This window comes from Streptopelia decaocto (assembly GCF_964273445.1).
Source record: "Streptopelia decaocto genome assembly, chromosome: 4".
NCBI lineage: Eukaryota > Metazoa > Chordata > Aves > Columbiformes > Columbidae > Streptopelia > Streptopelia decaocto.
Genome location: NC_138658.1, coordinates 36,554,972 through 36,801,836, shown reverse-complemented (window position 1 = coordinate 36,801,836; position 246,865 = coordinate 36,554,972). Strand labels below are relative to the sequence as shown.

Genomic DNA, 246,865 nt, shown 5'->3' with positions numbered 1-246,865 from the left:
TTTCTGTTTCACTTTAAAAGAAAACCCCGAGGCTAGCAATACTGCAGAACAATGCAAAGCCATGCTGGTTTGTAACAGAGGGCTGTGTTCAAGGATAGCTCTACTGTTGACCTCAAGTGCAAGACCACGTCCTTGCAAGAAAAAAGAAAAAACAAACAAACAAAGAAACAAAAAAAAAAACCACTAAGGAAGGAAGCATAGCACAGGAGCTTCCATCACATTAGAAGATTAGAAGGAAGAGGTGCAGTTTATCTAAATACATGACAGCAATTAGTCATTGAAAGGTAGTGTTAAACATTCCTATAGTTTTAATGTGCATGCTTACATTCAGGTACTCTGATAAATAATTATTTGATCTTATAATAGGGTAAAAGCTTGGGTATAAAGAAATATCAATACCAAACTAAGACATCACAGGAGAAAAATACTTCTGTTAATTCCCTGCAAGCCACTGTAGAAGCTCTTGTTCCCTGCGGTTATGTTCTATACAGAAGCAAGGCAGGAGGAAGGAAAAGGTCGCTAAAAAAAACACAGATGGGTGGCCAGGATGGAAATAATGGAGAGTGAATGTTCTAGTGGGGGAAATACTAGAAGAATTATTGGGGAGATAGAAAATGAAGACCTGAGAAACCAAGTTAAGCAGCTATATCGGATGTTGAAAGACATTGGACAGGGTAGATTCTTGAGGGACATGTGGGATTATTGGTTGTTGTCTTGGGTTGAAGTAGCTCTTCATACCTAGACACCAGAAATACTGGAGAACACCATCTGGAGTTTCCCACTAATCTTTCATTGACTAAAAACAAAAAGCAGAATTTCACTAAGGAGAATTTCATTTTCATTACTTAATAAAAAAGGCTGCAAAGAGTGTGAATTTAATCAAAACTTGGATTAAAAGTTCAACACAGTGTAATTGAAATATTAATTTTTTTGGCTTACAATTTGAAAGCTACAACACAGATATTTTCCTGTTTGATTCTTGATGACCGCGGCACTACAAAAGAATTAATTAGAACTCCTGCTATGAGGTCAGGACAGCAGATCTCCCTTAAACCTTATTTAAAGAGTGTGTGAAACAGATGAATAATAATGATAAAAAATTAAATAAATAAAAACACCAAAATGAAAACAACAAACAACACCACAAATACAGTAGAGGAAAAGCTTCTCAATATATTACACAACCTTAATGAACATTCAAATGTATTAAGCCTTCCTGTGCTGACATTCCTGTATTTGAATGAGGTAATCACCTAAATATACAAGTAAGTAAAGTTCAGTACAGTGTGTGTTAAATCAAATGCTATCATTATTATCACAGGCTTATCTATGCCTGGGCTAAATCCATAAAACCACAGCAAAGCCTGAGAAAAAGGTGGACCTGGAATACACATGCAACAGAGCTTCCTTCTGTCCCAGAGACATTACTGAGCTATTACATAGGTTTTTGCTCATCGGAAAAAGAGGAAATGAAAAGGGAACATCTGCAATGTCTAAAGTATTCTAAAGGGAATATACAGGAAGGATGTTCCAAAGCTATTTGAGCTAGTGTCAAACAGGGATAGAAGATGCAAAATCTAGAGAAGGACATTAAACCACATAATAATAGGGTTTACCTCATCAAGTAATTATTAAGCCATGTGAAAAATATATACATAGTCATGAAAATTATTAAACAACAGAGAACAGGCAAGAATTAAACTCAGTGGGCCTCTAGTGACCTAAACTGGTCCTGTGTTTTTCCCTTGTGTTAGAATATTTGCTCACAATAAAACAGTTAAACTAAAGCTATTACTTTGAAAGAGCTGTAGTACCTGCCTGAAAGCACTCGTTTAATTCAGTGGTAACCTCGTTCTGCAGGTGTTACATTGCCATCTAGTGTATGCAGTGTGTATTTTAAACCCAGGAAACACAGAAATACATCAGACAAAGCAGCTGAATTTTCTCCTTAGCTGTCTTTCCTCAATGCATTTTATCTTGCAGAATGACAGATTTCCTCCAGGCTACTCAATCCCAAGAAACATACAACTGGTCTTACAAGAAATTCAGCACCATACAGAAAGCACTACTCTAGAAGAAGCTGCTCTGCTGAATCCCAGCCTGTTGCATTTTGTAGGCACATCCACTGAAAGCTTCAGAATTTTCAACAGTTCTCATGCAGCAAAGGGTGCTCTGGATACAATGACCTTCCCCTGGAGGGGACGTGAGTCCTCAACCCTGACAGCATCACAGCCACCCTGCTCTGGAGTGACACTGGGTTGAGGATAGTGGAACGATCCCAGTGTTTCTCATACTGTTTTCTATAACTAATTAAACTGTTATCAAGAAAATGACAGCAGCTAAGCCACACTGATGAGTCCCTGGATGGCAAGAAGGCACAGTCTGTGTTGCGCTGGCAATAGACTGGTTGCTCCATGCTGGAGCCGCTATGAGTTCCCACTATGCTCCCCAAGCCCTGAGCCACTGTCCCAGTTGGCTGCATGGGAGTCTCCCATTCCTCCCCCAGGAGGAACTGGGCTTTCCCACAAGCACAGCACCCTGTGTGGATTGTTATCTGTTGCATATCCCACCCTGGAGTACTATCCTTCCCTGCATGTACTTGGTAAGAGTACCTGAATCCACCACTGTTAACACTGCTAGAGGCACAGCACACCCAGGTTAAGAACAGAAGACATCTGGGTGCTTGTAAGAGTGGTGCTTGGCCATTTTGAAGTCTTGGAACACCAAGTACTGAGCAATGCCCCACCATGCTTTTGAATGCACAGGTCTCACTCTAGTTAAAGAATTCAGGCTTTTAAACCAAGACCTCTGAAGCACGTTTCTCCAACCTTTATGATAAGATTTATCTTTTTTTGGAAGACTTATTTCAAAACACAAACAGGCCCAAATGCAGAACAAAAAGGTTAACTTAGAACATAGACAAGGCTACAAAGGAACAATTGAATGAACTGGCACTGTATTTGAGAGCCCCTGCCCACAGGTTCACACCACTCTGGCACTGAGTACGCCTACCTTCCTTGCAGCAAAAAAGAAAAAAAAGAAGGATACGTAGTGTGGCAGTTCACCTGAGGCAGAAAAAGGCTCCCCACTGGGAAGAAAGAATAGAAAAATAATTCTTACTGGGATCAAAAAGGGAATTGGTATCTCAAAAAAAACAAAACAAAAAAAGACTTTGCTTTCAAAATTAGGCTCCCCAGTTAAAGAACTGAAAAAGCTCCTTTAACCCGAACATCAGATACAAATATTATGTTTAATAAGAATCGGCTACAGCTGTTCTTTCCAGTGCCTCACCTTTTCAGCAACATATCAAGACCCTGTCGTTATGCATAACCAGTAGATTTTACCTTATTTTTGCTAGCTGTTGGGGCTTGAATCATTGGTTCTGCTTGTTAACACATTCACTTGTTTTGCTGGTTTTATCATACAAAATATTGCACAGGGTGTATTTAATAGTCTGTAGACTTTTGTTTAGCTACTAGATTACACACTTGTAGTTGTTATGCCTACAATTAATATTCAAAATACATCCTTTATCAAGTTCAGTCTTGGCTTTTTATTGACCCGCATATATTACTTACACAGTGCTTCAGGATGCTGACACATATCCAGCCCACAAACAGCTGCGCAAGGGGAGGAGGCTAGCTAGCACCCTAATTTATTTCAGTCTAAAAGAGCCAAGTTAGCAAAACCCAACTGTTTAGGCTAACCAATGTCATTTTAAATGAAACACTACACTGGCTCTGTCAGCAGATCAGAGAGGCCAGTCCCTACCAGCAGGGAGGAAGGTGAAGGACAATTAGGGCTGATAACTTCTCTTGTTAGTGCAGCTGTTGGGCATTATGCTGAGCAAAAAAAGGTAGCAAGTGTAGATAGAGTTTCAGAATTATTATAATTCATTTTTTTCTAAATATGTTGAACAGTAATTCAGCAAGATACTGATACCTCTACCTACCACCAATCATGTAAATATTCCCGTTCTCTTTAATAGAACACCAACTCAGTTACGAAAGTGAAGCAAGTACTTAAGTAACTCACTGAATTAAGTATTTAATGTGATAATCTACAGATACAGAAATAGTGAGACATTTTAGTACACCTCTTCCATCCTCTCCTGTGGAGTGTCTCCATCATTCTATCACTAGCCTTAAACTTCTCCCAGCACTACAATCACAATTTTTCATAGGCAGATGCAGCATAATCCAAGATAGGTCAGGCATATCTGTAGCTTTTTTGGATATAGTCAGAAAAAGCTGCTTTTGCTCTACCTACAGCTTGGTACTTTCCCCATTTACTAAAATAAAACAACTTACAAGTAATTAGCTGATCACTAGCTTACTACATGATTAAGTATTATATTTAAAATATGTTTTCCTCAAAAAAAACATATGAAAAGAAGGTAATTCTATCTATAACAAGTGGTAGTATCTTCCTTATTTTTGCTAAAACAAAACTGAATTTTTGTAACTAAAGAAAAAACTGTTCCAAACATAAGAGATATCTATAACTGAATCTTTTTCTGATGATTTTGAGTGTGTAGAAAGAACTTCTCTGGTTTGATGTCTAATAACACAGATATTTCAGCAGGATCCTATTAATAAGCTTCAATTTATTTCCTAGCTCTGGCAAGCCTATTCAGCATTTAAGTTAGCAGCCAGCCTTTCCTTTGAACTCTATTAGCATGGGAAAAATGTTATTCTAAGGAAGTAGCGGAGGATCAACAAACTTCTGAAGACACTGTCCTACTAATTCCTAAACTAGAGCACAAGAAGAAGCTTGTACCAAGACCAGTTCTGTGTACCAGTTTGATGTCAAGCATCTGTAGCTGGCTGAACTCAAACGAGAGGTTTCTCAAGTTGTTCAGAATACAGCTTTACAAGAAAGTGTTAGCTGATCTTGTGGCTTCACACAAGTTTTAACAGTAAAAGTATACAGAAAATTACAATTTCTAGCCATTCAGCTACAGAACTGTTTCCAAAGGCCATGCCAGTCGCTGAGCATTAACCACAACGGATGGCAAAAGTTGCCACTGAATTTAGCTGTGAAGGATGTACGTCCTCACCTGGAAGAAGAGGATTTTACCTCTTGACCTAAAAAATAACACCTTCCATTTAAGTTTCTGCAGTGTTTTGCATCATTGCTATAATATTTCTTTGTTAATAAAGGAAGAGTAGAACACTGGACGCAAAATTATAATTTAGAGAATAAAATCGTAGTCGCATTTCCTACAACAGTGTGAAGTTTTTATTCACAAAAGGGGCAGCCATCCCCAATCTAATAACCAGATGTGTCCAGAACTCACCGGTTCCAAATATTTCAGTTATGTGAAGTTTCAGAACATGACATGTTATGCCAAAAATGCACACAGGAGAGGAAACAGGTAATTGGGAGGGAAATGCGCAGTAGTAGCACATGCCAAACTGCTCTTGCCTGATGTGTGAAAGCTGGGAAAGAGATCTTTGTGGTAGAAAGAGAAGGGATACAAGGTCATTTTCTGGTCCCAAGGATGGCATTTGTAATCCAGAATAATTCCACTGAAGTCAATGGTTTTAAATATGGAGTGGAGAATAGACTCTAGCTGCTATCCCTTTTTAAACACAATGGGAGGTGGAGAGTCAGTTCAGCACACCTTTACTTTAGTCTCCTCTCTAGGGACACCTAGGATCAGGGGCAAACAGGTACCTAAACACATGGAATCGCTGGCTCACAAGAAGTGTTAGCTTATGGGGTGATACAGAAGTCACCTCATCAGACAAAAGTTATTCTGTCTCTCTAACAGAGGTTGATAACCAGCAGCTGGGGTGGGTGGCTCGAGTCACAATGCATTGCTCACTTCACAGAATTTCAAGGTGTAAACAGTTTGCATGGATGTCCAGATCTTGTTTTAAATTTTGGCCATCAGGTAACGATTAAAGGGTATCTAAGGCATTTACATAGTGCTTAATTTTAAACATAGATTTTCCACATCCTTAGAATCTAAGTTTTTTGTAGCTTTTTTTTTTAGCTTTTCAAAGTAAGTTTTCAAATACTAAAGACTTTTTTGGAAAAAAAAAAAAAAAAGCTGTAACAGAAAGCTGTAACAGGAAATGTTTGCACAACTTGATTTTTATCTTTTGGTTATTTTGATCCACAATGTTCTAATGGGAAAACTTACTCTGGAAAATTATGACATGGGAAATATTTTTTTTTTTCCCATTTTAGAATTGTGGGTGAATTTGAGATACACCAAAAAAATTAAAAAAAAAAATAAAAAAAATAAAAAAAGGTTTATCTTTAAGTAGCTATTGATTCCTCAGATAAACAACCATACTGTAGCTTTCCTGTGGTTTTATTGTCTGAGATTGCTGTTTTGTTCTTTTCCTATACAACAAAATCACAGAATCACAGAATCGACACTGGGTTGGAAAAGACCTTAGAGATCATCAAGTCCAACCCTTGGTCCAACTTCAGTCCATTTACTAGATCATGGCACTGAGTGCCATGTCCAATCTCAGTTTCAAAACCTCCAGGGACAGTGAGTCCACCACCTCCCTGGGCAGGCCATTCCAATGCCTGACCACTCTCTCTGTAAAGAATTTCTTTCTAATATCCAGCCTAAATTTCCCCTGGCAGAGTTTAAGCCCATGCCCCCTTGTCCTATTGCAACTGCCTGGGAGAAGAGATCAATCCCTTCCTTTCAGGTGGTTATAGAGAGTGATGAGGTCACCACTAAGCCTCCTGTTCTCCAGACTAAACAACCCCAGCTCCCTCAGCCTCTCCCCATAGGTCTTGTGTGCAAGTCCCTTCACCAGTCTTGTTGCTATTCTCTGGACCCACTCCAGCACTTCAATATCCTTCCCGAACTGGGGGGCCCAGAACTGAACACAATACTCCAGGTGTGGCCTCACCAATGCAGAGCACAGGGGAAGGATCACTTCCTTTGTTCTGCTGACCACGCTATTTTTGATACAGGACAGGATACCATTGGCCTTCTTGGCCACCTGGGTACCCTGTTGGCTCATGTTGAGCTTCCTGTCAATTAGTACCCCCAGGTCCCTTTCTGCCTGACTGCTCTCTAGCCACTCTGTGCCCAGCCTGTAGCGCTACAGGGAGTTGTTGTGGCCAAAGTGCAGGACCTGGCACTTGGCCTTGTTGAACTTCATCCCAGGTAGAACTTCATACCCTAGGTGGAAAGACAAAATACTTGAACAGCTAAAGAAAACTACAGATTTTACTCTACCTGGTCATAAGGAGTCCTCTGTGTTTATATCCTACTCTGATTCTGAAAGTGGGAAATAATTGAGATACATTCCTTGAACATACAACACAAATGAGAGTTGCAAGATTGTTTTGTGAAAGGCCTGTCACGTCCACACAGCTCTTTCCAATCATGTCTCTTCATGTCCTCTCTTCATAACCTCATTGTAAACAAATTGTTGTGGGTATATGCATTACAAAGAGGTAGAAAACATATTCTTGATAAAAATGAAATTTATGTGAGCTATTGTCTCAAAATATTCCAGCAAGTTACTGCTTGGCTGCCTGGCACAGAGCCACAGCTGTTATGCATTGACATGCCCCTGCTGGCTTCCCTGCAGCAATGCCAGTGACAGCTGCTGTGGACCTTCAGCCTAACCTCAGCATTCCAAGGTTTCAAGGCACAGTCAGGTGTCAAAGTTTCCAACATAATATCTAGAAGAAATATCTGGGAAACATCAAAGGATAATTACACACTGAAATTGACAGAATCTCAGTAACAGTAATTGTGAGAGGAACTATAGCTAAGGAATATTAGTTATTTAGCTGATGACATTTAATCTTCCCTTTCTAACCCAAACAATTCACTCAGGTGTGAAAATCCATCGTACAATTGTGTGATGCCCTGGGGAAGACATGGCTTAAAATTAAAAGTGTGGTGCAACTTTGTTATTTTCCTTCATTGTACATTGAGCATTTCCACAAACATGCAGCTTTCAAGTTCTCAGCTTCAGCTGAGAAAGGGTTTACTGGGTATGCTCCTGGATGATTGTGCTCTTAGCTGCTTGCCCCACAGCTAATGAAGCTTACCTTGATATTTCTTCTCATTACTAAGCATGGCTTCAATTTTAAGACTAAGACTATCCAGATTCTAATCCAAGACTATCAGACAACGAAGCAGCAGCTCAATTTCTTTGGATGAACAAGTTATTCAAGCATTAAAAATGATGTGGTAGTGATTACGGTAGGTCAAACAAAACCATTTCATGGGCCATCCTTTCTTGCAAGAAAAATATGCCTTGCAAGGCAAAGTGATAAATAGAATATTAATAAAACTGCAAAATCCCCAGTTCTGAAGTCTGAGCTATCTACAGCTGACTGTAATACTCTAAGTGCTGGGCTTTGCACCCCTCACTTGTTTAGTGAGAGAAAAAGCTGTTAATTTATTATTGCCAAACAAATACAAAGGTCTGACATAACTCCTGTTGCTGTTTCATAAAAAGACTATGTGAATAAAACACTTGAAAGTAAAGCATGGAAATTCAGAGAAGACTAAATATGTCTGTATATGTGTATAGACCTTTATATGTATGTATATAAATAAAACATTCACAACCTTAATCTTTGTTTCCTTTTTGTGAGTGCTTATTTATGGTTTGCACAACATTCACCTGAGTATCCATTTGTCTAAAATAAAGTCAACTTGTCATGAAGTAGTCTGCTCTAATATAAATTACTTAATGGTATGAAGAGCTGAGAGTAAAAGGAAGCAGAAAAGGAACTGAACTGCGGTTTATGATCACATCTTTCAAGCCCTATCTTCAAGGAGAAGAATTCCTGAATGAAGATCTGGCAGGACACGAAGTATCAAGACTACTCATCACCTTCAATAATTTCTGTTCAAAGGCTCAGGATAATAAAGTTGTTCATTAGAAATGAAAAAGCAGTGCATGTTCTTTGACTATGTGACCTGTTACCAGAAGCAACCTTTTAGATTATAAATTTAATCATATCACAATCTCTTCCACATTTACTTACCTGGAAACTAGAACCTTCTGCAGTGCACAGGCCATATCAGGATTTTAACATGCATCTCAGGGCCATTGGAATGGGAAAAAAAGTAGGTTGTGGAGAAAAAACAACTACCAGCTCCTAAAGAGGGGAACAAATAGTGCATGGCTTTGACATCCCATCCCTCCCCATGGAAACAGATGGATTTCAGAGGAATGAAGACTTGCAGTACAAATAAGTTTCTTGAATATTATGGGAGCAGAAGCTGCTCACATGAGAAATATCATGCAAGCAAGTCAGGTTTTAATTAGTAAATTTTGGGAATACTGTAATTCCAAGAAAAACAAGAACCTTCTAAGACTGAAGGAGGAGGGAAAGCCCTCTTAAGCATTTTGCTTGATCTCAAAATCAAACACATCACTACAGGAGATTATTTTATTTTTAAAAATTCAGTTCAGAGTCAAAGATAAAATCTCACTTGGCTTCATTCAGAGCACAGATAGCAAGGGAACCAACCCAGAAGCAAACATGGAAAATCAATACCTAGATATTTTTAATGGCATATATATACTGCCCATGGAATCCAAGCCTGAATTCTCAGAATCTTGTAATTAATGGATCCAAAAATGCTCTTAGATTGATGAAGCAGAAGCTCAAAGGGATGTGTGATTGTCTAAAGCCTTGGGAAACAATTAAACCAGATGGGACAATCAACTGAAAGGGCGTACCCATGAAGAATAAAGGATCGGTTCAGCCAAGGAACACAAACAGCATTTAAACAGCCTTTCATAAGGACAACAGTCTTATTTTTTAAAAAATCATGTGATGAAAAATCTGCTGTACAGCTACATGAACTATTGCAAAGGTGAATTAGCCTCACTAAGAAAATAATGAACATTAGTTCTGCCTCTGAATTTGCCTAGTTTCAGCTGCCAACCATTTGATTTTGTTTAGTCTTTCTTTGCTAGAATGTGGGTTCAATTATGTGGCTACTTTAATAAAAAGTATGAAGCAAGTAAAAATGCTTTTGAATATAAGTATTATACCACAAAATATCAAAAATCTGGATTGACCTTTTTACAAATGAAAGATCCAAGAGGAAGCTGAATAGTATGTTTTTCAAAATTTTACTGTTTACCTTTCAGTGACCCATTTTTTAAATTATTTTTTGACCTACAGTTTTCAAAGGCACCTAATGAAGTTTTCTCATAAGTGAATTGCTTCGGTACACAAATATTCACTTGTGATCTTTTCACAATCTTTTAAATTTGCATTTATTGTATTTTTATTTTTGGATTCATAGTGCTTTCTATTCTTATTTGGCTTCAGTTTTCTTAAATTTAAAATGAGGGTTTTGAGATCAATTAATTTTAAAACAGTCTGTGAACACATGTCCACGTTTAATTGCTTTGCTGAAGAAAAATTCCACTGGGTAAAAATTTCATTCTTCTGTGACACTTGTTCAAGTGTACTACATGTAATTTTTTGTTGTTGTTGCTTGGACTTTGTTTTCCACGTAACTATTTGTCTTAGAATTCTTAACATAATGTGCCAGCAACTTATGTAAACCCACAACCTATAGTACCGAATATTTTTCATGTTAATTTGAATTTATCTTGGCATGTTGTAATACCATTCAGTGCACTGGCAAACAAATATTAAATGACTTAACTTAGAATGCCCTCCAAATTTGGTTTCTTTTCAGTGGAAATCCCCTGCAAGCTATGTCTAACTTTTGAGACATTACAAAAATTATCAGAAGATTTTGCAGATGTTTAATATCTTGCACATTACCACATATCATAACAGGCATCTGATGCTGAGGCCTGTCAGATGTATGTGGAAATAGAGAGCTGAAGACAGAATCTGTATTTATTTGGAAAGGCACATGTCCTGGTATAACAAAGTTCAGAACCAGTTGCTTCTCATTTAGTCTTTCTGTTTCCTGAAGAAGGCACAAGAAAGCATTCCTTTCAGAAGCTTCTTTTGTAAAAACCCTACTAAACCAGGTAACAAATGGGAATTTTAGGTCAAAATGCAATAAAATATTCAGGTCTACAGGCTTTAGCATAGTGCATGAAGGGCATCTGGTGCATCAGACGTGATGCAGGACCACCTGCATGCTGAGCCAGCAGCCACTGCTGGCATTTTGACATAGACACTAGCTACATTAGAGCTGCATGTTAAATATTTTAAAATATTCCTGTAGGCAGTAACTGGACCCCAGGCTCACCTGGCCTCTGGCAAGGTGGCCTTGCCTGCCCCCCCTACTGAGGGGCACCTGCTTTGCCCTCTGGGGCACCCAGTCCTGTAACACAAGAGTCTGTCTGGGGTTCTCTTGTCTAACATAGGCATCTAATTTAGACACTGTTCATAAAACCAGGAGTTTGTGTTCCCTTAACAGCAAATAGAATAGGTGCCTTCAAGGATTTCTGGGCAATTAAATGCCTAAAATAGCCCATAGAAGATTACATACATTCTTGCCCTGCTCCTTCGCTCCCACACACGTTTATGTATGTATGCACACAGACAATTTATGTATGTATACACACAGTGAATCAAATATATAAACTTTGCTGCACCTAAATCTTTTCTTTGCAATAATATCTTTCCGGGCCCTGAATTTTATATGCTAAACATCTGCAAAAGCTGACTCCCAACAGTTTTTATTACATCTATTAAAACCTAGCAACAACGGGACTGGAGTGAATGCCCCTCATTTGCCACACAGTAATAACAAATGCTGCACAGCACATGCCCTTCAGTTGTGTGTCAGTGTGCTCCTGTTCCAAAGCTGTTTCTGTATTTTATCCAAAACTTCTTTAAACTAAAAAGCACTCCAAACCCCACAGGAAACTCAAAGTAGATATGCTGATACATGCATATACAGGGATATATTTATTACCATGATAAACTTTGAAATAAATTACCTGAATCTGAAGGGGAAAGAACACAGTATTAGGTTTACTGCTATTCCTTTTCAGAATGAGTTTCTAAGACCACACCTCAGAAAGCATGCCTTGGACCGTGTCTAACCTATGAGATCCAGGAGTACTTCCCAGCCTCCTAGTCTTAATATATGCCTGCCACAATGGGACATGGAGTCAGAGGCATAAAACAGGTCCTTCTTCCTGTACCACCAGGGAGGTGAAGAATCTGTCTTCTAAGCATGCAGGCCAAGAGCAGGCTACTGGTGAGGTCCCCATTCTGGACAACCAAAGATTCAGGATGCCAGGCCATGCCAGAGGACCTGCCTCACAGTACAAGTGCAAACTTAGGATCTTTAGACACAAGCAAGCGCTGTAATCAACTCCTGATGAATCTTGGCAACAGTCATCCTTGAGCTGCTCAGGCTGGGCTAGTTTTTGACACACCCAGAGAGAGAACTGGAAGCAGCCAAAGAAAGCCACATGAGCGGATATTTAGTGAGCTGAAGGAAGGGAAGTCAGACTGTAATTTTGTACTGCTCTTGGCAGCCAAATCCTCTCTTGAATCTTGTCCATAGTTTTTGAAATGTGTTTAATTTACCTTTTGTGTGAGAGGTGCTGGAATGTGGAGGAATGTTGGTTCTGCACCCTTGGACACCAGCACACACAGCAGGGCAGACTGCAGAAGAGATGCTCCTCTGGGCTGAGGAACCGAAATCTCACATTTCTGGATGGTATTGCAACACTGTGAACCCTTCCATCTCTGCTGTGCTGCAGTCAGGTGAGCAGTTCATCTAGCTCTGTATTTTGTCCATAAATTATGGCCCTGACTATATCCTCATTGGGTGAATGTAAAAAAAATAACACCCTGATTTACCTTTCTATCTTCCACTGAGCAGTGGTTCAGAGGCTTAGTGAGCTGTAGGTAGCCACTGGTCCAGCTAACCTCCATTATTTCTATTTTAGGTCTTATAATGGCTCTTAACAAGTTCCACAACCAATTCTGCACTTTGTGAAAGTGGACTTCATTTGTTGGTTATTATTTTGCATATTTCTCCTGGAAAAGATGAACAATTATTGCAAATGAAAAATGAGTACTGTTGGCACCAGACAGTCCTGACCACTCAGATTCCAGGTTTGAGGGTTTGATAAAAACTTCAGTGAAACTAATGGGAATCCTTCTAGAGTGGCTTTTCCTGAAGTTTAAAGGCACAGATATACTGATCTCCTAGAATCCCATGGGCATTTAACCCTATTGAGCCCTTTACTAATAAATGATTAGCAAAAAGGTCTACAAAATCTACTTATTTCACAATACTGAAGTGCTTCCAGTGCATTCCCAGATGCCAGATTCCCTCTATATTCCCAAAGCAGGAACCAAACTCTTCAGCTTCTCTCTTTGACAATTTCCTCTGTGTACAAAGGGACGCATGGTTACAAAAATCTGTGGTGTTTTAACTGAATATGGAAGTAGGATAAAGATAAAATAACATAAGTATTAATCATTAATTCAGGGAAAATATAGCACTGTGATAAATGATGCCTAATCATGGATATGTTTATGTCATTGCTGAAATATAATGCCTGGGGCATAGAGAGGCAAAATAGGAGGGCTGAAGAAAGATCAGAACTGCAAGGCCATTTAACTCAATTAATATACTTCCATTATCATGGCTGGTAAAAGTAAAGAGTAGTTGTTTCTAAATATCACATTTTTATTCTGCCTATTCCAATACTTGCTGTTCTACTCAAACCTTAGCCCCTGCAGGCATAGGATTACATCAACTTCTCAGTTGCAATTTTCTCCTCCCAAAAAGCAGGCTTTAAAAATGGAAACTTGAAGCAAGCTCACTCAAAACCCTCACAAGCCAGGTAACAAACAAACCCACTGGGGTTTTTTTATGCCATGAATTTCAGAAAAAACCTCATGAGTATTTTCATTTTCTGGGTTTAATTATAGAAGTCAGAAAAACTGGAACTGAGGGTGTGTCAATGACCAAAATTATGAGTCAAATTAGCAAGCAGTACATTATTCACAACAGATGTAGCTCTACATAAATAAAAATGTACAGGAGGAATAAAAGAAAATGCCTCCAAGGAGATGATCAGAATGAGCTCTTTGCAAGGTTCAGGAAGGCACAAAGCAAGTGCTGCAGTGATGTTTCTAGGTCCTACATTTCCAGTGCTAACTACAGGTAGGAAACAAGGCACTCCTCCAGTGGAGCACGTTTACTGGGAAGCTCTAGAAGGTTGATTTAACTTTTAGAGAGGCAGACATTAAACTGCTGCTATCCTACAACCTCTGCAGGAATGAGTCAAACTAAGTGCAGATATGGGAAAGAATCAGGCTTATGGGAAATATGCCTTTAAATTTAAACTCTAGCCTCTCTCAACCTACCTGTCAGCTTTCTCTGAATTCTCTTCCCTTTCATGGGCTAGTTATTAAGTGTTTCCTACACACCTGTTAGAGCTGTTAAAAAACCTCAGAGAAAGAAACTTGGTAGCAATTCTTTCTTACATACCATATCAGTTTTAATTTACACTTTAATGTATGTCATTATCAGCTCAGGAATATCCAGAACTATAAGTGAATTCACACCTATCAACTTGAATACCACAACATAGGAAAAGGGAAACATAGTTCACACATAGTGATTTTATTTGACTTCATTATTATAATCCTGACCACTGTAGTTACAAGGAATGCCTGGTACCACAGGTTTGGAAGTACACTGCACACTGTGCTTTCTAATCCTAAGGACTGTTATGAAAAAAGGATAAATTTTTACATATTGCGGAAAGACACGCAAAAGTATATGCCTTGTCCTCACTGACCCTGTATGGATGCAGAGCATCTCATTCTTATCCATGACATTACTTCAAAGTCTGCACAGGAAAAGTGTTCAGAAAAATGTATACTGCAAAAGAAGGATGTTCTGGCACAAAGTTAAGGGGCTATGGGTGGCTCTCAGTGGGATACTGGTGCTAATCCCAGTCTTGTTTCTCTGTTCAAACAGCAAAGGAATTGGCACACACACCTCACTGAGGATTTTTATGGCATACTTTGCAGACATGCATAGCCAAAGAGGTCACGTTTTAAACTGGAAATTACTCACACACTTTACATTTTAAATAAACCTGTAGATTTATTGTACAACAGTACAGCATGTGCCTTTTTAACCAAAAGCTCAGCATCACACAACATCTTAATCTTCCATTTAAACATACATAGTCCTACAACACAGTTCAGCTAAGAAAGCTACATAATGAATTAATTTATTGAGAGTCCTGGCTATGCTGTTGCTAAGGATGTTTACCTACAGCAAGAACAGTGGCAGTGGTTCTGGTGTGGTAACATTTAATCATTTTAACCTGTTCTCAGCACAGTAATAGCAAGCAGGCATCTAGAGAAAAATGAAGAGATTGTCTAAGGGACACCATATGTAATTGCAAATGCATGGAACAGTAGACCAAAGGATCTCACACCCATAATACAAGTCCAGATTCGAAATCTGTTATGAGATCACTTTGGTGTAATGTCTGCACTACCTATGCCACACAATCCACCACACAGACTGGACGTATGACAGGCATTGCGCCATGCAGTAATATCATTTGGATTGAAATTGTCAGGTTTGGAAGGGGCAGAGCAGGGTGTTCTATACAAATATACACTTGCCTTATTACATTAGTTTACAGGTCAGAAACACTCCTATAGCCATTTGCCCACCTGCCAGCAGTGTCTTGTTATAATTCATTTTTATACTGTTTGTTTCGATTTTACCTGGTTCCGTTGAAAACTGCATCATTACTTCCAGACCCAGAGCATGTTTTGTGTTATGTGTCTCAGCCTTTCAAACTGTCACAAACACCCGAGCTGGTGTAACTGGGCATCCTTTACTCATATTCTCATGCGCAGCTAGACACAAGTTGTTACTAAGTCATGTACAGATAAGATTCTTCTTTTCCACAGGGGTTCCTCATCACAACAGAGGCTTAAAGGTCATCACACAACTTACAGGAATTGAAGTTCCCCTCAAGCTTGGAATTAAATATCTCCTACCCAAATGAGACACAAGTTATATAGCAAACTCTTGATCAGAGAAAATTTATGCCTTTTATTGCTGTTCAATTTATCAATCTGTCTAAAACTATAAGACAATTAGTTTAAAGAATCAAGTGCTATCTTTATTGAAGAATTTCAGGTTCTCAAAAAAACAGTGTTTTCAACAGATTTTTAAATGCCCAAAGGAGGTAAATTTGGATCTTACTCCTGAACATGTGATTTTTCACTTATGGTAGGAACATGATAATGCATTGTTGGTTGGTTCTGAACAGTACTGAACTCCTACAGCATCAACTAGAATAGTATACTAATCCAGACACAGACAGTAGTACTAAAGAAACAGAGGAAGGAAATCTATATCGAACATCTGATCTTGAATTAAAATAGACCAGCAAAAGTATGCAAGCCTTCAAACAGATGAGATGCTTAGCTGCTATCAAGTAGCACGGGAGCAGTGGTTTCAGAAGAATTATACCAAATTTGCACCCACTACAGTTCATGTGTATTCTCTGACTCCACAAATTTCATTCATCTTAGGCAAAATACTCAAGCACACTAAAAGAAAAATGGGAAGAAGAAGGAGCTTTTGAAAATTAAGATTGCTTTTTTATCATCTTCAAGTATTTTTGGAAAATTTCACCACACTGAAAAAATTTTCACTATCTGTCTTGCTTCTAGTTTTAGATGACTAACTAGCAGAAGAAACAAAGTTGTTGACAAACCCATTCTTGGCTTGTGAGACTACATGAATGTCCTCAGTAGACTTCCAGTTCATTGTCTAAACTGTAATGTTTTGATAGCTTTCGCTGAACATATGAACTTTTAGGTGATTATCTAGACACCACTGACATGTAAAGACTGTTGAAAAGGTAGTGATCTAATTAAAACAGACATCACCTGAAATGATTTTTTTTTTCCTTGCTGTAAGTCAAACACTAACAGCATATTAACAAGATGCACAAGCTCTTCTTCACCCATTCAGAATTTTTGATTTGGTTAATATATAAGAAGAAATAATTAAAACCTGATCCTGAAATATCATTAATAGTTTAAGGAATAAAGCTCGGCTATTTCCTGAATTTATTCCATGACATATTTAGTAAAAGAGCTTATGCAGATTCCTTCTGCTTACTAGAATGAAGTCAGCTTATGTTTCCTACGTAGTTAAATAGCTCCAACACCAGAGACACACAAAATGTTATACTGAATTTTAAGCCTTGTAAAACATTATTACACCACCACACTGTAATTATAAATCTTTTCAATAGCATCCATTATAGAACTCAGTAAAGAGCACTGTCTACTACTATGCACTGTCAAATATTTCTGGCATTACTGGGAATTGACTACAGCATATTTCTTTTTTAAAATCAAGAGTTAACCTACATATTCTGAACTTGCAAATAATACGCGACAGATTGTACTCCCATATAGGCCTCAGAGACATTCACTCGTATTTTTTTCTGATTTGTATATCAGAGTAATTTTCTATAACAATATGAAAGAAGATCAATAACTTATTTATCTAGCTAGGAGGCTAGTAGTTATTTATGATCATATTAATCAAAAGATGACTGAAAAAATCGAAGTTAATTATTGTGAAGTGCACAAAATCTAGAATATAAGGACTTTCCACAGTACATTATGCTAAGTCAACATATAATAGATTAAAAGCTGTAAAGCCAAAATTTTCATTTAAAAATTTAGAGTTTCTGACATCATCTTCCACCATTCCATCAACTCTTCTTTCTCCTCTTCTTTTCTTTCAGACAACGACTCCAGTTCAAAATCAATCTAAAAGAAACAATCAAAAACATCAGTAAGATTTGTTGAGAGAAATGTTGGCTTTTACAAGTCACTTATTGAAAGAAATTGTTCAACATAGACATGGGGCTTACGGAGGTAGCTTCCATTTTAGGCTAGGTTTATTTCAGAGTCTCAAGGCTGATTTAAATATGCACAATACTGGCATATGAGTACAATAAACTTATCTAAAACATGCACATAGGTAAACAAAATTTCCAAAAGAAACCAGACATTTGCCTGGTCTTTGACTTGTCTAAACACTTAAAAAGATATAAGCCAATCAAATTAAAACTGAATAATAGCTAGCCGCATAAGTCTTCTAGCATATAATAAAAAGTATCGTCAGTGTATTGATGTCTAACACCTACTAATGCAGACCACCAGCATACCAAAACAATCAATTTTATGCCATCAAGAGGATACAGGGAGCTTTTCTGACAAATGGCTCACTAGTGTAGATATGATTTGCTAGTGCAGTGTATCCTAGCATATGATACACACTAGAGAAATAAGCATTTATTTTAATTGTTAAGAGTGGAATCCACAGCTGTACAGAGGATGAATTAAAAATGCTTCTGAACTCTTAGATGCAGCCTACGTCTTATTTGCTATATATGTTAGGTATCTACACAAAGCAGAGCTCCACCACTACCTTTCTGCACAGATCTGAACTCTGGTTTTAATCTTTGCAGGTAGACACTTGACAATTTAGACTAAAAATATTAAGTCTCAATGAAAACCTCAACACCTCTTACACGTTTTATGTCGCACTACTTAATGATATTTTGTAATCTTCTGATTAGCTATTCATATATTAACCAATTAAAAAAATGTAACAATCTCAATGTTACCTCTCTCTGTGTCTTCTCATTTTAAATAAGAGCAACAAGAGATTAAATGAGTTTACAATGAGATTACTCTCAGTGGCTTGTGCAGCAAGTACTAGAAGAGTAGCTTTCCTGTCTGTCTTCTAAATTAGCATATTCTGAAATATTCTGAAAAACCACCTCCTGCTTACATGCACACTATGGAGAAAAAAAAAAAAAAAAAAAAAAAGAGAGAGACTTTTTTATATATAATAGATGATAAACCAACATACACATGAGCACTTACCACCACCGCAGGGCTAAAGGGCACAGCCACTTTTTTAGTTATTGCTAGATAGCCTGGTGCTGAGGCTGTAAGTTTGTAATTTCCAGGCACAAGCAATCTCCAGTAATCACCATCCTTGGCTGTAGAGAATAATAAAAAAATAATTAAAAACAAAACAAAACAAAACAAAAAACGTGTAAAACTAATTATGCAGCTAAGGAAAAGGGACTGCATAACTTGTCAACATCTTTCATATTTGTATCAGCCTTTTCCTTCTGCCTATCTGAAAGGATTGTTCTTTAAGGGCTGTATAAATATATCATTACAGATTTTCTTCTTTTTAGATAACCAAAACACAAATTTAAACTGTGAAGTTTTGCTGTAGCCTCCATTAAATATTTTGCCTGCTGAGGTTGAAAGATCTCCAGCACAATGAAGAAAAGGACAATCTGGGACATTATGCTGTTTTAGAAGCATGCCCCGGCCAATGTGCAGCTCCTGTTAAGTGTCTGAGTTTCAGTTTGCAATGCCATGTGGATTTTTAATGTCCCTCTGCACACTGAAAATCCAAATTTAAAAAAATGTTATTCTCATTGATAAATAAGACTGCCATTCTCAATTTATCTTGCAGAAAAAGCTATAAAGGATCTTTTCCTGGAATATTCCACATCTGCCACCCCTGAAGCATCATGATCTACATGTATCAATATCCAGGCAACGTCTAGGGCATTTTTTCTTCCATTCAGGGGAAAAAAAAAAAAAATAAAAAAATAAAAAAGACATTCAATTTTGATTCACTCAGGTCAAATAAAGGCTCTTATTGTACTGAGTGTTACTGCAGACCATCTTTTTCACACACAGAATAAAAAGGCATCATTCTCTTACCTAAAAATGACCATCTCTTGTTTTCACAAAGAATCAGATTGCCCCTGTACCAACAGTAAGCAATCATCTAACTTGTCACAGGCTAATACTCTGAACTTCTCTATCTCCACGCAGAATTTCATAGAACATTGTAAGGCTACTCTGAAGGTCAGTTAGCAGTGCCATTTAAAGCACTTAGCCATGCTCTTACTGCCAGTTCCTTCAATGCTTTTTCAGCACATCTGCAACTACACAGCACACAGAAGGAACTATTACTGCAATTCACATGGTCAAAAAATGTCAGTAGTCTGTCCAGTTGTTCCCAGACTTTACTCTTCATAAAACAGAAAGGGAAAAAATACTGCTGCAGTGCTATGATAATGATCTATTCTAATGCCTGGCACTGGAACAAAGCTGAACTTCAACTCATGAACAAAGGAGCAGGGGAAAAAAAAGAAAAAAAAAAGCCAAAAAATGTTTATCCTTCTTTTCAAATGTGCTAGAATTCAACTACTTGTTTTCCTCACTGTTTTGACAATACATGACTTCCAGGCTTATACACACACAACTCTGTGAAAGGGTTCATGATTAGATGCTTTTTTGTACCATAGAAGCAAGAGCTGCAGTATCATATGCATCACTCCCTCATACCTCTAAGTATCTCTTTGCACAGCTTATCCCCTTCCTATTATTCCTGAAAATTGATTTCCAGCCTTTATATTTTTTTGGCTTCTGCAGTGAAAGAAGGTGGCTAGTGTTATCACAGACTGTTCTCCTGCTTGGCAGAAATGCTGCTCTCTTTGCAGGTGATGTGAGAAAAAAAAAACAAAAATCAAAGTCAACTGAAGAATCTACCATTCCTTTATCATAGTATTTTGCACCTCTAACAGGGTAGTGAGACATATCACTGAGAAAATGACCATAATGTTCCATCATACATAAAGCACTGGTATATTAGTATTGTTTTTCTAATCACTGTCTTCTACAAACAAACAAAAAAATGTCATTCAGAATAATTTTCTATAAACACCAGCATGATACTTTCCTCTTTTAGAACCACCCTTCTAAAATAAGAGTCACATAATTGTAAACAGTTGAGAGAATTTATTTTCGCAGGAGGAAGCTATATAAATTGAAAGTGTGTCAAGAATTTACATACCAAAAGGTATGATTGCATCGTAAGTAATGTAACAGGTCTGGGTGTCATTTTAGCCTTTAGATTCAAGACAGCACTGCTGACAGGACTTGCAATCTTGGCAGCATTGTGAAATACTACTTGCGCCACAAATCAAAATACAAACCAAACAAAAATAACCGAGAGCCACCAGAACCAATTCACGGCAGAGATCCATGGAGTCCCAACATCCAAGATCCAGCTACTTTGAGAGCAAAATACGAGAGAAAAATTCATTAAATCCTTCAGGCAACAAACTTCTTGAGGAACAACATGTTTTCCTGGCTTCAAAATTTTGCTTCCTTCAAGCTTCAGCTAATAAGATCTGAAATGGCTCCAGGTCACCAAGCAGAAGGTGTTAGGTTCCAGCACTTCTTGTTTTCTTGATGCGCAATGCTCACCTGATGTAATGTCATGGCTTATGCCCTCCACAGAAATTGTAGCATTTGCTATTGGATTGCCCTGAAGATCTTTAACAAACCCCTTCACTCCTCGATGAATCTAAAATAAATAAATAAAGTCAGCAACACACAAGAAATCACTGGAAAATTCTTAAGAAAATATGGCATTTTTGTCAGTGAAGTATCTATTGATATACATTATGGATCTCACAGTCTACAGGCTGACAACTATCAAGGATAGTTACTAAACACTATAATGGAAAAATAGTGAAGAGGAAAAATAATTCAGCTGGTAGTTATATTAATTTCTCTGCAATGCACGCATTTCTCAGAAATACGCAGCAAATCACAGCATATGTGCACGCTGACTTGAAAGTCTTTGTCACTGGTAATTAATGAATGTACTGAAAAGCTTTCAAAGAACTTAAAACAACCCACAACTTCTTTTTGTTTTAAGTTTCATCATCTGTAAGAATTTACGGCTGATAATGGACACAGCTGCTCAGAAGTGAACCATTACCAAGGTTAATTGTGGGTACTTGGACTTTGATGGGCAATCCCTGTCTGAGATGCTTGAGCTCTCTATTGTGCACCCAAAACATCTACATCTTTGAGCAATAGTCCCCTCATACCCTGTGAGAGAAATGGGATGGTGGATCACATCGTAGTTCCTTCTTGCCTCTTAGGCAACAGCACCCTCAATACTTGATCTGTCTGTTCCCAGTATAGATGAAGTTAAAGCACTGATCTGACCACGCCGAACAGTCCTGCTGGTATTTCTTAAGCATCGTCTGAAAGCAGACTGAGCTCTTCAGAGGCAAGAAACTGAGGATCAACTACTTTTTCCACAGCCTGAGATAGGAAGCTCTCAGTGCTGGGGAGAATGGGGCATTTTGAACCTGTGCAGAGATGCATTTCATGAGGAACCTGGAAATTGAACAGGGAAGTGCTGTGTAGTTCAGGCTTCTCTCTGATTCTGTGATATTTGAAAAGACTTGTGGATTACAAATTTTATTTTCTGATTTTCATCTTCCCTTTTAAGAACTTGTATGGTATATTCAGCTGCTATATGGTTCACCAGATTCTTCTAATTTCACTGTGGGAGAAGCCTAACACAAAACATCTTAGAAAAGCAGAAAGTACATATTTGTAGTGTCCTCAGCAATCACAGGGGAGCTGAAACATAGAGCTGGACCTCCCATCCTGTAAGAGGATAAAAACCAATGCCAGATAGACCATCTGAACTTCAAGGATAAAGGTAGCAGCTCTGCAGGAGCAAAGGAAGTTGGCAAAATAATCTCTCACACATTAGTAATTTTGAAAATGCAGTGACACCATGGTTTTTCATGAATCAGAGAAAATTAACCTACATGCAAAGGAGCTCAACAATTTGAGATGGATCCCATAATAAATGAGTAAAAATTTGCAGGGCAGGCACAGCTTTTTCCTCAGCCCACATACAACTTACTAACAGAATGGTACAACTAAAATATTTCAAATATGAAAATATTTCAGATTTCTAGCTAACTAAAGCATTTCTGCACAAACAAGCTCTTAAATAAATGAATCTATTAATTGACCAGCTTTGCTAACAAACTACATTTCTGATTTAGCATTTCCAGGTGTGCAGCCATTAATAATCTCAAATATATTTGTGATCCTTAACTAGAATATCCAGGTTTCAGAAATTCAGTAATCTCACACTGCTTGGAACCATCATTTCAGTGCAGCCTGTTTCATTTGCATTAAATGATTGGGGGCAGGGGGATGGAAGAGAAGCAGTACCTCACTCCAAATACACAAATACACTCATAGATCTATTTCAGGAATCTTAACATCTAACAACCTATTAGCACGAAATTATCTAAACCCATGACTAAACTTTACACTTCTAACCACATTTTGTGTACATTTTAATGGAATTATCACATGGACAGCTCCACATTGAGTATCAGCAGCCCATGCAATCAGAGAGCAGTGGAGTATCTACAAAACCAGGATTAAAGATGTCCACTGATGTGACACTGAGCTGCCAAGCAGATATAGCCTGTTCCAGCCATCTCGGCCCCTGTACATCCAGAGCGATACATCCCATGCCTATACACCCACTTCCATACCTGCAGAGGACAATTCATCTCTCTTCATACACACATCAGTGCTGGGGGAATGAGTTATACACTCTGGTGATGTGCATTTCTTTCCATTGATGAAGTCAACACAAATCATTTACATTAAAAGTCTGCAACAGCTTAAGTAAGGCAAGATGAATTCCATAGTATAATATCTTTCTTTTCCCCTCCTCTTTTACATACATAGAAAAAAAAATTACACAGGATTTACCACCTTAGAGACATATAAGAATTATGGAGTTGGATTTATATGAACTTCTGAATTAACATTCACACAGTACAAAGTTTATAAGCTTTATGTACAATTACTAGAGTTTTGCTATCCTCTTTTTTGTTACCTGCTCAATGTAGTTGATAAGAGAGTTCTTGTTGTCCTCCCAGTAGCCCTTCAGAGTTTCTTCAGGTGGGAATTTTTCACAGCTAAGCTCCACTGTGATTTCAAAGCAGTTGCTGCTGAGGTAATTGAAATCCTGCATTCCTGCAATGCCAGGAAAGAGAGTTAGTGATGCATTTTGCATTGTTCTGAAGTAAATAAAGGGGGACACATGAGATGCTGTGGCTATTAAGAAAAGAATAGCTATAAATACAGTTGATGCAGTTCCATGTACTCAGTTTAGCTTGGAATTCAGAAACTTTAAGTCAGAGAAACCAAAAAGACAATTAATTCCCAATAATACTTTATTTCCAGGCAAAGTTTGGAAAAGAATTGACACCTGGACTCTGTACTCTTACCTGACACATTTTTGGACAGTTGACATATAAATTACTTATTATCGCTTCAGGAATGGAAATTATTTCTGATTATGGATAAAATATTTCCATATCAAAGTAAAAGGTGATCACTTTGTAAGCCAGGAGGAATGACAATTAATTACAAAGCAAATGAAATATGATAAAGTGACTTTGAAAAAGAGGTTTATAAAGATAGGTCAAAAACATTTTGGGTTATTTTTTTTCTAAAAATATGGAGTTTCAAATTCGTAACATTTTACATGAAAAACATCTGTTTGCTAAGGAATATTCTTTATCAAGCTTTTCTACATAAATTCCAAATATTTTCCACAGGAAAAAAATACAAAACCAAACTTCCTATAAACTTTATTTACATGGAAATTTTTCCATGGATAGGGGTATTTCCCACCCCACTCAATACCTCTGCAAAATCAACACTGGATAGCCTTCTGTAGAGAAGAGAAAGATCATTTAGTCATAGGAATTTAAATAAATATATATCGTTGCATCATCACTAATAGTAAAAACTTGATGGGAAAGACACACTCTTTTACATTGCTAAGCCCCTCGTTTTACTACATGGAAATTATGACTTTTTTCTCAAATCAGTCAACCAATAACCAAACTAGTTTCCAGTTTTGTTACTTAATCAACCAGCTGTAGAGGGACTGTGGCTGTTCCCAGGAGGGTTATAAATATATTCTTTGGAGAAGCTAATGTGGAATTAGCTCTTGCCTTCCCAGTCTATCTGGGTGGCAGAGTCAATGGATTCTCAAACAGAGGACTGAAAAGAAAAAGGTTACCAAACAACGTGAGCATCCCCATGGAGGTCACTGAGGGATTTAAAAGTGCCTCAAACATAGCTAATTCATTCAGCCCTATGTTCCCCCATGTAAGCTACATATTAAATTTAATGCAGTCTCCTTACCAAAGCACCAGTGGTGTTCACCAGTTCAGAAATGTCCAGAGTGCTTATGTCATATCCAAAAGAGAACCCCAAGGGCAACAAACAGATTGAGTCAGGTGGGATTCTGCCAGCACATTGGGGTAAAGAGTCTATTTTCTGCCAACCAGGCAATGAGATTCCTAGTTACTGAAAGGAATAGGGACTTTTCACACTCCTAGAAGAAACTTTGTATTTCTAAACCTTTTTTAGGTGTCTGAAAAAATGAGGACATAGAAGGCAAAGGTGCTCCTGGGAGGCATGGCTCTGATGTCCTGCCAGGTAGAATGCAAGACAGTCCATTCAGCAGTAAACAGCAAAACAGCAAAACAGCAAAACAGCAAAAGAGCAGTGGAGTCATGAGTAAAATCCTGACAGTGGTGCTGACTGCTAGGCATCTGTTCCAGGTACTGGATACTGTTGTTTTTCTTGATTTTTGCCTTTCTTCTACAAGAAAGAAAGAATTAATAAGAGGAGAAGTGGGAGCCGGAAGACATGATGTAATTCTACTGTGGTGCCAACAACTCATGACCATTACTGCTCCAGTTCTCAGGAATTTTCTCCCTCCCCATCACCTCCCAAAGCAAGGTGATACTCAGGGATGCCCTAGTTTCTCAAGAATGGAATAAAGAAGCAATACATTTTCCTGTTTTGTGCACAATGTCCATATCCTACAGTTTGTTTGCCAGCTCCTGGGCTGGTCCACAGTTCATACTTGTTGCTCCTGCAAAAATTCAGCTTGCATCACTGAGATGCCAGTGATGACCTGGGTCTCTGGGACAGAGAATGGGGTGAAGATAGACTAGATCTAAACTGTGGCCTACAACATCTATAATCTGGAAGGCATCGGGCTGGCTACATACAATTTGCACTCTTTACCTGCCTGTTCAATATGGCAGTTAGATGCAATATCCAAGAAATCAATACTATCCAAAAGATGTATTCAACACTGCAAGAACTTTGCTGCCACTGGTCAAGCTCTCTAATTGTCCTATTCCTTCTTGTTATGCCCATGGCATACATCACATGGATGTACATCACCACACTCCCAAAGCCTCTCATTTTAACAAAGAATAGCACAAAACTAAGTTTCTTTAACAGGGACAACTCTCTGAAGACCAGAAAGGCTTAGCAGACCTCAGATATAACTGAGATTCAGCAATGAATGCCCTTCATTGCTGACAATGATTAGGACTTCTATTTGAAACTGAGAAACACAAGAACTCTTGTGTTGCACTGCTTCACTGTCCTGGAAGGACTACAGTGTCTTTATGTTAATACTTACACAGATAAGCTTAGAATATGGGACAAAATTAATTTATTCAGCTTTTAAAAAAGCAACTCCAATGAGCAGGGTGTGCTCCTGGCATCAGAATTACCTAAACACTAAGCTAGTTCAGCTTCTACACATATAAAGACAGTAATTTTAAGTAGGACAGGATGAACTTGAGCCTTGCATGTAATGCGGAGAACTCATGCCTCCTACATATATTGTATAAAGTACTAGAAAAATTTGCCTAATGTTGCTTCCAAAACTGGTAACATGAAAGATAATTCAAGTTAGGAATTGAGTGCAAAGAGTGATTTGAGAGTATCTGAAAATAAAAAGACACTTAAACAATAGACTAATAGTACAGCAATGTAAGCTGCTTTGAAATGCTATTTTTGTAATGACACAAATCTGATTAGACTCAGATGACTCTGCAGTGACAGAACAAGCAGAACATGCATGTGGCTAGCTAGCAATTCATTACTATATGTTCTTCTCATTTATATTTCCACACAAAAAGTACATTAAAGAACCATTACTGATGTTGAAAAGTTATGCACTCGACAGCTAAGGAAATACCAAAATTAAAGCTGTCTGTGCAAATTAAATTTTACTTTCTTGTGCATATGTGCAATCATTAATTACTTGCTGATAGGGACAAGACTAGTGTTAAAAGTATAAAAGATTTTATATACAGGCTTGTTTTTCCCCAGGGTTTGGTGGCTAAAAGGGCCTTTCCTGAACACTGAAGAATGACCCCTTTGCCTTTGTTTGCTGCTCTCTGAAAAACCTACAAGGATCAACTAATTACAGATGATAATGAATACAAAACAGTGTAATGAACATTATGGTCTGAGATTGAGCACAAATATGCTGTTGGGGCAGTTATCTTCTATTTGTTCCTGCTCCACAGAAGAAAGTAAATACCAAGCAGGTCATGGAGAGAAAAACCTCACAGCAAAGTGTATTAAGAGACAGAAGCAAATGTTAAATATTCCTGTACATCATCTGCGCTCTCCACCCCAAAACCTGCATGGAGAATTGCCACTCTGCCTGAGTGGCAATAAGGAAATCCTGAAGTTCTACAAGAGGGCAAGGACAGAACATGAATGCAATGGAGGGTTCATCCTTACTTCCAGCTTGAGACAACAGCTTCTACCAGACTTATCTGTCACCAGGTGTTCAGCCTTCCTATCAAAAGAACTTCGGTATTCAGAAAAACATATGTAAAGCAACCCATACTCACACGAGAGGGCCACCTATATGTTATCCAGCATACCAAGGAACTAATGAAAACTGCTGCTGGCCCACCATGCAGCATGATGTTTTACAAAAGGTAGAAGTTCCTGTAGGTAAATGATATGGGCAAGGGAATTGATGCAGCACAATCATAACGAGCTCTATAGGGCAACAGCAACTTCAGTAATTTATTAGAAAGAAGAAATCAGCCCTTCCTAGGTCAGAGCTCTTGGTCTGATGAGGTACTGTCAAAGGCAGCATCTAGGAGACCACAGCCTTACTTAGCTTGGATGTCCTCCACTCACTCCTTTTTCCTTCCCCCACCACTGGCTCTGCTAAACCCCTGCGCTACTTTCTACACCAAAACCAGCTCCACTACCCACTCTCACGTATTTTTCTACTTCCAGTCACATTGTTCAAGTTCTTCTCCTTCTCTATAAGCTTGTGGCAAGCCCTCTCTTATTATGCCGCCACTCAGCCCAGGGAGATCACCCTGCAGGCACCCACCCGACATGGAGCTACTCTCACATCCCCTCACAGGACCCAGAACAGCCCACAGCAACCCAAAGGTGCAAAGGCAGAGACTGGAGTGGATACCATGGAGACAAGGCCTTTGGAGAGTTTTTCTTGACAAATTCTGATCTCTGGTGAGGATATACAATGAAATACTTTTCCTAAAGTAATACACAGGGCTTTTCAATGGCTTATACCACGGCTAACTTTGAGTGCGTTTTCATAAGTATAGTGAAGGTTACGGAGACAACATATAACTTATGTGCCACATTTCAGTTTCAAGACAGAGCTTTTTGGACCAAAGCTTCCAAGAAAATTTTCACTTGAACTAAGTAACATTTAGTTCTTTTTCTTAGCACTAGGCATGGAAACAACAGATCTGTTTTCACTAAAATATTTTTGGGTTTGTTTTTGTTTGTTTGTTTTGTTTTAAAGTCAGCCTGTGGCAAATATTACCATGGAGGTTTCATTCAAAAGTCACAGCTTGCCAGCTGATTTCTACACTTGAAAAAAAACAAAAAAAAAAAAGCAAACAAAAACCAAACAAAAAAACAAAAAAACCCAAACAAACAACAGAGTCATGCTGTGTGGTCCAAAGTTTATTGCCATCTCTCTATTTTTTATGAGCTGCACCATATTAGGATCATAGACCCTGGTTAGAACTAGGACTTCTGTCTACTAACTTCTGTACAAATACATGAGAAAAAGAAAGGGCTCACTTGGGGAATTTGCAGTCTAACTTAAAATAGGATCCAAAAGGGTCAAATAATTCAAACTTTCCAACAAGTTTTTCCAATGGAAAAATGTGCTTTTGGCATGTGCACTTTAGTTAAAATCAAATAATTTCATCAAAACAATGGAAAGACTGTTTTTTATAGCATTTTCCTAAGGAAAAAGAAGCTGAAATTCAATACATCTAAGTTTTTATATTTAATCCTTAATATTTCATTAAGATAATTTTTGGACTGAGTTGAAACAAAATTCAACTATTAAACCTTTCAATACTTCGTTTATATTCATTTCTTTTTTTTCAAATTATGCAAACTCAGTTTTGTCTAGGGTGCTTTAATGGTTCCAATTTAAAGTCTGTGAAAAGCCTCACACAAAGGGAAATTTTTGGTTTTCAGTCATATTCAGAAATGTCAGCATTTTACATTACACCCAGTCCCTGCTACGTGTGGTACCACAGCAGAGGACACTTGCTGCCCCTGTGACGACTGGTGATAACAGCTCTAGGAATAAGCAAGTAGGTGATCGCTGGCTTTGTGAGCACTACCAGTCATTGTTCTGCTTCTAATTTCTTCTCATCAGCTTAATTATTTTTCTCTTCTAGTACCCCCTTTACTGTAACAGGAGCAGAGCTGCCACCTAAGCTGCCCCAATGTTTTGAGAGATTCCTACTAATTTCAAGTAAAAATCATTCAGAGACTGTAATTGAGTATTAAGAGGAAAACAAACAGTAAAACTGGTACATGTGTTCAAAGTTATCTGATCCAAATCAACAAAGCAAATGAACAGGCAAATCACACAAGCTGAGTTTCTAGCTCAGAAATCCCCAGCTCAGTTTTTCAAGTTTTGTCCAAGTTTAGCAGATACAGAAGATGTATCAAAGATCTAGACATGCCAGCATCTGCTTTGCCTCAACATACAAAGAAAATGACATATAAAAATTCTTGTCAAAAAGGAATTAAATGTCTCTTTTCAGGCTACTCTTCAAGACTTCTCCTGGAAAATTAGTGTTGAAGTGGCCATTGAAGCCCTGCTGTTCCTCTTAGCACAGAAGGTTCTACCAAAGTCTAGGGGAACACTACCTGGGCAGAAATCAGCCTCTATTAAAGCTAGGAAGTATGGAGACACAAGTATCTTCACAGCTGGATTTTTTCCCACAGAAATCAAAGGCCAAACTCCTAGTGGTGACAACATTGCAAAAATCAGGCCTTTCCACTTTTTTCAAGGTTGGATGCTTTCATTATTGAGGTTAAAATGACCAGTCAGTAGCCTGCTGCCTCTTATCAGGGCATGTTAAGAGAGTTTTTACTCTTTTCTTTCTTTTAAAAAAACAAATCAAAACAAAAGAAACAAAAAAACCCCTACACCTTAAGCTCGCCCACTGTAGGATTATTAAACTTGCAATGACCTGAGCCTGACTAAAGAAACACTCTAGAAAAATGAATAAAAGAGGAATGTTTTAACAAGGGTCACAATGAGCTTCAAGGGATTTTATAGATACACTGTGGTGAATCATCAGCCTTTGATTCAGCCTTAACCAGACTAAAAGCCATGGATAAACTGGTGGTATTCAGACTATAATTAAACTAGTGAAAAATGAAGCTTAAAATAAGCACCAGTGACACTTAATCCCCACACAGTGGGTCTCACCTCCTGGGACACTGTACCAGGCACCACCATTAGTTGTTCCATCCACAAAGCTGCTGTCATCATCATTTTTGCGACACGGTGGTCTGTTTGGATCAGACATAGCAGGATTAAAGGAAGAATAACTGCGAGCCAGGCTTTGAAAAATTGCATCATCAGGGCAGGAGCTGTATTCGTGAGTACTGCCTAGGGAGGAAAAAAAGTCCAGGAACAAGGATTATTAAAAGGGCAGTCATACTGACTGAGCTCACAGCCTAGATTACCAGCACTGCACAGCAGGACTGTGCATGGAAACTCTCTGTACACAGGTATGTGTCCTACAGCATCACAAACTAACGTAGCATTACCTTAACAACTAACGTTTCCCCAATACTTCATCAATTGCCTGTGTCAGGTTGCCCCGTTATTAAGGTGACTATTAATATCAGCCTTTAATATTTATCAATATATTAATTTCAAAGTGCACCACAAAGACTAAGGTATTCTAGGCTTTAGATATTTTCTTAGAAGAACACACAGTACACGGAAAAGGTCTCTCTCTAAAGGAGTTTACAGTCTGATATTAAAAGGATTTGCAATTAAACTGTGAGAAAGCAGTCACAAACAACATCACCTCATGATCATTTCAGTCATGTGCATATCCCCTAGCAGAAGAAAAAACAAATATTACTGTCTGCTAAATGATAACCTCTCTGCAACAATGTGATCCTTTTTATTTGGGACCAATACTGAGAAAGGGGGAAAAAATTATAGTTGTTTTTATTAGCACACTACTGCCTTCAGAAATTCATTTTTTAAAGGTTCAGGCAGAGAAAACTCAGATCTCACCGGCAGTGAAGGCACACCTCTTTTGCTTCAGTTAACAAAGTACAAACAGCCTCAGCTAATTTAAACGCTAAGTTGCCTCGATTAAAGTATCTGAGGGACCATGATTCTCTCAGGTATTACATCATTTATGTGATGAAGCTCTACTGAAACAAGCTATCTACATACACTCATACAGTGACTACTTTTAAATGTAACTAATATGCTAAAAAAGTCATTACAATGCAATGGCATGATGTTTGCAAGGTGGATCTTAGGTAGCAGAGAAATAAGTATAGAATGTGATTTATATCTCCTCTCATGTTAACTCATACTACATACCACTCCGAGTCTCATCATAAGGATAGTTTGCAACGAGGTCTCCTCCATGAAGGTTGGCAGAGAGCACAAAGGGAATATCCATTATCCAGTGAATGACACCTTTTGTTTCAGGAGCAAGCTACAACAGAACAGCAATACCAGCAGTTACCAACCAATAATCCAATGTAGAAACTTATTTCATTATACATATTTGGCTTAATTATTATCATTGTGCAAGCCAGTTAAATGAACAGCAATATTATTTTGGCTTCAGAGGGAACTGGATCAGTTCTTTATATCAGAATCCATCTGAGAAGATTCATAATGAGAATTCAGAATGAGACCACAGATAAAGTAATCTCAATATTTTACTTCTTTTCATTACTGCTAAAAAAAAAAAAAAAAAAAAAAAAAAAAAAAAAGCCTACCCAATAAAATAAATTAACTAAAAAAAATGGTATATTCTCTGCACAGAAAGTAAAATCACTTCATTTTAAAATATGAATTTGAAGACTGAATAGGATTATTAAGGCCACAACCCTAGGAGACCACAGTCACAACACTGTAATTTCTAAAACCTCATGAGGGGATAAACACAAGAAGACGAAAATCCCTTCAGATATACAGTTGTATATTTAAGGCTTAACTTTAACAAAAATATATATGTTATATGTGAGAATAGCTATCTAGCCAGCAATGTAATTAAGAACAATATACAAGGTAATTTCTAGCAATGGTAACAATACAGAATATCTGCAGGAATAGCTTCAAGCCAAGGGAGAAGGCTACGCAATCACTGGCCTTAAAAATAAAACATGCTTGGAATAAGAAATTATCTAAGGATTAAGCAATATGCATCAAAAGGGTTCACTACAGCAAGCCATTTTGAGAAAAACTTCAAGAAGTATCAGACAAACAAATTTAACAAAATGAACAAAATATTGAGAAGCAAGTGAATCATAAAGACCATACACACATCTCTTACAGGTTGCTACATGTCTGCTTGTGTAAAAGGGAAGAGATGAGCATGTAAGCGACCTGATATTCAGTCCCTACTTACCTTAGGATTCTGGTCCACAGCTTTTTTCATGTTTTTCAGCAGATGGTTGTTTGGGCCACCTTCTTTCTCATTAACATAGACTATTCTATCAAGATCAGGGAAATTTCGGTTTAGATCTATCCCTTGGGCATTACTTCGACCAACAAACCAGTCTTTAAGTTCACCAGGCTGAACAGGAAAGGGAACAGAGAAAGAAAGGGGAGATGAGCAGATTCAGAAGCTTACATATCAAGTTTTATAATTGTATATTTAGCCATGTAAATTCAAATCATGGGTTTACTCCTCATGTTCTCAAGGACAAGAAGGAATCACGTGGGAGTAAAAACCTGTGAAGCACCAAGGGGTGAGTCACCTCTATTTCTCCCTAGATATCTGCGGGAACAAAACAAACCTCTGCCTCACTGAGGGTCTCGGAGGAGAGGCTCATTCTCATAGCAGCAGATCTGGACTAAGGATGGGCAAACTTACCAGCAGCATCAGATTTTCCAGTGCCTGCTGAGCCATCCTCTGAGACCTGGCTTTTCCCTATTGCCTTATGCCCATGCTCATGAATTATAGACCTCATTTTAGCAAGCCTCAGAGCAGCTGAAGATTTATCAGTAAGCCACAAGGAGCATTTGCACTTGTTTCAGAGTTCCTCCAAAAGTCTTCAGGGTAAGGAAGGACCCTAATCTTTATTTACCTGAGATCTTTATTTTTATGCTGTCTGTCAGCTTTGTTCACTGAAATGGTAACACTAAATAAAGATGCAATGAGAATTTTTGCAAAATCTTTTCTTTAAACTGATTATCCAAAATAGGTTTTGGTTTGCATTAAGGAAATGCCTTCAGAGCACATAGTTTTCCCTAGCTTGCCTCTGTAAGCTTTCACTACTCTGTAAAGTAGGTTTAGCTTGATTACTGGAGTATATTGAATCTACTGTCACACACTGTGAATAAGATCAAAACACTTCTAAATTGAAATAACAGTGGAACTAAAGCAAAATAAATCATGTGTGATTTGTAATGCAACCATGTAAAAGCAAGTGTGCTTTAAGTAAGGAGCCAAAGTTCCAAATAATATTACAGAATCTCTAGAGAGAAATGTAAAAGTAGTGCAATACTGCACCAATTTGAGCGCAGCTTCTGCTTCATGGCCACTAGAGGGAGACATAGACCGAATATGGTTTAAGCGAGTTCTGTGGCTGTGAGGTTTTTTTAAAAGATTTCATGAGAATCAGTTTTTAAAATATCTTAATAAGGTTTGACTTATTTAATCATAAATAATAAACAATCACATTAAAATATTCGATATTTTCATATTAGTTAAAAAACACCACACTTTGCAAAACAAGAAAATTCTTATTTTTCTTTAGAACATAATATGCACCTGAAGCTGTATGCAGCAGGGTCTTATTTGGCCTCTATTTGCTAATTATGCGTCAACACATTACATGTTTCTTGACTGAGTTATCATCCTAAAATACATGCTGAATTTTCTTGACTAATAGCTTAATTAAAGTACTTCATGCCTGAGATTTAGAATCAGAATATAAGTTATTTGTATTAAAAATATGGCTCACAAAGTTTGGGGTTTTTTGGGGATCAAGCTCTGATAAATGTGAATAACTCACATAAGTGCATTTACATGAGAATATTCTTAAAGAAAACATCAACTTTCCCTTTTCTCATTTAGTTACTCATTTAGGAAGCAGTTCAGTTAGTGAACTTAGATTAAAGACTAATCATGAAACATAATCATCATTATATTTTAAAATACAGTAACCTCACAAAAGAGATGGCTCTTTGTTGAAAACCCAAGAGTAAAATCCTTTTTGTTAAACAGAACAAGCCACTGTACTATTAGGAAATACTTCAATTATGCTGTTTCATTCAACAATCACCACCAGGAGTTCATCTACCTGTAAAACTGCTAGTCCAAGTGTCATTATGATTCTAAGGTTGATTTAGACCTTGATAACTGTTCTATATGTGTAGCCTTACAAACCTGGGATGCTGCCTTCTCAAAGCCATCTGGGTTCAAAGATGGCATGATATGGATACGTGTGCTGTGGATCAAGTTGATAATAGTTTCATTTCCTTTCTGGTATTCATTACACAAGTACTGTGCCAAGAAGATGAGCAGCTCCCTTCCAACAGCTTCATTCCCATGCATATTGCCAACATATTTAAATTCTGGCTCTCCTGCAAAAACAAACAAACAAACAAACCAAAACAAAAACAAACAAACAAACAAAAAATAAAATTTAAAAAAATCATGTTTTAGAACACATAAAAATCATCCATGGACTGGACCACACAGTGCATCTGAGATGTGGGTATCACTATTATTGTAACTGGTCACAGTATGCCCAGGAAGTTAGAAGCCTCCTCAGAAAAGTGGATTTAAGTTTTTTTTCTGAACTCTAGCTAAACAAATAGTAATTTACAATCAGCGGTTTGTCAAAGGCAGAGAAAGAATAACAGAGGACAACAGAGCATGCCAACACAAATGCTATGCGCTGCTGTTAACATCACTATCATTGAGATCTAATGCAATCGATGCTTCAATTCTACAAAAGGATGTCTTGATTAGGTAGTTTTTAAATATATAAACTGACACTAATAGAGCTTCTTATCTTTAATATTCTCTCCAAGACTAGTTTAAGCTTCTTGCACTACACATGCATTAAACTGCAATTCTTTTACCAAAGCATTGCCAGTCAACAGCTGTTGATCCCAGTGATCTGGAAAACCTTATTCAGCAGTTGCTTTGGATATCCAGTTCAGCTTTTATAAGCAAGTGCAATAACCTAATTCATAAAACAAATCATTCCCATTTAACATTCCAATAAACAGTCCAGTATTAAATATGTGTAAGCATTCCATATATGTTAATAAATAAATGTAATGTTGATTTAATATATATTGTATATCCATATTATAATATTCAACATGTATTCAGTACATACTCTAGATATTTACCCATATATATGCTCAATATATAAATAAGCAGCCCAGTACTCCCAATTGCTCATTAGTCACATTCTCAAGAGCCTAGACATGAAAAACACATAAGACAGGTCTTATAGAGCTGTGAAGGATATAACTTTCAAACGATGACGTTTTGAGTCCTAATTCCAGAGAGGTTTTAGAATAATGTAGATACCTGAATGAGATTAGGAGGATTGTCCTATAACTAAATTGAAGAATATGCTGTTTTCTGGATTGGAGCCCTTTTGTCTTGTCCTTTTAAATGCAGTTATTCTGTTACAACAGCTTTAATCAAACCTTCTGCTGATTATATGCTCTGAATAGTCTTTGAGCACACTTTACAACAGCTTTTAGCCCTATCACAGGGGCAAATTCAAGCCAGGAAGAATGTTACACAAACAAGACCTAAATAATTGCTAATCAAGCGCAGAGCCATATCTACTTATGAGTCCTCAGCCTGTGCTTGTTAACCTTAATCCAGTGATAAGATGCTAGCAGAGAGAGGACTATTAATACTGTGACTTCTTGCCTTCCAGCTAAGATGATTTTGTCAGTATGGATTCTCCCCTGAATTTTTTTGTCAAGTTGGTTAAAAAGTTTTCTACTTTCAGTGAAATAGCTTCATTTTATCTGATACACACAGTGCCACTACTGTGACTAAAAACCTCTGTTTCCTCTTTTGGCATTGAGCTCCTGTTTACTGTTTTTTCTTATCTGTTGCAAGAGGTCTAATCATCAAGACTATGTAATCAACCCAATCCCACTTACACAGAAGGATACTATTTAATAAAATATGCAACACTGCACATCACATAGTCTCATAATTAGAATACTCAGGAATATGTATATTGGCATGTTACTCATAGGAAAAGTGCTTCACAAGACAGCAGGCAAATTTGTTACTGCAGTAAATATGAACACAGTTGCATTTTGCACTTGTGGTTTTCCCTAGGATGTCACTAATAAAGCCTGCATTTCTCCTGAATCTGAGCCCTATGCATTAATCACCTACCTTTCCCTAGCACTTTAATTTTACAGGTCTGGTTCAAATGAAGAAATAGAAACATATGTTTTCCATATATTAATGCTTGCTCTCTCCCTCAGAGCATAGTTAACAGTATTTAGAAGGATTCCTGAAAACAGGCACAGAGTCTACAGGGAATCAAGAGTACAGCCTCATCTACAGCTTATCTTCAGTGGTAATGACCCACTGCAAATAAGCACTAAAAGCTAAAAGGAATTCAGGAAGAGATAAAGGGAGTAATTGGAAACATGGAAAGTTTTTCCTGTGAGAATTGATTGAAGAGATCAGCCCTAGTTTCTCAGGAAGAATAATAAGGGACAGGCAAATATATCAACCATTGTGGCATGGAGGAATCGGTCTGGAAAGCAACACTTTCCTACACCACAAAACAGCAGGTGGTGATTTTAAGTGAAAAGAAACGATGACCATTTTCATAAAGAAAAATAACATTCTTATAACACTAAGTGTGGAAGCAGTGTTGAAAGAACTCTGTTGGCAGCAAGGTGTCAACAGAGCTCCAAGTTTTGCCAGCAAACCACGAGTTAAAAAAAAAAAAACAAACAAACAAACAAAAAAAACACAAACTAATGTAAAAGTGAATGCAAAAAAAAAAAAAAAAGTAAAGATAACAGACAGCTCAATAACAGCCCTGCTTAAAAACTTAGCTTTGTGTTCATATTTTAGCTCCCATGGGCATTTTCTTACACCTTTCTCCAAAGAGGAGGAATCCAACTCCTATCAAACCTCTGGCTGCAAAGAACAAGGCTGTGTGGTCCACACACATGGGAACTGTTCTCTGCCAGCTCCCCAGCACTGCCTGTTTTCTTACCTCCAGGCACAGCAACCAAAGAAATACTGGGTTTCTCCTCAAATACTAAAGATATTTCAGACTATATCTAACAATTTTAGGAAAATTTTTCATCATTTCAACAGTGTTATTTACAACTAAATATATGATGGAAAAAAAATAGGTCCTTCTATCTAAATTTTGCAGCTGCTTCTTGGGAAACAAACTCAATTTTTACTCTTTACTTCAGTGAAAGTACATTACATTAGCAGTTTGCTCATTAGTTGTCCATGCCCATCATGGGCAAAGTCAGAGATTCCAACCTGGAAAAAGGGGCAATGCTACTAAAGTCACTAGTCATCATCGGAGTGCCCAAAAAGCTGAGGGAGCTTCCACAGACTGACTTCTCAGTTAATGAAGCCCTTCATTTGCATTTGCATTTCACCATTTCATATTAGATTAAAAACTGCAACTCAGGATGTATCTTCTGGAAACCTTTTTTTTTGGTGAGTTGTTTTTACCTAAGCCCCTTCCTAATCCCCTTTCTCTCTAGGACGATGAAGGCCAGGCTGGAGAGCAGACAGCTAGCTGAGGCCATTGCTCTGTGGGTTGAGTTAAGCAGACCCAGCTGCCCAACTTTTAGTGAATGATTCTGCGATGCAGCCAGCACCCCAAGCCCACTATGCCTCCCAAAGAAACCAGTTCATTCTCCTCCACCCCACGGGCTAACACAGATCCCTCAAACACCAAGGATGCCATCTGTCCAGTCCTGAAGCCAGCACTCATCACTTTATGGGTTCCCTAGTCTATTAATTGAATACCTCCTGTCACACTATCTCTAAAAGCTTCAAGCTTCTCTGGAAAACAGTCCACCCCATGGGGAAAACAGCCTTCAGTCACCTGTTGCTAGTGTGCTACTCAGCTAGAGGAAGATCTGTTCTTCCCATTAATCCTTCATGAGCCATTTAATGCAGACCTTAATCACCCTTCATAGGATTCTGTAACTGTAATTGCCTCACAGAATTTTTTTTTTTTTTTAATGAAAAGGCTTGGTAAATCTCAGTTTGACTGTCAACTTTTAAACAGTTTCTCCAAACCAGCAGATACATTCCTGTTCCACAACAGATAAGTGGAGGTAGCTTTAAGGGAGAAGCGGCATTAAGAAATCTAACTGGTTTCTCTTGTCTATTTGACCCATACAAAAAAGTGGAATTATTTTAATAGATTCCCATGGTCCAAGGTGTGACAAAGACAAAGGAATTTTTCCATTGTTTGAATATTTTAAAGTCTTATTTAATTTTATTCATTTTCTGACAATATCTTTTCAAACTATAATCTCTCATTTTCAATAGCAAAAGTAAATGTCATGTCAAAAACATGAGCATAATGTTTATAAATGTGTAAACCTAACTTCGGCCCAGATATAGAGGTCTGTGATAACAAATGAATAAGTGGGTACTAACACCTTTTGGGGCAAGTTGTAAGAAATGAAATGCAGGAGTCAAGTTTATAAATATCTCAATATCTCTGGTTAAACCTAAGCCGTCACACCATTATGGACTTTAGAAGGCTTTTACAACCATCCTACATTGAGTGCATCGTACATTACAGCCTGATAAACGATTGAGGAGAAAGTATTTTAAAATGTCATGCCTTTCTGGTGCCTGACAAACATTGTGAAATGTCACCATTCACTTCTGCAGTAACTGTCAGCTCAGGTCTTTTGCAGTTTCCTAGGAACTGCATGTGTACCATTAATATTAGACAGGTTGCCCAATTAAAGATGAGTAACCACTGCCATTTTGAGGTCAGGCTGTACTTATACAGTAAAGACAGTAATTTCCTAAAGTGTAGGGACAAAAAGTTTAGCACCTACTAATTATCTATACTATGAGTCAAGGCAGTGTCACGCCACTAGTCATGGTCTAATGTGAAATGGTTAGTCTTAAAATGTAGAGTATTTCACTCATGAGAGTGCAAGCCATATGGAAAAAAAAAAAACAACAGCTAACTACTGGAAAGTTTAAATGCTTAATGAACTGTTTTGCAAATCAGCCTCAAAAGACCCTTAAAAACTAGAGTCCTTCTACTTTCCTGCATTTCTTATGGAAAAGCCAGCAACGATCCTGAAATAACAGGCTTAGTGTTTTTGATTACTTAGAGTTGCTTGTCATTTTTAATATGGCACCCAGTAAAATTTTATTCTAGATAAATGGCATGGAAAATCTCAGGACCTCTGCTGGCAAGAAATTCATTCATTAAATGTGATTGAAGACTTTCTTATGGTCCACATTTTTATTAGAAGTTTAAAACGAAAGAAATTTTCTGGAGATCAACTACCTGGAAAACCAAATATTATAAAACAAATTTCTCCTTTTAATATGAAAAAAGTAAGAGAGGGAAAGAAGAAAATTAATAAGGAGGTAAGACAGAAAAGTAAAATAATTAGAAAATTTAGATTTCTATCATCCTGTATACTAGATGTCTGCAACCTGCCTTAACAGCATTTCAATAGAAACATTGATCTCCATGACTTGTATGAAAATGGCATTGAAAAATAATAGAACTGCAATGCAGTGTTAGTTTCTGTATCATTGTACGGGCCTTATATAATTTGAGGGCGACATTTACTAAGATGAAGCATTAGCCTAACCTTGTTGCAACAGAAACTACTGGAAGATCCACAGGTGTCTTACACGAAAGAAGAAATGGGTCAACACTGAAGGCCTTTGAAAAATCTAATCTTTCACTTTCTTACCACTAACTGCTAGAAAATACACTGAGAAGAAAGCAAGAGGAAAATAAAATCAAGGATCTTTTGGCACTTTCCTGCTTTAAACAAATGCATGCATTTTTAACAGCTATGATTCAAGAGTGGTCTCAAGCTCTTTCTGGAAATTTTCATATTTATTTGAACACTATTAGATAAAATACAAGCTAACAACAAAGTCTGTAGAGCACATTAAAGCCAGAGCAAAAGCTCACCAAGAACAGTTATGTTTCTGCTGGCCTGCCACATACAAATTAAGATGTGATCTCTATACTACTCAGCATAAAGTCTGTCAGTTGGGCTGCAAAATAGGATCTTACATGTCTTTGTGCTGAAAATTAAATTCTCCAGACAGATTTCCTCACGCTCAAGACATTTATTTCCACCAAAAAGGTTCTGCATGACTCGATGCTTTCTCCAGGTTTCCAACAGCCCACTCTCACCCCTGCAGCTACAGGACTTGGCAGCGCAGAAACAGGCAAAGCATCTGCTCAGCTCCTACAGTTCCCACCTACAGCTCTTTGCTGGCACATCCTACTGCTGATCTCTCCACAGCACCCCAGGCTTGCACTGAAGCATTGCACAGTGTAGCACTGAGATCAGTGTTTTGGGTCAAGCCTATTTGCTTTACCAGAGAGCAGAACAGCTTTTGCCTACTAGATTTTTGTCAGTGCACATGAACATGTGGTGCTATCAAATAGAATTGATGATGATTCTTTAAATCATAAAAAATCATTTGTAAAGCAAAAAAGTATACTTATTTAATCAAAAACCTTAACTTAAAAAGAAACACTGAAATGTGATACACACAAAACTCTCATTTTGTCTAAATGTGTTTAAAAGCACTCTCTGAAGTTCAAAGGAGATTTCTAAAATCATCAGAATTTTAGAAGTAACAAATATCCATCTATATATACAACTGGATTAACCAAATTAGTATTGCATTGCATTTTTCATATTCTAGGAAAACCAAATAGGACTTTGCATTTACAGAATTCATTACAGCCTTACAGTTGCAGGTATTGTAAGTTCAGCACTGAAAGTGAGATTCCTCAGAAATCAAACATGAAACAAACTGTCCTGAACCCCCCCGCCCCGTGACACTATGGCAGAGTATGAGACGGGCACAGTTTTTCCACCTCCTAGTTTTTTTCTCTCGCTGCAAGAAAAATAAAAAATGAACCAAATCATACCCTGTGATTCTCTGTGAAGGGCACTGGCAGTATGGAGGTGACACAACTCTCTGTGTGTCCACGGCAATGTTAGGTGTAGTGTACAACTGATTCAATTCATCTTTTCCACTACACTCAGTAATAGGGGGACTTTTCCATTTATAATATGTGTGACCAAGTGAATTTTCATTTCAAAGACATTCACTGTGTCCCTCGAGTTTTTCTTGGCACATGGAGAGAAAATACTTTTTTAATCCATCATCAAAACAGAGTTTCTGATGAAGAGATAAGTTGATATGTAATTTAGACATGTATTTATGATGGGTCCTTATCAAGTTCACTTAACAAGCTTTCTCTCTTCAGCAAAGTCTAGAACTGTTTTTTTCACTTCAATTATGAAAGTACCCGTCAGCCATCAGAGTACTTCAATAGCACTGAGTTTGTCTATCTCATTCCTTTTGCATGCAACAAATATACGGGAAGTTTCAAAGCTAAACTAGTTCAAATGCCTCCTAACAGCAGGAGACACATTCGGGCTCTGCTTTTCCTCATCCTAATTTCACAAAGACAAGAAATAAAAGTTGGAAATAACTCATTCATTTCCAGATCCCAGACTCAAAAGTCAAACAGGTACACAGAAATGCTGGACAGAAAAAGGTGAAGAAACAAAGGTAGCTCTCCCTTTTTACCAGAAATAAACAAAAAGTCAATTTAAGAAGTGTCAATAATTCTTTTCCAGTAAGTCATACAGGCCAAATTCATCATTGCCATGAGGCTTCCCTGTGCCAAATGGGTGGCCAAAAGCATGGAAGTGCAGGCACAAGCTCAACCGGAGGCTGTTTCCAGGCTGGAAATGATGGGTGCTGCGATTTCCCCAGAGCAGAAAGCAAATCTAGAGAGGTGCTGAGAGAGTAAAGTCAGACCAGTGTTTCTCCCCTGTAGCCTCATGCTCCAGAACTCACAGCAAAGCTGTGGTTAAGGAGGAAAGCCAGCTAGGGCAGCTCTCAGGGCACCAGTGTGTCCAAGGGAAGAGCACTCACAGGGTTCATCTTCACCTAGCAAAACTCCTTGTGTTTCCTCTCAAGCGGAGAGTTATTTCTGACTGAAAAGGATTACAATTCCCATCAAGAGTATGACTTGGGTCCTTGGAAACATACTTTCTGTGCTTAAGCACCTAGGAACAACTAGTAGCAAGCCCCCAGACTTCTTCCCTTGATTTCCAGGAGACTTTCTGAGGGATCACAATGGCACATGTTATTCCACCAAGGCTACACATAGTGGATGCTCCTTCTTTACTGGTGACTGGAATGTTATTTTATTTCACTGCTATTCTGTCACAAACTGACACAATGTGAAAAAAACTGTGGGCTGCAGATCTGTGATTCAAACAGATGATGCTAAAGCGCATTGGTCATTCTTAACAGATGGAGAGGGATAAAACCTCCCCATAAATATACATCTGTAACAAGTCCCTCATATAGATTATACAACATGTTACAGAACAAGAGTGGCATTTGCACAGGCATATTTATTTAGCTTCCCTTGCTTTGATGAGCCTGAATATTTACCTATCTTAGCTTCTGTGGTTATGGCCATAGAGTTTACAGAAAGAGTTTAAAGTGCCCTTTTAAAATAAATTACAGAAATAACGACTTTGCAAACTGCTAAAGTTTATTACACTGTTACCTTGTTTCTTTTGTGGAAAAAAAAAAATATGAAAAATTGACTTGTGATGACTAAGAGAGGACACCATTTACATTAGAACATAAATGACCCAATTTATGTCAATATACTCAGAAACCAACAAATACCCAGGTAGCTTCTTTTAGTCCTGATACTCTTTTTGCACCATGCTTCTGATAAAAAGATTTTTTAAAAACATAACTCCATCATTTTGGGAGTTATGAGGCTTTTTCACCAGAAAAACTGCAACTGCAGTGTAGGCTTAAAAACTCTGTGAAACCTTGATTCAAAAGTGACTTATTTATATCTTTTTTTGTGTTGTACTTCACCTCCAGCCTGATTTTAGCAGATAATACTCTCTTAAGTTTCTGCATTTCAGGTATGAATTCTATGTGATAAGCAGCAGTAAATCTTGATTGTACTTGTTCTTGAGATAGTAACAGTTAAATCAGGTCAGTATGAAGCAGAAGGAAAAAAAAAGTTTAAATGGGAACAGAGTAATCAAGATTGGCAGTGCAACACTACATCTCCAAACATTGTAACACTGGGCTTCAGAATTTTTCAGTGGTATGTAAAATTTTATTTAAAATTGTTATTGCACACCTTGAGTATTTATTTATAGCCAGCTTAGGTAGAAATGCAGACCTGGATGCTTGGAGGGCATCTATCTCTTCATACTCACATACATTTGAAATATGAATACCCTTTAGAAAATGTCCCCTGTATAATTTTAAACACTAAAAAAACAAGACAGTACAAGGAGAAGCAGCTAAACTGGTGCAGAGGCTAATAAAATCAAGCTTGGTGCGTAAGAGGAAGGAGTGAATCATACAACAGCTTGTTGACTCACGAATAATGATGGAGGTGACGGAACCTGACAAATTGTTTGTCTTGATAGCAGATGGAAGTGGATTCAGAAGGCTTTCAAGAGATATTTTGTCTTTAGATGAAGGAGCTCCAGACAAAAAATCCCATATGGATACTGAGCCTGACACTGCAAGTCACAGCACAGCTGTATAGCTGCAAGACACAGAACAGTCTTCATAAGGTAGAAACAAATACTTCACAAAAAATCTGTAATGGTATTTGGGTCTGCTCAGGGACATGCATCCTAGTGTCCTAAAAAGAGATAGATTTTATCCTCATATAGGGAGCAAACATAAAAGCTTGGTATCTTCTCAGCTTTCCTCAGAGCTTCTATGGGTTTTCCCTCCAAAGAGCAATAAGACAGTTCTGCATTAAGAAAAAAGAGAGAGGGGCACCTGTTGTCCATATGGTCTACCGTCAGGAACAAGAGAAATAGCAACCCTGTCCTTGAACAGCACCTAGAAGTGCAGAAAGTGAACCGGCGGCTCATCAACTAGATATTTTATAATGAGCTCTACGTACAGCAACAGTGTTGTGCAATTTCATATAAAATGAACTTACCTTGTGGTTTTTCTCAGTGCAAACAGAAAGGTTAGGTCGAAGGTACAAGACATGTTCCTTACAATAAGAGTCATTTCCTACAGTTATACCCGCTACGGCTCCAACGTGCCAAGCACGTTAAAGTGCAATGACAAGCAGGATCAGAAACTGAGTAGCTCTTTCTAGCACTGGCTAATTATTTTCTCCTCTGAGCACTACAAAAAGCTACAGAAAATCCATCTTTTGTGGTCCCTTTCATCTCACTTGAAACTTTCTTTCTCTTTTATGTTACTAGCAGCACATCAGATAAAAGCTTTCTTGCCAACACAGGAGGAAACATAATGTCAGTGAAAATATACATGTTATCCAAGAACAAATTCCTTCACTAATAAGAGTCCAAAGGGCTTTTGTTACTGGTATCAGTGGTATTTGGCATCAGTTCGCGTGTATGCACTATGATTCCTGTGTAGTCATTTATATTTTTTAATAAATGTAATAAAACACTAGGAGCTGAAATATTTTCTCATACTTCTGTAATTCAGATGAATATTGAAGCAGTGAAAGTGAGAAGAAAACTGTGCCCTACCCTCCAGATTTATTGCATTTTATTTTAGTTTTATGCACATACAGAAGGCTGGAGAGGTATAACGAAAAAGTACAGTAAAGTCTGTAACTTTTTAAAAAAGCTGATTTCACACATTTTGTACCTTTATTTATTAACAAATATTCTGAGATTGTTGCAATTACTTTTTTCATACATACTGTCATTCTTCATGGCTAGAGACCCCATTAAGTAGCTAGCCCACAGAGGAGAGCATAATATAGCCAAAAGGCATCTCCTGAGAAGCCCTACAGCAATATTTTCACTTTGAAGTTTCAGGCATTTGGGGCTTTTTGAGAAGAAAAAAATCTCTAATGAAGAGAAAAGCAGGTCCAGGAAATACTGATTCCAATTAAATAAGAACAATATGTGATGTCTGATCCAATATTCATTTGATGATGATGATGGTGATGATGATTATGATGATGATAATAATAACAACAATAATAACAATAATAATAATAATAATAATAATAAAGCCAGAGGAACAGTACTGGAAAGTGTGGATGCAAAATCTTCTGACTCTGTATACAAGCACTTCTCTACTATGGTGTGTATATGAGGACATGTAGATCTTACAGACACACACCAGCGTCTGTCATTGAGAGACTCAGGCACCAAGGAGGTCATCGCCAGGCCAGGAAAATATTTTTCATGTTTCTGTTTCCTAACATCTTCTTAGATCTAAAGCACACTTCTAATTTTAACTAAAGAAATTGCATCTGCAGATATCCAAAATTATATGAAAAGACAGATTTGGCACAGTTCACAAACAAAATCAAAACCACATGACTCCAAGGGAGAAAGAAACTGAATCCTTTAGAAAGCAACCCAGTATTCCCTGTCTTTATTAACCCTCTTACACCTTATGATTCAGTAGTTCATCCTTATTTAATAAAAAAAATGTGAAGGAAAAGCCTATTTTTAAAGAAATAATTATATTTTTGCATTAAAGACAAACTTAAAGCTGCTTGGATTTTTCTATAAAGTATTAGCTATCCAGTCTTTGCCACACTTTCTGCTTCTTTTTTATATGTATTTTACTTAACTTTCTCTTTTACCCTGGATTTAACTTTTATGATCACAGTATGATGACTGCCAAAAAGCATGTTTCAGTATATTTTTTTCCAGCTGTCTGCTAAGCCATAAAGAAAAAAAAAAATAGTTACAAAATGTAAAACAATCTAAAAATTGTGTTCACTTTAGAGGAACATAGGAATATGAAGGCAAAGGGATTGAAGATTACCACATTGTTCAATAAAGACTGCACTTAACGAAAGGCAACAGATTTGGGAAAGATCAGCCAGCACATAAAACTCACATGCTACTAAGCCAGCAGGTAGGAGTGATACTTTTCTCCCCAAAACATCCAAGGGATATTTGACCTTGTATGTCTCTTCTTCTAACCATAAAGACTTCTATATTTATAAAACAAAGACATTTTCCCTTTTAACTTCACTAGTTGCAAAAACTACCACTGAAACTACATTGAGAGTTCAGGATTTGGACCAGTGAAGCACATTAAACATATACTTCAGCATATTAGCATCAGAGGGGTTAGTCTAGAACACAGAATCAAGCACATGCACAGAATTTTCCCAGAATAAGTCATTACAGTCTTATGCAAAAGCAACAACATTGAGAAGGGCTTTTCCACTGACTTCTGTAAATTCTGGATTAAGTCTTTATTTCTGAAAAAATTCTTTCTGGATGCAATTTTTCCCTATTTGGTTTCTGTTCACATTTAACTATTTTTTTTTAAGCAAAAGACTCTCACAGTATCACAGTATGTTTGGGATTGGAAGGGACCTCAAAAGATCATCTAGTCCAATCCCCCTGCTGGAGCAGGAACACCTAGGTGAGGTCGCACAGGAACATGTCCAGGCGGGTTTTGAATGTCTCCAGAGAAGGAGACTCCACAACCCCCCTGGGCAGCCTGTTCCAGTGCTCTGTCACCCTCACTGAGAAGAAGTTTTTTCTCAAATTTAAGTGGAACCTCTTGTGTTCCAGCTTGATCCCATTACCCCTTGTCCTATCATTGTTTGCCGAGAAGAGCCTGGCTCCATCCTCGTGGCACTCACCCTTTATATATTTATAAACATTAATAAGGTCACCCCTCAGTCTCCTCTTCTCCAAACTAAAGAGACCCAGCTCCCTCAGCCTTTCTTCATAAGGGAGATGCTCCACTCCCTTAATCATCTTTGTTGCCCGATGCTGGACCCTCTCCAGCAGTTCCCTGTCCTTCTTGAACTCAAGGGCCCAGAACTGGACACAATATTCCAGATGTGGTCTCACCAGGGCAGAGTAGAGGGGAGGGAGGACCTCTCTCGATCTACTAACCACCCCCCTTGTAATACACCCCAGGATACCATTGGCCTTCCTGGCCACAAGGCCACAGTGCTGGCTCATGGTCATCCTGTTGTCCACCAGGACCCCCAGGTCCCTTTCCCCTACACTGCTCTCTAATATGTAATTTCCCAACCTATACTGGAACCCTTGTTAAATTTCATTAGGTTATTCCCCGCCCAACTCTCCAGCTTGTCCAGGTCTCGCTGGATGGCAGCACAGCCTTCTGGCGTGTCAGCCACTCCTCCCAGCTTAGTGTCATCAGCAAACTTGCTGATAGTACACTCTATTCCCTCATCTAAATCGTTAATGAATATATTGAATAATACTGGCCCCAGTACTGACCCCTGAGGCACTCCACTAGATACTGGCCTCCAACTAGACTCCGCACCATTGACTACCACTCTCTGGCTTCTCTCCTTAAGCCAGTTTGCAAACCACCTCACTACTCTATTGTCTAGACCACACCTCCTCAACTTAGCTGTGAGGATGCATGGGTCCAGATGGGATGCATCCGTGGGTGCTGAGGGAGCTGGCTGAAGTCATTGCTGGACCGCTCTCCATCATCTTTGCCAAGTCTTGGGAAGCGGGAGAGGTGCCCGAGGATTGGAGGAAAGCAAATGTCACTCCAGTCTTCGAAAAGGGCAAGAAGGAGGACCCGGGTAATTATAGACCAGTCAGCCTCACCTCTGTCCCTGGGAAAGTAATGGAACAGCTTATCCTTGGTGCCATCTCAAGGCATATCAAGGATAAGAGGGTTATTAGGGGCAGTCAGCATGGCTTCACCAAGGGTAAGTCATGCTTGACCAACCTCATAGCCTTTTATGAGAATCTGAGGGCAAATCATACAGACCCTATTAAGACAATATTTTTTTTACAAATATATTTTCTTTGCACTTGTGTAACCCAGAAAACAAATTAATTTTTCATGTTAAAATTCTTGAGGCAGTCTGTTTTCTGAGGCTTTCTCTTAAAACCAGATATGAAACAACAGATTTATAAAAACTTGAAAAGTCCATCTTGCAGTAGGCAATATGAAACTTAGAATTATGACACCATTTGAAAAGCTACTAGAAAAGGTAAATATAAAGCACCAGGGCTAGGCTCACAGTTGTAGTGGGGTGTTGACGCTTAACTGTCTATTCTGCAGACTCATAGCTGGTAATCAACTGTAGAAAAGCACACTAAGGTTAGTACAACATTAAGCCTTTTTTCTCTTATTTTGCTTAGAAAGGGAGACCGAAAGTAAAACTATATCTATATTATACTATTGCTATGCTAAGATGTTAAAGAATAACCCTTTTTTTTTACAGAGGGAAAACAAACCAGTCCTTAGCAATAAGGCTATGCTGGGAACAAATGTGTGCTAGGCTCTCAGGATAATCTTTATTTCCCTCACTGGGCATGGTAATCTACTATTATAACCCCATGAAAGCAACAAACTCAAAACTGAGGTTTGCTCATAAAATATTTAATGTTGGGAACAATGCTGTTATCACGTTTCACACTATTCAGAAGGCCCCATTAGATCCAAATAATCAACTCAACATGTCAAAGAAAGCAGGATGTAAGGGCAAACATAAGTATTTTACAGCAAGGAAACAAACCAAACCAAACCAAAACAAACCCACCACCACCAAGAGATAATTTCAGGAACTATAAGAGTTTCCTGACTAGGAAAGGCTCACAGACTTCCACCAAGATGTTTTTCTGTCACAGCTGCATAACTTAGAAACTACCAAGCTAAAACACTGTGGAATATAGGAAACCAGAATTTATCAGGCTTTCCAAGCTATGTATTATACATGCCTGTGTCAAGCAGTTCATGCTTTGCTTTACAGCTCTTTCCAACCAGGCAAAAATAGTCTGCCCATGATGTTTCTTCCCAGAAAAAGAGAGGCTCCTATTTTAGATTGCTCATTAATGGTGAGTGGCTTGAATTGTGTATAGAAATACAAAAAAACCTGTATCATTTACTGCTTTGATCACTAATTAAGGGGCATTTTTAAAAAAAATCAACACATGGGTTGGAACCAATGACCCTCTTTTCCAGCATGTATGCAAGCACAATTACAAGGGATAGTCACAGCGCAGAAACCCACGCAGGGATCTTAACCCTGGGTATTCACAGCTGCCACTCCAGCAGCACAAGCCTTTCCATACAAGTATTAATACTATTACCATGAATCCTTAACTGTCTCCACAACAGGACAGACACCATTGTGCTCTCACTGAACAAAGATTATACCTGCTCCCAAACTATTTGCTATCTAAGCAAAATAATAAAACACAAGCATATGGCAGGCACAGAGTAGGCAATGATCCTACCATTAACCCTTTTTCCACCATTACTTTTAGGAACTGCTGTGATAAAAGCAAATATTATGGAGAGATCTGAAGAAAAGTATCAAATCATGCCATCTGACGCTGTTGTGGGGAAGTTGCTTGCTACCACAGATGTCACCACAGGAGCAAGTACAAAGAAGGTGTTTTGAAAATTTGCTCAGTGGATAACAGAAGTGATCATGAATGGCTCAGAAGAACAAATTAATATTTTAATATATACTGACATTTTGGCAGCTAATGTCTCAACAGCAACAAAATGATGCTGAAAGCCTTTGGACTCAAAGAAAACTCCAAAGTAGGCAGCTCAAATAGACAAATGAATACAAATACATTTTTTCTTAAGGAACAGTTAATTTTGTGATGTAATTAAAAGCAAACAAACAAACAAACAAACCAAAATAAAACAACCAACCAACCAAACACAACAGAGTGGTTTGTATAAGGAAAGCAAGATTGTCCAAAATGAATATCAGTTCATTGCACAATTACTATAAAAGCATATGACTTTCAGCAGATGAAGAAATTCACAGCACTCACTTCTCACTACATTGCAATTGTTCTTGTATCATTAATACACTTCCACTAAACAAAAATTTAGGGGTGTTATTATAACATTTTTTGAAGTATGGGCAGCTGTATTGCAGAGCTCTTTCTTCATGGGTTTTCACTACAGAAATACCCTAACAAATGTCATTTTGGTATCACATTGATACACATGACAGAAAGCAGGATGACGTGATGTTCAGCTGCTGCTTATCATTAGGCTTTATAGCTATATGTTTCTATTTAAAGAAAGGAAGGAAACGTGCTATCTTATGGCTTTATTTTAGGATTGCTGAGTTGTGATTACACCCACCCACACAAATCCACCTACAAAGGAAAATGCAAGCTTTGTGAAAAGCGATGTCACAACTAGTGAAAATAATTTCAGGTAAATCAGACAAAACTAGATAAGAGAATGTGTTTTCATTACGCCCTTTATGTGTGGTTTCCATTAAATCCCATGAAAAATCTCAACATACAAGAGTGAAAGACAACTATTTATTTTTTTTAAATCAGGTAAGTGAAGAAGCCAGAGAAACTAGCAAGGTCTCTCTATGTGGATATTGTATATTCTCCTTCTGCCAAAGTATTTTGCTCTAAGTGTCCTTCAAGGATCATCCATTTATTTTTTAATAATTAATTCCTGACACTCTTTGTAGGCTACTCCCTGGTCTGATGAACCTTCCAGGAAATTTTTCTTTATCACTTCATCCACTATAACAATTCATTGTACTGAGCTACTTGATACTTGTGCCAGTTTATGTAGGTTTCTCACTGCCATTTTCTTTCACTTCTCCTTTAATTTATAATCTGCAAAACTTCTTCCAGTTCTACACAAGCACCCTGTCTTGGAGAAAGCAAAGGGAACATGAAAGGATGAAGGTGATGTCTGCACTGTCTTTCACAGCTATGCTCCAGATCTTAACCAAGGTTTCAGGATGAGGCCATTTGAGCGCAGAGTGGCCACATTACTCTGAAGGGCACCACTCACGTGTGACACCACAGCCTGAATGAGCTGTCTGTCATGCCCCAGAGGAGTCTCAGAAAGGCAACAAACAGAAACAGGTGAAATTTTGCAGCTTGACAACTCAGCACCATCAGCAATAAAAAAAGCGGCCTTGCTGTTCACAGTTTCCCACTGTGGCTTATGTGGATGGAACCCCTCTTCCCATGCAGAGTTTTTAGCTCTTATGTAGCACAAATCCCAGCTACAGCTAAAGCAAGTCTCTTTGTCTATGAGTGAACAACTTAAGAGACTGCAAGCAACCTGGAGAGCCAGTATCCAAGCACCTGTCAAAGAAAAAGGTCCATGCTGCAAAAATTTTAAACTGAATATGCCTGTTAAATCCATCAGTAAGAGAGTAAATGTTGATGTTCAAATTTATTATGAGAGCTCAGAGTCACATCTTTCTTAATATGTAAATTAGAGAGTCTGTTACAGTTACTTTTTGAGTCTGCAAACTCAAAAAGCAGTTTTGGATTTATGGAAGGGCTGGAAACATTAATTCATGAGAAAAATAACATTCTACGGAAGTGTTTTAGCACATCTGAGATTTGACAAAAAAGTGTGAAACCAGTTACTTCAAATCCTGTGCCAAATTGTCTACAAATCAAAGAAGAATCATTGCCTGAAGTAATCAGACTCCAATACTGCACATAAACCTGTTTCTAACAGTAAGCAGAAAAGTAGCCTGAACTAAGTTTAGATAAGAGCTGGCATAGAAATCACCCTACTGGTTCACAATAGTGATTTATTTATTTGTTTCTTTATTTTAACTTCAGTACCCACTTTTTAATAAAAGGAAAAGGCCCAGCTATCTGAAAGTAGAAAACCTCCACTCTTCAGATCTATGTACATATGTAAGAAGTATGTGGTTAAGACCTCGATAAGTAACATTTCCAATTTTTTAAAGTTTTGGTGGTCGTGGTGGTTTTGGTTTGGTTTGTTTGTTTCCATCACATTTGGTGCTAGCTATATTATTTCATACAGAAAGAGGATTTTGCTCTTTGGAAGTCTGACATGCTGGATTTTCTGTAATGGTTTAGTTTGGTGTTTTTACTCTTTCAGTTTTGTGGTATGGGATTGTTCTATTACTCTGGGATCTGCCTGCAACTAGGTGTCTGCTATAAAGGAATAACAGACATAAAGATGATGGACATGGCTGAGCATGGGTGGCAGCAGACCACAGAAGTAGCACACTGCTGCTCCAGTGAGCACCCATGTAACACAGATGTTCTTTCCATAAATAATTCACTCTGAAGATCCACTGTTTTCAGTGACGTTGCACATTTCAGAGCACTAAAGAGGTAAGACAGATTTCCCTCAGAGCACATTTTCTATATTAGATTTATTTTTCTGTCAGATATAAGAAATTTAGATTTTACTTTGGCATCAGTATTCTATACCTGGGGATACTGGATAGTGAACCTGCCACATTTTGCTGGCACAAACTCCTAATGCTATTTTTTTCTTACACAAACCCTGATGTAGGTAATTTCACAGATTTAATCTGGAAGCAGAATACTTGGTAGCAGACCAAGCTAAACTCCACTTCTTAAGAGGGCCTCTTCAATGCAAGTTGCTACGCTGTCAATCTAGCAAGACATTGAAGGATCCTGACAACTTTGTCCCCCTGCTATGCAGGGAGGCTCAGTATAGGATTTGGGATCTATTCTGCTCTCCATTATATGGTGCACTTCAATTGTCTTCAAGAGGAATTGCAATATACCTTCACTTTTTAGAGTAATGAACATTGCCATACAGCAGAGACAAGACAGCATTTATTCATATATGGCCTACAGTATATATGGTTATCTACCAGGAAAGCAAAGATTTAGACATCAGGAAGAGAATCTATGACTTTTTATCACCACGTCTACTGTACTATGCCTAATATGCCCTCAAATCTCTCCGCTGAATCTATACATTCCAGAAACTATCCACAAAGCAATGAAGCAAGTATGGGACAGTTCAGCAAGCCAAAAGCATGCTATCAAGGTTTATACAGTAGCTATAAATCCTACTATACATTGCACTGCACACAATCTTAATTTCACATCATAATGGGCATGAAGAAAGCATAGAAAAAATACGTTTTTTCTCCTTTGAAAATTCTAAGGCTATGGTATGATAATTATTTTCATCAACCATTTCATATATTTATGGTGTTGCATTAAAACAAAATATGTTTCTTCCAAGAATTTCCAAGCACTCATCTTCCTTCAGAAACACTTGTGGATTTTTAATCTATCTTACCCTTTTACAGAATGTTAGAAATGGAAGAGAAATACAGGCATATTTAAACTAATAACTTAGAGAAGGAAAACGTACTTTTTAAAAATTCCTAAAATGAAGAAAATACTTAATAGATGCTAAGATTTTACTCTGGAAATCACCATGGAAATAAAAATGCTGCCGTACTCCCATAGCACTTACACGTCCTTCATTTTGGGGAACAGGAGGCCAGGATCTCCTGAGGTTAAAATACAATGCAGAAGATAATCACACTGGACTTTCTCCACCAAGTCAAAATATTTCAGAAGTTATTGCAGACTTCAGAGAGAGTTAAGCTAAGCTGCCGTAAGACGTCAATTAATAAAAGCAATTATGGAGAAGAATACAAGACCAGGTAAGCTACCCCAGGCAGACAATAAGATGAAATAAGAAATAACATACCATGTCAGGCTCTGAAAGGCCTGAGTTCAATTCTGCTGCAAGGCTTGTTGGCGAACAAAGGGAGTGAATGGTCCCACAGCATCGCAGCGGCTGGAAAATGCCACTTTGAAACTCAATCACTTACCCAGAAGGCTATTCTGTGATACAAACTGATGTTCTTGAGAACAGCAAATAAATACTTTGAAGAAATTGGAGTTCCTCTGAAGTAAAGGGTGAAGGAGGTTATAGCACATATGACCCAAAATCAGGGAGAACAACAGGCAGAAGGTGCAAACCCCACAGCCTGTGATCAAACAAGGCTCTCTCTCCTCTGGAGCCAGAGAAGTGGAGGTGCCAGGGACTGAGCAACTGGTGGCCCTCACCTCCAGTCCAAGTGTTGTGCTCATGCTCAGAGACAAGGCAGCATCAGGCCACAAAGTTAATGTTTGCATGACTTTGTTATAATCTAGTGAGAGCGGGACCATCTTTCCATCATTATTCACCCTGTGAGATCACAACATCCACAGCATCCTGCCATTTTCACATCATTTAAAATTGCAAAGAATTGTTATGCTGGTAATCAGAAGGAAAAAGAAAAAGGGCGGGGGGGGGTGGGGGTGGAGAGGTGGACAGGGCAGGGGAAAACATCTTCATTGGCTTTTCATGCCACAGATCTAACAAGACCAACAGGCACTGGATTATGAATAAATGGGCAGGGAACACTTCTGGGAATTTGCTCATGTTTGTTTTCATAATTTAATTTCCTAGCTTGAGTATTGTGAGATGTTTTTCCTGTCTTTTTTTGCATGACTATTTTCTTATTTCATGTTTTCACCTTTTTCTCATAAACTATCTCCTTATTACTAAGTTTACACAGTTTATTACTTTCTCTCTGACTCAGTATTCTATTCTGAAAAGTAGTTCCTATATGTGACCTCACCACTGCTTAATCCTAATCCTTACCCTTTGGTTTCTGTCCATCCACCCTGAAAAAAATTCCATTTGGCACAGTAATTAGCATCTAGACACTGGAGACCTGTTGGACACCCAAGACAGCAGCAGCTAAGCCTCCTAAATTACTGCCAAACTAATATATTTGCATTTATTCCGTTTACTGTCTTGGCAAGTGGTAAAGTAAAACTAGCACTTAGCCTCCCAGAGGACCATAATGTTGCATTTTCAAGTGCTAGGAACTGGTGGAACATCATATGCATTGGGACAATTATGGGATATACATTGTCCCAGTTTATGTGTCAAAAGGTGAAATTATTCTAGCTTCTACCTTCCACAGGTACCCAGGAGCAATGCATCTATATTTGTTATAAGGAGAATAAACTTGAATTAAGGAAAAAATACCCTTAATAGTGCCATTTTGGTCCACAATACAAACCAAAATTATGTTTCATTTACAGATCACTCTCAAAAGTCAAATTAATTTAAAAAATCTTACATATTGTGATTTCACTTTTACTGAAATTATGAAGAGTTTTGCCCAGATCTTTCAAAAAATGATAATGCTTAATAATTAACTAAAGACGGTTCTTAATTCATTGTTTGCATTCCACTTATCAGTGAAATGTAACTCCACAGAGTGTATCTATAAACACCGCTTACAATTTCTGGTTCCTGAGGAAATCCCAGAGGCACAGGTTTGAAACCACAGTCACAACATTATGACAGCTTTATCAGTTGACATGTCAAATGCAGTTCAGCACTTACATGGGAAAAATCAAAAGGTCAGGAATTTCCTTCCAGAGTTCTGATTAAAAAAATAACATAATAACAATGTAAAGAATGAAGAAACAGAGAAAAACCTTTAAAACTACAGTTACGTTTTATACATAAGTTTTATAAGTATTATACTTGAAGAAAGAAAATATGAACTAAATCATAATAAGTATAATTACATTCAATTTTACTACTTTAATTATATTTATCTTTATTATTAGGGAAATGTGAAAAAATCCATTTTAAGAAGTTTAATATTATAGTGGCATCAACAATACAATAAGAACATTCAATATCATGTTTGTGATATCAGCTAGGGACATTATTTCACACAAAAATATCAAGGAAATTCTAACATCAATAATGCCACCAGCATTGACAAAAGATGTTTCAAAGATTTCTTTCCTTGCCTATTTTCACAGAAGACTTGCCTATTACAATATCTCAAATCCCATTGGGAATGAATGCCTTATGTCGTTAAAGGTCATCTCTTTCTGGGGCTGTCAATCTCCAGATTATTAGGAAACATAATAAATTCATATCTGTCCTTGTTAAAAATTCTGTGACACTTCCTTAATGAATGGGTTGCTTATCCTGGTCCTCTCTCCAGATTTCCATTTCAACAACCATACTGCACAAGGAAATCTTGTCAATGGAGGTGTGACAGCAGCATGGACAAGTTTAACCTACCTAAGTGGGGAAAAACAGTGATGAAAATGCAGGTTTAGGCACAGGCTAGTGACAGGAAAGAGCACCCAAAAATCCCAGTCAGCTCAAAACACCCTCAGGAAAAGCTCCATTAACATATTTTCATCAACACCATAGGATTCGGGTACTTGATTTTAAAAAGTATAAGCATACTTTCTGGTACAACTGCACTTTTAGTTCTTTGGTAGACATCCTAATGAAAGAATGGGTTTATGGGTCTCTCTTCTGAATCAATTTGTCCTCCACAAATATATGTATTACCATATATCAATATTAAAAATAATGAAACTGTCCTTGAATTTCTCCTTAACTCTTCATCAGTTTTAGAGTCTGTCTGAGTCTTAGTAAATAGGCTTGCCATGATCCTTCAGAGTAAACATAACTGAACTAAGCTCACAACATGGACAGATCTTTTTAACCGGCATCAAAACACTTCTTTCTCTTTTGATATAGCCTACAGAAAATCCTTCCTAGAATAGTGGGCACTCAGTAAACATTTTCTGCTACTGCATTGTAATTGTTCACATAGCAACACACTAACACTCTTGGGAGAATTTTGTTTCTTTTCACCCTAAGAGCTTTCACAGACTTTAACATTAGGTAGATTCTTTTACTTCTTTTCTCTATTTGTAGAGAAATAAATGAAACAGTTATTCAAGATGCACCATATGCCTCTAACCTATCTGCTCTTACCCCTTCAATACATGAGAAAGTTTTAGAAAGTTACCTTTGATATTTTTGTTCCCATTTTCTAAGACCACTTCCTTTTTAAAGTTATTTATGTTTTCCCCCTTTGAAATTGCTGAATTGCAAATGAAGCAAGCTCTTGACTTGAGCACAGTTTAGGCTTAGTAGATCTTAAAGGCTTTTGAGCCCAAAGGGAACATTTGAAACTCTGTTTTCTGGGGGTATCTTTCATCATCCTCTGGTGAGACAGGATCACTGTGTCTGCAGTGTTACAGATACTGGCCTCACTCTTGCAAGGAGAGCAAGCAGACTGACCTGAGAAACCTCCCTCGAGCACACTGTAACTTTTACAGAGTTGCCAAGAAGTTCAAAATATCTTTCTCTGTAACATATAATAGTGCTTGAGGTTTTGAAGGATGGGTCAACATACGGCAGGAAATCACCCGCAAAAAGATTTAGTAAACAACTGAGAATGTCCATGCACCAAGAACAGCAAACTAAGACCTGAATTTCAACTATACTTTCATGCTGAAAAATCTGATTAGTAGTTGGGTGATTTTACGGGATTATTCATTCTTATTAAAAGTTATTTAACCAAATTATATTAGAAAAAAATATCTTTCCCCAAGATTAAACATTGCCACTAGAGAATTACGACCACTCCCAAAACAGTCTTGACATCAGGAAATGAAGGAATACAAATAAAAGAGACAAAACTTGTGACTTTTGACATTTGGAAGTCCAAGAAATACATTCTTCTTCTCTAAGGCTTTGAAAATAAAAAGTAGTTTTGGAAAGGCTTTCTATCTTGTTTGGTTTTGGTGTTGTGTTTTGGTTTGGTTTTTTTTTTGTTAATTCTTTCAAGAGCTTAGTAAGACAGACTGTTTTTTGAAGTAGTCTGAAATTATGGTTGCTACTAGGGATAGCCAAGGATACAGGAAAAAAAAATCAATCAGAAGTGGTTGAGTCACCATCCCTGGAAGTGTTTAAAAGATGTGTAGACATGGCACTTCGGGACATGGTTTAACGTAGTAAACTTGGCAGTGTTAGGTTACTGGCTGGACTTTTGATGATTCTAAAGCTCTTTTCCAACCTAAATGATTCTATGATTCAATTATAATAATTCAGAAGCCTCCATGAAACTTCACTGCTGTGGCTGATGAATGCCATCAGTGCTATTTTAAGAATGTTAAATTGAGTATTTACCAGGCTTCTTTTCACATTTAATGTCATTACGTTATGAAAAGGTAATTGCAGTGTGAATTTGAAGGGCTGGCAAGTTTACCAAGTATCTAGCTTTTAATGTGGAATCCTATGTAAGATAAGGACTAGTGTAAGATTTTCCAGTCTTTAAATTTACTTTCTCTTCTTCAGTATTCAGTGACCTTTAAAGACCAGCTCAGCAATTACCCCACTGATGGGTGCACATTCACTTCCACATTGATAAGCTTCTACTACAGCTCCCAAAAAAACAGATCCTCCACATTCAACGGCTGAGATATTTCGCATTTTCCTTTCTACAAGGATCTTTTCAAAGATTTTTTTAATATAAAATATACATGTACACATGAATATGCACGTGCGATCATGTATAATTTTAATCTTTTATAAGCTATTTCATATTTTAATAATGGCTTATGAAGGCACATATAGCCCACCCTCTCATCTCACTTCCATAGTACTTAACAGTATAAGAAATACGGTAAACTCTGGATCGCTTGGCTTCAATGGACTTCAGTGTGTGCAGAACTGAAACCCACTTAGATTTTCATGCTATTTAATTTTGACTGCTTTACTGGAAGATGCATTCATCACTGTAAACCAGTTAATGGGAAAGCTGGAAGAAATAACTCGTGACATACATTTCTTGAAATGCACTTAGTGCATTTCTGATAAACTGTTTCAAAAATTAAACATACTACCTAATTTGCCAAGTGTACACAAAGAGGAATTATGCTGCATTAATCTCAATGATTTTTTAAACAACAGAGTGTAAAAGAAGGGCAACGAAATAGAAAGTAACTGAAGAGGATGATAACTTCACTGAAATCTGCCTGGCCCTCACTGAAAGCAATCAGAGGGAAGAGTTTGACCACACTCCTGTTGAGGCTGCTTATGAAAATCTCAATAACCAAATCAACATTTTTCTGCAAAAATATTAATTGTGAAATTATCACAATATTTTATTAGCACACTTCCACTCCTTTACACTAGGTAAGACTCTCTGCACTTACTGCCTCTTGAACTCCCATGCTTTTATTCTCAGAGGTTTCTATTCAGACAATAACAGATCCCAGTTTATGACAGACTGCAGCAACCATCTCATCATCAGTTGAACCACTGGTGTTACTATTTGTCTATTCCTTGTATGTATCTAAATGTAAACATAACTGCTACCTCCGTTCAAAGCTCTGAAATGGACATTTAATGACAGGGCTATAAACAGCATAGGAGGATCCTTGCCTGTGGTTTCTCCCTGGCACTTTTAACGTCCATTTCCTTTTACAGCCACAGCTGCTTCAATTTTCCTGAGATTCTGCCGGAGATCCTCCTACAGAAAGGACAAGTTCTGCTCTAAACCACAATGCTAAAAGCAGATTGATGACTAATGTGCCATGTTCTTGTTGTAAACTACAGCTACAGCTTACTTCTGGATAGTATAACCTTGATACAAACTATAATGCAGCCTTAAGGCTGGAGAAAACTGAAAGTCTACAGAAAAAACACATTTTCTTTAGTATCTTACATCTCCTCTCTTTTATTTCACCTTTGCTCTATTTTGAGAGGCTGCTTTTAAAAGACAACTGCACTGATTAAAAACAAAACAAAAATAAAAAAACAACAGCAAAACAAACAAAACAACAACGACGGGGGGGGGGAACGGACATGAAAAGGGAGAAGGAAAAAAAAGGAAAGAGAAGAACTTTTTACATTAGTCCCTGTATCAAAAAAAAAAAAAAAAAAACAAAAACAACAAAAAAAACAAAAACAAAAAACACATACATGCTGTTCACAGTTTTCCAGGATGCACTGAGTTTAAATTAGAACTAGGAACTCGTAAAGGTTTCAACCTACATTTTTTATACTAGCAATAGGGTAATGTCTACCTAACTCAATGTCCATGCAATTAATTTTGATAGAAACATAGAAGTGCTCCCAGGTGACAGACATGACACCAGCAATAAGCAAATCCTAAATTGTTCAGCTCTGGATGCTCACCTGTCCTTTGCAAAATACAGTTCTCTTCCTAAATCAGGTTAGTAAAATGATGCTCAAGGTCCTGCCTCATACCAAGAAAAAAACATGAGATCTGTGATATATATTTAACTGAATTTAAAGTAAACATTGCTACAAAGCAAATAAGGAACTTGCAGAGACAACATGCTTTGTTGTAGCAGGTAGTTACAGAGCAGATGGATCAGAGCAGAAGAAAACACCACCAGCCATTAGAGAGGATGCTAAAGTGCCCTTAAGCAGGACCTGCAACAGGAGACTCCACCACCTCCAGCCATGTCAGATTCATATTTTTGGTTTAGATTATCCTAAACTTTTCAGTTCCCAGGAAGGAGAAAATGAAAAATGGATTGGATTGCACTAATATCTGCAGTTTCTGTGGTATTTGGGCAACAAAGGCACCAAAGGATGCCTGCAAGCTATGCAAGGACTATTGCTGCAGGATCCCAGAACAAACATCTTTCTCAAAGTTGCAGAGGAAGTCAGAGGTACAGTCAGGCACTAAATCTTTGTCAAGTCTTTGAGTAATACCTAAGGACACGAGTGGCCTTACATAGTGATTTCACTGGGATTAATGGAATAGCAATGGAATGCTATCCAAAGGGGTAATTTACCTGGGACAAAGCTTAGGAAGCATATATCTAATAGCAGCTCTGTTCATATTTAAGCAGAGCATTTCTGGAGCGTTTATTGATTCTTTGTACAGGAGACATTTCACCTTCTGATGAGTCAGCTGTTTCTAACTACAGGTTTCTGAAATTGCCCCCATAACAGGGAATTATATTAATTAAAGTAACCGACTGAATATAGAAAATGTATTGTTAAAATAGATCTATTAGATCTACAGACCTATTGTAATGGTACTGTGAGAAGAACTTGTCATTAGCCATTTATGGCTGGTTATTTTAAATGCACATTTCCATATCATTAGTTTTCAGGGCTACCAGTAAAATAGGTAACAAAATATATGATAAACTGATCTATGTTCATTCCACTTCACATTAACAATGAATTTTAAGAATTGGATTGGATGCTCCAGATGACAAAGCCTGGTTGCAACTATTTCAATTTCAGACAGTCCAAGTCATCAGACTTTGCAACTCAGTATAATGTTAAGTAGCTCAAACACCATTCCAGATGGTATTGTTTCTCAGTCTTTCCTAACACTGAAAGAACCTGGGCTCATTTAAGTGCTATGGAAATGCAGCAAGAATGGAAGAATCATTCCATCCTGGAAATTAATGGAATGAAGAAAAAAAAAAAAAAAGTTCATTCCCAGACTGTAAATATTGATACATCAAATTTCGGTATCTGGAGAACAGAAACAAACCAAACACTGTGAAAGCATGAAGCAGCATCTGGCCAAAATAGATGGCTTCAGAAATTAAGCTTTTAAGTATAAATATTTTCCAAGAAACTATAACTTCTGATTATAAAACTGGAAAGCAACAGTTAGAGCTATGCCTGCATTGCTAAGGGCACCCAGGAGACCTCTTGCGCCAAGTGGTGTTGGTGGCCTACACTCTCACTCCTCAGGGCTGGTCCCTTCTGACCACCCCCACAGTGGGACAAGGCTACGATGGGCCCTACCAGGTGTCTTTAAGAAGTAATTATTTGTGGGTTTATCTAGTTTGAAGTGCCTGCAATCACATGAGGGCTGTGCCACAGCCTCTCATGCTGATTTTAATAGCACAACACCGTGAAAGTGTGTGGCATACCCTGGGTGGGTTGCAAAAGTAGGTAGATGTACGTGATGCTCTGAAACATGACGAGGTAACACTGGAAGACTGCTCAGGGATCACAGCAGCAAGCAGTCCTGCAGCAGTCCTGTCCACATCACCATGAGGCAGGTCTTAGGGTGATCAGTCTCCAAAACTGCACCCAAGCTTTGTCTGAGAGGGAACTGGATGACAAGTTTCAAGAAAAAGCCAGGGAGCAAACCAACTTGCAAACAAGAAACCGGTGCTTGAGAATAGGCTGGGGAGGTAAGTTATTATATTTGGCTTTCTTCATGTGCCCTATATTCATTCTGACAGAATTAAAACAGAACTAAGCTGTAAAAACATTAAGCATCGAATATAATCATTCTAAAGCTATTTGAAAGAGCTAGAACACACACAGCTATGTATTTCTTGGGTCTTGCATTTGAAGTGAAATTATACAAAGAATTTACTTTGGCATCAAAGTCAGAGCTCCAGAATAAAAGCTTAAAACCTAAAGGTTTGTGAAATAGATCCCAAGTGCTCATTTCATTTTACTATTGTACTACACAGTACACTACTGATATCCATTGAATATCACATCAGTATCTGTGGACAAGTGTTACACAGCTGCAGAACACCATTGTGAATGCTTTTGATCAGTAACTTCAGAACATTGGTAACTTGAGAATGTAAAAATGTTTCCATCCCTATGCTTTCACAGTGTTTATTATCAAATAGTTTTAAGTCAGTCCAGGAGAACAAAGCCTCCAGATAGTTTTCCCTCCAGCCACTTTTCCTGTAACACTCCTACCACAGACAGACCTCTACACTGGAACTCATAATCTCAGACAGAAACATTTTCTGGCTATTATTTGGTCACACTTTAACCATCCATCTCTGTCGGCGGGAAAAACTCTTGAGAATTATTAAGTATCAAGATAATAATTATCAAAGAGAAAAATAGTGAAAATTTAGAAGCCTCTGAGGAATGTCAGCACTGTCACATAAGCTCCTTTAGAAGAGAACTCCCACTCCAGAGTGGTATTAAGAAAAGCAGATGAAGACTCACAGCCATAAATAGATCACAGATAAGGTTTATCTATCTTGGTCTTTACAAACTGCCTTTCCTATCAAATAATTTGCTACAAAATATTTTTCAATAGTATACAGTCAAACTAAAATAAAATATTTCTTCTTCAAAGCGTGGACTCCGAAGTAACCTAAAGAGGCTCTGTTTGGTTAGACCTTATTTTGTTTATTTAACACTATGACATACTTTTCCTTAATACACAATACAATGAAAAATATGATCCTGTGCTTGTTCTAGGTGGTGGAGCTCCCAGAAAGCTTCACAGTGTACAGTGAAAAGGTTTATTTTTTTGAAGAGAAACATGGCTGCCTCCACAAACACACCTGAAGAAATATGCAAAAGTGCATGTTTGTGCAGTGAATATTTTAAATGTGCACTGAATATAAAACAAGCTTCTGAAATTCCCCATGCTGCTTCCCAAAGCCCTGCTTCATCTCTGTACAGGCTGTGACTTTTCAGAATATTTTCAGTGCATGAGGCAGCTTTTTAAAGACCTCTTGACTCTTGTAACTCATCTTAGAAACATAAATCAAACCATGTTGGCCAACTCTTTCCCTAACAGAACTGTACCTTTAAATACCACTAATGCCAGATGGTCTCAGCATATAAAGCAGCATGAGACAACATATTAATGCTACTCAAACAAGCAACTTGTGCTTGCAGCAGACCAATGAAATCAGACTTGGGCTGCTAATCCTCTCTGTCTCCATGGCAACATCTATTTCAGTCAATTCTTCAGTTTTCAAGTCAGATGAGCATGTTGTCAGGTTCTTTTCACTTTGTATTGGCTACCGTTATAATACAGAATATATTTTTATCAGCCACTCCATGGAGTATCAAAGAACTCATGCTCCTCTGTTTCTATTTATTTACAGACTTTGCCACTCAAGATTTATGTTATAAGATTTCCACTGAAGATTTGTACTATTTATTTCCACTATGGATTTGTTCCCCTAACTGTAACACATGGAAACCTTACAAATATAGATGTCTCTGTTGCCACTCTTCCTACCAGCACTGGAAGAAAAGGGAGAATTAGTGCTTTCTTCACACTCCTCTGCTAACAAGGCAGACTTTTAAACATCATCAACAACAACAAAAATAAATTGTATATTTGCAGCAGGTAAACAGGGAGAGAAATTCTTGACTCCTCCTCACCTTATGTTCACTAGCATAGCTGAGTCAGCACAAATATTGGTGCTATTTGCTACTAGGAAAAATCTGTCAGGAAGCAGGTAGGAACTGCATCTTAAAGGTAGATCAAATGCTGAACCACATGTGATCTATCAAGTGCATATTTATATATTTCGTACATGGCATAGCCACCCACTAACCTGCGACATGGAAGATGAGGACCTAGGCACATAGTTGAGAACCTGAGGCGCAGGGAGAGGATGTTATTTTCCAGAAAGATAAGAAATATACAGTAGAGCCAGGAAAGAAGCCAGACATCCTTTATCACAAAACCACTTTTCCTCTCTGTGAAACAACTTCCTACAATGACAATGTATAAACTTGTGATAGCCCAGCTCCCAACCCCACAGCTTTTTCTTCTCTCCATCTCAGTATGTATTGATGTCACCAAAAAGAAAGAAGAAATTTCATCCAGAAAGGCACAAACTTTGATCACTCATTCCTTAACTGCAGGTTATTAGAGAACTGAAGTCACATTTAGCCCTCTTTTTTAAGGGCACACACACAAGTTGGCTTGAGCATCAGAATTTATAAGCCTTCTGCTTATAACCAAGATTCACATCTCCCAGTGATTTCAGTTTGATCTGTAGATGCTCAGCAGCTGGGCAGCAGGAGAAATGAAACCCGTCTAGTTTATATCTGTCGAAAATCTGACATGGGGAGTCAGTTTACCATAACACTCCCTTCGAAGTAATGATCTTGTACATGTGTAAAAAGTGTGTGTTTATATTGTAGACTCACCCCAGGTTTGCTTACAGTTCTAAAACTGTGCTCTTGTGCAGTAAGCCAAAATGCAGAGCCAGCCAAAACTATAAAACCTTCAGTTTAGCATAGGAAATAAGGCTAATTTTGAACAATTAATGTGCAAAGAGTACACTGTTCATAACAGTGAAGAACAGCAATATGTAACTGAAAGACAGTCACACTGTGGGCTCCTTTTTACTTTTGATGGACACAAAAGGACATTCAAACGACATGTTTCATAGCTAGAAAGCTCGCACTTTCTGAATACCAAAAAAACCTACTGGATCATTAGACTGATATAACAGCAAGGATGCCTTTGCCAAGAAAACAGCTCATTATACCTTGGCCAGTTGGATGTCCCACCTGATCAAGCAATTCTTTCCATTTGGCATTAAGGCAGACCCACACCTAAGGATAAGTATTCCCAGTGGCAGTATTCCCAGTCCCACTGCAGGCAGGCTCTGCAGAGAAAGCAGGATCTACCTGTCATTGTAAATCAGGCAACTCATGCTCCATGGTCATTAACAGCTCCATACAAAGAATGACTATCTCAGCTTGCTCCACAGGACTTATGAGTAAACAAGGATGTCAGGTTTTGCTCATAATTCAATATGAACAACTACCAGGAAGCAGCTACTAGCTTATACATTTGTAAATGTCTCACTTCAGAAAAAGAATTAATTAAAAACAAATGTTTACTGCCTTCGAACAAACTGCCAACCACAGGTTTATGATTCAAAGTTCTCTCTTACCTGGCCATTGTAGCTACACAGACATGTTTCTAACATAGTGAACCAAACCCCTCTAACAATCAACCCATTACTTACTGCTGTCATGGGAAGATGTGTCTGGTGCTGATTCAGCTAGGACAAAACGAGCACACTACAAGAAACCTCCACTCCAAAGGGCATTATGGACAAAGACTGCACTTGTAGCCTAGAGTCCTTATCCCCAAGAGTGCACCTGAAAGGACTAAGCAAGGTGACAACTTCAGTGACACAGGGCAGCTATCATGTCACAGTACATACCATCATTTCAAAGAATCACAGAATGGCTGGGGTTGGAAGGGACCTCTAGAGAACAAGTCATCTAGTTTCTTCATAATATGGCAGAACTCCAATTCCAAAATCCCAAATCCCAGCAAGTCAAGCAGCCTTCTCCAGCACTGTTGTTCTGTGGAGCCCCAACCCACTCTCTGTACAGCACCAGCTTTCATCCTTAAACCTGAGCTAACACACGCAGATCTGTGGCCACCAAAAGAGCTCAGATTCACATCACACTGCAAATCAAATCTCCCTACCCTGCTACCATTTTACTGATAAGGATTTTTATTTTTTCAGCCTTTTAACTGCAAAGACTCTTGGTGTCTTCATCTAGCCTCAGCATACAAGAAAGTAAGCTTCCAATATAACATTCTGTTCCCACTGAATTCACTGAACCCTGGCTTTTGATTTGAGACTTACTCCGAAATGCAGTAGATGAACTATACACCCTTTACTCCACTGCTCCTGATCCTACCTATCACCTTAATTAACTGACCCAGAAGCTTTGAAGTACACACTGCAGTTTTCACTTCTCCTTGATTCCACAACATTTCTAAAGAGAATTCAGCTACAAATCTTCTTTCCATTTTAATTGCCAAACCAATCAGAAAAAAAAAAAAAAAAAAAAAAAAAAAAGGCAAGAGTCTGTGGTAATACAGGATCAAGACTTTTGTTTAAAAATAAAACGTAGACTAAAAAAAGACGTGACATATGAATTAAATAGGTTTGAAGACTTAACAATGTAAATTAATCTGCTGAGATCAGATAGGGCTCATAAATAGTATGTTTCACAAAGCAAGCATATAAAGCACAACAAGGTACTTTACACGATGACACATGAAGGCTGGGATTCTTCAGGTCTTATCCATACGCTCTTGCACGTGTTCCTAAGTTAAAAGCCTGCCCAATGTCAGCTCCTCTATAGTCAGTAGAGAAAAGAGACATTTTCAGAGGACAGTGCAGCCCAATCGAGTGGTCTGCCTACTAATGAGCAAAGAGAAATTTTAGCATGTAGGCTTCTAAATCAAGTACCACATTTGGAGCCAAAAATTAGGTGGAATAAACACAGAATTAATTCTGACTTAGTTTTGATACTAAATTATTGGCTGAGCCTAGTAGCAAGTCCATTGTTACAACCAAAATTTTGTGTTTATTATGAAATAGGAAGATCTGTCTTGCAATTTTCACTCTCTATGTAATTTAAAGGCTTGAGATATTGATCACTAAATTATAGAAAAATAAACAGTTTCTTCTGAATGAAGTAAATTGAGAATTAATACAATAGCAAGGTCAATTTTTGATAAATCACATTATTACAATTTACTGCCTTAACAAATTGTCTCAGGAAATCTCAGGAAATCACTGTGCTTTATATACTTCTCATTAATTCTCTGGAGTTCTTGTTAATGTCACCATAATAAAATGTCCCTTTAATCCCAATCAACAGCAAAGCAGGCTCACCTCCTGTTTTCACTGGAAACTGTTAAGGCATTCTGCAGATGTGGGAGGTGATGACAACTCTTTTCTTCAAAGGAAATCAAAGTAATCAGCTCTTTCAAAAGGAGTGAGATTGTCAAAACCAGCCTGGATCGGATCAACAAACTCTGAATGCTCTACATACTCAGACTAATTGTAAGCCTGAAAAATAAAACAACTGCCTTCTGTAAAGCTGTGTTTATTCTTAACAATTATCACCCTTTTTACTATAACTTGGTTGTCCTTTCTGTTATTCCAGCAAATAAAAGAGAAACTTCTGAGATGCAGCAGCTGGGATCCATAGGGTTTTCAATAGGGTTTTCACAGGTAGCGCACAGCCTCTCAATGCTTTTGTAAGTGATCTTACAAAAAGAGATTTAAATACCTCAGCCGTTTAAACAATTTGGAGTAAGGCTGTTGTATCTCTAGGAAGCACTGCAGACACTGCCTAGCACAGCTGCCTAACAACACTTACTGTGAATTTCCATTGGCTTCAAGGGAAACGTGAATGGCATTAACAACTAACTGCAAATGTGATCTGTGAATGTACATACATCTCCTTGACTTTCATCAGTTTTGTGAGCACATTTTTGCCTTGGTATTCTACATCTCTGTTTTTAGCTGAATACTAAAACTGAAATAGGAAGTTAAGATGAATTCAGGTATATTATTTATTTAGGAAAGAAAGTATTAAGGAAGAAAAATCTATTTTAAAAAACCTGAGTGTTACCAAGTACATGATGAAAAGATATAAAGTTATCCAAGGCTCTTAAAAATAAAACAGATGTTTTTGAGAAACTCACTCAGCATGTACAGCCAGCCATCAGTCTTATTGCCAGCAAATCCTACAGCACTCTTGAGACCTGCACAACCTACAGAATCTGCGAAGGACATTGGACATCCCACTCTGAATTCAGGCAACATTAAAATTGTGCTGCCAGAGACTACTCCAGGCCAAATCCTAGCTGGGAGACTCCGGGGGACTACCCTAAGTGCACTACAGCCCATCAGGGATTTCACTGGAAAGTTAATTACAGTCTCTCTGTCTTCTGCAGAACGAGTAAGGTACAACCAGCCCCAGATTTACACTCCCGCAGGCAAGTCAGTAGCAGATCCCCTGTAGTGTTTGATGGGAAAGCCAGAACATCCTCACAAGCTCTGAAAGAAAAATCTGTTCCCTGACGCAAAGAAAAATCCAAATGCACAAAGCTACATGAATAACAGGCTCAACCACGTTTTATTCTGCATATTTATTTTATACGTCCCTGCAGAGACACCAGCAGCTGCCCTGCTCAGGCTCTCAGTTTGGCGCTGCCCAAAGAGCAGCTCACCTTTAAAGAGGATTGCAAACATAAGCTGTGAGAGAAGGAGAGAAGATAAACCACAGCTGACAGAAAAATGTGACAGCATATTGTGTTCAGCACAGCACCTCCTGTACTCCTGATACAAAGTGTTTTGCTTATATTCACTCATTTACAGCCCCCACCTTTATGCAATGTAGCTGAATGGACATGAACTCTGTGCTCTTGCATTTACCAGTAAGCAGTCTGTATCCTTCAGCACCTTCCTTCAGAAGGGGAACACTAAACAAGTGGTCATTGACAAAAAGTGATGTTTGCTTAAACCTAAAGCATACAAAGATTAGGCTTACTCTCTAATATCTAGATTTAATAATAAGCTCTTGCCATATACAATTTGTTGATGCTCTGCAAACTGGGAAACATTAACAGGACCCATCAAAGAGCTCACAAGATTTTTACTTGCAAATTCCAAGCATAAGGAAAAGAAGCTTTACAAAATCGAGTGAAATTAATTGTAAGTGATAAAATTAGAATGGTTGCATCTGATGACATCACTGTAACCAAGAGACAAGCCACATGCTTTCTTACATCACTGCTAGAGTGCCCTGCCACCCACCTGAGCACTGCATTCACCCATCAGGTCCATAAGTGGTGGAGACTGGTCACCCCCCTCCAGGACTACCATGCCAAGGGGTACAGCAGATTCCTGCCCACTCTGGGCTGAAATCACAGTAGCCTGCTATATGTTTGTTTCTTCTGTTTGCTGCTGTTTTGTTTTGTTTTTCCCCAAAGAGCAGCACTTGCTCACGGTTCTCTGGAAAGACTGCAGAATCATTTAAATTACAATAAGCTCATGGTTCTCTGGAAAGACGGCAGAGTCATCTAAATTACAATAATTTTTAAAATATTAAAAAATTGTTTTGTGCAAAAGTGAAATACAAACATTACAAGCAAAAATTTTTTTCCCTGAGAATTTGTTGGCTTTACTTATCACAGAAAGTATCAGCTCACGTGGTTGGTGCCCACAGCTGAATGAAGGAGTACTTCAATGAGAGAAAAAACCCTAGGTATGGTTTCCATATTAACAGCAGATCTTGGATTTCCCCATTCATTAATATACAGTAAAGGCACGATTTTCACTTCTCTTTTAGTCAGCCTTTAATTGTGTTTTCACAGGAGGAAATGGTTCCAGCACTGCAGGGCTGGAGTGGGAGACACTGAGAGCCTGAGGATGGGTGGCTTTTGTTGGAGCCAGTAGAAAAGCTGCAATTTGGGAAGTCAAGCAGCTTATTTAGGCTCAGTGCCAGCAATGACCCACCCAACCCACTTCCTCACCGTCTCAAGTGGGGTCTTTGATGAAGTGATGGGTCCAAGGCTTAATGTAGCTGAGTTGCACCTCATAAAACCAACTGAAGTCACACCCGCGGGGTCCTATAGATGCTCCGAGTCACAACTGTGCTGTTGGCCTCAGTCGCCATGTGCTCCTGCCTCACCCAAGACCTGCTTCCCTGGCTCACAGCGTTTCATTGTTGTTCAAAACTAGCAAGTCCAAAGCATGTGATTTTCTAGAAAATCGGATGTCTCAGTCAACTACAAATAAATGTTTTCCTTCTATTTGAAGTATTATAAAATATGCTTGTCATTAACATTGAAAACAACTTTGAAAAACTACAAAAAATTTTGATTCCAAAATTCCATTATTCTGATATATTCAGGATTTCTGTTTCCTTTCCTCTAGCATGAACAATTTGATGAAAACATCACAAATTTGCAGATCATTTTGTTGTCATAAAATCGGTATTTTCATCCATCCCCTCTCCCCTCCATTTGATGCAGAAGTAATTTTCAGAGTCTGCATCTGTAACACACATAACCAGTCAATCGATAAGCCTTAACTCGATGATTTCTTCACTAAACTAATCACTGAAAAATAACCACTATAAAAATCTTAGTATTTAAAAAAAAAAAAAGTAGTTGAGAGAAAATTTTATGTAAACAGAAAAATAATACCTAAGAGTCTTGAAAGTGTCAGAATGTTTAATTTTCACATTCAAATTGAAATGGTAATGGAGGGGACTGTTCTCACACCACCAAAATCAATGGTACAAATGAGTCAGAAGTGGCAGCACGCCTAAACAAGTGGTTGAACGTTAATGGCAGAGGAACTGCTTTTGGCATTAATCTATTCCAAACATATTTCATTGCTATTAAAGAATTCAAACTTATGCTCAAAATAATTTTAGTTATGGTAATAAAAAAACCTCAAGAGATCAGCATCCATTGGGTGTTTGTTCAAGAGAAAATCAGATATCCAAAGCAAGAGCTTATTTCCACCCTCAGGAGAGGAATTCAGGAGTCAGTATTCTCTTGCACCTGAATTAAGGCAAAAGATTGTTTAGCTTGTCCCAAAAATAAACTGTGCTTTACTAACAACTATCCTCTGTTTTCCCTTGGTGTACCATCAACTTCCCACAATCTCTTTCTCCTTGTTTATTACCTTGCTGCCCCCCATCTTCTGTCAACTTTGCTAATTTTTGGCAAGTACTGGAACAAAATTGTATTTTCTCATGTAATCAAAGCTACTCCAAAATGTTTTGATCACTTCCAGTCCAGGTTCACATAACACCTTCTACACGTAACTGCTGATAAGGTCTCATTCAAGTCTTCCTCTGCCTTAACTGCCTAGCACCCAACAACTCAAAGGGAAGGGAAGCACAGATAGTGTGGTGTTCAAGTCTGTGGAGAAGGCAACACATTCTCCAAACACTTAATGCAGGATCAGAAACTTTAGGCAGTCCCATGATTTTGGCATTTAGTACATCTCTGGGAAGAACTCAGCAAAGGCTGTGCTCATCTTCCAAGTGACTAATTCGGTTTCCAACATTTGCCAAGACCCTTTGCCTGCTTATACAAGAAAACAGACTGGCTCATATGCAGTCATGCTTGTTTCCAATTCAGGTCCTTAAGAAAAAGTCCTCATACTCCATATTTACCTCAGCAAAAGATGAGGCCTTAACAATTTGTTCCAGTTGCTTCATTCACTAAGTATTTGTTCCAGTTGCTTTGGAAGTCTAAAGCATGTTTCTAAAATTTTCCTATTTCTCTCATATGTTTTTTTCAAATATTGCATATACGTTACAAATTTATTTTCAAAAATCGTTGATATTCTAAAACAAAAGTTAATTTATGTGCTTGCATACAACCAAATGCATACACACAATGCTGCACAGCCATGCAATACACGTGATTGTGCAATGTATGCATGTATGTGCAGTAGTTGATTTATTCAGTACAAAGCCTCTTTATCCAGTACAAAGTGTCTTTATGGATGCTCTGCTGACACTTTCCTGATTTATTTTGTCATCAACTTGCTCACTAAGTGAACAGAAACATTTTTTTTGTTTTCACAGCAGCTCACTACATAATTCAGATACTGTCTCTGCATACTCACTAGGCTTCTAGAAGCGTGAGCTCTCTGCAGACCATAAACCTATTAGCCACAGCATATATTTTGTTTATACTTATTTATAATTTAAAATAAACCATGTGACACTCAATCTTGTAAGAGCATGTTATGTTCAGGAATAACAACTTCTTAGCCTGTTGTGAAAAAAAGAAAAAATAACTATGTGTATGTTTGTGTGTCTGTGAATCTCTCTGTCATTTTTTAACAATAGATAAATTGGGTCCTGATCCTGTAAGCTTTAATCACACAAAATATCCTTATTCCTGTCATTACCCTGGGAATCAAGTGTGGATGTTCAGAGTGAGCCAGGATCCTCCCTCAGGTAAGAGCTGCAGAATCAGCCTCATTTTTCCTGCCAAGGCTGGTACAAGGCTTCACTTCTTTTACTGCACAGCTTAAAAAAAAGCTCACATAGAAAACCAAACAGGGCTACCTTTTACTATGTAGCAGAAGAAAGAGCATGTTACTAAGAAGAAAATGCCTCTAATACAACCTTAGGTGCTTAGACTCTGGAACAAAGCAGCAGGGATGTTATCAGTGCCTTTGTAATTATTTCAAAGAGCACAACCATAACTAGGCATAGGGCCTTGATCATTGCCCTTCCTAAAAAGATCCTGAGTTTCTCTCATGTGCCACTGCAAATAGCAAAAGCTGCAGCAGTTCTCCACTTTTCAATAAATGCTCAGCACCTCACAGAATGAGACAGAGGATTTAAAGAAAACAATGAATTTGCTCTGGTTCAAACCCTGGTTAATCTTCTGCAAAAAACAGCATTTTCAGCATCCACCACTAGAGATTGCCAGGACTCATCACATTCCCTGACATGTGATTTGGACATTACAACATGTGGCATTTTCCTCTATAAGGCTCCCTTTGTGAGGGACCGAGCACATTCTAGGAAATGACTGACATTCACTGTAGTTTGTATGTGGATGCAATCCATAGGAAATTTTCTTTTCTGCTGTTTGTTATTGCTCATTGATATAAAGCTGGATTCCCTTTTGCTTGAGCAATGAAGTTTTCCAATGAGAAACTCTTTCTCACGCCCCTGACACCAAGAGGAGAAGGACTGTGTCTCTAGGAAGAGCTACAGCCCCATCTCAGATAGCACAGAGGGCTCTTATCCCTGTTTCAGCTGGCCTGACACAAGTGCCAACCAAATGAGCTATAGCGACTGTACCCTGACAGTAACGCAAAGTCACAATAGCAATTGTACGTCATTCTAGAATGTAAATTACATAGTGGCGGTATATAGTTAGCTTCAGGATCACCCTTCATATCAATATGGCACAAAACCATCAAGAAATTTTTCAAATTTCCTACATTTTCCATTTCAATGCAATGCTTTGCTACCCTACCTTCCTCTTCTGTGTTCCTTATGTCCAATATCGTATAACCTCTAGGTTTTATCAGTAGTCCTAATGCAGTCAGTAAAAATCTAAGTCTCTTGAGGATGCAAAGCAAGGTTATATTCAGGTCACATAGCATAACACTGAGCACTAATTTTATAGACCAAATCCCCACAGAAGCGATGTCTCCACCTAAAAATCATGGACTTCCAGACCTGTTCTATAACCTACCAAGGGAAATGTGAGGCTATGACCGCAGGTGGCTTATGGTTGGGCCTTAGGTACTGAGCGGCCATCAAGATTGAGCATTTTCGTGTATAGACGTAAGTGATACTATCAACTCTGAAATTGGAAACGATGAAAAATGCACACTCGTAGGTGTAAAAACAAATGCACAGCATCAATCACATCCTCTTTTATAAAAAATGTCTCAAACCCCAGGTGCACATAACCACATACCCTGAGACATCTGTGCAAACGCCTGTAGTGTGCCACGGTAACATGGTTTCCAGGCAGCCTGGCCGTGTTACAAACCTCACACAGGCACATTCAGATTCGATGTTTTTTTTCCCCGACAGTCTGGTTCGTGCCAGGGAACGGGGAGGCCAACGCCTTCCCTTTCAGCACATCTGCACCAGCTGCTTCCCTGCAGAGCTGATGGGAGCGTGTACATTCCCGATTGCTGCTGCATCTTCGGATGTTTCGTCGCGATTTTAGCACAGGGCGCTAAATCTAACGACAGCGAGATGAGGGACTCAGCTTTGCGCTGAGTGCAAGGCGATCACTAATAGCCGGTGCCTCTACCAGAGAGAATATTTTAGGGACCGCACCTCCTCAGTGCCGCCGGACCCCGGGCCCAAGGCAGCAGCCCCGCTCCGCCCCGCCGCTACCTGCCACCAGGTGCGGGCACGGCCGGGGGCCGCCCGCCGCTGCCGCCGCCCCCCTTACCGGGCTCATGCTCGCCGGGGCGGTCGGACACCTCGATGACTAGCAGCTCTCGGCCCTCGGCGCTGCGCCCCACCGTGTAGATCCTGCTGATGGCCGGGCACTGCAGCCAGACGGCCACCAGCGCCTCCCGCAGCTCGGCGTACCGGTGGTACTCGAAGGAGATGCCCTCCTCGGCGCTCAGCCGCCGCCGCCGGCTGGCCGCCCCCCCCAGCCCCGGCCCAGCCGCCGGCTCCGCCGCCTGGCAGGCAGCGAGCAGCCCGCAGAGCACCAGCAGCAGCCGCAGCGCCATCCCGCCCGCCTGCCCGCGGCCGCGCAGCTGCCGCCGGTCCCGGCGGGAGGGAGGGAGGGAGGGAGGGAGGGAGGATGGAGCGGGGGGCGGGCGGAGGGGAGGGACCGACCGCTCCGCCCGGCTCCGCGGGCCGCGGTGCGGGGAGAGAGAGCGCCCCGCGGAGGGCCCCGCGGTAGCGAAGGCACCAAAGCTGTTGTCATCAACCAGGTGCAGAAAAGCACGAGTCCGGGGTCAGGATCTCCACCATCGTTTATTTGTTTCTTTCTTTGTTTTTTTAATTTATTTTATTTGGTGAAACAGAATCATAGAATGTCTTCAGTTGGCAGGGGCGCACAAGGATCATGGAGTCCAGCTCCTCTCCCTGCACACGACAACCCCACAGTTCACACCATGTGTCTGAGGGCACTGTCCAGTCTCTTCTTGAACACTGTCAGGCTTGGAGTTGTGGCTGCCTCCCTGGGGAACCTGCTCTAGCAAAATACTTTTATCCCACATGGCAGCAGCATTCATGAAGAGTTAACCCACTGGCAAAAACCTAAATGGACCAGGCAGACGGGTCCACAGCACCTTCAAATAGTACTACTGCAGAAGAACACAAATGTATTTGATCGACCTCTCAAGTAAAATTGTAAACAAAATGACTCATTATCTTTAAGGTACCTGTGCTGCATTACAGAAGCAAAGGATAAAGGAAGACTTTCTGCGAATACTTACTTGGAGAGCAAATTCTGTTATGTTCAATTGGAATGCTTTTGTGAGGAACCATTTGCAATATGTTAATGAGTGTCTTCTAGACCACAGATACTACAGGACTTCTGAAGCCATCTGTTTTTTCAACCTGTTGTTATAGGGATTGATTGATGTTTAGACTACATCAAAGTAGTCTGTAAAGGACCACCGATAAATGCAAAAGGATAAATGCTAATGAACAACTTGCATATCAGTTTTATCACTATTTTTAAAGGACACAAAGCCTCACTGGAAAATTTTGAGGGGTTAAAAATTTCAAAATTTTTAAAATCACACATCCAATTCAGCCTTCTTAAAATAGAATCTTGCCCCCAATAATTTAATACATTTTACCCTGATCATCTAATCTAAAAGGCCTGTATAACATCCCTTTCTATCACCAATTTATACCGCATCAATTTTCAGGAAGATTTGTTAATAATCCTTTGTGATCCTATGGATATTTTCCTAAATTATGTGTTGTCTAGTTCCAACAAAGAAGATAATGAAAATAATGTCTTCTAGGAGAACCTCTTCATTAGTGCTTGGTGATTTACCAGCTCAGAAACATATCCGGCATCTGAAACTCAGACTTAAAAATGCAACTATTATATGTAAATACTTATATATCTATTTGTCTATTTCACCTATACTTGTTATCTTTCAGTGTCACAGATCACAGATTTCTATTCCTAACAGCATGGATTGTATTATGACTTCATACCATTTTAGAATTATATGTGCAACACTCTCAGAGCTCCAAAATGAACTACAAACAAAGGTAGCTGACCTAGCATTCATAAGACTCAGGTTCTTTATCAGTTTTGATGGCTACATTCATCACAGGCTAAATATTTGTTGTTTCCTTCGTCACTTTCTCTTGCGCCTTATACACAAAGTAAACAAACCTGCTGATGCTGTGATTTGAGACTTCTAGTATCATTTCCTGGGAGAACTTTCTGATCAGTCAAAAAAAACCTTTGTGAAGTGTAGCAACTCTTCTTGGCTTCCCTTCACAGTATCACACAGTATCACAGTATGTTTGGGATTGGAAGGGACCTCAGAAGATCATCTAGTCCAATCCCCCTGCTGGAGCAGGAATACCTAGGTGAGGTCACACAGGAACACGTCCAGGTGGGTTTTGAATGTCTCCAGAGAAGGAGACTCCACAACCCCCCTGGGCAGCCTGTTCCAGTGCTCTGTCACCCTCACTGAGAAGAAGTTTCTTCTCAAATTTAAGTGGAATCTCTTGTGTTCCAGCTTGATCCCATTACCCCTTGTCCTATCATTGTTTGCCACCGAGAAGAGCCTGGCTCCATCCTCATGGCACTCACCTTTTATATACTTATAGACATTAATAAGGTCCCCCCTCAGCCTCCTCTTCTCCAAACTAAAGAGACCCAGCTTCCTCAGCCTTTCTTCATATGGGAGATGCTCCACTCCCTTAATCATCTTTGTTGCCCTACACTGGACTCTCTCCAGCAGTTCCCTGTTTCTTCAATTTATTTGTCCAAAATAAAGTGTCTCTAAAAGATAAAAGTAGGCTAAGAAATCATCTGTTTCTTTTCATCTCTTCAAGGGGTGAATTATTATTCCACTACACAAAATGTCTCACAACTAGGTCTGAATGGATTTACATTAATTTCCATACTTATTAGCTCCCCCCCCAAAAAAAAAGAAAAATTAAGAGAATGAGTACTTACAAACACATGAACATGCACAACTTGTGTAAAACATCAATTTATATAGTCTCAAATATTTTGAGTCCACACATACTAATTTCTTTTTAATAAGGGATTAAGAAACAACAATTTGATTCTCAGAGAGTTTAGGAGCATTTGCAGAACTGAGCGGGAGAAATAAATGGATGACTTCCTTTCTATTCAACCCCTCCTCTTCTTTTCCATAGTTTGGAGAAAACAACTACTGTCACAGGCAAAGGCCAAATTTTCTTATAATTTGGAAAAAGGGTTTGCACTTGCCAGAGTTGCAGAGGAATACGCTAACCCCAAAGGCATTCTCAGGCTATACGCATAATCAGGCTCCTGGGTATGGCCTTTGTAAGCTAATAACACTAATTAAAGCAGGGAGGAGAGCTCAAGTGCTCCGTGTCCAGAAAATGTCCTGATCAGCACATTTCAAATCTGATTTACCTCTCTCTTCTGCCTGTATATTACCCTGAATAGTAGATTATATTTCACCAGACACAGCCTAAATAATTTGGTAATGGCAAAAGAAACTTCATTGACATTTACAAAAATACTTATTTACAGACAAATACATATAGAAACATACACATAATATTCATATATCTTTACATATCACTCCATTCTTTAGACTGAAGCAATTTGCTGAATGTGATTCCAATTTTCAAACACTTTTGACTTGCCTGAATCTGTCTTTTTCAGCAAGTAATGATTTACCAGCAAGTATCTAAATAAATCTTAAGAAAACCCAAACACAAAAAAAACTCACACTCACAGAGTTCTGCTTACAAGACTTGAGTAACTATGCAGTTCTTTAATTTGTGTGGCAAGACAAGCCAGCTGAGGCAGCCATTTTCTTTCATAACCCAAAAATGAGAACCCTAAAGCTATGACCATTGGAACAACAGAAGTCCATTAGGAGCAACAGAAACCCTAAAAACATTCTATGATAGAGATCAGATATTTACATTATTAATAAAAAAGTAACATTATGTTAATAAAAGTAACATAATGTTAATAATGACACCATAGAAATACTCAGTAAACTTCTCTGGTTTATATTTGGTAAGAAGTGAGAGGTTGCACTATCCTGCATGAGGAAGATGGTGTTTTCTAACCAAGTAGGATGCTGAACATGATGCATAAGGGAGAGGTGTCTTCAGATGAGCAAGATCAAATCACTAGTTGATCTTTAAGCCCCCCTTTCAGGAGTGCTATCTTTGACCTGCTAATATTCTGTTTTATCACATTTTCAAGCCTTTGAACAATTCTGAAAGCCTAATCAGGGTATTAATGCAGCACAAATATTCAGAAAAAAAAAAAAAAAGGTATAGACCATACGTATCCTAAAAGATGAGGTAAAAGCTGGTAAGGGTTTCAGTCAAAAAAAAAATAACGATAGGACTAGAATAGCTCCAATCAATTTTAAAAAGAGAAGAGTTGATATTGGTGTTAACAAATTATCAGTCAAGCAGGCAGAGATAACTTGTGAGATGTGAGCAGCTTTTACAAAACTTACCTGAATGCTGATTACATACACATACCTGGCAGATGTGGTCCCTTGAAGATTTATCTTCAAGACAGAAGCTTGTGTTAGGAACGTCCAAAATACCTTGCACAAGGTGGCTCTATTTCTTGGATGCTTGCAAAACAAGCTTGAGATATGGAAAGCTGCATCTTTTCCAGTACTTTGAGAACAGGCTTAACATAAAGTAGGTCAAAGAAAATATAAACAAATAATGATTTTTTTTTTTTAAAGAATCCAAATGCAGATGAGGCAGTTACACAGGAAGATACAGAAAGGGAAAAGAAAAAAAAACCCCACCTTCCAGTTACATATTGCAAGGGTCAATCTTTTATTGTCTCCACCTGTCAGATGCCTCACCCATGTTACTGAAACTCAGCCCCTAAGAGCTCCCTCTGCTCTTGTTGTGGTGATGAACATCCTATAGATGTAACAATTCTGTGTGGAGCCTCTTCATAGACTGCAGCTTAGATTTCATACAAAACATACCTGGCATTCGTACTTACACATTGCATAGCGACACAACAGGCAGTGGCTTATTTCCACCCCTTGTTACAAACCGCAGGAGCAATCACTGCTCCTGGAGCTATACGAGGTCCTGCATACTGAACTGCAAATTCTGCTTCTGAGAGCCAGTGAACACTCTCCTAGGGAAATGACCACGCAGGATCATTGTGCGAATGCACAAATCTGGCTTACAGGATTGCTTTTTTTAAAAAATGGCGAGTCATTCTCTAACAGGAGTGTTCTCATCTTCCACAGGGACTGATATTTGAAGTCCGGGGGCTAATTTATTCAGTGATGACATAAATGTGAATCAAAACTGATTACAATTTGCAGATGACTAAGAATGGTGAATAATAAGGATATAGCAGCTCTGGAATGTGATCTAGATTACTTGGTAAATCAAGCACATTCAAATATTTCAGAGCAGCAAATTATAAATTATACTTAAGAGCAAGAAATATAAAACAGTCTGCCAAACAGTATTGCTAGAAGCATCGAGAGAACACAATAGTTGGGTAACTTGACTATATTTTCCAGTGCAATGCTGCAGAACAGCTATTTTTATATTGGAATGTTTAGACAGAAGGACAATGGTGAAGAGGAAGGATGTGATTGTACTACCAAGGTGATATTAGAGAGAATTATCCGGACATGCACTTCTAACACCTACAGCTGAAACAAGACATGGAAAATCCAGAGACAAGACCCTGAAGTGATTAGAAAAATAAAGGAAACGCCTTCCTGCAGAGGACATGATATAATCCAGTTAGCTGGTGAAAAATACAATTGAAAAGCAATTTGACTGCAGTGTTCATTACCTTCACAAACAGAAAATTATAGCAAGAACCAATAGCAAAAAGCGGCCTCCTCCCTGGACCTGCCAGTTACACATTCCAATGGCTGAGATTTACCAAAGGCTGCAGCTGAGAGAGGCAGCAGTGATGGGATGGAGATTTGGAGGCAATGAACCAGACACTGTAGTTAGCAACAACTTATCTGTAGCCATAATGTAGGTTTCAATAATAAAATTTTTCAATAAAAATAAATGTGAAAAATCTAGAAACATAGCACACATTTCTTTAAAATGATCTTAAACCACTCAGTAGTCATTTACTATTAACTCAGTGAGGAAAATACATTAACAATCTACAAATATAGCATCAATCATTATTTTCTGGCAAGTTGTGCTGTAGTGCAATATAAACCTCCTCATTTAATATTTCATATTAGCAGCCAAAAGCAGTTGATTATTTTGCAATCCTAATTTCAACAATTTATTATAAATTTCAAGTTTTTACAGGTTTTTTTTGACACAAAACCCAAGAAACTAATTCATTGTTTTCACAGGACTTAATGATTTGTCTTCTCCAAAGGAACAGTACAAGCTGTTATTTCCCACAGATGAGCCCTACTTAAACTAAACTGGACTTTCAGGAAAAGATTCACTTGTGGAAGATGTTGCTCCCCCACTTATTCTCCTATCCTACCATTTTAAATTTTGTCACCTTGCTAAAGAGGATAAAGGACGACAGATGTGTAAGGTTGTGTTGTGCCTTGTGACGAGCCAAAAACTGTCACCCATATGTCATTCTTGTTTTTTCACATTGCACAAAACCCTTTTAGTTTTCAATACTATGCATATTCTATAGTCTCTCTTACTAAATATGTAAAATAAATAAATAAATAAAATCAAGGAAGTCTTATTTAATAAAGGCCTAAAACCTCAAAAATGTAATTGCCTAATATGATATGCACAAAAGACACATAGTACTGAGGTAGGGCACTTAGTAGACAGTATCATTTTCAGTAATAAATACAAGGTTCTGCATTTGAAAAGGTGGTGGGGTGTTGGTAAAATGCAGGTCTACTCAAGTCCTGCAACAAAACAAGCCTGTGGTTCCTATGTTGAGAGAGGTCCAGTGGGCACATTTTTCCAGAAAAACAAAATTTATAAAGCACAGCTTGCATAATTCTCTAGGGATTTGTTAAAGAAAGGATCAAAAGCAATGATGTGATCACATTGTACACTAAGTATATACATAAAATAACCCCAAAAACTGAAATAGCATCAGGCGTCAGAAAAGTACGGATTCAAGTCATGAAGAAAACAAACAAAAAACTAACAAACCATGACACAAACAACAACATGCATGCTACCTAAAAAGAGGGCGTAAGTAATGTGTTAAACGTACTTTCCTTATTTTCAAAACCTCTTGAAGAACGGAATATACATTGGAACTTCTAAAGTCACACTCACAAACCTGTAGTGTTCTGACTGAGCTCTCAAACAGCTGGAGACACCAACATTTTACAAGTGCCTTTACTGGCATATTTAAGCAAATGGCTCACAGTTGTACAGAATTTTGCAACGGTCCATGCCCAGGCACAAGCCAGCGGGCTGAGAACCAGTGAATGGAATCATATACACAGGGAAAATCCAAAGCACTGAAAGCTCCTTGTGTTTATAGGCCAGGGGTTCAGTAAAATAAAGCTAAGTATAGTTGCAGCTGGAGGAAGAGAGTGGGAGTCGACACTGCAAAGAGGATAATGGCCATCTTTGAAATCTGATTAAAGAGGTCACTCCACCATGGAGAGTTCAGGCTGGCAGTGCATATGAATTCAGGAAGTCTTGACACTAGTCCCTGATAAAAAATGAACAATATGGGGATTTCAGCTTCCATTCACCCATCACATCACAGTCAAATATTTTACTTACTTTTAGAGAGTAGGGGAGGAACACCAAATTTCAATGGGGATACAGATACAGAAGTAAAAGCTGCTACAAAACACGTGCAGAAGAGGCATCTGAACCACTCCCACATCTCAAATAATATTTGAATCACTCTGAATGTCATTAACGCCTTGGATTTTTGTTAGAGGCCTGATCTCATCTGCACTTTTTTAGGAGTACCTGTTGTAAGGATTACACCATGCAATGTTGAATATGAAGCAGCATGAAAATTTAGGTGGTCTTGAGTAAGGAAAACACTGTAAGCATCTCCAGAGGACCTACAGGGTTGTCCTGGTTTTGTTAAAAACAAGTTTCTCTTTCAGTGAATTTTGCCTGTCAGCTAAAGCCTTCATATTAACTGCATTTTCCTGGAGAACCAGACCCATGTTTTGGTAAACATAGCAATGGAATGCAAACTTATTGATAAGCATGGATGGACATCTCGCAAGAGGGGCGACGAGAAACAAGTGACTAAGAAACTGACCAACTGTGTATAACATTCCATTCACGTGAATACTTCATATAAAAGTGGGAGATCACGAGGATCTCGTCCCTTTTCCCTTTTTCCTTATGGCCGACCTTGGGAGAGGATCTTGCCAGTCGTCCCTGCGAACTGAGGCCTAGTGAGAGACTGAATCCAGCTCCGGTTGGCTGCAGAGTCTAATCCAGGACTTTCGGTGTCGGCTCTGCAGTTGCTGAGACTTTCAAGATTGGTTTTGTATATTTTGTATTATTTTCTCTATTCTTATTAGTAGCATTAGTAAAACATCTTTAATTTTTCCAACTCTCTTCTCTCTGTCCTTCTTTCCCTCCCAATCGCCTGTGCTGAGTGGAAGGGGGGAGAAGCAGGGGCAAAGAGGGGGAAGTGGGGGGAGAGGAGGTTAACAATACATCTGCCAGGGTTTTATTGTCACCCCGCAATCTTAACCCTCGACAAAGGTAGATGAAGTCTGAAGAGCAGCTGACATTAAAACACAAAGTGAAAGGTTTCATAAGGGTGTAAGCCCTTCTTAAATACTTCCACTGTTATTTCCTGTGCAACAGACAAATATTAGATTCAACAATATTAGACAACTGCTTCTATTACTAGTACAAATCAGGTTGTAGATTTTGAGATTCTAGTTTGTGAAAGCTGTAGTTTGAGAATGTACTCGGCCCAAAAGTTGCTGCTATACAATGTAGCTACGTATCCAAGTCCTTCAAAACACAAACCAGCAGAATTTACAAATGTTCTCCATTTCCATTTCTTACTGCTGTCTTTGTAAGTAGTTTAATAGATGAAACTGTTGGAGATCATACTGACAGAAATAACGCTTCTTCATTAAAGAGATGAACAGAGTAAGATGCTTTATCCTACATGTTTTTTATCACAGCCTTGTATTAAAAAAACATGAAAGGTATAATAGACACATCAAATCAAACCACATTTATTTCATCAGTCACAAGTGCAAATATAGCAACAAGTCAGTTCAGCAAATTACAACACACAGAGGAAAATGTAATGTAAATGCTAAGAACACTGACAGACCAACTTCAAAAGAGCAGCAAGTTTCTTCAAATAAAAATTTATGTTCTTTTTACCTGTAATCTAAAATAACATAATAAATCTAGATCAGGAATGTCTCTAACTCATGTTTAGCCAGATATTCTGTTATTAACAGTTTGCATTATCCAGTGTGCAAATGGCCTGTCCAAGCTTCCTATTAACACGTTTTGGTTTTAAGCAACTTTTATCCAATATTTAAATAAAACAGTGCTGATACCTCTTACCATGTTATTTCATATTACAAATTTAAGAATATATATTTTAAAAAAACTAAGTCCAGTTTCATTGTACGTATATAATTCTACCTGGATCTAAAGGGGGCAACATTAAAATTGCAATATTTTTTCTCAAAAAAAAAAATTGATAGACAGAACTCAGTCTCTGGTTTTTGCATCATCTTTGAATCTGTAGTTAAAATATATGCAGTACTTATGTATAAAATAGAAAGTATTCCCATTAGGAAGATACTGCAGTGTAATTAGCCATTTTTCCCTACCACTTAGTAGCCAAGGAACGAGATTTATGCTTAACATCCAATCACTATTTTGCTTTACAGAAAAGCAAAAATTGACTAACAGTATTAGCATCAGAGTTTTTACACTGGAAAATTAGTTAGCCTTCTTCTTTGTCATGAGTTTTTGCTTCTTCTCTTTTTCTTGATAGGCAATGAATTGAGAGTCTGTACCAAAGAGTCTGTCCCACCATGTGAAGGTTGAAGCATAATTACCAATAAAGTTCATGTGATGGAAATCATGAAAACGGGCTCCAGCATAAAAAGGCACCAAATGAAGTGGGTTCAGCGGAACATCATAACCACTACAGGGGAGGAGAAAAAAAGAAAAACAATTACAGTAAGGATTTTTCCCGGGTATAAACCACAACAAATAGACACTAACTTCTTGTTTTTATAAAATAAAAAGGGTTTTTTTTTGGTATTATAAGGCCCTGAGGTAATCACTGTAACACTGGCTTAATAGAAAAACAAGACACCTCCTCTCCTAGCCAAATGCTTCTGTAAACTGTCCCACAATGGCTTTGGCACTTGCTGACCTTCTCAGCTCAGTTTATTAGGCAACTCAAAAAAATTTAAGCAAGTGACCTAAAAAAAACAAACAACCACCAGCGCCCCCCAAAAATCCCAAACAAAACCACAAAACCAAAACAAACTAACAAAAACCCAACCAAACAACAACAAAAATACACACACAAAATAACCCACAACAACAACAAAAAACCCACAGTGGCCAACTTCCTGCTGGCTTAAGAGCTTTGACTGACTCAAGAGTGACTTTAGGAAGGAACAAGAAATAATGCTATCTTTTAGGGTCAAGCTATGAATGTCAGCTCAGCTTCTCAAATCAGCTACAACTGTAGTATTTCTACTGTTATTTCCAGCTTACTACAAGTTCTTCAAATGTTTCAAATCCAAAAGTTACAATTAAAGTAATATTAAAACCAGAACAATTTGCTTTAGACAGATTTGCTCAGTAGTAGTGGAAAGCATCTTACCACCACCTAGTGGTAAGAGTGAAAGGTAATTTGTTAAAAAGACTTTGTGTGGACAACAAACCAAAAGGATAATCAAAGAAGATTCGTATTTTGCATAATTTACTTTATGATATGTCACAATATACACTTGTCAGTCTACAACCAATATATAACTAAACCAGCAATGATGTGTATGATGACTTGGTTAGTAGCTCCTGTTCCACTAAAACACTTGACACTCAGCTTGCATTAATACACTACATGCTTCATAATATATTTACAGATACAAGGTCAAGTGTAATACTAGCATTTAAAAACGAACTCTGACTTTACCCTTCCACTTGAACACAGGAAAGAAAAGCTCATTCATGTGCAGCTTACTGGGATTTGCACTAGCATTTCAGAGCCAAATTTGAAAGAAGTCAGTTATAGTACAGAGAAAAGAAGTCTTGTCCTTTGTATAATATCTACCATAAATAAATAAAAATGATTTATTTATTTATTTAAAAGACAGTCAGTGGCTGCATAGCTTAAAGTTTCTCTTGTCCAGGAAAACTGGCTGACAAAGCATTAAACAAAAAGAACTCTTGGCTGGAATGTCATATTTTGTAATTGATTTGTGGTGTTCTAATATGCATAAGGTCACTTGTACACCACATATCAAGAACCAGACATCCTAATGAGGCACTCAGCTTCTGAAACCCTCCTTGAGATGCTCTAGCTATTGTCTACACTCTTTTAATCAGCAACATCTGCTAGTAACACTACCTCCAAACAGAAGACAACGTAACTGTTCAGACTGTGTCATTCTTTGTAAGATGCATAAAAGCATTTCAGTGCAAAATGAACAGTGCAACTCAGTGAAAACAGGTAAGTTTAAGACAGACTTAGGGAGAAGAGAAAATTATTAAAAAGCACTAAGGATTTCACCTGTGTACATCAATGGTTTCCATCAAGCGACCTATCACCCATACCCACAGAAGAATCACGTGGTTACAGAAAACAACAATTCCAATAAAAAAGCCAGCTCCAAGGATAAGCGTTTCCAGAGGATGTGCATATTCTGCTTGCATTCCGAATGGAGACTAGAAAAAGATAACAGGCAGGAAAACAGTCACCATTTTTTATTTTCTATATTCCCAAGGCAGAATCACCATTTTGTGGTTCTCCCCCTTTCCCACTACCCAGCAAGACTACAACAGGACAAACGGAAGGATGTTGTGGGTAAAGGAAATGGTCTGACTGAGCACAGGCCTTAACATGGGTGTTCAGCTTCTCATTGGGAAGACAGAAAACACTATTCCAGGGTCATAAGGATCATAATTCCATTAGTGATTCCAAACACTTCACTACTAATTATTATTATTATTCTATTATCACTTACAATAATAATCAAGTATCACACAACTGGATACACTACTTTCGGAGGCCTACATCCAAAGCTATAAACCTTCCTTGAATCATATATCCCGCACATATGATGCATACACCCAGGCTGTGCAGGAGCCTCCTGTCTGGATCGTGGTCTGCGACTGGTATGCTCTGGATAACACCCTACGTGGCAGACAACTCATGAACAATCAAAACCAGAAACCCACAATTTACGCCTCCTCTAGTAATCAAGCACGTAACACACTTTTAAAACCTTGCTTACACTTAGCTCAACAGATATGATCAACATTCAGAGTTGAGTGCCACCTTTCATTCCCATTAAACAAAATAAAATTACAGGTGTTTTCAGAAACAAAATGGATAACTGTTCTTGACAAAAAGCTCAAGAAAAGATATCTATTCCACTGTCAGAGGGATGTAAAATTCTTGAGTCTTTCAAATAAGACCTATAAATAAGTTGTATGAAACCACACCTACTAAAAACTACTAAAAAAAAAAAAAAGTCAAGGAATACATACAACAAACTCATGGTGAACCTTATGGATATACTTGTATATTCTCTTGTGATGCAGCAATCTATGTAGGAAATAGTGCCAGGCATCCTCAATCACTGCACATCCAAAGCACTGGGCAACCAGAACATACCTTTAAAAAGAAGAAGAGCTATTAGTTATAGAATATGTTAGCAGACACATAATCTTGAAAGATAAAATGGTTATACATTAGTATGGGTGGGAAATGTTTACATATATTATTGATTGAATAACCGTGTATTGACATGACCCTTTTAACATACTAAAAATATTAATTGCCAAGCACATTAGTCCTTGTACCTATCAGTTCATCTGTCAACATACTGAAGTGAATTAGCACACAGTATAACAAACAGTCATTTCAATATTACACTCTATAAAGAACATCTGTATACAGTACAAGATGTAGATATAAAAACATGGAAGCGCACCAGCTATCTAAACCAGATACAAAATAAATCTCTAAGAAACATGAACTGCTGTTGTAAAGAACAGCTACTGCAGAAGAAAAAACAAACAAACAAACAAACAAAAAACCCAAACAAAAAAAACCCCAACAACAACAACAAAACGAAAAAAAAAAAACCCCACAAGACAAAAAAGCATTTATAACTTATTCAGTTTTGTTTAAAATTCTATCAGTTCAGTGCAAAAAAGGTGAACGTGAAGCAGGTGGTACATTCTTTCCTTTGAGGAACACACTGTTGCTATGATATAAAACAAAATGGAGGAAAGAGACTTAGGACAAATCAAAAAATGTTAGATAAAAAACCTCCAGAAAGTCCAATATTTAACCCATGCTACCATGAATCTTGCTTCACTTACACGAACTCCCTCCTAATCCCCTCCTATTCCAAGTATCAAAACAATTTGGGCCAATTAAAAAAAAAAAAAAAAAAAGAAAGCTCTAACTCCAATAGCAGTTAAGTATCAACAGAAGCAAGATTAACACCATTTATATCACCTAAAATTATTGTGTATTAGAGATGATGACACTATTTGTAAAATATTCTACCACTGGCTATATATAACTCAGCATCAATATAAGAGAAAAATCTACCTACCATCTAGGCATCTCTTCCCACCCATATGGAATGTTAAAATACTCTGTGAAGTAATAGGTGCCACAAATCAGAGGAAGCTGAATAAAAAAGTGATTGAAGAGGAGTGTTTTGAAACACTTCCACTGTTTTTCCCAGGTTTCTGGTTTATCCTAAGAAGAAGCAAAAAGCATCAGTTGTGTTACAAACTTCAATTGCACATAAATGAAGTGCTGTAGAAATTACTTTGGAGGTAGTTTTATTTCCCTTTGGAAGACAGACAGCAGGCCCTCCTACCATAAAAACTAACTCAGACAATGGAAATTACATGGGATTGGATTCAGTTTCATCAAAACCTCTTGTTTTTCTAAGCTAACTTTCTGTAAAATTTAAAGGAAGTCTCTCTTAAAAGATGTTGTCTTTGCCAGTCACTCCAAACTATTCTTGTTATTTCAGTGTTTGCAATTAGCAGAAATATTTCCTATTCAGCAGTTTAAGACAAATCTAAGTTTGTATATCCACAGCTAAAACAACATAATGCATTTCCATAGCTAAAATAATACAAAGAGAAGCTGAAAATACAAGCTTGTGAAAAAATACTTGTCTTGAAAACGTCCAGTTTTTGCAGGGAGACATTTTACCATTGACTGTAATAATTTCAGAGGCTGGTATTACTGATTTTTAATTCATATTACAAGGAACTGGTGGAAAACAATAATCTTCAGATACTGGATGTGGCTTTGCTACCAATTAGGAGTGTGCAGTCCACACTAGGATTTCTCCATTATTAAAATACTTGAAAATCCCTTCAAGAGGGTGTGCATTTAGATAATTTGAGACACCTGCTATTAAATAAGCACACCATTTAATTCTTTCATAATACTAAGACACACCTCTACCACCAGATGATGTGATTCTACTATACCTTCCCCTGCTGACATATAAGCTTACATGGAGAAAAATTAACTTTGCTAACATAGTGACTGACACACCTTCTCTCTTTATACTACCATGGTTAAAAGGATACGCTCCCTCAGAAATACTTCACACTTTCAAAGACATATCAGAAAGTGCATAGTTCACAACTTCATCTTACCTGCTGAATTTTATACTTTTGCATGTATGGTATAAACTGAAAGACAAATCCAGGTACACAGAGCAAGAAGTATGAAAGTTCATGAACTATAAGTGATCCCCAAGTCGCAATCTGGAACTTTGTGTAGTTATCCAGCATGTAATTCCAGGCATTTTTAAATGGTTGTTGCAAGGGATTGTCAGGCAAAAAAGAGTCTATATATTCCACTGCCAGATAGGCAGAGTTCAAAATATTAACACTGTCGTTCGTTGCCATTGCTCAAACATAAAGCATCACAATCACAGTTCTTCTACAGTTGTCTATAAGTAACCTGAAAATTTTGAGAAAAACAAACCAAAACAGCGGTTAATCTTCAAACAAAAAACATTACTTTAAAACTAGGTAGCAACTAAGACAGGTAAAAACAGGGGAGGCAATGAGCTCTCAAGTTTTGAGATTAGTTTAAGGGAGCAGAAGGATAAAGAAATATTAATTATTACCCAACTATTATTTCAAATCTTTTGCAGGATAATTGTATTCTGTACTAAAAGAGTACAGAAGGGTTCAAACCAGATTTAGAAATTAAATTAACCGTGATCTCCCAGTTAACCAGCCTCATTCTTCTCATAGCCATGAGCCAGAATGCATGCAAATTACATCAACACAGCAGGCTGCCTTTAGACTGCAGCTGGCTTGAGGCAATCCACCTTTTCATAAGTAAGGGAGTTTTCATCATAGATCCCCAAAGCATACAGGCAGCATTCTTGAAGGTGCCCAGAACTTCTGCGATTTCCACAGAGTAGGCTCCTTGCTGGTTCGGGCCAGGACCTTTAAAGTTCATTTAGTCCACCCCCCTGCCCTGGTCACTAGACCACATTGCTCAATATCCAATCTGGCCTTGAACTCTTCCAGATGTGGGGTATCCACAGCTTCTCTGCGTAGCCTGTTCCAGTGTCTCACTGCCCCCATTGGAGAAAGTGTTGTCCTTATCTCTAATCTAAACCTACCCCTTTTCAGTTTAAAACCATCGCCCCTTGTCTTGTTGCTACAGGCCTTGGCAAAAAAAAAGCCTTTCTCTATCTTTCTTATAAGCCCCCTTTCATATACTGAAAGGCCGCAGTTAGGGGTCCACACCTTCTCCAGGCTAAACAACCCCAACTCTCACAGGCTCTCCCCATAGGCAATGTGCCCTCTGATCATTTTTGTGACCCTCCTCTGGACCCCCAACAGGTCCATCTTCCGCTCTAAAACATCTGCACAGTTCACAGTCCAGAAGATGTTAGTTAGTCCCTAGTCAATACACACAGACTAGGTCTAACATAAAGAACTATCTGAAAGGAGGTTGTAGCATGGAAGCTGTTGGTCTCTTCTCCCAAGTAGCAAGTGATAGGACAAGAGGAAATGGTCTCAAGTTGAGCCAGGAGAGGTTTAGATTGGAAAATAGGAAAAAATTCTTCAAATAAAGGGTTGTCAGGCACTGGAACAGGCTGCTCAGGGAAGTGGTGGAGTCACCATCCCTGGAGGTGTTTAAAAGGCTTTTAGATGAAGACCTTAGGGACATGGTTTAATGCTAGAATTAGGTTAGGCTATGGTTGGACTGGATGATCCTGAGGGTCTCTTCCAACTGAAACGATTCTATGATTCTATAAACAATGCATCAAGCTCAATATCCAACAACATTAACTACCATTTTTCTTTCTTAGCAATAGCATCAGGATGCTACTATTACTTATTACCAGCAAACAAACGATAAATACATCAGAGCAGATACCAAGGCAGCTTACAACCCGAGCTCCTGAACCGATGGCCACGCAAGGCTACTCACCCTTCCGGACAGGCAGCCGGCAAGCCACGGGGATCGGGCTCGTCCGTCCCGTCCGGACCCTGTGAGGAAGCAGAGACACCGTGGCACAGGCCGCCAGTGGGCAGACGCCACCAACGCAGCAGACGGTGACGAAAGGAATGCCCATCCCGGGGGAGCCGCCCGGCCGCGCACAGCCGGCCCTCGGCGCGGCGGGACGCGGTGTGGCGCAGGGCCGCGCTGCGCGGCGCGGGGGCGCCGCCGGAGGAGCCGCGCCGCCGGCCGGGCGCCCGCACGCCGGCGACGGCACCGGCACCCCCGCGTCAGGCCGCAACCGACCGACCCACCGCCCTCCCCCTGCCCGGTGGCCCCGAGCGCCCCATACCTAGATGACAGCGGCGGCCCCTCACGGAAACAGCACCAGCAGCACCCGCAGCAGCAGCGCCCGTCGCAGCAATAACAACTGCCGGGACCGCCGGCCCTTCAAGTGCGCCCTCCCATTGGCCGCGCAGCAACCCCCGGCGCGGCGCTCATTGGCTGGCGGCAGCGGCCGAGAGTCAGGAGTGCGGGGGGCAGGGACGGTGCTGCGGCTCCAGCGCACCGATTGGCTGAAGGGGTGGAGTGAGGATAGTGAGACCTCAGCGTGCGGCCAATGAAGCGGGAGGGAGGCCGGCTGACGTCAAAGTCGTGATGAAGAGACCGGGACCTCAGGTGGACAGAGGCGGGCGGGGTGAGGCGGCGGCGGGCGCGGCTCTTCGGCTGCGGCGTATGTGCGGAGCCGCTCCCCGGGGTCCCCGCCGCAGTACCTGCCGCCTGTCTCCACACGGCCGGACCCGGGCGTGAGCGGCTGCAGAAGCTGCCGAGAATCCAGTCTAGAGAGGAGCCCTCAGTGCCCGCTACCTCCAGCCGCGCCGCTCCCGACGCTTCGTTTACAGCGGCGGCTGCTCTTTCACCCTGAGCAGCGCGGCACGGCGGGGCAGCGCTCTGACTCACCATCCTCCCCTTTTCTTAGGGAGGAGCGGCCTGTGCCCGCATCCTCTCCCATGCAGCTCACACGGACTTCCTGCCTTAAATTAAAAAAAGAAAAAAAAAAAAAAAAGATTGACATACAAGGGAATATACATCGAAATACGATGGACCAGAACCCCATTCACTGAGTTTGGTATCACGCAGGTAAAATTCTACAAATGATACAAATGCACAATTAAAATAAAATGTTTCTAGTGAAACCCACTATTCCAAACACACAATGCATCATACAGTATCAACAGTAAAAGTACAATCATCCATTTAATTTCAGCACCTGGCAAAAAATCTTTGCTACTCTTAACCGTTATACTAATTCCACAGCTCAAATAGTTTCATTGGAACTTAAAAGTGGCCACTACTTAACTGAAAACTGAACCTTTCAGAAACAAACCTGGAGCAAACCAGTGATATTTACATGACCAGTTCCTAAACCTCAACAATTTTTTTCCATTTCCTTGCATTCAGATTTAGAGAACAGCAACCGCTGTCTCCTCCGGCCCCCCAGTTTTTAACAATTAAAAATAAAAATAATAAAAAACAAAACAAGCAAACAAAAAACCCACAAAACCAACTTCAACAATGTAAAGAAGATTATTTGGTTTGAGACTTGTATTGAGAAACACAAGTTTTAAGCGACTTGTTGCCATTAGGAAACAATATACAAACTTTTATTTGAAGAAAGTGTCTCAAATATGACAATAACTTTGGTAATGTTAAAAGGAGGCCATCCAAGAATGAATAAAAATGAGCTGCTTTGTAAGCATGGCCATGTACAGTATAGTCAGATGTTAGCTGATAGAAGCTAAGGTTACACGCATAAACAGGCCTTAGTACCATGCAAGTTCAACACAATTTTGTACATTCATTATAAATTTTCAGTTATTTTCATGCCAAATCACCTTTTGGATAAAAAGGTAAGAAAGCAGTAACATCTAAATGTGACCCAAATTTAACAGGAAAAAAAAAAAAACGTAAGTGCAGACAACATTTTTATTAAAAAGATCTTGAAATTACACCTGTTCAAGAATTGTTATACCATCTCTGATCTCCTTCAGTGGGAATTAGTAGTGTTAAGCATTATTACATATCAAAAAATACAACTCTGTTTTACAACATAGTACTGGCATATTCAAAGTACTGTGCCAAATTATAAATAGTAAAATCAGGTTTTGAAGAATTTCAATAGAAAGCAACTTATGCTCACACAAACATATGCACATATTATATTTATGTAACAAAAGTTTTATAAAAGGAAACAAATTTACCCCATGCCAGCTTGAATTACTGAGGTGGGATTCAATACCTACTATGAAGACTGACAGTTCATTTCTTTAAATATATTTATTAGTCTCTGGAAAAAATAAGACAAAAATTTACTTTCACCAGAATACACACCATTCTTCACTGACAATCCATTTCTCAGTCATGACTGACCTAAGTCGGTCCTTATGAAAGTGGCGCTTTTTTTTTTTTTAAGACTTTGCTATAAAAAAGAAATGGTCCACTAGACTTCAAAAATTCAATCAGCTTCTGCTCAACTGCAGGATAATCCTACACATTGCTTCTGCCTAGAGTAATCTTCATCATCTGTCATCTGTAATTGTAGACAGTCACATCTTCCACTGTGACTCAAGGTGCAGCTACAAGTAGAGAAGTGCTTAGAGACTCAGTCACTTCAAATACACTTGTTGAAGACTGCTTCTAGTGCATAATCAAGTTGAAAATCCCTTTATTGATCATAATGGTTTGTCAATAACTGTAACGCCTAGAGTGAGGAAAAAAAGGCATAAATCTTTAGGTAGTATTTCAAAGAAATTCAAGAATATTAAAATCAAGTATTATTATAATACCTTGCAACTAGCATAACATCAAAAAATTGTACCAACATCAGTGTCCATATTTTCCCTAACTTCTCTCTGAAAGTTGTCTGAGTCAGTGCAAAGTTCTGAAAGTTTCTGTGACTTGGAAAAATTTGCCATTACTGAAGTTTATTGTAAGTTAAGCACGTCCTTAACATTCACTTAATAACTCCTTTGAGAAACTCCAATTATTGAAGGAAAAGATACCTGAAACAGCTCTTGTTTTCTAAATATCAAGTCCCAAAGGAACTTGAGAAACGGATCTCCGTAGATTGAGACACAAATCCCTTGTTAAAAAAAAGGTCTGATCCTGCCAGAATCATCTTTCTGACTCACCACTTACATGTTAAATCCCTTTTCAGTACAGTTTAATACCATTTTTTTCCTTGTAGTGAATAATTGTTTTAAGCCATAATTCAAAACATGCCATCAGATTCTTCAGACCTGTTCCAGTATCTTAGGTTTTACCTTAGACAGGACTTTGTGTGGATGATTTGTCAAATTTTGTAGCTGTTGTACTGTAAAGACTGTTAAAAAATATCTATATACATTACCTGCATAGCTCCTTCCTGTACTCATACAAGATGACACAATGGTCCATTTATCAGTTGTTGGATTATAATATTCCACCGTTGATAAATTACAGGAACCATCATCTCCTCCAACGACATACAAGAGACCATTTACAGCACAAACGCCTAAAAAGAGATGGGAAACCAATATGAAGATTAGCAATTGGCTTTCTCACCCCATAAATCATGTTTTCTATTCTGTGACATCATGAAAGCAGCAGAAATGCAGGAGCATGCCATTTACACTAAACGATCTTACCACTATGTCAAAGTAATTGTAGTGTATACCTGCATTCCTTCTGCACATGTTCATGTCCGCAACCTGCTTCCACGTACTGGCCACAGGATCAAACACTTCAACACTTTTTCTTACCAAAGGACCATCGTGACCACCTACTGCATACAATAAATTGTTTAACACGCCAACACCTGCAAACATATGAAAATACCCAAAATTAACCAGAGAATGGTTTGACTGATAAAAAGGAGAAACAGTAAATATTATGTCCACTAACATAAATCCTTCATCCAGTCAGTGTTAAGAACTATTTCAGAAAACATTTGGGTCAGGATGCATTAAAGCAAAAAGACGGTAACTACAGCAAGGCACTGATAAAATATATTGTTTGCCCATCAACCATATTGCAGCACACAAAGAACAAAGCTGTTCTGCAACAGAAGATTTAGAAAATTTTGGACAAAAAATGATGTGCAGGAAAATGAAGATTGTTGAAATCTAGGACTAATTAGAAGTGACAGTAAATGAGACAGTGTGCTCAGCCAGCATAACAGAAATCTGACAAGATGATAAAGCGTAAGTGAATTCTTAGAAAGTAAAAACTGTGTGGTACAGAGGATAAAAGCTGAATGGATAGACATTATACAACAGGGATGTTTCCACTTAGGTGTTGGAATACCTGGTAAACATTTATGAAACAAAAGTAAACAGAGTGAGCACATTCCTCCTCCAAGATTTGGAGAACATCAAGCTTCCTTGAACCAAGCTTCAGTTACCAAAATATCCAAAAGGATATTGAAGGGTTTCCTTCACAACAAGATGTTATCAATCTGTAAGCTTGGGATGAAGGAAGAAATAAAGCTAGTCTGTATCTACTTGCTAATTGGATTGCACATATTACAAAGATGGTAATAGGGTAAGCAGGAAGGAAGGTCTGTTTATTTATTCCTCAACTTTATAAAGCACTATTAGAACTGAAACATAATAGATGTTCAGAAATGCAGGGGTGGTTTTTTGCATTAAAATTTGTGAGTGATGGACCATAAAGACAATCGAAAAAACACAACTATGGAAGTACATTGGGAAATCTAATATATGCCATATTTAAGATTATGAACCTCAAAGCTGAGATACAGATTTGCAACCATAGTTCTTAAAGGGTTCCATGGAAAGGGCAGAGCTTGAATGCAAAAGACTAGTTAAGTCCTTCAGAGAAAAAGAAATATTGGGTTAAATAAAAAAGAACTCCAAGACCTTAACAGCCAGCTGAAATATCTTTGAAAACATATCACTGATATTGTATGTAAGAGCCATTCCTATATGGGGAGAGAAATGACTCCTGCTGAAATAACTAAATTTTCTTTTTAAAAAGACATGTTTTAATAATTGAAGGAAAAAGGGGAAGAAACATGGAAGAGTTCATTGGTACTGCAAGACTGAAAAATAGCTTCTTAATAGGACACTGCTTTATAAATCATGCTATCTAATGCTTTATCGGTGATACTCACTACTAACATTTCCCCATATCCTTCCCAGTTAATTTAATTCCTTTTACTACTATTATTTCTAGCTATCATGTCACAGTATAGTGTGACAGATTTTCTTTCTCCCGCTCTGATCACATTATCAGACAGCATAATACAACATTCATCTTTTGTAGCATTAAACATCACAGAGCTAGAAGAAGAGCTAAGATTTTTAGTTCAAATATGTGCTGTGATATAAAGCCTCCCCACCCAGGCTTTCTGTATAGTTACCAACCTTTCTATTCAGTGTGTAGAGTTTTCTCTCTGCCACATCGCCATTTTTTCTTTGATAGCTCCTCATTTTTAATCATGTCCTCCATTCCTCTTTGGCGCTTCATTTTCCCTCAATCCCACACCCAGTTTCCATGTCCTACCTTATTTCTTGTTCCTTCCGTCTGTATCCTCTTGTTGTCGTCTTCTGAGTTCTCCTTTCTTTGTTAATTTTTCTTTCCTGCCCATTTTTCAGGACCCTGTCTTATATCTCTCATCCCTCCCAAATGGCCTCTATCTGGAACTGAAGTTCCTCATCCCAGTATGCTGCTGGAAACAGATCTGTCCCTGTATTGATCAACTGAGATTTGTACTAAAGAAGAATAACTGAAGGTTAACCTCTGAAGTTTTTCAATGAAGCTGAAGCAGTGGGAACAGAAGAGATGGGCTTATGTTCCTTACGATGACCAGAGATCAAAGGTTTAACACAGGAACAAAATTCTCTTTAGTTAGCACCCATAACACCACCAGGACTGACCACCAGTTGAAACAATTCTGGTGGTTTGGGATATTTGGCCACTACAGCCAAGCTCAATCAATAGTCAGGATTTTCACATTACCACCCATTCCTTCCCCATGCACAAATGTAATTTTCCATGTATTTAACAGAATGGCACAGAAGGATGTTGATTATTTAACTTAATTATATAAATCTGAAGTAACTGCCAATATTTACTTTTCCTCTCCTCTTTTTTTCATCAGAGGGCAAGGTAAAAGGCAGCAGAGTGGAGTAAACAAACACCGTCCTGAACTCTGGGACAAGGAGAGGGAGGAGAGGGGCAGAAAGATCCCAGTAGTTAGTGTATCTAAGGCACTAAATTTCAGAGTTGCAGAAGTAATTCAATATTTTTTAAAAAATCTGAAAATATATAGAGTTTAAACAGGCTACGAGCACAACGATAATTTGCAAAACCAGAATATTAAAAAAAAAAAAAGCTGAGGCAAAATGGCTGTGCAGGCAGATTGCAAAATGAAACTTTGTCACAACCAACACTTTTGTCCTTATAATGATACTTGTAATTGCCCATTTTATACAAAAGTTATCCTCAAAACTTGCTGATATTAGACCAGAGTAGGCAACTCTGGCCAGTTTTTAATCCAGAATTTACTTCCAAGATGCAAAGACTAACTAGAAGTTTCACAAGACAATGATGTTTTCTCAAGGTACAGAGTATAATGTTTCTTTATTACCATCACAGATTTAGTTTAGAAATACAATCAAAACACTGCATTTAGCAATGAGACATATCAACTTCTGATTTTGTGAGGTTATAATGGAAGTATCCCAAAATAAATATCTTACTTATAGTAATTATTTTAGTACTTTTATATATTTCTTTTGAAATAATTTGGACTTAATTTAAACATCATTACACAGATTAAAAACTGTTCAGAGTTAATAAAGAATAAGGGAAGGCAAGATGTAAAGTTGGGATAACTATTAATCATCTACTGAGCACACTAGAAGTCCATCCAGTTTTATTTGTAGCAACAACTCTTCCAATTATGAAGCACAGTAATGCAATCACCACTAGGTATTTGAAGTATGTTGCTAAAAAGCACCATTGACAAAAAAGTTACTTAAGCAACTAAAAAAATAAACGTAGAGATATAATATCATGTAATTTGACTTGGAAAAGTCCATGGGAACAGATCTAGAGAAATAAAACAACTTCTGCGAGTTGACAAAACCTGAAATACCAAAAGACAAATAGAGGACAGTGAACAGCAAATGAGATTTGAGTCCATAATATAAATAGATAATGAAAATGCTCAAGTCAATTTGGAGCTGTGGAAGCATCATTTCATTAAACAAAAGCAAATACCACAGGCACTTTTGATGTCTTTAAAGAGAAATATACATACTCAGAATCTCAAGAAGGAAAAAAAATTTAAAAAAAAAAAAGATATTTTTAATTTTATAAAGAAATAAATGGATATACCTTGGCTAAACAATAAGAAAGGATAACATGTAGTAGCCTATACATATCCAAAGGATGTAAACACCAGGTGATGAGAAGAATTACTGAAGATGAAACAAAGGGTACATAAGTGGAAGTAATAGGATGAAACCAGTAATACAAACTTAAGAATGAACAAGGACAAAACTTCCTGCAGTGAATCAGAATGCGGAACAAGTCCTCCAAAGAGGTGGAAATCTAGTCATAGTTCACACGTAAAGTCAACCTGAAAATGCCATCAGAAAAATCAGCCCTACACTGGCAAAAAGACATCTTTGAAGAAATGACATGTTTTCACCCTGGCCATCTAGATTTTGATACTTCAGTATTTAAATGATATTAAATTGTCACAATCCATGCATATTAGTCTGTATGTTAAAAACATAAACAGTTATGGGAAAAGGAGGAATATGAAAAGTATGAAAAAGCAAGGAAAGAGATTTACTATTAACAGACTGAATCTTACTATATTGGATAGTTTTGTATTTATAACCTGCATTTTATCAGCCATCTGAGACTAACAGATTCCATCAGACGCAGACTTCAGCTTACCTTTGATGTTTTTAGATACATTTTAAAACCACAAATTAACTTCAGTTTTACAAGGATAGTTGCTTCTTCACCACTCACCTGCTCCACTCCGTCTAGTGCTCATTTCTGCAACGTAGGTCCACTCATTTGTATTGGCGTCATAGCATTCTACCGAACTAAGGCACTGACGTGACGCCCCATCGTAGCCACCAACAGCATACAGTTTGCCTAGAAAGGGCAACCAACAGACACCTACCAATTTCTAATGCACATAGACTATCCTGGTACACAGGTTGAAGAGAAGTCATTCTCTGAAGGTACATTGTTCTCTCTCAGGTATTTACCAGTACCTGTTGTCAATCAGTTACTGAGTTTCTATTTTGTAATTAGTTTAACATAATACACTATAGTTCTTGTCAAGTTTAGGATGTAAAGGCAGACAGTGTCTAACAAGAACAACGTGAGTCAAAAGATTTTAAATTGCCTAGCTGAAATACAATGGTACTTTACCCTGGTTTTAATTAAAAACTGTTCAAAAGCAAGCTAAGTCAAGTCCAACATTGGGAGCTCAAAAATAGGCCTCTTAGAAAGTTCAGAGGAAAGCTACTTGTACAGTCTGCATTTTCAGAATAGAAATAGAAGTTAAAACACACACCTAAAACTGTTTCAAGGCCCACGAGCCAGCCCAGGTCCGCATTGTGCAAGCAACATCCAGGCTGTTCACCACCAAGCTGACTCACAAGTCAACACTTTTCCTGGCACTGTCCTTGAGATCATCCCCAGCGTGCAACCAGCACAGTCAGCCACAGATAACAGAGTTTACAACACTGCAGTGCTATAGCACTAAAAACCAATTCACAAGGTCATAGCTTCTCTAGCTTTGCTGGCATGGGTAACCTAGAGCATGCACGCTTAGCAAGCTTTTCCTCAGTTGGCCTCAGGCACAAGTGAAGCTCTGAAAAAAAATTAAAACAACTATACTAAAAGCTGGTCAAAACCAAGTAGAATTATTACCTATTGTTTGTACCATTTGAATTACAAGGTTGAGCAAAAATACAAATCTGAAGCACGTTTTCAAAAGCGAGAAAAAAAAAAAATTGCATTGCCTCCCCTATTCTTTTTAATATCATTTGTCAACTTACCTCCAACAACACCTACACCAACACTACTTCTTCTTGTGTTCATTGGAGCTACATGAAACCATTCATTAGTCTTCAAGTTGTAAACTTCGACTGATGATAAACCTATGAAGACAATATAACATTATTTTCTCTATAAATCTAGGTGCAACACACTGTCTACCTTCTGGAAAATTCTTCATATCTGAAAATTCAAATTATTTAATTTTAAGGACTGCTAATTACTGTGCAAAAGGCACAACTGATGTCCTTTAGGTAGCAAATTTCAGTCAACCCATTCTTGGTGTCTGAAAGTGGGCAAATTAATAAAAGCTTTCGTGCAACTCCGAAAAATTACTCCCTGGATTTTTTTCTTTCTTGTTAATTAAGTCACAATGTGCTCTCCTACATAAGCTTCAATAATCGTTATTAAGGAAGAGGATCTTCTCTGCTTAAATGGCTTGATGTATCTGTGAACAGAATGAATAGTGTATGTCCAAAGCCTTCCCACAAGTCAGAGAAAGCTGTTTGTAATCCTATTTACAGTACTACGTGAAAACACAGAGGGATATTTCATATGCAAACAGGATAAGAGGTAATTTTTCTGCTCACATCTCCCACAAGTTAAGGACTCTGACTACAAAAAGAATACTGAAAGGGAACTTGTCAAAGTTTCACTAGTCACTGAGCCTAAACTCTTTGACAGGAGTGAACAGTCCACTGTTCAGGTAGAAAGACATGACCACTAAAGCAGATTCCACACCAGGCTGCCCTCATGCTTGGTGCCATCACAGCTACCAGGAAAGAGATAATCAAATTTGATACGATTATGTCAAGATTAGTTGAAGCTAATCAGCAGTGTATAAAGGCAAAAATACCTGTACTCCCATCAAATCCTCCCACAGCATAAAGAAGGCCATTTAATACAGCTGCTCCCAGTGTGCTTCTCCTGTCTTGCATATTGGCAACGCTTGTCCACTGGTCCTTCACCGGATCATAGGAATCTACTGTGCGAACTCTCAAAGAACCATTGAAACCACCAACAGCATAAACCATGCCTCCCATGTACACCATTCCTAGAGCAGGGAAACAGGGAGGAAAGATGAGTGGTTTAGTCTCTTTGTCAATTAATTTTATCCCATTCTGTCCTAAGGATGCAGATACACAATTTACAGTACTATACTACCAGGCTTTTGACAGTATCCTAGAGCCATGCTTCATTCAGATTAAGCACTAGAAATTCTGACACTTTTTGTTACTAATAGCTCACACTTCTGAACATCGTGCTTGCTGAATTTCTTCTTGCTGAGGTATCTCGGTTGCTTTAAGATCACATTTTCACATTTTTGGTATTGATTTGTCACTTCTTCACATTTTTCATCCCATTTAATAATAATACGGTATTTTAATAGTAAAATTACTCATTGTTATAATGCAGTAATACTTAAATTTATTTATCCTCTGCATCTATGGGAGGTAATAAAGCAGTTTTTTCTAGAGATTACAAACTTAAGCACAACTTAAGATCAAGTTATCAAACTTGTATTGTTCCAGATCAGCAAGTAATTAGAATTTTAAGGATGATCACTGAAGTCAAGGCTTAGCACTTTCCAGATAAATATTTTAAGTACTGTTTGAAAGAACATACAATACTTTATACAGACGCCTAATTCTGAAGCATTACCAACCGCAACAAAAAATGAGGTATCATTTACCTGCTCTACATCTTCTGGAAGGCAATTCAGCCACCTGATGCCAGCGTTCTTCTTTAAAATCATAGCATTCAACACTGCGAATTGCCTTTGGTGCCTGTCCTCCAACTACCATCATCAACTAAAAGGGAGACAATCTTTTTAAAATTATTTGCATATATGAGAGAACCTGAGAGATCAAAAAAGTGTCAAAAAATAAAACAAGCTTCTGTACAAGAAATAATTAAAGGATGCTTCTCCTAAATAAGAAATTTGAATCTTGCAAACCAGGCAAAAATAATTTTTTTTTGAAAAACACATGCAATTTGTAATCATTGTGTCCAGAGGAAATATCTGAACTGGAAAACCAGGAAGCAATTAGAGTCCAGATAGAGCTTCCATGAATAGGGTGGATCCTGCTGATTCTTCACATCCTACTCTGACCTCAAGTATGAGAACTCAACATCTATGGTGTTCAATGGAACATTCCCTTTGAGAGAAATGTACTAAATCTGCTGAATGGAACCTCTTATTCCATTACTGCAGTTGCCATAATAGCACTATGAGGATAAACTTCTTTATTTCATAGGGAATAAGATAATAACAGATGTTCGTTCCATTTTCTTCTTCTAAAATGAACAAAAGACTACATTTACCTAAAAATGAATAAATGCCCCCACTCAGACGCATCAGTCTTTGTTAGGATTTTGTTGTTTCAAAGAAACAGGCTTACTTCCGCTGTAACACCAGGACTACAATTGTATATTTCTTATATTTCTCAAATGCTGAAGATGGGAGACTAAAACATCTATATCACAAGTAGTATGGAGTATAAAGCTAGTCACTTGTTACATTTTTGTAATAAACAATTTTACGGGAATACCCCAAGTGACAGTCATCTCCTCATGAAATCAGTTAAAATAGAGTTTGAAGAAATAAGTACATTGGAAAAATAACAGTCTTACTTTTGGAAGGCTAGCAGGTGTTCTCAGTTTCGTTCGAGTGCTTTTCATCAATGCTCGTTGCTCAGTTGGCAGCAAGTGATACTTCATCGCTTCAATGAGGTAATCTTTACAAGCACTGCTGTTCTTAACCAATATTTCTTCTTCAACTCTCTGTTTATTAATAGAAGTTTAACAAGGTCTGAGCATGTTAAGGAAGTGAAACACAAATAATCTGAAATGTAATAAAGTCTGTGTTATATCACACAAATGCAGATTACTCTGATTTTTTTAGATTGTAGTTTAACTAGTTAGACATGAATTTATGTGATGGCAATATGCAGTCACTGCAAAAAAAGTTTGTTCTCTTCATTAGTGAGTAGAAGAAAAAGTTAGGCAAGGCAAATTATTTCCTCACAATCAAGCACATTTATTGACTTTTCAAATACAGAGTACAGAACACACTAAGGTGTGAGTGGGGAAAATAATTTAACAAACTAGTAGACAACCTCACAACAATAAAAAAACCACAACAGCAAAAGAAAACACGAAAACCCACAAAAGCAAAAAAAAAAAAAAAACCACACCAAAAAAAACCCAAAACAACCCACATGAAGTGGAAGGAATTAACAGCACAAACCCAGAATTTCTAAAACAAACATCTACCAGACTGCTACTATACCTACTAACCCATGCTAATAGCGAACTGGTATTTTGATCTTAAATATTTGACCCGACACCTGAATATTCAAATGATCTTATAAAAGTTGAAAAAATGTATTATATCTGAACCAGCTAAGGAACTGTTTCCTTTATCAGCAAGTCCTAACTAACTTAGACAATAGATTCAATTCTGAAATTTAAAATTACAAAGTGTTGTATTAAATATCATCTTAAAAATGAAACCTAACCTGATCCCAGCTAATTAAATCATTCAAATTACTATTGTAGCATGACAAGTAGCCAGCCAAACAGATAAATGACTTATACAGGATATCTGCTATGTGGCAATCCTTCCTTTGACTCTGTGTGTGTGTGCGTGCATGTACATGTGTAATGGTGGCTGGCTGGTTATTTCTACTTTCAGTGACACACTACATTACACTGTTTAAATTTAGAATTATCCATCTGGCATTAAAAAAAGAAACTGGAATGTTCACATGCAGAAGAATTAGTATTCCTTTTTTGCTTACCTGAACTAAATATTCGCGGGAAAGCAAAGGCAGCCGAACATGCTCCATCAGGCGTGCCATTAGCTCCTGCCTGACATCTTTGTCATGGTTAACCCACGCTATCACTGCTTCAAATACCTTCCAGGAAACAAACAAATGCAAGTCCCTTTGACTTACAAATTCAGTAGTATGAAAATAGCAGTATGCCTCCAAAAAACAGTTTTTGCTTATACTAAAATTCCTAACGTGAAAAAAGACGACAGCAGTTACAGCTCCCATTAGTTCTATATTTACCCACTACAAAATTCTGAAGATGCAGTAGCCAGTCTCTTTTTACATCACCCCTCTACTGGCGTTTCAAGAATACCTGCACTACATCAACAAAATGCACACAATAATTTCATTGATGCTGAAAATCCAATAAAACTAGGTAAACAAACAACACAGCAGCAGGGATATTACAATCCTCATACTTTTCTTCCTTTCTTGGAAAATTGACCTGTCACATCATAATTCAAATGACTTGTCATCACTGAGTCTTATGGGAAGAGAACTCAAGCCTAGTTTCTCCTCTATTGCACAGCAGCTTGTCATGCACTAGAACATTAAAACCTTAATTATAATCCACAGAAGCAGCATCACATGTATCAAAATCAAAGTGATAAAACTGGACCTTCAGGGTATTTTGGGAACAGCAACATGACTTCGCTAATTGTGGTTTAAGCAGATAGTTCTTAGATTCAAAGTTTCAAAAGTTTTTAACACGAAACACTACCTAGCCATACAAATCAGTATTCAAACATGCTTTTGAATACAATTTAGCCTCTTTTGAACAGAGGTGTTAGTACAACTATATGCTCCTTGGAAAAAAGAAAACAAACATATTTTAAATTGATCACAACTGGATTAAAAAATGAATACTTCTACAACTTGTAAACCATCAGAGGTTCAAAGAGATGCACTGGGCTCAGTGAAGATCAGAGAGTTTCAAAAATGGCTTTAACAGAAGGAGATCTACCTAAAGGTGAACCAACACATATATTTAAAGTCAAGTGTGGTTACACCAAGCTACCCAGCCATCTCCTTTGCAACCCACATTTCTTCAGTCAGGGTAGACAGCCCACATACACATACAGAGCTTTAATACTTTTGTGAGACTGCTGATGTTTAAGTTAGTACCTGGCATACACTTCCTCTTCAAACTACTATTTTTGAGCTATTTATCCCTTGGTAAACCAAACTGCTGTGTATGTGACTCACAGCATGTGTCCTGTTTGTTCTGCTAAAACATAAGAAGCGTTTTCCATTTAATTTTGTTTCAATTTTTTCAAACAACAAATGGTTATGTGATTTAATAGTGTTTTAGGATTTTTAAGAGTTGAGAATAATTTTCAACATCAGACTGACAACACTTGGGAAAAATCGTCAACAGTTTTGGGAAAAATCCTTTAACCATGAGGACAATACATGCCTAACTTCACTGAGGAAACAACGCATCCAAACAAGTGCACAAGTGCAGTAAGAGCAATTCACTCTCTCACCCCAAAGAATAAAAAGAATACTGGGACACAGGTGGTCTTACCTTCTCTTCTGAGGCAATTGTGAGCTTGTCACTGGATATAAGACTGCACACCTGCTCGACACCAAGATTGAGGTATTCTTCACTAAGAACGACATCAGAAAAGTGCTGTTCTGTTTGGAGGAAAAGCAATACCCTAACTTACAGTGGCATCCCACAATAAGCATTGAAGCAGCAGAGGAAAAATTGAGAAAACAAGTCAATACGTCTGCTATTTTGTCATATATAGAAGCGATACCTTAACTTAAAATATCTTCTATAGGTTAAAGCCTGGTCTCACAAGCGGCTTTTGTATTTAAAGATTCTTAAAAATAATTGAAGTACTAAAACACATAATACTAAAAGTAGCGCAATCATAGAAATTTAACATTTTCAGCATTGGCTCATCTCAGCACTTGTCGTTGACAATTACTTAAATCTCATTTTGCTATCTTTGTACACACAAACACAGCAAAAAAGATCACAGAAAAAGTATATGCCCTCTGTGCTGTTGACAAACGTTTTAAATGTGCAGTTCAATATGAACAATGGCTGATGCATTAGAACTAACCAGAAGTTTGGCAGTCTAATATAGGTCAAATCAAACAACAGGTCTGGTTACTGTTGCATCTCTCAGAGCTTCTCCAAGGTCATAAAAATATTACATAGCACAATATCTACAACAAGTAAAAGATGTGTAGTTTTTCCTCAAGTGCTTTGTTTGTTTGTGGGGTCTTTGGTGGTTGGTTGGTTTTGGATTTGGGGTTTTTTTTTATGGTTGGTTGGTTGTGGGGTTTTTTTGGGGTTTTTTTTGTTTGCTTGTTTTTAAATGCCTCAAAGTAAACAAAACTGATAAAAATCAATGCTTTAGTTGTAGAATGAGACATTTTAACATAGAGCTTGTATCTTTATAATTTTGTCATTCAGTTATTCAGTTGTTCTCTCGCTTTCCTAAGATTGCTTTTTAAGCCATTCAGTTGCATAAAAAGCAGCTCCATCCACTTAAAGGTTATTCTCCCCCTCTTCAGTCATCCTTAACAGAAGTTAGAAGGAAGAACTGTTAATGGGAATTTAAGAATCCACTCAAAATTAGACCAAGTAAAGAAAGGTCATAAAGTATATTCAAACTAAAGAACTTTATAAAGCCTTCTCTAGTGCTACTATAGTTAAGAATCCATGCTTGACAAACTGCCTTAATATGTTTAAAAAAAAAAAAAAAAAAAAAAGTTAAAGAATGCTGAATCCTTAGAGATCAAATAGTCTTTAAATTTTTCAGGTCGACTTTGCAGGGTACAACAGCTTTTATTGCACTAAACTAAAGATTAGAGAGCATAAAAAGGTAAATCCAACACAGTATAATTCATGTCCTTTATCTAGTTCAGCATCTTGTTCCTTGAACCAGGCAGCACAAATTGCTTCAGACAAAAGTCCAGGGATATGTATGAAATGTATGATGATAAAAGCTCCTCCCATAAAGGTCTTACTATAACCATGGAAGATGAGAGAATGGTAGCCAGAAGGATGATATCTTACCATAACCACATTTTACTAAACAATAAGTTTAGTAAGATACAATCCAGTCCCCTTGAATCCTGGTAAATTCTTTAACACCTTACTGTAGTAATAATGCCACAGTCTCATTGAACAAAAAGGCCCACATCTAAATTTAACACCCAGTTTACCATTGAAAGGTTTTCATGGAATATCCTGAATACAATGATAGGGAAAGCTGAAACCTTTCTACTGAAAATCATTAATTATTCTATACTCCTTTTAGCCTTCATCTCTGTTTTAAGTAGACAGTCCTTGCCTTTTCAGTCCCTCATCCTACCAGCCTTTTGATTCATGCAATCATTACTACTTGTCCCTTCAATCCTGCAGCATTCTTGTATTATGGATGTGTAGTATTTTCTGCCATATTCCAGGCAATGGGAGAGAAAGGATGAGGAGAAATACTACTGATTTTTAAAACACCACCATTACTTTTCCACTCCTTACAAATTTTTGTCTGGTTGCTTTAAGACTACAAATACGCAGGGTCTTAAGCTGAAGTAGAATTTTCCAAGGTACAATTACTGAAATAAGTATCTGATTAATTTTACTATTTGCATATGGCAAATAGAAATTGGGAAATGTAATTTGCATGAATTAGTTTTATGATAAATTCCAAATTTCAAGTGACAGTGTCACAAAACAGCATGCCTGACTGTACTCAGAAGCTGAGTTAGGAAGAAGCATGATCCAGGTCTCAAACAAATCTGAAGTTCAGAAGACTTGTTCATTTTCCCCCAAGAAAGCTGATCCAATGGGATACACTTTGTAAACTAGAAATACCCACTTGATTTTACAGGCTTATATACAAAAGCCTTGCTTTTTAAAAGTTGATTTAGCTTTATGACATGCTCTAAATAGGAAAAGACCCAGCCTCTAAACCAGAAAAGTAGAAGCTGAGAATTTTCACAATGAACATGATGCTGTCTCCTGTTTTCATACTAGGAAGAGAACTGTAAAAGAAAATCTGGAAAAAAAAAACAGACAGTACTTCAACAAAAGCTAAGGCTATTTTACTGGATGTCAGACTCTGTGCTTAAAATATAAAACAAGGCACATGGCCAAGATAAGAAAGAAGAGTGAAAAAAGGACATATTAAAACAAACTTCTCATTCAGTAGCTACAGGCTCAGGTTCTCAAGCAATACCCAGAAATAAATCTTCAGCTGAATGAATTACAGGAAAATAAAAAAAAAGAGACAAATAGGAGAGTAGATTGCTATCTAAATTTTAGTCATCAAAAAAAGAGATGAGGTGAAATAACTTGTATCTTAAAAATCAGATCTCTTGTTGCCAAGGAGACCATCTTACACTGATTGATAGATAACCTTTTGGCAGAGGCCAATTGAAATTAGAGCTAAATGGATTATTCAAAACAATTAGAAACTGAAAAAGAACAAGGGAGTGCAAAAACACCAAATAAATCTGCCAACAGCAATTTATCTAAAGCTGGTCAAGTGCTGAAGACAGATGGCATTCTTTTATTATATATAAAAATAATGTTTATGAAATTCAAACTTTTTGCTTCCTTTTAACAAGAAGGACATCAACTTCTTTAAAATAATATTATTCAGTACTAAGACTTCCAAAAATCCCACTTAGATTCTCTTTTTCCAATAAATATGAGAGAAAAATAGTATTGGTGGTGCATGTATTTTTTTGCCTCCTGAGTTAGGATTTAAATTATCCAATATTATTGCTCACATCCTGAAAGCTTCAAGAATCTGGAGATATTAACATCAAATATCATGAAACTTATGACACGATTAAATATTTCATGCAACTGTCTCCTGCAAAATCTCAAATTAGCTTGGTTTGTCTCATTAGGTAATATACTTCTTTCTTCATTAACAGCTCCTAAATAAGCAAAAAGATAGAACTATATGGCTGGAAGTTTTCATAAGTAAACAAAATACCTTTTTTTCCCTCCCCCCCCAAGTCAGAATTTTCCACATAGTGTGAAACTTTGCCAAATTCATACTGGAATCCTGCACTGCTTGTTGCCACTTCACCCAGATACTGAAGCCAGCTGGCAGCCTGGAAACAAGCCGCAGAGCTGCAGAGACTTAGCTCCCCAAGTCCCGCTTCCTAAGCAAGTAGGATTCTACTTCTTTATTATCAAAACTAAAATCTGCCTTTAAAAAAAAATCCCTTCCATTTTAGGACATTTCTAAAATATCTGTTCCAATTGCATATGAAAAACAGATTTTCACGTTTTCACAACCAATAGAGACAGTTTCTATTTGAATAGCTGAAGATCTGTCCTTGTCTGCCCTGTACCAGTAGGATGGGACTTCAGGGACAAACTAAAAGGACAAAAGGAAGTTCTTAACAACACGAGAGGAGCTAGTAACAAAATGTTTTCATGTATAATAAATGATGCCAGCATGGAGAGCAAAGGAAGACAATAAGAGCTGTTAAAAGTACTGGTTTTTGGTATTTTGCATCATGAGTCTGGAGACGTGTTCGACATACACACAGCAGCAGTAAGTGCTTGACCTACCTCTTCTACCTGAAAGGCACAAGGTCTAGCTGGTCATAAAGATACTGTCACTAACTTTTTATTTTTCAGTTACATAGGAAGAAACACTACATCCGAAATCTGCACAGGACATTTTATGCTATAAGCAATTGTCATTAATTCAAACACTATTTCGTTTATTTATATATCTACAGTCAGAGCTTCTCTGGCTGAACTGCCTTTACTAAACGGAATAAACAAATACAGAAGCAAAGGTCTGTTGAAGTTCTGTGAGGTTTAAAACCTTTCAGAGAACCATGATGGCCAAAAATGAGAGACTGTAACCCCTCCTCTCTTTTATGTATTATGACTGTGGTTGTTGTCAGTGTTTGTGTATGACATTCAAGACTTCCTAAATTTCTGTTCCATCATTAACATGCCTCAGTCATTTTCTAAGATTTTTCTAAGGTGTTCTGGCAGCTGTTAATATCCATTTCCAGAAATCTTTTTAACATTTCCTGCACTTTCAGAAGTCTTCTTGCAAAGATTTCCCAAAGCCACATTATACGAAAAACATGACCAGAGCTTATCAGTGTCAGAGGTTGCAGCTGGAAAAAGGGTGAAATCCCCATATTCCCTAGATCTTTTTATAACAGTAATCCAATGTATACTAGTGTGTGAAACAAAATATCACAATGAAATATATCAAGTCTCCTAAGTGTCTTTTGTCTGGTTGAGGCCAAGTACTTCCATTACACAAACCAGATAATGATTACGTAGCTTCTTTCTGAACTGATAACCTCTTGTTTTAGAGCAATGCAGAGCATGGGAGCTTGGAGAGATCTAAGCCCTGTGTTCACTTAAAGGAACAATGAGAATTTCTCAAACAGATGAAACAAAAATATTTAGGAAGAATTAGATTTTTAAACTATTGCTTTAATTCACAATGTCATATTGTGGGTTTTTCTGGCTCGAGACAAAGGTCTCTGCTAATGGCCTAACATAAGTCACTGGTGAAGCAGAAACCACAGCCTTATCACAGAGGGACAGGTACAAGCTCTGCCAGTCAGAGAACCAGCAGAAGCTGAAGATTACAGAATCCTTTTTTTTAAACAAACAAAAAAAAAAAACGGATTTACTTGTCACTTTTATGCTTAAATAACTTCTTTTGAGAACACCATGAAATTCATAGCAGCCAGGGTAACAGAAGCATAGCAACAGACGTTGCTACTCAGAATAGAATCGTAAGAACGATTCTGCTAACTACATCCTTTCAATCTCATGCATACAAATGTACACGAGAATAGTCTACAGAAGACATACATGGTTCTGAGTCTAGTTAGTGCTCAAAGTTTTAAATTCAGAGCACCAAACCAAGAACGCTGCACCCCACAGTTAAGTACAACACCTCAATCCCTGCTTCACAGTACATGCTAAGGTTCCATAAAAAAAGTTTCTTCGGCATCTCATCAGTGCAATGCTAAAAGCCAAGAAGGTTTGCCATGTAAAGCTGGTCCTCAAAAGACACTTCTTCCACAAATTATCCAATGTTTCCAAAGGCTGCATTGGTCTATACGGTGAGTGGAAGTACATTATTATTCTTCTTCGGTTGCAATTAAGAAATATCAAGGCCTAAGCACTGAGCAAGTGCCTCTCTAGTCCAAGATGGCATACCCCTCTTCACCAAAAGGCTTTACCTATTTATCTTCACGTTGTACGTAACCTTGCTGTCATTGTCTATTACCAGAAGTATCTTCCTGCCTCTTTTTCCTAAATATAAAATAGCAAGCATAATAAAATAAAGACTAGAACTTAAACATCCAAAGGCTTTTGATTGTCTCTTGCAGGGAAATATTTTCACTGCTTTTTCAATCTAATAATCCTCTTCTGTACTCATTCTGGTTTCTGCAGCCTTAATCCCAAAATGTCAGCTCCTGGGAGACTGTCTCTCTGTGACACAAGGCCAAATTCTGAAATGGCAAAGCCACTCGTCTTTGGCTCAGAATTTTGAGACAATTTCAGTCATAAGAAAAAGCCTCGACAATGTACCAAGAGTTATTCAAGAAAAGAACAGGGGGGAAAAGAGGCTATGATGGCTGAGATACAGGCAGTAAGAAGCTTGAAAATTCAAGAGGAAAAACACTGACCTGGAAAGGTATATGATACTCTTTTGGATTGGATATTATATTACTCAAAGACAATAAGACTTAATTAAAACATTTTGCATAACAGTCCAAACACAGTTATCACAAAGTCATTCAGTCACATACATGCAAACTTCTCCGGTAACATATGCATTACAAAAGCTAGCACTTTCAAAACCAACCTGAATAGCTTTTGAATTTTTTTTTAATTGATATATAAATAGTTTGAATACAATTTCACTAGACTAAACTCTAAGTATGGCTGATTTGTAAACCTCAGTTTCATACTTAAGACAGTAACCAAGGATTCTACTGACAGACATCTAATCATATGAGTTTGCTGCGGTTTTGTTTTTTTCCTGAAGCATCCATTCTTGATAGAGATACTACAATCTCCTGGAAGTGGAAACAAAAGATCTGTACTAGAAAACACATTTTCTAGGAATTAAGGCAACCGAAAGCATTCATCAAAATCCTATTTAGACCTTGTAAAGGTCTAAAATTACTCAAGGCAATAAAAAGCTTATTATTTGGACCTACATATATGCATTGAAGCACTTAGTGCTCTATTTCAGGAAAATCTTCAGTTTCTAACTCTGTACTAATTCTTAATGATGCTAATTTGTCACTGTATATTTTAGAAAAGTTATGAAAAGCAGCACAATCCTATGGGGGTTTTTTTGTCTGCAGTCTTATCAGAGTATTTCATTTTTAATTCTCTTTTCTGTATTGCTCTTGTACTAAGCCTGACAGAGTGCTAGGGATTAAGGAAAGCAGCGCAGAGAGTGCAATATAATGAAATAGCTCACAGCCTGACTATGCACAGCATATTTATCTCAAGAGTAAGAACAGAGTGTGGGTTGCTTTAAAATTTGCCACACAGATACAGCAAAAACACAGTAAGAGTTGAGCTGGCAGCTCGTGGTATGGGCCAGCAGGACGCCAAGAATACAATGACAAAAATGGAAGCATAGACAAGGAAAGTGGTTTCTGGAGGAATTTGACAGAAATGGAAAGCAGTTTGATTTTGGAGGAGAGAGAAGGTTAGTTCAAAGCATGAAAGTAGTAGAGAGAGAGATGAAATAAAAATTCAAGTGAGGGCAATTCTGCTGATCTGGAAGTGCCAAGGATGAGAGGTTGGAATTTCATCCAGGAGGAAAAGGAATATTGCATGATCAGAAAAATTACCTTAGCAAACAGAGAGGAAGTCATGGCAAAGATAGATTTACATTGCAGCAAAAGGGAAACATGACATGAAGTAGATTTGGTAGGGAGAGAAGAAACAAAATAGAGGAACACGCAACTGAGCAGGTGAGAGAAAATAGCAGAGGAGAGTTGAAGTTGTGAAGTTTATGAACCTGAATGACTCGTAAAACGCTGAAGTCACCAGTGACAGAGGCAGACAAGGAGAAGGGAAAGAAGATTAGATGGAAAGCAATTCAGTTTTGCTGAACCTGAAGTAAAAGTGAAACATCCAAGAGACACTGAAGAGACAGTGACAGATCAGGGGTGGGGCAGACAGTGTAAGCTGCACACCTGGGAGTCACTCTCAGCCTCTGGCAACCCGCCACTTCTGAATTTCCAAACAAATTTGTCCTACTCGCTGAATATTCACTGCCAAAGCTCTAATCAAAATGTGCTACTTCTCTGGCTAGTAAGTTAAACCCTATAAAAGCAGTTAGTTGTTTTGGTTTTAGTTTTCACTACAAAAAAAGCAACCATTAAAAAGTAATTCCTCAGTGCAATGTCTTGGATCGACTCCAACACCAAGACCCTGAGGCGCTCTACATATAAAAGAACAGTGAGATCATTGCCACTCGAACAAATTGAAAGCTTTAGTTTTGGTCTCAGTGTTATGCTACAAACTTTAAAACTTACACAATGTTTTGTTTACTTTTTAGTAACCTACATTATGCAACCTGTCTTGGCATCAAGAGCAGTCAAACAAGATTTTAATCTCTTATGTTAAAAATTACCAATTTAGTAATACTTGATCTGAAAATACATTTATATCAGTTTCCAAGAGTAGAAAATGCATTTGGAATATAAAAGAAAATTTTTAAAAAAGGATTTCAGCCTTCACAGAATTATAGAAATGTAAGCTAGAAGGAACTTCAAATCATCTAGTTTTGCTCACGGGAGTGATTTAGATCAACCCAAATCAGAAGTTAGCCTAACCAGTTTATTTACAGCTGCCTAACAGTGGAGAGTCCATGACTTCCACAGACAGCTTGCCTGATCTGTGTTACTTTTACAGTTCAATTTTACCTTAATATATGAAATCACTTTAAAAATACCTCACGAATTAATCTTACTCATTCTCAGTCATTTTTACGCAGAGGAAGATTTGTATTCCTTCTCATCCTCCTAGTCTCCTAGTTTCTTGACTGAAAGGATGTTCTTCTCTCGTAGCCTTTGTCATAGGTCAGTCTGTTTTCTTAATACGTTAATGTTAAACACCCTTGGATTCACTTCAGCCTGTTTGCATCTGTCTTAAAGTTTTGTTCAGCATTTTTCCACCTGAGGCCTTACCAGCATCAAGAAAAAGAGAATAATTATTCTCCCTTGTCAACCACCTACAACACTAGTGTTACTTTACCACAGAGTTGCTTTTTCATTCACAACAGCAAGCAAAATGAGAACCTAATTTTCAAAAATGTCAAGCTTTGTCATGAGCCAGTCCTCTTACAGATATCAATGGCATAGTCTTAAAATTAAGTATTTCATGAACATTTTTTTCAGAAAAAAAAAAAATGAGAGATAATCCAATGGCAAGTGCTCCTTACAAGGAAAGTAGAATTTTGTTGGCTGAGCTATATGGCTAGTTACAAGATGCACCTCTATTCACTTTGTGTCAAGATAGAAGAATGAGACTATATCAGGGGTGTCAAACTCATTTTCACCAGGGGGCACATCAGCTTCACAATTGCCTTCAAAGGGCCAAATGTAATTTTAGGACCATATAAAAGTAGCTACTCCTAAAATTACTCCTAAAAATGCATTACAGTCCTAAAATTACATTCAGCCCTTTGAAGGCACCGTGAGGCTGACGTGGCCCCTGGTGAAAATGAGTTCAACACCTCTGGACTAAAGGTACCCTTTACAGTACGAAATGTCAACTCTTGGGCTAGATGAGTAGGATTTCCAAAAGACAAGTTGATAACACAATACTCATGGTGTGTTTAGTGCTTCTTAGCCAGTGCAGTACAGGGGCTACAGATAGCTCCACGCCCTCAGCCTGCATCTTTTTTGTTACACCATGTACTTCCTATAGACTTTGGCTTGTGGCAGAATTGCCAGAATTATAACTCTTCTCTCCTGATTTCCTCCTCTAAGTGATGGTGCAAAATTTTAAGTCAGCAAGTTAGGTTTTTTTTCTGGATTACAAATTGCCTGGACCCTGTATGGCACTGATAGGCCATGAAGATGCTGCGCCTTTTTTATTATTATAACTATGTTCCAGCCAGAATACTATTTCTCTTAAAGACATTCATATCAAATGCATTCTTTGTCAGAAGATACATGTCTGCAATATCCTGGATAAAATTCTGTTTTCCTTGGCGGGCATTGAGTGGGCATGGAACCCTGTGTGTGCCCACGCACACAGATCTCAAGCTATATGCTATAATAATGATAACTTGCCTGCATATGTGTTGGCCTTGTTCAAGAGATCTGTGCATGCATGCATGTCAGCAAAAGCACGAATTCCCAAGCAGTTAATCGGATGAAGCTGGGATTCCAAAAATTCACAGCAAGTCCTTTTCACATCCTGCAGTTGCAAGAGACCAGCTGCTGGTAGCAAGACCTGAAAGGAGCAACACGTAGTTAATACTCCAATTCGATTCTGAGCTTATACAAAAGTATTCTCAATATTAACAAAGAAAACAAAATAATCCATAAAAAAAAAAAATACTAAAAGAGAGACAAAAATTTCAGCACTATGCAACTAAAGAACTTAAACCCCAACATGATTTACCGCCCGGCAAATAGCATTTAAGATCTAAAATAACAAGCAACAATCTCTGTCACCGTGTTCACTGGGAAATCATTCCATAGATTAAATTCTTACACTTCATGTAAACTCTTCACAATATTCTTTCACAAGTTCACTTTTTACTGTTACCAACACTCCATAACTACATCTCACTTCCAAACCTTCAGCTTTAGATATTTCTTTAAATCAAAGTTTTCTAGACCATGATAGAATATGTAAATCTTGTTTGTATGCAAGCACTGCACATTGTACCATTTTTTAGCATCAATAATAAGCATCTTTATGTAACTGATTCCAGTAAGGATTCAATTCAATTTCCAAAGAAGTCTGTGACCTTCACTGAAGAATGACAATTCAGGAATTTAAAAATCTGAGCATATAATATATTCTATAACTCATTAAAAATCCATATCAATAACCAATTAGTGTAAATAAAGCAAGCAAAAAGTAAAGAAGAACTGAAAAAAAACTGTATGACACACATTTTGGTTGCTTAGTAAAACTTAAACATAAGATTTAGGTGAACTATAAATGTGCCTTTGAGCGAAATTCTATACTGCTATCTATAATTTCTTCTTCAAAATATTTTCATTTTCTGTGCCTTTGACAGTTATTTTAATGAGACTTCTATTATAGAACATTCAAGTGTGAAATCAATGTTAGCTTGCTTCTTCAGGGAATGACAACAGGCAATATTTTTACATGGAAGCCTTGCAACTAGTCGCTTACATCTAGAGAAAATATATACTATAGGGCTGCATCAATAAGCAAACAAAACAAATATCAAAGGTAACAACTGCACTACTCTTGTTAATGTTTGCTTTTCATTTGGGTAGAATTAAAGAGAACCAAACAAGAAGGAAACTGGAAAAAAAGAGCTGGTAGAGTAAAACAATTTAGAAACCTGTCTAACACTTACTACATGAAAGCTGTAGAATATACTTCTACTTTATTGCTCTATGGAAGAAATTTTAATCTTAGTAACTGTCTGTAGAATCAAGTATTTAGTATCATCTCTGTAAGCATCTATTTGCTTTATAAAAAGCTACTGTTATTGCTTACACTTCAGGCTTTTTTCTTGAAATAAAACTAACTGTTATGGCCCAAAATAAACCGAAAAGGACTTCAGGCAATACAACATTGTATAGCTGATGTCTGCTTTCAACTTCATTTTTTGGTCCTGCTTCTGCTATTTATGGCTGTTCCTCTCCCCCAGCCTGCCATATATGAAGCCGGCTTGAAAACCCTCTTTCTGTTCATCAAGATATTAATCTCTAATTTGAAGCAATAATCCACTATAGCCTCTGTTTTACACATTTGACTACCAATGTAGAGAGCAAAAAAGAAGGATCATATATTTAAAAGAGTTTGCTTTGAATATCAACTGTTAATTAAAGAGAAATAAAGGAAAAACACAAATTTGATTGCACTGAGATACAGAGTCTGCTGCTAAGCAAAATAACTAAAAAACTAGATTAAATGGAGAAGATCTGTATGTAATAGGCACAACCGTCAGATGAAGACACACAATTCAAAACAAATTTAGTAAGCTTAAAGGTTACAAGCGACAAGGTTAAAACAGTAAAGTGAACTCATTTTATTTTAGCATATGTTTATGAAAATGTGAAGGAAATATTAGTAACACAACTTCTATTACTAGAACTACAATATATTTAGTTACAACAGCGAGTAGACAAATCATTTGATAGTGAATTCTAGGATAAGATATGATCATGAAATTACATATCAAGAATCAGGGCTAGAAATCTAATAGAAGTATTTATGCACATAACTTGCCCCAATGAAGCAAAGACTTCACACCTGCTTACAAATTCAGGAATTAATTCAAATAAAGTTCTAGATAATTTTAGGCACGTTATCAGTATAGCTGAGCAAATAACTCTGCGAGCAATCCTTGACTGCTTGAAAGGATTCAGTAGAAAAATATGTAAAATCATCACCAAATCAGTAAAAGAAATGGAAAGGTGACATTTGAGAATGGTATGCAGAAAAGAATTGATGATTTGTATGCACAGTCACGCTGAGACTTGCTCACTGGTATGAATACCAAAACAATGTTACAAAATCACTCTTCATTATGGAAAATTTACATCAGTTCTTAAATCATTGTAATTGAGTTTGTAAAGTTACAGATTTCAATATGTTTTAGTTATTAGACACGAAGACATTTAAATCTATATTCATGTGCATTCTGCTACTATTATAAAAGGAAAAGAGAGGCAAAGTGCATCAAATTTATCCCAATGAAATTGTATCTTGGGCTTTGGTTACTAGGCAACAAGAACTGTGATAACATCTAGCTATTTCCATTTGTACCTATAGAACTGTTAGCCTGGAAGCTGTAACAACCTGCATTTAAAAATACAGTTTCATCGCAGACACATTTAGACTGCTCAACCGAGGGACAGAACTACATAGGAAAAAAACAACCAAACAAAAAAACCCCACCAACCACACCAAATGCAACCTCCTCTCAAATTCATAAAGAAAGACTACATTAAAACTGCAGTGCAGATTAAGTTTAACTGCTGCTGACTCTAAACTGGTAGGTTATAGCTCAGATTTATTTCCAAAAACAGCCAGCAGAGGGTATCCTAACTTTCCTTTAAAGAAATACTTTAATATGCAGACTGCTTCGTACTGCAAGAAATTCAGAAGGGGAGGGGGGAAATCATCTCCAGTTGCTTCTTCTATGAAAACGTATCCTCATCACAGTGGTTGTTGTTTTCATAATCAACAAAACTGAAGAGATTATTATTACAGATCGCAAGAAAGAAATTACGTATTCTCTTTTGATGTCAAAGTCATGGTGATGAATCTTGGAATGACTACTACATTTCCTAGAGCAGAGCATTTAACCCTTACAAGTCTTTGAAGACTATTTCCTAGTTATCTCCTCCTGGTTTTCCATTCTATAGTGACACTCCTATTCCCAAAGCTGTGTACACCCACCATGCAGAACACACCTTTCCAATCTCACTGAGACAAAGAGGAATGAGATCGGGTAAAAGTATTTTAAAATCCACCTACAGGATCACCTGCAGAGTCAGGAGGGATCCACTTAAGGCCCTGAACTTGGATCCCTGTTTTCACTGGGGTAGATTCAAGCCCTTCAAAATAACTCAGCTAAATTGTCAACACATAGTTGAGGCTGCTGCCCTCTCTGGTGGCCATTCAGATACATGCCAGGCGCCCAGTGACGACTGAGGGTTATGATGTTGCTTGCAGCTTTTCTCCCTTTTTTATTTTTTTGACCCCAGACAGCATCATGGCTCTGTTCACCCTAATGCAGCTGGACATATTTACCTCACACGACCAAAGTATATATGCATTCAGGTCTGCACCTCTCCAGTTACGTGTGAGCCATTAGCTCACAAGGAACATGTTCACAACATTCTCATGGAGATACAGTTTGCATGACTGACCCAAGCCCTACCACACAAGAAAGCTAAGAAGAGATGAGCAAGGGCAATGAATTCAGGGAAGAAATGTAAGGCACTAGCACCAAATAGTGTAGAGAAAGCAACAACACAAGGAGGACTGGAGGGGAACCTTTGTTTTAGACATATGGCTGTACCAGTGAGTCATCAGGTTGTGTAAACAGCCTTCCCTAGACAATTATTACAGTGCAATGTCTTCCCCAGGTAGCCAGACCAGTGGGGTGAGAGGTGCATTTGTGACTCAACCCAACATAAAGTATAAAAACTGAACAACCATCAGAAGGAGCTTGAGCTGGCTTTAGCCCACATTTCCCTTCCTGGTGAACTGAGGATGCCCAACATCCTGACAGAGACCAGTAATGTAAATCATGGTTGCATGATGATCCAAGTGTAAACTGCAACTGCAATATCGTATTTGTGTTGTGATTTCAGTATATTGCTGTATCATCTCTCTGGTAAATCAAAACATAGCACTATGTAACACCAGGTATCTTCAAATAAGTAAACTTTATATCAAACATTAAACTCTCTTCATGGACTATCTAGAAGAAGTGGGTCAGAGAAGCTGCCCTGGAGTGCCTCCACACGAGACAAGGAAGTCCATCCTACCCAAAGGGTGCTGGATGACCTAATGGGCATCCCTTTTTATACTATCATGGCACAAAGAAGGGAAGAATGAAATCAAAGGAATGGTCAAAGATCATCCAAATTATCCTATTTTTTTTATTCTCATCTAAACGCATCTGTGCTGTAATTAAAACTGTGGTTTCTAACTGAAATGTAGCCCATATTCCAGTGAAATCATTCAGCACTGCATTGAAATTACGCTATTTGGGAGTATGCATACAAAACCATTAAAATAGATACAAATATTTTAACACTTGCATCTGTAGGATAAAATAGAGAAGTTCCAGTTTTGGAAAATTGAACCCTTCTAGCATTTCTATATGGACAAGATGTGCAAGTGCACTTTTCCCATGTTTAAATACAGACAAATCAAATGCTTCACTGGATTTAGAGATGTGCATGACCTGCGAGTTTAGAACATAATGCCATGTATTTCATAAAGTGTACCTTTGGGGTATTTAACACCCATGGCTTTATATGCTAGTGTGAAAACTTGGATGTATCAACACATCTTTTAGTTTAATGAGCCACATTCAATTAAAAGCCAGGTGTAGGTGGCAGTTTTATAATATCAGAGGAAGGAATCAGCCTGCTAACCAAGATACAGTCCCATTCCTTCACATTCCCTTAGTACTAGCCACAAATTGGTAGAGCACTTTCAGGTGAAAACAAGAAAACAGTCATGATCATGTAATATTTTGAATGACTGACATGATCTACAAAATACTAAGCAGCATGACAGACTGAAGGGAAGTGTAAGGAAAAAGTAACTGTTCTACATACCTGGTTTTTAACCAGCATCATAATCTGTACTTAAGAGTCCATTTCAGTTACAGTGACATGCAATTTATAGGAAGCAACTGATTTGCCCAAAAATGGCTTTAGAAGACACATCACTTCAGAGGATTAATCTGAACAAACTAGTAATTGTTAGTTAAAATATTTGGGGTGGAGGTGGTTGCTTTGGTTTTTTCTCGGGTTTTTTGAAAGGGGTAGCTGTGGAAGTTTTTGATAGATGTGGGATGCAGTTAGGGGTTGCTGAAATGCATAAAAAGATTCATGAAACAAACAAAATTATAGAAGGATCACTTTAATCAAGTAATATGCTACAATTAATAGTGTCCATGCAGTCTTCTTTGGCCTGAAGCTTCTACTTGTATCTACTCTACCAGAACAGTGTCCTAACCACCATGTAACAGTGTCTTTTGGCTTAAGCCAAAGAAGAAAGACTGATATTCTACTCTGATGGTTATTTTTGTTAACTGTCATGATCTCAGACTTTCATAGCCTCTTCTTCTGTTAAAAGATCCTGGAAATAGAACTGAAACATTGTCTCACTTGGAGTGAAACATTCTTGAACCTAAAATAATTCTACTTAGAATTGAAGACTTTTTTTCAGTGAAAAAAATACGTAAACATTTTGATCTAATAGAAACAGGTTTCTATTTGAACTTGGGTCACTGAATTTAGAGTATATGTACAGTAAGTCATATAAAATGAAAGCTCAGAATCCTTCATCATACTGTAATTCAGTGCTTAAAAGATTATACAGCTGCATAAAAAATACCTTCATATTTTCTTAGGGACAGGATAATTTAAACAAGACTAACTAGAGTCTGAACAAAGCAACTTGCTGCTGGTACTTTGTCATTCAGAAAATGGACAATTTATTCTTTAATTAATTGGAGCTGAAGTGCTAGCCAGTCAAATAGCACACAAAGCTCCCCTACAGAAGGATTAAAATAAGCTGAAAAAATTAAGTAGGCAGGATAACAAACTCATACTGTGTTGTCTTCGATCTTTCTGTAAAGGCTGACCCACATAAAGAACCGCTGTATCAGCCAATGCTTTTAGCTTGTGTGCTTCAGTTACGGGATTTACCCATCACATCTCACATCTTCAGTACCAGACCAGCCTCAGACTGCACTGACAGATACACTGAGTTCAATTATACCAAAGATTACTATGATAGAAATATTTTTATAATATTCCCTAAAAATAAATACTTAAAAGGCTGACAAAGAATCAAAACATTCATGTGCTATGTTTCCTAAAGTATAAAAGACAGCTTTGGGGGGCTAAGAGGGAAGGCATTGTGGAAGGACTTTGTTGTGTTTTTGTTATTTTTGTTTGTTTTTCTACATTACAGACTGACTGGTAACAAAGAAGGCTTGGTGTCCTGATACAACTGCGTATTTGCTGGCAATCTTAAAGAGAGGGAATGAAACACAATTTGAAAAACCCTAAAGCCTGTGCTGAAAACAAACAGCAGCATAATTGGGATAGCAAATTGTGAACCTCTACTTTCTCCAGTATCCCACTCTCTGGTACAGAAGATGTATCCATACTACTGAGATTTATATTAATACAAAACAAAGAACTAAGGACAACAGAAATAGCATGAAATAGAAATGCTTTGTGTGCATGGTGCTTATCTTCAACACAAAATTGTGTCAAGATTAACATCTAATGTGCAATAAATGGCCCTTCAGTGGACTCAAAAGACATTTGAGTACTCTGAACTTTTAGCATTACAGTTATGGTTTTTTATATTTTATTGAGATAATGTTTTACTTGTCAGTTTCCTACAGCAGACCATATTTATATTCTCCTAGAAAAGTCACAGGGGAATTCTTCCTAGGAAAAACAAAACAAAATAAAACACATTAGGCTTAGTGACAATTTCATAATCACTTTAATCTAGATGTTTGGCTTATAAAATTCAGGTATGTAGGGACAGAATTCCCACAGCAAACAGCATCTAGCTTCCCATTTGAAAGTTTTTTCAGATAGAGGTTTAATGCATACGTATCATGATTTAAAGCATGACCAATATCCAGAAAAAAAATATTTTCAAGAAAACCTTTATTCGGCTTTCAGAAATTTCATCGTAGGTCTACCAACATAATGCTGAACCTCCTTGCAAGCAAGAGATGTCAAACATGCAATCTGTACTTTAAGTGGCTTAATTTACTCATAATAAGCACCTCGAATTTTACAGGGAAGTGGACAGGCACACATGCTTTCATTTGCATAGAATGCCTTAAAAACGAGCAAATGACCTATGCTCTTTCAGTTGGCAAGGGCTGTGTTTCAGGTTTTGCTACAGGTAGCTTTATGGTCATACACAGAAATAGATACGTGGATGCCTACGGTAAAGGTCATTGCTGCGAAGCTGCTACTTTATCTGACTTGAGAGAGAAGAGTCTCTAACACACCCTAGCAAGGCGATCATTCTAAAGATCACAGACTCAGAAAAGTTACAGAAGCTGTTCGGTCTGAGAAGGCAGTTTACATACAAAAGTTCTTATTCATTTATGTCTAGTTAAAGGGCAACCACACACTAGTGAGGCGGGATGAAGGCACCAGGCTTTTAAAATTAGGAAGCTTGTGATGTCAGTCCTGATTACTTCTGACCTACCTATGGGTCATCATTTCTCCGTTTTTTTTTTTGTTTTTTTTTTTTTTTTTTTTTTTTAAATAATCTACTCAAGTCTGTAAACTCTTTTGGGCTACAACATACTTATAGCTTGTCACTATAATACCTCTCACAACAGAATTGCAATCCTAGCTGGCCCATAAAACAAACAGCTAAAAATATTTTCCAGGCTAGGCTAGAACTTAAAATTTTTTTAGCTAAATTTATTTTCAAATAATGGGTAAAATCCCTGTCTCCTAAAAGAAAAAGCAATGCATTGCTCCTTAGGCAACTGCAAGAAAAAAAAAAAAATAATTTCCTTCTGCATGCTCTTCTATTTGCATGACCTTCCCACCCTGTTTTTAGAAGGCAAACACCCTTCTGGTGCTGAACACTTCTGCTCAGTTCTGAGACCAACCTTAAATCATGTTAATAATGAAAATACAGGGCTAACTATATATTAGATCAAAGCAATAGCCTGTTCATTCCAGGTAGTCTAGGAACACCCATCTTTATCCACAATAACAGAAAGTTGTATGAAATTGGCAGTGTCCAGTGCTTCATAGGTAAATAAATGTAAGGGTTGCAATGGGACAAGAGCCTGGTCTTACAGGTTTGAAAGGGCACAGTAGAAGATTGTGGTGGTAGATGCGGTTTTGGCTGGTGGGCCAGGGATGCAGGCTTCTTCTAAGAGTAGGAGAGAGGTAAAAGACAGAGAGGAAGAAATGGCAAAAATTTTGCCCTTCTTAGAACTGTTTTTATCTAGCTCTACTGCAACCAGCCAGGGATCTCCACACTCTCAGGCACACTGGAACCAAGCTTGGAGGCTGGCTCAAGACAGAATTTCTTATGTCCTCCTCCCTTCCCCAACATGTGGTTAAATCCAGTATTCACTGAAATGAAGCTTCACAGCACTGCTCTACTTCTACCAGCTCCATCCCTTCCTCTACCTTGCCCCCTTCCAGGGAAAAGGGGAAAAGGAAGGAGGAAAGTAGAAAAGGTAAACCCAACCGAAAACTGGACCTCAAATGCTTTCGCCTAATTAGGGAGGTAAACCTCACAGGGTGAAAATACCTGCTTTGGAACACAGTCTGTCTACTGGAAACCCAGGGTTCACAAGCAGTCATTTCCAAACCAGTCAGTGCAGCTATTATTATAGAAAAGGACACTGCTCAACTGCTGCATCTTCAGCAGCTGCTCCATGTGTTTTGCAGCAACATGCTCTATTCATTTGGTATCCACTCTAAGCATAACAACAACAATAATCTGTATGCACATGTATATTTTCATACACTCCTCTCTCTAGGTACCCTGAAGAAAAGCTTATTATCTTTCGGCACAAGTAAATAACTAACTCTTTTACCCCTAAAAGGGGTATGTGGAGTCTTTGAAAGAAACAGATATTGGAGGAAAAATAAAGTCCTTGTTTAGCCATCTCACAGTCAACCTAAAAGATGCCTGCCTTCACTCCTCTTAAATGATAGCTTTTCCACGACTTTAACAGCCCAAAGCCTTTCCCCAAAGGGTGCTATTCCTGTCATATTTCAGAACATCCAGCCGTGTTACAGGTGAGAATACAGATTTGTACAATGACATACAGATGCTGCTGTGCCATTTTTTACGCTCCTTCTTAAAGCCACTATTTCACAAGGAGCAGAAGTTTTTCTAAGGTGACTACAATATGTTATTCTATCCTAAGAAAAGCTGTTAATATAAAACATAGCAATACGTAGGAGTAATTCAAATTTTTCTTTCCATGCATTACTTTACACTTTCCAACATTAAATTTGGTCTGCAATCATGCTAGCCCGACATTTAGCTCAGCTAGAAAGCAATGAAATTTTCTATTTTTGTCTCGTCTTGAAAAAGAATCCTTTAACCAGTTCAGCATCTACACCTTTTGCTACCCACTTTTCAAAACTAAAGAAAATCCATCCTTTTTTGGAAGCTTATGACACATTATAACCATTTTGATACAGTGAAAACCAACTATTTATTCCTCTTTGATTCTGAGTTCCCTAGGGATTTTTGATGCATTTATTGCTCATCATGTGACAATTTAGGAGAGACAATAACTAACTTGGCTTTCAAAAGCCTTTGATATAGTTATTTCTGGACCACTCAAAGAATTAAAGAAGGTTTTTAGGAGCTATGCACAACTCAAAAGCAGAATTTAAAAACATCTGGAAAGTTTGCACTTTCCACATGTTACCTGACACTAACAACAAAAATACCCTTGATAGTCTCTTTAATGCTCAGGATCACTAGAGTCATTGTACTGATTTACTAAAATGTGAGCTGAAACTGGAAGAAATAGCCAGCAAGAGAATATAACATATTTATACAGCCTCAGCCACCTCATTTTAAAAGTTTCTTCTGCATCGGTAGGCAAGAATTATTTTTTACATACATTTCTATAAAATCTTGTTTGCCCTAGTTTTCTGATACTCATTTGCTTCAGTGCCTCATTTTTTGACCCTTTCTCTAATCCTGTCCTTGATCTGTAAGAGGATGCACCTTGCACAGTCCATTGGCATAACTGGGACTTTCTACCTTAATTAGTTTTTGGCACCTTGCTCATGCGTGGCTCTGGCAGCCTACATGCTCTCCTAAATCACTCATTAAAGAAACAACATGCAGAAAATGAACAGCTGTTATATTTAGAGCCGCAGTGCTGAGTAAAAGTGTTTTATTCTTTTTATCATTTAAATTAAACATGCCTGTTTAAATCCCTCAGTGACTTCCCATTCACCTCCCACAGCAATCGGCATCACATGCTTCTGAAGTGCTGAATTATAGATCAGTATCTCATTTATAATGGACTCCTACCTCAACCCCACTTCTGTCTCACCTCATCACCTCCTCCATGGGTTTCTGATTCATTCCTTGGCTCTTGCTTAGACCATGGTGACACAGCCAAGCTACAAGCCTCTTCACTGCCCTTGCCCAGAAGTCTCTCTTTCATATAAGCAGAAATAAGTGGGTTTTACTCCCCCTGCACCCCGCCCCCCCCGCCCCCCCAAACATCTTCTGAAGAAACAAAGATTTCGAAATAGGGAAAAATCTGTGATTCAGTCTGTCAGACCTCAGACTCTCTCCAGAAGAAGTTCAAGACTCTCTGCCTCCCACACACATTGGCATTTGATAATCCAAGACAGTCTTTTACAGCCTCAGGACAATTTTCATTCACTCTTTATACTTTTTGATCCACATTTTAGATTCAGCTTAATACCTTGTGCTCATTCTCAGTTCTATTTCTCCCTTAGGTATTTCTCCTTAGGAACTAAAAGCTGATGTACAACAGCTCAGATTTCCATTCAGGTATCTTATCATTCTTCAAAGGCTCATACCTTTCTGACTACCTAATTTTCTTTATGAACAAAGTTCTAGGATGTCGTTTCAGCAAGACCATAGCAAAAAAGAAAAAAAAAAAAAAAAAAAGATGTTATAACAAGATTCATTGGCTGAAAAATGCCAACAAAATGTGAATAAAGCATCACTTGGAGGACAGAGAGAAACAGCAACAAGGTATCTTCAGAAAATAAAATTTTTAAAAAGCAGAAACTGCAATTGCCTTCTCTACAAACTCCCTTTCCTACCGACCTCATGAAACTTCACTGTACCATCTATATCCAGGGGGAGAGAATAGTAAGGAATTGTATTCCTAAGTGAAGAAGCACAAATTATATTTATTCGGTTTGGCTTAAAACATAATTTGGGAAGGTCTGCTCTAGGTCTGACACCACAATGTAAAAGGAGGTGTTGAACAGACACGTCCAAGAGACTTTTTAGGAAGAGAGCCCAGCTCAAGACAGAGACGAGACAACAGCTGAGTGTTTCTGGCTGCACTGATCTGCGTGCCAGGCTGGATCTGTGTATGCTGTATACATGTGATTCTGTATGTACCTACTGGAAATACATGCTGAGCCTCACTACCAGCTGGAGCTTGGGGACATGGAGCTGCATCCGCCCTGCTGTTATCAGGCTACCAGATTCAACAATCTTTATCACTCTCCTCAAGTACACAGCGTGATTTCTTTCTGTCATGTGTCACAAAGTAAGCCAAATCAGAAAAGGAATTTTTCTAAGAGGGCATCAAATGTCTATGAGCCAGGTGTGAATGGAATAATACCTTCAACCAAACTAAAACCCCCAGTTTCTCAGTCTTAAGGAAAACAAACACTGAAAGGGTAGTAACAATACAGTAACCATATCAATTCTGAGGTGTACATAATAACATTGTGCCACAAAAATCAGGCAGTTTCCACTTTGCACACACGTAATAGCTAAAGTCACAAAATATACGCTATGGAAAAAAAGAATACGTAGAGAAAGATACATACTACTCAATATGCATTTTAAAACTGACAGAGAGCAAAACATAAAGTTTCCCCACAAAGTTGTTTGCTTAGTATTTTGGTCAGCAGCTCTTTTATACAAAGCTTAGCCATTTAAAGCAAAAATTAATGAAGCTTGTATTGGTAATAAAATATGCCTGTAGAAAGATCACATTCCTCTTTTCCCTTCCCTCCTACACTCACTCTGACAGGCAGGCACGTGTAAGCAAATGAAGAATGCATAGTAGGATTATTTCACTGGAAAAATTAGATCATTTACTGTTGCCTGACATGTCTTACAATGCATATATATTCAAGAAGTGCAACACTGTCTTTCCTCCAGCTAAGCCACATATTAGTTGTGTCCTCACATTATTAAAATCCTCAGAGCTGTTGTCACAGATTCAAAAAGAAATGGGTCAAAAGAGGTATCCAGATGGCCAAATGTATAAAATATGTACAACAGCAAAACACAGTGGTACTCCACTGGTACACTCTTTCAGCACACAATCAAACAGTATACTATAAGGCTGTTTAGTCCAACACTAAATTCTTGCCCAGTAAGACTTAAAAATGTTTCCATGAATAGGGTTTATAATGAAATTCATGCCAGCTTGGGTTTAAGTACTTCTCTGCAGTGTCAGCAAGCCCCTAATAATATTAGAACTATGCTGGCATAAAAGAATAAAAGGAAAAGTTTGGATTACCATATAAAGAGTGGTTTCAACACACATCAGGATTAACTGTGTTTTTTTAATTCAGTTTTAATCATGAAGTCATTAGGATGAGCCAGTTTTATAAAACATTTTAACTTGGATAACTCTGGATACAACTTTGGAATTTGCAAAAGCTTCCAGAATTTAGTAGCAATGCCCCTGCAGGCACGATGGAGATGAGCAGAAAGACCAAAAGCTTGTTTATTTTTACAGGTCTATAATATGATCCAATAAAGAACCCCCTCTCCTCCTAAACCTTTAATAATATCCATGTCAAGGAAATAAGATCACCAACTGCTGATAGCTTTTGACACTCAATAGCTCTATTGCACAAAACACTTTTTGTAAAGAAAAGTGTTATTAAGAATTAGTGCAACTGCCCAAAACCTATTAGCAAAGGAAAAAGTTAAGCTTATGGACAGAAGGTTCTAGGTCTCCATGAAGGCAGCATAAAAAGTGATGGTAAGCTGAAATCTGATGGTGGACAACATAAGAACAGCTTCATAGAATCATAGAATAGTTTGGGTTGGAAGGGACCTTCGAAGGTCATCTAGTCCAACCCCCCTGCAATGAGCAGGGACATCTGCAAGTAAATCAGGTTGCTCAGTGCCCTGTTCAGCCTGGCCTTGAGTGTTTCCAGGGATGGGACACCTACAAGAGCCAAGTCCAGCAAACACCTGCTGGTGGAGGATGTGGAAGGTGAGAGAGCCAAAAATCATGACAAATGTTTTAATTGCCTCAGAACCAAGCAGGATTACAACTTATCACCTCGGGGTTCAATAATTAGCACCTTACTCATCATATATTGAAGGGGGGGGAGGCTGTCCGCAAATATTTTATAAGAATTACTATGTAAAAGATTGTTAAAGGAACACAAAAGCTGTCACATCAATTAGAAGGTTGAAAGCACCACTTAAGATACCCTTTCTCCTTAAGACCTCTGCATATACCATTGTTTTCTAACCTTTCTCCTCCCTCTCTTTCCAAAATGTTCTCACAAGGGAATAATCTGTGAACCACAGTGAAAAGAATCGCCAGTAAAGCTGGGTGGCTCTGCATGCTGCAGCACACCACATAGTCTTCAAATGCCTCAGCACACTTAAGACAGAGGAGAAACATTTTGTATTGGCATTCTTGAATTTTAGCCCCAATTCTAAGTGTGTGGCTCAATACTTAAAGCAGTAGTTACAGACAACAGTGTCAATTACTCATTTTTGACAACAGTATTTCATCTGAAAATTAATGCAGCTGACAATTTAGTCTGTCCGTGCATAACCTACTTCTGCTTGATGAGAAATTATGTACCTGTATCCCATTTATAAAAGTCATATCTTGACAAATTACCTGCTACCTATGGAAACTCACAGGAGTACTAGAAGAGTCCAGGTACATAGTTTAACACTTGGCCCTTCAGCTGAAAGATGTTGAGACATGTACTGGCTGGAGGGGCAGGTATGACAAGCTGCTGTGGCATATAAAAGGATTATCAAGTCTTAGCAGGTCAAAACATCAAAGCAAGATTATATTTGTGCTGATTTGAGGCATCAGAAAACAGTGCAATGACCATTTCTTTTTTGAACGGTGCTGAAAAATTATGTAGTACGACAATTTAACATTTCATGATATTTAACCTTACATGGAGAGAAAATCCATTCTTGAGCAGTTCTATCAATGGTCAACAGTCAAATCTGTCCAAAATGTTAACCTTACAGGAGATTATTTGGGTATCAGAATTCAATATCAGGTCAGAAAAAATAAAGCTAGATGAACAGCTTGGAAGATAGCTTTACAGTTTTAATGAACATTTGGCCTAATAGTCTGTCTAAAAAACTATGTGCTGTCCCAGGATACTTTGCTAAGAGTTTCCGGCAAGTTACATTTAAGTCACAGGAAAGACAAATTTACAGATTTCAGCTCAGAAGATGCTGTCAATGATATTTATAAGCTTTAAGGTAAAGTCAGAACTATTCTCATTAAAAAAAAAAAATCTACTGCGGCTATTAACAGAAAAATCAGAGCAATATTGCTCCGCCTTTTAGGGACAGTAAGATAATCAACTTAGACTCACTCACTCAAAAAAACTGTACTCTAGAAGGAAGGAAAAAAAAAAGTATCACTGTTATATTCAATAGTGTTGTTATTATCTGACCTAACTTCATTCTTCTTTAGATGCAAGATACCAGCTCAGAAGGATACTCAGATGTCCCAAGATTCTGTCTTCAGCACCAAACATGCAAGCAGCCATTGAAAGACCTGGGAAGCTAAACCAAGATGAAAAAGTTGTGAAAAGGTTGTAAGAAGTGGCTGTCCAGGTATTGTGGAGATGCATGAGGACAGTTGTGCAAGGAACCGTGGAGGCAAAAAGCCCACTGGCTTAAAGCATACATCTAGGAATTCAAAACTTGTATTCAATTAATAAATAATATGGCAAAGATTTCAATGAGAAGTGCAAGCATTCTCTGAAAAAGTATTTTTAAATTATGTCACCAGGCAATTGTGGTAAGTAGAAGCAAATAAAAGTAAACAAAAGGCCTTTACCAACAACCAGCCTGCAAACTTAAGGCATACTGAATTTAACCTGTGGTACAGCAGTAATATTTCTATGAAGTTACCCCCATCTGCTAGAAGATTGTGACTGCTTCCAGCCTGCCATCAAACTGCACTGTCGAGTGTACAATAGTCTATTTGAAAACCATTCAGTGATTGATATTAATTCAGGATAAACTCTTCTTAAGGAGCCATGCATTTCGGTAGAGTGCACAACTGGGGAGGTACTGGACCTATATTAATTATCTGCTGATCTCTTGGTGACATGCAGTCATGACCAATAGGGCTGTAATTGCCTAGATCCGGCCTACCTAGCACTCTGTCTTTTCAAGCTATACTTTCATTTAAGCTCCTTCACTTTCCCTGATTATCAAAAAGCCCTTAAAGAAGAGGTGGTTAGAGAGGCACATCTGCAAACGCATAAAGACCAAACTTATTCCCTTCCTGTCATTTTTAGGTTCTTAAATCAAGTGTAGGACATTTTTCCAGGCATCTCTGAAGGAGAACAACCAAGTTCCTGTGGAAGCAATTTGAGTATTACTTTGTCTCAAAGCAGTTATACATATAAAATATATACATGTTATATTTAAAACAGAATCCACTGTATGATAATACTCAGCGGAAACTTCACAGCATTCAGTTCAGTTGAATAAATATGCCTTTTATCTCTCCCACCCACTTCTGCAGCAGTAGGGGTATTTACAGGACACAGAACGCACGTCTCTGTGCAAGTAATGAAATGAACTCCCTCCTCTTATGATGCCCAGTCACACATTTGTAAAGGACACTCAGCCTTCGGTTCTAAAACGGAAAAGTCTACCCCATTCAAACCAGAAAATTCCCTATGTTTATAAAGAAAACTGAATAAAGCCCTTTGAAAGGCTAGGGACATCCCTTGATCCAACAAAGGAAAAGAGATGCTCTTTAGTGTTCAAAGGTGTAATTTATTGGTAGGCTTTAGAAACTCTTGAAAAACACTCAAAGTCAGGTATCTAAAATGAAACTTGTTTCAAAAAACAAGCTTTATGCTCTTTACACATCATAGTGCTGCTAACTCATATGAAGACTGTTAGTCTAGTCATTAGTTCATATATACAAAGTATTTATTTTGAGGCTAAAGCTTGACAAGCATCAAAATATTCCTAGAAGTATTTTGACTCTCAGCGCAGATATAAGGACAGTATGGCTCTGAAGATTATTAGAATTTAAGCTACAGTAATTTGATCATGTATGTGCTCAAAGACTGTGGCACATACTAAGTAGCTTATGCAAAGTCATTTTATATTTTCTTCAAGCTAAAAGCACACGCAAACAGCTGCTGTTGTTCTAGCTGATATGCAGTAGTAAATTGTTAAACTGATAAATCCATCATGATCCTGAACCCTCTTTTTAATTAAATTCCTGTAAACTTGTGTACCTGTCCCTTAGTGGAAAGGGTACTGAAGGAGGAAATCTGAAATCATTATGAGACACGTGCATGATGAAAAAAACAACTTCACTACCAAATCTGATATTCTGGTAATACAAGTTTCAGAAGAAACTGGTAGCCCCTAAACAGCTCATTTCACATGTCCCACCCACACAGAACTCTGTGGTGTATCATAAGTAAACCACTTCTAAATATCATACAATTTATTCTGAATATTTTGATCTGAGCCTACTGTAGTGCTCATCAGAAAAAGAAACAAGGAATGTTACATGCTGCAAAGAAATTTAATTTTGCTTTTAAATTAGCATCCAGTAAAGATTAGGTATGGGAAACAGAGACCGTATGTTTACATGAACTTCGTATTACTGATGGCCCATATTTCTACTACATTTTATTGGAATTAATATCTACTCCTTGGTAAGTTTTTGGGTTTTTGTTTGGTTTGTTTTTTTTGTTTATTTTTGTCCTGCTCAACAGAAACAAGACTGGATTACTCATTCCTCTTCATTCTATACTGTGTAATGTCTCTTCAAAAGATATTCTACATAATTCTTTCAAACATTTTTTTTAAATTACCTGTACACTTTCTTCTCCTCCCCTGCTCTCCCACTTCCAAATCAGACATTAGTTTATGAGATTTTCAGTAGGCCATTATTTTCTGTTCTTGCTGGGTTTTATTTAATGGTCAATATATTTCAATATAATTTAACATTTCTCCAAAATGAAAGTGATTAGTTTCTTTACATTCATGATTGAAACCAGTTTTAACATGCGGCTGTACTCTGAAAACAGATTTGCAAATTGGCATCTCTTCATAACAGACAGTTCCCAGTGTGAAACTGATGTCTTGCCCACTAAACTTATTCAAAGACACTCTACTACTATAAACCAGATGATGTCTTCTGCTGGTTCTATTTTTGGGATTTGGGTTGTTTTTTTTTTTTTCAGAAGCATTACACTAATAAGCATAAACACTTACAACAACAAATCACTCAAACTGGCATTTACCAAAATTAAGATGATGTCCTTCTCCCACTGCATGACAACTACTTTCATGTTCTCATTCTCCCTCCCTCTCTTTATTGCCATAAAGAGAAAGTGACTACTGGAATCAATGTCGTTAGTGGATAAGAGATCTTATCCAATGACAAAGAAACAGGCTCTGTATTTTATCCACAGCATAATTTCATTCTAGTCTGCAGTAAAAAGGCCTCAATGGATTACTGGGTCAAACTGTGGCCGCTGCATGTTGCAAATGTACATACAGGTGAAACTGAAAAAAATCAAGAAGAATGGTAAGATTTAGAAAGCACTGCCTCCAAAGAAAAGTCTATGAGTCAGCTTAAACAAAAATAAAATAAATTACATGAATGGGAATAGTTCTCCAATGCATAACACTGTTAAGGGAAACTAGTAACAAGTCGCTCTACAACACAGCAGAAGTACCAGAATTTGGTCTAGTACAGACCAAGGAAGATTAAACTCAGATACTGTATTTTGAACTACAAAAGCTATTAAAGCAACTGGAACAAACTACATAAGGGTAGTTACAGAGTTTCCACTGTTAGATTAAATATGCTCTGCCAAGACTAGATACATTCAGTTGTTGTTTCACTTAACAGATTTCAATTTTTGAAGGTATTCCCTGTAACCTCCCATTCCTCCTTCCTCTCTGCTTCTTTGTTTAACAGACTCTCCATCCTGCCTGTCCAACAGTGTGTCAGGCCACAAACAAAATTCAGAAGCTGACCATCTTGATAAGCACACATCTGTTTTCATAAGCTGTGAGACTCCTCCAGGTTTTGGTGTGAAGTATCTGCTCATTTTCAAGCTAGAGGAATTTTCAGGATTCAACAACTCTGCCAAGTTGTTCAACTAACAGACCCTACAGGTGATGAGGTGCAGCACGAATCAGCAAAGCCCACGTTGCCAAATATTGTACTGCAAAATGACTGCCTTAGTGAAATTTTGGACAACGTGAGGATCTTCCTTTTGAGGATTTCTTAGGGAAATCAGCTGCTTATTCAGACCCTGTTTTGACAGCACCTCAAGTCAAGTGTGCTGCCAGCCCTTTTGCCCATGCCGCCATACAAACAGAAGCATGTCTGTTATACCTTAGACAGTAATTTGTGCATGAACAGTTAGAGTTAGAAAATAAAGATGCACACATACTATGTATTTGTGCCCATAACATGCCTATTACTATACAAACATTGTTCTTGAATAATTTCAAAAAATGATACATACTAAAAAGGATTTTGTTCAGGGCTTGTTTGGGCTTTGTGTTGGTTGTACCTTACAAAATTCTATCAAGGGAAAAATACACCAGGGCAGAGCTTTGTAAACATGCCATTATTTGTTATTTTCTCTTCTGCTACCTCCTGTGCACAATTCTTGTTCAAAGGCAAGACAGCATGTTTATCAGTAGGTCTTTCTCCCATGCAGCAGGGACATGTCCACTCCCAACACAGGTGTATGTTCTCACACTTCAATACACTAATCCAACGTATTGTGTGAACTCAACAGCCAGCAGGGCCACGTTATAAACCAGATCCATGAAGTGATCCAAGTTAAGAATAACTCACAAAAAAACAAAAGGCAGGGGGAGTGGAGTGGGAAGGAGTGTTGTGTTTTTGTTTTTTTTTCATATAAGTTCAGTGATCTGGTTTACTAAGTAGTCCAGCAAACAGTTGTATCAGCACAACTACAGGAACAGAGAACTGCAGCAGGGAATCAGAAAGGAACACAACCAGCTTTATCCCATGTTTACCCCAATCATATCCCACTCATCCTGTACCAGGCTGACCTCTAAAGCCCTTAACAAATCCACAGTCGGCAAACAACTGCAGGAATTTCTTCTCCAATATGTTTGGAGACCTCAGTAGAGGTCCGAGGTATACGGCTGACTAAATACATGCTGAAATACATACGCATAGTGTGGGAGAGTTACTCACGCATGAGCTTCTTATAGTAACTAACTCTCCCACATTGTGCACTGCGTGTAGTTTATACCTGTATGGAAACCAAAAAAAAAAAACAAACTGAAGTGCAAGAAAGTTGATTTGCCTCCTGAAAATATTAACTTTGATGTTCCCTTCTTAAAAGATGAAAAATGTGATATTGCATTAATTCTGACATTTAATTTCATTACTAAAAAAAAAAAAAAAAAAATAAGAAGAGAGAGTTAAGAATGCAGGAAGACGTGACATAATATGTAAATAGGACAGAAACATTGGTATGGCACTCACTTCACATAATACTATTAGAGATGAGCGATAAAGTAACTCATTCTAAATGAAGGACAAATGCTACAAGAAAACTAAGAATGTACACATTCATATACCAGCTGTCTTACTGTTGGGGGCTGGGTGGATTTACTGAACCATGAACTGAAGACAAGAAGTTCCTTTGTATTTAACTAATGCAGTGATAACAACCAGTGCTGAGGGCATCCCATGTTGATACGTTTATGCACTAAATCAATGTGTTTTTCTCCTCCATCATTGATTACACCTGACTTTTCTACAGCTCCCTCCCTCTCCTGCCCAAAAACGTACAAGGGAGAATGCAACAGTAAGGACCAGAAATGAATGGCTCTTACTCCTAAGTTGCAAAGGCACAGTAAGGAAGTAATCTCCTGTTCATGTTCAGATCAGGTAAGGTACTAATGAAAGAAGCTCATAGTTACCCGCCCCTTGAGAAAGACCAGTGAGCTTGGCTATACCACTAAGTACTGATTTATAATTAGTTTTCATACATATACAATGTAGTTATTTTAATACCAAAGAGTACTTAGCAATTCTGCATTATTTAAACATGAAGTGCTCACATCATTTTCAAACCAATATTTTATTATGTATTAGAAATTAATTTAATAGCAATTCTTACCTGTATAACCTGAAGAGACAGAATAATGCACATGAAATCCCATGAAAGGTATCAGAATAAGAATCATAACCAGCTACCTACAAGCTGAAGATCCAGTTTAGAACATTAGCCCTAATATCAAAAATTTATAGAGACAATATTACATGGCATCTTATGTATTCATGGTTCTGTATTCCTACAAGATAAATCCTTAACCATTACTGAAATTTCACAATACCTTCTAGCAATACTTACTCCTGTTATATAAACAAGAAGCTGAGAGCTAGAATTCATCTCAAGAGTATGCAACATGTCTATAGAGAGAATATAGTTTTAACTAAGCCTGACAGTCTGCACCAGGTTTCTAAGTTTCCAGAAATTCAGAGGAACCATTTTCCCACCTTGGCTTTCAAACTTAAGGAAAAGGGCCTGCATCAGTGTATTGGTTTTTATCCACAGTGCCTGGTTCTGCTGTAATGCAAATAAACAGTACATACCTAGTACTAACAATGCAAAAAGGATGAAAGTGACAAAGAACAGCTCTACATTCGTTACCAGTCATATTACAAGTGAATTCAGTATCAACATTAAAGTGCAACTATATTGCAATAAATCCAAATCCATTTAAAAGCTTGACTATCTCCTCAGTACTCAAGTAATCACAAACCTGTAATGTCACTTGCCAGGTGATATTATTTATATTACCATCCCCAACAACATCAACAGATAAACTGGAGCTGTGAAAATGAAAGCCCTATCAGACTCAGGAGCTTCAAACCTGGAGATTTCTGGCCTTTAATGATTTCTGTATGAGGAAGAAACGTAACACTGACATTTCACTCCCATGAACATAGAAGAGTCAGTATTGCCAGCGATGGGCTAAAATGCATCCTCCTAGGCAGCACCTACAGCCAAAACACAGTAGGCTGCCTGTTAAATCCAGTATGGTATTATGCATCAAAAGTAGAAGATTAATGTCATTAAGGTGTATCAGCAAGACAGAATATTCTGCTTCAAGGATGAAAAGCCAGCATGAGCAAGCAAGAAGAGGTCTATTAGGGAATCTCTGACGCCCCTGGATTTTGCCCAAGGTCTTTCACGGTGATAGAGATTTGCACAACCACCAGATTGCCAAGATACAACATCATTTCAGTTATTTTTTTCATTACATTACACCTATCATCAGATCAGAAGTAGACAATTCCTTAAGAAGTAGGTGACAATAAATTATTCTTGCAGAATAAAGATTTATGGTATTACCTAAGATATATAGGGCTTAGTAATAGGATATTTTGTTTCAAGTTAGTTATACTTTTCATTTCTAGGCATTCAAGCAAGCATAGTTAAAACTAGCAGTGACCTCACCAAATTCAACAGCCAATTAAAAACTATTACTTTCAGCCTAATGCCCAATAAAAGCAATTAATTTCAGAATACACAATTGCAACAGAAGTTTTCAATGCCAAATACAGTAACATATTTTTGATCCCTGTAAAAGCAGCAAAATAACTGCTGGTAATCTGGCACTGGGCAAGACCAGAAACAAGGGCAAAGAGCTAGCAGAAAAACAAGAGAATTAAATATGTCACCTGTCACGCAACTAGTTTTAAATTTACCAAATCTCAAAAGACAGTGGAACAAAAGTCTACCCTGTTCATCTTCAAGATTTGTGGCTAGAAAACATTCAGGGCAGGAAGCTATGTTTTCTAACTTGGTGTTCGTTTTATTCTAATTGAAATTTCAGCTTAAGCTACAGCTGATTAGAAAAACTGATTAGCTCTGTTTGTGTGAGATGGGTAAAGCCTTCATGCTAGATGTTAGTTGATTTAAAAAACACCAAACAAACAGTAGTACCTAAAACTTTCTGCACAACTGGCCACTGGCAAGGTGCAGAGACTGAGCAGGAGAAAATAATTTATTCTGCAGGCTAGTAGGAAAAAAAATATATTAAAACAAACAGAACAGCTTAATTGGAGATCGCGGTTTTACATTTAGAAGTAAATCGACTTTGTTTATGTAAATTGCACTAAAGTATCATAGAAAGGGTGGTACAGAGGTGGCCAACAGCATTAATTTTAGGCTCGATAGACCACCTATTTTACTGTATTTCACAAGGTTTGCTTGCAAAGCCCATTGAAGTGAACTGACCCTTCCTTTACTTCAATAGTCTTTGAATTTGACCTAGAATTAAAACAGCATGACTACTTGCTTTGAAAGCATGAGGTCTGAAAAAAATTCCAGTTTGCAGATGAGATTTCACATGTCGGAGTTGAACCACACTGACAAAATAAATTACTCTGCATATTACATCTCTTTTTTTGCAGAAAATATTCTCACTCTTACCTGCACATTTTCTTCTGTAACTTGAATTTCTGCTGTGTAAATATAATCAATAAGCATCCTCAAAGTCCAGCCATCAACTTCCTTTATTCGAACTCTCTTTGCTCGGCTTTCACTCATCTCACCTACAAATACAGTTTGTCAAATAAATTAGACAGAAATACAGCACATATGTAAAAGTTTAATAGTAATTGCTCCTGCCAGAAGCAGAACTTTTTGTGTATGATCAGTTGTGACAGTAAAACAACTTTCATATTATAATAATAATTCCATTTCTTTCCTTCATCCGTCCAAAGAGAAAGGTTTTGTTGTTACCATCACACAAATGCTACCTGGGTTAATACTTTACTGCAGGTGACCTATTTTCACCAGTGTACAGTATCAGGAAAATATTGTTATCAAGCCTAAATAAAACTCTTCAAATGCATACAAAAACATTTTTGCTGGCAAAGCAAGCTATTAAAATACTCTAGCTTTATTAACTTCTTAATCGAAGGAGCATACCAAATGCAGTCTGGAGTCACTTTACTTTAAAAAGAAAATGTATATCCCCACAGAAGAATTAGCATACATATTTCTTTGCTTGCCTACCTATTACTCTCTCAGCAATTTCACCTCTGTTACACATCTGTTATAGCAGTTAAAACTCAAGCTAAGATAAAATGGTAAGCAAGGGAAAACTTGTTGGATCCCATTTTGTGGGGGCTGACATATTGGCCATACGCCACAACCAATCTTCATAAGAAGGCCTGCAAAATAGCTTCCACCTTCTAAAATATGATGTTTCTCAAAATGCAACATTCTGCTTATATTTGAAATAATTGCCCGAAGACACATTTTGAAGTAATGATTATAACCTTATCCATGACTACCAACCACACACCTGGTCATCTCAGACCTTTACCCTTTTTTGCATCAACTTGCACTGAGAAGCAAAACATGAACTACACCAGTTATGTTGGTACACATATCAGCTTTGACTTTGGAAGAGTATATCCCAGTCTCTGGATACACACATTTCTTATTCTTCTATATTGGATGTATTCTTATTTCTTTCCCCTAGACATCTAGAGATAAGGGTATTGATGAGGCAACAAATTCAATGTATACAACAACAGAGCAGACAGGATGGGGAAGTGAATCAGAAGATGCTTATCATTGCTGATATTTCTTTATGAAATACATACCCTTTTTCATTGTTCATTATCCTGTGGTCTCCAGGATTAGTGACAAACAATGCATTTTACCCAGCGCATTTGTCAAAGGGATCATCACTGATAAATCTACTGTTATTCATGACTTTTTTCAGCTGAAGGGTAAGGAATGGCATTATCAATCAACCCTTTAAATGGCAGGGAGTGGAGAAGAAAATCTACAGCAACATACTACTACTTAATGGCAGCACAGGTTGCTAGCATTCTGGAAAACACTGATGAAGAACCACCTCAAAACCAGCAAAATCCAGCCCCCTAGAACTTTCTCTTTTCACCTGCTCTTCTGAATCATTTCCCGACACCACTGAAAGATGACTGCAGCGTGCTCTCTGCAGGGCCCTGTATTCCAAGTTTCTACATTGAGTTTGACACAGATTAAACCTATTGATCTTCAGAGCATGCATGCTGCAAGTTATTTATTATGCAAGCTGCTGTGGAGGTGGTCCTTTGGGAAAATCATGTGTGTGGGAGAGTTTGATATTCTGCAAGCACATTAGTTCTGTTTTCAGATTTTGTGTCAAGGCTTCTAGAGCAATGGATAGGCATTCTCTCTGTTTAACAACAGAGCCCAGAATCTAATAAATAAATAAATAAAATAAAAATTTTAAAAAGGACATGCAGTCTTACAACAATTCTAGATTGGAACACTCTTGTGTTCCAGACTTGTTTGACAGATCATATGCAGGAAATCATAGGTTCACTCACCAGGCAGTCTCAGTCTAGAATTCAACCTGCTGAACCACTCCATTCATGACTGGAGGCAGCACCACCACATCTCCACAGAGTTGTTAGTGACAGGAAAGCATATTGCGAGTAGAAGGGAAAGCATATTGGGAACAGAAAGCGTATCACGAACGGACCAGCTCAGTGCTTTGCTTTGTAACCTCCCAAGCAGGAGCAGCAGAGCACTAGCGGAGCTGAAGTTACTAAAATGCTACCTAAAAAGCTTATATGTTCCCTCACGAAGTACTGTAAGGAAGGCTTTTCTTTTTTTAATCTAAACAGAATTTTACAAATGGAGAATGGAAGCAAAGACAGCAGGTAATTTCCTGAGGACAACTGCCATCACAGAAAAGACAAAGTCAGGTCACACTTGTCCCAAGCCAGGCCCTATGGCCACTAAAATGTCCCTTTACTGATGTTTTATAATACTTTCCTCTAAACATTTAAGTGTATTTAATTCTGATCGCAATACATATTTCTAAAGAATTCCACTGTCTACAGAAGGAAGAATTATTCCTAACAACAGTCTCAGATGCTTAATCTCCCCCCCTTCCTCCCCCATAGGATAATTTTTACTAACTTACCAGATTTTGTTACTTTAAAAGGCAGTAACTTTTTCTTTCTGGATTTAATGGGGCTACTTCTACCATTACAAGTGCAAACAGGAAAAAATCCTGAGGCAGAAGGTTTGATCTCAGTTAATGCTATATCCTGGCCTGCACAGCAGTCAGTACCTAACGACTCAGAGAAAGATGGAAGTAACCTGCAAACGTGTCTAAATATGAGCTTTCAATTTCTAGTCAAGAACTAACCCTGAAGGACTAAAGTGCAATTTCTTTTACTGTCTTTTGAGTTACTGTTTTATTCTGGATGGAGGAAGATACTTTTCCATTTGGTTGTAGCTGGTGAAGGGATGAAACTTGCTTGTTTGAACTTGCAGATTACTGGATGAGAATACAAATCCAGAGAAGTGTGAATTGCAGGGTTCATGGAGATAAAAATTATGACGAACTTAGGATATTTTCAGTGGGGAGTGGCTGAACTACATCAACACCACAGCTGGGCCTTGCTGAAAGCAGCCTATGAGAGGAGTATGAAAATCCGTCGATAAATCTTGAAGCCACAGTTGAATTATATTTAAACTCCCACCAATTTAGTTCACCAACCACACTAACCTTGCCACAGATGTACAGGTTAAACTCTTCCCACTTCCTGCACCACTGGGTGTCAAAGGAGATGAATATTTAAAAACATAAAACAAGCTAAAATTTTTTAAAGGGACTGAAGCAAGAGAAGAAGCAAGATTTCAGCGATTCCCTTTGGAGAGTGGCCACAGACACTTAGAGCACTGGCAGCCCTCACGGGTAATAAACTCTTTCACGGAAAGGGCAGTCGGGGCAAGCAGAAATGTCTTAATCACAGAAAGCGTAATATAAAACTACACTCCATGAAAAGAGTATTTTCAATGTGACAGTCAACAACAGGTAATCTTTAATACAGAACTAATGTAAGAAGCTTGTGTTTCTGTTACTAAGGTGATGGAAGGGAACTGTAGAAGCAGCTGCTTTCCTTCTAACTTGAAGGACAGCAGGAAAAATTAAGAAAGAATCTATCAGTCACCTGCAATGCTTGTTTCAAATGCAAAAGCAAACTTGACAAACTACCAGAGGAAGAGATACATAATTTTACACACAACTTTAAAGCATTGTTGCTGCTAGTAGTGACTCCACTTGTAGCTTTGGTTGTGTCAAATATTTGCACATAAAATCAAGAATAATCAGCTGCTTCCCCAGGACACAACAGTATTTCATATTTCAACCTTCCAGTTGCACACAATTTAAGTTATTAAAACTCCATTTTGCTTGCATAGCGATAGCCCAAGAGTCACATTTCTGCCTCCGCCTGAGCTGGTATTTAGAAGTAACATGCTGCAGAGAATGTTTTTCATTTCAGGCAGTCAACATTAGCTACTAAACTGGCATGAGATGTGAGAAGGAACAGGCAAGACTTCAAAAATTAATTTTAACATGCATTTAGTAGCATTATCACTTTTACACCAAATTCCACATGATTTCAATGTGTGTATAACCATTATGAAATTAAATCCACAGCACAGGAATTCAGCCAGAGGCTCCTATGTATCTGAACCCATCTCAGCCTCACAAGCCTTCAGCGTTCCTGTTGTAGTAGCAAAGCAACAACTTGGCCAGCGTGGAGCGGGCAGAGGCAGAATAAAGCCTGCACAGAAAATTTGTGGCAACGATGCAGAGTACATCTGTCACAAAGAATTACCCTAAAAATACTGAAACATGCACTCCAGCCATAGGCTGCCAAAGCCATGGAAAGCTTTAATATCTACTAACAGCCTACAGTACTTGGGGACTATAGAACATAGCAGCAGTACTTGTTAAAGGACACAATTGACTCCAAAATTTACATGGAAGTTATTTTAACCTGCTTTTGGACAAGTGAGATTACTACAGCCTTGAAGGGTATAACAAATCTACTACTCCTGGCTTACTTTACGTATAAATTGTTTTAAATGAAGGAGACTTTTTAAAGCATTCATTGTGCTAACATAGAATAAGTTGCCAGTATGTCTTTAGACTGCAAAAAATAATCCATCAGGAAACCCAAATGTACGTGTTGGTTTATCTAAATATTAAAGGAGATCCTAAAAAGTAAAAGTCTTTTAATTTTGAGCTTTATACAGTTGGATGGATTAGAACATAGTAAGTATTGAAACATCTGGTACCTGTAAACATGGCATGGAAGTAGGGGCTGCACGCAGCTAGCACAACTCTATGCGCTGCAATTTCCATGTCTTCAGCTACTATCGTCACGTCACACAGCAAGTTTTGACTATTTAGAAATATAAAGAAAGCAATTTTATCAAGTGAACTACCACAGAAAATCATATAACTTCTCTCACAATTTCTTTTCCCATGCCCTCAAAAGAAGGAGGCAGATAGTGTTGATAAAGCATTGTTTTTAAATGTGTTACACAACCACATGGCTATTACTCAATCGGATTACAGATGGTGCTTGGGTACACAGAACTCTAAAACCAGACAACTGAATTGTGATAATTGCGATTTCTTGCACAGAAGTTTTTTTTTGCATTGAATAACAAAAATTTGTATCAGTCCAATTTATAAAATCTTTTCACTGGAAGTCTGGGCCTCTTTGAATAACTATGATCGAAAAAAGAATTTTATCTACCCAAACACTAAAAAATTGAGGTAAGAAATAAGATCTTACAGATAACAAGGAATCTTTGAGTTCAGCCTCAAGTAAGGTTGCCTACTGGAGGTCACACACCAAAAATTTCAGTGGCCAACCTTTGGGGCCATATTGCAATCCTAGTATTAGAATATTTTCCCCCTTTCAGCTCTTAATACCTACAACGACTATCTAAATCTTGTAAGTTTAGCCTGCAATACAGTTATTAACAAAAATATGTTTAATATAAGGTAATGACCATATTCAGATAAAACACAGAATTCAGAGGAGCTTGAAAACAACCATTACATTATACAAAAACTTAAACAGAAAGCTGCACATAAGAGGTCAGATACCCAGGTTTTCAAACACCTGCACGCAGCTTGACAACAGGAACAAAAGGTTTCATACTTAGCTGCAAAGAAATACCAAAGAGAACAGTGAAGCCTGAAGCAACAGAAATACATCAATGCAAAACTCCAGCAAATTAATTCCATTGCACATATATAAACATAGCAAGTCAGAGGTATTCTGGATATATCTCTAGTCTGGTACTGCATTAGGTGAATGGATATACCCTCGCTTACTACAAAACTGACAAGCTAAATAAACTACTGATAAAGAAAGAACCCTATAAACTTAATCATGTACTCTGCTGCAAGCATCTTGTGGCTTCCACAGCAACTCAGCACCTTCAGGAGGGCACACCAATTTATTTTGGAAAAGCTTGTGTTCTGAAGCAATATTTTAACCATTTGCTTGTATAGTGACTGAATGAACAAAGGCCTGGGGAGTACAGCATTTTGGTGAAGGAAACGAGAAATGGAGGGCAAAAAAGTATAGATATAAGAACAATAATGGTTTACCAGCTAGCAGGTTGTTCTTCATTAGTTTATATAGAGAAAGGTCATTATCCACATCTTCAAAAGATTTTGGTACAGCCTTGTTTGTAAGAATGAGGATTTTAACAAATATAAATAAGGTCAAATTCCATTGTGATAAAAGCAAATTATAATGAAGAGCAAAGATAAGCATCAGAGGGTAATTTCTTCACATATCAAGAACTGATTAGCTATCCTAATGATCTCTCTGACTCAGTGTTGAGGTAATTGTGAGTAATGAAATGCAAAAACTACCAAGGACAAAATTAGTCAAATTTGTCAAAATTTGAAGGCACAGAAAAACCCTCTTAAGAGCTAATAGATCCGGGAAACTTGACAGCAGCCAAAAATGTAATATAAACTCACAGACTTACGCATTCCAAAACCAATGTATTTTAGATGCTTAAGCAAATTACGTCTTCACTAGTTATCTACTTTCTGGAGAATATAGCTCTGGCAAATACCTGCTTGTGCCACACTAATGAGAAGAACTGAGATAGAAACCACTTTAAAAATGTAGTCAATATAATAAAAAATATAATTTCCTTGATTAAGTCTTCATTTAAAGTCAAAGTCTGAAACATTTCTAAAATATTTCCATTTATTAATTCAAACAAATAAATGCAAATATTAATGTTTATAATCAGCACTTACAATTTTAAAAGCTGTACTCAAATAGTAAAGATTGCTGTATCAGCAAGCTTATTAAATAAAAAATAGTTAAGGTTTGCATGACACTACTCCTATTCCAACTTTAACTATTTATACATGTAAGGCAAAATTGCTCAAATTGCTTCTACAGCAATTCGAATTTGAGTAACCATGGAAACTAAACTATATTCTGAAAATAATCCTAGGCCTTCAAACAATGCGCTCTGCTGGAAGACCATGAATCTTTTACTCTCAACACAACAAAACGCAGGTAAGGTTTCTGACTTCTGAAACTGTTGTAAGATTCATTCTGGGAAACTCTTTCTTCATCCAAACTCTTGCTCATCCTTCAGAAGTCATGGCTGCTGACTCTAGCCAGGCTCTATTACACTTTTTGAAAAATTAAATCTGGTTACTAGGATCCTCGAAAAAGCCAAAGGCGTAAGTAAGGGGAAGCAACAAGTCTCAGTCCTTCCAGCATAAGGTAACTAGGCTGTTAACATACTAGAAAAATAGTCTCTGCTCTTATGCCATTATCCTCAGACTAAGGAAGTCTTTGAGCTGCGTTTAAGTCATATAGTCAACATATGATTTTCTCCCCTCTTCCAGTACAGTACAATCTGTCAGAGACAGATAAATGCATTGATCTGATCACAGTCTCTACCATAGTATTAACAATTTACCCATCCGTAACAGCGAAGATCAAAGGCATACTTTAATAGGGTATCAGTTGCTGACTTTTTTCAGGTGAAGCCTCTCTAGTTTTTAATCTTATACGGGAAATAACAAAAGACTACATGATTTTCACACCCTCCAGTATTGTCTGTGCCAGAGAAAGGCTTTATTTATTTAATTTCTCCATTGTTGCTGTTAGTTATAAAACTGAATTACTGTCAGTGATAGTTGTGAGTTCTAATTACCACAGCTCAGTTGTGAGCTCTAATTACCAGCTGTCACAGTTTTCAACACCATCTCACCTACTCGTATGTAGAAAATAAATCAATATGGGTGCTAAGAACAGCATCAGCACCATTCTCCCAGCTCTGCTGAAACTGATGGTAGTATCACTCAAGGTCTTATAAAACTTTATTAAGAAAAGTTACTTTCAACATTTGATTTGGGAGTTCATCAATTTCCACCAGGGGACAAGCAAAAGATAACAAAGAAAAGAAAGCATACTGTCAGTTGGTTTACATTTGTTAGACTGTGACCTTTGCCTCCAGACTACAAAATTTTAACATTTTTCCACTTCACAGCCTACCACAAAAATCAACAACAGACATACAAAGAGCCAACTAAAGAGTCACTTCTCATCTATCCAGGATCAACTACATATAAGACAGGACCAGTAGCTGTAACTCCTTAAATACAACCTCTAAATAATTTTCAAGTCTCATAAACCTAGTTTTGATTAACTTATGTGGGGAAAAACATACTGTAAACATTTGAGCTATCATCACATGACTACCATTCAGCTATCACTCCAATGGATATTTGATCCTTTTCATCAGCTACACTTCTGAAATTGCATAAATAAACTATTATTATTAACTTAAAGTTAAAAATGTATTATGGACTCCAGGCAGATGTATACAGTGAAGTAATACCTTCTTAATTCATTCATAACTTTGAAAGCTTTCTTCATGTGCCATGGATTTACTGTAACAGGACAGTGAATTTCAGTGTTATCATCTTTCAGATCCAAGGGTTTCTGATGGCAAAGTTTGGTACATCTGGAAAGGAAGAGAAAAGAAGAGTTAATACTTCTGTCTAATCTCCAGTTCTGTCACTCTTATCTTCTCCACTTTCACCTTGGAGACAAGGAAAATATTTGCGCTTCAGCTTATTCTTTACTCCAAGCAATTTTCATTTCCCTATTACCAACAGCGTGGAAGAGTAGGTAGAATTCCTAAGGAAGCAAAAAATTGGTGACCAACACTAGCAAGGCTAACAGAGGCACCCAGGGCTAACAACAGTCTCCACTAAGGAAAACATGAAGATGATGCTCCAGAATATTTCCAATAAACCCTGAAGTGAGGGGAGCGGCAGAGGTTTGGGAACTTCTAGCCTGCTGCCCATACAAATCGATGGCAGAACACAGCATACATCACCCTTGTGTCTCAAGGCCTTCACTGCCTGCAAGACAAGAGCTGCTCTCTGTCCTTCCACCAGGACCTCCCTTACTGGTTCATGCAGCTCCCACTTCATCTCCGACAGGAAGATCGTGTCATCAGACTACTGCAATTGTCCTGGCTTTCCCTAGCAGCAGCATGAAATGTGAGTATGAGAAAAACTGAGTAGTTTTGCTGATCCACTCAATGTTTTGAAAAGCAAAAGATGACCAACACCTTAATTTTCCTTACTCTCAAAACCCACACAAAATAGCAAGAGAAAAACTGAGCAGTATGAAAAGTCATTAACTGTGTCTACAATTACCTCTTTCTAAGAAATACCCAAGTTCTACAGACACTAACCTTTGCAGACAAATAGTTATGTACACCACTCAGGCACTAGGACTGTTCAAATCACAAGTGGGTTTTTTATGCCAAGTGAAGCCAATGAGTTTCGTGTTTACAATCACAATGTTATTTTTGCAAGGCAAATTACATTGTTGTAGTACTCAGAAAATCCTTAGCATTAGTGATGTTTTTACCTGCACTACTGTAACTATATTCCTGAACCACCAAGCTGGAAATAAGCAAAGTCACTGAAGTCACTTTACCTCAGAGAACTGATTTCAAATGAAAACTCAACCTTAGTAGATTTCAGTAATAGTCAAATTGAACATATGCATTGATCCCACCCTTTCTTCCACCATACCAACAACTTTTTACCTGGGCATGTCTAAGGAAGATTAAAATAAAATTTCAATTATAATTTAAGATTTTAACCTAGAACTCTACATTCTGTGTACTACAACAACATGCAAAGCAAAGTAGTTGGGTCTACTTTTCATTATTCTAAAACTAGCTACAAAGTTTTGGAGCAAACCAGCACAAAACTGCATCAAGCAACAAAGGAATTTTTAAAAGTATCTGTAAAACACTGGCTAACAAAGTAAGGTCCCTCTGCAGAACTCAAACTACTACGAACTTGCTACATTGTACCATGAACTGCTATGAATTAAAACTTACATGCTCAGTTTTGAAAATTATAAAACTCACTGCTGAAAGGGGCCAAGCAAGACAGGAAATCTGCATCAATCAGAAAAAAAAAAATCAAGTTATATGTTATAGAGCACATGCATATGCTGCTGTATGGAAGTATTAAAAAAAAAAAAAAAAAGAAAGAAAAGACATCCTATCTAGCAAATTCCTTTACACTGAATATTACTCTTCTAAATTCTTTGACATATGTAGTGATCAGCATTCAGAAAAATGATACACAGAAGTTACTGACTTCAGGGAACATTCAAAACACCAAAGACCAACTGTGAAGAAGAGACACAGCTTTTAATTATACCACTGACATACCAAGTACAAGATAAGAATGCTTTTTACATTCCAAAGTAATACATCAAATACTGATGTGTACATATCTGCACACATATAGAAACTATATACACATCACATACATATATGCAAGAAACGCTGGTCAGAGCTGCCTGTAAAGAGCTGCCAAGCAATGTGGATAGATGGAGGAGTTCCTATGAAGCATAAATTCATTCTCTGAAGTTTCACTAGTTTGATACAAAGGATGATTTTGTTTTAAGGTAATGAAGCCTACAAAACAGTCAGTCACATGCCTTCTATTTCTAGAGCAGCTCGTCTGCCCGAAGCTACTTGAGCATCTCTTACCATTTCACCAGTTAGGTCATTGCTGGTGCAACTGGTTCCCTTTGGTTCGATCCCAAAAGCCTCACCTACACGTACCTGAAAACAACCTCCCGAAGGCGCGGGATGAAGCTGCGCTGAACTGGAGCATATAACAGGCTGGATCAACCCAACTGAAGTGCAGCTCGAAATACATGGCTTGCCTAGTGCACTGCTACTAAAAAAGATGCTTAACTAAATAACCAGAAAACCGAGAGTGTGATGAGCATGACTGCTGAGTCAAACGGGGAGTGTAATTTGGGACCACATATGGAGGAAGCAGAAGGACTGAGGGGGAGGAGGAAAAAAAAATATAAATAAAAAAAGGCCTGTCCCCGCAAGCTGGAAGGCACAAGGGAAGGCGGGGAGGAGGAAGGGGGGCGCGGTGTGCCGGCATCCCTGCCCGCCCGCTGCCCCACGGCCCGGCCCGCCGGCCCCATGCCCGCCCCGGCCCCCAGCGCCCTGCCGACGCGGGCAGCGCAGAGGGCGGCAGCGGCACGACGGGGCATCTCAAACCCCGGGGCGGCAGCGCTAGCCCTGGGGAGCCCTGGCCCGCCGGTCACCAGACACCGGCTCCGCCACCCGGTCGCCGACATGACCCTCCCGCCAGCGCCGCCCCCCACCGGTTGCCCCCCGCCGGGGCAGGGGCTGCCCGCGGGCACCGCTCCCTCCCGATGCCGAGCGGCCCGGAGCGGGCCGGCCACGCCGCGGGATGGGCGGGCTGCGGAGCGCCGCGGTAGCTCAGCTCGCTGCTGGGCGGCTGGGCCCGGCCCCATGCCCCCAGCCCTGCCCAGCGCTCCGCACCGCCGTCCCGGCGGGCTCAGGGAGCCCGGCAGCCTCCCCGCCCGCCCCGCTGCCGCACTCACACGGGCGGCAGCAGCATCTCCATCGCGGCTCCGCTCGGGCTTCCTCCGTGCAACGCGGGCGCGGCGCGCTGCCGCCAGCACCATGCCAGCCGCCGCTGCCCCGCTGCGGGGTGCCGGCTGCGCCCCTCCGGCGGAGCCCCCGCTACCCGCCGGCCCGCCGGGAGCCGCCGGCGCTGCCCACTTCCGGGTTCCCGCCCGCGGGAGAGCGGTGGCGGGGACGGGCCGCGGCGCGCAGGCGCCGCAGTGGAATGGGGGCGCCGGCCCCTGTGAGGCGGGGGGGCGGTCGCCCCTCAGGCGGTGCCGGCGGCCGCAGTCCCGGGTGCGCAGGCTCCCCAGCGCCGGAGCCTCCCGCCCGGGCGCTGGGCTGGGAGCACTCGGGGCTGCGGGGCGGGCTGCAGCCTGAGTGGTGCAGCCCCGCCCGAGTGGCTGCGCGCCCCTCGTCTTTGGGAGAACGACAGGGGGGTGTTGTTCCCCTTCGCTGTCAGAAGCGTGTCCTGGAGGGGACGCGCCTGGGTCCAGTGCCCCTTTCCGTCCCAGGGCACCTGAGCGGGCATCGCCCACCTGCCGGAGCGCGGCGGCTCAGGGCAGGGCCGGAGAGCGACGCCCCGAGCTGTCCCGCCGGCGACGTGTCCCATGGAGCGCCCGGGGCAGGGCGGCCTCAGGGGGAAGGAGGGTGGCGTGAGGTCCCCGCGGGGGGACACGGACCTGCTCCAGCCCTCCAGTCGAGACTGTTCATTTTTTATTTTTCCAGAAAAAAAAAAGTGACAGGTCTCTTCTCCGAGAAGACCAGCCCTAACGGAGAGCGACCACGACCAGCGACCCAGGCCAGGCGAGGAGCTGGCGTGACACCAGCCTGTGCAGGTGGTGCCAGCTCAGAATGGAAGCCAAAACAGAACCCAAAAGAATGTCAGGGCGGAGAAGGTGGACTCTGGGTTTGAACAGGCTGCAGCGCTGGTGCTCTGGTTCACTGTGACCTCCTGGATCTCATCCACTTTTGTTTGAACCAGTCCAGCAGAACAGTGACTCTGCTACTCAACACAGCTGCCCTCCTGTCTCTAGTCGTACAATCACAAACATCACTAATGTTGACCATTAAGTACTTGAGTTGTGGTTTTATGTTTGCCATTAGGCAAAAAGAACCACAAACAGGACAGGGATCTATTTCAAACACGTGTCTTTGTAAGCAAAACTAATTCAAACAGTAATGAAGAATAGTATATTTGGCAACTTTTAACTTGAGGGATTCAAGAAGAACTCACTGTACTTAAATGCCTGTAAGTTACTTCCGCATCTCAGAAGATTATGTAGTGGTTAGCAAGCTGAACATGATTTGGGTATTCAAGAGTTACAGTATCAGTAAAAACAAAATGCTTCTTCACAAGAGATTTGACATTGATTAAGTTAATCTATAACTAATAAGTCTCTCACTGATGAAAAACTATTTTTCTAAGAGTGAGAGGAGTTTGAGGACAGCACATTGTAAGAAGGCAAACCAGAAAATGGCAGGTGCATTTTGAGTGAAGAATATTACAGATGGATACATAAAGCCTTTATCAATGCTTCTAATAAAAACACAGGTTATTAAAACTAAATGTATTTTAATTTCTTATTTCATGTTTGTTAATCTCTAATAATATTCCTCATTTGAAAAATGCTGGTTTAGTTTTCTCAGTTTACCAATCCTCTTTCACTGCACTGTGATGTTTGATCTGAGAACACTTTTACATTTTTTCAATGGCCTTCCACTGGAGGTTTTTCTAAATGAAATAATTGCAACTGTCAGTGCCTGTTTTTATGAAATCTGTGCTTTGTAACTGCTGAATTTGTCTCTTCTCAAGAGACAACTAGATTTGCCTCTGGGTTGTATTGGAGAAGACAAGCTACGTGTTAAAGATTTGAAAGATGCAACAAAACCTGCTTGCAGGGCAGTCTGCTCCGAAGGGGCCAGCTAGCAATCATACACCCTGAAACAGAGGTTTAAAATTCAGCTGGCTTCATGTGTCCTAGAGTCAGCAAGTTCTGAGTTCATCAGCAGGTCTGGCATGGGTAGATCAGAATGTTGCTGACAACTGTCACATCACATTGGCAGGTTTCTGTACCCCCAGAGCTAACTCCTGTTCATGTCACTTTGTAAGACAAAGATCCTCTTTTACTGATCTGTAAGACCTACATGAATCTTACTAGTAGTAGATTGTGCTGTGTTTAAGGGACCACATTAGAGTATGAAGTCATTGTAAACTTCTCTGGAAGCTGATGAGGGTTTGTGTACACACATACAGATCCTGCAAGCATGTAGGCAGCTGCTGATGCTCCCCCTTGTTCAAACAGCAGTACTGTTTAATAACGCTCATTTTTAAATGAACTTTAAGCATTTCCAATGTGGGACTTCTGTCATTTTCTTGCAATGTTGTTTTGGCTTTTGAGCCAAATGTTTAATGTTAGTTGAAGTAACTTCTGTGATACAGAACATCAAAAAGAAACACAAATAGGGCAGGGTTCTATTTTTTTTTCTAAAATTATGTCTTTGTACTTCAGTAATCTTGAAAGGAATCATAAACAGCTGAAACAAAAATGACTGCATCCAAAATGCATTATGTGGTTATGGCAAAACAACCTACACATCTAACCATGAGAAAATACATCCTTTAAATACGTTTTGATTTCTATGGGATTTTGCTTGTTCCAATACCTCCTCTTAGAAAATAACAGAGAAAAAAACAGAAACAAAAACACTTAAATATGTGTGGGGGTGTTTATATGTTGTTTTGAAAGGGAAGAGGCTACATTTCTTACCTATGATGAAACAGCTGCCATGTTTGTTTATGCTGCAGCAATTCAAATCACTGCATTTACTGAGGAAACTCCCAGTTGTGTTTAGGACAGCCCCTGTAACAACTCTTGGTCCTTTCCTACTTGTTTTAGAGAGTTTTAAAGGAATGCTGCCAATGCTTACTAGTGACTGCATGGTTCTTTGGCTATATTGACACAGAAATCCTGCCACCAGACATCAGTGAAGTACATCCACTGAAAATGCTCTGTTTTCTAGCAAGATAGTTCCATGAGTTACACAGCCCTACACATGGAATAAGCAATCCTGGTAACAGTCAATGTAACTGCATGTATACATGGTGTTCTACAAGCATCTTTAAGACACCACATACCGTGCTGACGTGGTCATGTTAGAAGAAATCTGTATTAGGTTTAGCCACAGAGAACAGTGAAATAAGTTCGTACCAGTATTTCTAATTGACAAACGCAAGTTAGGAAGACCTCTTCAAAAAGGACAAAAAATACATTTGTAAGAATATTTATTCTTGTTTAACATATTAGAAGACATAGCTTTTTAACAATTTGGCCAGAATACTTATTAGAAGATGCTGCTAAGGCTGGGATCCTGTTCATGACAAAAGAAGAAGAAAGGAAGGGGCTAGAATTGAAGACTTCAGTATATCTCTGTATTGCTATTGCTTCAAACAGAAAAACAAGGTCCTTCCTCACTTTTTTATCTGCTAGGTTATCTATTATATTTGTATACTACTGAATTTAGTTGTGGGTAATTTATGTATAAAATTTGCATAAAAATAAGTAATTTTTATCCAAAATAATTCATGGCACACATCCATTGCTTTCCCTGTGCATTTCACCCCCTAGTAACATTACCATCCAGCAACAGACTTGTATACAACCAAGGCTTCTGCATCTAAACGGATCCACAAGGACCTACGTGGCATTCATGACAGGACTTGAGGTCAATACAGGCATTAGCTATTACTGCATTCTTTTGTCTGAGCACTAATATAATATCTATCATTAACTAATCTTAAAAGGCCTTACTCCAGTGTAAGAGACTCTTTTTTTTTTTTTTTCTCTATAAGAATGGAATATTCAAAGTTTCTGAGAACCACTTAGCTAAGGACATGAATGCAGTTGGGAAGAATTACATTGATAAGTAATGTGAAAAGGAAAAGCATGTGTATGCAGAAGACTGAGAAAAGGATGAGATTGCAGAGGAATATGTACTGGAGAGTAGGCAGAGAGGGAAAAAAATAAGACGTAAATTTGGAATGTGAAATAAGGCATAGCAAAGCAGCTGCTCTCAAAAATAAATTGTACTGTGACCAAAATCAGTTAAACACAATTAAGCATGGATAAAAATGTTTAGTTTTTCTAGCACTATTCTTCTGTGTAAGCAATTGCTGGAGCACTTAAGAATGATACATACTTAATGAAAACAGGTAAACAGTAAGGTTTATGCTGTAGAGTTCATGGACCTTATGTGATGAAGAAAATTAGTAACTAAGGACTGTTTTTTTTCAGTTTTCAAAACCAGACATGGTGTAATTTCCAAAAAGACCTGACATAGCACACAGCCTGGTAAACAGGCTTTAAATACTCCAATCCGAGTCTCGTGAAAGAAAGGCCAAATAAAAAGCAAATAGTATGAAGTCTGAGTTCTGCTCAGTGGAGAAGTCCAGTCTGTGCAATCAGTGCTGAACAGGGCAGTGTTCCTGGTAGATTACAAGTTCATTTTAGTGCCACAGAAAAATGTAGTCTGAGTTCAAGCAAGGATTACAAATGGAAACAAGTATAGGTCATGGCTTTGATTCACATTAGTACTGCAAATTACTGAGATGCAAAGTAGAAATCTTGATGAGCAGATCTGAGGCCCAGCACTATGAAGGTTTGTATTTCATGTATGGTGTAGCCGTAAGATGACTGTGGAAGAGATGGACCAGCTCCTACTTTCTGACTTGTATTGCTTCCTGGTAATCAGGTCTCTATACTGAGTGGGTTCCATTCACTGAACTAGCAGAAAACCCACAAAAAATTATTAGATTTCACCTTGTAGCCATGTGACAACTTGGACACGATGCAAAGGTAGCAGCAGAAACCTGCAGCAAGGATTTCTTGGGAAAAGCTGGACCATCCCAATCAGCTGCAGGCAAAGCTGATGATGGAGCTCCACCCTTCAACAGAGTGACACCTCACTGAAATACGTTCTGCATGGGTTTTGTGGACAGCCTGTACACACACACACACGCACACACACACGCATAAAAAAAAAAAAAACAAAACGATTTACAAGATCCAGTCCTTAGCAAGTGATATATCATGTGGATAAGCAGGACCATTAGGGTAGTCTTCTTGTTCATGGAAGTCTTCTCAGTCACTGGAGTCTTTTCCTGATCATTTTACTTCAAAGGAGTGTAGATTGTTCTTATTTTCAGTCACGCTTGTGTAACTTGTCAAAACATTATTTTCTTGAAAAATGAAGCAGAAGTAATTTTATTCATAGTTAATAACTGTAAGGTATAGTACTATACCTATTGGTGCAAGTCCATCAAAGACAGTGTACTTCTGCTCCACTGCAATTGCTCTGCACTCTAACAGCAATAAGATAGTCCTAACCAATTCAATCAACTATTACACGTTTTTTTGGGAACAAGTACAGCTAATTAATTAAAATTACATTTAAACAATTGATATACTGCCATCTAGTGCCTACTGGATGCACAACTATACACAGAAATTCTATTAATTTAAAATAGTCCTTGGTATCTATGATTGGCCTACAGCAAAAGAATAGATCAAATTGCATGTAGTCATGCATATAGTGAGCTTACCTAAGAAGAGTAATAGGGAGCAATTTACACCAGGAAAAGTGACACAGTATGCTCAAAGAATCAATCTGAATACATATTGTTTCATATGCATATATAAATAAGACTGGAGGAACAGTATTTGCAGAGTCTACAGTACTTGAGTGAAAATGAAAAATGCTGTAGACTGGGAAAGAACAAGTCGGATATAGTTCACATGTTGTACAAATTATTTTGTTGTGCAAAAAGGCAATGAAATAAAATATTATATTGAGAAAGTCATAACAATCATATCTGTGTAGTTACCACATATAATTTTGCACAGACAGGTTGTTTGTAGAAAGTGAAAAGCAGATCATGCTGCTGTTCCAGAAACTGAGTAAATCCCCATTTGGAATAATATTTTGTGTAAGAAAGACTCAAAGGTATTGCAAATTCATTGTAAAGATTAAGAAAAGAGCTCAAGATCAGTACACTCAACTTTGCAGAATGTCTAGTAAAATTGGACTCTTATTATATTGAGTTTAAAAAAATGAAGGGGAAATTAAAGTCAAAGATTTAAGTAGGAAAAGGCTTAGTCCAATAATTCTGCTACAAGCAGATGCTCATATAGTAAGTAGTCAATTTTCACTGGCATCAGGGAAAGTTTCTTGACAGTTTTTCTGTGCAAAAGAATAATATTTTTATCCAGACTAATATATTAGGGAAAAAAAAATAGGTATCCTCAGAATCCAGAATATTCAAAAGATTCCCTTGTCAGAAGGCTAATATTTAACCATAGAGTCTAAAATGTTAGTTTATGCAAGCTAGTTCTTGACATGTTCATTTTACGATTTTCAGACAAAATATTTAGAAAAAGGAAAAAGAACTGTGGGGAAAAAAAATACATATTTTTTCCTTGAAATTTCATCCTCTGTCTTTATTTTAATTTTATCAGTAGTTTTCTTAAGGCAAATTATCTCAAACATTCCTCTTTTCCCATGAAAATTATCCTAGACAATATATAATCTAAACCCAAATAGCTTCAGAAACAGTTCTGCATTTCCCTTTGTACAGTAAGTAAATGCTTGTCATACTGTGATGGCTTTATAATATAATATAAACAGAAATGTGATTTTGAAAAATAAACAAAGAAGAGATACAATTAATCCATTTCATATTTATTTTTAGAAATATACACTGAAAGCATAAATCAAACTGTGGAACTGAGTATCATGATATATCTTATTTACTTATCTCTTCTTTAACCTAAATTTATTTGTTTTTTAATATAGCTGGAAATTCAGTAAAATTTTTAAAGTAAGCAAGAGTGCCCATTCTGTTCTTCACAATTTTTCCATTCGCTGTTACATTATGTCCTTTGTCTCATCTGCATTAAGCAGTCCAAATTCTCTCTCTATGACTGTATTAACTTTTACCTACCTATTTTCATCAGTCTTATCTCTGGGCTTCATTATGGACACTCAGGACATTTTGCTAGATAATTTGTACTAATCTATTATTACCTGAATTAACAAATGGCCACACTATGCCTCCAGCATTCAAATTTGTGTATTAATTGGTGAAAGACTGAAAGAGTTCTTATTAATACCAGTGTTATCTTCTTCTCTTTTCAATAGCTTGCATTTAACAGCCACAGAATTTTAAAGGGCATTTTATTTATTAAGCCAAAGCTTCATAGCAAGTGGCAGTTTTTGGTTACATGATTACCATGTATAAACAGCCTGATGCTGTTCAGCACACAAAACTTACACTTGCATGATGTGAAAATCCGAAGCTATACATGGAGAGAAAGGTTCTTTTATTTTAAATGTATTCAGAAGTGATCTGTTTTTTAATCTCCATAGGATTTTAAAAACTTACAGAAGCTTGAAATAAAACAGGTACCTGTGAAGTGTCTGTAATTTGAGGCTAGAATATAGACTGCGCTTACAGCATTATGACTGTCAGGACTATTACAACTAATTCATGCAAATAAAATAGACTTTACTGTTATTTTTACCTTTTCACTTCCCCTTTCTATTTCTAGTTGTGCTGGAATCTGTCACAACCCCATATTTTCAGAGCAGAGACTGCATACTTTACATGGAACTGAATAGAGTTCAAATATTAATTGCACCTGTAATATGAGTAAGAAACAGTAATAATAATTACACCTTATAGTTGACTGTGAAAAAGGTTGTGATCCCAATCCTGTTTCCATTCATGCCAAATTTTAAATAAAACTGAGAGGAGGAAAAGTAGATATTAGGCCTCTTTGTGAGGATACAACTGTGAAAGTTAGTCCCCAAATATTGTAATTATTACTGATATGGGAAAGGTTATGCCTTAGTATAGGATTTAAGCCTGGGCCTCTAATCTACATTAGCTTTCCTTAAGGGCAGCCAGCAAATAAGGATGTCATAGCACAGCATTGTTCAACCACAACACATCTTTTTACCATACCCTTATCGGACATCATCATTATTGATGGAGTTGCAGAGGAAGTAATTTAAGAACAGGCCAGACTCCCTGGTTTAGACTCCCCAGCACTGGATGAGCCCTCAGGAGCAGACTTTGAAGTCAGATGCACTAAAATGACAATGTCTGCAAAAACGGCCAGAAGATGGAACAGGAACTGAGCAAAAGAGAATCTTATGTCTTTAAGTCCTTACTTACATCATTAAAACCTCTAACTATAAAAATTACCTGCAAACCTAATAATTAAAACAGTATACCAAAACAAAACACAGACTGGGTGCTCTACTAAGAACAAAAGTAGAATAATACTATAAAGTTTATATACATATTTCGGATAAACCAGTTGAAATAGGCAGTCACATATTTCTAAAAACGCTACCTAGTGTTGTGTACAATAAACATTTATGCATTCCAAATATTTAAACTCATATTTTTTCCCCCAACCATGCTTTTCAGTAACCCATTGAGACCACTCTGTTTTCCATTCAGTAGAAACAATACTTATATATAAAATTAGCCATATTCAAATGAGTGTTGACAAATGTAAACTTCCTGGGGCTTCAGGATTCTAAAATGCTCGGAAGCATTTGTTTATTTGGTTTAACCTCAAACACTTGTCTAGTGCCATTTATCATGCGTACTGCATATGTGTGCAAGCCATTGAGTAGAGGTGTTTTGTAAGTGTACAGCAGTTTGCAGTAATGGATTATACATTAGACCAGATTTATAAATACCTGAACAAACAAAGAATGTTAGAAAATTATCTCTGAACAAGCACAGAGAAATGGGAACTACATAGCAGCAATTGTGTTCACTTGTTAGATAGTATGCTGCTGATACAATGCAGACTGTGGCAGAATGCAACCCCCCTCTCTCTCCCAGTTTGGAGTAGGCACATCTCCCTCTTTCTCCGCTACTTGAGGCTAACAGCTTCTTTTGTGTGGCCCAGGGCACACCACCCAGGCCCATTAGGAGAAGGGAGTGCCGAGCCGCTGGGCACCCACAGGCAATGTGGGGGATGTTTGGAAGGCTTCAGGGGCACCCACAGTCAGTGTGGGGGGTGCAGAGAAGCTTCTAGAGTGACTCCAGTCAGGTCTGATCAGCCTATAAAAAACGGGACTCTCGTCGGCGACTCGGCCCATTGTGCGGGTCCCTCGGAGCACGAGCTTGGCCCCTGCCGCCGGGAGCCACGGGCCCCCCCCGCTCCCCGGGATGGAGACTCCACTTGCCCTGCCGCCACGTGTGTAAGTAAAACTTCTCGCAGGATTGCGAGCACATTTATACTTTCCGTGCACATTTGCACATATATTTTCCGTGCACATTTGCACGGGTACTTTAAATTAATCCTCGCACAGTCGCGAGTGGCCGCTGAGAGCCCCTCGCACAACCGCGAGTGTATTTGCCTCCCGTGCTTTCAGATAAGCACGTGTAGGATTCCGTGCACACTAGCACGTGTAAGTAAATTATTTCCTCGCACAATTGCGAGTGTATTATAAATTTACCCTCGCGGAATCGCGAGTGCACACTTCCCGTACTCACTACGAGTACGTGCATCTCTTTTAAAAAAAATAATCCTGCACCGTGTTTGGCAAGTGTGTGCTTCTCCGGGACCCAGGGCCGGCTCCGGCATTGTTTTGGTGCAGCCACGTGCATGCACACTGTGGACCGCCGGTTGTAACAGTTGCTGCCCCTTCAAATTATTTCCTCAACTGATATCCGAACCTGTATTTAAGTCACTTGTGGAGTGCTAAAACCCTGTTTCTTACTGGTTTAATAAAAGTTGCTGTGGACTCTGTTGTCCCTTAAATTAACCTCAGCGTGCCTCCGTGTAATATTTCGTGACACAGACAAAGTATGTGTTTTCTCAGCTGACTGTATTGGATATCCGAAAAAACAGTCTAAACCCAAGATTATAGCTAGCCTATAGTATTTCAGGAAGACTGGCAACTGTAGGAGTACTTCTACAACTGAAATTATTATGCTAATAAAAAAATGTAGTTGCTTGAGCTTGGGTGTCCAAATGATGAATCAAATCTCTCATTTTAGGAGTCTTGGTTCTGAAGTCTTTTAACAACTGTTCTAAATCTCTTTTATTGTATCTCTTTCCCTGCTACTGTTTCCCCTCAAATATCATCCTTGCCAAATTCAGAATCCAAACCCCCAGATTAAAAGACAAAAAACATGTATGCATTCCTAAGTATGCACATAAGCAAGCAAACAAAATGTGGGGAAACAAGAAAAATAAATGTGCGGTTCAGCATTTGGTTTCATCATAAATGAAAGCAATAGCAGCTAAGCAACATGAGATGATATGTGACTATTTTTTGTAAGAGACTTTTTTGTGTGTGTGTATTTTGTTTCTTAAAAAAAAGTTTAATACTATTTTAATTATTTTAAAAATAAATTGCTATAAAGTATCTTAACTGACATAAATGTATTTCTGGTAAACATAAATATTCTAACCATTGTCATTAACTGGCACTGTTATTAGATACTTGTCTGTGGGACTATGTACAATACACTGCACACTAGCATTTCTGGTTATTCCAGAACAGACGTGTTAACTAGAACACAGACGTTGGTACTCCTTGCAAAACAAACAAAAGGTAAAGACTTCTTGCTTTTCAAGCTGACCAAAAGCTCAGACAAAGGCACCACACAGGTAAGTTGTATAGTTGTACAAAGAAATGGGAAGTTCTGGGACTGATCTATTGAACCACTCTTCTCTTTAAAGTAGATGGTAATTAGATCTGTGTGGATTCAGTCCACACCTGCCACATCAACCATTCAGCAAGGCAGAACACCTTACAAAAGTGACGCCGATTATGTGAACAGCAACCCATGAATTGTGGCCTCATTTCACTGTCACAGAAAAACTTAGTCCTCTGGTTGCTGATCAGTAGGATTTGTAGTTTTCTGAGGAAGGAAATAAGAGGAAGCATAATAAGAAAGAGGAAAAAAGAACATTTTTGCTGAGAAGTGGAACTGAGCAGGCTCTTATCACAGGAGCTGAACTGAAACCAGCAAGTTTAAGGCTTTTCATTTAAGGTAGTTGCCCAGGTCATTAAATATGTGTCTCTACATAAATCAAGAACAAATGAATGCAAGTGATGAATGTAAATGCTCTGGGTGGGAGGATTCCATTAGGTATTTTTCTACAAAAAGACCCAAGAGAAGTCACAGAAACAGAGATGAAAAACTTGGGACAGCCTGAAGAAGCCCATACCTCAGAAGCAGCTTTTGGCACTTCTGCATTCTTTCAAGAAAGGCAGAGCTGCACCAGCTGCTTGGGATGACAGGCCTGGCTTCTCTTAAGTAGTACACAAAGAACAATCCCAACCGGGCAATGAAACAGTCTTGCTGTCTTTTAAGCCCCTGTTCCAACTTTGATCCTCTCCAGTGTCCTCACTAACATCATCTCAGGGCTCACGGATGGTCTTATAAAGCAAACAGATGGTTAAGAAACATTAGCAGATAAACAGAGCATACATCAAATAATAAATAGGCTGTTTTGTAAACTCATACTATGCACATGCTTGAATACTGCATCATTCTAATACTTCCCCTTTCAGGATATAGCTGAAAAAGGCCAAAGAAGCTAATAAAGATTGCCAGAGAATAACTGAAGTGGTAAAGGAGCATTTGACACACAAAAGGGTGCCAGGGAATAATAAGACAGAGATCCATAGGGTAGCATGGACACTGCTGAGTGGTCATAGGCTCTCTCAAGAACAAAAGGTTATAAAATGAAATGAGCAGTGGGCAGGTTTTAAAGAAAACATGTTTCTTCACAAAACACAGAACCGGGCCAGAAATATCTTTGATGACTTACTATGTGCTAAAACTTTCCACGGTCTGAAGGGGCAACCAAGCAAGTTCATGGAGAAAGAATCCACTGGAAATAATAATAAAGTTCACAGACCCCTTCCTTGAGAAGTCCCTGCAAGACAAGTTGTTGGCAATGGGAAAGTATTCTGCAAAACAAGCTGAAAACAACACTATGCTGCCTTTAACCCCACACTTTTTTGCTAGGCACCCGCTGCTGTTTTTTCTTTCTTACTTTCCACACCCTGCGATGCCTCCTGAGCCACCTTCCCCGCACGGACAACCAGTCCCGGGCCCGCATCAACTACCCGCCCTTTTCAAATTCAGTCCCGGGCTGCTGAGTCAGCTTGACGGAGCATCGCCCAGGGAGTGAGCGGCACCGGGGCTGGGCTCCGGGAAGCACAAGTTTGGGTCACAGCTGCTGGCTACAAGACGCCGCGCCGCGCCGCGCCCCGCCGCGCCGCGCCCCGCCGCCCCGCGAAGTGGGAAACCCAACCTAAAGGAGCAGCGCCGGCCCGCGGATCACGCCCCGCCGCGGCTGCTCCCGCCTGCGGTCCCACCCCGGGGCCGGCGCTGCGGTGAGGCCCGGGCCCAATAGCGGCCGGGGCGCTAATGGCGAGGCGGGGCTGGGTGGGACAGCCGGGCGGGGCCTGGGCCTGACCAGCCGGCGGCCGGGCCGCGGCGGGGGCGCCGATTAAATACAGCGGGAGCGGTGGAAAACGTGATTGGAGATGGCGCTGACGGCGGGGAGGCGGCGGCAGGACCTGGACAACGTGAGTGCGGGCTTGCAGGAGCGGTTCCTTCGGGGCTGAGCGACCAGGCTGCTGCTGACGGGGGGCGTTGCTGGGAGAGCGCCTCGCTTCGTGTTTCGTCTCTTCCTTCCACTGCTTTTTGCTGTTTTCGGTACTCAGCGCCGAGGCCTTTATCTTCTTCTTCCGGGGGGAGCAGCCGGCCGAGGCGCCTCGCAAATGGCCGTTTCGGAAGTCAGGAGGCCGCCGGGGCCGCTCCCCGGCCGGGCCGCCGCCCCCCGCGCTACTGCGGGCCGGGCCCGGGCCCTGCCAAGCGCTGTCCCTGTCCGGCCGTGCTTGAAATAACCCCAAGTAACTTGGGTGTGCGGGTGTTTTTAATCAAGGTTATTAATTTAATCGAGCCTGCTCAGGTGGCTTGTTTAGTTCTTCTGGGTTATTTCTTCTGCAGACAGATCCTGTAAGTGTTATCTCCTGTATACATGCGGTGTGCTGGCCTGACCACGGCGTTTTTCTGCTCATTTGTGTGTTCCACCCCTCTCAGCCGGGCCAGGCTTGCTGGCGGTGGCCATGCGTGTTCCTGCCGGCCCTTCTCCTGGTGCTGGGCGGCTGCGGAGGTGGTCACAGGCTGGAAACGCGTCAGGGAGCCAAGGGGCTGAATGGAGCCCTAACCTGTGCTTGTGGTAGCATCAGTGCTTAACAGAAGCCCCATGTTTAAGGTGTTTTGGATTTTAACAGCTGTGGTTTTGGCTCCTCTTAATTAAATGAAGCCTGTGTTTGATCTAATTAGGACACTTAAGGGTTTTGTTTTGTTTTTTTTTTAATGTCAGATTGACTGCATGGCATCATCATCTTTCTTGCTTTAATTCCTACCCTCCCCATGTTGCTGGTAATAATATCTACTTAGGGAGGTTATGTCATCCAGCACCTCCTAATGCTAGCTGGATTTCAGGATGCCAAGATGGATTGTAGCCAGTCTCGCTGTAAGTAACATGGTCAAACGTGTTCTGTTAAAGCTTTGTGAAGGAGTGCACTGATCTGTCATGGTACTGCAGAAGTGATGAGTTTACCTGTTCCCATTAGACAAAGGATATTGTCCTAAGGAGCATTGCTGTCTTTATGTGAGGTGTGAGCTGTTAACTTTGCTAGTAATTCTGTGTTGGGAAGGAATGAGGCAAGATGCAGACTTCAAGTGCTGGCCCTGCACACTTGCTTCAAGAGCTTAAAGTTATACCTGATCCCTGAAAATGGGGAAGTGAGCAACAGAGGGCATCTTAGTACTCTTGCTTCTGGGTTTTATATTGGTGACATAAGAAGAGTGTCACTTGTAAACCTTTAGGTTTGCAGTAAAAGGTCATCTTACTAGGCAGGTATTTCAGCAAGGGTTGTTTACAGCCGAAGACCAGGCTAATTAAAAGGTATCAAATAGGTGAGGGAGGTCTGTTCACACTCTTCTGTGGTTGGGCAAATGTGGTGTTGAGAATACTAAAATTAAACTGATTGCTGACTGAAATAAACCTTGATGTCTAGTTCCTTCACTGTAGGCAGCTGTCTGTAGGTGAAATAATACTGAAGAGACAATCTGCATTGTCCCAGCTAATATGAAGTATAAACCTAGGTCTAACCCCATAAGCTCTATTTCTCTCTTTTCTTGTGCTAGTGTATAGAAGAATGACATGCCTCATTTGTCTTGAGGCTTCTGCTCTTTTCTGCCATGGCAAGGAGAAGTCCTTAGTTTAAAAACACTATGCCAGTCAACCATGGCATGTCTCTCTGCATAGTCAGAAGTGGGATGGGGCCTGCTCTTGTCTTGTTCAAGGATGTGGTTGATATCACTCAGGAGAAGAGCTGTCAAAACTTGACTGGGAATCTTGAGTTTCTTTCTCTCTTGAAGCAACCAAGTCGTAGCATGGGACATAACAGGATGCCTAGAGGGGAACTTGAGCGGTTGAGATCTTGTAGTGGCTGTGTATGTTCAGTTTGAGACATACTGAATGACTGTGTCCTAGCCTGGAAGGAGCAGAGATGTGTAGCAGTGGGGCAATTTTCTTATCCACAAGGAAAGGTTTTTCCCTCCACCCATACTTAGTTTTACCTTAAAAAAAAAATAGAGGTACTTCTGGAAACTTACATAGCCAAAACATCTGAGCTGAATGTGAAGCCAAAGCCCCAATACTTGGTGCCAACAAGCCAAGTAAGGGCTGCATGTTCTCTACTGAAAGCAGAGAATGTCTTGCCCAGCAGTTGTTAACATCTTCCCGCTGAACCGCTGCTGCTTTCTTGCCTGGGTTCAGTTTGAATTACTGCTGCAGGTGTTTTGACATGTCAGTGACTGAATCACCTGACACTTACTGGTACACTGCAGCTTTGTTATTGCCTCCAACTTTAGTTGGATAGAAGAATAATAAGGATTTTTACAGTACCTGTATAAGGTATGTAAGAGAATTGTCACGTTACACCTTTCCACATAAACATACTAATACTTGAGGCCTCTCTCACGAGTGATGATCCCTTTAGTCTTTAAAATGTAATACAAGTATCTGAGTGAGTTCTTACCTAAAGATGTCATGACAGTTTACCTAGAATTTAAGAGCTTATCTCAAGGTACTAATCTAATTTTTCCCCAGAGCTTGATTTGATAACAGGAAGTTGCTAAACCTTTGTATCTGACTTTTAGAGCTTACCTGTTGTTATTCTTTGCCTTCCACTTCTTTTCTAGGGTTCCTTGGAAGTAACACAAAGTTTGGAAGATGATACCCTACTGGATGCACCACTTCTTTCATCTCATACGTTGCATTCCCAGCTGAGGCCAAGATTTCATGCTATCCCAGCAGTCCTCCTTGCCAATTTTCTGTTGCTAATACATGTAAGTTTAGAAAGCTTGATTGCATTACGAATGTTTGCTGTCTCTATTCTGGATTCTTGCTGTTTGTGTTTCTTCTGAGACTTGCATACGCTATTCTTCCAAACCAGTGAAATATTACTTGCAAATGAATTTTGATAGTGTGAATGCTACATTATACTTGCTGTGTTTTCTTTCTGATTGTTTGTCAGTGCTAACGTGCTACAAGTCTTGTTCTTATATGTTGTTGGAAATGTACTTTTAAAAAAATACTGCTGTAGAAGTGCTTATACTAGTTAGAGAGCCAAGATAATTTTGATGCAGTGCCTTGTGGAGGCTGAATTTAATATCACAGGAAAGACTTAAGGTATTTTTTACGGTAACTAAGCAAGTAAAGCTGAACTTGCTCCAGGGGTTTTTGCATGGTAGTGGATGAAGCTATAAAGGAATCAAAATGTTACTTCCTGTTCTGACTTCTAGAGGTTAAGGGTGAAAAGCACAGATAAAGGACAAATCTTGCATGTAACAGTATGAAGGCCTATTTGAGGCTGGTAGACAGAAGTAGAGATTCTGGTCTAGTAGTGGGTTTATCCTTGATAAGGTGAAGAGACTTATTGTTGCTTGTGAGCATGTGGAAACCAAAAATGAAGAAGGAAGGGTGAACAGCTCTGATCCTAAGATCTAACTGAAATGGTATTTGCATGGTGCTTAGGCACATGGTTCAGTGGTGGACTCTAGACAGTGCTAGGTAGATGGTTGAACTCTATCATCTTAAGGGTCTTTTCCAACCTAAATGATTCTATGATGCCACTAACAGTGACCTGGAGATAGTATGTGTATAAAACCAGATACATACATACCACATGAGCTGTATGTTGCTAGCTATATTTGAACTTCGTTTGATCTCAGACAAAAAATGCTGTGCCCAGTTGCTCTGCAAAACGTACCCTCTTCCAGAACTTTAAAAGCACATACCAACCTCTAAGGTCTCTCTTTGGGTAGCTTCATAAAGCTGTTCAAACCATATGCCTGCACTTTCCAATTTCAGCAGTAATTGTGTCGTGTGCCTCTTAGTAATATCAAGAAATGCCCGTCTGTCTATCAAGTAGACTTATGAGAGACTTATGCTGAATAAACTACCAGAATTCCTAATGAAAACTGCATATCCAGCCTTATTCCCTTCCACTACCAGAAGACTACTGGTGCCATCCCTTTAGGGTGCCACTTGAGGTCTGCATTATGAAGGTAGATGCTGCTATTGGTAAGAGAGCAGTAAATGTTTTTCCACCTAGCCCTAGGGCATTACTATCTGCTACCATAACTGATTAGCCAAATGTCAGCCACCCAGATCCTAGGAAACTGCTGCCTTTTCTGTCCCCATCACTTCCCTTCTGCTGCAAATGGAAGAAGTATGGGGAGGTGAGGAGAAGAAAAACTGTGGAGGCCTCTGTCAACACACACTTTTCCAGGTAAAGTCTTGCTGCTATTGCTGAACTTGTTGCAGTGGCTGGTTGGTCGCTTGAGGGAAATGGAGAAGTATCATTTTCTCTTGGTGAAATACAGCATTATACTTGCCATATGAAAGGTTGCTGTCTTGCTTGCTGCAAACATGGATGGGGAAAACAAGCTTATTGGATTTCTTTCCTCTCTGCTTCTGCAAATTCTGCAAATTTGATTCTGCAAATGTGCACAAACCTTGTGGGATTTGGAAGCACCAGGTTAGCTTCTGATGCACAGCCTGCCAAAGGGACAAGTATCCTGGAGAAGTTAAGCCATCGTAGTATTACGTGGTAGAGTTGTAATGCATTTCTAAAGCTATCTGTATGTACCATGGAGTTTTTTTTTCCTCCAACTTTTTGTGCCAAGAAATGGAGTCAGGCAGCAAATAGCTGCTTTGTTGGCAGCTGCCTAGTTGCATACAGTTCTGGAGTGTATGAGTAGGATATATTGGAGTGTGGTAGGGCTGGGCTTTTGGGTGTCTTTCCTTCTGCCAAGCCTTGCTCTTCTGCAGGCTTTTGGCTCCTATCAGGAGACTCTGGAGTGCAGTGTAAAGTGTCCAGGCTAGCAATAATTTCTTTATATTAACCCCATCTTTCCTTATTCCTCTCTGTGTATGCACATTCACAGAACTGAACTTAAATACTACTTTATCTAAGAATAACTTTTTGTATATAAAAATCCCCTGTACTGAGGTAAAGCACCTGTTCTTCGACTGTCCTGAAATGTAAGCAAAACATCTTTAAGTGTCACCCTTAATGCCAGCTACCTGTTTCTTCTTGCACACCCTGATAGCAGATGAGTAGAACTGCAATGCCAGGCCATTCCTGCTCACATCACTTTAATATAGCCATTTTCTGCACTGAAATACATTATTAACACCTGGAAGGAGTAGAACTAGATGTGTTACTGGTTTAAAATGGCAAACTGAACAGTAAGTGGACCGAATAAAATAAGGGTTAGTTCGATTATTCTTAGCTTTGTTAGAAACAGAGGTGGTAAAATAATGGATTAAACAAAATGTTGTGGATAATCCTCCCTCTTATTTAACTTAATCTAGGTACTTATCCCAAGGTAATTTGGGATTTAATTTGCATTTGAATACTAGTTTTATGGATAATACAAAACAGACACTTTTTTCCTCCAACCTTCTGTCCTGTCTGTCTTCTACAATGTTTGGTTTAGGTGTGATTGTGTGAAAGTTATTTCCCCCTTTTTCCCTCCAATTACCTGACTCTACTCACAACCAGAGCAAGCTAAGGGTGGCTCATATCCAGAGTAATTAAATGGTTCTGAAAGGCTAATATCTGTGAAGGAAGTTTGAGAAATGGCAAAGATATGAAAAATAAGTTTGAGGGAGTGGGAAGGAGGTGGTGGGCTCTTAGATGTCCAGACAATTGAGTATGGAAACAAAGCTACCAAATGAAATCTGACACTTGCCTCCGTCTTCAGTTCTGTTGTGTTTATCAGTTATGAGATGTAGAACATTGGATGCTTTTAAAGTATATTAGAGGTACTAGACTTTTGCAGACTTGAGGCAATTTTTTTGTTACATTTAGAAGTTCTCAATTTACTTGGTGGGAGTTGCTTATAAACTGTTTTTGTTTTCAGTTCTGTTAGAAAATATTCCTATTCTGCAGAATGAACCAGGATGAGAAAGTATTGTTCACTGAATGAAAATGGTAGAGAGTATTTTCTGACAAAAGTATTCTATAAGGGTTAAAAAAAAAGCCCTCTGTGTATGCATACATCCCACATAATGTGCCTTCTGGTTGGCCAAAAGATTGCTGATGCTGAAGACTTGAAGAGTCTAGAAGATGGGAAGAGTTATGGCATAATGGCACCAGAATGAAGGATAAGTGTATGTATAATCTGACTGACTGTAGTCTGGTCGTTCTGATGCGAGTTCTGAGCAAAATGGAAAAAGCTGATAGTAAGTACACTGAATAATGATTACCAACTGGCAAAGGTGCCTAGCCAGTGTTAATAATTCACTTTGTAAGCTAATATGATGTTTCCCTTTTTTTTAATGTCATAACCTGGAGATTATCTATAATGGATCTAGTAAAGGATTGATTTTTAATTGATGAAATTTCAAGTTAATGAAAGGTAGAATGTACCAATAAGATATGAGGTTGTCCTGCAGAGTGGTAAACAAGCGTAAATATGTGTGGGGTTTGGTTTGTTGTTTTTTTTTTAGGGAATATAAATGAAGTTCCCCCTAAAGTAAAAAGACATAGTAAAAACGTATTCTGAAATAAGATAAATTCGCTATGAAGGGGAGTCTCAGGAACAGTGAAATTGATTTAGAGGAAATTCTGGGACGAGTGGCAATTCTCAGCTCTGTTCTGCTGGACACTTGTTGCCCTCCTGGAAAACAATTATACTACTTAGCAATTTCAGTCATCAATATGTTCCCAGAATGACATGTTGTGGTTATAGTAAGTGTCTAATGTCTTATACATTATTTTAGCTCTCATAGAATCAATTCAGAAAGTAATATATAAGGAATAAATTACATAAGCTTGTGGTTGTTTGTTTTGTTTAGTTACATGTTGACTTCAAGACTCTTCTTCTCTCTCCCTTTCTCTTCCAGGTTGCTTTTGTTGTTCTGGCATTTTTAGCAGCCATGTTCTGTTCTTACCCCAATCCAAACCAGGATAAGTGCCCTGGAAACTATACTCACCCACTTAAAGTGCAAACTGTCATAATCACTGCAAAAGTAATTCTGTGGATTTTACATGTTGTTTTTGAACGATACATCCAGCACCACCACAGTAAAGTCAGAAGCAGAGGTTACTTTTCAATATACCGATCAACAAGGCATCTAAAAAGGCTTCCACTGCTGATACACTCCACAGGTGAAATGAACTTGTTTTTCTATTTGTGTTTTTTCTTCTAAAGCTTTAAACTATGATGCAATAAAAGACTGAACATTTATATATAAATGTATATATATTATGAACTTTTCAAATGCCTATGAGCATTTATAAATGGTATTTTAGTCAGATGGACTTCCTGACTGAGCTTTCTCACCTGCCAGGTATATGTCATAAAGAACTTCGTAGTGGAAAAATGCCCACAAGTGTGAAGTTGAGTAAAATATCTAGTCATTTCCTTCTGGTCTTCAGCCACAAAATGTTCAGCCAGCAAGGTCTGTGTTTGGCTGCCAGGGATCTTGATTTGCGTACTCATTTGTCTAGTTGGATATGTGGCAAGACTGCTAGTCCTTCCAAGAAGGACTACTACTACTACTCTTTTCTTTCTAAGCTCAACAATTCAAGTAGAAACAGCTGATTTGCCTGTTGCTCAACAGCTGCCTGAAATCAGTAAAATAAGCAATTTTCTGATATAATCTACTTCTGCCTTTTTCTACTTTCTATGGAGGAAGGTTGGTGTATGGGAGTGGTTTAACTCTCTGTTCCAAGTTACATCACTGACCAGTGAAGCTGAAAGAAATGTTGGTACAATTAGCTAGTGTAGCTTTTCTAACAGATGAGACTTCAACAAATTTAAAATCCATATAACTAGAAGGGATTTTTGACACAGCAATAGCAGGGGGGAGGGAACAGTGGTGGCTTTTACAGTATTTTTGTGGCTCATAATCCCATCTCCCTTCTGTAAATCTTCCGAATAGCAAGACTCTTTCTTTTTTCACCAAAATTGTTGTTACATGGTCCTGCTTTCTATAAAAACCTAGCTTTATTTCCAGCCAGTCACTAAAAGAGCTGGGCAACTTGATGAATGTGTAGAAACTTCAGGCTATGGCCACTAGATAGAGCTCTGAAGGTAAAGATGTGTTTGGAGTGCAGTGACAAAATGAGGCTACAGCACGTTTAAGGATGTGTTGAAAGAGAGTAAAAGGACTATTTCTGCCTCTTGCATTGTAATCTGGAATACTTAGCTCTGTCTTCAGTATGAGATGGAGTTCACTTCTCCCCTACCAGAGAAACTCTGGGCATGTATAAATGTTCAGGTGCAGTCAGTTGTGTGCTGTGGACTTTAGGTAAATCATCCATAGTTCAGAAGGTGGTTGGCTCCATTGCTGCAAACTCACTGCCCTGCTAATTGCTGCTGATACCACTTCTAGCCTGACAGTTCAGTCACCTAATGCAGTATGAAAGAGAACTGTATAGTCCCCTAGCTACATTAATGGTTTTAATACACTTAGTGCTTTATTCAGCCACTGGTTATAACATTTCTACAGGAAAAAAAAGAATGCTTCACACTCTATACCAGAGAAGAGGGTGTGTAAAGGAAAAAAAAAAAAGCTTGTTAGGTCTGTAATTCAACAGTTGCTCTCTGAGTAATGGTGGTCATTTCAGTTAAACTTCCAGTAACTTGAAAGTAATAGCTAGGCAACTGATGAAAGACTATGCAAGTGTCTCCCTGTGAAAAGGTGTTTTGCTTTTTGTTTTTTCCTCTCTGTTAGCCTCACTTAAATACACTCAAATCCACCACTTGAAGGAAACCTCCCTCTCTCTTGGAATTGATTGATGTGACCTCTTAGGAATTGAAATAAATTGTCTCCCAACAGTTTTGGGGATGGATAGCAGCAACAAGGCTAGAAACTCTTTAAGCCCACGTATATATATATATTAGGTATTTCTAGTGCATCTCTTCCACTCCTCTTTAAGTGAGAAAAATCTATGAAGAAAATTCACAATTCTCTACCATTGCAGTCAAATACTGAAATGAAACCTCATTTTGCTGCCAGCACTTGTAAGCCTGCATCACTCATTTTTAGGACATTAGACAAAGAGGCAAGTATGGCATGAAATGGAAAACCATTACTTAAGTGTTGCAGCCTAATGCAGATACTGGGGATGAGAGAATGCGAAGTTATTTCAACAGTTGTTACACCTGTGAAATATTTGTTTTCTAGGTAATGCAGCCCTGCTTTTGATTCTATCAATGCAGCATTCCTTTCCTGATCACAGTAAGGTGTACCTATATCTTATCCTGGGAGTCCTGGGCCTGGAGCTGATTAGTTCCCTGACATGCTTAGTGATTTACACAGGTGAGAGGCAATTTTTGCCTTCTTGAGTGAAACTTATTGCTGCTACTTAACTGTTTTGTTTGTATCCACAGTAACTCATTTGGGGTACCCCAAGACACTTACCTGCAACTGTAAATACAGAATGATCCTGTGCTTGTAGAAGAACTAAGGCAAATCCAAAACAAATGGGAAGGTTGTCAGGCTTGATCTGATCTCTGGGTTCTTCTAAATGAATGTTCTGTATTACCTCAAAGCTGTTGACCCAGTGAAGTGGCAATAAATCCATAATTGTTGTGAAAGTATTCTGTGAGCAGGCTTGTCTAGTAGTGTGTTCTCAAATACATGCACCACAAGCTGTGAAGCAGTAAGAGCTACCTGGCTCTAATCAGAACTGCTTCTGGGATTTACATGCAGGACTTGCATAGTTGATAACATGATTGTGCCTTACCCTCCAGAGTCTTCCTCCTTCCCTAATCCCACTCCAAAAGCTTCAGTTCCTCCTTGTCACTAAAATGGAAGATTCCCTCTAATGAATGTTCAAAAAAATATTATGGCTTTTGGAATCTATACTAATACTAAAATTAGATACTGCTTTATAAAACTGTGAGGCATTGCTTTGTACTGTCACTGTTGGCTTGTAAGGTTATCTGCTATTAGGCTTGGTGTAAAATATCTAGACTTGATATACCTCTTTCCATTAAACTATTTCAGTACTATCTAAAATGTTGATTAATAAATGTTTGAACCAAATAGTTTTCTCTGATCTTATCTTAAAAACTGTTTGGGTTTATGGCTTGCATTAACTTGATTGAAAATAATTGAGTTAGGAAAAAAAAATACGGAAAGGTATAAGACACTAAAAAGTGTCGTTATTTTTGTTGCCTGAAGAAAATTAGAGGTGTTTACTGTGAATTTCATATCTGTTTAAATGACATGTAGTTCCTGCTCTTGAGTTAGTTTATGCATCTGCTTCTGAAATGATGTTTTCTGACTATTTACAGCTAAACCAAGAAGATGACACCTTAGCTAAGCAGCGTCAGTAGCACTGGTTTCTCTGGGGCAGGGACGACAAAACAAGTGGGCCAAAACTTAGTTTGCTCTTGACTTCTAATCAAACAGGAGGAAGGAGAATCCTTTGGGACTGCATGAAGCTTAAGGCTTAAAGTAAAAGCCATTGCTGTGGTGATCAGTATTTGTACTAATCTGACTTCTGTTGTGATTTCATAATTAGTAATTAATCTAGGATGTATTTTATTTTGGAGGAGAAAACTTTGTTATTAGTAATGACTTGCAGAGAAGTAATGCTAGGCAGCTTGGTCATATACAAAAATCTATTATTGACTCTCCTGCAACAACATTAAAATCAAAATGCACCAAGAAATAAGGTCCCACCTCTAAACTACATTTTCTCTTACAACTGTGCAGAGGCCCTGGTGCTGTAGGCTGGTCAGGCTTTCCCATGAATTGAACCAGCATGGCTCAAGTGGACCAACTGTCTTCTGGAGCAATAGAGGCAATGCATGGTGGCCCTAGAGAACTATTCCAAGAATGCTGGAGATCATCCCTTTTTTGCATATGCATACTTAATTTCCTGGGAAATTCAGGAAGAGATAAATTGCAAAACTTTAATAGAACATCAGGAATTCCATGAAATGTTATTTCTTATCCTGAGGCCTCTTGGAGCTCAAAGAGCTATGTTATGTGCCTCTTACCCTGGCAGAAAAGGATAAGTGACTGCAAGAAGGCAGTCTGGCCTTCATAGTAGTAAGGTCTGAGTCTGGATTTCCACAAGTGCTCTCAAACTCTTTCTGTTTTGTCACCCATAGGGTCTTGTTCCCTGGCTTGTACTGTGCTGGTTCCTGTGCCCATCAGATCCATTAACCAGCTTATACTAGGAAGTTGTGGAGAGCAAATTTTTGCTTTCCAGTTGATGGAGGCTTGAAGGGTCCAGTGAGACCTGGAACCGAAGTGAAGGAGGGACAGAGCTGCATTGTGAGGAAGGAGTAAGGTGGTCTCTTCTGGCAACAGTGACCTTATTTCCAGAGCAGCCCCAAAACAACACTGTAAGCTTCATTCTCAAAAGCTTGGTATGCAAAACTGAGGTTAATTTTTGTAAGTTACACTTGCCTTAGGATGAGGAAGACTTCCAGTCACCAGAGGGTATTGTAACTTGTTTTCTGTTCTAATACATGTTTAGGTAAGCTAAGGAACTGCCTGCACGTCCATCTCTTTTGCATAATTGTATTTGGTTGGGGTTTTTTTGGTTTGGCTTGGTTTTTTTTACATTTTAAGCATCAAACTAAAGCTCTCCTGAAGCAAAACAAATGTATTTGCCTAGTTTTGAAAACAGCCTGAGAATCTGTAGTAATAGTGACACTCCAATTTTTTTTTTTTCTCTCAAACAGCACAGAGTATGTGACTGGAAGCATGAAGTTTCTTCAGTAGGATAATTTTAAGGGCAGTCCTCTGTTCAGGGTTAGAATGCCCCTCTCCATGGCAAGCACTTACCAGATACCACTCACTGTTAAGGTGGTGTCAGCTAACGTAGGTGAGCAACAATGAGGAGATTATGGTCACTTTACACTAGCAACTCATGATCAACCTCTTCCTTGTGTTAATGTTACTCCTAAATTTTGGAGGGAAGGTAGCACCAGTTCATAAATTGTTTCTCTGTGGTAGAATAATTATTTTGTAAGCATTTTTGCCTCATTCTAGCAGTTACCTGTAGAAAGTTAATGTACCTGACTTATTTAAATATTACTACTTCACAAATAAAAGTGGTGGCATGGAATAAGTGATTGTAATTCTATGTATTTCTTCTTGCTTGGAGCTGTTTTATGAATTGTATGATGCCTGATGTTCTGTGAAGTACTACTGCCTCCTTAAAATTCTCTCCATTCAGCAGTGTATGTATATATAGCTGTAGCATGCAGAGGCAGGGATTCAGAAATCTGCAAGGAGTTGCTGTGATTGACTTATAACAGGCTTGACATATATAAATTGTTAAAGTGAGGTAAATGTGCATGGAATGAAGTATGATACAGATAGCTCTAAATGTCAGCTTACTATTGTAAGGTTGTTATTGATAGTCAAGCTTTAAAAGGTTTACTAAATATATGCATTTAATGACTTTCTTACATACTTCTAGTATCACTTGAGTAAAAGACTAACATTCCCACAAACAACACATGTTGGGAATTCCACACCCCTTCCTTTGTGGCTTTATTTGTAGAGGAATACAGTCATAGAAATAACTAACCTTTGAGCCTAACTTGTAGTTAACCTCTGGAGGGTCTTAGCATTGTTTTAGCAGGGTGGCCTGTAAGAAACCCCATCATATTATTGACTTGTAAGGACAGTATTTCTCTGCAGTAGCTTGGGTTTCTCATGGAGCCAGACTGTAATGTTTTTAGTAGCATTAGATTTATTGCTTCACAGGCAGCCTTAACTGCAGTCCTAAATGTCTACTCCAGATCTCTTGGTACTTTGCTTTAATCCGGATCTGATACTGAATAGCTTTGAGTATTTTCAGCTTCCTTCCATGAATAATGCAGAGTGTGCCTACAGCTTTTCCTACCCCCGCCCATCCCCATTCCATATCTGTTTCAATTTAATCTTAAACTTTATTCACAGGTGCCCAGGAATTATTTCTGGTTTTGTTAGCCAGCACTGCAAGGTTCAGAATGTGAAGCTGATCAGAGCTGCTCTGGTTTGAATACTTAATGGCTTTCTGTAGCAAGTCTGCCCTAGTTTTAGACCAGGCAAACAAGCTGCTGCTTCACTGCAGGTAGCCTAGCTAAAATAGTATTTATCAAAGAACTTATGTTAGAAGTTCTGACCTAGATACAAGTATCGTAACTTCTACAACTTTTTTTTTATGGTGTGTAGCTTAATTTATGGCCTGAATTTGGAGACTGAATCTCAGTACCCTCTCAAAGACAACTAAGGTTTCAGCCTCTCTTAGGTGACAAAATAAACTTTGCAGATGTTAAGCAGTATGTCCAAGCTTTGCCATTTGGGTCATCAGTTCTCTGTGGTCTTCTAAGCAGTAGGGCTGAGGGGAAAAACAAACTGAAAGCCCACCAAACCACCACTAATATATAATCAAAGCCATTACAGACATGAGCAGAGAGTCTTTTTCTTTCCTTCCTCCCCGCTCCCCAGATTACCTTATTATCTTTTCAACTCCTATCCTAAGGCAGTCTTAACAAAATCTGTAATACATGATTGTTTTTAACTTGGAGCCTGATCACAAAGCTTTTCTTTTGTGGGTTGCTTTCCAACTTTTATTAATAAAACTTTGTTGCAGTGAAAATAAGCAACTTCAATCGTGCAAAGCCAAGACCTGACATAATCGAAGAAGAAAAGATGTATGCCTACCCTAGTCACATTACCTCAGAAATTGGATTCAGGTAATCTTGTGCTGTTTTCAACCATGGTATATCAGTAACGCTGACTAATATAATTGTATTACTTTCTGTAGAGTTACATATAATCTTGAATCTCGCAACCAAAACAGAGGTGGAGATAAGTGTTTTGAAGGAAACTTTATGCTTAAGGCTGCTGTTTCACATGCACAGATGAGAAGTAGCACAGTCTTGTACTTTTTACATAATGATGGCAATTTGCTATGATACGGAAATCCTCAAACATGAGGACAAATGATTTGACCATTTATGGCTTGTTGCATGATTTTTTTTCAATCTGCTATAAATAACTGTGCTTAATCTGTGTTAGCTGACTTTATATGGGAGTTTGAGGAGAGAAACTGGTGTCTTACCCTGTTACTTAAAGTATGCCTACAGAAGCCTAGCTTCTGCATCAGTTTCAGACAAAAAAAAATATAAACTGTGGACAGTTGATAGACAAAGAAAACTTTGCAGCTTTGTTCTGTGCGAGCAGTTGGACATGAGATTCTAGCAAGGGCTTTGGAATATATTTCCAGCTTGGGAAGGTACTTAAAGGTGGGTGGGATACATAAGAGGTAAGAAAGTTCCTGGTGAGACAGAGAAGGTATCCAACACAAACCTCACTAGCACTGAGACTTCTGGCTTGCTTGTCCTTTATGTACCTTCTGACTACTTGAGCGTCTTCCAGTTGCTGAAATGAATCTGGTATGACTTAACAAAAACCAATCATCAAAACTCACATGATTTCCATACAAGAATTTATTTAGGAGTTTTCTGATACAATGACTTGCTTTTGTATGTGTGCCTTAGTAAAAAAATTGAAGTGCAGAGGTGACTAATACTTCGGCATTTCCCCTGCTGTTACAAATGCAGCATGCACATGCTTTTATGGAACTTGGAAGTAGCTGTCCAGGATACAGGAAGGATTTAGAGTTGTCTTGAATTTTGATACAATGTCTGACTTCCATCTTGATATAAACACCATGGTGAATGCATGGTGGACCTCATTACTTTCTCATTCAGCTTCTCCCTTGAGAAATTCTCAAATGCCCAGAGAATGGGTCTTCAACAATGACCAGCTGAGGAAAAGACTCTGGATTTTTTTGATTAAAGAGTGCAAACTTCCTGTGAGAACTGATTGCAAAACAGTTATTTTAATTCAGCTCAATACAAATCTGACTCTCTCTCCCTTGAGAGTTAAGGTCTATTGAAAAGTGAATCCTGTCAGGCCTTCTGTTGACCCTGGCTGTAAGAATGTTTTTTGAATATTATGACCTCTACAACCCAGGTTATGGATCAGGACCTCTTCAAGTTGGTTGTACAGATTACTGGTTAAGGTTGCAAGCGTTCTATCTACAGAACTTGTTTATTTTTTCCAGTTTAACTACCGTAGGTTTTTTTATTGGACCTAAGCTTTTTCCTACGCTAGCTGTCCTCCTTGGCACTTTGTAAGAACTATGAAAAGGGCAATGTTCCTCCTCAAAATGCTGCAAGGCCGAGGAGCAACTTTCTAAGCTCTGAGATGTTCACATGTGTACTGAGAGCGCAGATTCCCAAGTGAACTAGAAAAAATAATGTGTAAGGGAAGACTGGAATGTGCTCAAGCATAGGTACTTGTTTTTGCTATGCTCTTAGGTATTATAGATTTGACAAAATTATCTACTTTTATAGATTTTTCTCAACTTGGCTCTACTTAATGTTGCATTGTTACTATCCTAATTAAAACGAAGGATGTCTGAAAGCTGGAAATGTTTTAAGTGGGAGGTTTGCTGTACATAAGGTAGATCTGAAATAGCACATCTGTTTGATGCTGTTATGGTCTTGTGACAGATAATATCACTTTATATAGTATATCATGTATGCTACTGCAGGTTCGTCAATAAACTTCTGTCTTAAACAGCTTATGATCCTCACAGCTGAATAAAAATATTATGGCTGCTTAAAATAAACCTCCTAATGTATTTGGAAAAGGTGCCACAGATTTCTCAGTATACTTCTGGCATGTTGTCTGCCTCACTAACTCAAGTTTCTTAAACAGTAAGAATGATCATACTACTACAACTTTTCTGTAACTGTATAGCGGGAAATACCCAACTCAATTATGTATACATGGCATGAAGTTCAGACAAACTTTTTTCTCTTCCTCCCTTCTTATTCAAAAAGGAGGTTAAACATAAAGGTGTTGTAGATTGTCTCCTTCTTCAAAAAATTAGTTGAGATCAACAAAATTAAAACTGAGGGAAGAAACTTGTTAAAGTATTTGTTAATTAGCTCTAACATTTTTTTGTGTTAGAAAGCTGCTGTCACTTATTAAAACCCATATTCACTTTTGTTCTTTCAAGGGAAAATTCAACTTTAGAAGAGATAGTGGAGAAGCAAGGAGATGTAATAGAATATCTTCAGCGACACAATGCACTGCTCAGTAAGAGACTATTGGCACTAACATCTCAGCAGATCAAAACTTAACAGCATTTGGAAAACAACTGCTGGAGCTCTGGTAGGACCATGAGGTAATCTAATATCCAGACTGATTTGTACAGATGACTCTTCTTCAATCATCTTTCACACTTTGAAATAGAAGTTAAGATGGAAGGATGAGCTCTGCATACGCTCTAAACCTGTTACAACTGGACACTCTGCCTCTCAGTTCCGGAGCTTCAAGGATTTTTAATTCCTAATAGGTTAAAGTTGGACCTGAGGTAATGGTTCAACTTTGTTCAGTTGTTGCCATCATTTTGTACTGCTGTAACCTTTAAGCTTCAAACTACCAAAGTATTTTATATTTCTAGAACACACATTTGTTCTCTAAAAATCTGACTTCACAAAGGATGTATTTTGAGTTTCTAGTGCTGAAGCTGAGACTAGATGTATTCTGTCAGAGTCCCATTACTTCTTATGTTAGAGGTGGTGTACTTCAATAATCCTATACAACATAGATACCTGCTTTCTAGATCAGTCTCCTTTTGTACTGTGTCAAGAAAAGGAATTAAACTGTTGCCTGTGCCAGTGGGAAAATTTAGCATCTAATTTAGGATTAAAAAAAAAAGCAGTGGATGTCCTAGAATGGCAAATCTCACATATGTGTGTGGTACAAAACAATGTCATGATAAACAATTTGAGCAGTTTTTCAGAATTCTGGTTTAAAAACCTGTAAGAAGGATATCTAGAGCTGATGAGTTTCTCATTACTAGAAGTCTGGCTGGTAATCCAAGATTTCTACTCTGCCAACTGAACTAACTGAATGGGTTTAAAGATGCATCAGTTACATACATCCTTGCTCTTTACTTTGACCCTTAAAATGTTAGCATCTAGATTCAAAAGCTAAAATGGTGTATGTGGGGAGGTGAAAAGCAGCAGAAGACAGAAAGGTCTTCTAAAAGTTGGAGAAACAATAGTTCTAGGTTCTATCTCATAGGTTTATTGGGAAGGCTGGTGAAAGAACCATTCTGTTCCAGGTACTACTTTTGTCTACCAGTGTAGACCAAGAATTATTTTAGAAGCCGATACCTCTGTGGGGAGATGGGTGATCACTAGTCAAAACTGAGAGGAAGGCTCTCATCAGGAGTAGTCTTGTGGTTCAATATAAGAAAAATTAAAAAAAAAAATCCACCTTACTGTCTTACTTTGGTACTAGGGCACAACTTCAGAAATAACTAAACTTTTCAGTGTGCAACAAACACAGGAAGGAAAATAAACATTGGAGGTTTTGCTGCTATCAACACTAGACTGTTCTTATTAACTGTTTGTGGAAAATGCATCCAAGGTTTTATAGTATAAATGTAATGAATACAAATGTTTTTGGTTTTAGAACTCAGGTTTTGATGTGATTGTGTATATCAATTTATATAATTTCTATGAAAAGCAGTAAAATGTGACTGTGAAGTTCATGCACAATAAATGCAACTGAGGACAAGTGTGAATTCTTTCATTTCTAAGCTCATGTGCAGCTGGTGCAGCTTGTTGCAACAGGCAATCTGTTCAGATTTTGTTTTGCTGGAGTTCTCACAGCACAGTTTTGGTGCTTAAAACTAGCCAAAAACTGTTATGTGACAAGGATAGCTGTTTACTTGTTTTGAAGCTTTAGGCTTAGTTTTATTCTCTTTCCTGGGTAACATTTTTCAGTTGCACTTCAGATCTTCCCTGCTACTCCTGTTTCTCTCCAACACAGAGGAATAGGCTGTGCAGTGTAGCGGAACAACTTTACTGTATTTTTGAGGGCATTGCTCATACTTTCCTCATCTCATCCAAGCCTGCTTAAAGTAAAACTTGGATTAACCAGCAGTATTGCTTTCCATGGGATGGGGAGAGTGCAGGTTTTATCTCCTGACCTTTGTAATTCAGAGCTCTTCATAAGTACACAAATTATTAACAACTTTAAACAACCACCCCTCATTTTTATATCTGTATGATACACCCATCCTATTGTGATTAAGCTTCTGAAAACAAACAAACAAAAAAACAAAATAACAAACTTTTCATGCTTGTACAGGCTCCAAATAGATGCAGAGTCCTAGTTTTTCTGGCTATGCTCATCTTGTTTATCTTAACTTTAGCCTCCACCAGAGTAGGGTTTGGTGCTGGGTGTTGTGGTAGCTGATACCATCTGACCAGCTTTGGAGCAGCTCGGGATCTGTCACTAACAGCGCAGCCTGGTAACCACCCCTGCAGCCTCACAACTAGAGGCAAGTTTCAGGAAAAGAAGAATCACTTGGTGAACGTGGTGGTTTGCACATGCTCTGCTGCAAACCATCGGAGTCCTTCTTGGGCATGCTGTGGCAAACCTGCATGTAGGCGAATGCATGTGAGTCTGAAGAGCTGAAGAAATGAGTGATGTTCTTCATGTAATTACAGCTGCTGAAATGCATAAATATTTGTAGGCCTGTGGTCTTAACTTGGTAAAATATAGCAGATTGCAACCAAGGCAGCAAGCAGATAACAAAAAAGGAATATTTCCTAATGTACGTTGCAACTGTACATTAAAAAAAATAAATAAATATATATTCTTATTCAGTTTGTACCTCAATAGCTTTTTGTTTCTGTAGAAAAACAATGTACACGTTTCTCAGGTTTGGGAAGACAAGTACTTCAGACTACCTAAGAAACATAAAAGATTCAGGGCTGCCCAAAAAACGTTCACACTGGGATTTTTAGTTCTAATTATTTTAATTTCTAGATGTAATGCTGAAATGTGATAAATATTTTGTACATATGAAAAGGCATTGTGATAATCTCTTACAAAGACACATCATGTTCAAGGGGAAAAACTCTCAGTTGGTAGTTGTGTTTTCTGTTTCTGAGTTGCTCATAGTGGAAGCTCTATGTAAATGCTTCAGTATTTCACCTCAAAAAGGAAATCCTTGGTTGCAAACAATTTTAACAGGATTTTCATGTGTTAAGGTTCTACACAAATATGCAGTTAAGCCTGCTTGCAGTTAATCTAAAAAAGAAAGTATCAATGACCAAAGGTGCTTGGGCAGACAACAATCTGACCTTGAGGTATCTCAAGAGATATGAAAAAGCATCCTCACTATTGGAATGAGTTTGGCTTTTAGGCATTATTGCAAACTAAAGACACAGGTTGTGCTATTTGTGCTGCTGGACTGCTTCCCACTTTGTACAAATATTTTTCAGCCTGATCACTAGAAGAAAAATAAAAACTGTGGGCAGCAGTGAGAGATCAGTATGCTAATTGTACTCATCTGATGATAGTCACACATTTGAAACTTATTTACCATACTCATGATTTACCATACTAATGCTTCTCCTGATTGATGTTGGTATAAATCTTATGTGACCCTTAACAAAATTTGGCCTTGCATGTACAGATGCTGAGATATTTATAGTATATGTATGTTGCATAAGGGAAGTATTTCCAGTCTTTATTCTTCTATAATTTCCTTTCTTCCATACTGTAAAGGGAAGAGGTGAATTGTTTATTATCCTTTGGGAACACACTAAGCTGCTGTTTCTCACCGCAGCCTTACATTTACCTCTATTTCCTGTTGACCTGCTGTTACATCATTTTATATTTCACTCTAAAATAGACAAATAATTTCCAAGACTTAATGAAACTGACTTTCAAATAACATTTAAAAATTTTGTATGTAACTCTACAAGACAAAATCTTAAATTTCAAAAACTTGCATTTTAGCTTTCAAAGCCTGAGTTTACCTTTGGATCAAGTATTTTGTTAATTGCATCCATGCAGACATCAACTCTGACTTCCAGTACACAGCAATTTGTACTTGTATAAACTTCTTTTATATGTATGTTCATCTATGCATATGGAGAGTTCAGTCAATTCAGCTGTTACAGCACAGTGTCCAAAGGCTTTATGTTTATATATATATATATATATACACACATATATATGTATATATATGTATATATATATAATCATACTGTTCCCATGCCAAACTGTTTTTACCAGATGAAGCTTATGTTGTGCAAATCAAATGGGTAATTTCAACAAAGTCAAAAGCAAGTCCAGCTCAGCTGAAAACAAGGTAATTTGAAGCCCTGCCCTCACTGAAGTTAGATACCAAAATAGTGCTGTGCTGTAGTAGCATCACTCAGCTCTTTAATTCTGTTGTGCAAGACCGTCTAGCACTTAAAAATTTATCTATGGTATCCAACCTTTAATGGGAGAAGTCGGCACGTATTTCAGTTTCTGCTATGCTTCACACTGCTTCTGACCTTGTTTTTTTCCCTGAAATAAGGACATTTTCTTTAGTTTATGAGAGCATTCAGATTTCAATATTTAACATTCTCAGATAATTTTGCTTGTTCTGTCTGGGCATGGAGACAATGCATAATCTGGGTTCTGAAGTAATCAAGTATCAAGATGTCATGACAGAGCATGCTGTGATTACACCAACTGGTACTTTTAAATGAATTTTTTTCTATATGGCTTTTATCAGACTTTTGTGGTTTTAGAAAAACAGAAAATGTGAGGAATATGGTTACATGAATAACTACTATTTATTTGTGCCAGAAATTCCATCTGAATCCACATGGAAACAAGACAAACTCTCCATTTTCTTTAGATACCCTACCTTTGACAACCGAAGAATATAAATTTTGACAAGTGTACAAAATTTATTTAAAATGAGATGTTATTTGAAGTGCATACTATCTTTTTACGAAACACACAGTCAACAAGCCAGTTTATAAACATATCCATCAAAGATCACAATCAATGCCTTTTTCAAGAAGATTTTATGGTATCAGCATGTATAAAAGACATTTACAATAATTTTGTAGACTGACAAAGGGCTTCCTAGGACACTTTGGTACTTCTACATCTGTAAAGGAAGATGCATATATAGCTCTCTGATAGATAACATTATGTTTTTCTTATTATCAAAGTTAATAATTATGATTATATAAAATATCCAGTGCCACACTAAATCCATATATTCATTTATAAGGCATAACTGTTAAATAGTTACTCTTCACCTTTCTTGCTTTCCCATATTCTTTACCTGTCCTTCTAAACATACATAGGCACGGATACATGTGAAAGCTAAGTTAAATAAATACTTAAAAAATAAAGTCAATGGTAGCATGCCTCTGATTTTGGAAAAGGCTTTTTTTCAAAACTTCTAAAGGTTTAACTCCAGGGGGTTTTTTTTGTAGGTATAGTCAAGTTTGACCATCTTTTTATATCCCATCTGGAATAGGATTCTTCTATATGGAGAAATTTGAAACTCCTGTTAAGCTCTGCCAATATGAATCTGATTAAGGTTTTAAGTTCTTAGAGATGAGGGGCTACATACAGACACTGATTAAAAAGTTTCAGCTATCCACTTTTCTTGATTACTGTTCTTTCACTTATTAGAAACTGCGTGCGGCAAGACAAAATACTGGATTTAAACTATGACACTGCTATCTTCCCTCAACTTCATACAATTTACAGAAAATTTGATATTTCAAGACTAGTGTGATTACTTAAAAATCTGGGTATGACTTACTTTCAGGTTTTCATTCTGCTAATGAAAGGGCTACCATGTTTTCCTTAAGTGTAGGTTTGTAATTTCTGCTGATATAAAAAGATGTGAAACATGTATTTTCAAAAACAAAACGTAAAATAAAAACTCAATGTATTCTTGACCTCCAGTGCTGAAAAGAACATCCTATTTTCTGTTTGAAGTTCTCATTCATTGTAGTGCTGTGTTCCAAATATCCCATTCATTTTAATTACAGGAACAGAGTACTATGCAACACTGGGGTTGACCAAACAAAGGTTTATTTTCAATGGTCTATTTTTGTGCTCTATTTATAATACTGTAGTGGGTATTTTAGGAAAACTACTATTAAGCAAATAGTTCTCTAGTACTGAATTTTCAAGTATGTTTAGCTGTCTGGTTTGGCAGCTCAGTTTAAGAAAACAAACGACAGGCTTTGCAGTAACAGCTCATTAGACAGGAGGATGGGCTTGACCTTAAGGCCTGACTTGAGAGATCTGAGTTATCAGTTTTGCATGACCCTTGGCTAATCTCTTATCTCTGTACTTCAATTCTCTATCTATAGAATGAGGGATAAACACTCTCTTTGCTTTCTTATATTGTAAACTCTTACTAAGCTTATGATACAGTAAGCCAGTAGGACCACTAGTGTGGTGCTGATTTTGGTGCTATTACAGTAATAAATTCTATATTATTAAGGTAATTCCGTAAAGCTGTAACGTTAAGCATTAAAACATGTATTTATACAGTATTAATATGTAAAAGTATAGACAAAAAATGGACTTTGTAGTTCTGTGCTGGAGTTTGACATTATTTTACTCTAACTACTGCCCTGCACACAGCCTGAATCGAGTAGTCAACAGCAGGTCCGGTTTCTCTCAGCCCGAACAGTACAGGCCATTAAGAGTGCCCTTGGACAGATCCTTAATAATGCCATGGGAAATCCATCTCTAGGCACCTGGTGTTTGATTTGGTCTTTTAACTTTCACTGGTCTTTATGAGAGCCAAAGAATTTATAGGGAATGTTTCAACCAGATGAATTTCATGTACATCCTCCCACTGCCACCATCCATTTCTTCTCTCCCTTCCCAGGGTGTGAGCCAGGGCCCTTTGCTCCAGGTCTCGCAGAATGTGGCAGACAGGGCTGCTGAGGGTGGGACTGCAGTGGCTCTTATCAGGTCAGCAGTTCTTGATCTGGATTTGTGGTTAAATATCGGTTTAATTGTTGCTCCTTTAAAACACTGGAAAGCCCATTATGAAACTGCTGGGGAAAAAAGGAGAGAAATAACCATTAAGGAGAGATTTAGAGGTCTAATGTATTACCCAAGATATAATCTGTTATTTATCTAATACATGGTTGAAATTTTGGGAAATGTTTCTTAATTTGGAAATTTTAGCTTAAAAGGTTAAAAAAAAATCAAAAAGCCAAAAGCAAGAAGGCCTCTAATATTAGATTTTCTTCCATTTTTTTGTCCCATGTTTTGCTTATGTAACTGATTAAAAATCAAATTCAATGCTCTCATCATTTCAAGCATTGTTGTGAAAAAGAGAGGCTTCTATGCTCATCCCAGTTTCCAACCACCTGTTGAAATTCAAGCTTAAGGGTCCATCCTGTTTGCATCTGCAAATAGCTTTATCCATATGTACAACTCCATTGAGATCAGTAAGATTACTCACTTTGAGTTAAGTTACCCAGGCATGTAAATATTTGCTGAATTAGGACTAAAACTGGAACGGAATGTAAACGTAGATGGTAAATCCTACTTAAGATAAAGGAGCTGAGCACCCACAATGATGACTGGAGTTAACCGAGTTGGTTCAGGTGCCTGTCACCCCTTATTCCCCAGTCAAGCCTTCTGGATTTCTAAACAGCTTTATAAAGCAGAATTATCTTTAACTAAATGTCTACAAGATGAATACATATTATGAATTGATAAGTACACTGTTTGGCTTCATCATTGACTTTTGTTATAATAAATCAGCTCCCCAAAGAAAAGGAGATAACGCTGAAAATAGCTTTATCTTGATATTATGTAGTGTGAGTGCCTATGCGTCATGCAGCTACTGCAGTCTCAAGCAAAATGCATTATGTACTGTTTCAGAGCATGTTAGAGAAAACGTAACTGTTTTCTGCACAGTCTCCAGATTATGGAAGCTGAACTGGAGAAAATGGAGTAAATTTACTTTTCTTAGGAAGCAAGCCATTCAAAAGTCATTCAAGAAGTCTCTAGACCTAAATTCCACTGTCCCTGTCATTCAGTCTCTGCATGTGGAGTGAATTGATCTGATTGCTTATCTCGTTAGGTTTATGCTTAAACTGATGAGGGAATCTCATTTAATCTCTCTTTCTGAAATGAATGAAGTGAGGAGACAGAGCATTCAGTAGTAAAGCATCCTTCTGGCATGTACCTTTTTCTACTTGAAACTCAATCCTGTCACTCAGTATGCAGCCCATCTGAGATTAAATTTAAGATATGGTATTTTTTTTTTCAGCCTCACAAAGTTGCCAGTTTACCATCCCATGTGCCCATTCTACGTGTTTATAGGCCGGCACTATATAGTGGAATGGTACCTTTTTCCATGGCTGGTTTGCGAGTGGTGTACACTCTTTTCACCCAGACGAGATTCTTGGTATAGAGTTGTTAAAAGGTTGACTTTGGTCCCTTTTTTGCTGTTAACTGCTTAGTAAATTGAAACATCTTGGGTTTTGCCATCATTTGTTTATGATACTCTCATGCCTGGGGCTACATTATTTTAATATATAATTAGTTTAGAAGATGCAAAACTCCTGACTGCATGTTTTATTCATTCTTAAATTGCAGGAGCGCCTTGGTTTCCTTTTGAAGCCTAACCTATTTACATATGCTACCTGTGTGCTTCTACAGTCACTCAGTATTTGAATGTATATGCCCTCATCAGCTATAAAGCATTAATGTTTTGCACTTGTATAGCCTTTCATCCAAAGAGCTCAAAGTCTTTCGCTGTCAATGATTAAGAATTACAGTCCCCTTTGAAGTGGGTAAATGCTACTACCCTCGTGTTACTGACAGGCAGAGCGAGGTGACTTTGCCCTGCATCCAACACGAAAGAAGTGTTAGCGCTGGAAGTCCCGGAGCATCCTCTCGAGCTACCGCTTTGTGCCTCCTTCACTTGCACTACACTGTTTTCCCGCAGCTTTGCCAATAGCTTTAAACGTTTGCAGGGCAGCAGTTAGCCCTATTTATAATAGCAGACCCGGGGATTTCCCACTCTGCCTCGGCAAAGGCATTTGCGCGGGAGCGGTGGTCTGGGAGGGTAACGCGGAGGGGGCAGCAAGGCCTGAGCAAAGCCGGGCGCTCACCCCGCGTCCCACTGTGCCCTGTTTTTCAAAACAAACCACCGGAGACCGGGTGAAATCACACCTGCGGTTTGATTTGCTTTGTCAAATACCTCTTAAACTCTTCCGAAACGCAGGTGTACGTAAAGTACTTATTGCGGGGAGCACTCCCCACTGCAGCCCGCTCGGCAGGAACCGTACAGGGAGGCGGCGGCGGCGGCGGCGGCAGCAGCAGCAGCAGCAGCAGCAGCAGCTGCTGCTGCCGCCGCCCCCTCCTGCCGTGCGTTCTACCCGTGCGGTGTGGATTACCTGGCCCCCGTCCCGCCGGGGCTCAGGGGAAGGGCACCCTGGAGTGGAGCGGCACACAGCGCCGGTGGGAGCAGCCGTGCCGGTGGAGCTTCCTGCGCAGGGCCAGGTTGGCTGCGGAGAGAAGAGGGGAGGGAGGCAGGCAGGGCGTAAGTGGGGGGGGGATCACTGGCAATGTGTCCCGGTAGTCGCGGCGCGGGGACTAGCGGTCCTGCTCCCCCCGGGACGTGCAGGGGCGGCCCTGGCTCCGCCGCTCCCCGGGGTCTACCGCTGCCCTCCGCCGCGCCTCCCCTGCCGGCTGTGCTTCCCGGCAGCGGGCGTGCAACAGCTTCCTACCTTGAGTTTTACTTTATTCTGACCCTCCCAAAGTTGCCAGACTCCTGAGAGACCTGATGCATGATCCCACGCTGCCGCTATACGCAGAGATGAAGAGCATACAAACCCAGACCGCAAAAACCCTCCGTAAAACGCGTGGCCGCGGAAGCCAGGCAGATACGAACCCGGCCGGAGGGCAAAATCCGCGTGTCGGGTGCGGTCTGAGAAACGCGCCCGCGGTGCCCGGGGCAGGCGCGACACCCCACCCTGGCACACGCAGTCCTGGTGCGGCACCGCTTACCTGGCCTCTGCCCGGCGGCGGGGAGGAGGCTCGCCAGGAGCAGAAACACGATACAGAGGAGCAGTTGGAGTCTCATGTCTGCAGTCAGCGTAGAGGCGCGCTCTGAAGGGAGTAGAGATGTATAAAGGCGAAGAAATGTACAGAATAGCGGCCCGCGTGGCTGTAAGGGGCCGGCAGCGCCGCAGGCAGCGTCCCCCCGCCTGGCTCACATGCCAGTGACAAGCTGGGGAGCCCGCAGGCAGCGGCGTCTTCCAGCAAGGTTAATGATCAGGCAGGGGCAAGGTTCCTGATTTGCTCTGCGGTCAGTGCCTCCGTGCCTCCCTTCTCCCTTTCCTCCTTTTTTTTTTTTTTTTTTTATGTCACTCCCCCTTATTTTCCATAAGCAAACAATGCAGGAATGAAAAGTCCGTGTAAACAGTAGCTCCAGTCAATGCATTAAGGGCACGGAGGCTTCTGAACAACGCAGCGACTTCACTTTAAATTCAACGCGGCCAGGGGAAAAAAAAAAAAAAAAACAACGTAAAACAAGGCCTGGTGTTCCCTCCCCCATTTGCAACTGTTTAAACTTTACATTGCCCATATTGGTGCCACATGCAGAAAGCAATGGCAGTGGCAGGAAGTGTGTGTGTCCCCCTCCCCTTTGTCCCTCCTGATTGGGGGGGGGGTGGGAAGTTCCCCCCAGCACAGCCCTCCTCGCAGCTCAAATACTTTCTCTCTTCTCTAAACTAGCTGCGAAGTTGTGGCTATTCAAAGTGAAACTGGTAGCAGTTAAGGCTAATGGCTGTCTTTTGTACCGTCAAGTATTTTTAAAGGATCAGAATATTCTGGAATTCATTTGCGAGTTTTTTGGGGCTTTTGTGTGTGTGGTATGTGTTTGTTTGTTTGTTTGTTTTTTTTTTTTTTTTAACCATGACGGGTAAACCAGAACTACTACGTGATATAAATGTTACAACAGTGTCATTTTAGGGAAAGTAGCTTTGGCTAGGACGTTACGTTTGCGTAGCCCATCTGTACGTTGCATTATATTTTCACTAGATGACGGTGAGAGCTCGCTTCAGTAACCTACACTGAAAACAGCTGGTGTGATAAAAGTGCAGGTATGCAAGCCTGAAGAAAGACAAGCCCTGTGAAATGTCTTAGCAGCAGTGATGGTTTTGAAATCCAGTGAATTACTGGCATCAGTTAAAATTTGACGTGTCCTTTTCTTATTTTCAGCCTGAACATTTTGGGGGATGGAATAGCACCTGGAGAGTAGAAGAATGAAAACTCGTCCCTTTTTGGAAGACATTTGTGTTTTAAAATAGCAGGAAAGAGTACATTTCTGCATAGATGAAATACTAGTAGTACTAATAGCTAAGTGTTATCAAAAGCTGTCCAAAGTTGTTCGTTGCCTAATTCCATAAAGAGTGTAATATGTTTTTGGTTTTTTTTTCACAGTATCACAGTATGTTTGGGATTGGAAGGGACCTGAAAAGATCATCTAGTCCAATCCCCCTGCTGGAGCAGGAACGCCTAGGTGAGGTCGCACAGGAATATGTCCAGGTGGGTTTTGAATGTCTCCAGAGAAGGAGACTCCACAACCCCCCTGGGCAGCCTGTTCCAGTGCTCTGTCACCCTCACTGAGAAGAAGTTTCTTCTCAAATTTAAGTGGAATTTTTAAATTCAATTGTATTTTTTTCCCCTGTTGTGGGTTTTCCCTTTTTCTTTAAAAGTCTATTTAACTCAATAGTGCATGCTAGTCCCTCCTCTTACAGTTGTGTGTCATTACTGGTTTACTTGATTTGTCTAGGTAAAGTATGTCTGTGTGAATTAAAAGACAACTTGCAGCTTGAATACACGGTGGGAGTAATAATGTTGTTACTTTAAAATGATGTCAAAGCTGCTGAGGAAGATGTCGTGGACAAAACAGTAACAAAGGAAATCCTCTACTGATTGAAACACATTGATCTGTCAGAAGCAGAACATGCATCCATCCCAATGTTAATCTATGCAGGTTGGTGGTCTTTATTTTATCTCTGTACAACTTCAGGCCTTTAAACTAGACTTCTGTTTAATACTGATGCTGCTAGCTCAGCTGAAATTAGGGTCCCATGGCGCCAATGACAGAATTGTCCTAAAGAGTGTATAATTTCAAATAGGAAAGTGGTGGAGAAGTGGTGTGACCACCTCACACAGCGAGTTTGTGACAGAATGAGGCTTATATCCTCAATATCCTAAATCTCACTCCAGCATTGTCTCCACAGGGCTGCTTTTAGGGACACATTCACTTGTTGGCCATGAATGAGAACACACTAGCCATGGTATTCATACAGCCCTGTAAATGATGATGACTTTCGTTCAGCGGTGAGCTATATAAGGTTCAGACTCATAACCTTAAGGTGGAAAGTAGTACAGACTTCAAAGTGATAGGGACTCTGTAAATAGCTAAAAGGGCAGAAAGAATGCATAGACCTTTGCCAGTCCCTCGGGCTATCTAGGCCTTTTTTTCACCGGTACATGGTGAAGTTTACAGACATACTGAGGAGACATTACATTTTAAGGGAATTCAGTAAGAGACAATATTTAAGTGCTTTTTTTTTTTTTCTTCTGCTTTAGTTTAACTATGAGCTATTCATTCCAGTTAGTGCAAAAATTTACAAAGACTTATTTGAATAATAAAGACCATGTCACTATAGCATGGCCATTACAGATTTCTTGTAATTTTCCTGTACCCTATAGTAATAATTTGATGCTTACACACTGAAGAAGTTTCTAAAATGTATTGCAGTCCCAGTCTAGAATTTATAGTTCTTATGCAAGCCACTTTCCTTCAGGTACTTTCTTTCATTTGGCATACCACTACTTGAAAGTAGGCAAAGAACAACTAGACAGAATGTAGTGATGTAATAGTTCTGCCTTTTTCACAGTGTTTGCTGGTGTGGTTTTGGTTTGGGCTTGTTTGGTCTTTATTGGCTTAAGAGGAAAGGGAATGTAAAGTACATAAGAAAGCTGGAGGTCAGTAGATAATGCTTTATGAGCTCGAATAATTAATTATTTGAATCAAAAGCTTCCCTTCTTTCTTATAATCTGAAAGGAACACAATAAAGGAATGACAATTTCAGCATTTATTGCCTATACCATTGCTATATTTCCAGGACGCACTCTTTTCCCTACCTCCCCTTTGATAGGATCAAAAGAATCAAATTATCAGTTTACTTCAAGAAAGTGGAAAACATAGTTAGCATGTTGCAGAAATAATTTCAAAAGTTCCAACAAGGAAAATTTATGACTGCCTTTCCTGGCTATCAGACATTAACTGTAAGTAACACACATGGCATTGTCTTTTGCTTGACACATTTCAGTAAGTCTTATTCAATACTGTATCACTTCACTGGATACACAATAAATTGTTCTGCATTACATTTTCAGTACAGAGTGGCTGTTACATTCTGCTTGTTTGGGGGGAAAAACAATTTAAAATCATTGTGCCATTTCTAAGAATAAGATTGGGAGAAATCAGGGAAAAGTGACTGAGGGAATATCAAATTATTTTGTCATGTACAGAAACATATAAAGTCTGTGGATAATTTAAATGAGTGAGTGATTGGAAGCACAAAAGATAAAATAACAGGTAGAAGTAGAATAAGCAGAGTTGGATGATAACAACAAGACAGAAGGATAATTGGACACCTGCAGTAAGGAGTAAGGGATTAATTAGCATTCCCTATTGTGCTGCTAGTCAGGGATTGAATCCTACCTTCCCTTTGAAGGCCAGCACATAACTATAAATATTAGTGTTTGTCATTAATCTTTGAGAACAGCTTTCAGGTGCTATCAGTATAAAATGTTAAATGAAGCTTCTCAAGTACCAAAATTAATTGTTATATATGGCAATACTATTTTCAGTCTCTGTATATCAGATACCCCCTTGGATAATATCTCTTCACATCCTAAAGATCCATAAAAATACACTTATCATTTTGGATCTCTACTGTGCTATGAGAAGACATGCTGAATGCTTGTCAGAGTGATAGTGACAGTGAAAATTCTTGTTTATTTTGACTTACAAGTGTCAGATAAGATATAATATCAGAGTTCCTAATTGGATTTCCTTGTTTTATGTTCCTCAAATCCACCCATCCTGCTGATCTGGAGGAATTACTTCAGCAACCTGACAAGATCTGGGATAAAACCTTTACTTCAAAATAATTTGATGAAGCAAATAGTCAAGTCCAATGGCAAATGTCATTAGGAAAAATTCTGGTCTTTTCCCAGTTCTTTTCTATTACAATGCAAAATGGCATGTGAACTGTGCAACAAATTAAAACTAAAATGGGAAAAAAATGAATCTCTATTTGAAGGCGGAAAAAGTTGGCAAAGAAATGCCGGAAAGGATAAATTTTGAAATGTTGTTAAGTCATCAGTGATGCAATTTTTTTGCCACAAATTTCACTGGGGATTATTATCACATGGTTTTATTTGGTCTGTGTGCCAGCCACGAATATACAGGATGTCTTTTCTGCAGACCAGGGTACAGCATTGGAGGCCAAAGGTAATGGTTGCCTCCTTCATTGAGTATAATTGTGAAGAATACTTTTTCTAGGCAAAACTCATTGGCTTGAGAATTACAATTTCATAAGAAAGTGATGGGCTTTCTTTCATTATTTTAATGTCCTTGGAAATGACAGCCTACTCAGAAATTAAAATCCATTCCACCTCTTTTGCATTTTATGCTTTTTCTGGAGGAAAAAAAAAAAGAAAATCTGTTTCCCTGCCTGTTTGTGCTCAGCTGCCTTTCCTGCCTGGGGGGTGAGGGTGCTCTGAAGAAAATGGTGAGTGAGGTGGTCATCTGGCAGAAAGAATGCGCACCAGTAACCTGACACTGGAGACAGATGTGCTCAAGGAGAGGAAATGGGGGGCGGCTCAGACTCGGCTAAACCTTGTATAATTTTGACTTCCCCAACATCTCCCCCGGCTTTGAGGGTTTTCCATGTGTGTTGCAGAGATGCACAGCTTAGAAATTTTAAACTGGGAAGAAAGTTTGCTGCATCCATGGCAGCATCCCCAGGATCTTACTCCAGTGCAAGCCATAATTAGAATATTAAGAATATTAGAATAATAGCAAAATGGAACAACATTCTCTGGTAGATTTGAGTCTATCTTCTGTAACCTTACAATCTGTAGGGTTGATTTCATTTAATACAATGAAAATAATACCAGCCATGCACCTGAATAATCATAAAGTCCCTCCTAGGCAAACGATGATTTCATCAGTTAGATACAGAACCATATTGAAGGATTTTCCTATTCTTTCCTATTATTTTCCTTAAGGAAAACACACTTTCATGGGCTTGAAGTTGAGGTTATTTTTTAGTTGTTTTCCATCCCTAACAAGTACATTTGATTCTAAAATTAATCTAGGAAATACATTTATTTATTTATTTATTTACCTGTTTGTTTGTTTGTTTATTTAGAAAAAAAAAAAGACAAACTCTGGAGCATCAGTGCCTGTGATCCTGACCACATGTTCTGTTTCTGGCAACCCATTCAGGGTCAGATTCTTCTCTGGCACCGGTCATGATTTCTGAGCTTTCTTAATTTGAAGAGACATTTATGTTGTCTTGAATTAGTGGTGTTCAAGAAAAAACACAATGCTTACACAGCACAAGGTTCTATAATTAATTTTTATTTGCCTGTTAACATTCAAATATGTAACTGCCTTGCATATCTGGACCCTTCGTGCTCTAAGTTTCAGCATGGGAACTATTTTAAAAATATATTTTTTATGTTACAATGAAAACCCCTTATAAGTGATCACGTAAATAGAGTGAATGAGGTTACCTTTCTGCTACAGCTTCTGACCTATGCATTTAGGAAGCTGAGGTGCTTACAGCAGTATTTAACATACATTTTACTGTTTATATTTGCTAGGGAAAATTCAAAGAAATGCAGATAGATTTTTGTCCTAAATTCTAAGATTTAGAGCTTCACGTGCACTTGGAAGAGTATTAATTTTTATCAAAATCTCTCCATTCAGTTGTACAATTTTCAGTAAGCTTTTCAGTTAGAAAGATTTAATTTCCTGGAGATTATTTTCTACATAACTGATGTTCTGTTTTGGATCTGGGCAGCCACTAGCCACCGCAAAATTTTAATGCAGGAAGTGCTAGGATGTGCTTGGCAAGTTTCTGTAGGGGTTGGGTGAATAATTACTTGAGAGAGATTTTCAAATGACCCTCTAGCTCTTTGCGTATTCATACTTCTGACTGGGTAGTAAATCTGGTTTGCAGTTTCAGTAGATTTTTATTTTTTCTATCTTGCTTGCAGTTTATCATTAGGGATATGATGTCACATGAAGGAGCTCTGTTGGAAGAAGGAGCTCAAGTTCACATAAGGGGGTCTAGTGTGGTGTTTTAGTATTCCAAATAGTTGTCACTGTTAATCTCCATATTAACCTCTGCAAGCCCAGTCACTGACTTGCAACAAGGAGAAATATGCACTTTCTGTATGGGTTTCCTGTGAGGGTTTGGACCTTTCTGGTATGGTTCCTTGGTCTTAGTCTCCTGGCAAAAAGATTGTAGCTCTGCCTGGCTCTTCATCACTGGCTAGGCTGTGGTACTGCCTTTTCGTATTTTTCCTATCTGAATTATTTCTTTATCTGTGGTGGTCAGGAAGGTCAGCCTTTCTGTTGCCAACACAGCTGGTGAGAGGTGCAAAAGCAGAGAAGGTATGTATGATTTTTCAATTTCCCAACCTTCAAGCAAGCTGAAAAGCAGGAATTCCACGCATATATTCAAATAAAAGTTATCAACACATGGAAAATAACAAAGGCAAGAAAGTCAGGCTTGTATTTAGGAAAATGTTGAATTTCTCATTGAATTCCTACATTGTTTGTCTCTTGACTGCTGTATGGGAAAGAACAATGTTTTCCAGTTGCACCTAATATAGCTTTGTTTATTGAAATGTTTTGCAATGTTTACTCTTAGTTAGGATAACAGCACCCACATGATAACTAACCTTGGCTATTTTACTAGCTGTTCGAGATATTGTATGCTTCTAACTACTAACAGATTTTCCAAGAGACAAGATTTAAGTGATAGACTACTGAGACTTATCTGTGCCAACATATTTTTCTTAATTACGTACTCTGGCTAATTAAGTTACTGTGCAGTGGTAGCAAAGTCTGTGCCACTGAAAAGATTGCTCCGAAGAAGCTGTTGGTGCTTTAAGTGCTGCACTTTCTAGATGACTGCTCTGGTCAGTGCTTGCCCTGGATCTTGAACACTAATGATCCTACCATTTCTCCCACTGTTGGAGCTTCATTGATAGGAAAGGTGGGAAATTTTGAGGGGGAAAACCTGAAGCAGCTATGCAGCAGTTCAGCAATACTTTTGGAGTTTATTTTGCTAGTTTTGAAAGGCGGCAATGATTTGCCCTGGTTTTGTTTCTGCAATATGTGTTTTAAATAGTAATCTAATGTGAATAAAAGGCACAAAGTAAAGCTCAGAGTAAATTGAGTTGATCTCGGTGTTCGCTGCAAGTATCCTTGCGTTAAGCCCTCAAAGCAGATCGCGAGCCTCCAGGATCATCAGAGTTTTGTAATGGATACTGTACTCACTCAAAAATAGATTAATCCAGGAAACAAAACAGCAGGCAAAGCCACCAACTCTCAGACAAAATATATGCTTTGTGGAAAAGAGGTTACACCAGGTTACATGCGTTACTTAACCTACCATCAGGGAGTGCAGTTCATGAGGTGTGTTGCATCACAGCTTTAAAAACTCTCAGTTGAATTTGGCAGTGGATTTATTTGCTCTTAAGGCTAGTAAATATTTTCAGCTTGCAAACTTCTGCAAAATAATGCTAAAAATCTGTTAGCAGAGACCCTGAGAAACTTTCTTTTCGATGTCTGCCATTTTATAAAGTCTGTTTTGCAAAAGCTGTGGTCCCTGCTCCTTTCAACTTTTTCCTGATTGCAGTGTTTGAGTCCTTTAAAATACAGAGATAGTGTTATTATTGATACAGAGATGAAGATGCTAAGGTACCAGATCCACACAATTTGATTCCTTCTGAAGAATTCTTCATTCAGATAATTCTGTGTGGTTGTGTGTCCTGGTCATAAACTGGTGTATTTCTTCATATTGGAAGCATACTTTCCTTTTATTCATGTGCAAAATTGGTGTTCAGTTATTCATTTGCAATAACACAATATAATATAATTTATTCTATAAGCAAAATCTGGTCTTGCAGAAATTTACACAATTAATTTTTATGCATGAAATTCATGTGAGAACAAAGATTTTCAAAACTGAGACAAGACCTCACGATTTTTGGACCAGTATTACTAATATGCATAGTATTACTAATATGCATACCACATACTTGAGTTATGGTATCACTAGTACCACTTGCATTTGATTTTGATTGGATATTATGAAATGTAAGAGTATAGTGGGATGAATATATCCTATAGAAGATATAGTCAACAAATTTAGGCTTTTGTCCTTCAAGCTGATACAAATAAATATGTATACAGAGTGAAAGAGTAATTAGCAATTTCCTTGAATTTTTTAACTATTTAAGTTTAAAGAAACTTTAATTTATTCTAGCTTTATGGACTACTGCACAGCTTCAATCCAGGTTGTGTTGCTTAGTTGCGGTCGGCTGTGAGACAATCTCATTTGTTTTCTGTGATTCTACTCATAATGTTTTCTTACAAAAAATAAACTGATTGAAATGCTGTTTCTATTGCTCACGAAAACAGCTCTGTATTGTCTAAACCTTTTCAGGAAGATTTCTTTGTTGAAAAGAAGTTGAAATGGAAAGTAATTGCAGAAGCAAATCCCACTGAGGGTTGACTTTTAGAGTGCTTTTGAAAACTGGCCTTCACATTTGGATGCTACTGTGCATATGTACGCATATGAAAGCTACTTTTTGCCACATTTTTTTTTTCTTCTTCAATAAGCCACTAAGATAAGCAGTGGGTAGCTAGCAGTGGGTTTACAGGATATACTTGGAGACAAAATTATTTGTGTCTTTGTAGTTAAATAAATTAATATTTTTGCAGCACGATACACGCAGGATGGAAAAATCCCAGCATGAATGTTACAGCTCAAGTATGTCTTGCAGTGCTGATAGGTAGCAAAACACAGCTCTTCATTTCCAGTGAGCAAATTAAAAGCTGAAATTAGAAAGCTTCCTTTGGCCAGTCCACAGGCCTTCCAAGTGCAGCAGACATGAGGTAGCTGTGCAGTGCCCTGGCTGCCATAGCTGCCTGGGGCTGCTGGCATAGCCCGTGTTACGTAGTTGTAGGTTAAACTGTCTTTAGAGGCCTCTAGGAAGCTGTTGTGGCAACAGACAGGGATTAATAAGATGCGAGACTCCAGGCTTGTTTCTGTCAAGGAGGTTGAGCTAGCAGTGGTGGCAGAGGTTGCTATCAGTAGTTCTCCCATTTCTGTATTGTGTGGGTCTCCAGATATCTCTCAGGGGCTCAGTAATGCTCTTCCTCTACCCCCTGTCCACCTTGTGTTGTCCCACCGCTACAAGGGCGCGGTAGCAAAGGTCCACTGAATGTGAGATCAAACATCATCATCTTTGCCAAGTGTTTTTTTCAAGAATTTTGAGCTTGGATTCAATGTGACTGCAATTATTTTCAGTATTTGTTTCCCTTTTGTAGCATTTACAAAGTTCTGGGTACAGATGGCACGTCCAGACTTATTCTTTATCTACAGTAAATTTCAGTGATGTCCAGCGTTAAAAGCCTGGGGAAGTCTCAGCACTCCTCTATCATATGTTTGGAACTACTGCAGAGGTTCAGGTCTCCCAGTCCGCACCTTCATGGATAGAGTCTTAGAGGCGCTGGGCTTTGTGAGTGCTGCGCTGCCTATGGACACAAACAAGTGCCTCTTGGCTTCCAAGCTGCTTTGAGAGAAGGTGGCCAGAGATGTGGGCCACCACTGTCCAGGCATTTATTGCAGCCTGTTGCGAGTTGTTTGCACTCAGGAATGGCCAGGATAGAGAACACCAGCTGGATTCATTGTTTTTGTGCCAGTAGTTTCTTGCTTCTGCAGTCTTTCCTGAGGAGCCATTTGATTTCCCATTTGTTGTACTGCTGTTGCATAGTTTTCACAAGATGTGGAAAGGGTACTGTGGTCTGGAGATTGGGAGGGACTGAGAACAAAAGCTCCACAGCTTGTTCTGGCTGACAGAAAATGTCCTGTGGACTGTAGCCTGGACAACTTGTAGATGGTATTTCAGCTGGAAATCACAATGAAAAATGAATTTATAGAATGAGCACCAGAGGTGTTCTTTACAAGACTGTGTTATCGCTGCAGTGATTTACCCATACAAGGTTTTGATGTGCTAGCTCAGGTAACCATAGCAGTGTAACAGTGAAATAGCTGTGCTCCTGAGTGTTTGCTTGTGTCCTCTGATGTGTTTGCAACCTGTTCTTAGAGCCATGCTGTCATGGCGACAGGGGTAGCCTTCCCGAGCTATCAGGCCATCATTGAATTGGTACTAATTTCATCCTGATTAACCAACAATAAATGCTGTGTGCTTAGAGAGCTACATAAATTATATTAAGGGTATAGGAAATATTGTGTTAATATAAGTGCATTCTACTTGAATGTCACCAGCTACACCTTTTATTCTTTTAATCTGCTGTCTGTCTCTGGCGTGTAGACCATGATCTATTGTGTGATAATTTATATGTTTTTCTATACTAACAGTAGGGTTTCATGACTTTAAATACTTGCAATACTAGAAATATGGAAACTCAGAATTCAAACAGAAATTGAGTGCAGTCATCTTTGGAAGCCTCAAACAAACTTGCTATTCTTCTCCCATTTTTCAAAGGATTTGTGTGTGGTTACTAGGACCTTTTATTTGAAACTTAACAGCAATAAACTTAGCTGACAGTTTTATTGATAAAGAATATACTGTATAATTTTATCAGTGTATATCAATAGTAATTGAAATAATAAAGTAATGTTTATACTGCAAAAATATTTTTCCCTCTTTTTTTTTTCAAGAAGACCCAAGAAGAACCCAAATAGAAAGTTGATATTGATTACACTCTAAGCTTAAATGATTTATGTAGAGTTTTTATAGAGATTTTAAATATAACTTGGTGATTTACAGCTAGCTGGTTGAGATATGTTATTTTCAGGGTTTGTTCCAGTTGTTACACATTAACAGTGTTCTAACAGCTAAGTAAATATTTGGCAAGTGATCAGAAGCTCTTAATGAGGTCATAACATACGGAAAGGTCCTGAGAGCTTGCAATTCCTGTGTGTCCCAATGAATATTGTAGCTACCAACCGTCCTTTGCAGCTTGTAGACTCTGATCCAACAGTGTGCTTGAATGTATGCAGATCTTTAAGTCAATAGGTAGATCCATCAGCTTCACTAAGGTCTCCTTAAAGTTATGTACAGGAATGAGTACTTTGGTAGGCCAAGATGTCATGGAATAAATAAGTATTGTTAGGAAAATTTTGGTATGACAAGGTGAAAGACTTGAAAAACATCTTTGTCCAGCATGCTTAGTTGCTGCTTGTTAATGTATGTGAGCAGCAACTGATTTCTGCTACAAAAAGTGGTGTTTTCTATCTGATTGCAGCTTCTGAAATCATAAATACATTTAATGTACTCTTGTTTTATCCTTGCCTAGAATTTATCTTTATAGCTGTCATGATGTATGCAGAACTGTGAAAGTAATGATTTTAGGCTAATAGGAGTGTTTGTTATGATGTCAGGTTTAATTGAGAGACAGCTCTTCAGCCCAGTATTTCAGAGAAAAGAGTTTACATTCCTCTCATTTAGTCTCTCATAGTTTTAATATAATGTATATTAATGGTTTGACCATATTGCAGTGGCTGCTAACTGGAGTGTCATGGTAAGTAGAAATGCATAAAACAAAAGTACCTTCTTCAATGAGGTAATTTATAGGAAATTTATCTTCTGAAGTATTTCATTGTAAGTAGGGGAGAAGATCTCAAAGTCTTTGCCCTGGAAAACTGATGGCAAATTCTTCATACTAAGCAAACTTAACAGTAATGAAAATGTGAGTTATTTGGACATTTGTATGAGGTCTTTCTCCTAGTGAGTTGTAGAGAACATTTAGAAAACTGGTACAAAACACAGAAAAGTATTTTTTTCAGTGTTTTGTTGAAATACTATCAGTTTATTCTGAGACTCAGTATCTCTTCTGTTATCAAACAGGAAATCCTATCTTTGCTTTCTGTCCCTGGCAGGTGGTCTTATCAACCAACCATTCTTTGTGTTTGGCTCCACAAAGTTTCTTCCACTTCTAGTATCTCACAGAGTGATTAGCTCTGAAAGAAGAAGGTGGAGCCAGCCCCCATGTAGCACTTGTACGCACCATTGGATATTTTATTTGTGTGCAGACAGAAAATATTAATCTCAAACCACCGAGGCTAACAAAAAAAAAAAGGCCTGTTTTTCAATTTGTTCAGGATTCCACTTACAGAAAATATAATTGCTACTCAGAAGGGACCTTGTCTTCAGTGACATCAGACCATGTTTAGCAATACTATCAGCGTTATTGTGATGATATCCTAATGGTGGTGTTAGATATACTAAACCTAGTTAACTGAAGTTAAACATCTTGAACTGGAATGACTTTAGGAATGTGTTTGGGTTTTGTGGTTTGTGGGGTTGTTTTGTTTTGTGAAGAAAATGGTACTTGTCTTCAATATTGGGTCCTTTAAAAATAGATTTTGTTAAAACCCAGCTTTCATCTTTTGATGAAGATGCAGAATGGTTTAAAAAACAAACAAAACCTTAAGAAAATTTCTGTTGACTTAAAAGTGTTTCCCAACAAAATAAATTAAAAGAAAAATCCCAGTAACCTTTATTTATGACTAATTTCCCCCAGGTTCAATGCATATATATATAATCCCATAGTGAGGACCAGCAATGATGTAGTGCAGATTTCAAGGGTGAGGATGAAGCTAAATCCTCCTAATAATTTGGTCAGGGTTTTTAATTGTTAAATTTCATGTTTTTAAATTGTTTGTAGCTTCATTGTTCATGTGAAAAGGCTAGCAGAAAGAGAAGATTAATAAAATGTGAAATAGATAAGATAATATATTCATTAACTGTGGTAAGACTGTCTTTTCCTTGAAAGAATGTGTAGAAACATTTGGAGAACAGTGATTTTTAACAATAAATGCATCTTTTATTTTACACTCGTAAATTAAAAATAATCTTACTTCTGTAAGATAACATGGTTGTTCACTTACTGATTGGCATCTTAAGGTCCATAGTGTTACAGATTTCTAATTTTCACAGCAAAGCTACTAATTATTTTCTTGAGTCTGCTCCGGCACTCTTGCCCCCTCCCTTCCTCCCCCCCTCTTTCCCCCAGTGTTCTTGTCTAACCAGAAGCCCAATAGATACATTCAGATAGCATAAGAACTTCACTTCTGCTTTCAGTCTGTCTTGTAGATGTTTCCAGGGGATGAAAGGAGACCTTCTGAAAATTGTGTGCTCCTCTCTTTTTTTGTTCAGTGATGGAAAGCACACTGGAGTACTGACGGGCTGCCTTTGTCTTGTTGATATGTACACATAATTTATACGGCCTTATAAATCTTGGCTTTATGGGACTATGTGTCTTACAAATGAGATGAAGAGTGTCATTTTTGGAATGGGTTTATTAACGCTGAGAAAGGGTGGTATTCTCTCCCTCTAATCTCTTGTCCACCCTTTGGTAAAATAGCATGGTTTAGAGTTAATGAATGAATGGCACATATAGTAAACATCTTCATTTTCCACGTCAGTGCAAGCTGACACCTGTATTGTCTTGTATTAAAAATAAGACTGTTTCAGAGAAAAGAAATAGTGAGGAAAAGCTTGGTAGGCTAACTTATAAAGAAAGCCCTATTGTGTTTAACAGTAAGCTTTGAAAGGCCTTGACTATGTTTATATCTGTTATAGCAATTAGAAAATTATTGATATAATAGATATTAGACAATTATATCCCTTCTAAAAACATTTTAAAGCTTTTTAGAAATGTTTTCATTTCTTTGTATATTTTTAGATTTGTGTAAAGGGTAACTTCAATCCCTAAAACTTTGGAACTATTCTTCCCCAAGCTAGCTATAGTCTTTGAATTTTTATTTTACCCAGATTAATTTAACAATCTACCTATATGGAGACAAAGGCTATCCAAATAAAAATGCATTTTTTTTCCTCTATTTTTGTGAAGAACTATAAGAACTGGGTTATCCCATTGTTTTAGCATCATACAATAAATTCTTTGTACAGTATTACCTTTGACAAAAGTGGGGGGTCCTAGCATTGCATACTGAGGAGAGTACCCCACTTCATCAAACACAACTATTTTCAATTCAAAATGTGTAAATTTGTTTTTTGTTAAAAGATATTTAATGTTAGTATGTTAAATTGCTGTCTGAACATCTGTCTGTTAACAAACATGGTAAAAGACCAGTTCTCTTTACTGCATCATCAAAAAACTGACAGAGGCGAACTACCCCTAAAAAAGTAAACATAAGTGAATATTTGATATTCCCTGGTAAATGTAGACTTGGGAAGAAATAAAAACATTAAACCAGGTCTCCTAACAAAACACATAAAAGCAAGAAGTCTTATTAAGAAGAAAAACCTGCAAAACCTAATTAAGTAGTTAAATTCTCATTTTCATTAAGATTGATTGAAAAAAATAGACCTTTGATTTATTTTTCTTAATCACTTTTAAAAAATAGGTTTACTACGGTACTGGTTCAGTTTGTTTTAATTGCTCACACACAACTGGAGAATGTCTTAATTGGCTGTGATGCTTGTTTTTACACAGGAGTTGTACTGATTTAATTTATTTAGAGTCTACTGTAAACTGGCACTGTTCTCTTTTACAGCAATAACAGATGATTTAATGTTTTCTCATACCACCTTAATGCCAATTGACTCCTAATATATGCAATTCCATGTATCTTGCGTTTTATTAGTCTTTGATTTTTGTCATAGTTACTGGTCCTTGGCTATACAAACTCAGACATTTTCTTTTTTAAAAGATGTAAAAAAATTTGTGACAACTGTACCTCCTAATAGCATTGGTCCATCTAGTCCCATGTTCATCAGAAGTTTATCCTAGATCTGGAAGACCGACAAGAAGTAGGGGAGAAGTGATGGGTCAGTATTAGTTGTATTGTCATCTCAGTGCTCAGGCAGCCTGGACATGGGTTACTGCCTGTTGCTGTAAGTGCCATCCAAAACCAAAGCTGAAGCCCACCAAACCCCCACTGTATAAGCATAGTATCATTGTGGCTGTGGCTGTGATTTAAGGCAAGATTTATAGGAAAAAGGATCTCTCATTAGATCAACCCATTATCTGAGAAAAACAGATGACTTTTCAGGCACACAAGCCATACTTCAGGACTGAGATAGAAACCAAAATGTTATATATAATATTAGGAATGCAGTATAAGTTTGAGGTTTTTTGTTTTGGTTTGGTTTGTTGGTTTGTTTGTTTGTTTGTTTGTTTTTTGTTTTGTTGTTAGCACATTGTATTTTTCCCATATGTTTTACATCACCTAACAGTTTTGCATTTTAGTCTCTGTCCCACAAGAACTCTTTGCTTACTAATGCCCTCTTTTGTTATATATATTCTAACTTTTCTATTCCTTTGGATCATCTGATTTATTAATATAATTAATATAAGCTTAACGGAAATTGTTCTTAACCTGTGGCTATTTCAAACCTGTCCTAAAGATTGTCTGTTTCTCCCACTTAGGTCTATCAGCATAATAAAATATATCCTTTCTGAAATCCTGATCTTTTATAACATAAGTGTAAGTAATAGTAGAGGGAAGAGATGGACAATGAAATAATATCAGTAAGTTTAAAAGGCAGTGACCAGAAGTCTGTCTCTTCTGTTCATTTTTCTGCTCCCTCAATCAGTTTTGGAAGAAAAAATGCAGCAAAACTAGATTTTTGTGTTTTGTTTGCTTTAAATAATATGAGTTATATCTCCCAAAGCTCAAACAGTTTGTTTGGCATTTTCTAAGACGCGCAAAAGCAAAAAGATGGAAAGTGGTTATCATTAGTTTTGTGTATATTTAAAAAATACATTGCCTGAATACATTCAATAACTATCGGAGTCATATTTGCTCTGGTGTAGAAACTATGCAAGCCCCAGCAAAATGGGTGCAGAGATCTTTATACTGTGATAAAACCTCATTCAGAACAAGAGCTCATGGTGAGGTCGAAATTCCTGATGACATTAGCAGCAGAGTACCTCTTCAGCTGAGTATTGAAAGGTGGCTCCTAACTTTTCTAGTTAGGTGCACTGCTTATCTATAAGTAAATGAGATCACACAGAGGCAGCTGTAAGGACTGGTGTGGCTGGATGTGGCCGAGAAACATGTGACTGGTTGCCCAGGTCAGTCCTTCATGCAGTTCTTCAGGGGCTACTTATGCCTTGAGCTAGTGGGCTAGAAGTGTCCTCAGGAGCAGAGGTAAAGGAGTTAAGGCTTCCCTGGCTTCTAGACCATTGAATCCTCTCTTGAATAGATAAGGTCTCTTCCTAATCTACCCTTGCTATCTCTAGTTCAGGTCTCTCATTTTACTGCCTTTTTTTTTTTTTCACAAGCCTATCTCTGCTGTTGCCTCCATTTTTTTCAGCTCCCTTTTTTTTTCTTGCCCATTCTAAACAACTCCCCAACAGCACTGTCACAAGTGGTGCTGGCTCTTCTCTTTCCTCAGCATAATACAGGGCAGGACTCTGTGGCTTATATCCTGAAAGCAGTGTAGCTTGGATCATATAGGCTCTGCTTTCCAGCTAATAAACCTTGCCACTCAGCTGTGCGAATGGGACCTCGCTACTTGTAATTTCAGAGCTTGCTTGATCAGGCCTGGATTGGATACTTCCACAGCACAGGGCAAACATGCTTTTAGCTGAAGAGATCATATTTGATTATTTTATCTTTTCTGAACTGCTGTCACTTAGACCTGTCTACTCCAGAATGTCATACTATAGAGCATTACTAGCCTTCTGACGTGGCTGCAGTTTTATCAGTAGAGGAGTATTTTCTATTGATGTTATTGTTTCTTTATTGAAATAGTTCCACTACAGAATAAAAAGTTACATTGTAAATGAGAATAAAACATAGCAATAAAATTTAGGCATTGGTAAATTTTAGCAGCACCTGCTGCATACCTTCTTAAATAGCTCTTGGAAGGTGGTTTCTAAGTATTTGAGATAAGCAACACTATGGAAAAAAATACTATGTAAAGCAGCCCTGTCATCATCATCCATGCCAATATGTGAAATGCTTTCTCAAACTAATTTTCAAGGAGTAGGAATTTGTGGCTGTGTCATAAACTGTTCCATGTGCGATTGACTGAATGTTTTAAATTTTAGATTTTAAGACTAAGCGACTTGTTTGATGGGGGCTGGCAGATAAATAAAATAAATAATTTTGAGAGAGTCTGTCTTTACAGTTGTCTGGACTTTATGTATTCTAGTCTAGGTAACTTATAGTTCTGCATTCTCTCTTCTATATTTTATGTGATTGGAGAAGTGCCTGAAGTGTTCTGGGTGCTTTTGTTCCTACTCTGTGCAACTGATATGTATTGGAGAACACAGATTAATATAGAGATACATGAGTCTGTTGGTCAATAGAAAAGTGAGCTTTCCATCATAGGAATGGATATAAAATCTGAATTTCTCAAATCAAATAGTTTTGAACATTTTCATATATGCTTGAAGAATCAAAGAAATACTAATCAGTGACACATGAATGAGAAGCATTTCTAAGGTCAGTCTGAAATACATTATACACGAGTATAATGGTTGGAATATTTTAATGAGACAAAAAATGTTAAAACACACAGCTTTAGGCTACCTCAGAGCTTTAGTGTGCTGCGAGTTGAATGATGCTGCAATGTCTTCCTGAGCGTGTTAGCATCTTGAAATGGTGATTCAGAGGCCTCTTAACATCTTAGGTTAAGCCTAAGTTTTGGAACTTCCCTGAAGTGTAGAACACAAGTTGAACTGTCATTTCAGAATAAGTTGTGCTCATGTTCAGGAATAACTGGACATAACCAGAGTTACAGTCCAGCAGTGCTGGTCTTTAACACAGGAAGCTATTTTTATCTTCAGCTTTTGGTAAGCAAACAAATGAAAACAATGTTGGGAATGTTGAAAAACAAAGGACAGAAGCAGATGAACTGTATTAGGATCCTTTGGGAAGGGAAAGAACTTTGGTGGGACTTTGCTGTAAGGCCATCTCGTAGCACACGGTTACGCTGGAGACAACTGATAACCACTGACCATTTCAGTGGAGGTAAGGTGAGCGGAACCACAATGGGCCACAGAAAGTGTTGTGAAGTCTGGCTTATCACAGACAGTCACTTAGAGGTCCGCCCCCCCCAAAAAAAAAAAGCTGTCGAGGAGTATTACTAAAGAGAAAATACAGTCACCTTAATCTGTGCACACCAGAATAATCTAGAGAATCAAGGGCATTATTTTAGTTTGTCCCCTTTTTTTGTTATGGTTTGGTCATGAATGATTACATTCTCCTCACTGAGGTCAGTGAAGACAATTAGTACAAAACATTACATGGTATGGAGCATTATGATTCTGTCTTAGATTCCTCTTTATCATGTTGTTAATTATTCCCATAAGCAAGACATATATATACTTTGTGAATATGTATGAAGACAATGTCTTTATCCTGAAATTCTTGATCTGCTAAAATTAGAAGTTGCAGTTCAGCATCCTTACAAGTTTGGTTTGATGTCTTAAAAGCAATTCCTAAAATGTCATTAGGTTCACAGATCAATGCCTATTTGAACTGAATGGTTGGAACTGGAGGCAGCTTAAAACAACCTGTTCTTAGCAAAGGTAAGTCAGAACTTGGCTAAAAGTAAAATTTAGACATTTTAAAAATTATATCAGCAAGTGTTGAATTACTCAGGCACTGAACTTTTTTTTTGTCACTGTAGGCAACCTACATAACATCAGTTTTTAGTAATTGTAATTGTATTACAATTAGTTTATATAATTTTCTGTTTTGCAACCCACTGAACTTTTTTTGGAGATTGTGGTGTGGGTTTTTTTGGTTTTGTTTGTTTGTTTTTGTTCATTTTTTTTAATGTTTAACGTACACAACGAATTCAGACAGAAGGGCAGCAGCAATTGAAAGACAAGGACACTTCAGAAAGAGTCCAAATGTGGGAAAGCAATTTCAGCCAAAAAAGCTAACCACTCAAAATCTAGGTATGCTGGTAATCATCACAATTTCAATTGTAGAGGTTCTGACAAGACAAACAGTGAGAGAGGAGCCTAAATTGGAAGAGTTGTGTCACAGACTGCATGAGCCTTATGCGCTTTCTGAGGAAAGAGGGGGCTATTCACTATAACTCTTATCTACAGCCAATTCAGCTAAGCAAATACGTACCAACACTTTAGGTAGTGGAGCCACCTGTCACGAAAATTCCAAAAGCTACCTCCCTGAAGTAATACTGCTTTTTAGATATCCACCTTCAATACTTCAAAAGCAGACAACACATAAATGCAATAAATTGCTTACAACAGGAGGTGTGAACAACTTCTTTCCCTACAACAGAACATTGATAAAGACACATACTGTAAGAAAACTAGTTGAGAAATGCCATTCATATTCCCACTGCACTTTTTATGTCCTCTCCAACTCACAAAGTCTGTAGAAGGTATTTGGGAGGAAGAAGAGAAGGGTAATAAGAGATGTTATGAATCCAAAAAGTAAAGAAATGACACTTTGAGAGGAGATAACTAGAATACTCACAGACAGGCTTTTGCCAAAACCAGGAAGAAAAAGAAGTAGATAATTTGATGAGCTCTGAGGAATTGAGGGGATGTTGTGCTTTCTTGAAGCACTGAGCTCACTGTGCTATAAATGAGTAGCAAGGGCTGCTGATGTCTATGCTGGGTTTTCCTTAGCGTGCAGAATGTACACATCAATTGCTTTTTAATCAAGAGAAATATAATATATATTTTTTCTCAGTTTCTATTTATAGTGATACATTTTTTTTTTTTCTCTGCTAGAATTTCTTCTTCCATGTTTTTTAGTGTTGCTGAGTTTGTGTTCTTAGACTTGCTGAGCCTGGTTTTATTCATATGACAAAAAGGGAAGCTATTTTCCTTGCCAGTTGGGCTTTCATCGACGCTGATGGTGACAATAAGAATGGCACCACTGTCAAGAAAGTCTTATGCCTGGCTGAAACTTACGAAAAGCAAACCAAAGAAGTGTAACATTTTCCTGTTGTATGTGTTTATGAACAAGTGTTTAGCCAAGGATGGTACTACAAAAGCTTTCACTGAAGACTTTAAAAAAAGGTCTAAGAACCCAGAGAAACAGACTAAGAGCCAAGTTGGAAAGAAAAAGAAATCTTAAACATCTAAGAGTCATTTAAGTGGTGCAATGAAGAGAAGTAGTTCTGGTAATAAGCGATTAAAAGAATGCCAGTATAATGGATCCTTTAGTGCAAGATCATGTGTAACTACTGGTAAAAGGGACAGACAATTGAGTGAAAAACATCACATCCAAAATTTATTTCTTGTCTGATTTCCTGCTTTCTCTTCATCTTGCTTTTTTTTCCTTCCCTGATCTCTCTATCCATGACATTTTATAACTCTCTGTTAGTTTTATCCTTCCTCATTTTGTGACCCCAACTCTCATCCTACTTGCAGACTTGATTCTTTTAGTCATGCCCTTGTTCTGTTACCATTTTCTGTAACTCAGTTTGAATGTACCAAAGCCACAGCAGCTGCAGTGATAGTAGCTTGTCCCAGCTCCAGTAGCTTCAGGGTCTCTAAAGGAGAAGTAAAAACATATCTCCAAGTTTGCGCCAGTTTTGGCATGTGGCTATGCAGATATTTGTACTTCATTCTGTGTTCATTCTTTAAGATCATGTGTTATCATTCAAAGATGGGCAGTGTTATAAATGTCAAAGAGGAGGGAAGTTTAAAGAATGTTAAAGATGAGCCAACTTTCGGAGTTTTTGTTTTGAAGTTAGGTCAGTCCTTGACTTTTTGCTTTTAAATCTACAACCAAAAAAGTGTTCAAACTAAAAAATGACCATAAATCAAATAAATGGTGGCTGAAAACTAGTTACTTAAATATCAGCAAATTTTCTTGAAAACCATAAAAAACCAGATGTAATTTCTAACAGTTTGAAACATCTTAATGGATACAGTAGTTATAACAACTTTACAACTAATTTTTTTAAAATACTAAAGACTTTAATTTACATTCTTTCACTAAAATTTTGGATTTTAAAAGGGAGAGACACTTTCTCTATACTATCATTCAAGCTATACAATTGATGCAAACTCAAGGATGCAAAAGGATCTGAACACTCTTCTGAGGTAGGGGTAGAAAACAGAGGGGAAAATGCTGTTAAAATGAGGACATGTCTTCCTGAGTGTGTAGGCATCCTATGGATTTCATTCCTGCAGAAAGTTACTGATTCATGAATTCTGTGACTGGATTTGAGATGGTTAATTACGAAAACTGCAACTACAAATGTAGGTGGCTGAAGACTTCAGATCTGAAAAGGAATTTCTGCATGTGTTTGCGTAATTGGTTTAGAACATTACAATGTTAATAGCTGTAATGGATATTTTTAAGAGATGCTTGATATTCTAGCATGGTAAAAACATGTAGCATGGAAAAAAGTATTTGCTGTAGATAAAACTTGGTTTCAAATATGTTTAAGCAGAATAGTTAAGTCTGAAAATGAGAACTTGCATACAATAACTAAAAGAATGGCAAGAAAATCCATACTTTTTACAAAAGCGTTCTAGAAAAATATGTTTGCAAGAATGGAGTCGTAATTAAAGGATGATAAAATTATCTAAAATGTAGTAAATGCTTTGGCAAAGTAAAATAAATATTTTGTACTACATATCTAACAATGCAAAAACCACTGAAGAATTTCATTTCAGGTCCAGAAATACTGAAAATATTACTAAATGTTAAATAAAATGCATTCTTGTTGATTACTTCCTCTATGCAGAAGGAAGTCACATAATTTTTTTCCAAAACAACAGTATTTTTATTGTCTACGTTTATAAAATTGTAAAACTAATCACTAGGAGTAACGATTAATAATATAAAATGTTTCCTGAAGCCTTATAAGGGCAATAAATTGGAAGGAAAGGACAGTGATTGCACTTTGAATGAAATGGATGTTCCGCTCAGAACATTTATTAGCTCAGATTTCAAATGTTAATCAGGCTTGGTTGAGAAAGGTGTTTCAGCTGATTTTCATGTTTATAATTGACATTAAAATGCGTTCCTTTGAGGTCTTTCTTTGGTAATAGTCTTAATATCAAGCATGGAATGTTGGATCTATAAATTGCCTTTTCTACTTTGTTCCTAATCTTCAATAATATGACAGAAAACAAAAATGGTTGGTTTGCACTGCTTCAAAATAGCTGGTCTCCTCTTTTCACCTACTGCAAAACAAATGGAGAGCGAAAATCACCATCCTGTCCCTTGTGTAACTATGTTTTTGTGCTACATTTTAGGCTGTTTTCTAAAAGCTCAATTAATTTGTCAGTTGATGCTGAATATACCTGTAGTGTTTCTAAAGGAAGCCTGCAATTCTGTTGCAATCTCACCTTTACAAGGTTTTATCTTTTTTTCTGCTATCGTGCCTATTATACATGGTATGTGCACTGCTGGTTCCATTCTTGTTGATTAGTAGGGTGTTAAGAAGAAGAGGAGGAGGTGGTAGGAAGAGGAGGAAGAATTGCTGGGTACGTAAAAGCACCTATCCATATCATAGCCGTTTAATACCTTTGTAAATATGTTTTTCTTACGTTCAGGTTCCTTGCCACAACTTGAAAGCAAACACCAAAATGCTATGTCAATAGCACTCTACTTTCATCTCTTCCGGCCTGGAGCAAGAACATCATAACATTTATATCTGTAGTATTGTCCTTCAGTTCTGCTAATCTTTCTTAACAGGGCTGTAAATGATGCCACTCAGATTATCTTTAAAATAAAAAAAAAACCAACTAAATGAAAAAAAGGGAAGGAAAGTCAGCAAATAACTCCTCCCAGGGCCATGACCTCTTCCATCTCTAACGACCAGAGTAGGTAGATAAGGAGGTTTCACGGAAAAGCAACCATTCGGAGTGACTACACCTTAAATCAGCTTGTGGATCAAGCTTTGACAGGTGCTGATATGAAAGGCTGGCAGAGGCCGTGTGGGAACTGTGTGATACACAGCCATTATTTTTCTGTTTCCCCGTGATATCTGAACAAAGCAGAAAAGATGAAAATCCATATTTATGAGTAGTTGTTTACTCCCCTCTCTCTAATGGATATGCAGCTCTTCTGGAGCATTATAGTGTTCTCAAACTATAATATTTCACTCTGGATAATCTTTTGCTTGAGGAAAAAAAATACACTGAGGCATAGAGCCAGCAGTTGAAGTACTATGTTTTCGTCAGTTCTATCTTCAGTTATTATTTTGGGCTTGCATTCAAGTGTAAATTGCTAACACTTTATGCAGTTTCCACATTAATGGATGGTTAAATGGTACATCTAATAAAACAAGGATAAAATTATTAAAATGGTAAGGACATTTATTTGATGTAGAGTTCAAAACATTCTATGCTATTTTTTGGCGCTATATGAAAACAATATGACCTTTACTACAGCCATTATCCCATTATAGAAATGAGCAAACACAGATAGAAATAAAGACAATTTCTTGCCAACAAACCTGCCACTCAGGAAAAAAAGTGTAAGGTTTCACATGCTTTTCTATTCAAGTTCATCTGTTACACCGAGTTGAAGAGATCATAACTTTGAAACTGATAATTTACTTCTTCACAGAAAACTCGTATGAAGATAATGAACAGATTAAAAACGTTAGAAAATATGCATCAAAGAGTAATCTTAAAATCTAAATCCATGATAGCAGTCTAAAAGGAATATGCAAACAGACTTTTAATCCTCCAGCCTGACTGCTTGCTGGCCTAATTTGAATTCATCGCTTTGGAGTCAGAGTGTATGAAACAGAGTAAAATGTCAAATTTTAAGGCTGAGCACTTTGGCTGAATTCTAACAAAGCAGGTAAGCATATTAAACTTCAAGTTTTTGTGCAGCTACACTAACTATGGATATTCATGAAATCATACACTGTCCAGTGGATTGCTGAACTTAGTTGTTTTTTTGTTTGTTTTTTTATCCAGAATGCACCTTTTTAAAGTGAATATCCCAATCATTGCCATTTACTGTGTTTTACTTCATGTCAGGAAGGAGTATCAGAAATTACACACTGGAATCTTTTTTAACTAATTATGAATTGAAGGTGGGTGCAACAGATGAGTCCAAACTGCTAACGAGCATTTGATCTGCAGAAGCTGGTATCTGAGTAAATGCTCCTGAAATACCAGTAGTGCGGATATTTTGTCCTCACCACCATGTTGCTTAAACAAGGCTTCTCCTGTGGGGCTGCACTACTTGTTCATGCAGGTGTAACCTCAGTCTTCTGAGTCAGAACTTCATCTTTTTGCAGTCAATCTAGTTCTTAGGATTTAAGGATAAAAGTGGGCATATTCCCTTATAGTCCAGGGCACCTCAGGAGTGAGCCTCAGAGGAATTTAGAAAATATGAAGGAGCATAGGTACATTATAGAAAGGGATAAGAAAAGCCCAGCAAGGGTGAACTTTTTCTTATTTATACTACTAAAATCTTATTTTATGATTGGTCTGCCTTGATCAACCTCAAAAAATTGTACGGTTTGTAAAGTTAGAGGTAATGGCACAAATGCGTGTCGCGTGGCTTCAATATCACTGTACTTTGAGGGTTATTAGGAAAGGAATGAGAATACATCCTGAATGCTTTCATTTAAAAAATAGGTGAGTGCTATTTTTAGCACTTTAATATGACATTTCTTTAGAATATGTAAACATATAGTCCCATGAATTTACATCTGCCGATTACATTTTTACATGTATCATATAAAACAAGGAAACAGGCTACACTCTGTAGCTAGCTTCTCTTATAACTCGCTCAAACTAGTATGCAGAGTTTAGTTCTTAGCCAAATTGGAGAGATACACAATTTATGTCTAACTTCTTTCCTTTTTAGGGGCTTTTTCTTCTGTGTTGTATTGCAACGTCATCTTTGAAGACATTATTGCTGGAATTAATTACTTCTCCGTATACTGCAGCATTTGCATCCTGAATTTGTTACATCAAAGGATATTGACTGAGAAGACAAATAATTAAATGACCCGTAACACAGGTAAATGATACTCTTGGCATCAAAGGGATCCCCTATGAATACCGTGTGCTGCTCTGTTCTGCCAGTCATATAAAGCGTCATTTGGCTGCAATGGCTGTAGTGAGGCAGCTTTTGTCAGCCCTTCAAAGTGAGGGTTTTCCAAACAGGATCTTCCTGTTTGTTTCCCTTGTTTGCTAATTGTTCAGAAAATACTAAGATGAATGTAAGACTTGGTCAAATATCAATTCATATGACACAGCTACGTTAGTACTTGTGAGCTAGGCTTCTGCACTACTTTCAAGTGAAAGAGAAGAGGGTCACCAGTAGTCTGGTTTGGAAATGGGTGGAAATGGCTTACTAAGAATTTTCTGGTGCGAGAAAATAGTATGCAGAAGGTATTACTTTTGAACAATTGTTTTTAGTCTTCTTCGAAAGTGCGTTAATCTTAAGAGGTAAAAATCACCACTCTTCAAGAGTGCCCATGTAGAAAATTAGTGTGGAACAGCTAGTGTAGCTGTAAGAGCTTGGTTGCATTGAAATGCTCTGAATTGCTTTCTGTAAATATGTTTTCCTAGGAATCATGGAAGTGTCTGTCAGTGCCTTTGTCTACTCATTCTTCACTTTTTTGAATATAAAGATCTTATTCAGCTGACAAGGTTAATACTTTACATATCATTAGCTTTGAACTGGATTGGTTGTGGTGCAAATCAATCATGAAACTAAAAATCTACGTGAGTATTAGAAAGCAGAAATAGTATCTGTGCTGTGAAGCAGTCATTCTTCATGTTATAGCTTCTCTGATTGTGATGGATAAAAGCTGCTCTCCTGCAGCAAAATAATTTGAAATATATATGTGTGTGAAATAATATTAAGAAGAATAATAAATTAAAGGTATTGTGTTTGTCTAGAAGTTGATGACTGGATCACCAGCTGGTATAAATTTACATACTGCTTTTGAGAGTCAGAGATACTACTAAATGACTCAGTACTAAGAATCAAAACCTGAATATGTTGCATGATAACATAAAAATATTACCATTCAAAATGAAGCAGAAGTCTATAGCTGCAAGAATTTTTGGAAGATTCATTAGATACTGTCTGTTATAATAAAACATATATTCAGGTGTACGAATAAATAGCCTCATGCATTTCAGCTGCTAGACTACTATATACAAATTCTGTTCTGCTATAATGGTAATCTGGTATGATTCATTCTTTATGTAATTTTATGTAAAATAATTGTTCTCATACATATTTGTTTTCCTTCTTCCTATTTTTTATTACCTTGTTAAAGTTCAAGGCTTACGCCCGTATTTTTGGTGAAGTACTTCCCATTGGTATTTAAAATCAGAATTCTCTACTAAAGGTGATTTTTCTTTCCTGCTTCATACTATTAGTAACCTACTAAAACTTAATATGGGGAACAACAGTCAGCAGGAACTACACCTATTAGTCATTGCAGAAATAGTACACTTTGTGGGTAGAATTAAGGAGCAATAGCTACTAAATCTCAGAATAAGAAAATAGTTACTTCACCTGTGTGGTATCTGTACTCGAAAGTATTGCTTCGCCTTTGGAGTCACTCTTATGGGAATTTTTAATAAAAGATGAATTAATGTCAGCCCTGAGGATGTGGCCACAAGGCTGAACAAGTCACTCTCAATGTTACAATTCCTCTTCCCTAACTTGTGCTGTGAGAAGGAATGGGCTATTAAGTCTAAGTTGTCCCCTAACTGAATTCAGCTGTGAAAATCTTCCTGACTTCAACAGAACCAGATTTACATTTTAGGAAAGGCTTGTCTAATGGCAGGATTTTTATTTGGGTTCTCCACAGCTGGAAGACTTTTACCATATATGATATAAGTAATAGTGTTAGTACTGGCAGGAAAAGGAAGATACACAAAACGTGCAGAAACTACCTGCAGGGATGTTTGCAGCTGTTCAGGGTGTAAGATGATGTGTTGTCCTCTTACAGAACATAATAAAGCATAACAGTATCTGAATTGTGAATAATAATAGAAGAGAGTACAGAAGTTTAATCTGGTAAAGTATAACTGCATGTCACTAGTGAAAGGTCTTCCTCTTTACTGTGCCTGAATGGTTATTTCCTGTCTCTTAATGGTTAGGTGAGTAATGAGGTGAGAATTGTATGATGCCTGTAATGTTCCAGTGGCTTTTATAACTACAAATCATTAAAATTAGTTTTACTGTGACTGGGCAATAATCTAAGAAGTGATTTTACCTTCGTACAGTAGTATCTGCCAACCTGTTTGTGAAAGACTCAGTCTTTCCCTGCACAGGAATGTTAAGTTAATTTGCTATGAAACACTTTTAAAGTAATGCAGCTCCTGGGTGGATATTCTTATGTCAAAGCAGTTTCTTCACAATTCAGCTTTAAAGTGTTGACAGCCAGATTCCTAACTAAAAAAAAGATCCAAAGTGTATGATGATCTATTCAGAGGCTATCTTCGTGTGAAGAGAAATTTCTTGTCAGTATTTAATCTTAGTTTTTGTGTTAAGCAACAAAGTTGAAATTAATCTCTACCTACCAGAAACTTTTGTTTGCAACAGCAACTTCAGGTATAAGAACACAGTGCTTTTTCACACTTACACCTCTTTTCATTTTAAGGCAATATTTTACTGTCTTTATTAGAGTTGTTGGGCATCCGATCCTCGTGTGCTCTCACCTTTGAAAGTGAGGTTATAAATCTTCATAAAACTATGTCTATCTTAGCATGGCAAGTAGGACATAGATTACTGAAAACACGGATCGAGAATGTGCACATAGATTTTTTTTTTTTTTAATTATTTTTTAATTCAGTAGTTTAATTAGCACACATTTTCTAATACAATTACTGTGCTGGGAGCTTGGTCCTATATATCTTCTATGTTAAAAGATTGGAAAGTTCACTTTAATTTTGTTTGGAATGTATGCAAAAGCTTGGACTGCAAGTCACATGAATGTGTATGTTTGATGTGGATCTTCCAAGCAGCAATTGTGAGTGGTTAAGTGCTCTCTTATCTTTGTGTCAAATGCTTTTTTTTTTCTTTCCCTGGCTGTATCTCTGTACAAATATTGAGTTGTTTTGGATGAGAACATTGGATGAAGAACAGTGGTTTCTTTTTAATCAAAATAACTGCTTTGTATATTAAATGTCTTCAAAACAACAACAATAATAATAATTAAAGACCAACGAAACTCAGTTTGCAAAGAAATCCAATTTACTGTTGCTTTGAAATAAAAAATGCTAGAATCTGCATCCTTGTTAGGTTAATTCATTCTAGAATTACTTGTAAACAGCTCATTAAACTAGAAATGCCTAGTAGAGGACCTTTAAAATGTCATATAGCTGGTGCGTGGGTGGTTTATTCACTATGTAATAAGTGATCTCTGAACACATATTTTAAAAAATAATGTTTAAGCAAGGCACAAGGTATTTGCAGCAATCAGTCTATATCTTGCTGATTTTTAAATTTTGCCCATTTTTTATTTGATTTCATTTGTTTGTCCAAGTTTTCAATACCAGTAACGTTTAAAGAAAACTGAACTTGTTTTAACAGCAGTGTGTCTACTGAGAGAGACAGTTTACAGGGATTTTTATTACCCAGCCATTTAAAATAGTGTTAAGACTTTTTGGTTTTGCCTTTTGAGAACTTGCTACAATAAAATGAAGTGATTTATTATTTAACCTGTTAATTAAGATGTGGAAAGAATGTATAATACAAAGCTCTCTGAACCATTTCCCTTGAGAGGTAATGACTTCCAGTGAGGTCCGTACCACAGAGATTTCCATGTTCAAGACCAAGCCGTGTTCTTCCAGTTCGGAGTTAAAGAGGTACGGACTTCTGAGACACCTTTGTCTTCCCCAGGAGCAGGATGTGACCAATCACTTTTTAGCCTGGTGAGAAGAGGGGACTGGGATGCAGCTGGCCCTGAGACACTCTTGCAAGCGTCCTGCTCTGCATGGAGCATCTTGCCTTTGTGGGTTTCTGAATCCTGGGGAGCACAGTGGGAAGGTCTTCTATATGAGGTATCAGCTCCCACTGAGTTCCTGCAAGCAAAGCAGGACATTGCCCACATGGTTCATATTTTCTGCTTATTATAAGAAGAGTGGAATAATGTTTTTTGCTGTAGGAGGGTTTGACAAGGTGTAAACTGGACAAGGGTTCCTGGAATTAACTACCGTTACCAGAAGGCAATTGTGATTTAGATACCAGTTTTCACAGTGAATTGTTTTGTTTTTGGAAAACCATTTTTGTGCTAGTACTCTATACATTTCAGACCTTGGGCTGACAAATAAAAATATTATATTATTCTTCCAGCAAATGGCTCTAATGTTAATTTGGTAATGGATTAATATGAAGCTGATTAATTTTTAAATTAATGGTTAATATGAACTTGGGGGGAATGTAACAATTTATTCTAAACTTGTAGTCTAGAAAAAGAGGGTGAATTCAATTTCTGAAATATTAAATTGATTTAGATTCCCAGGGATCTGCCTTTTTTTCCCCTCATGGTATTTCATGCTCCCTGTTGTGGAGAGGACATGTAGGGGCTGAGGAAACATCAGGAAATGTAGCTGAGGGTGAAGAGAAAGCAGTGTGGCAATGTTACTGGAGAAGACAGGAAAGTTAGCATGTAGTGAGACTTGAAGCTCTCTGCTATGGGTAAGGAAAACATTGCAAACTGATGGACTTGCATACTTGGCAGAACATCTTAGGAGGAGGGTGGGGAAAGGTATGTCTGATATGCAAAAACAAGAATTAACGATCCATTATTAATCCTCCATTATGTATAATAGCAAAAGATGAAATGCATGCATTATGGTGATCTGAGGAAAATGTTGAGAGGCTCTCAAAGAACTTGTCTTATCCTCTTTTTCTAGAAAGAAATAGTGCATCATATTATAGCTAGTATTTTAGTTTTATTTCGTTTAACGTTAGCTATCTGACAGAATAAGACATTCTCTTTACTTTTCTGAAAAGCACCGACATTTTGAAAATGATGCATCATAATTAGGCTGCTCAACAGTTACCATCTGAAGCTTTGTGTTACAACAAGGTCAACTTCTTGGTATTTTCACTTTTGTCTCTATAGCGAGGAACAAAATGACTTCTCCTTCCCTGAATATGTTATATGTTGTAGCACAGCCCACAGCTCTTCCAGTTGTCTCCTAATATGCAAAAGGGAGTCTTCAAAAATTAGTCTGTGAGCTATTTGTTCTTCCCCTCACTTCTTTTCACTTGTACATACAAGAAGCAGTGCTGGTGTACTACTGGTACTTGAGACCTAAGGAAATGGGTAGGATCCAAAAACTGAAAAATGGCAGAAATGCTTTGTCTGTAAGGCAAGAAGGATCAGTTCCAACCTCAGCCTTAGAAGCTCAGCAGATCTTCTGGACTTTGGGGGAGAAAGGGGTATTGCTTCATTAGCCCTGTGAAGAAATGGAGGACTTCAGTGTCAAGGCTAAGGCACCTTTCAAATGCAGCAAATCAACCTAATTTTTGTAAAGCATACTATAAACTTTCTAAATATCTGAACTCAAAAGCAGTTCTTGAAAATAGATGCCGTTGTACTGGAGAAATATAAAAAAATATTTGCCTGGTACTTTTCAGTCAGCTTCAGCAGCTTATTAATGTTAATGTAAATTAAATAACTACTACAATAATAGTCTCATTGTTAAAAAAAAAAATCTTCTGATGCCTATGTTCTGTTGACTGAATAGATAGAAAAGTAAATTTACTACTGTTAAATATACATGACTGAAAAGTGAGGAAGAAACCAAACATATCTTCTGAATTAAAAGTTTCTCCTTTTGGAATTTAGAGCAGATGTGCTCTTTAAAAAAAAGCCCTGGTGGTTTTATGAAGGCCATGACGTGGGGTTGTAAAAAGGTGCTGAACAGCTTCATGGGTCGTGGTTCATTAACTCTAATTGTCATGTCTGGATTCCATCTGATGGATGATCAGGTTCTTCCTTTCTCACTTCCTTCTTCTCACTGTCTTCAGGTGGCCAGCTTCCAGAGCTACCTCAGTGAACTTGGGTAATATTCTAAACCACTTCAGTCATACTTGAATGTGTCTTTTTCTTCTTGGATTTGCTCCTTTTCTTGTACTCTTTCTGTGTGGAGCTTTCCTCTGGGGAGAAGAGAGCCATGATTAATGAAAAGCATTTCAGATTTTGAGAAGTTATGTTACATAAAATTTTCCTACTTGACAGGAATGATTTTTGGAGGTCAGAAAATTCTTACATACCTTAAAAATAGAAAATGCAAAAGCCTTATCGAGCACCAAGTACCTTCTGATTTTAGGCTTGACATGAGGGAGTGAAGCAGCGATGTTTTATCTACCACCCACATAAAACAACCACATAATTGATAGTATTTGGCCATCTGTGTGTTTCCCAAGTTCTTGTTTCTTTATTAGAAATAACTGTGAGCCAGAACATTAACTCTATGGGCAGTGGAAAATATACAGAATAATAAAGAATGTTCCTCCCTTTATTTCAAGCTATTTGTGACTGAAAGTTGTGTCGTGATTGTTCGGTGTCCCCAAAAAAGGAATTAGTGCTTTCAAACTAATGTTAAACAGCACCTCTCTTTTTAGCAGTAAATATATTTCTACGGGCATAGAACTACCTGTTTTCTCCACTAGAATTAAAATACTTTAAAAATGTTCAGAACTTGCAACTTATTTGGCAAGTCTAATTCCAAAGCATAATTAAAACCTTATGTCATGATAGCAGAAGGAATAAACTTTTATCACTATGGAAGATTACAATTTCATTGGTTTGCAGTGTGGTTTAAATACCATTAAGTACTGTTCTTTAAAATAGATAAATAAGTAGTGCAGTGTTGTTAAACATTCATTTCATTAACGTGATTTGTAGTAGGGAATTTTCCGAAATCAAGAGAAATAAGAGCTGTAAATCTGAACACATGTTCTGAGTTTATAAAATCAAAGCCTAAGATTCTATAAGGTTGTCTTTTCTTGGCTGTTAATGTTATCATAAGTATTCAAAAAATATTTAATTTTATATCCTTGATATACTGTGCCAAAATAAAATGGTCAATAAACTGTAAACATGTGAAACAGTTACAACACTTCTCATGTTACTGTTCCTAAATCGATTTAGTTGTCTATACATGTAGATTCTAAGGTTTTGAAAAAAAAAAATCTTATGAATCCATTTGCCATTAATAGCAGACAGATAACTTCCTGGAAGTACTACCAACATATTAGATATCTTTAAGTGTAAACATTTTTTTTTTCAATTTTGATTTTTTAAATGTATTGTATTTTTGTTAATGGATTTGTTTTCCTTCAGAATGCCACCATCATGGGATATTCCTATCAGAATTATCTGATACTGATTTCTCAAAATCCTATTGGCATTTATGTTTCTTTTAAAATACTTCTGATATTGGAAAATATGAAGAAATGTCACAGACATATTGAGTATCCTACTTCCCACTTCTGTTAATGTGTTCAAAAGGTCACTTTGCTCATTTATAAATGCATTTGGATATAGCTTTCTATATGACATATGAATCTTAGGACAGTATTATTCTGTTTGTTCAGGTTTATTATCTGAGCAGTGGTTTCATTATTTGACTTACAATCCTAAAAAATACCAAGTGTGTAACAAAATTAGAAGAGGATATCTTACCTGTGTTTTAATATGCCTTCTGACTTTTATTAAAATAGTCTTGATATTCTCTCAAAAAAATCTGGTGCCACTCTATAGTATAAACTCACTATTTCATTCTGGGTTCTACATATCAGTATTAATTTCCTTCTTTTACAGCTTCCACTTTTCTATTATTTATTGTAAGTTGGGGTCTAACTGATATGGCCCTGGCATGCTAAGCTCATTAGTCTGTAATTCTGCAGTTTTCTCCATAGTATCCATGTGTCTGGAGCATGAAACATAGATGAAGACTGAAGGATTATTTGACAGCATCTTTCATTTTTAGTCTCACCACAGTTTTATATTTTTATTGTCTGAAAATTGACTTGTTTCCTGCATTTTATTTTCACACTGCAATATCTTCAGCCTGTTGTGGTCCTTTTAAATTTTCTTTTGTAAAAGAAGGAAGGTGAAAGGTGTTTAAATATACTCATAAACCATTTTTATGCAAAGGTCTCACTTTGTCAGTCTTCAATGTTATCTTACTTTGGTGTTCACTTTTCCTCTGGGAAGGCCTACTAATTTCCTTCATGTTACAGTTTCATATGCATCCTAGTCCGTGTTTTCAGATATTTGGCCTTTATTAGCTAAATAAAATAGAATATAGTTTCTGCTTTGATAGCATCCAAACCCTGAAATTCATCATTAGGGAGTTACCCCATTTCCAGTTCTTTTCTCTTGGACCACCACTAGTTTTTTTCAAATTTCAGCCTTTGCATAAGCTGAACATCCTTAGGCTCTGTTATCTGATCTGTACAATCTGCCATCAAAGAAAATGAGGCCAGCATATATTTGACCTGCTACATAAATTTGCAGCTAGGAAAAATATTAGATTTCCTGAGAAGAATGCTGGTGCCTTTAGATGTTGTGAAGTCTAGTTTTATTTTCTTTCCTTTATTTGTTTGTTTGTTTGTTTGGGTTTTTTTGTTTGTTTCTTTTTTGTTATTCCCTCATCTCCATCTACTCCTCCCTACTTTCTCCATAACTGACTGGTCCTGAAGTCCTTAGGCACCTATCTTCTTACCTTTAAAATATGCACTTTCATTTTTACAGCCTTCCAAAATGCATTTATCCAATACTTAAAATATTTGTCTAACCTGTTCTCTAATTATCTTCTGTATTTGAACTGTTACTGGACTCAGGTCTTTGCCTTGGTAATATACCTTTTTTTGAATTGTTCTTTCTGTTCAGGCTCATGAGTCTCATTTGTCTCATTTAGGCTATGGCCTATGTCAAACATGGCCAAATTATGTCAGCCTGACTAGTTACAGATGAGCCATCCCACGTGTTCGTGTGAGTGTTCTTAACTTGCCCCACATGCAAGGAAAGTACTGTTAGTTGGCATCTCAGTGAAAAAAGTTTTAAAAGCCCTGTGTTTAATATATGTGGGTGTAAGTTTATACATGGAGGAACAGACAAGGCAGCCTGTTTCCTGATGGAGAAGGTGATGCACAGTCATAGAAAAGTAGACCAGGAGGGGGGTGCTTGTGATTAACTAGTCACTATTAATTTCTATTGCCCTTGATATTAGTTGCTTCACTATGTTTCCAGTTTTTATAAATCTTTTTTGATATTAAGAGGTCACTGAAAAGCAGCTAGGTTTTATCTAGGTTTTTTACCCTAACTTTGCCTTATTTTGCCTTGTACCACCGGAGTGCTAGTATTTTCTCTTTCTCCTGCACCTTGTGACCCATTAGATTATCTTCTATGAAAATCCCATTAACTGTCTCTGAATGTTTTGATTTGTTTGTTTGTTTGTTTGTTTGTTTGTTATCTTCCGTCATGTTGGAAAAGCTTCTTGAGGAAGTTTATGGAAGTTAGGAGCATCCTCTGCTCCTAAGTCTTCAACTTAGAGGTTAATAGATTCCTCACTGGTTTTAGATGGAAGATGCATGAAATCAAATAATGATGAGGAAATATACTGATTTAAAAGACCTGACATTTCAAAAACATGTTTTATAAATTATTTTTCTATTTAACCCTAGGTATCAGCCTTATTGAGTAATGAAAATATTTAGAGAAATTGAGTTTTTTTAAAAATCAATGCATCAAAAACTTATTCTTTGTTCTACACCAGTTTGAGCACAGATTTATGACATTTTCACAGAAATCTACCCCCACCTTTTCTTCCCACTCCATCAGCCACAAACAAAATTTATATGGAATTCAAGACTATATAGTGAAGAACACAGGAAATTAAAAGAAAACAAATTCTATTTTGAGGTATGTTTCCAAGATTCCAGACAGGTTGTGCAAAAGCCTACCTAAGGTCACTTATCTATGGTTTGACAGCTACCACTATTCTTTACTTGATGAGAGCTGCCTGGGTTTTGTGGAGGCAGAGGTAGAATGGGAACTCGGGGGAACAGAAAGGAACATAAGAGCCATGCAGAATTGTGAACTAATTCAGCCACACATTTCACATGTTTCTAGCTACAAAGTGAGTCTGAGTACATGCTCATACAGGCAGCTTTGCAGTAGGGCACAAAGCCAGGAGAGATCCCTGAGATTCGTGAGCCATTTTCTTCCTATATTCTTTCAGATATGAATTCTTCTGCACATACAGAACTGGAAACCTCCATCATATTTGCAAAACATAGTCCTCAAAAAGCCCTTTCTAAACACAATTCACACAGATGGGGTACAAGAGTATCATGTTACTAAAGGAAAAGAGAACAGGAAAGAGAAGAGGAGCTGGTGGAGTGTTCTTATATATTGTCTTTCTCCAACCCAAACTGTTAGTTTTCTAATCTGGGAAGGACTCCTTAACTTCTCTGGCACTTGCTCTGCTATATATTTATCAGCAACATTTACCTCCCAGGGAGAGGAAAACTGTTGTGTACTTCTGAGTTTAATATGAAAGTCATCCCATTCATGAGTATTACCCAACAATTCAAAAGCATGACTATGACTACGTCACTATGACTTCAATATAGATTGAGTTTAGTCTTAAAATAATATAGACCAATTCTTTAGGGATTTCTGGGAAAGTCTTAATGTTCAGTTCTAACTCCCACATCATCAGTTTGAAAACACAGAGCTGTTTTTCCTTTCTTTTCTATCCTCCCCGTAGTGCTTTTCAAAGGTGCCTTACTTTCCTTGAGTTTTGCCACAAAGGTAGTTAGTAAACTTTACAGCCTATATGTTGGGAGGCAAAGGAATGACCTGAAAGCACCCTGGTAATATGTTTGTGTGTGGGAAGACTTGCTGTAGGCCTGTTAGGTTTCTCCAGATATTTTCTCAGGAAAAAAAAAAAAAAAACAACAAACCACCAACAAAACCAAACCAAACAAAAAAAAACCAAAAACAAAAAAAAAAACAAACCCAAAACAAACAAACAAAAAAACTATCTTGCTCCTAATGACCCAGGCCCCTTGAATTTTGTATTTGATTTTGATATAACTATCTTTGAATACGTCCATTTAATTTCAGTCAGCAGAAGGCATTGTGTGGTCTGCTCACTGTGCTGTTTTTTGAGTCAAAATCCCGAATTCAGTCTGCACATGACAGGGCAGTGACAGGTGATGTTTATGAATGGAAGCATCTCCCAGTGCTGATACTGAGTCAATGGGAGGCTGGGAGGAAAAGCACTTGTTGCTACGGGGTTTTCCTCCTGCTAGGTAAATGATATAATTAACCAAGCACCCATTCTGGTTCTGTTGTGCTGTCCTGTGAATCTTCTTCCTTTTCAGTGCTTTCTGTCCAACCCTCAAGCAGTTTGGCACAGGTCCTCCAGTGGGACAGGAGCACAGCCATCACTTAGCAGTTAAGACCATTCATGGAGGAAGTAGAAGACTTCATTTCAGTACATTCCTCAAAGGAGCCTAAAGACACCAAAGCAAGTGCTAACCCACCAAATCACAACCTAAGCTGAAAGCACAATCTATCCTGTTGCAAGTGTGCAGAAAATAAGTAAAATTCAATAGGCTTCTGCTGTGGTTTGTGCACTTGCCCAGAGGAAGGTGCACAAATGAGTCTTCTGAAAAGAAGGATTTGTTTATGTTGCTCTGGTGACTCTGTACCACTGGGAAAGCACTGAGCCCAGCATGAAGGCGGCAGATTCTGCCTCCTGCACAGCCCTGATGGCTCTTATTGACCAGCGTATGGTGGGATTTGGGAATCAATGCTTTGTGCAGAGTTGTGTTTGATCCAATATAGACAGATTCCTGCTCAGCATACAGGCTACAGGACATATAGGATCAGCTTAAAAGGTACATCTTGCGTTGTGTCTTCTGTGACAGTTCCCATTAGCAAATACTTGCTAAACTTTAGAGAAAGAGTTAAAGAAGCAGATATGTATTGAGTGAAAGAAACAGATATATATGGAGTGAGTTTTCCTCAAAGCATGAATTTAGGATGTTCTCAGGTAATAAGAAAATAAGAAAACTTACAATTATAAAGAAAAAAACAAGGGGAAGCTGGAATGTGCCTTTATCCTCTTATATGTCTAAGGATGTCATGGGTACTTATTTGGCACTTTAATAGTATTCTGAGGTGAGATGTGCTATGACTGGTCATTCCTAAAAATGATTCTGAATGGATTCTGATTCTGAAGCTCAAGTGAGTCTTTCCCACTGATTTCACTAAACTTCGTTTCTAAGTACTCCTAGCAGTAAAAGGGACATATGCCACATGCTGAGGAGTCTTATATGTTCAGGTAATTTTATTAAATTTAAAAAACATTATAAAAATACCTATTGTGAAACCCAAGTAATACATAAATATTCTGTGTCCATAATGTAGTGTAAACTGTACTATAAGTTGCATAACGATATTATTGCAGTGTTTAAAATCATTATTGAAAAATACCTTCATTTTACTGCTATATTATCAAACAAGAATTGTAAGAAACATTTGTGCTCGATTTTAAAACAAGGAATGTAAACTCCAACATTTCAAATTATTTTTTATCAAATTAACTGAAATTTTACTGTCATCTTGCTACTCAAATAGCTAGGATACTTCTGAATATTTTATAATATGGGTATAATTTTGTCCTCCTATTAGAGAGGTTCTTGAATTATTTTAAACACCTTTCACACAGGGCAAAATCAAACGTTAATGACAGAAGGAACAGTTGTTAAAGAGAGGTGTTGATCATAACAAAGCCTAAAAAATACTAATTGTGTTATTCTATGCTGCAATGCAATCTTTAATAAGACCTGAGAGCAGCTTGAGAATTGTTAAGCAGCAGAAAAAAAAAAAGACATTAAGTGACTGTGTAATCCCACAGTCTTTGACATTATTAATTGTGCCACCACATGGGGCAGAGCAAAATAAAAAGAAAACTCTCTAAACCTTACTATTTTGCTGGTTTAGAGTTTGAAAATATCGACTTCTAGATCAGAATGTGTTAAGCATATGGATTGTGTTATTGCCCCTCCTCATGGAAAGAAAGAGATTCTAAACAATCAAATCAACACATGTCACTAAGCGTTGTTACCAAGATGGCGAAGAAGGTCCCTTTGTGACTAAAGAAAGGTTAAACATTAGTTCCCCAGGTTTCCTTCTACAGATCTAACACTGCTGTTATGTGCTTTGATTTTTTTTTCTCATAAACACAAGTGCACAGCCAAGTCTCTTTATTCCTGAAATTATACTTTGTAGGTGTTGTAGGTAACATACAGGTGAGGACTGATGAAGCTGGGATGTTTCCATGGAAACATGTGAAAAACTTTACAATGTATTGTCCAGTTTTTAATTTAAAATTATTTAGGAATTCCTAATAATTTAAGAAAATTATTCAGTTTTTCCTTTTCCTCAGCATTTTGTTCCCCGGTGTGATCCGATTTACTTACTAGTACAAAACAATGCTCCCAATGTTACCTTTTTTTTTTTTTTCCATTTATTTCTTGCAATGTTCAGAACTTGGCCCTTACCCTTTTCTTTCTGTAAAGTAGTAGCTGATGTACAACATTTATTGTTCCCTTTGGTTGGATTTTGGCAGTTTTCGCTTCCAGAAGTTGCTGATGTCATTTTTCTAGAAATAATCTGCTCTTTGCAAATGGGTAATCACTGAGCTTGCTTGAGCCTTTATTTTTATAAGAAAGAGAAACAGAAGGGGTTTTGTCTGCAGATTTGGGTGCTTGCAGTATTCCATGTGACTCCATGGCCTTCTCACCAGCAGTTCGTAATGGAAAGAAAATCTTGTTAGACAGAATCCTTTCCTAGATTTCTGTAACAGAGGCAGATTTAAGGATTTTGTAACAGTGGGGAGGGAACACATCAGGGCATCTGTATGAAAAAAAGCATCTTAAGTAATTTAAGTGATTTTAACTTAAGTAGCTGTTAAAAATAGTGGTGTAATATGGACAATCCTTTTCTTCCTCTGTATGTATAATTGCTTTTCTTTTCTGGAAAAAAAATATTTATAGATCACAATAAACAAATTTTATGGACAAGTATAGCTTGATAGTATCTTCTTGTATTGCCATTCGATTATTCTGTGTTAAGTGGAAAAAACCTGTAAATTTATTCGACTACAATTAGTGCATATGAAATCAAGTTTTCCTGAGGCAAAAATCTGCTAAGTAAATAGCACTCCCTTGCATGCATCTGTGTTTGGAATAGCTTGTCATGCTCTAGAGATATGAATGGCAAGACAGGTATTTCAGTGTTCAGACTTGAGATATCAATTCTAGCAGACACTGCTGAGAGTGCCAGGCTTCCAGGAATTCATGTGTTGTTTCTGCTCTTTGCAAGAGAATTCTTCAAGTAGCGCAGCTAGTGGCTCTCGATAACTAGAGAACTCCCTCCAGTGGGAGATTTATTGCATGAACTTTACTTGAAACTGTGCTCTTCTAATGACTGTCTCTCTTTGGCAGCAAATGCATCATAAGCTATTAGTGTCTTACTCCCTTTTACCTTTCTACAATAAATCTGTAGTCTTATATATTTCTTAGAACACAACTGTGTAAAGCACATTGCTCTTTGCTTTGAGGAGCTGTGGGTTGGTTCCTGAGAGGCATACAGGTCAAATAGTTAAAGGAACTGAAGTAAAGGCTTACCTGCTACACACCAGAAAGAATATAAGAACCCATCAGACTGCTTCCCCGCTGTTATTCCTTATACAGAAGAGCAACAGTGGCACTAGGGCATGACAATTATGTTCCATGTAAGTTGTGACGGTAGGTTTAGTCTTTCTCATAGGGCAGCTGGAAACACATGCTGCAATCTCCTTCAGAAGGACACAGCCACTACAGATGCCCAAACAATTTGCATTCTTGTTGGCTTTTGCTCTCTGTCCTTAACCTGGCATGTGAAGAGCTATCCCTACTGAGTCCACAAAGATTTGGCACCTATGAGCTCTTGCATCAGGATCCTGCTCTCATATAGTGCTCAGCAGAAGATTTAGCTTTTACTTTGCGAACAGAAGGCATGGCTGTAGTGATAAAACAGAACAAGTGAAAAGTTCTCATGCAGTTTTGACACTCAGGAAGCTGAAAGAAAGGAAGGAGACCTAACCTTGTCCTTTGCACACTCGCAGGCATAAATTTAAAATCAAAACGATTCCATTAGCTTCCCTTTTTAATGTTGTAAGACATGTCAGTTATAGACAGGTGAAAGTGTGTCTCATTTTCCCGTTCATGCCTGCACAAAATGTGTTTGTTGCCATGGGGACTGCAGGCCTTGTAGCACATACTTCCTCCATCCTCATTAGAGGAGTTGCTGTTCTTGCCATGTCAGTACAAAGGACCTCTTGCAGGAAAAACTGCTCGTGTCCATGCTGTCTCAATGAAGTCAGTTCTCATGGCAACTACACTTTATCCACAGAAACGTGCATTGTTTTCTGGTACTGTAGAAATGATGTAAAATCTAAGGGAGCGGAAGGCTAAGAAAGAAACCTAATTGGCATGCAAGCGGCAAACGTTGTGACACTTATTTACCTTTCATGCTGCTCACTATTGTTTCACAAATTATTAAGCAGCCTGAAGTTTTATGAGATGACACATATGTTAAGAACACTCCAATAGGGTTGTCCAGCAAAATGCCCATACAACAGATTATTTTTTTTTTTTTTTTTTTTAGGCAGAAATCAAATTACCGCAGGATTAGTTACCATCAGATATGGCAGAAACCAAGAGCTCTATTACTGTGTGCCGCAGGAGATTATTTCAGCCACTTCCCCCCTCCTTCCTCTCCTTCCCCCCTCCTCCCGCTTGAGGAAGCTCAGGAGGGCTAGGGTGATCCTGTGAGCAGTTGGGAAGAAGAAAGGAACTGCTTTGTTGGTGGGGATGGCCAGGGCACCCTGCTTGCACTCCAGCTCCTGCCAACAGGGGATTAGGTGGCATGATGGTGATTCTGATAGAACTACGCCTGTAACAAGGGAATTCTCCGCTGGTGGTGTAAGGTTATGTTAAATCTCCTTTGTAGAACTAGCAGGGGATTGGGTTAAGGGTTGTTTTTTTTTAACGGATTTCAAGACCTTTTGAATGGGAAAGACACCCCCCATGCTTTTAGTAGCATTTTCACTCTTAAAGAGGAGGAGAGACTTGGCCTCAGCCTAAAAAAACCCAAGCATTTACCTTGATTACAAGAACATCCTCAGTTATGCTAGTCTAAGCATTTTATAACTTCTCAGGCCACAAAGCAGAACTGCTGCTAGGAAAAAAGCCACTCCTGTAACAGGAGACCGGCCACTTATTGACTGGGAGGTGACTTACAGCGCCGCTCTCCACTGCATGGCACAGCTCGGTCCAAGTGGGCAGATCCGGCTGTAAAAAGTCTTGCTCTCATACCGTAATGCAATTTCTACACTTATGACCTTTACTGAACTCTTAACTGATTGCTCTCTGCCATTCATATGGTATTTGTAAAGCTAAAGTATTATGTACTATAAGTCTACCCACAAGATTTATCACAAACCCTATACTTAGAATATTAGTTAATAAAACCTGTAAAGTACTATATTTATTTTAGATTATTACCTTCTTTGTTGTCATGTGGGTCACTGTAGATGGAAGCCAGGATAAACAAGGAGAAAATGACAAAAGCCAGCAAGATGAAAGCTACTTCAAGGTTTGTGAAGGGCAGCTCCATCAACTGTTACTGCTTCGCCTAGGAAAAGTGTAAACGTTTACTCAGCTGGCTGTGGAAAGGGAGGGCTCTCAATAGAATAGTTAAGTCTTTAGTCAGGAGGATACTAGATCCTGGTCAAACTGGTTAAGTAACTTTAGCAGGTAAGGAAACAATACTGCTGGCTCATACAAGAACGCAAGTTCAAGCACTTTTTGCTGAGGACATAGTATCTAGAGTTGCTCTAGGGGACATTTACAGCAGTTAACACAGTAAAGCTGCACTTAATTGAATGTCTCTATCTGTATCCTATATTTATTTTGCATGTATTTAAGTGCAATGCATTTAATAACAGGAACATATTTTGACAATGAAAGAGTAGTAGATAAATCCTTATTAAAATAAAAAGTATCTGTAAAGATCTGTAGGAATACATAAATTTTTCCTAACAGTGAAACTCCTAGTATGTAAAAAAAATAAATCTATCTTCTGTGTAGTGGAAAGTTTAACACAAATGAGAGAAAGCCCCGACATTACAATAAAATTACAATTCAAATCCACATCAGTAGTTAGTCCGGGTGTTCTGAAGTCAATGGAAATTTAAAGTATTCAGTTGCTGACAGGATTTAGCTCTAAAAAGCAGTCTCCTTGAAATCTCAAAATCAAGGAGTCCAATACATTTGTACAGAGATGTTGTGAGAATTCAGAAGATTTATATAAAAGAAACGAAAAAAACTTGTAGTATATAATAAAGGGAAGCCAGCACTTACTGATTGCCAGGAATTTGTGTGTATATTCCATCAGGATTTCTTCAGAATCATCCCAGTTCTAGAAAATGATTCAGTATCATGGACAGAGTTAATGACTTACAGCTGGGAAGATCTGATATAATATGGTTCCCTGGTGCTTCTCAGTTGCTGTCTTGCTTATGGCAGGTAAGGTCCACACCAGATTAGAGAGTGGTTAAAGTGGAAGGAGAAAGCAGAGCCCAAAGAGTCTTTCTGTTGTACCTGCCTACAGGATGCTGGCGATGTGCAAGCAAACTGCAGCAACAGAAGTTGTAGCGATACCATTGGGGCTGCCTGGTCTGAGGTTTGTATGTTGTAAATCATGTTGAATTTTAAGCCCTAGTAAAATATTAACATAACTGTAAACAAGACTATCCAGTATAAGAAAGAAACCCAGCTCAGCAGATGTATCAGCAAGAATTTTAAACTTCAGATACAGACAGATATAAGCAATAATTATTAGCATGATCATGTTAAGGAAGTTCGCTATGTCAGCAAGAACCAGATCTGTATAGGTGTAACTTACATGAAAAATGGTCCTTTTGAAGCATCTTTCTGCTCACTTCATGAGGATTTTGTTTGCTGTAAAGTCTCAGTCTGAAAAACACAAATACCTTTTATACAAACTAAAACAACAATTGCCTCTGATTGTATTAGCTGCAAGTTAGAGGAGATTTATAAACCATAATTTTTTAAATATTCTTGTTATTGTATTATTTAAAAATATCAAAGATTTTGGCATTGCTATTTTTGAGTTTTGATCTTTTGTGTAGTGATCTAAGCAGGAATATTTCCACAGCAGGAAAAGGTGTGATGCTTATGAAACTCAATATCAATAACACCTGAATGAAACAGGAGCATGTGGAGATTATTTGATCTCTGTCACATTCAATGTATCTTCTGCTGGATTGTTTTTGCAACAAACATTTCATTAGTAGCTATTAAAAATATCTCTTTATGATTTCTAAGAGTGAAAACATAGTTACACGTATCACAACTTCCGTGTCTATATGATGGACTATTTACTTACACCATTATATTCAGTAAACAAAAGAACCAGCTATTCCTGTCAGAGGTAAACTTACACCTGTGTTTCTATTGAAAAATGTTATTGACTGTATTTATGCATGCTTTTTCTTCACAACAGATAATATTTGTATATCTACCAGAATTTAGATGTGAATTTAAAACTTACAGCTTTTCCTATATACGGAGTCAAATTCTTCCATTATCCCATATGAATGTTTCTTTTTATCTGATAAAAATAAAGTTGTGTGCAATTAAGGAAGGGGCAATTTCTTTAAGGGAAGTTATGAAGCAAACCTGATGTATTTTGTATTGTTGTGCATATACGTGTAGTGTATTAATTTATGTAAATGATATTTTTACCTAATACATCATTAAGTAGTTAAATATAAATCACAAAGCCTGAGACATTAAGCACAACAAGAAAAAAATAATCTGAACAGCCATCAGTAAAAGAACCAGTGGTTGATAATGCTTTTGAAATCTGCTATAAGTCCCATTGAAAGTAGTTGGAACATAAACTCCTCAGCTGCATTCACATTCACATTTCTTTCTCTTGGCAGCTGGCAGAATTGGTTATGTGGCTGCCGTAGCTTTAAGAATGGATTCAAGCAGAGCCATCTACTGGTGCTGAGGCATAACTAGCAGTAAAGAGAAAGACAAAATCATAAAGAGTAAAAAAAATTTAAAAGTGCTAATTCTGAATATGTACTTATATATAAATACTTAAATCTGAATTAGGAACAACACTTAGAATAAAACAACACTCAGAATAAAATTGCAATCTGATTTAAAAATCACAGAACATTACAATAAATTATTTAATTGTAATGTTCATATCTTTCTACATTGTCCATTATACACTGAAAAAATACCATGTCTTTCTTCTTGGAGATTAGTTCAATGGAGACACATTCAAAGGTCAGAATCCTCTACCTTTGTCAGGAATGGAGAAAGTATGCAAAATTTGTTAAATATAGAAGCTTTATGCCCAATATTGAAGTTTTATTAATAGTTTAGGAAGGCTTTCAAACAGACACAAATTCTGTTTAGATATCTACAATCAGGCTAAGGAACATAAGGAGTTAGCTCCTCAAATGTATCTGTACTGTGGCTGAAAAACTGACACCTTCACTTCTGAGTACTTAAAAGCAAAACTACTAAAAAAACTTGAATGCTGGAAATCATGAGTGAATCAATTCCATGTGTTTAAGTTTCTCTTGATCCAGGTAATATTGTACAAGTTTAACACATTCTTGTTTGGCTCTAAGTTTTCCTATAGAAATAGAATTTCTTACTAACCCTTTATTTTTGTGGCAAATAAAATGTGAAGTTATTTGATATAAAACTGTAAGTGCCTAAGCTGGTCTACAAGAGCCAGGGAACAAGTTCATCAGGGTTTCCTAACCATGCTTGTTACCTTGTTTTGCAATGGAAAACAGGAATGCTGTTGAAAGTCTCAGGAAGGAATAACAGTTAAACAGAAAGATTACGAAGGGACTCAAAAGCAAACACTTCATTCTGCATTGTCATGTATAGGGCCTGTTTACCTGCAAAACTGTAAGAACTCTCCTCACTCCCATAAGATGCATCTTCTCCTGCATTTGTTATAGGGACTATTTAGTATAAAGGTTACACGTCTTCCTTAGAGGCTGACAAGTCTACCACATTTTTTCAGTTGAGGGAGACCCTTGTTTTAGGAAAATGCCTTTAAAAATAGCAGTAGGTCAAACATAGCTGGAAAGCAAAACTTGTCTTTTGAATATGAATAACCTTTCAAAACACAGATTATTTACTAAGTTTCTAGTATCTTTCTCCATCAATGAAAGCAGATTGTAGTGAGCTGGCTAGAAATGAGGAAAAGAATGTGCAGATGTGGGAAGAGATGCTGACGGTGACAAAATAAAGACAAAGGTTGATACCCTGGGTAGAGAAATTGGATTAGCCTTCACCATTACTATGTGTTTACAGGGACAATAGTAAAATACTATAAAATTACCCCACTTGAAATAGAGCTGCTGACATTTTACTGGGGACCATTGAAAGCGCAGACCTTTTGTGATTAATTCTGATGGTTTTGGAAACCTGATTAACTTGGAAAAAGATAGGCAAGATCAAGATGGTTTTTGAAAGGATGTTAAAAGGTTTGTATTGAAGTATACCAATATAAATATTCTAATAAGATTTAAAGAATGTTCAGTTGTAGCCAAAAGCAAATGATGTGTCTTGTGATTTATTAGTTTACCAGGTGGAGAAAATAAAGTCAGCACCAGAGCTGGTGTTTGATGGTTGTGTAAGGTTTCTTTGTCTAACTTTTTAAAAGAAACGTGTATGAAAAATAGTTCAATGACCAGATTCTTCAAACTGTTATTTTCCAGATGAAATTCTGGCCCCACTGGGATCTTTAGAAAGCTGATCCACCTTGGTGTGGCTTGGATTTCACTAATTCTGTAGCAGGTCCCTCCACAAATATATTTGTTGACTTTTGTGGGATAACTGAGAAAATAAGGAACTATAATAACTGTCTGGACTAAAGGTTTGTATCATGGCCTTAAAAAAAAAAAAAAAAAAAAAAAAAAAAAAAGAGAGACTGGAAAGAAAAATCCAGCATTTCTACAAGTAAGGCTTTTAATTTAAAAGGTTAGACCTTGACAGAATGGACATAACAATAGGAACTCAGTGGGAGCTGGGCAGAATTAAATCCATAATTTGAAGTCTCTTTCTTTTTTTTATAGTCTAGGTTGGTTATTGCTAATGAAAATATGATTCCATTTCTATAGGAATGAAAACTGTAGGAAAAAAAAGAATACAGGACAGGGAGAAAATTTAAAGCAAACACGTGTTCTACATACTTGCATGCCTGTTCCTGTCACTGGAAAGAAAGCTGCCAATGAAGGGGAGATATCCTTCACGATAGTGCTTGTATTTAATATAAGTTCTTACTGTTTTTGCATAGGCATCTCCTTATATAACACCGACTCAGCTGTCATAGCTGTTGTTGATCACTTCTGAAAGTGAACTGTGGACTTGACCCCATAGGTGGTATCAGAAAATGAGGAGAGGCAACATCTAAACTTGAGAAGTTTTCTGCTTTAATTAAAATCCAGCTTTGTAACTGACATAAGTTATCTGATCTCATAAAAATGGTTGACTAAGTCAAAGTGCAAGGGTCACAAAGAGACTTTTCAAACTGTAACATCTACAGCTTCAATCTCATGATTGTTCCTGTTACAGATAATGTGAGGTACCTCCTTTACATAAACCAAGCTAAGCAAACATGAGCTTTGTAAGATATTAACTCTAGATATTTGTCTTAATGCAGTGGAACATATATCATTGGTCTCAATTAAATTTCTAGTTGTTTTCATTTTTGTACATCCATCACATAATAAAATTACACCATGCTGCCGTTTCTTGAGAAAGACTTCTCATGTGAATGTGGCTTTCTTTGCTTTAAAGTTACAAACACTGACTTAATGGGAGTAATATTACTCATAAATCTACTGTGTGTGGTTTTTTTCTATAAACAAGTCCTTCAGTTTTTATCATTAAAAAAAAAAACAGTATTAAGAGTCAGGCTATGTATTGAAAAAAGAGTTCACAAGCTGAAAAGAATAGATCTCAGGAAGATTCTACTAAAATGGTTTTTGAGGCACCACCATTAAAGGCATTAAATGATTTGATAGCTGTTGCTGGTTTTCTACCCTTCGCTGCTTTTAACTGTCATTCAGTTCTGTTTCTTGGCAGGTCTTTGACTTGTCTAAATATTGCAAAGCTGACTTCTATGATGTGTTGTTATCTGTTGTAAATTAGCATCATTTGCTAACTTCTGAATGCTGAGGATTTGATGAGCAGCTTCTTCAGTGAATTATAACCTGCTGAGTTGTGTGCTGTGGTGGGCTGGGTATCCTAATAAAGGAGTTAATTTATTCAAATCTTGGCTATTTATGCAGCATGGGTATATCCCTGATCATTAGCTCAAGAGTGAACTGGAACAGAATAAACTAAATCAGATACTGAGGAAAAAGTAAGAGAGGTGCTGTGGAAGGAACAGCCAGACAAGTACCAGCAGAAAAAAAGTTGCTGAAGTAATAAATAAGTGACGTGTATAGTGTGTATGTATCAGGGAGGAAAAGAGCAGCCTTTGGACTGGCATATCTCAAATTTCCTAGTTATGTCAGTGTATCCTGGGTTCATAGTGGGTAAGTTCTAGACTCTTGTTTGCTGAGTCTGGTCATTTTGTTTCCTTAATTTGTATGCTAAGCTTATCAAAGTATAAGTTAAAAAAAGATATGTTAGCCATGAAAAATGCAGTAAGGTATAACTTTATTATGATATACTGAAAAATAACAAATTCCATATAAGGTAAGATATTTAACACCTTCACAGGGTTTGGCTTCATTAACAATTATATAAGAAGTGGGATATTACAGAGATTAACTCGAACTTTCTCCCTAGGCTTTGCTGCTGCTGTGGTTAATGCTTGAGGAATACACAGTTTAGGGAATACATCCTTCTTCGTTATCTCAGTAAAGAAATGAGCCAACAATGTGAGTAAGTCAGCAAGGCATGTAAAATAGTTCTTGATAAACAGATAAAAATAAAAGGTTGTTGTGTTGCTATAAGGTTAGAGGAAACATTGTTGAAGTTGCTTTAACTCTGACTTTTCCTTACATTTACAGCTAAACTGTGTTCAGTTCAGGGCATTTTCTTTTCATATAAATTGCCATTGACAGGTAGTTTTTCTAGCTAGTCTTGGTTAGGGCTTTTTGTTGTTCTTGATTTTCTTGTTTTCTGGATGGTAGATCCAATGTCTTTAATGTGAATATACCTGTATGTCTTTAGATTTGCTGTCCACATATTGTTCCATGTTTTTACCCGCCTAAGCAGCTAACATTAATTAAAAGGCAAAAGATCCTGCAGTATTTCTATGAGATATCAATGACTTTATAACTGCAGTGAAGTGAAATTTTGTTTGTAACACTGAATCTAACACTGCTGACCTACAGAAACAATTCCAATATATATATATATTTTTTTTTATATCAGTTTGAGATCCTCATAGATCAGAATGCAGATGAGTCCAACGTAAAACTTGATGACTTTTGTTCCGGCTCATATGATATTCAGCTATAAATGTAGTGCTGAGCACATCTTCATAATTTCTTTCATATGCCTAAAGACATTTTTTTTGTGAGAGAATATAGTGGTAAATAATTGATACATATTCTGTTATAAAGGAAAGATATGTCCAGTGTGAAATACAAATGAAGAGAAAAACTTCTAGAGTAAGAGCAGGGCTTCTGTTTAGCCAATATATGCTAGTGCAATGCTGAAATGGTTGGGTTTTAAGCCACTTGAAATAAAAGTGTGGTCAAAATGGAATTATCTGTATCCCAATGACAGCCACATATTACATCAAAATTTGGATGAACCTGGGGGCAGAAAAAGCAGAAAAGACACCCATGTTCAGAAAACACACCTAAGACCTACAAATCATAGCAATGAGATCCTGCACTTCATGTGAGGCAAGAGCAGAATTAGTAAACAAACCCCAAAATTATTCCTAAGTTGATAATCTCCCACTTCAAGCTCAGCCCTTTCAATGGGGAGGAAGCCCTGCTCCTGACAGTCAGCAGGGTATCAGTCAGTACCAGCACATGTGTGGCAGAGAATGGATCAGCTCAGCTCACCTCAGCTCCCAAGGCCAGGAGAGCACAGCCCATCCCCATGCACATCATGCCAAAGCACCTTGTGGTAAACCAGCAGCAAAACTGGGACTGTCAGGGTGGCCCAGGACGTTCACCTGGCTTCAGGCTGGGAAGAATCAGCTGGTCAGGCTCTCTGCAGTGAATATCTAATGCAGAGGGAAGAGAAGGGTTTCTTTGTCCTCTGTGACAAAAAAAGGCACAATATGGTAATAGAATATCCTTTAATTTAAGTGATTGTTACTTTGTGTGCTGTTTCCTCTAGTATATTTTGGAGTCACATTGAATTTATATAGAGCAATATTTGCAAATAATATATACCAGATTTTCTTTCATTTGAAACAGTACGAGCTAAATAGCAGGCAGAAAAGATCTCTTTGAGTGAAACTCTACTTTTCAGACTCAGCTTAATTGGTCAGAATTTTCCCAACTTTAGGCTTTGCAGTTTTATTTTGTTTTGGTTTTTTTGAGTTTTTGTTGTTGTGTTTATTTGTTTGTTTTTTCTTTGCAGTGACACTAGTAATAATAGATATAAATATTTTATTCAGTCAAAAAAGTAACTTTATCATAAATGAACTATCAGAAAACAAAGACCATTGAAATGCTAATTAAAATTAATATGATACTTTGTTTCCATTCAGAATCTAAACTTAAAAAAGAAAAAAAACAAGTAGTTAAAAATATTCAAAAACCTCTTTGGATTGATAAAATCATAGAATGTCCTAAGTTGGAAGGGACCCACAAGGATCATTGAGTCCAACTCCTGTCCCTGCATAGGACAAGCCCACAGGTCACACCATGTGTCTGAGGGTGTTGTCCAGTCTCTTCTTGAACACTGTCAGGCTTGGGGCCATGACTGCCTGCCTGGGGAGCCTGTTCCAGTGCTGCACCACCCTCTGAGGGAAAAACCTTTTCCTAATGTCCAACCTAAACCTCCTCTAGTGCATCTTCCTGATATTCCCTCAGATTCTGTCTTTGGTCACCAGAGAGAAGAATGATATTGTTCCTTTTCTCCTTTTAGCAACAATTAGAAAACCTTTCTGCTAAGCTTCTGGATTATTATATTTTAGCAGAAATTCCTATTGATTCAGTCAATCTTCCAAGAGGAGCTTGATTAATTATAATAAGCTACATGTGAACTGTGTGGTCTAGGATATGCCAAGAACTGAACAGGGGTGATTTTCCAGCCATGATACTTAGCATTGTTGAATTATCCTCTCTCCAGTGTAAATTTATTTGGTCCAACTTTTGTGTGGGTGTATGTGTCACCCTTATCACACTATGTCACCTTGTGCGTTCCATTAATTACCATGACTAATAACCGTCATTCGTCCTCAGCTCCTTCCTTGTTCAGAGGTGAATTGTGTGCAGCAGAGTTTGAGCAGGGCCTTTGCTTGTTTATTTGTTTTCTCTGCAGACACATTGTTATACATTTCTCTTTAGAAAATATGTCCTAGGTTGCTCCTTGAGCAAAAATTGGTAAGCTTTATGGTAGCACTTGGGATCTTGGGCTATATTAAGTAGCACCACTAAACACAAAACTTTGTAATTCCAAAAAGAAATCTTTCTGAATTTCTTTCAAGACCAAAAGGAGTTGGTATTGTGCACTTTTTTTTTTTTTTTTTTTAAATATGTGTATATATAACTGTGGCCACATCAGAAAACATACAGATCCTATCTGTGAGATACTAGAAGACATAGGGGAACTACATCATCTTCCATTCCAAGTCAGTGCTAATTAACCTTTAACATTAAAAGGGTTGAGTATAAAATTATGACCTGATTTTGTAGTTTGGTGACCCTTTTAGCTTAGATCATATAAATAAGAGGTGATGTTCATCACTTCATAGGAAGCATGACTTGTTTTCCAATATTTTTCACCAATATGTCTGTATAATACTAAAAATGTAAAAGAAAAAAAAAAGGAAGCACAAAACAAGCAAATATAAATGTGCTGACCTGGTAATTTGTTAGAAAATGAATAATTAAAACAGTTTCTTTTTTCAGCATAACTCGTCTGGTTAGGTAGTTATGTGGTGTGCATTATCAACTGTTATCTTTTCCAAACCAGGTGACTGCTTACCTACTAGCATGATTAAGAAGGCTATGTTTATTTTTCCATGCCAGACTGTTATTTGTTGGGCACACCTTGCCTGGACAGTGGTTTCCTGTTTAAAGCCACAGCTAGAATGAAATTAGGGCTTGGTACCAGCAAGTTTCACTCGGGTTCCTTTTTTTACTTCTTTGTTTTTGCATAGTTGTCTGGAATTTGATTTTTCTCACCAAAGCTGTGAAACTGAGAACATTTCACAGCAAGGAAAACTCTGCAATAGTTTAGCCACTCAGAATGCACGTTCAGAGATACATTTTCATAGTCACAAACTTATCCACAGGCAATGCAAATGCTGTGTTCCTGGTACATAAAAACAGTACTGGAGTTAGTAAGTAGAATTATGTGGGCTTTCTTGCTTATCGTTTTACTAAAATGGTCAGGGAGAAAAAGACTTGCTAGAAAAAAGCCAAAGAGATGAATTTTCTTTTGAACTAGTGATAAATGACTTTTACTAGGTACTTATTTTTAGGGTTCAGTTTGAGTGATCTACTTATCTCGGTGATGTGGAGAACACATGAAGTAGCTGGAAATGGCTGGTACTGAATTCTCCTATATTGGCAAAAGAAAATGGAGGTAACATATCTCCTTCCTGCAGCCACAGCTCACAACCCCAGCTTCGTTCCTTCAATAGATTTACAGTCCAGTAACACCTGTATATGAGGTCTGGTTGGTATGGGGTCTGCCAGCCCCTAACTCTCAATTCCTCCATTATGGCTAACTGGATATCACGCTGACGTGCTAAGTCGGCCTTTCAGATATGCTCGTACACTGCCGCTGATGATATACGAAAAGGAATAAAATTGATTAATGTTACTCCAGTCTTCAAAAAGGGCAAGAAGGAGGACCCAGCTAACTATAAACCGGTCAGCCTCACCTCCATCCCTGGGAAACCGATGGAACGACTTATCCTTGGTGCCATCTCAAGGCATATCAGGGATAAGAGGGTCATTGGGGGCAGTCAACATGGCTTCACCAAAGGGAAATCGTGCTTGACCAACCTCATTGACTTTTATGAGGACATAACAAGATAGATGGATGATCGCAGAGAGGTGGATGTGGTCTACCTTGACTTCATTAAGGCATTTGACACAGTCTCCCATAGCATCCTCACAGCTAAACTGAGGGAGTGCGGTCTGGATGACCGGGTAGTGAGGTGGACTGCAAACTGGCTGAAGGGAAGAAGCCAGAGAGTCGTGGTCAATGGGGCAGAGTCTAGTTGCAGGCCTGTGTCTAGTGGAGTGCCTCAGGAGTCAGTACTGGAGTCTATATTATTCAATATATTCATCAATGATTTGGATGAGGGAATACAGTGTACTATCAGCAAGTTTGCTGATGACATGAAGCTGGGAGGAGTGGCTGATACGCCAGAAGGCTGTGCTGCCATCCAGCGAGACCTGGACAGGCTGGAGAGTTGGGCAGGGAAAAATTTAATGAAATATAACAAGGGAAATTGTAGAGTCTTGCATCTGGGTAGCAACAACCCCAAGTTCCAGTATAAGTTGGGGAATGACCTATTAGAGAGCAGTGTAGGGGAAAGGGACCTGGGGGTCCTGGTGGACAGCAGGATGACCATGAGCCAGCACTGTGGCCTTGTGGCAAGGAAGGCCAATGGCATCCTGGGGTGTATTAGAAGGGGGGTGGTTAGTAGGTCGAGAGAGGTTCTCCTTCCCCTCTACTCTGCCCTGGTGAGACCACACCTGTAATATTGTGTCCAGTTCTGGGCCCCTCAGTTCAAGAAAGACAGGGAACTGCTGGAGAGAGTCCAGTGTAGGGCAAGGAAGATGATTAAGGGAGTGGAGCATCTCCTGTATGAGGAAATGCTGAGGGAGCTGGGTCTCTTTAGCTTGGAGAAGAGTAGACTGAGGGGTGACCTTATTAATGGTTACAGATATATAAAGGGTGAGTGTCAGGAGGATGGAGCCAGGCTCTTCTTGGTGACAACCAATGATAGGACAAGGGGTAGTGGGCACAAACTGGAACACAAAAGGTTCCACTTAAATTTGAGAAGAAACTTCTTCTCAGTGAGGGTGACAGAGCACTGGAACAGGCTGCCCAGGGAGGTTGTGGAGTCTTCTACTCTGGAGGCATTCAAGACCTGCCTGGATGCCTTCCTGTGTAACCTTATCTAGGTGTTCCTGCTCCGGCAGGGGGATTGGATTAGATGATCTTTCGAGGTCCCTTCCAATCCCTAACATTCTGTGATTCTGTGATTCTGTGAGTTTTCAGTCCAGTGAAGTCTAAGTCAAGAGTGAACAAAACTCCATTTTTGTGTGACTTAAATGATACTAATATATCTAATGAGAATTTCTGGGAATAGTTTGGACTTGGTTAGCAAATACTAGGATATGCTTGCTGATTTGATCTTGCAGTGCTCCATATACTACTTCAGTTGAATCCCTCTTTTTATAAAATGTTGTTATATCTGTCAACACGGAAATATTTTTTTTACAACTAACTCCGGTTTTGTGAAAGCTTAAAGGGGATATTATGGAAAATTATTTTATACCTAGTATCATCTGGACTCTGTAGATGTCACTCTTTTGAATATTTTAAAGGTGATAATTTGTTGGTAAATGAATATGAAGGGGGAATTATGGTTCTTCTGTTTCTCTGGGTACATTACAAAATAAATATACAAAGATATGATTTTGCATGCAAGATTATCTTCTGTCCTTCATTTACTGCTATTATCCTAGGAGTAGTAGGTAAGGTCATAGTTGACATAAATATATGCTTTATAATTTTCTCAGAATGCCAGAGAAATCTGTAATTTCTGGTGTAACTCAGTCTTGTGTTTTTAGATATATTTTGGTATCTCAAAATGAAGAAACTGCCATTTCCCTGAACTTAATGTTTAAAATGTTCGTTCCTACATACTCAAAAATCAGTCTATGGTATTTTAATACAAACATGCAGTATTTGTCTTTCAGCAGTTTGGGACAGCCTATCAATTTGGGCTTCATTGCTCTCCACTAAGCCTACTGAGATTAGCATACATATTGAAATTGGTGAAGTCAAAAGAGAAACAGCACCCAATTATTTTGATATTTTGCTGTTTCCTTTTCTTTCTTTGTATGTGGTCTGTTGTGACCAAAATTCTTGTCTGAGAACTTCCTGGACCAAAACTTTGCAGCCATAAGACATTTGACTGAAATAGCTGGGCTCCAGATTGGCTCCAGCTTTTACTCTACTGCTGAATCTCAGATGGCAAATTATTCGGAGGTGACTGCTTGCTTTTGTATCCCACTGTGAAAATTCTGCATACCTTATAGAAAAATACATAGCCAGTGATGTTTTGATATAAAAATGACTACAGTCAAGTACACTTACAAGATATTTTTTAGAAAAATCTGTATCCATTTGTTCCAATTTATAGATAATCCTCTGTGCAGTCAGCATTTTTGGACTATTACTATAGAAAATGGTACTGAATAAGCTAAAAGTCGAAATGATAGTAGGATGCATAAAAGCCTGTCGGTTGGATGAATAAACACCATCAGATTTCTATTATGAGAAATAACTGTCTGGAACTGATGAAAACTGTTTGTTTGTTTATATGTGTGTTTATTTTCCTGGAGACAGCATTGTCCCAGTGTTAACCCGCTTGCGGGAAGCACATGGATAATGACACAATGTAAGAGCATCTAGATTTCATGCAGCCAACGACTGGGTTTAGATGACATTTTGGTAATATATTATGGTATGCAAAACTCATTAACAATGGCTACTGAATTCAAGTTACTCTGAGCTGTCTGTATGCACCTTTCAGTTTGGCATTTACACTAGTAGTTTATAGTCTATATCATATGCGGTACCTACAATTGCAAATGACCAAACCAACATTGAAAGTGGTAATAAAACTTTGTATTCCCACAGTATTGACATGCAATAATCAGCCGAAGAGTAGCGTGTGTTCAAGTAACCTTTTGCCTGCAGTATGTAATTTCCATTTTCAATTAGTTTACGTTTCAGGCAGTGGATGAAATTTGGTTTTGCAGCTATTTACTGAGATCTAGTTTTGTTCCTTGGGTTTGACCTTTGGGCAGGGAAAGTAAAGAATACTAGAAAAATGTTTATTCAGGAGTCTCAGATTTCCTAATGCCTGCAGACCTTGATGAATTTGTTTTCCCTGATCTTTATGCAGGGAATTAAGTTAACTTAGACAAATATGGTGTGGGGTTTTTTTGTGGGTTTTTCTTGTTTGGTTGTTTTTTTGTTGTTGTTTTAGTTTTTGTTTTTGACTGAAATCAGACAATGGCATAATTATTTTTTAAAGAGAAAGAGGCAAATTGGATTTAATCAAAGGGCGTATATATTGAAAATATGGTGGAATGATATTTGAAGGAGAACTGAACAGAAGTAGAAGCAGTCGTTGAAGAGCTCTATCCATACATAAGCACACTGGAAAATTTCCAAAGATGTTGTAATTTATAAACCTTCATAAATTCAATGTTATGTATTTATAAGAAAACTTATGCTATTGATAGCAGGCTATTTTACTTTATAACCTCCAGACTTTCCAAGTATTGCAGAGATTTAGGAGCATTCTCATAAATTTTGTAAAAATCCATGTTTACATGAACAGTCATGTCATTGCATGTATTTCCCTTCCTGTCTTCTAGGTCCAATGCTTTTTAATAGTTAGGACAAGCATACACATCCCCAGCTTCCAGGGCACAATCCTCTTGACATTCCCTAACTCCTCAGTGAAGCATTTGTACTCAGAAACTGACTGTCTAGTCTAATACCTCAGAATGAATCTGAATTCAATAAATTATCACAAGAGGGAGCCCTTGTCAACACCAAATTGTGAAGTTCAGTACATGATTTTGCAGAGCTCCATTAATCACTTATCAAGAGAAACATAGGTTCTGTGCATGTGCAGTGAAAGCAGATTCACACTAGAAGAGGACCTTTTGAGAAAGGTTATATGTGAACTCACTTTCTACAGAGGAAAAAAGCCTAGAAACTATAGTTGAGCATTTGAGTAGGTTTGAATTGTGATTTTTAAATTTTTCTATTTGTTACTGTGGTATTCCTATTATTAATGAGATTTTATTGAGTAATGCAGGTAGAGCCTCCATTCTGGGAAATCATAGTAAGAGCCTTCACAAAGATTCATAACAGGCTTTATTGTATGAGGATTACTTGTGTGTTGGTTACCTGTTACTAATCTTTGTTTTTTAAGTTAGAATGAGTGCAGAGGTCTGTGCAGTATGGAAACAAATTCAAAATGAAAAAAAAAAAATAGTAAAGAGATCTTGTATAAACTAGGTTGCTTCATTGTACTTGTGCCTTTTACTCTTTCAGTGTACAAAAATCTGTTTTAGGTAACTTCTTGATTCTATTTGTTAATCAATGCTCAATGCTGTTCCATCAGCATTCCATAAGGAGTTACGGACACCTTGCGTTTTGTCACAAGTTTTAAGAAATAAACACCCCAGAAAATCCTAAAATTACATCTGCTGATGATTTCCATAGTGCCTCAACATTTAACAATTTCTTTCCACCCTAGAAAGTATCTCATTTATGCATTTAGCTTTCAGACCTGAGCACCAGCCTGAGAGCTGGGACTATGATCTGACATGGTGACACTTCTGGCTTACAAAAGATGGTTGGTCCCCAAGGGTCCATCTTACGTTTGGAATTTAGTAATTTGTGGGAGTGATGCATCAAAGAGAGAAGGGGAGGATGCTGTTTTACATGTTAAACCTGTTCTGAGTGTGTATTTCACCCAAGTTCAATAAATATTATTTGGACTCCATTTTTGTAGAATGTATACAAGGATGTAATAAAACTCTGACATTTGAGCTGTTTATAGATTATAAATCAAATGAGGCCTAAGGTAGTGAAAGATGTAGATAGACAATTAACCCATTACAGGATGATACTTTGGAGATTCAAAGCATGATATCCTGATCTTTCTTTGATCAGCGATTGTATAATATAAATGAATTTTAAAAAGAGAGAATCTGCTCAGGAGTAGAATTTGTATCTGGAGTAGTATTCCAAAATCATAAAGGCCAAATCAACAGGCAGACTGATAATGAGAATTTTCTTATTACCAGAAATATTATGATGAGTTTAAAAATCCAGAAAAATCTACAGAATTATAAGAAACCCTAATTTTAACTGCAAAATGTAGGCGAAACATTCAAAATCATAGGAAAAGCATCTGTTTTGCTTATAAACTCAGATCTTCAACCAGGTTTATGAATGGTGAATATCACCTTTGGAGAGCCTGAGCTCAGCTAGAAATGAATTAGCTCTGTTTTGGAGCAGAGCAGAAAAGTCTGTAAGTGATAACCAAAAACTTCACAAGAGACCTATGACAAGGCAAAAACTGGGCCCATGTCCTCTAAATCTTTTGCCTAACATCTATATGCCCATCAGTTATGCTGAGACCAGAGACTTTACAAGTGTTTGGGACCTCCTTTTGCAGAAGGGAAATGATAAAGTGGGGAAAAAACTGATGAGCAGTGTAGTGTTGTCAAGTCTTTTTTGGTTATCAAGACATCACTACCAGTAAGGAAGAGGTTGGGTCTGAGATGATACCTGAATGTGAAGCAACAACTGTCATGCAAGGCAAAGAGCATTCCAGGTACAAGGGATAAAGTGAGGAAGCATGTGCCCTCTGAAAGAAGTCAACTAGCAATGCTGCTGGAAATGCTGGAGACAGGGATGCTCTGAAATACAGTAAGAGGGAAGAAATACAGCTGTGGGAGATTGCAGTGCTTCAACGGTGTTCTACAATATCAGATTTTTCTCCATTTAGGTCAAGCTAAAAAAATTATTGTTACTATCTGAAACAACAAGAAAGGGTGACAGCCACAAAGCAAATATTTTCATCTGTCTTTTCAGAGAAAGAAAATTAGAATGAGAACGTTACTGGCGTTATCTAGCAAAGCAATATTTTTCACACTTGAGTGAATATTTTTTTAAAGACTTC

At 38.1% G+C, this 246,865-nt stretch overlaps 5 protein-coding genes across 11 annotated transcripts; 1 reads left to right on the top strand and 4 right to left on the bottom strand.

Annotated features, from left to right (window-relative positions):
- Positions 1-15,011: 15,011 nt before the first annotated feature.
- On the bottom strand, positions 15,012-74,994 carry CPE (carboxypeptidase E). Its single transcript, XM_082050291.1, has 9 exons — positions 74,659-74,994; positions 34,668-34,864; positions 32,682-32,849; positions 31,643-31,760; positions 30,500-30,682; positions 23,762-23,901; positions 21,295-21,394; positions 18,877-18,995; positions 15,012-17,751 (listed from the first exon to the last, which is right to left on the bottom strand). Exons 1-9 carry the CDS (start codon positions 74,945-74,947, stop codon positions 17,653-17,655), a joined length of 1,413 nt encoding a protein of 470 aa, XP_081906417.1. The 5' UTR covers positions 74,948-74,994; the 3' UTR covers positions 15,012-17,652.
- An 8,562-nt stretch (positions 74,995-83,556) lies between these two features.
- Positions 83,557-91,505, bottom strand: MSMO1 (methylsterol monooxygenase 1). The gene is made up of 7 exons (XM_082051661.1): positions 91,406-91,505; positions 91,045-91,103; positions 89,241-89,550; positions 88,169-88,317; positions 87,090-87,216; positions 86,110-86,264; positions 83,557-84,507 (listed from the first exon to the last, which is right to left on the bottom strand). Exons 3-7 carry the CDS (start codon positions 89,493-89,495, stop codon positions 84,300-84,302), a joined length of 894 nt encoding a protein of 297 aa, XP_081907787.1. The 5' UTR covers positions 89,496-89,550; positions 91,045-91,103; positions 91,406-91,505; the 3' UTR covers positions 83,557-84,299.
- A 1,181-nt stretch (positions 91,506-92,686) lies between these two features.
- On the bottom strand, positions 92,687-149,928 carry KLHL2 (kelch like family member 2). Of its 4 annotated transcripts, XM_082050506.1 has the most exons (15): positions 149,747-149,928; positions 146,676-146,801; positions 143,070-143,176; positions 138,381-138,502; positions 115,284-115,446; positions 105,511-105,620; positions 103,950-104,066; positions 102,781-102,930; positions 101,840-101,957; positions 101,003-101,200; positions 100,149-100,250; positions 99,106-99,234; positions 94,769-94,909; positions 94,463-94,606; positions 92,687-93,814 (listed from the first exon to the last, which is right to left on the bottom strand). In XM_082050506.1, the coding sequence occupies exons 1-15, from the start codon at positions 149,767-149,769 to the stop codon at positions 93,786-93,788; spliced, it is 1,779 nt and encodes a 592-aa protein (XP_081906632.1). In that variant the 5' UTR covers positions 149,770-149,928; the 3' UTR covers positions 92,687-93,785. The 4 variants fall into 4 exon arrangements, with proteins under 4 accessions (XP_081906632.1, XP_081906633.1, XP_081906635.1 ...); XM_082050507.1 differs by lacking the exon at positions 103,950-104,066; XM_082050509.1 differs by lacking the exons at positions 92,687-93,814; positions 94,463-94,606; positions 94,769-94,909 and adding an exon at positions 94,916-97,267.
- A 12,288-nt stretch (positions 149,929-162,216) lies between these two features.
- Positions 162,217-181,328, top strand: TMEM192 (transmembrane protein 192). Of its 3 annotated transcripts, none has more exons than XR_014183985.1 (7): positions 162,217-162,404; positions 165,097-165,243; positions 169,313-169,577; positions 171,602-171,736; positions 173,542-173,778; positions 175,349-176,127; positions 178,467-178,513. XR_014183985.1 is itself a non-coding variant. In XM_082052052.1 (6 exons), the coding sequence occupies exons 1-6, from the start codon at positions 162,363-162,365 to the stop codon at positions 178,588-178,590; spliced, it is 816 nt and encodes a 271-aa protein (XP_081908178.1). In that variant the 5' UTR covers positions 162,225-162,362; the 3' UTR covers positions 178,591-181,328. The 3 variants fall into 3 exon arrangements, 1 of the variants encoding a protein (XP_081908178.1); XR_014183986.1 differs by having other exon boundaries at positions 176,025-176,127; positions 178,467-178,477; XM_082052052.1 differs by lacking the exon at positions 173,542-173,778 and having other exon boundaries at positions 162,225-162,404; positions 176,025-176,127; positions 178,467-181,328.
- A 1,195-nt stretch (positions 181,329-182,523) lies between these two features.
- Positions 182,524-188,752, bottom strand: APELA (apelin receptor early endogenous ligand). 2 transcript variants are annotated; one of them, XM_082051035.1, is made up of 3 exons: positions 188,330-188,752; positions 187,717-187,827; positions 182,524-185,355 (listed from the first exon to the last, which is right to left on the bottom strand). In XM_082051035.1, the coding sequence occupies exons 1-2, from the start codon at positions 188,403-188,405 to the stop codon at positions 187,739-187,741; spliced, it is 165 nt and encodes a 54-aa protein (XP_081907161.1). In that variant the 5' UTR covers positions 188,406-188,752; the 3' UTR covers positions 182,524-185,355; positions 187,717-187,738. The 2 variants fall into 2 exon arrangements, with proteins under 2 accessions (XP_081907161.1, XP_081907162.1); XM_082051036.1 differs by having other exon boundaries at positions 182,524-185,352.
- Between the last annotated feature and the right edge of the window lie 58,113 nt (positions 188,753-246,865).

Excerpts from the sequence above, each read along its gene's own strand:
- APELA (XM_082051035.1), bottom strand. The coding sequence starts at position 188,405 with ATGAGACTCCAACTGCTCCTCTGTATCGTGTTTCTGCTCCTGGCGAGC. Across the intron at positions 187,828-188,329 it reads CGCCGCCGGGCAGAGGCCAG|CCAACCTGGCCCTGCGCAGG; the intron begins GTAAGCGGTGCC and ends TTCTCTCCGCAG.
- KLHL2 (XM_082050506.1), bottom strand. The coding sequence starts at position 149,769 with ATGGAGATGCTGCTGCCGCCCGT. Across the intron at positions 101,201-101,839 it reads TTCCAGAAGATGTAGAGCAG|GAATGGTGTACATGGGAGGC; the intron begins GTAAATGATACC and ends TCCCTGCTCTAG. Across the intron at positions 94,607-94,768 it reads CATGTGCAGAAGGAATGCAG|GCGTTTGTGCTGTAAATGGT; the intron begins GTATACACTACA and ends ATCTCTTTTTAG.
- CPE (XM_082050291.1), bottom strand. The coding sequence starts at position 74,947 with ATGGCGCTGCGGCTGCTGCTGGTGCTCTGCGGGCTGCTCGCTGCCTGC. Across the intron at positions 34,865-74,658 it reads CCCCGGCGAGCATGAGCCCG|GAGAGCCAGAATTTAAATAT; the intron begins GTAAGGGGGGCG and ends TTGTTTTTGCAG. Across the intron at positions 17,752-18,876 it reads CCTTTAGCCCTGCGGTGGTG|ATTGATTTTGAACTGGAGTC; the intron begins GTAAGTGCTCAT and ends TGTTTCTTTTAG.
- TMEM192 (XM_082052052.1), top strand. The coding sequence starts at position 162,363 with ATGGCGCTGACGGCGGGGAGGCGGCGGCAGGACCTGGACAAC. Across the intron at positions 169,578-171,601 it reads ACTGCTGATACACTCCACAG|GTAATGCAGCCCTGCTTTTG; the intron begins GTGAAATGAACT and ends TTTGTTTTCTAG. Across the intron at positions 171,737-176,024 it reads ATGCTTAGTGATTTACACAG|TGAAAATAAGCAACTTCAAT; the intron begins GTGAGAGGCAAT and ends ACTTTGTTGCAG.
- MSMO1 (XM_082051661.1), bottom strand. The coding sequence starts at position 89,495 with ATGGCAACGAACGACAGTGTTAATATTTTGAACTCTGCCTATCTGGCA. Across the intron at positions 87,217-88,168 it reads TGGGAAGAGATGCCTAGATG|GTATGTTCTGGTTGCCCAGT; the intron begins GTAGGTAGATTT and ends TTCTTTTTAAAG. Across the intron at positions 84,508-86,109 it reads GAAACCATTGATGTACACAG|TGGTTATGATGTTCCGCTGA; the intron begins GTGAAATCCTTA and ends CCTCCCCTGTAG.